At 43.3% G+C, this 209,640-nt stretch overlaps 2 protein-coding genes across 10 annotated transcripts; both read left to right on the top strand.

Annotated features, from left to right (window-relative positions):
• Positions 1-9,344: 9,344 nt before the first annotated feature.
• Positions 9,345-60,579, top strand: fam221a (family with sequence similarity 221 member A). Its single transcript, XM_055661110.1, has 7 exons — positions 9,345-9,488; positions 31,848-32,021; positions 33,518-33,708; positions 38,816-39,022; positions 44,650-44,760; positions 53,764-53,849; positions 55,699-60,579. The coding sequence occupies exons 1-7, from the start codon at positions 9,424-9,426 to the stop codon at positions 55,807-55,809; spliced, it is 945 nt and encodes a 314-aa protein (XP_055517085.1). The 5' UTR covers positions 9,345-9,423; the 3' UTR covers positions 55,810-60,579.
• Positions 60,580-61,872: 1,293 nt separating this feature from the next.
• On the top strand, positions 61,873-164,023 carry LOC129712543 (serine/threonine-protein kinase 31-like). Of its 9 annotated transcripts, none has more exons than XM_055661036.1 (24): positions 62,077-62,253; positions 64,613-64,664; positions 66,976-67,037; positions 72,908-73,006; positions 75,722-75,796; positions 84,596-84,754; positions 102,650-103,035; positions 104,719-104,896; positions 107,008-107,132; positions 114,623-114,782; positions 122,177-122,299; positions 124,629-124,808; positions 132,343-132,480; positions 133,148-133,267; positions 136,664-136,795; positions 139,058-139,159; positions 142,514-142,594; positions 153,606-153,731; positions 153,877-154,002; positions 156,690-156,776; positions 158,075-158,224; positions 159,780-159,905; positions 162,627-162,695; positions 162,925-164,013. In XM_055661036.1, the coding sequence occupies exons 1-24, from the start codon at positions 62,251-62,253 to the stop codon at positions 163,027-163,029; spliced, it is 2,964 nt and encodes a 987-aa protein (XP_055517011.1). In that variant the 5' UTR covers positions 62,077-62,250; the 3' UTR covers positions 163,030-164,013. The 9 variants fall into 9 exon arrangements, with proteins under 9 accessions (XP_055517030.1, XP_055517066.1, XP_055517058.1 ...); XM_055661039.1 differs by having other exon boundaries at positions 62,078-62,253; positions 132,343-132,459; positions 162,925-164,011; XM_055661055.1 differs by lacking the exons at positions 62,077-62,253; positions 66,976-67,037 and adding an exon at positions 61,873-62,042.
• Positions 164,024-209,640: the final 45,617 nt, after the last annotated feature.

Below are 209,640 nucleotides of genomic sequence, written 5' to 3'. Positions count from 1 at the left end.
CCACATGGGGGCTTCCGGTGGGATTTCAAGTGCACTCTCGTAATTTTTTCCGGATCAAACATGTTGCAGGACCACCAGTTGCCAAAAAAATTGGTAGTGGACCTGTACTTGGAACTTTCTTCCTCAGAGGTTGGTTTTGGAGTCTTTGAATATTTTAAGGCAGAGAAATAGATACTTGATAGGCAACAGCGTGAAAAGTCACAGAAGATAAATGAAAATGCAATGTTGCGGTTACAGTTAACGATGATCTTATTAGATAGAGCAGGCTTGAGGGACTGAGTGGTCTATTATTCCTCCTAATTCATATAGCAGGACAGGCAAGAAGCAAAATACGTGCTGCAACTCTCCAGCATTTGGTGAGAACACACCACACGCACTCATTTTTGAATAACATGCTTCCCGTTGATCAACCACCCAGATTCTCGCACACATACCCTTTTTTCTCCACCCATATCCCACCCCCTCTCATTCAGCTTCTTCCGTACCTATTTTACCTGCACATCACCCACAATTTTCCCCCCCCTCCCCCCCATAATTCCCAATTTTCCCCCTCCCGTTACTTGATCTCACCCTCCATCTTCCTTTTTCATCTGATTCTAACATCTGCAGCCCCTGGTTACCTCCACCAATCACATTCTAGTCTCTGTCATTATCGCCACTCACTCACTCCCCCCCCCCCCCCCACCCTTTTCCCCCCCTTTCCCCAAAGCAAATTTCCCCCCCCCCCCCCCCCTCCCCCCACTCTCCCCCATCCTCACCTGACTATTCAACCAATCCACCTCTATTTATCTGGATCCACCTTTCCTGTCATCGCATGCCACAATCCCACCCACCTCTTTATACTGGACTTCTCCCCTCCACTCTATCAGATCAGAAAGGGTCTTCACCTGAAAGGCTTTTTGTCCATTTCCCTCCACAGATGCTGCCTGGTCTGCTGAGTTCCTCCAACAGTTTGTTTAGCTCCAAATTTTAGCATGTGCAGTCTTTTGCACTGCAAGAACACATAGTGAAGGTCTGTGCTCAAGAAAGGATATACTTGCTTTGTAAGTAGTACAGCATTGATTTAATAGATTAATTCCTGTGGTGAAAGAGTTATCCTCTTGAGAGAAATCATGTAGGATAGCTGATGCTTACTGGAGTTCAGGAAACACATGGTGATCTCATTGAAACATACATGGTTCTAACAATTTTTGGATGGATTATCAATGAGAATTTCAGGGCTGAGACTGAGTGCTTTGGATGCTTGGTGACATAGGGGTCGGATTGGAACATGGTCTAGAGTTTGAGCATCATCCAACCTAATCCTGGTTTATTTTTAATTCTTAATCCTTCAGACAGCAAACTATTAAAGAAAAAAAAATTGCAATTTTCAACCAAAAGTCTAAGCACGAATAAAAGACTGAAATGAAAAGACTGACATGAAAAGACTGACATGATTAAACTGGTATCTAAAATACTAACAGTAAAACATTTTTTGGCTGAGTGAATTATAACTCACATGCATAAAATTAATATTTTAGGTCAGCACATTTCATAAGCGCTTCCATTACCATTAAAAATTCATGCAGCAATGCGTGACATTGTCAACGTATTTTGCAGAAAGTCCAGTTGATACATATCTTAAATTCTCAATAATTTAAGTTCTTCCCTTCAATCTTGTGGTTTCACATGCAGAATAGCTCACACCATGCAAAAAGGACAAGGCTACTTCAGGAATGTGCGATATCCCAATGTTTTTTGTCAATTACAGTATGTAAGAAACAGTCAAGAGTGTTTCACATTAAGACTGCAAAGTACTGACCGTCACATTTACATATTCAGATTACCAATAACACAAACAGGGGCAGGGTCACATAAGCACAAGGTGCAGGAGTAAGGCATCCAACTCATTGGGTTTGCTTTGCCATTCATCAAGATCAGGGGCCTCCAAACTTTTCAGCATGAGGGCCACATTACATATTTGGCACATTTATGTGGGTCGTAAGAAGAAAAAAAAAAAGAAATGTCAGTTTTATAAATTTAATGAACTCAATAAAGAGCTTGAGTAAAACAAATGGAAGAAATTCAAAACAAAACTTGTAGCCACTCACCCACCCACCCACTCACTCACAGGCCACTGTGACCTTCACTGTTTTCCATGGGCAACTGATGCTGCTGCCGCCGACCCGTATCTCTACTCCAGTCCCCCACGGGCCTCCACCAGCGACTCCGCCGACCCTCGCCTCTCCACCGGCCACCACCAGCGACTCCGCCGACCCTCGCCTCTCCACTGGCCACCACCAGCGACTCCACCGAACCTCGCCTCTCCACCGGCCACCAGCGGGCCAGAGCTGTCACCTCACCAGAGTTCATGAAATGCTTTGAGAGGCTGGTGAAGAAACACATCTGCGCCTTCCTCCCTCGGAACATGGACCCGTTGCAGTTCGCACACCTTCCGTACAGACCCACGGACAATGCGGTCTCCCAGGTCTTGCACACCGCTCTCTCCCATCTGGACAGCCAGAAGGGGGGCTACGTGAGGATGCTGTTCATAGACAACAGTTCAGCCTTCAACATGATAGTCCCCACCAGACTGGCCGGGAAGCTAATGGAATTGGGGCTCAACACCTCCCTGTGTGCCTGGGTCCTGGACTTTCTCACCGCCAGGCCCCAAGTAGTCAAGATGGGAGGGAATGCATTGAAGTCCCTCACCCTGAGCACAGGATCGTCCCAGGCTGCGTCCTCAGCCCCCTATTGTACTCCCTGTACACACATGACTGTGTGGCTAGGTTCAGCTCCAATTCAATAATTAAGTTTGCTGATGACACTGTGGTGGTGGGCCTGATCTCAGACAACGACGAGAAGGCCTACCGGGAGGAGGTGGCTGATCTAGCACTCTGGTGCCAGGATAACAGCCTCCTCTTGAACATCAAAAAAACGAAGGAGCTGATCATGGACTTTAAGAGGGCACATCATCCGAGGACGTACACTCCATTGAGGATAAATGGGGATCCTGTGGATAGGGTGAACTGTTTTAAATATCTGGGAGTCCACATCTCCGAGGATATGACATGGGCATCACACGCCTCAGCACTCGTAAGTAAGGCAAGGCAGCGCCTTTACCACCTCAGGCAATTGAGGAAATTCAGAGTGTCTCCAAGGATCCTCCAGTGCTTCTACGCAGCGGCGGTGGAAAGCATCTTGTCCGGGAATATTACCATCTGGTTTGTGAATTGCTCTGCCAAGGACAAGAAGGCTCTGCAGAGAGTAGTGCGTTCGGCCGAACGCACTATGGGAATGTATGCCCTGCAGGAACTATATATCAGGAGGTGCAACTCCAGAGCCAACAATATCATGAGAGACCCCTTCCACCCCTGCAACGGACTGTTCCAGCTGCTACGGTCAGGCAAACGCCTCCGTTGCAATGCGGTGAGAACAGAGAGGTTGAGAAGGAGTTTCTTCCCAGAGGCCATTCGGTCTGTAAAAGCCTATCTCACCAGGGACCAACTCTACTGAACGTCTTTCCTTCCATTATTTATTATGTAAAAGAATATGTGTGTTTATGATTGTGTTTATAGTTTGTTTGGTTGTTTGGTTGTAGTGATGGGTCTTCCCCTTTTCCCTCTTTTAACCAGGTCACCACAACCATATACCCGCTAGTTAAAATTCCCAGCTGTTTATTTTGGCTTTTTTTTTTAAAGTGGTGCCGGAGCGGCGCTCCAGTGAGCTCCGGCAGCACTGCGCCCCTGGGTATTAGTCACTTACAACTAACGGTAACCTGTCAGCAGCTGAACACAAACTCTCAACTTGATAGCCTATGGCAAACGGACGTGCAAGTTGTCACGCTAGCACAGAACCAGTTAAATAGCCCGCTGCACGGAATGTGTTAAGAGCTTGCTGTGGGCAGGATAAAATCTCGTGGCGGGCCGGATGTGGCCAGTGGGTCATAGTTTGGAGACCCCTGATCAAGATCATAACTCACCTTCAACCTTAGCACCATTTTCCAGCACTATCCAATATCTCTCGAGTCCCTTAATGCCAGAAATCTACCAACTCCGTTTTGAAAGAACACAATGACCCAAAGAGAAAAAAAAATCCCATCTCATTCTGAAATAGCCAGTCATTCAGTGTGAAGAAAGGTTCCAAACTGAAACGTCACCTATGCACGTTCTCCACAGATACTGTCTGAACCACTGAGTTACTCAGCATTTTGTGTTTTTTTGTAAACCATCTGCAGTCCTTTGTGTCCAATTGAATAGAAATTTTTTTCACAACAAAGACATGAGCCATAATTTGCAGTTAATGATAATACCGGTAGTATCAATTAGCATTATTTACACAAGATGAGCTATAACAATGACAATGACAACTTGGTTCAAAAATGGTATTGTGCTCCCTCTCACCACTTAGGTGTATTGGAAAGTCTGAAAAGTACAGCACTAGATAAAACAAAAATCACCAGATGATTGTCTAGTCATTTCCACTGAATACGTGTTTAATGATAAAATATAGTAGGTATATTAAAATACATACTCACAGTTATACAGTACAGAAACAGATGCTATGGCCAAACCCACCCAAAATGCCCCATCTAATTGCTATAGGATCACCCCTCAGCCTCCTGCACTCCGAGGAATAAAGTTCTAGCCTGCCTGACCTCTCAAGAACTCAGCTCCTTGAGTCCTGGCAACATCCACAGGAATCATTTCTGCACTCTTTCCAGCTTAGAAACATAGAAATTAGATGCAGGAGTAGGCCATTCAGCCCTTTGAGCCTGCACCGCCATTCAATATGATCATGGCTGATCATCCAACTCAGTATCCTGTACCTGCCTTCTCTCCATACCCCCTGATCCCTTTAGCCAGAAGGGCCACATCTAACTCCCTCTTAAATATAGCTTGATATGTCTTTTCTCTGGCAGAGTAACCAAAGCTGTACACAATATTCCAGGTGTGGCCTCACCAACAGCTCCAACATAATATCCCAACTCCTATGCACAATACTCTGAAGGTCAGCGTGCCAACGCCTTTTGTGTTGTCGTATCTACTTGCAATACCTCCTTCTGGGAACTATGTACTTGTTCTCCTAGGCTCCTTTGTTCCACAACACTCCCTAGAGCCCCCAAAAGGAAGTGTAATTGGAAACAAAATTCAAAAAAACAATACAAGGAAGTAAAAAAACATGTAAGATGAATATTAATGTGGCATGTTAAATGGGACAGGATAAGGGAGCGGATTGGCTCTGAACTGGCTGTAAAGTACTTTTTGGAGCCCCCAAGTTTGGTATCTTTATTATATGAATGTTAGTTTGTATATTTATAATTCCTACCATTTGCAGTTTCAAAGCAAACATCAAAAGAAAATTACTGGAACAGGATTAACATAAATCCTCCAGTCCAAATCATTTCCAAGTTAATATATCTAACTAGGCAAATGTTTCCTCCACTGTTTCTTGCTGGTTCCTCAGTTCCAGAGCCAAGTTAGTGGACTCGTATGGTAACAGGATTATTTTAGTAACAAAGTTTTAAGCATTTCCTCCTTTTCATTATTTAATTCATTTTTGTGGCGTGAGGTGTTTTCTAGTTTTAGTAAACGGTGATCTCACGTGGAAGAATGTAACAGAGATGATTGGAATTGGGAAACATATCCATTCAAATCCAATTGTGTAAACAACGAGCAACGCGGACTGGTACAAAGTATCGGGAAAGACAAGAACAATCCTAGATTTTATCAATACTAATCCTTTCCGTCTTGCCTCAACATTCACGAGCAATTTTGCCATCAAGAACCACCACAGCAACGAGAGCCAGGAAACCAGCCACCTTCCCGACAAAAGAAGCTCCCACCGTTCGTCCTCGTCCTCCTCACACAGCGACTGTAGTCTGGGCACGACCCGATCGTTCCAAACACTGGATAACCGGTTTCTGGGAAAGGTGACGGATTGACGGGATTGAACGAGGGAAGGGTGTGGGCATTGGCGGAGTGCGGGTCCAGGCGAGCGGTAAGTGAGTGATCAGTCGGGGGTTGTAGGTCTCCGGGAGAGTGTGGAGCGGGGGATGGGGAGGCGAGTAATCGACCGGGTTGGAGGGTCATAAGTGATAGAAGTAGAATTAGGCCATTTGATCGTGGCTGATCTATCTCTCCCCCCTAACCGCATTCTCCTGCCTTCTCCCCATAACCTCTGCCACCTGTACTAATCAATAATCTATCTATCTCTGCCATAAAAAATATCCACTGAATAACCATAGAGGGGTGATAAGCCTGAGAAGAGTGGAGTGCGGCGGGGTGGGGAGTGATCTGTCGGGGGTTGCCGAGACGGGGAGATGAGTGGTCTGTCGGGGTTGGGGAGACTGTGCTCCGGGCGGAGGGGAGCGGCGAGTGCTCAACCGGTGGTTGCTGGGGACAGGGAGAGTGAGGTTCGGCGGAGAGGGCTCCGGGAGAGTGGGGAGTGGTGGGATGGCGAGTACCCGCCCGTTGTTTGGGGGGAAGAGTGGAGGAGAGATGGTGCTCGGGAGAGGGAAAGTGGAGGAGAGCACTATGTCGGGGGTTGGAGGCTCCGTGAGAGTAGAGTGATCGGTTGGGGAGGAGAGGAGGTGTTGGGTCGGGGGGGGAAAGAGGATACGAGTGCTCGGCCGGGGGTTCGGGCCAGGAGAGTGGAGGAAAGAACGGCAGATGCTGGTTTATACCGAAGACAGACGGAAAATGCTGGAGTAACACAGCGGGACAGGCAGCATCTATGGAGAGAAGGAATGGGTGACGTTTCGAGTCGAGACCCTGCTTCAGTCACCCATTCCTTGCTCCAGACATGCCCGCTGAGTTCACGTCTCCAGCATTTCGTGTCTATATTCGAGTAGAGTGATCGGTTGGGGTGGGGGGGAGAGAGAGGAGATGCTGGGTCGGGTGGAGGTGGAGGTGCTGGTGCCGGGTCGGGTGGTCTCCATCCCTCCCTCCCTCCTGTCCAACAACCCGCCCGCCCACCCAACAGCTGCTCCGATCACTCACCCACTCACTCACCCTCGCCTCTCCTCTCCGCCGCCGCCGCCGCCGCCGCCAGCCCGGGGCCGCTTCCGGCAACCGCCACTTCCCCGCCCCAGCAGGCCCCGCTGCCTCACACCGCGCATGCGCCTGTCCACGCAGACCCCTCCGCGCGCTGACACCTGCAAACCCTGCACTTTGGTTTCAAAGTGACACTTTTCAAAATAACGCAACTTTTGGAAATTAAATGACTCAAGCCTTTTTGACATTCATACGTCGGGACCTGTATCCTGTATATGTCTGAAGCAGGGTCTCGAACCGAAACGTTTCACACACAGAGTGGAGCGGTGAATCTCTGGAATTCTCTGCCACAGAAGGTAGTTGAGGCCAGTTCATTGACTATATTTAAGAGGGAGTTAGATGTGGCCCTTGTGGCTATAGGGATCAGGAGGTATGGAGAGAAGGCAGGTACAGGATACTGAGTTGGATGATCAGCCATTATCATATTGAATGGCGGTGCAGGCTCGAAGGGCCGAATGGCCTACTCCTGCACCTATTTTCTATGTCATCTATTCCTTTTTCTCCAGAGATGCTGACTGACCCGCACAGTTACTCCAGCTTTTTGTGTCTATCCTTCTGAGATGTCGGGACCTGTATCGTTGTCCGTCGGCCCGGGTGGTTCCCAGTGCAAATAAAAAAATTGCCCCTGGAATGGGAATCTCAAAGGTATTATATCAGGGGATTACTCAGAGCATACAGGCCGTCCCCAAGTAAATCTGAAGGGTCTCGACTCAAAACATCACCTGTTCCTTCTCTCCAGAGATGGTGCTTGTCCTGCCGAGTTACTCCAGCATTTTGTGTCTATCTCCCGAGTTGGCACTTCTTCTGCAAGCTGGCTGTGGGCCTGGAGCCGTCGTGTTTCCGGGCCGGTGTCCCGTCAGTCCGGGGTCGCCCCGGACGTCTCCGACCACCCCCTGGGCGGGGATGGGAAACTGGGTCAGGTGGAGGTGTTGGGTTGGGTGGTGACGCTGCTATGGGGACGGTCCAGTGACGGTTTGGCAGCACTTGTGGCAATAGACAATAGGTGCAAGAGTAGGCCATTTGGCCCTTCGAGCCAGCACCGCCATTTAATGTGATCATGGCTGATCATCCCCAATCAGTACCCCATTCCTGCCTTCTCCCCATATCCCCTGACTCCGCCGGGGACCCTTGTTCGATCCTGGCTGCGGATGAGTCGCATGTCTGTGTGCGCATAGCAGCCGAGAATGTCTCTCCGCCAGTCCAGTCTCGCCCTGGCTCCCACCGAATCTGCCCCCCCCCCCTCGCTGTTACACCCCGCTCTCCCACTACCTGGCAACCCCGTTCCTCAGATTAAATATTTTTACAGATAAATTATGAATAAAGATAAGAATTTATACAGTTTTTCCAGCCAGCGCTTTGCTAGCTTTTTCTTTATCGCGAATGACCTTTGACAAATCCCATGATTCCTTGCTTTTTTCGGAATACCAAACTCATTTATTGGAGGAACAGCACCTTATATTCCTCTTAGCTTACGACCCTGCAGTATGAACATTGAATTATACAATTTTAGGTAATTTATCACCCCCGCTCTAGGTACTGAATGGAAAAAGCTGGCGCTAAACCTTTCTTCAGACCTTATATATTCGGTCTCAGACTGAAGAAGGGTTTCGGCCCGAAACGTCACCTATTTCCTTCGCTCCATAGATGCTGCTGCACCCGCTGAGTTTCTCCAGCATTTTTGTGTACCTTCGATTTTCCTGCATCTGCAGTTCCTTCTTGAACACAGAGATAGTGCATATCGGTCACAGCAGCAGAGCAGCACCAACGCATCGAGTCCATATCGTGCATATCGGTCACAGCAACGGGACATAGCTTATGCACCGAGTGCATGTCTGTCATATGCATATCTGTCACAACTACTGAGATAGCGCCAGTATTCTCCCCCACCTCTTTTTCAGCTCCTTCCCCCGAGAATCAGCCTGAAGGATTGCAACCCAAAATATCAGACTGAAGAAGGGTTTCGGCCCGAAACGTCACCTATTTCCTTCGCTCCATAGATGCTGCTGCACCCGCTGAGTTTCTCCAGCATTTTTGTGTACCTGCACTATCTCTGTATTCGGTGCATTAAATTTGACCTGTTATTGTGATCGATCGGTGCATTAGCGCTGCCGTTGTGCTGTGACGGATACACACGATCTGTACTCTGTGCATTAGCGTTGACCTGTTGCTGTGACTGATATACAATATCTGTACTCGGTGCATTAGCGCTGCCCTGGCGCTGTGAGTGATACATATGATCTGTACTCGGTGCATTGCTGCTCCCCAGTTGCTCTGGACGATTTGTAGTAGTTGCATCAGCGCTGCCCACGTGCTGCGAGCCACACGCACGCTTCACCACCGGGCGCAGTGGCTGCCGGGCGCCTCCGTTGCCTGGTTACCGGCGCTGCCCATGGAGCGCATCAGCCTGGACAGGGATGCGCTCGCCGCCGTCGATTCCTATGTGGAGTATCGGAGGTGAGGGATCAACGGCCACCTACCTGACTGACCCCGAGTCTGCTCCTCCCACCCACTGTCGAGTGCTCGAAGCCGAGGGAGAATTGGTGGCTGGGGGCTGGACTACAGGTTCTGGGGCTGGGGACGTGGGCTACTGGTTCCGGGACTGGGGGTCTGGGATACAGGTTCTGGGGGCGTGGGCTGTAGGTTTTAGGGACGTGGGCTACAGGCTCTGGGGTCCTGGGTCACAGATCAGGTTCTGGGGCCGGGGTCCTAGGCTACAGGTTCTGGGACTGGGGACTTGGGGTACAGGTCAGGTTCTGGTGCTGGGGGTCTGGGGTACAGGTTTAGAGGATGTGGGGTAGATAGAGGCTCTGGGGATGTGGGTTACAGGTTCTGGGACTGAGTACGTGGGCTACATGATCTGGGGACGTAGGCTACAGGTTCTGTGACTGGGGGACCTGGGCTACAGGTTTTATGGACCTGGGCTACGTTTTGTGGCTGGGGACGTGGACTACAGGTTTGGGGTTGGAGATGTGGATTGCAGGTTCTGGGGCCCTGGGCTATTGGTTTTAGGGCTGGGAACCTGGGCTACATTGTGGTCTTCCTTGGCTTGAACCTTTGGACCTTATGCCTTAACAATATTTCACACATGCTGACATCATGATGCCTCTACCTGTTCAATTTGGATGGTTAAATGTAACTGTAATGGCAAATATCCGACTCGTCCAGTGGCCAACTTTCCGTTGCCATTACTACACAGGACAGGGGCGGCCTTAGGGGTTGCGGGGCCCAATTGGGAACAATTTTGGTGAGCCCCAGATTCCCAGCCAAGGTTTGTCAGCCGAGTTATTTAGTATATATTATGAAATTGTACACTAAGGTGCTATGGATTATACACTGTCTGAATCCCTCCTGCTCCCGTTTGACTGTCAGTACCTCCACTGGCTTCCAACCGTTACCAGCTAATTACCATTAAACTGCATTATGTGATTGGACACAATGCCCTTGGAGACAGCAGCTGATTGGACGGAGACCTATTTGGTTGGTGATTGGACGTAACCCCCTTAGAGACAGCGATTGATTGGCCGCCAAATAATCAGGCACAAAATAATTGACAAATAGGAAAACAACAATCGCCGGTCGGTGCGAACTCAGTTGACTAACTGGCTGTATCTCCAAACTAAACAGTATAAAATGCAGGTACATTCATTTAAAATAAAATTCAGTGATTATTTCACATGATTTCTTACTGTGTAAAGCTCAGTATCTGACCAATTCCTGTTTAACACGTTTGGTCTGCCGTGAGCATTTTTCTCTCCCAAAACTGTTTATATCTAGCAATACGATCAACAAACCATGCGATAGGAAGCGATCGATAAGATTTGATGGGGCACCCTGAGCTTTTTTGCACTAGTATTAGGGTTAAGTTATTGAATTTATTCGTTTCTCATTTGTTCTCATACAATCTATGAGTATTGTGTTTACACGCCTGTTATGCTGCTGCAAATAAGAATTTCATTGTTCTGTTGTGGGTACACATGACAATTATACATTCTTGACTCGACTCTTCACTCATGCATTTGTGCAATAGAAAACAGGTAACCATTGCACTCTGCGCCAAGTTAAATAGGATCAGCAGTTAGTAAGGAAGTGACTATTCACCTCCAAAGAGCAACCCTTTGATAGGTGGCTTCACTAAATGGTGTGACTCAATATTCCTCCAGCAGTTTGGTTTTTTTTGCTCAAGATCTGCAGCTTGCGATTTAATACTATGTTCCGCTGCGATCTAACTAATGGATGGCCACATGCTGAAGCACACGCAGCATTGAAATGCTAATACGCCAATTAGCAAGAATATTGAACAATACAGTAACACGTAGCTCAGAGGACACTGGGGTTTAATTTTACAAATGCCCATTTTCACGAAACGTCACTTTTGGCAACGATACCAGTTTTTAAGAAGGCAGACTTTGCACTGACCACTTGAAAATAAATCAGTGGTTAACTGGCAATGTAAACGTGATGGTGTGCCTGCCACCAAAGCAGCAGGCACCGTGGAAGGTGGGGGAGAGGGAGATGAATGTGGATGGTTAGGGGGTGAAACAAAAAGATAAAGAGCTGGTTTCAGTGCAACAGCAGTACAAAACTTGAAACAGCTGGTCACAGGGCTAAGAGGCTGAAGTGCTTCAGGCTGCTGTTGGACTGAAACCAGCTCTTTATCTTTTTGTTTCACAGAATCACTTCAAGCCCATTATAAGTGCAACATGAACCGTGATGGGAATGGGTTTTAGTAAGTAAGTAAGTAAATTTAAGTAAGTAAGTAAATTTTAAGAAATAATTAGGTTTCCATACATCCATAGAAAAATAAAAAAAATAAAAATGACACAACACATTATAGAATTTAACATGAACGTCCCCCCACAGCAGAATCAAAATTTTCCACTGTGGGGAAAGGCACTAGAAAGTTCAGTCCTCTTCCTCTGTGATCACCCGAGGTCGGGGCCTATGTGGCCTCCGCAGCCAGTCTGATGTTTTCAGGCCCTCTTGCTGGATGATGGAGCTCTGGCGTCGGGAGAAACACGCCTCAGCGGCTTTGAGTGTCTGGAACGGCCGCTCCCTCCCCGGACCGCGGCTACCAATGTCCACAAGGTCGGTGCTCCGACTCTGGCGATCTCGGCGAGAGATCCCAGGCTCCATGGTGTTTTAAATCCAGCGCCGCCCGTGCCTGGACGCTCCGCAGACCGCAGCTCCTCGATGTTGGAGTCGGCGGTCACAGCACTCCAGAGCTTACCGCACGGTGTTTCAGTGCTGCGCCGCCGAAGCTGGGGTTCTGGCCATTCCCGACAGGAGACGCTGCTCCAGTCCGATGGTAGGCCGCGAGGAAGGGGCGAAGATGCAGCTCGGAGGGAAGCCGCCTCTCCGACCAGGTAAGGACCAGGGAAGTTTCCCCCTTCCCTTCCCCCCACCCACCACATAAAAGAAGACCTCCAACAAACATTTTTTTTTAAAGGACTAAAAATAAAAAAGGGTGAAAGGACGGACTGCAGGCAGAGCAGCCATACACAACAGCGCCCCACTCCTGCAGCCATTTTTAGGAGGTACGCTAAGGTCCATGAGGCTGAGGTTGGGAAGGAAGAGGGGGGGGTAGACGCTACAAGCCTCTCGTGAGAAATTTAATGTCTCTGAAATTGAAGATAGACATAAAGTTGGAGTAACTCAGCAGGCCAGGCAGCAACTCTGGAGAGAAGACCCTTCTTCAGACTGAACTCTCGCCGGTGAGAGTACTTGTGATTGCCTGAAGAATGGTCTCGACCAGAAACGCAACCCTCTCCCCAGAGCCCGTCCCGCTGAGCCACCTTCAATTTCAGAGCCAAACAAAAAACAGTGCTGGAAGAACTCAGCGGGCAAGCGGCTGCCACACCCGCTGAGTTTCTCCAGCATTTTTGTCTACCGCAAAATGTCAATGATTCCGGGAATGCCGAGGTGACAGGGTGAGAGAGAGGGAGTGAGAGAGCTAGAGAGAAACAAGATGGGGAGCGGGCGAGAGAGAGTGCGTGAGAGAGAGAGATAGAGGGAGGGAGAGAGCGAAAGACAGAGCGACACAATGTGGGTCAGTAGGTGAATGACTAACCTGCACACCAAGAAGAAGTCCCTTCTCGCGGTCCGGAGCCCTCAATCATGATGGTGAGTTTTAAGAAATTCTCAATGTGTAATCAATGCATTGATCTACATTCCTCAGTAAATGTAATTGTGTTTGGATCAAGTATTAATGACACCACGTGAATTTTATTCAAAGGAACGCGGCGTCATTAATACGTTCAAAACACAATTACATTTGAGGAATGTGGATCGATGCATTGATGACACATTGTATAATTACTTGTTAACTACTGGCTGTTAACAAGTGCTAACAGTAGTAGTTAACAAATCATTTGTGTCTGATGGCCGTGCAGCGGTTGTTATCCATGTTCGTTTAAAAAAAAAATCCGGATGCCGAATGTTTAAAAAAAAAATCTTATCTATCTAAATGCGAATTCGTATTTCCATACGAAATACGGAACATTGGTGCGGGGCCCAATTGGGAGCAATTGGTCCAATCGGCTTAAGGCCGGCCCTGACACAGGTAAGTAGGAGTGATCTTAAGCAGACCTATTAGAACAGATTTTCCAGTCATTATTTCCAGTTTAATTAGTATTTATTGAAATGATTGTACAAACAAAGAGATGAATGTACCAGGTTTTCCTTATTCTGCACACAAGTTGTAGCTAGCAGTTCTCCCCAGTCTGGTTAAAACTGTATACTGTCCACCCCTGTGCTTGGTCTGCCACTATGCCCATATATGTATACGCCCCTCTGTGCATCTAATGACCACCCCCAAGTGTCCAAAATAATACTGCAAGATATATCTAGACAAAAGAATAAAATATGCCAACAGTAGCTAGCCTAAACATAAATGGCTCCAACACACCGGCCTATAATTGTCGCGTATATAACAAAACAATTACCAATAAACATTAAAAGGAGCTTTAAAAACTACACATTTTCAAAAAAACAAGGTATGTACTATGTATTGGCATGTAATCTTCTTTAGTGATTCTTCAATCTTCTTGCTGTACCTAGGTCTCAGCTTCTTGGAGCAGACATATCTTTGTTATCGGCCTTTCCAAGATGCTGCTCTTAATTTGAAGTCGAACTGTGCGCACAAGACTTTGTGCATCTGGAATGGTCTTCAATATTCTGCCCATTTGCCAGGAGCCTCGTGGTGCAGTGGAATCAGCCAGCACAACAATGTCACCTGGAGCTTCTCCTTACCCTTGACCATCGTTGTCATTCTTGGATTGGAGACAAGTATTCTTGTGTCCACTGTTTCCAAAAGAGATCTGCCACATATGTGCCACATCTGTCTGTGGAATTCTCTGCCTCGGGGTTCTCTGGATGCTTTCAAGAGAGAGCTAGATAGGGCTCTTAAAAATAGCGGCGTCAGGGGATATGGGGAGAAGGCAGGAACGGGGTACTGATTGGGGATGATCAGCCATGATCACATTGAATGGCGGTCCTGGCTCAAAGGGCCGAATGGCCTAGTCCTGCACTTATTGTCTATTGTCTATTGTCATATTGCACCTGTCTCCATCTGCATTTAATGTACGTCTTCCTTCACGAAGAGTCCAGGTGGCTTGTTTTTCAACAGAAGAAGGTGGTTTGGTGTGAGTGCTTCCAGTCACATTGGATCATCAGAACTCTTGGTAATGGATCGATTTAAAATTGCTTGAACTTCACAAACTAAAGTTAGCAATCCTTCATTGTCCAGAACTTGTTGGTTCAGAACAGAGCGCAGCAGATTTTGAACCAGGAGATCAATAGTTCCCAACCACCACTGTGATGGGATCCTGCTGGGAAGGTTAAACTACCACTTTATCCCTCGCTGAAGCATAGTACTGTGGATCTTATTCTGATTCAAGCCATGGAGTGCTTCTCTCAATTCTCTTTCCGCTCCGATAAAATTTGTGCCATTGGCTGATCTTAAAGAAACTTGACCTCGTCAACAGATTAATCTTTGTAATGCTTGGATGCAGGAGTCTGTCAATTGTAGATGCAACTTCAATATGTACTGCCCTGCTTGCCATAGGCGAAAATTACACTATACCTTTTAACAAGACTTCGTCCTCTCTTGATCTCGATAGGACTGAAGTAGTCTACTCCTACATCTGTAAATGGAGACTTGTCTGGTAGAATCCTCTCTAGGGGCAAGTCTGCTATTTTTTGTTCTCCAACTCTTCCCCGTTGTCGTTTACATACAACACAGTCTTATGATCTTTTTGGCAGCGGAGTTAGCTTTGATAATCCAGTATCTTTTACGGAGGCGAGACATCATATGATTTCGACCTCCATGTCTAATCTGTTCATGGATATGTCGTAACAGCAGTGTTGATATGTGACGGTCCTTTGATAGAATAATAGGATGTTTGGCCTCTTCCGGCATTGCTAATCTATTCAGGCGACCACCTACTCTAAGTACTCCATAATCCAGCACTGGATCTAGCTTGTACCAATGACTGCTTCTTTTGACACAATTTTTACCAGCTTCTAGTACTGATAGCTCTTCTTTGAATCTTTGTCTTTGACTGAAAGAGATGATTGCATTCTCTGCTTGGAGAAGATATTCAGGACATAAACACTCTCAGAGTGTTGCTTTAAAGACTTGCATCTCCTTATTAACCTTTTCCTTTAGCTTGCCAGGGTCTTTTTCAAAGCTACTCGTAGCAGTCTGAATTTCCTTTCTTTTTCGAGTCAACTGCAAGAGTGCTGTCCTTACTTTAAGAAGCCAAGTTACAGCAGTCTTCGGGTTCCTCTATGATGAGAAATAGGTGATCAGATAGTTTGTGGGGTTCAATGGATCCTTGACAATGACATTCATTGTGATGTCTTATTTGATTTCTGGATCATTAGCAGAGATTGCAGATTCCAAGTGAAGCTTTTGCCATTCTCTGGTCCATTGAACCATTTCTTACATCTTAAGAAGCGGTCTGCTGTTAGTCCTTTAGAGGCTTCATCTGCAGGATTTTCCTTTGTGCCAACATATCTCCATTGTGATATATCAGTAGCATTTCTTACAAAAGAGATCCTGCTTGCTACAAATGTTTGGAAGCGTTTGGTTTAGTTGTTGATGTACTTAAGCACTGTTGTGCTATCTGTCCGGGAGATAGATTTGTCCATTTGAAGCTGTAATTCCTTTTGCAGCATTGTGTCAACCCTGATAGCTAGGACTGCAGCTGTAAGCTCCATTCTGGGAATTGTCATTTGTTTTAATGGTGCCACTCTGGCCTTTTCCATTATGGATGCAACATGTACTTCTTTGTTATCATCTTCCAGTCTTAGATATGAAACAGTACTGTAGCCACTTTCGCTTGCGTCTGAAAAGTGGTGCAGCTGTGCATAACTGATTTGACCAAAGCTTGCGGGCTTCTGCTAACCATCCTGTCCATCGCTAAGAAAAGGTTTAGGGTATGTTTTCATCCCATCCGAGTCTTTCCTTACAGAGCTCCTGCATAATCAGTTGGCTGGCAGGGTAAATGGTGCTAGAAATCCTAAAGGCTCGTGTATAGAGCCTAAAACTGACAAGATGCCCCATCTTGTGTATGGTCGTTCCTGTGCAGCAATTCTGAACTTGAACACATCTGTTTCAACGCACCAGTGCAATCCCAGTGCTCTTTCCATTGGCAGATTGTCTTTGTCCAATTCCAACTCTCTGGTCTCCTTGGTTCTGTTTTCTTGTGGAATGGATGCCAATACAGCACGGCTGTTGCTGATCCACTTTGACAGCATAAATCCTCCCATTTGACAGAGGGAAGTTGGGCCTCTTGCCATTTCAAGTTTGTTTAAGTTCACATTTATTGTCACTTAACCAATTAAGGTACAGTGAAATTTGGGTTACCATACAGCCATACTGTGAAAAGAACACAATACACAATAAAATTTTTACATAAACATCCACCACAATGGAGTCAACATTCCTTACTGTGATGGAAGGCAATAAAGTTTAGTTATCTTCCTCCTTTGTTCACCCGTGGTCGGGGCCTTTGAACCCTGCGCAGATCGCCTCCACAGAAGGTCCGATGTTCAGGCCCTCTCGTCAGGATGATGGAAACTCCAACATCAGGACGGATCGTAACACTCCGCGGCAAGGAGTTCCCAAGTCGGCCGCTTCTTAATGGAGACCGCAGGCTTCACAGTGTTAAAGTCCACAGGCCCCGTGGTTGCACCACTTCTTCTGGCGATCCTCGGCAAAGGATTGCAGCTCCGCGATGTTCATGTCCGTGCTGCGCCGCGCCTGCGGCTTGAAGTTCCTTTTAGGCCGGTCTCCAGGAAAGGCCGCACCAATCCACTTGTTAGGCCGCGCAGGGGGCGCGGAGATGAGACACTGAGAAAGTCGCATCTCCGTTGAGGTTAATGACTGAAAAAAAAGTTTCCCCCTATTCCCCCCCACATAAACTAATCTAGAAACATTGAAACACACATTTAAAACATACTTAAAATAATAAAAACAGAGAAGGGACGTGACAGACTGCTGGCGAGGCAACCATTGCTGGCACCACTGATTTTGAACTGCTTTGTGTTCCGAAGGCATGGATTTTAAACAATCATCTACATAGAAGTTGGTCTTTACTGTGTTTGTCACCTCTGCTGGAAAGTGAGCTTTGTTGTCTTCAGCCGTCTTCCTCAATGCAAAATTTGCACAACTTGGTGACGACACTGCTCTAAAAAGATGTACCTTCATCTGGTATTCAAGATCGTGCTGCATGTCACCCTTGGGCCACCACAGGAATCGCAGATAGTCAAAATGCTTTTCTGATACCTTGACGATGAAACATTGCTTTGATATCAGCCATCAAAGCAACCGGTTCTTGTTTGAATCTGAGTTCTTGTCTGAACTCCAATGAGTGAGTTGGTAAGGCCTGGACCCTGCAGCAGCTGGCAGTTAAGTGATGGTCCTTTGAAGACTGCTCCACAGTCAAAGACCACCCTCAATGTCCCTTTCCTTGAGTGATACACACCATGGTAAGGGATGTATCAGAGCTCTCCATCACTTCGATTCAGGTGGTCCACCGATACCATTTTAGCATAAGCATTGTCAATCATTTCTGTGAGGAAAGGTGTATATTCATCATGAAATTTCTTATTCTTGCCAAACCTGCATTTCAGACTCTGTATGAGCTGCTCTGCAATGCAACAATTATTTGGCATGCCGACACTTTCTTGTTTGAAAGGTAAGTCTAGAAAATAGTGTCCATCTATCATCTTTGCTGAGCGATTCATAATATCCAAGAACTTTAGATCTTCTCTGGACATTTCTTCTGTTTCCGTGCTGGTTCTTTCATTGAAGTCGTGATTGTACTTTTTAAAAAGGGAGGGAGAGAGAAAACGGGGAATTACAGACCAGTTTGTCTAACATCAGTAGTGGGGAAACTGCTAGAATCAGTTATTAAAGATGGGATAGCAGCACATTTGGAAAGTGGTGAAATCATTGGACAAAGTCAGCATGGATTTATGAAAGGTAAATCATGTCTGAAGAATCTTATAGAATTTTTCGAGGATGTAACTAGTAGAGTGGATAAGGGAGAACCATTGGATGTGTTATATCTGGACTTTCAGAAGGTTTTTGACAAGGTCCCACATAAGAGATTAGTATACAAACTTAAAGCACACGGTTTTGGGGGTTCAGTATTGATGTGGATAGAGAACTGGCTGGCAGACAGGAAGCAAAGAGTAGGAGTAAACGGGTCCTTTTCACAATGGCAGGCAGTGACTAGTGGGGTACCGCAAGGCTCAGTGCTGGGACCCCAGCTATTTACAATATATATTAATGATTTGGATGAGGGAATTGAATGCAACATCTCCAGGTTTGCGGATGACACGAAGCTGGGGGGCAGTGTTCGCTGTGAGGAGGATGCTAGGAGCCTGGAAGGTGACTTGGATAGGCTGGGTGAGTGGGCAAATGCTTGGCATATGCAGTATAATGTGGATAAATGTGAGGTTATCCACTTTGGTGGCAAAAACGGGAAAGTAGACTATTATCTGAATGGTGGCCGATTAGGAAAAGGGGAGATGCAACGAGACCTGGGTGTCATGGTACACCAGTCATTGAAAGTAGGCATGCAGGTGCAGCAGGCAGTGAAGAAAGTGAATGGTATGTCAGCATTCATAGCAAAAGGATTTGAGTATAGGAGCAGGGAGGTTCTACTGCAGTTGTACAGGGTCTTGGTGAGACCACACCTGGAGTATTGCATACAGTTTTGGTCTCCTAATCTGAGGAAATACATTCTTGCCATAGAGGGAGTACAGAGAAGGTTCACCAGACTGATTCCTGGGATGTCAGGACTTCACATGAAGAAAGACTGGATAGACTCGGCTTGTACTCGCTAGAATTTAGAAGATTGAGGGGGGATCTTATAGAAACTTACAAAATTCTTAAGGGGTTGGACAGGCTAGATGCAGGAAGATTGTTCCCGATGTTGGGGAAGTCCAGAACAAGGGGTCACAGTTCAAGGATAAGGGGGAAATCTTTTAGGACAGAGATGAGAAAAACATTTTTCACACAGAGAGTGGTGAATCTCTGGAATTCTCTGCCACAGGAGGTAGTTGAGGCCAGCTCATTGGCCATATTTAAGAAAGAGTTAGATGTGGCCCTTGTGGCTAAAGGGATCAAGGGGTATGGAGAGAAGGCAGGTACAGGATAATCAGCCATGGATGATCAGCCATGATCATATTGAATGGCGGTGCAGGCTCGAAGGGCCAAATGGCCTACTCCTGCACCTATTTTCTATGTTTCTATGTATTGCTTGATCAGTAGCTCCTCTAGGTTTACAACAGATATTCGATTTACAGCTGCAGCAGGGCAGCCATTTTCATCCCTGCTTTTGTTGTCTCTTAGGAGACCATACATGACCCACCCCAGTGGGGTCCTCATGGTGTATGGTTCACCCCCTTGGCTGTTGACCAGCTCCCATGGTTCCAATCCTTTGAAGCATTTGTCCCAATGAGTAGGTCAATGCCAGAGTCTATTTCAGGAATCTTGATATCCTTCGAGTAAGGCCATGGTATCAGCTCTTCCTGTCTGGGAATGTTTAGCTGAGAAACCGGCATGGTCTTATGTATGAACACATCAGATAGCTGGATAAAATTGTCTTTGTCCAGACTAGATATTTCCAAACCTGAGATATGACGACTTTATTGGTGGCCTAATAAAAACACCAATAAAAACACATTCATGATAAAGTCCAACTTTATTTCATCAAATACACTAGAGCATTTCAACAGCCAGTTGCTGCCGACGTCTTGCTTACTAACTAGTACTCGTGAGAGAGAGAGAGAGAGAGACAGAGAGAGAGAGAGAGACAGAGAGAGTCTTTGTGTAGTATCGTAATACCATGTAAAGGGTAGCATGCATATTTGTGTGGCGAAGGTTATAAATGGGATGAATTAATAAGGGCTAATCTACACCTTCTTAAGGAAGTAAAGCATATATAGTGGTTAGTGGAGTAAATATAACAAACCAGTATAAGGTGCGGCATTTATTATTTTACTGCATATGGGAGCACATAAAACTAGACAGGTCATGCACAGTTCAGGCATAGCCAGTAAATTTTCCAATTAGAGGGTTTGGCTTGCAGTCATGACCTGCACGTGTACGATAATAACCTCCAGCACACAACTCATCCTTCGCTGGGGAAGCAAGTCCCTTATCGGGTGAACGCGGGGGAGAAGACACCGGTGGAGATTGAGACACCGGGGAAGGCAGGGATGGCACCGGCATCGGCAGAGGAATCGCTGGAGCAGCATTCGCAGAGCGTGAGGGACTTGGAGGTGCTGGTTCATTAACCGGAAGGAGGTGTTGGCGGGTTCGCCGATAAATGCCGTTGTCAATACTGACCAAGTATGAGCGTGGTTCCGCGGTGGACCCCAGAATGACTCCGAGGCGGTTGTAATCTCGGAGTGACCACAAACGGACAACCTGTCCCTTGTTGAGTGGTTGAATCGGAGATATCGTAGTATTTTCTTTGTATGTTGCGGCGGCGTTGGAGCTGGGGTTAGATAACTGACGGCGCACACACTTGTGGTTCTAGTAGTTGCTTGGCCATAGGCAGAGTGGAGCAGGTTCGCCGTTACATGAGCCGTTCGGCTGCAGATCCCAGGAGAGGGTCGTGGACGATGTTCCGAAGGTTGAGTAAGTTGAGATAAACATCAGAGCCGGCCCTGTGTGAGCGTTACATTAGTTCCTTTGCACTTTATGCCGCTTGCTCAGCCAGGCCGTTGAACTGCAGGTGGTCGGGGCCACTGGTAATGTGGTGAAAGTCCCAGTATTTCGCGAAATTCCTGAAGAGCTGACTGGAGAACTGAGAGCAGCTTTAAGGGGGCTCCGTGGACAGAGAAGTGATGAGTTAGTGTCTGAATGACCATGGCTGAGGTCGGGCTACTGAGCAGGTTGATTTCAAACCATCATGAGTAGGAATCAACTAAAACCAGGTATTGTTGGCCATGGCACTCGAAGATGTAGGCTGGTACTGTGGAACAGGGTAAGTCCGGCGTGCAGTGCGAGAGCAGTGGTTGTTTCTGTTGGTGCGGGGTCAAGCTATTGCAGATCGGGCAGGCAGCAACCTTCTCTAGAGTGTAGTTAGTCTGAAGAAGGGTTTTGGCCCGAAACGTTGCCTATTTCCTTTGCTCCATAGATGCTGCCGCACCCGCTGAGTTTCTCCAGCACTTTTGTCTACCCTCGATTTTCCATCATCTGCAGTTTCTTCTTAAACATGTAGTTAGCCATGTCTGGCCAGAACAGCATTCCTTTCACATGTTGAAGGGTTATTTCTGCAGCGGGATGGCCCCATGGACAATGTCAATGTACTTGCTGTGAATAGACTTCGAGCGGACCACCTTGTGTCCTTTCATAATCACGCCGTCCTGAATGGCCAGCTTGTCACGGACTGGGAAAAATGGTTCGACAGCTTGCGGCAGGTGGTGCTGTTTGTCTGGCCAGCCGTGGCGGATGACAGTGGCCTGCGATTTTAGCATTTCGTCTGCAGTTGTTTGTGACACTAGGATGTCTAAACCGGCAGATGGGAGGCAGGTGTCCATTATAACCGTGTACCCCTTATGCACAACATCAGACAGGTGTTTTTTGCAGGTTGGGCGAGGTGCCCATGAGAGGGTGTCAGCTAAGTGCATGTCCTGCTATGTTTGTTGGTTAGTCTGAAGTCATATCTCTGTAGTTCCATCATCATGCGTTGTAAGCGTGCTGGTGCCGTGTGGATCGGCTTACTGAGGATACTGACCAGGGGCTGGTGATCGGTTTCGACCGTGATCGGGTTGCCAAAGATAAAGTCCTTGAATTTCTTGCAGGCAAAGGTTACTGCGAGTAGCTCCTTTTCGATTTGACCAATGTCGGTCATGGTACAGGAGGCATAGGCAACTGGTCTGGAGCTCTTTCCGTCGTCTTGTAGGCAAGCAGCGCCCAGTTCATACTGGGAGGCATCACAGGTAAGGGTGATGGGTAATTTGGCATCAAAGTATGCGAGGGTTAGAGCACAAGAGATTATTTGTTTGAAGGTTTCAAATGCCCTCTGCTGGTGTTGGTGCCAGTAGAAGTGTGTATCCTTGTGGGTCAGTTGTCGAAGCGGGGCAGATAGCTCGCTGAAGTTTGGGATGAATTTCCTAAGGTAGTTTAACATGCCTAAGAATCGTTATAGAGCAGTCACGTCCCTAGGTGCTGGCATTTCGTTGATGGCAATGGTTTTAAACGGGTCTGGCCTAAGTCCATTGTTGGTGAACACATGGCCCACATAAGTCACTTCGTCGACCCGAAATCTGCACTTGAGAGGGTTGAGTTTGAGATTTACTTCCCTGGCACAATCTAGGATGTGTTTCAGGTTTGAGTCATGTTCTTGTGCATTGCGCGACCAGTGACCAGTATGTCGTCTACAATTATCTAACATGGGTAGCTATCAAAGAGTTGTTCCATAGTACTCTGGAAAACCTCACTAGCTGAATTGATCCCAAATTACATTCGTAAAAATCGGTAGCGTCCAAAGGGCATCGCAAATGTGGTTAACATGGAGGATTCATGGTCTTGTGGCATTTGCCAAAATGAGTTCAAGAGTCAAGACAAGTGAAGAAAGTTTATTGTTATGTGTCCCAGATAGGACACTGAAATTCTTGCTTGCTGCAGCACTACAGAATATTGTAGGCATAAATACAGATCAGATCAGTGTGTCCATATACCATAGAATATATATATACACACATAAATAAACAGATAAAGTGTAATAAGCTGTTATAGTTCAGAGTTTGTTTGAAGTTGTGTTTAATAGTCTGATGGCTGTGGGGAAGAAGCTCTTTGCATCTAGGACAGAAAAAACTGTGGCTTTACCCAGGTTGGCAGCGACTTCTTCCACTGTCCACATTGGGTGGTGTGGCCGTTTGATGGCAGTATTTAAATCCTTGGGTTGATGCAGATCCTTATTAATCAGAACTCTGATTATTAATAACCACTTTCTGCTATTTGCACTTTATCCGTTTATTTATTCATGTGTGTATATATTTATATCATGGTATATGGACACATTTATCTGTTTTGTAGTAAATGCCTACTATTTTCTGTGTGCTTAAGCAAAGCAAGAATTTAATTGTCCAATACAGGGACACATGACAATAAACTTACTTGAACTTGAACTTATTTCGTCTTAGAAACATAGAAATTAGAAATTAGGTGCAGGAGTAGGTCATTCGGCCCTTCGAGCCTGCACCGCCATTCAATATGATCATGGCTGATCATCCAACTCAGTATCCCGTACCTGCCTTCTCTCCATACCCTCTGATCCCCTTGGCCACAAGGGCCACATCTAACTCCCTCTTAAATATAGCCAATGAACTGGCCTCAACTACCCTCTGTGGCAGAGAGTTCCAGAGATTCACCACTCTCTGTGTGAAATAAGTTCTCCTCATCTCGGTTTTTAAAGGATTTCCCCCTTATCCTTAAGCTGTGACCCCTTGTCCTGGACTTCCCCAACATCGGGAACAATCTTCCTGCATCTAGCCTGTCCAACCCCTTAAGAATTTTGTAAGTTTCTATAAGATCCCCTCTCAATCTCCTAAATTCTAGAGAGTATAAACCAAGTCTATCCAGTCTTTCTTCATAAGACAGTCCTGACATCCCAGGAATCAGTCTGGTGAACCTTCTCTGCACTCCCTCTACGGCAATAATGTCCTTCCTCAGATTTGGAGACCAAAACTGTACGCAATACTCCAGGAGTGGTCTCACCAAGACCCTGTGCAATTGCAGTAGATCCGTCTGAAGAAGGGTTTCGGCCCGAAACGTTGCTGGTCTGAAGAAGGGTTTCGGCCCGAAACGTTGCCTATTTCCTTCGCTCCATAGATGCTGCTGCACCCGCTGAGTTTCTCCAGCTTTTTTGTGTAACCTGCAGTAGAACCTCCCTGCTCTTAAACTCAAATCCTTTTGCTATGAAAGCCAACATACCATTCGCTTTCTTTACTGCCTGCTGCACCTGCATGCCTACCTTCAATGACTGGTGTACCATGACACCCAGGTCTCGCTGCATCTCCCCCTTTCCCAATCGGCCACCATTTAGATAATAGTCTGCTTTCCCGTTTTTGCCACCAAAATGGATAACCTCACATTTATCCACATTATACTGCATTTGCCAAACATCTGCCCACTCACCCAGCCTATCCAAGTCACCTTGCAGTCTCCTAGCATCCTCCTCACAGCTAACACTGCCCCCCAGCTTAGTGTCATCCGCAAACTTGGAGATATTGCCTTCAATTCCCTCATCCAGATCATTAATATATATTGTAAATAGCTGGGGTCCCAGCACTGAGCCTTGCGGTACCCCACTAGTCACTGCCTGCCATTGTGAAAAGGACCCGTTTACTCCTACTCTTTGCTTCCTGTTTGCCAGCCAGTTCTCTATCCACATCAATACTAAACCCCTAATGCCGTGTGCTTTAAGTTTGTATACTAATCTCTTATGTGGGACCTTGTCGAAAGCCTTTTGGAAGTCCAGATACACCACATCCACTGGTTGTCCCCTATCCACGCTACTAGTTACACCCTCGAAAAATTCTATAAGATTCGTCAGACATGATTTACCTTTCGTAAATCCCTGCTGACTTTGTCCAATGATTTCACCACTTTCCAAATGTGTTGCTATCCCATCTTTAATACCTGACTAACAGTTTCCCCACCACCGATATTAGACTAACTGGTCTGTAATTCCCCGTTTTCTCTCTCCCTCCCTTCTTAAAAAGTGGGGTTACGTTTGCTACCCGCCAATCCTCTGGAACTACTCCAGAATCTAAAGAGTTTTGAAAGATTATTACTAATGCATCCACTATTTCTGGAGCTACTTCCTTAAGTACTCTGGGATGCAGCCTATCTGGCCCTGGGGATTTATGGGCCTTTAATCCATTCAATTTACCCAACACCACTTCCCGACTAACCTGGATTTCACTCAATTCCTCCAACTCCTTTGACCCGCGGGCCCCTGCTATTTCCGGCAGATTATTTATGTCTTCCTTTGTGAAGACGGAACCAAAGTAGTTATTCAATTGGTCCGCCATATCCTTGTTCCCCATGATCAACTCACCTGTTTCTGACTGCAAGGGACCTACATTTGTTTTAACTAATCTCTTTCTTTTCACATATCTATAAAAACTTTTGCAGTCAGTTTTTATGTTCCCTGCCATTTTTCTTTCATAATCCATTTTTCCTTTCCTAATTAAGCCCTTCGTCCTCCTCTGCTGGTCTCTGAATATCTCCCAGTCCTCCGGTCTTTGTTCTTCTTGACTGCTGCAACCATAGTGGAGACCCAAGAAGAGGGATCGTTGACAATGACTATTACACCCAGTGATTCCATGCTGTTTAATTCAGCTTTGATGCGGTCCTTCATTGCATGTGGGATTTTGTGAGGAGAACGAACAACAGGTATAACTTCCTTGTTGGTCACAATGCTGTATTCTGTGGGAAGCTTGCCCAGCTGATTGTCAAAAAGGTCTTTGTATTGTTCGAGTAGTTTTTGGGTAGGATTTTGAGAGGTCGACAGCTAATACACAGAAGAAAACTAGGTTCATATTACGGCATGCCTCATTGCCCAAAAGAAATGGCACTTCCCCTTTTACGATACAAAATTCCAAGTTGTAAACTCTAGATGGCATTGTGGTGTAACCGTACCCACTGGTTGCAATTCTCCCCCACCAAATGGGTGTAACTTCGAGTTTGTTTTCAGAACCATTTCATTTTTGTGAATTCTTTTGAGATCTGTCAGTGGGATTACATTACATCTGGCCCCTGTGTCTATCTTGGCGGCAATCTTGGTGTTGTTGATACTGAGCGTTGTCAGGGGATCACTGTCTGTAGCCACAGTCGGTAATACAAGAATGTATGTTTTGGCTGACTTCTTGCAGGTGCTGCGGTTGTGGTTCTGCTGTTTCAAGCAGTGCTTCATGGGAGAGTGGGGGTTCATGGTGCACAAGACAATATTGATCTTTTGCCCTGAAATGTTCAACCTTCTCATCAAGCTTTCTGTTCAAAAGGTAGTTGAACTTCCATGATCCCAAAATGCGTTTGTTTTCAACACTGTGTCCCTCGACCGCAGTCCGTCTGTCTTTTTTTTATTTTTGTCTCTTTTTTGTTTTTGATTCTAGTTTTTGTTATTTTCTAGCTGTGTATATGTGGGGGGTGGGGGTAACCGTTCTCTTCCCTGTCGGGTCTCGATGTTGTTGAGCCTGACATCGTGGAGCCGGCAGCAGCCTCCGGCCGGAACCAACCTGAGGGCTCCAGTCGCGGAGCCTGCAGACTCGCCATCGCGGAGCTGGCCGACTTCGGAACGGGAAGAGCTGTGGTGGCGCGTGGCTGCAACCCGACTTCGGAACTTCGAAGGCTCCGGCCGCAGACCGAGTGGACAGGAACATCTGGAGCTCGCAGGTCCCTGGTGGGAGACCGCTTTTCGGAGCACCCGCAACGTCAACTTCTCCCGCCTGAATCGCGGGGTTTAAGTGACTCGGAGCGGGGCCTAACATTGCCCGGCGCGGCTTAAATGACCGCGGGGCTTACCATCGCCCGCCGGAGGCTTTAACATCTGGAGCCATAGTTCGCCTCGATGTCGCAGTTGGACTGCTGGATCGCGGGAGAAGAACAAAGGGAAGAGGTAAGACTTTTGCCTTCCATCACACTGAGGAGGTGTTGGAGATTCACTGTGATGGATGTTTGTGTAAATTGTGTTCAGTGTGGGTCTTGGTTTTTTTTTGTAATGTTAAGACTAGAAATGCAATTTTGTTCAAACCAAGTTGTTTGAATGACAATATAAGGCATTCTATTCTATTCTCTTGTGGCTTCTTACCTGTCCTGGTACAATGGTGAAGATGCAGATTTCTTCACTGGCCTCAATACGCCCACACATATGAGGTGATGAAGCAGCATTACCCACAATTGGCTTCTCATTCTGTTCTGTACTTTCCGGCTTCTTCTCTTTGTTCTTTTGTTCAATGTGAAGTATTTCAGGATGATTTTGGTTGCACACATCAATCTTTGCTCCTGTGTCTTATCTTCATACATCCAAAGCAGACTCCCATCTCCTTTAAGAAGTCTATCCTTTCTCTGTGCCCCTTCTTCCTGATCTGTGGACGCTGCCCCAATGTGTGATCACCTTTATTACAGAACAAACAAGAACCTTGAGAATTGGTAGTAGTTACAGGTATTAAAGTTGTTGGAGGAGGAGGGGGGGGGGGGGGGGGGAGGGAAGAGGGGGGGGGGGGGGAAAGGGGGGGAGGGGGGGGGGGGGGGGGGGGGTAGTGCTAACACGCTAACATGCCCCTGCACACCCTTTCTCATATGAGTGTATATTTTGTCTTTGAAGAGAGTATTGAGTTAGATGGGTCTTATCATGAGCTCCAACAAATGTTCCATGAGTTGTTTGTTTTGGTCTAACAACCTGTTGCTGGGAGGAAAATTCAGTTCCCATTAACACATTCTGTCTTTGTTGCACTTGATCAAACAAGTATTCATTTGCACGTGGATTTAATTTAGCTGATGCTTCCCTTTGAGCAGTTTCTTTTCATACAAGAGCTCATCCCATGACATACTCTAGAGCTGCTTCTTGATCCTTTGGCCTCAAGTATATTGATCCTTGCATTGGCTGCTGTCAGCTCTCTCTAGTTCCAGCTGTTCCATCTCTCTTTTTTAATTGTTCTACTTGTGCCTCAAGCTCAAGCTTAGCATTGGTTGCTGCCAGCTCAGTCTCTCTTTTCAGTTGCTCCTTCTCTATTCAATTGTTCCTCTTGTGCCACAAGCTCAAGCTTAGCATTGGTTGCTGCCAGCTCAGTCTCTCTTTTCAGTTGCTCCTTTTGTGCCTCAAGCTTGTTCTTTTTGCTCATGGCGGCAGCCTGAGCTTTAACACGAATGGAGGCCATTGAAGATGCACATGATGAAGAATTAGATTTGTGGCTTAATTTAGGCTTTGAGATATGAAACACTGTCATCCGGCCCAATTTTTTCAGAGTTTACAACACTCTGTTGTAAGGCACATTCAGCTATGAAGTGTGTAGTTTACTGTCCAACATCAGATTTACCTCTTGTATAAAACCATTAAAAGTTTCCATTCTCTGTTGAAACCACTGATTTTGCCTTTCAAGCTCCTTTTCAGGCAGTGGTACTTTCACCAATAACTCGTGGTTTTCTCTGACTTCATCACAGAGCTTGGTTAATTGAACCAGGTTAGATTGTACAATTTCATTTTCCTTTGATTCCATGAGTTATTTCAGCTTTTCAATGTTAGCTTGTTTACATCGCGATTTTCTTGTCTTCTGTTTCCATGAACAATTCCAAACCCGTCACTGTATTTCTCCCCCCCCCCCCCCCACCCACCCCCTATCAGTCTGTAGAAGGGTTTCGGCCCGAAACGTTACCTATTTCCTTTGCTCCATAGATGCTTCTGCACTCGCTGAGTTTCTCCAGCATGTATTTAATAACTCTTCTTTCCTTTTCAGAATCCTGTCCAACATCGCCATCTTGTGACTGAGTTTTAGGCATACTCTTTCACCATCCCCTTAAAACATTGATGTGAAAGCCGTATGCCTGCGTCTGATATTTCAAACAACTACTATTGTTCTAATTCTCAATGTCATTTCTCAATTCTCCAGTTTGGTAGCCGTTTTCCAATATAGCTCATCATATATAGCTTCTCCAATAAAGCTGAATGCTGTATGTACTCACTCTCCCTGCGCGTCGGCTTTTGAGGTTTCCAATCTCCGTTAGTCAGATTAGTGCAGGTGGTGACCTTGTCCAGTTGATCGGGAATGGCGGCGTCAGGCTTGTGAAATAAAACAATCCTTGTTCCCAGGTTTTCACAAGCTCCAGTTTCACTCATAGAGTAAGTTTTCACTTAAATGTAATGGCAAATTTCCAAATCTTCCAGTGTCCAACTTTCCGTTCCCATTACTAAGGTAAGTAGGAGTGATCTTACGCAGGCCAAATAGAACAGATTTTCCCGTCCTTATTTCCAGTTTAATTAGTTCTTTATTGAAATAGTTGTACAAACAAAGAGGTTAACATACCAGGATTTCCTTATTCTGCATACGAGTTGTAGTTCGCAGTTCTCCCTGGTCTGGTGAAAACTGTATACTCTCCACCCCTGTCGTCTGCCACTCCCTCCCTGACTGCCACAGGGTGGTCTGCCACTCCCGGTCCACTATGCCCATATATATATATATATACGCCCCTCTGGTCATCTAATGACCACCCCCAAGTGCTCAAAATAATACTGCAAGATATATCTAGACAAGATAATATAATATGCTAACAGTAGCTAGCCTAAACATAAATGGCCCCTACACTCACTGTTTTTGGAAAATTTATCTTTCGACGACATTGAATGTCTCATGGAGAGCTCGTGAGTGCATATAGATTACCTTCTGATCCTCTGTCATCAATTAAAGTGACTATCAGGACTAAATCCTTGAGACGATATAAAATCTGTCACTACAGTCACAATGAATCATTAGTTATTATTTTGTGGGCAGCCCCTCTTTTCTCTCACTGGCCATTGGGTGGCTTCAGGCCATAGTTTAATCTGGCCGAGCCATTGCTGGAAAATTAGTTCCTATCAATGCAAAATTATTTTCACAATGCAGAGGACATCATGCAAAGTTTTGATTTATCTTTTGTCAGTGGGACATAAAGCTCAGAACATTGTTTTGCATCATAGTGACCTACTGGTGCAGAGAAAGCTTCAATGCAAATTATGGCTGATTGCCCTTGCACATGTTATGGTAACATTTGGCAAATATCTGAAGCAAAAAGTTATGGGTAAATTGCAGACCTATTCTTGAATGGTCCAATGGAGATTTTACACAAATGGAGAGATAGGTTTTAACCAGGGGCGGATTAAGGCTCACTGGTGCCCTAAGCACTGACCAATCTTGGTGCCCCCCTCCTTTCCACACTGATCCAGTCCATTTTAGTTGTTGACATGTCTGACCAGATATACAATGCAGGTTGCAGCGGTACAAAAATGTATTCATATGATAACACAATATACTGTACAAACTAAGCCAAGCTTGGGCTACATAAAGTTCTACAAAAATGCAATACAACATCTATTTTAATATTTCACAAGTTAAATGTATCAAAGTTCCAATATTCATGACCTGAAAGGCATTTTTCTACATTTCATTTTCGCAAAATCACTGATAACATCCTCGAAATTAATACTTCTCAGAATGTCTGCTTGAATTATTAATATACACAGTGAGTCGAGTCTTTCTTGAAGCATAACTGATCTATTTTGGTTTTTTATATGTTTCAGTTGTGAGAAAGACCTTTCTGTTGTGCAGTTGGTGACCATTAATGTTAAATATATTCTTAAGGCAATTTCAACATTTGGAAAGGCACTCTCTAGTTTGTCTTCTGTAATTGTGTTGTAAAGTTCCATGTGAGTGAAAGATGTTTTCTTGGTTGTTTTAAACTTATGAAGAACATATGAATGGAACTGCTGAAGCTCTGTAGACAAAGTGTTGTTCATGTCATCTGGATAAACATCAATGAGTGTCTGACAAGCCTTTGAGTACCTTTCACTTTCTGATAATTGGGAATTAGCACCTTGTTGGGTGGCATTAGGAACATCTGTCAGACAAGAGAATCTGTCTGCTATTTCAGTGACACCTTTTGTCTCCTCATTTCCGTTTGTAACTTTTCAACAATTACATAAAAAGTGGAGATACGGAATTTTTTACAAATCTTCATTCGTTTTTTTTTCTTTTCACCCTTTTCCCAACTTTGTGGTGCCCCCTTTGGCCCTGGTGCCCTAAGCACGTGCTTAGTCTGCTTAATGGTTAATCCGCCCCTGGTTTTAACATTCAGATTCAAGTGATTACAGATCATTCATTACAGAAGTAAAGCAACTGTATGGAAAACTAGCTCTGCTGCAGACAGTACTTTTCTACCTCAAGTTTGTGAATGGTACAAACATTGATGGAAGAGCATGTAGTGATGAGAGCATTGTGATTCTGCAATGGGATATAAATAAATGGGCGGAAAGCTGGCAAGTGAAGTTTTAGTAATAGGAATAAACAGATTATCATCTAAAAAAGAGAGACTACAAATGAGTGAGATTCAGCGATCAATGTGTTCTAGTGAATAAATTACAAAAGGTTAGCAGGCAATTCAATAGGTAGTTAATGGGGAAAACGTAACTCAGCGGGCCAGGCAGCATCTCTGGAGGGGAGAATGGGTGATGTTTTGGGTCGAGACCCTTCTTCAGACTGCTGGTTTGGTTTCTTGCTTGGTGTACTTAACTTGGTTTCTTCTGTTCTTAGGCTTGTTGGTGAGGATGATGGGGGAACCCTTTTTACTCCAGAGGAATATGAGAGATACAAGAAGGAAGTGTTGCCAATACGATTGCAGAATCGATTGTTTGTCAGCTGGACATCACCCAATGGCATGGATTGCAAATTAGTTGGCCCAGAAACACTCTGTTTTTGCAGGCACAGGTAGTATTTTAAATTTCTTTCATTTTTGCTGTTTATATATTATTCAAGTATTCAACTTTTCATTTTTAGCAAAAAAAAACAAAGAGCTGGAGCAACTCAGCGGGTCGGGCAACAATTCGGATCGGAACCCTTCTTCAGAGTAGTGTAGGGAGGAGAAAGCTGAAAGAAAGGTGGGGGACAGGAGAAAGCACAAGTGATATTTGGATTTGCATGAAGGGGGGCCTACTGGCAGATGGGTGCACGAAGGCCAGAGAAGAAAAAGAGATAAAGGCTGTGAGATAAGTACAGAGGTGCGTGAATTGTGAGGCCAGAGAAAGGGATGTAGCTTGGAGGAGCTGGGGGAAAAAAGAGCAGATTAGTGGTTTAAATAGATGTGCTGTTGGTTAGTTACCTAAAATTGGAGAATTAATTGTTCATACCATTGGGTTATAAGCTACACAAGCAGAATATGAGGTGCTGTTCCTCCAGTTTGCAAGTGACCTCTCTCTGGCAATGGAACAGAAAGGTCAACATGGGAATGGAAGGGAAGTTAAAATGATTAACAACCAGGAGATCTAGTGAGCCATGTGGATCGATCGATCGATGTTTGGTGAAATTGTCACCTAGTCTATGCTTGGTCTATCTGATGTAAAGGAGGCTACATTGGGTGCATTGAATCCAGTGGATGAGATTAGAGGAGGTGCATGTGGACTTGCAAACTTAGTTTTTTTAAAGGTTTACAGCCTAAACTATGATTATGAGGTAGGGCTTTTGGCCCTGTTTGCTGACTTTCCCTCCAATACACTTCAGCACATGCTACAATCGTGAAGCAAATCAATACTTACTCACACACATTTAACAATAGCCAATTTAATACACAATTAAAACATTATAAGTGTGTATAAATGTTGTTAAATCTTACTTGTTAGTTATTCCACACAAATTATCATTTCTGTACACTGAAAAGCATACAAAATTTGCATAATCTACTTTAAGATTTTGCTTATCATAATCATCCTTGCAAATGATTTGCTTATTAAAATATCACACCTCTACACTATTTAAAAATAAAAATCACCCTTTAGATTCCTTGTGACCAGAGCAGATCTAACCATGTATGATCTTGTGTTACATTGCACTCCCTGTCCACCTTATGGGATATCGACAGGTGAAGTGAAATTATAGATATGATTTTATTTGGACACAGGTATAATTCTATCCCATTTAAACTTTTATTTGTCCTTTAGTTCATTACAAATTTCTGTGGCCATATTCACATGTGGGGAAGTTTGTACTTGTAATTGGACCATTCTATCAGTTTGAGCACTTCATATACAGAAAGTTGTAATAAAAAAATTGCACAAAAAAATTACATTAGCGATTCCTATTATAAGTTCATGTTTAGTGTTCATGGACGGAAATGGACAGAACAAATATGTTGATACATTTTTGGATTGTGCTGCCTTCTTTCAAACCACTAATATAAATGATCTGAAATGTTCATTTTGTTCTTAAAGATATAAACAGCACAAAACGGATTTCAAAGTAATTCCAGCAAAACGTCCAATTTTGCTGCCCTGTAGAGCACATGGTTGCAGGTGTATCTCTTACAATTACGTGCCACTGAATGGAACTCAACCAATTCGTTGCAGGTGCAAACATTATGCAGACGACCATGATGAATTGACACCTAATAAGTGCAAGAGATGTAAGTATGGTTTATTAATCCCAAAAGCTTATATTTCTATAATGTTGTTTAGTCCATTCATTGTGCCCACACTGTTCATCCATTTACACCAATCCTTAAGTAGTTCCAATTTTATTCTTACCACATGCCAATCAACTCCCTCTGAATTCAACTATTTACCTCCACATTATGGGAAATTTACTGTGGCTAATTGATCTACAACTCTAGACAAAAGGAACTGCAAGTTTACAAAAAAAGACACAAAGTGCTAGAGTAATTCAGCAGTCGGGCAGCATCCCTGGAGGACATAATAGGCAATGTTTTGAGTCGGAATTCTTCTTCAGACTGATTGTAGTAGCGGAGGGAGAAAGCTAAAAGAGAAATGGGAGTCAGGATCCAAAATGTCATTCTCCATGTCCTCCAGATATGCTGCCTGACCAGCTGAGTTACTCCAGCGCTTTGTATCATTTTTAATCTACCAACTCTCATGTATTTGGTATATAGGAGGAAATCAAAGTGCAGTACATTGTCACAGCAACTCAGTAATCTTTGTGATTTTATATGTAAGTATCCTTCAGTGATGTGTTAATTACTGCATGTTAGTCTCCTATAAAACATTAGAAATATATCATAAACTAGACTAAGTGGGACCCGTTGGGTCCCAGCATCACACAAGAGGGCTGGTCATCCAACGCAATATTCCACCTCTCCACCAATTCTAATATTGGTGGCCAGTTGGGGGGGGGGGGGGGGGGCTTTCTGGAGCACTAGTATAGGTGTTGTGGGCTGAAGGGACTGGTTTCCAGAGGGCTAGTATGCAAATTGTGCGCCAAATGGATTCTTGGGGTGGCGTCTCAGTCAATCAAGCCTGTTGCGCTGGCAACTCACTCACTCACGGCTGGTGGGCTGGTAGTTGACTCACGGCTAATCCTTGAAATTCTATTTCAAGCCGGGTATAAGGCCACCAAATTCAAGTGCAGTTTCTTACCACTTCTAGCAGGGTGCAAGGCCACCAAATTCAAGTGCAGTTTCATACCATTTGAAGTAGGGTGCAAAGCCACTAAAGACAGCGAGTCGTGACCTCTCCCTCCTCCATCTTGCAGAGACTGAGCCACACCCACATTTCCGGGTTTTATAACCCCTCCCCCCCCCACCGGAAAAGGTGTGGCTTTCATGGAGTGATTGGCAGGAGAGAGATTCTCAACATTTAAAAAAAAAAACGAATAACACTTTTATTTTTCATTGATGTGCAGAATTCTCTGCACCTGCTCAGTGGAGGGGGACTGAGTAGGATAGCCAAAAATCACAGCCGTAAGTGGTAACATTTTATCTAAAATCAATATACAGTGCAAACAGGAAGTAAGTGCATTTACAGTAGTGCCTTTTAACTTCAAGCCAAAGCACCCAAGCCACCATTTGCAGTAAGTAGTGCATTTCAACTTCATGCCACCATTTGCAGTGTGGTGCCTTTCAACTTCAAGCCAATGCACCCAAGCCACCATTTGCAGTAAGTAATGCCTTTTAACTTCAAGCCATTGCATCCAAGCCACCATTTGCAGTAAGTAGTGCCTTTCAACTTCAAACCACACCCAAGCCACCATTAGCAGTAAGTAGTGCCTTTTCTACTTCAAGCCAAAGCTCCCAAGCCACCATTTTCAGTAAGTAGTGCCTTTCAACTTCATGCCACCATTTGCAGTGTCTTTCAACTTAAAGCCAATGCACCCAAGCCACCATCGGCAGTAAGTAGTGCCTTTCAACTTCAAGTCAAAGCTCCCAAGCCACCATTTGCAGTAAATAGTGTCTTTCAACTTCAAGCCACACCCAAGCCATCATTTGCAGTAAGTAGTGCCTTTCAACTTCAAAGCTCCCAAGCCACCATTTGCAGTAAGTAGTGCTTTCAACTTCAAGCCAAAGCACCCAAGCCACCATTTGCAGTAAGTAATGCCTTTCAACTTCAAGCCATTGCACCCAAGCCACCATTTGCAGTAAGTACTGCCTTTCAACTGCAAGCCAAAGCACCCGCCACCATTTGCAGTAAGTAGTGCCTTTCAACTTCATGCCACCATTTGCAGTAAGTAGTGCCTTTCAACTTCAAGCCACACCCAAGCATCATTTGCATGAAGTACCATTTGCAACTTCAAGCCAAAGCTAAGCCACCATTTGCAGTAAGTAGTGTCGTTCAATTTCAAGCCAAACCAAGCCACCATTTGCAGGTGCTCTCAGGGCCAAAGGGCAATAATAGGGCCTTTCAACTCACGCCACCATGCAGTAAGTAGTGCCTTTCAATTTCAAGACACACCCAAGCCAAACCAAGCCAACCGGGCAGGGAGGGGGGCTTTCTGGAGTGCTAGTATGAACCATTTTAGAACCAATAGACATTTTTTTTGCAAGCTTTAGAACCAATAGACATTTTTTGTAAGCTTTAGAACCAATAGTCATTTTTTGTTGCAAGCTTTAGAACCAATAGACATTTTTTGCAAGCTTTAGAACCAATAGACATTTTTTTTGCAAGCATTTTTTTTGCAAGAAACCAATAGTCATTTTTTTTGCAAGCTTTAAAACCAATAGACATTTTTTTGCAAGCTTTGGAACCAATAGAGACACTTTTTGCAAGCTTTAGAACCAATAGACACATTCTGCAAGCATTTTAGAACCACTAAGGGCACTTTCATTTGAGTAGACATGTGTTCAGTGTTATTCACAGCTCAGAGAAACGTGACCCTCTGCCTTCCTCCATCTTGAAGAGACTGTGTGGCACACCACTCCCTGGTTTTATAGTCCCTCCCCCCTGCCGCCAGCGGGGGCAGCAGAGAGAATGGGGAATTTTGTAAAAATATTAATATATCTGTCATTTTTAATCGATGGGAAAAATCCTCGGCACACATGCGGTGGAGGGGGGCTCTGAGCGAGGTGGCCAAAAATGACGGCCGTAGGTGGCGGCGTTCTCTCGGAAATCGCAGCACAGATGTCCAAAACCGGTCAAGAACAGATTTTTAGTAATATAGAAGATAGATAGATTAGAGAGCATTTGTGAAGAAAGAAGCGGTTCATTATTTAGTCAATTACATTTTATCAGATTTCCAATCTCCACAATATTAGTTGGGCTTTTGTAGCCTCTTATAAAGTTATGATGCAGAGACCATGAAAATAACGTGGCAGATTTTAGATGTGGTGATCATGGAAAGAGCATGGCCCAGTCTTACCTTGTGGAGTCCATGAAAATGGCGTGAACCAGATTGCCATGGAAGCCACAAAGGCATGACCTCGCATCCTAAAATTAGATGTCTGGAAACCTTAATCTACAATATGCTCTATTTAAATTGACATAATAGGATTAATTAAGGAAAGAGCTGGAGTGTGTGATAGTTTACACGGTACACAGTTGAGTAGTTCTGAAACAAAGCAGCACCAAATGCAGTATATCAAATAGCACTCTTACTCTCAGAAGGCAAAGCTAGGTTGTCGCTGGCGTAGAATAGTGTTCTGAATTCTGCACATTTATTACAGGCTGTGGTATCCATGTTATTGCTAATCTGCAGCATAGTCTATCATTATGCCCTAAAGCACACAAAGTGCTGTAGTAACTTAACAGGTTAGGCAGCATCTCTGTAGACAATGGATTGGTGGAGTTTCAGGTCAGAACCAGTTAATTAGATTGATTTTAGGGCGGGGTGGGGAGGGTGGGGAGGGCGTGGTAAGAAAACTGAAAGAGTGGAGAGTCCCTTTAGGTTGCTATAGATGCAGAGGGTGCTTGATAGGCAGGCAGTTGGACAAAGGCCAGAGATGATAGACAGAAAGTGTGAGACAAAAGGATTGAAGAGTTGCAAATTGTGAAGCCAGAGGAAGGAATGTAGGTGGGGGAGGGGTGAAATAGGTGCGACCAGGTTGGGCACAGCGGCGGGGGGGGGGGGGGGGGGGGGGGGGAATGGGGGGAAATAATGGGGGCTGTGTGGGGGTAAAAGATGGGACGGGGTGTTGTAGATACTTAAAATTAGAGAATTCAATGTTCATCCTGTTGGGTTGTAAGCTACCCAAGTGGAATAAGAGGTGCGCTCCTCCAATTTGCATGTGCTCTCAGTTTTGCAATGGAGGAAGTCCAGGACTGAAAGGTCTCAGTGGAAGGCAGAAAGAGGTGGGATGGAAAGATGTGACTGAGGGTGGGATCATGTTGGAGATGACAGAAATGTCAGAGAATGATATGTTGGATGCAGAGGCTGATGGTGTGAAAGGTGAAGAGCAGGGGAACTCTGGTCTGGGGGGAAGGGGAGCGAGCACAGAACTACAGGACACAGAGGAGACGCAGGTGTGGGATCAATCTATGGCAGCAGGGGTAAACACATTGACTAAAGAATGAGGACATCTCAGATGTCCAACAATGGAAAGCTTCATCTTGGGAGCAGAAGTGGCAGAGATGGCAAAATTAAAAGTAGAGGACAGGTTGGGAGGAAGTGTAGTCTCGATAACTCTGGGAGTCAGTAGGTTTGTAGTAGATGTCAGTCAATAGTTTGTCCTCCATGATGGAGACAGACCAAGAAAAGAGAGAAAAGTGTCTGTGAATTTGAGGTCAGCGTGGAAGTTAGCAGTAAAGTTAGTGAAAGTGGAAATAAGGAAACCCCTCACCAATATCAACCTATTACCTGCCAATAAACAACAGGTTCAGGAATTGGCTTCCATTGCCTTCTGAGGCAGAGAATTCCACAGATTCACAACTCTCTGGGTGAATTCACAACTCTGCCAGGCTTTGTCCTGCACCTCCTCTCTTCCAGCTTTCTTATTTCCCCTACTCACCTCCTGCAATCAGTCTGAAGGGACCCAAGCTGAAACATCAACTATCCATGTTCTTCTGAGATACAGCGTACCCCGCTGAATTACCCCAGTTTTTTTGGAAACCAGCAACTGCAGTCATTGTTTCTATCATAATGCTGAACTGTTCTATAAGTTCATTTCAACTGTGTTTCTTTATTTCAAATGTATTTTAACGTAACAGGATGAGTTATTGAAATGTAACGCACTTATTTATGTTAAAGAAAGTTTTGATTGTACATTGGTAGACTTTCTGATCGTTTCCTCTGAACTGTTTTTGCATGTGATGTCAAGTGTTGAGCTTAAAAATTGTGTTCTTTACCAGGTGCAACTTGTGCTGGGTTTCACAGCTCCTTTACTTGTGGCTGTACTGAGCCAACATACACTCATGCAATGATTGTCGAGACCAAAGCCGAGCGTTTGGCAAGAGGACGATCGGTGGGACCAGATATTCCCTATGCTGCCATGGGAGGTCTCACTGGATTTAATGCACTAGCAGAAGGATATATGCGGCTTGACTCAAGTGGAATAGGTTTGTGTTTTCAGTGGTTTGAATATGGTATAATGCAGGGAAATAAATACTATAAAATGAGCTATAACTTTTAATTGGCAGATTATCTATAAAATTTTATTATCTTAACAGCTATTCTCGACACTCCACATTTTAGTAAGCATTAAAACACAAAGCTATTTATCTGAAGGGTAATTCATTTTCTCCAGAGATTCTACCTGACCCGCTGAGATACTCCAGCACATTCTGTAATTTTTATTTGTAAACCAGTATCTGCAGTTCCCTGTTTCTACTCTCTCGAAAGCTATTTTATTATTCAACTAATAAATGCACTGCGCAATGTGATACTGAGATATGCCAATCAGCTAAATTGCAAATTTGAGGTCCAGTCTGTACTTTGATAGTTAAATAATGCCCCTGTCCCACTTAGAAAACCTGAACGGAAACCTCTGGAGACTTTGCGCCCCACCCAAAGTTTCCGTGCGGTTCCCGGAGGTTTTTGTCAGTCTCCCTAATGGTCGAAAGTGGTTTCCGCTTCTTCTATGTTCCGGCGATTATTTCAAAAAATTCAAAACCGGCCGCGACTAAAAATAGGTTGCCGTTTTCAAAATCGGTAATTTTTTAGTCGAAGCCGGTTGCGATGCTAGTTGAAGGTGGTTGCCGGAGGTTGCAGGTTGCAGGTAGTGGAATGTTGCAGGTAGTGAAATGTAAGGCCTTCTACTACCTGCAACCACCTTCAACTAGCATTGCAACCGGCTTCAACTAAAAAGTTACCGATTTTTAAAACGGCAACCTATTTTTAGTCACGGCCGGTTTCAAATTTTTTGAAATAATCGCCGGAACATAGAAGAAGCGGAAACCACTTTCGACCATTAGGGAGACTGACAAAAACCTCCGGGAACCGCACGGGAACCTTGGGTTGGGCACAAAGTCGCCAGAGGTTTCCGTTCAGGTTTCCTAAGTGGGACAGGGGCATAACAATTTGCATACTACGATTTGCAGATTATTGTAGGAAAGAGAGGGAAATAAACACGTTGAATTAACAGGAGACGAAAGGCTGCAGATGCTGGAATCTGAAGGAAAGAACAAAATTCTGGAGGAACTCAGCGAGTCAAGCAGCATCTGTGAAGGAAAGGGATCAGTCCTTGTGTCAGTCTGGGAATTTTTACCAACCATTTGCCTCTACAGATGCTGTTCGACCAGCTGAGTTCCTCAAATAGTTTAATTTTTGCAGTTGAATTTTCAGTTCTGATCAAAATCTATTGATATTACTAAGCAAATAAACGCTTTTGCTGAAAATGGGACGGGAATTCGAATGGCTTTGAAGTACCCTGCAATGGTATAACCTGTTCAGTTAATTTGTGGATGGTACTGCTGGCATTGACATCAGTGGAGCGTATCTAGATACAAAGAAATAGACACTGAGGAGAACTAAATGATAGCTTGGTAGAATTCCATTTCTTCCATCAATAGGTTTGAAATGGAGAAGAAAAATAATAGTCTACATTCTGGATTCTGTTAGATGTCTGGTAACTTGTAATAGGTTGACTCGGATTGTCTGATAACAACATACATTGCAATGGGCAATTCTATTCTGCAGACCTCATAGATAAGCTTGTAATACCAATGGAATCCTCTTCCCATCTGCTCCACTTTAAATAGATACTACAATTTAAATGCAGTCGTTGCATGCCAAAACCAGATAATATTAACTTTAATTTAATGAGTTAAATTATTACAATTAATATTTTCGTAAGAAGTGCAGTAGTATTCCAGGATGGCTTGGATTAAAACAAATATATTAATCCATGATACAAACAGTGAAATTAACGTTTGACCCTCAATTATTCAATATATATACCTTCATACATTCATAATGTTTTTAAAATCTTGTTTTCTGGGTAAAATTACTTACTTATCGGATTGTAATGTTGCAATTTTGAAGACTAAAGGCTGCACAGAATAAATGGTACTGAATCATCTATTGAGCTGTTTCAATCATGAAAATGCTTAGAAAATATGTTATTTGTTTAAAAGCCCATTAGATGCTTTTTTAACATGGATAAATGTTCCAAGGTGCAGATATCTACTCTACTATATTATTTTGTATAATTTAATTTCTAAATGCTGTATGACCATTTGCCTCTACAGATGCTGCTCGAGATTAAGAAGTGCTTATTTTAGATCAGAATACATAGTGCCGAGAAAGTAATTTGCTTTGTAAACAAAATTAGAACCAGAAATAATCAGGAATATGTTTGCAACAAATTGTACAGATCACAAAACCAAGGTTATAACCCACTGGGAATAGGTCTTAGAGGTTTAGGATTTGGGGTTCATTCTTTGTTATATAATGGTTTAATACTTGAAGCAATATGCAAAGCTGGGAATATTGGTTGAGTATTAGACTGGTAACGTGACATGAGCTCCTTACTGGATTCAATTTACTGCTGAGTCTTTTGTTTTCCAACTGCACTTGGCATTTCCAGTTTGTCTCCTATCCAAATTCTGACCAGGTTTGAGAATGCTTAGATGAGCAGTCTCAAGAACACTAATCCGTTGTTCCCTACCTGAATATTAAGACTTGGGGCATTTACAAAACAACTTTTTGGAATGCAACCTGCACAAAGACAATACTAGTTCATGTGCAATATACTGGCAGCCGGCAGGCAGTTTTCAGGAATAATTGATTATATTGCTGGTTTCTGTCACCTTAAAACGTGTGCGTACAGGGCAAGACAACACATAACTACAAAAGGCAAATTAGGAAAGGATCAATAGTTGATCTTGCCACGATAAGGAAATGACCCTGGCCTTTGTGCTTGGTGTCATTGTGAGGATCAACAAGGGTAAGTTTAATGATGCCACCACTCAGCTAGTGCAAGTGCTTTATTATTATCATTCATGATTGTTATGATGATGGCTAAAATTGAAAAGCAGGCTTATGATATCTTATGATCTCATCCCTCTGAAAATCTTTCTTGGAGATGCGGATTTTCAAAGCCTGTTTTGAAGCCAAGGCAAGATCAAGTGGTATTGTATACCCAGTCGGTGAAAGCATGCAGGTACCGCAGGCAGTGAAGATAGCTAATGGCATGTTGGCATTCATTGTGAGAGGATTTGAGTTTAGGAGCAAGGAGCTCCTACTGCAGTTGTACAGGGCCCTGGTGAGACCAAACCTGGAGAATTGTGTGCAATTTTGGTCTCCTAATTTGAGGAAGGACATTATTGTTATTGAGGGAGTGCAGTGTAGATTCACCAGGTTAATTCCCGGGATGGCGGGCGGGACTGACATACGATTAAATAATGGGTCGACTGGGCTTGTATTCACTGGAATTTAGAAGGATGAGAGGATATCTTGTAGAAACATATAAAATTCTTAAAGGATTGGACAGGCTAGATGCAGGAAAAATGTTCCCGTTGTTGGGGGAGTCCAGAACCAGGGGTCACAGTTTAAGAATAAGGGAGAGGCCATTTAAGACTGAGATGAGGGAAAAAAATTCACCCAGAGTTGTGATTCCGTGGAATTCTCTGCCACAGAAGGCAGTGGAGGCCAATTCACTGGATGTTTTCAAGAGAGAGTTAGATTTAGGGCTAAAGGAATCAAGGGATATTTGTAAAAAGCAGGAACAGGGTACTGATTTTGGATGATCAGCCATGATCATATTGAATGGCGGTGCTGGCTCAAAGGGCCGAATGGTCTGCTCCTGCACCTATTTTTCTATGTTTCTATTAATACATTCTCCAAGTCTGGGAAAGGATTGCATTGCCTGTGCTGTCAATGTGACTATGCCTGTTGACTTTAATGTACTTAGTTCCTTTCAGGTTGGTGCTGAAGAAATATGAAAATTCTTTCAGTTATTATACACTGCTCCTAAAGGCCCCCTACACTCAGACCACTTTGTCGCACTCCCCCTTGTGGTTTGTGCAAATTACAGGGTTCTGATCTCATGGGCATTATCACTGATTGCATGCATATTTTCTTGCCATTGCCTCATATGAACCCTGGCATTTTCCTGAAGTGCTTCCATCGCAATCTGTAGTTGGTAAATGCCCACTATCATTATTCCTTCATTTTGCAGCAACCTTTCTGTGTGTCACCGGCTGCAGTGGAAACCTGTTTTTTAGTGTCATAAGAATTACACTAATATAAGCCACACAATTTTGCGGAGCAGGACATCTAGCATCATGTGTTGAGGAGAATCCAATAAAATTTGAATCCCTGTATTGTCCAGAGCTCATCTGTGTTTTAAACTGGGATGCCTGTTTACTTAGGTGAAACTTGTCACCTGTATCACCATGACAAGCCAGAGTTGGCCATTGGATAAAAGCGCTATCCTCTCATATCATAACTCTAATTCCTGCCACAAAGCTCAGAGGAAGCGCAGCAGATATTCAATGATAGGCAGCCTGCCACAAGGAATATCACAACACAAATCATGAGCATTCATTACTTCTTCTACTTGTTCTGCTTTGGAGCAATCTGTGGTACTCAACTAAGTTGTTGTCATGTTTTCTGGTAGCCTACTGCAAATCTGTTCTTTTTGAAAGGGCAGCCCTTCTCACAATTTAGGTGATGAGATCTGAAAAACTGGACTATGTTGGGGAAGAAGGTGTTACAGGATGAAATAGGGCAGAAAGAGGAGTTTAATTTAGAGGTACAGCCTTTCAACTTTGCGCTGACCAATGATTACCCATCTATTAGTTTCATGTTATGCAGGAGGAAATTGGAACACCTGGAGAAAACCCACAGTCACAGGGAGAACGTACAAACTCCATATAGATAGCACCCATAGTCAGGTTCGAAACCGGGTTTCTACCACTGTAAGGCAGCAGCTCTACCACTGTGCCATTGTGCTACTCTTGTAAAGCAGACAGTACCTTATAGCCTGGGGTCTATGTGATAACATAAAAAAAATTAGTGGCATTAGTAAATTAATCTTAGCTCCCTATTTGCTGACAGTCCAATATTCCATAGGTCATCTCTATAATGATGCTGATTGCATATATACATATAATGCACCTTACAATCAAAATGTATAAATAGGGCAGATTTAAGCATTGTAGGGGTGTAAATGTAGTTTTGAGTGTTATTATTAATAATTGTTGGCAGATAAGTTATGTCTTGTATAAATTGAACATTAGATGAGATTAGTGATACAACCTAGAATGTCTTCTTGAACATCACAAAATCTTGCATCATGGTTTCAGATGAAAACTCCTTATATTTAACCACATTTTCATTGCTTTCTGAGGGATTTGAAAAGAAAGGGATGAAGACATCTTTCTTCTTTCCAAGCAGAGCACAATCTGAAAATCTTGGTGTATTCTTTCTCCCATAGACAGCTTTTCCTTTGTAACACTAATTTAGTTCACAAACAACTTGCAACTTACCATAGCTACAGTACACTCCCATATAAGAGAGGGACATTGCATTGAAGTAAAGTTAATCTCCCATATTCCTTTAATTGCTGCTGATGTATGCAGCTCATACTACCCATGGTTTATTAATTGCATTTAGCAATCATGTGAAATGATAGGTAACATGCTGAATGGTTATTTGTTAAATGTGCATCAAAGTTCCACTCTTCTGGTTTATTTATCTAATTTGTTAAATGGCACATCCATAACATGTTTTATTTCTATAGGAGCACCAAGCAATGCAATTCTTGATGCACCTTCGACTTCAATGGACCACCCTTTTCTGAGAGCTTATGCACCACAAGTAGATGCAATAAATGCTGGCCGACCAACAGATGGTAAGAAATAAAAAGAAAACATAATTGGACTAGTCCAGATTATATTAAATACAAAAAAGGTGTTTTCTCATTGCTGAAATTATTGTACACCAGTAATCAAAATTAACCTAAAGGTAGCCTCTAGTTTTGATATTGTCATACTGTTTCAATAATAAACGACTGATTCTAGATGCCTTCTTTATTTTAGTTTTTTCCCGTTTAGACACACAGCATGAAAATGTTAATCCTGGCTAAATTGAGCAGCCATGGCATTAAAATTGAGTAAGGGCTTATGTGCTGCTAGGCCATTTTGGTCGTTAAACGTGCCTCTGCAGAACTGAGACAAGCTGCTGAATGGTGCCAGCATGTCTATGGCCCAGATAAGTGCTGCAGAGAAAGAATGGGACATCTCAGAGTTCTTACAATGAGGTGGTAAATGCATAGAACTGATTGGGTCAATGCAAACTGAGTGTACATAGTATATATAATGTTGCGAGAAGGTTAATCTGTTAATTGCCGATTGGTTGAAATGTTGAACCTTGGAGGAACTGTTTGAATCCCAGGGCACATGTTGCACTATTCATCTGTGTTGGCTTCCTTCTAGAAGCTTCTTTGGAATACAATGTATATAAGATTATATTATTGGCTTGTGGAACTGTCAATTATGTACTGTTATTATCAATATACTTGTTTGGTTTATAAAGAGACCACCTCCATGTAGTTCGGCCCCTCAAGGTTCGGGGACCTATAAAAGGCAACTTCCACGAGGTCCTTTGTCGATCTTCTGGAAGAGCGCTTGGGACTGCGAGAGCTTTTGGAGTGTCTCTGCTTGCACGAGGCTAGAAGGGCTTGGCCAAGCAGATACAAGGATCAAACCCGTGGTGGTTAAGTATTGTATAGGGAAACTGTTGTTGTGTTATCCAAAATAAAGTTTAATTGCTCAAGTGCTTGATTCAATATTTAATCGACTGAAACTAGACTGGGGGGAGCTTAGAATGAGCTATTTACAGAAACAGGTCCTTCAGCCCACCTAGTCCACACCGACCATCGATCACCCATACACACTAGTTCTATGTTATCCAACTTTCTCATCCACTCCCAACACACTGGAGGCATTTTTAAAAAACAGAGGTCAATTAACCTACAAACCTATACATTCTTTGGGATGTGGGAGGATACCGGAGTCCAGAGTAAATCCTCGTAATCACAGGGAGAAGGTGTGAACTTCATACAGACAGCACCTAAAGTCAGGCTTGAACCCGGGTTTCTAATGCTGTGAGACAGCAGCTCTACCAGCTGTGCCATTGTTGCACTTTCAATTATACCTATCTTAAATTATTTATTTAAGGTTGAGAATTTTTACAACTATAGAGATTTGTGGACAGGCAATCATTAAGTGAGTATTTAAGAGGGAGTTTGTTAGATTTATGGAAATTAAGTTAAATGATGGAGATGGCTTTAGCGCAGAAAAGCAGAGTTGGCAGAGAAGATAGGTCTTGATTGAATTGTATAAACAAATCCTGATTCTGATTCTAATGTTTTAAAAATAAAACTTAAACTTCTTTCATTGTTCCAAAAACAAGAACAGTGCAGATTTATAATATAGTGCCCTCCATAATGTTTGGGACAAAGACCCATTTATTTGCCTCTGTACTCCACAATTTGAGATTTGTAATAGAAAATGGTAAATTGGATTAGTAAGTATGCAGATGATACCAAGATAGGGGGTGTTGTGGATAATGAAGAGGATTTCCAAAGTCTACAGAGTGATTTAGGCCATTTGGAAAAATGGGCTGAAAGATGGCAGATGGAGTTTAATGCTGATAAATGTGAGGTGCTACACCTTGGCAGGACAAATCAAAATAGGACGTACATGGTAAATGGTAGGGAATTGAAGAATACAGTTGAACAGAGGGATCTGGGAATAACCGTGCATAGTTCCTTGAAGGTGGAATCTCATATAGATAGGGTGGTAAAGAAAGCTTTTGGTATGCTAGCCTTTATAAATCAGAGCATTGAGTATAGAAGCTGGGATGTAATGTTAAAATTGTACAAGGCATTGGTGAGACCAAATCTGGAGTATGGTGTACAATTTTGGTCGCCCAATTATAGGAAGGATGTCAACAAAATAGAGAGAGTACAGAGGAGATTTACTAGAATGTTGCCTGGGTTTCAACAACTAAGTTACAGAGAAAGGTTGAAAAAGTTAGGTCTTTATTCTCTGGAGCGCAGAAGGTTAAGGGGGGGACTTGATAGAGGTCGTTAAAATGATGAGAGGGATAGACAGAGTTGATGTGGACAAGCTTTTCCCTTTGAGAATAGGGAAGATTCAAACAAGAGGACATGACTTCAGAATTAAGGGACAGAGGTTTAGGGGTAACATCTTTACTCAGAGAGTGGTAGCGGTGTGGAATGAGCTTCCAGTGGAAGTGGTGGAGGCAGGTTTGTTGGTATCATTTAAAAATAAATTGGATAGGCATATGGATGAGAAGGGAATGGAGGGTTATGGTATGAGTGCAGGCAGGTGGGACTAAGGGAAAATAATTGTTCGGCACGGACTTGTAGGGCCGAGATGGCCTGTTTCCGTGCTGTAATTGTTATATGGTTATATAGTTAAAAAAAACACATGTTGTTAAAGTGCACGTTGTCAGATTTTAATAAAGGCCATTTCTATACATTTTGGTTTCACCATGTGGAAATTACAGCTGTGTTTATACATAATCACCCAAGTCATGTTTAGTATTTTGTTGCATATCCTTTGCATGCAATGATTGCTTGAAGTATGTGATTCATGGACATCATCAGTTGCTAGGTGTTTTCTCTGGTGATGCTCTGCCAAGCCTGTATTGCAGCCATCTTTAGTCTATGATTGTTTTGGGGGCTAGTCCCCTTCAGTTTTCTCTTCAGCATATAAAAGGCATGCTCAATTGGGTTCAGATCGGTCACTCAAAAATTGACAATTTTTTAGCTTAAAAAAAACTCTTTGTTGCTTTAGCAGTATGTTTGGGATCATTGTCTTGTTGCAGAATGAACTGCCGGCCAATGAGTTTTGAGGCATTTGTTTGAACTTGAGCAGATAGGATGTGTCTATACACTTCAGAATTTATTATGCTACAATCATCAGTAGTTGTATAATCAATGAAGATAAGTGAGCCAGTACCTTCAGCAGCCATACATGCCCAGGCCATAACACCCCCACCACAGTGTTTCACAGATGAGATGGTATGCTTTGGATCTTGGCCAGTTGCTTCTCTCCTCCATACTTTGCTCTTGTAATCACTCTGATATAAGTTAATCTTCGTCTCATCTGTCAACAAAACCTTTTTCCGGAACTATGGTTGCTCTAAGTACTTCTTGGCAAACTGTAACCTGGCCATCCTATTTTTGCGGCTAACCAGTAGTTTGTATCTTGCAGTGTAGCCTCTGTATTTCTGTTCATTAAGTCTTCTGCGGACAGTGGTGATTGACAAATCCACACCTGACTCCTGACGAGTGTTTCTGATCTGTCGGACAAGTTTGGGGATTTTGCTTTATTATAGAGAATTCTTCTGTCATCGGCTGTGGAGGTCTTCCTTGGCCTGCCAGTCCCTTTGTGATTAGTAAGCTCACCAGTGTTCTCTTTCTTCTTAATGATGTTCCAAACAGTTGATTTTGGTAAGCCTGAGGTTTGGCTGATGTCTCTTCTCCATGTCTCAATAAAAAAGTTTTATTCTTGTTTCTCAGTCTCATGATTGCTTCTTTGACTTTCATTGGCGCAACTTTGGTCCTCGTGTTAATAAACAGCAATTTTCCAAAGGTGATGGAAAGACTGGAGGACAGACTAGGTACTGAGAGCTCTCTTATACCTGCATCAAGTAGGCAATTTTAAAACACCTGAGCAATTACAAACACCCGTAAAGCCATGTGTCCCAAACATTATGGTGCCCTGAAAACACAGCTGTAATTTCTACATGGTGAAGCCAAAATGTATTAAAATCTGACAATGTGCACTTTAACCACATGTGATTTTTTCTATTACAAATCTCAAATTGTGCAGTACAGAGGCAAATAAATAAATGATGGATCTTTGTCTTAAACATGGAGGGCACTGTAATAGTTAACAAATCAGCAGTAAGATTTAGCTAGTGAGAGGATAGCAGGTCAGAGAAAGAAAACGATGTGAGGGAGGCTGTGGAAAAGGGAAAGTGAAGGGAAGATGCAGGGTAAGAGGACAGGAAGAGGGTGACATGGAAACTTTGGCATCATCTCTGGAATTACAGAATCCTTAAGTTAAGGACTGATAGGCTTGGCAAGTGAAATGCATAACAGGGTTTAAATCCGCAGCCATGATGGAATAGTTCTATCAAAAAGATCGCACTATTTCTCTCTGGGAAAAATTGAGAGACTTGTCTTTAAGTGAACAAAATTTAAATGTATTTGTTGTCGGGGTTGAAGTGTGATGAATTGGAGAAAATATATTTTGGAGAAGTTGCATCCATATGGAACTTGACTTGTTTTTATGTCAATATCTGTAATACATTGTATTGTATTGTATTTTAATGACCACACAGCCAGGCTGGTGGAATTTGTTATCAGTACAGCTCGGTACAGGTTCCAACATTTCATCAACATTAAACATATAACATAGATATACATACAGACAGACACATTACATAATACATAAGGGCCATGCTTATTCTTATTCCTCACCGTACAGAGTTTAAAATGTTAATTGCAGTGGGAATGAAACTGTTTTTGAAGCGGTTTGTTTTGGAGGCAATTGTCCTGTAACGCCTCCCAGAGGGCAGTAGCTGAAAGGCATAGTGTGCAGGGTGAGTAGGATCAGAGATGATCTTGCGGGCTCTGTATAGTGTCCGTTTGTGATAAAGTGATTCAAGGGATGGTAGGGGTAAGCCAATAATTTTTGATGCTCTGTTGATGATGCGTTGTAATTTCTTCCGGGAGAGTGAGTCGAGACTGCCGAACCAGACTGTGATGGATGAAGTGAGGATGCTTTTGATGATGGCTATATAGAAGCGGAGCATGAGATGAGACCTTACTCTGAACTTCCTGAGCTGTCGGAGATGGAAAAGTCTTTGCTGGGCTTTTCCATAGATGTGGTCTGCGTTTGTCCTCCAATTGAGGTTGTTGCTGATGTGGGTTCCAAGGAGTTTGAATGTGTCAGTGATGGAGATGGATTCACCTTTAATGAGCACAGGAGTTTTTGGGGAAGGCTGGCGTCTTGGGTCGATGATGAGTTCTTTTGTTTTTGATGAATTGAGTAAGAGATCATGGTCTGTGCACCAGGTCACTGCTTGGTTGATCTGTGCACGGTATTCAGTTTCTTGGTTGTAGGTGGTGAATCCTATGATGGTTGAGTCGTCCGCGTACTTGTACAGGTTGACGGAGCTGTGGTGGGATGTGAGGTGGTTTGTGTAAAGGGAGAATAGCCAGGGTGAGAGAACACAGCCTTGGGGTGTGCCTGTACTGAGGAACAGAGGGGAGGATGTGTTATTGTTGATCCTCACCCTCTGTTGCCTGTTCCAGAGAAAGCTGTGAATCCAGTGACAGATGCATGGGTCAATGTTCATGTCCAGTAATTTATTGAACAGTTTGGCCGGGTTTATTGTATTGAATGCGGAGCTGAAATCCATGAACAGGATGCGGGCATATGTGTTTGCGGACTCCAGGTGGTTCAGAATATGATGAGTTGCTAAGTTGACGGTGTCCTCAACTGACCTGTTGGCTCAGTATGCAAATTGGTATGGGTCCATGAGTGGGGTGGTGACAGTTTTCAGGTGATTGAGTATGATGCGCTCAAATGATTTCATGACTGCCGATGTCAAGGCAATGGGTCTGTAGTCATTGAGGCAGGAGATGGTCTTGGGAACCGGGATGATAATGGATTCTTTGAAGCAATTGGGTACTGAGCTTTGACAGAGGGAGGTGTTGAAGATGTTGGTAAAAACCCCAGCCAGTTCCGCAGCACAGTGGTGGAGAACGGAGGGGCTGATGTTATCTGGGCCGGGGGCTTTATTCCTCTTAAGTCCCCTGAAGATGCTCCTCACCTCCTCCTCGTAGATGGTGAAAGGGGGGGGAGGGAGGGGGTCGGGGGGAGATGGTGGTGGAGCCGGTGCCTGCTCAAACCTCCCATAGAAAAAGTTGAGTGTATCAGGAAGCTGATTGTCGCTGTCAGGTGTGGGGGTGGGTTTCTTTTTGTAGTTCGTCATGTTTTGGAGTTTTTTCCAGATGAAACGTATGTCACTAGTAGTGATTTGTTCTTCTAGTTTAGTGGCATAGTTAGATTTGGCTCTTCTTATAGCAGATCTCAGTTTGTATTTGGCAGCCATATATTGTTCTTTGTTTCCTGCCAGATGTGCTGAGTTTTTCTCCTTTCTTAATTTTTTAATGTCCTTGTTAAACCACGGTTTATTATTATTGTAGTGTTTGACTTTTTTGAGTGGTATGCACAGGTCCACACAGTAGTTAACGTATGACTTCACTGCAACGGTGGCGTTGTGGAAGTCACCTGCAGCATGTAAAACATTCCAGTCTGTGCACGCGAAACAGCCCCGGAGTTTTTTGATGGCTTCAGGAGACCAGCACCGGACAAGTTTTGTTGGTGTCTTGGAGGATTTGACTTTTTGCCTGTATTGTGGAATTAGCAGCAGTATTGCGTGGTCGGACCTGCCCAGTGGAGCCATCGGGAATGCACGGTAAGCCTCTTTGATGGTAGTATAGCAGTGTTCCAGTGTGTTGGTCCCTCTGCTGGGGCAAGTTACCTGCTGATGGTAGCCGGGGAGCTCAGATGACAAATTGGTCTGGTTAAAGTCCCCAAGGACGATGACTGCTGTGTCCGGGTGTGAGTTTACCACTGAGGAGGCGTAGTTGGCTAACTCGGCTATGGTGGTGTTAGCGTTAGCCTCAGGTGGAATGTAAACACAGATCATAATTACTGATGTGAACTCCCGTGGGAGGAATGATGGTCTGCATTTGACAGTGAGGTATTCCAGGTGCGGGGAGCATACATGGGTGAGTTCTGTACAATTTGTACACCAGCGTTCATTGATCATTATGCAAACGCCACTGCCTTTTGCCTTGTGCGATAGTTTGGATGATCTATCGGCACGATGTAATGTGAAACCTGGAAGTGTTACTGCTTGGTCAGGTACTGGTTGATCCAGCCAGGTCTCTGTCAGGCAGATGGCAGAGCAGTCACTGTAGTCTTTGTTAGTTTGTATCATAAGTTGGAGTTCATCCATTTTGTGCCGGAGGGATCTGACGTTTGACAGCAGAAGGGCTGGGAGCGGTGGCCGGTAAGGGAGTCTCCTGAACCTGGCAAAGGTGCCGGAGCGGCGGCCCTTTTTGCCGGCAGCCATGATGTAGAGTGGCTTGAGATGTTTAAGTCCCGTAATTTCTCCTCCAGCAAGGATGTAGATGGGCCCGAATCGCTGAGGTTTAAAAGCTCCGAACGGGAGTACTGGATTAAGCACGACACTTTGCAAACAAATAACGCAGACACTAAAACGGCAGACAGGAACACTGCTTGTACTGCGGCAAGCCTCACAACCGCCATCTTTTTCACATGTAGTGACAAATAAAACATGGCTGATGATGGAGCCTTGGAGGACTACAGAATTAATATTACATAAATGAGATCAGAAGCCTATTCAAGAAAATCAGTGACTGCAAATTGAGAGATTTAAAATTCAATCAGGTTGGCAAAGTTCCACCTGACCAGAGAAGAGGCAACGGGGAGGATAGTGTAGATAAACGCTGTCAAATATTTGCAGAGTGAAGCAATATATACTGCTGGCACAGTAACGGTAACTTTGAGGCATTTCAGTTCAGCGGTGGGAGCTTTATTGAAAAGATTCATGTACAGAATTATAGCCAATTTAAAGACCCTGGAGAGTCTTTTTAATTTTAAATGGAGCAGCAATTTGGAAGGGCAGGTCAAAATGTTATTTTTGGGCAGTGTTTGGTTGGTGTGTTATAGATAGGAGTTTTACTGGGACTGTCATTGGATGACCACCAGGAAAAGTAGAGGGAGTAGGCGGACAGTGCAGGGTTCCTTTCTGGCCATTCCCCTCAGTAACAAGTACACCTCTTTGGTACGATGGAGAGTGGTATGACCTTTCAGAGAGCATCAGCAACAGTGGCCACATCTGTATCACCCAGACTGGCCCTGTGGCTCAGCAAGAAGGGGTGTAGTGCCACAGTGTTAGGAGACTCGTCAGGGGGACAATCAGGAGATAGTAATTGCCAAAAAGATGTCAGTATGATGTGTTGCCTCCTGGATGCCAGGGTTAAGATGCCTTGAGTGTTTGTAAAACATTCTCCAGGAGGAGGGTGATGAGCTGGAGGTCACTGCACATTGGTACTCAATGGGAGAAAACACACATAGGTAGAAAAAGGGTTGCGGTCTTGCAAGTGAATATAGAGAGTTAGGAAAGAGTTAGGAAAGAGGTTAAAAAGCAGGACCTCCAGAATAATAAATTCTGGATGAGTTCTAGTGCACTGTGCTAGTGAGAGCAGTAATAGAAATATACGGCAGATGAATGCATGGCTGCAGTGCTAGTGCAGTTATAGGGATTCAGATTCTTAGATTACTGGGATCTCTTCTGGTGCAGTGGTCACCAGTAAATTTACCTCTTAGGATAATGTCTCTCTGAACATTGCACCTGAACTGGAGAGTGACATTATCCTAAGAGGTAAATTTACTGGTCCTGCTTAGGTCCGAGGTGGGTGGCGCTGGATTTAAACTAGATTGGCAGGGTGATAAGACCAAGCGCACAGGAAAATGACAGGCAAATACTAAAGTCAGAGCAAGTTTAATAAACAAGTCTGCCAGCTGTCTATATGAACTTCGGCAAAGTCTTTGACAAATGCTGCTCGTAGGCTAGCCGGAAAGTTTGGATCAGAAGGGATCCAGAGAGAGCTAGTTAATTGGATACATACCCAAAGTTTGAAATAATTAAGCAATCTATTCACATTGTTCAATATGGAATATCTTTTTTATTATTCTTCCTTCTTCCTCTGCAGATGTTCATGGTTTAAGTCGATTTGCTCACCTTCTCACAGCTGAGGAACGGGATATGGCTTACTTTGAAAGTCAATACCAAGAAAGGGTATGTTCATGCCAGTGTAGTAAATAGAGATGTATTCCACTGAATAGCACTACTATTTTAGGAATAAACATTATAGGGTGATAAGACCAAGCGCACAGGAAAATGACAGGCAAATACTAAAGTCAGAGCAAGTTTAATAAACAAGTCTGCCAGCTGTCTATATGAACTTCGGCAAAGTCTTTGACAAATGCTGCTCGTAGGCTAGCCGGAAAGTTTGGATCAGAAGGGATCCAGAGAGAGCTAGTTAATTGGATACATACCCAAAGTTTGAAATAATTAAGCAATCTATTCACATTGTTCAATATGGAATATCTTTTTTATTATTCTTCCTTCTTCCTCTGCAGATGTTCATGGTTTAAGTCGATTTGCTCACCTTCTCACAGCTGAGGAACGGGATATGGCTTACTTTGAAAGTCAATACCAAGAAAGGGTATGTTCATGCCAGTGTAGTAAATAGAGATGTATTCCACTGAATAGCACTACTATTTTAGGAATAAACATTATTCTGATACAATAAGATTGACTACCTGAAAACGTTGGATTCACTGTTAAGGTTTGTGCACATTACCTTGCTGGAAAATTAGATGTTGTTCATCATGTTTACGTTGAACTGGGTCAGAAATTAAAGACAGGTTGAAGTGAAAGTGGGATAGAGAATTAAAATAACATGTAACTGGAAGCTTGGGGTCATCCTTGAAGACTACATGGAGGTGTGCTGCAACACAGTCACCCAATCTACATTGGGTTTCCCAGTGCAGAGATCACACAATTAGTATTGAATGCAGTATATTAAGGTGGAAAAACTGAATTGCTGCTTAATATGGACACACTGTTTGGGTCCCTGGATGCTGCAAAGGAAAAAAGTGAAAGGGCTGCTGTTGTTTTTCCAGAGACTGCAGGGGAAAGTGCATTGAGTCGGGTAGTATGTTGATGGAAATGGAAAGGTGAACCAGTGAGTCATAGAGAGAACAGTTTCTCTGGGATACTGAAAGCAATGACACTAAAAGCTGAAGTAACTCAACGGGACTCAGTAAATACATGTCTGACGATTGCATGACATTACATGAGGTTGAGTTCTATTAATAATTCTGAAATACTACATAAATTCTGAGACCGTTATCACACAAATATAAAAGCTATTATAAGTAATTCACCAAAAATTAATCAGGCCCGTGGATCCCAATTATGTGGTTATTTAGCATTCCATATGAACTTCCATATTTTTGCTTAATTTCAGGGCAAAGGCTTGAAAATGGAAAGCCCCTCATTTTGTTGATCAAAGTTATAATACAACTGTAAATCGATCAGGCTTAGGTCTTATCAACATTTTACTGAACTTAAATTTTCACATAATTATTTTTTATTCCAGAATAATGTTTGGGGCTTCATGCACGGTGCTCCGAGCCACCATCTATAGATTCCAATTAACTCCACTTTAATATTTTATAGCATTCAACTACTGGCCTGATCATACTACTTCACGATTTATCTAATAGATCAGATATTCAATTCAAATCTCTACTCTTCTCCCTACGATACAAATTATTTTATGGTACACATTTTGAGAGTATAATTTTATATAGGTGTTTTACTTCACATTGCATAGACACTCAGGGACAATTTGAAGTAGATAATTAAACCTTTACATATTTTTTAAAAATTGACATTTGGAGCTCCAAGGGCATGAAGCACATTTATTGAACCATGATCAAAGGTACTGTGAAAAGTAACAGGGACAAATCTCTAATCTTAACTTTTTTAAATGTACTTCATTTGTACATTAATTTTACATGTGAACATTAAATTATTACATTTATTATGGTAGTTACTTTACCGCTCTGTTTTTCAGCTCAAATTGGAAAGGGCTGCAAAGGGACAGAAAAAGATTCCTGCAATGAAAGGTGAAACTTCACGACAAGCCAAAGAACCTTCAAAAGGACCAAAAAAAGGAAAATTCTAAGAACATATGTTATCAATGTATTATTTTTGTTTCCCTGGTACAGTGGATGCATGATTCTGTCCATTTTTGGAATAAACATTACACACTTGTGTTATGTTAGTGCCAGACTTGAACTGTCCTATCATTTTTACCATCCCATGTACCTTTAATATTGTATTCTTGTTAAAAAAATAAACATTTCAGTTACGAAAGTAAAAATTTGTTTTGGGAATTATGTAAATACAAATCTGATAAATCTGAGAAACATTGCTATAATTAACTTGGCAATGAATACAAAGGAGTGACATTTTGCCAACAGAAATGGTGTTCCTTTTGGCTGGAGTGCAGTTTGAACTATAAATATTGGCATTCAACTTTAACTGTAGAGGCATGTCCCCATTGGTGAATAGTAATATTACCAGACTAAGTGGGACCCGTTGGGTCCCATGTTCACACGGGAGGGCTTGTCCCCCAACGCAATATTCCACCTCTCCACCGATTCCAATATAGGTGTCCAATGGGTGGGGGGTGGCGCATGGGGCTTTCTGGAGCGATAGTATGGGTATTGTGGGCTGAAGGGACAGGTTTCCAGAGGGCTAGTTTGGACTGTGGGCCAAATGGATTATTGGGGTGACAGCTGAGTCACTCAAGCCTGATGTGCTGGCAGCTCACTCACGGCTGGTGGACGAGCAGTGGACTCACGGCTATCCATTGACATTTCATTTCAAGCAGGGAGCAAGGCCACCAAATTCAAATGCAGTTTCCTACCATTTCAAGCAGTGTGTAAGGCCACCAAATTCAAGTGCAGTTTCTTACCACTTCAATCAGGGTGCAAGGCCACCAATTCAATTGCAGTTTCATACCACTTCAAGCAGGGTGCAAGGCCACCAAATTCAAATGCAGTTTCATACCATTTCATGCAGGGTGCAAGGCCACCACATTCAAATGCAGTTTCATACCACTTGAAGCAGGGTGAAACCGCCATAAAACCCCACAAAACACCACACTGATAGTTCAGTAGACGTTCAGTTGTTCAGGGTGCAAGGCCACCGAATTCAAGTGCAATTCCATTCCACTTCAAGTAGGGTGCAGGGCAGCAACCATTTGCAGTGCAGCATTTCAAAGTAGTTACCACCACCAACAACCATTTGCAGTGCAGCGTTTCAAAGCAGTTACCACCACCAACAACCATTTGCGGTGCAGCATTTCAAAGCAGTTACCACCTCCAACAACCATTTGCGGTGCAGCATTTCAAAGCAGTTACCACCGCCATCAACCATTTGCGGTGCAGCATTTCAAAGCAGTTACCACCTCCAACAACCATTTGCGGTGCAGCATTTCAAAGCAGTTATCACCGCCAACAACCATTTGCGGTGCAGCATTTCAAAGCAGTTACCACCTCCAACAACCATTTGCAGTGCAGCATTTCAAAGCAACCACATTTTCATTTTCAAACCACATTAAGGGCACTCACAGTTGAGTAGAGATGTGTTCAGTATTATTCACAGCTCAGAGAGACGTGACTCTCGTTTCCTCCATCTTGCAGAGACTGAGTGAGGCACAACACTTCCGGGTTTTATAGTCCCTCCCCTCTCCCACCAGCAGGGGCAGCAGAGAGAATGTCAACATTTTTTAAACATTAATACCTCTTTATTTTTCATCAATGGGAAAAATCCTCTTGTCCTGCACAGCGGAGGGGGACAGCGGAGGAGTAAAACGGACAAAAATCACAGCCATAAGTGGCAGCGTTTTTTCAAAAATCATGAAACAGAACAACAGGAAGTGGCCAAGATCTTACCTTTAGTAATATAGATAGATTAGCGCATCATAGGACAATGCAGCCCGGTTGATTGCCACTCATCCATCACTAATTATTTTTACCTCCTTCAATTCTGCATTTTAAGTTAAATGTTACTCTCTCCTGGATTCACTGCAGCAACGTGCTAACGACATTGCAAGGTTAAGTAGCAGATGTTTATACACTACCACCTGCATATTCTTCTCTGTAGATTGGTTTATGCATGATAACCAATCATAGTAGAATAGCATCACAAACCCCACCCTACTGTACGATTTATATTAACACCTACTTTCTGTACTGTTCAGTCTTGGAAGCGGTTATGAAGTTATAGCAACTAACAACCTGCTGTACCGCTATAGTTTGGATACTGATTAAAGATGATCTTGGATTTCAGATTGTGTTATTCAGTCATTTACACTCTCCAAGTCACAAACTGTTCAGTGAGTGGTAACATCACCATTCTAAATTGAAAAGTTAATGAGCCTGAAACAGAAAGGAACTGATGATCGACATATCAGAACTTTGAAGGAGGTGATAATGGGGATAACGGATGCACAATTTATCATCCTTAAAAATTCTAAACATTCAGGAATAGTTGCTGCAGTTAGGAGGGTATCAAATATGACTCCATATTTTGAGAAAGGACGGTAAAAGCAGGGAACTACTGAGCTGTTGGTTTGATATCAGGAATTATGAAAATGCTGGAAAGCAAATAAAAGATATGATATCAAGAAATTAATAATCTAATTGAGTGGTTTTCTAATGTATTTGAGTTAGGGGATTAGTAAAATAGAACTAACGAGTACAACAGGGAAGAGTGTATGTGCCGCAACAAATAGGGGTGAGGTTGCAATGGTGACGGGATAGAAAAGCTAAGTGAGTGAGCAACAATCAGACTGACAGAGTACAATGTGAAAAATTATGAGGAGATCTACTTTGGTAGAAATATACAGGCTGAATTTGGCCTCTATTATATGAGGAGTAAAATGTGGCCTCATTAAGACGTGTAAAATATTCAGAGGGCTTGGCATAGTAAATGCAGGGAAGACATTTCCCTTATCTAAAGGATTAGTCTCAGAATAAGGGGTTGACCATTTATGACCATTCATGTGGTGGTTGGTGAATCTTTGGAATTATCTGTCCGAGATTGGTAATTGATTGCATTCAAAATATATATTACTGGAAGCCTGAATAAAAGAGGAATCAACATTTATGGAGATAGGGATCTTGTGATATCACGCAGATATGTAATATATGACCAGTTGTAGATTTACACAATCTTGAAAACAGGCCTGCTGTCCAAACCAAAGTTACTAGAGGAGCTCCTCTATAATCTTTGGTCCAAACCAAAATGCAATTGAAACGAAATGTAGCGATAATCAAACTTACGCTAGATAGGCGTTATTCATGATTCGTATATGACAATATTATTTGTGTCAATACACATTCAAAATTACATCGCTAAATTATTAAATCCGGGTGAAGTGGGCGCATGTGCGCAAGTGCAATTGAATACCGCCCTGGCAAGGATAATGTTGCTCCAGACACATTAACTCGAGCATTTTGTGCCTCTGTTCATTCTTCTGCATTCACTGATCTTCACAATGGGCTGTGTCATCCTGGAGTCACTCGTTTGTTGCACTATGTTCGTTCCAAAAACTTACCTTTCTCTACAGAAGATGTGAAGATGATGTGTGCTTCATGTAGAATCTGTGCTGAATTAAAACCAAGGTTCTTCCGTCCTGAAGAAGGAAGACTGATCAAAGCTACTCAACCTATGGAACGTTTGAGTATTGACTTCAAAGGGCCTTTACCATCCTCCTCGAAATTTATATATACTTACCTTAGTTGACGAATATTTGAGGTTTCCATTTGCCTTTCCTTGTCCAAATATTTCAGCTGCTATGGTTATCAAATGTTTAGATCAACTGTTTTCATTCTGTGGATTTCCAAGTTACATACATTCTGATAGGGGCACCTCACCTCGTTCATGTCAAAAGATTTAAAGAACTACCTTTCTAAGAGAGGAATTGCAACAAGTAAAACAATACCATATCATCCTATTGGAAATGGTCAGGTTGAGAGGTATAACGGAATCATGTGGAAAGCAGTGAAACTGGCTTTAAAGTCAAATGATATACCAGATCAGCAGTGGGAATGTGTTCTACCAGATGCATTACACTCCATCAGATCTCTACTGTCAACTGCTACCAATACTACTCCACACGAACGGTTCTTTAACTTCAAACGGCGTTCTTCTAGTGGTACTTCTCTGCCATCATGGTTGTTGAGCCCTGGGCCTGTGTTGCTTCGTCGTTATGTCCGATTAAATAAGAATGAGCCCTTTGTTGATGAAGTTGAACTGACTGATGTCAACCCTTCTTATGCAACTATCAAGTATCGGGTTGGACGTCAGTCAACTGTCTCACTTCGTGACCTTGCACCATGTCCATCTTCTCCATCAGCTCCGTCACTTCCTGATAACACTAATCGAGAACTTCCTCCGTCAGCTCCTTCAATTCTTGATAACACTAATTCGGGAACTTCCTGCAACACTTCCAGCATCCTCTATAGAAACTTCTACAAGAAATTCTAAAATTGAAAATCTAAATAACAATATGAGTGAAGTTGATGACCAAGCAATATATCTACCCCCAGCTATTGAAACACCGTTACCTCCTGAGGCTCCAGTGCTGCGACGGTCATCAAGACGTATTAAACCTCCTGACCGTCTCAACTTATAAATAGGAGGGGAGAATGAAGTGGGCGCATGTGCACATGTGCGGAGTTCTTCTAGAGTGTGCGCATGTGCAGGACATTTCCGGAGTGTGCGCATGTGCAAAGTATTTCGGGCGGGAAAAGCCTATGAAATCAGCCAAAGATTATAGATCTGCTATAAGATCTTTGGAATCAGCCATGTTTGCCAGACGTTTCTGAGTTTATGTATTAAAGAAATAAGTTGCTTAAAGCTTAAATAAAGTTAAGTTAATTACGAGTAGTGAAAGTTTCATTTATCTCACAACACCGGGTTTATGGTCAGCGTGGACCCATGGAAATTTCCCGTTGTTCTTTTGTAATTTTTCGACGTGCAATGACTAGGTATGTTACAAAACCTACCTGAATCGTGTCTGAGTATCTGCCCCACCCCGTGTGCGCGATTTTGGCGCTGTTTAGAGGGCGTGGGTTTAAAACGCGATTTTTACTAGGCTGTTGCAATCGAAAATGTTCAGCCTAGTAAATCATTAACGGAAAATCGCTGAAAGACCCCGTCGCAAAAGGTATTATTAGTTTTTATGGCCTTGTATAATAGTTATAGTAGTTTAAAAATCACTCTCTAAACCCGCGACCTCTCGCAGCCCCAGGGTTTTATAAAGCAAACAATTAAATGTATGTACCTTATTTTTACATTAAAAGTTGCTTCTTAAGAACCCTGTATATAAGGTTTTCTATAGCGAATAGTTCATTTTGGGCTCTTTATATCCCGCAGTATTTTTCTGGGCATTTGAGGGCACAAATCCAGCGCAATGTGAACGTTCTAAACCAGCGCGTTCACAGGAACCCACTAGAAAGCCGATTTAAATTGACTAATTTACAGCAATTGAACTAAATTCCTTCCATTTGGCCTATAAATTGATGTAAATGAGATTTAAAAATCATGTTTTATTGTGAATTATTTGTGAATATTATTTGGACACTTAGGCTATTTAAAAATGTTAATCATTTATTAAGAAATGGATAGATGTTTAGATCTAGTAATTGAAGTTTGAAATTAGCTACAATTGGGTAACTAACTAATTATATGCTTTAATTTCATGTCCTCCAAGTAAGATTATTTTATATTTGTTTCAGAATGGTTCAATCTATGATAACTGAAAATTTCATTCAGTTCTCTTAATTTTTAAGAAGGTTATGGGCTTTTGACTGTCCTCGATCACAGCTTTTTTGTTATGTCCATAGAAAATCAATAGGGAACAAGATGCTAATTTCCGAGTATGAAAATGGCCATAACTTTTTTAGTACTTGAGATATGAAAGTGAATTAGGTGTCAAATTAAACTTATTGTTATGCTTTATCTGATGGGATAAATTGCAGACTTGATTTTTTAAATCTCAAAATTTTGTAACATTGCTACAATGACACTAGGCCGACTTTGCAATATTTCCTCTGCATGCTGGTGTCGCGGTTAGATTTCAAATCCCCACTTCATTGTTTGATGGGGTGGGGTTTGCTGCAACATTGAAAGCCAGATGCATTATTTGTATCAGGAGTCTAAAGCAAATATACTACAGGATCTTTGGTCTAAAGAGCAGAAAGAGAGAGAGAGAGAGAAATCCCCCTGGGGGCGTGAAACCGCGACGGAGTCAGACTTAAAGAGCAGTTCGTCAGCCGCGTGGCAGCCCACAGTTACCGCCCGCCTGGTTCTTGGCGTTTGCATTTTGCTGCTCGGGGTCAGGTATGAATGGTGTCCCGCTGATGAGAATTGTTGGAGAAAATCCTTATGTCGGCATCAAAAATTAAATGAACGTTTGCCAACATTTGTGTTTTCGGTGTTTTCACCCCGCCCCGGGCCGAGTACGGGTTTGGCGCCCGCCCTGAGTTTTGCAGTGTAACCACTGGAGCAGCTCCTCTAGTATCTGGTAACCACAGATCTGTACAAGCGCATGGTATGATTTTGCTTCCTATTGGAGCAATACAAGCCAACCGATTATGGTTGTGTTTGATATCTTTGCATCGAGTAGATACAAAAAGAAGTAGAGCCCTTTTAGTATCTAACATGATTCTGTGCAATGAATTGAAGCTGTTGGTATTTAGTGGACGGATGATTGCGGAATGAGAGTGAGCCGGACCCTTTAGTTAAAACATCCTCGATTTGATTGCATTAAACATTGAAACAAACGGGTGGTGAACAGGAACGAAAACATCTTCCTAGAGGGAAATGCTCAGCGGGTCAGATACGATCTGTGAAGGAAGAAACAGTTAAACGTTACAAGCCATAGAATGTTTACAGTACGAAAGGAGACCATTGGGCAGGTGGAGTCTGGTGACCCAATGTAACAGCAATCTCGCAAGGCCAAATCTGCACATTCCTTCCTTTTAGATATGGATGCAATTCTCTTGTAAATGTACAGTTCAAGTCACTTCAATCAGTGAATTCTTGATCACTCGTTGCATTTATTTAAAAAAACGTGTCATTTTTGGTACTTTAGTTCATCATTGTTTGCAAGTTATTGATCTTAGGAGAAGCAGTTATTCAGTATTGTCTATACTTTTCTTGATTTTTAATACATCACAATCTCCTGTGGAGTACAAATTTAATCTCTCCAATTTATCCACGTGACAAAAGTCTCACCTCCCTAGCTTGATTTTGGTAATACTCCTCAACCCACTCTCTAAAGCCTTTTTACATGTTTCTTGAAGGATGGCTTCCAAATTATTTCCAGTTACCATGGAACCATTTTTCAAAATCCCTACACACTCTTTATGGACAAAAATATATTTGCAGATTTCCAGTCCGTAAGCACCAAATGCATCAGTGAATGTTTGTAAGATTATGGCCTTGTCTGTTACCCACCTCAGTATCCCATCCTGAGGGTGATTTATCCAATTTAAGTGCCTGTTAAAGGAGTGTTAATTGGGTATTTGTAAAATATTTTAGGATTGGGCAAAATCAGCATGGATTTGTGAAATAAATCCTGTTTGACAAATCTGTTGGAAATATTTGAGGTTGTAACCAACCAAATAGATAATAGAAAACCAGTTGTTTTGCTGTATTTTGACTTTCACAAAATCTTCAACATACAAGATATTAGTAAGCAAAATTTGAGTGTGTTATATAAGGAGTAATATACAACTACGATTGTGAGACTTGTGTATTTGTGTGCTGGCATTTTCCATAATCTGGAACCCATGAATCCAGTCGAGAATTCTACTGGATAGCAACTGCAAAGTAGATAAAGTATGGATCTTGAACATGGAGAATTGATGCATTTTTAAGGCAGAAATAGGTAAATTCTTTATAAACAAAGAGAGACCGTTAGGAATGGGGAGATGTGGTTACAATCCAATCGATCATGATCTTATTAAATGCTTGATCAATCTCGAGTGGCCGAGTGGCTTATTCCTACACCTAATTTGTATGTTTATATGAAGCAATGGAAATTAGCATGCAGGTTCAACAAGAATTTAATTGGATTGCAGGGTATTTGTGTAGGTCAAGCAGAAAATGCAAAATGTTAAGGGCAATAAACGAGAATGGCTCCTTGACTATGGGTTGATTTATACTTTCATTTACTCCATCGTTCATTAATTTTGTAATATAGAGTGGAAAAATGTCAACAGTTTACACTTATTTTCGCTTTAAAATAGACTTGAGCAAGATGTAAATTAGAATATAAAGATACATTACAATTCTCTAACCTGTAATCAAATTCTCATGGTAGTGCTATTGACATGTATTTACACATGTCTAAACCACTAAGCTAAATTTTCAAACTTGCTTGTTGGAATTTATATTCCTGAATATATTAAAAAGTCTTGGATAAATTTAACAAACACTTAAAATTGGGTATAACGTTGCAATGTGGCTGCATTATAGTATGTCATCTTCAAGATTGCAGTGAATCAATACTTCATAAAGATTATGAGAGATACAGAATTAAAATTACAAAATATTTTTTTCATCACAATATGCTTTAATAATTTTTTATTGATGATCTAAAGATGCAGTCCTACTTTGTGTGATTTTCCACAAGAATAGGAAACATTCGGGTAACACATCTAATATAGGAAATAATGAAGATAAGTGGGGAAATGGGATAGACTATACGGGCTGAATGGCCTCCTTTGTGGTCAGATAAATATGGAGAGTGCTTGGTTTGTAATTATGTACCTTCTAAAATTGTGCCTCATGAGCAGTATTGTTACAGCCCTTCAATTGTCTGGGATAATTTGTGCAGAAAAATTGGGGCATAAATATCTTCATGCTTCTATATAATACTTTCCTGCATTTTTTTTGTTTCTTAGCAAATTATCAAGATGGACGATGGAAAACAAGTGAATGGCTCTGAAAGTAAAGGTGCATAACTTGTAATTCATCTTACATATATTCTGTAATTGTCAGTGTTTCCAGTGATAATAACAAGTTATTCATAAGCATTGTGATATTTGGCAGATGCACAAATGTCCTCGTGGACATGGGAAGAGGAGAGCCATTGCCCAGCTTAATTTTGTTAACCTCTGACTGCTAATTGTGGAGAAGCCAAGGTGTGCAGAGAATTGGGGACAAAGCATGGTTATAAAATTATATGCTGTTATATGAGGAACAAGGTGACAAATGCATAATACTGATGTATAATGCAACTGTTTTAAAGGAGGCATTTACCTGAGTGTAGAATAGCGCTACTTGCATTTTCTCAGCTGATAGATTCTAGAATCGGCTATTTGTTATTGGCTGTCTTGGATAAAACTGGCATTGAATACATTGTCTGGACTTTAATTTCATTGGAACATTCATTTCTTTGTTGTCATCATATTGTGAATTTCATGAAACCAAGAAAATTCCAAATAGTTGATTGTGTCAAAAGAGTGTTGAATTCTCTTAAGTTTTTTTTAGTTTAGAAACCGAGCGGAGACAGGCGCTTCGACCCACCAATTCTGCGCCGACTAGCGATCCCTACCCGCTAACACTATCTTACACACGCTAGGGACAATTTACAATTTTAACAAGCCAATTAGCCTACAAACCTGCACGTCTTTGGAGTGTGGGAGGAAACCAGAGCACCCGGAGAAAACCCACGCATGTCACGGGGAGAACATGTCAAACCTCATACAGACAGCACCTGCAGTCAGGATCGAACCCGGGCCTCCAGCGCTGTAAGGCGGCAACTATCGCTTCACCACCGTGCCTCCCTCGTCTATCAGGGTGATTGAATGCACTAAATCGGAATAGAGCAATGCTGCTGTAAGCTCGTGGTAACACAATGGTAACGTGTAAAATAAAGATGCATACAGGGAGTGTAATGTAGGATAAAATACTATGAGCTTGAGTAACATGTAAAATGTCATGCAACATCTGTGGAGGGGATGGATAGGCCATGTTTTGGGTCAGACTTCAATTAATAAAGCTGGAGCACCATTTGTCTAAGTTTGAATTGGCTCTTGCAAACACAAATCTATGTAATACTTTGGTAGACAAGAAGTAAACTGTTTGATGAGAATGGGTTTGAAGAAGAATTTCGACCCGAAACATCACCCATTCCTTCCATCCAGGGATGTTGCCTGTCCCACTTAGATTTTCCAGCATGTTGTGTCTATGTTATTTTATCACATGCTAATATTGAGAAATAATGGGTCAAACGTGAACAGAAGTGCAATTGACGTTGTTCGATGTATAATTCTTGCATTGAAATTAACAGAAAACATGCTGAGGTTGCTGTGTAATTGCTAAAGAATTATCAATCTTGTGATTTAAAAACAAATCTAGTGATTCTAAAATCATAAAATAAGTACTGTGGTTCTGCTGTAAGCAATTTGTAGTATGTTGCAGATGTGTTAAATGAAGATACATTGTCATGTCACTATCCAGCTTGAATGCAGGTATTGGGTTACCACAACTTGCTCAAGATTACCAGACTCTCTACCTACCATTCACTTTTATTCAGAGTCCCCTAATTCTTGACTGCTCTGCCAATGCGAACAGATTCTCATTATCTATTCTGTCGCTACCAAGTGATTAAAAAATAGATAAATAAATAAAAATAGCACAGTCAGATCCCGGCATGGTCTCTGATTGTAGAGGCAAGTTCAACCACAAAGGTTCACCATTCATGACATCCATGTTTCTGTCTATAAAACCCAAGGTCTAATATAATTTTTATTTTTGAACTATTTTACATGCCCAGCACTTAATTCAATACGTGACGATCAAAATATCTACCTTTTTGTACCTCTCGTGGAAATTTTCAGTAGCATTTCGTATTCAATTCTTCTGCCTGAAATGTAACACCTAGCCTTTTATTGCATTAAGTCTCATGTCTACTTGGCGGCCCTTTTTCATCCTCAAGTCTGTATCTGCTTGAAGTCTATTTCTCGCTTGATGATTTACTCTGCTTCCAGGTTTTGTCATTATGGTGGCTTTAAACATTGTGACTGACAGTCAAATGAGTGGAAGCTAATCCATTGGATCATCTTCATTATGGAGCAGTCAGTGAAACACAATTTAAAATAATCTGGTTGTAAAGCAGCATAAACAGCAAAAAATCATTATATAACAATAATTCATTATTGTAATTTAGAATCCATGTTCTTTAGATTAATTCTGTATTTAAATTCTGGAAAAATCAAAAATACGCTTCATGATAAACGTGTACATTATTCTTAATTTCTAGTAGTAAAAGTTGAAGATGTAATGGGAAGTCATATTGAAGACCCAGTTACTTTCTGGGGTCAGGTAATGGATTTTTTAATTGCTTGTATATAGAATATAGAATAAAATGCTATTTTCTCCTATGGTTTCATGGAAAAAATGTTACACATAAGAGGGTGTAAACTAGCGAAAGTGGGTTACTGCTAATAATTTGTTGAGTTGAAAATTTCACAATTCAATAAATTATACAAGATATCACAGGAATGTGCTGTTCCATGAGGAGTAAACGGGTCCTTTTCAGAATGGCAGGCAGTGACTAGTGGGGTACCGCAAAGCTCAGTGCTGGGACCCCAGCTATTTACAATATATATTAATGATTTGGACGAGGGAATTGAATGCAACATTTCCAAGTTTGCGGATGACGCGAAGCTGGGGGGGGGGGGGGGGGAGTGTTAGCTGTGAGGAGGATGCTAGGAGGCTGCAAGGTGACTTGGATAGGCTGGGTGAGTGGGCAAATGCATAGCAGATGCAGTATAATGTGGATAAATGTGAGGTTATTCACTTTGGTGGAAAAAACAGGAAAGTTGACTATTATCTGAATGGTGGCCGATTAGGAAAAGGGGAGATGCAATGAGACCTGGGTGCCATGGTACACCAGTCATTGAAAGTAGGCATGCAGGTGCAGCAGGCAGTGAAGAAAGCGAATGGTATGTTATCATTCATAGCAAAAGGATTTGAGTATAAGAGCAGGGAGGTTCTACTGCAGTTGTACAGGGCCTTGGTGAGACCACACCTGGAGTATTGCGTAGTTTTGGTCTCCTAATCTTAGGAAAGACATTCTTGCCATAGTGGGAGTACAGAGAAGGTTCACCCAGACTGATTCCTGGGATGGCAGGACTTTCATATGAAGAAAGACTGGATAGACTCAGCTTGTCCTTGCTAGAATTTAGAAGATTGAGGGGGGATCTTATAGAAACTTACAATATTCTTAAGGGGTTGGACAGGCTAGATGCAGGAAGATTGTTCCCGATGTTGGGGAAGTCCAGAACAAGGGGTCACAGTTTAAGGATAAGGGGGAAATCTTTTAGGACCGAGATGAGAAAAACATTTTTCACACAGAGAGTGGTGAATCTCTGGAATTCACTGTCACAGAAGGTAATTGAGGCCAGTTCATTGGCTATATTTAAGAGGGAGTTAGATGTGGCCCTTGTGGCTAAAGGTATCAGGGGGTATGAAGAGAAGGCAGGTACAGGATACTGTTGGATGATCAGCCATGATCATATTGAATGGCGGTGCAGGCTCGAAGGGCTGAATGGCCTATTCCTGCACCTATTTTCTATGTTTCTATGTATATTCCATGCTTATGTTCGCATGAAGTGCATAGTCTAATGCTGTTCCTGCTTCTTCCTATCATTATGCTCTTTTTCAATATAAATTTCAGGTTATTGTTTCAAAGACAATTTATGACAAATTCCACATTAATGCTATTCTGTGTTTCGTAAAGTTATTCTAAGTACTTTAATAGACATCGTGTGTCTATCTTAAATATGTTCTCTTGTTGCATTTGGCTGATACATAGAAACTATATTGCTATTGTTCTTTGCCATACATTTATTAATAATTTTAGAAAAGAATAACTTGTCTAGTCTCACTACATAAATCCTTTATTCCTAGTTTGATCCTTGTAAACTTATTTTGCCCCCTTTCCGTTGTTTAACTGTGATATGCTGCACACAATAAAGCTGCAGTTTAACTGAGGACTTGCTCAACGTCAGTATTCCCACCTTGCTTTTGTATTTAGTAGAATCAAGAATTCCACTTCATGTAGTCAAATCTACTCTTGCTACCCTTGTATAGGCAAGCTGATAATCCCTTGTCCGACTTCAGAAATCCTGATAGTTTGTTACATGGCTGACCAGGTGGTATTTTCTGAGCACCATTACAATTCACTGTGGCACTGATTTCCAAGCTCCCATTGAAATTTACTGGGCTCACATACTACTTTGTAGAGGTGACACTCCTTCTGATGTTTCTCTGTTATTTTAATTCATTTGTGAAAAGGTTAGGCAAAATATGTAAAGTAAATCCAAACAGAACTCTTATTAATACAGACCCACCACCGATTTTTCTGGCACTCTTGATTCCAGAGCCTTTCTAGATTATTTGTTTTGCCGGACCAACAGAGATCATGGCCTCCGAGAGGAGTCCAACAGTAGCAGAACAGGCTGCCCATTGGCCGAGATACTGGCCCACAGTCAGCCTTGGAAGTCGGCTATTAGAATGGATCTGCTGGCTCAGGCCAGGCCAGAGTTCCAGAGCCCTGACTGCAGGGGGAATAATTGTTCTGCTGATCGGCATAAGATTGGCCACCTTACCTGGCCTAGGTGCCATATTTTTGAGGGGACTTCTGGGGTGGATTTCAAGTGCACTCTTGTGTTTTTTGTCTGGATTAAAGGAGGTGCCGGATCACCACTTGCCGGAAAATCGATGGTGGACCTGAACAGCAAAATTGCTGTAAAAGCTTTGCTATTTAACATAGAACAGTGCAGAACAGGGACAAGCCCAGGGACGAATGCATTTCGTTGTCTCTGTACTGTACACTGACAATTAAAATTGAATCTGAATCTGAAAATTGAATCTGAATCTGAAGCCCTTTGGCCCACAATGCCAAATTAATCTGATCTAATTTTCCTGCACATGATCCATATCCCTCCTTTACCCGTATTTCATGTGCCCAATCTAAAAGTCTCACATTTTCTTGTGGAATAGTAGGGAGAGAACATATGTTTGGGGGAAAACTAGAAATCCTAAAGTTAACATGTCTCGTTCTGCCCAGCAGCAAGTGACTTTGATGGGCTTGGTGACTCGGGCAGGAACACCAATGATAGAAAAATGCACCATTACTCTGTTGAGAATAGTTTCTGGGAGTCAGGAAAGGTTATAATTTAATGTGAAGGGTGGGTGGAGATTGGTAGATAGGATAAATGCAAATTACCGTGGGGTAAAATGGGTGGAGACAGCTGATCCTTGGGAAGAGGTGTGGCATTGCATGTTGGTGAGGGGATTCAGCTGCCATTATAAAGAGGTCAACTACTGTCTACTAGTCAACTAGCATGAGTAGTAGGAGAATGGAGCACTGCTTCTTGTCCTCCTGGCTCACAATCAAATAATATAGCAAAAATAGACAGCGCTTGAGTAACTCAGTGGTGACCTGCTGATTTACTCTAGCTCATTGTCTCTTTTTATAAACCAGCATCTGCAGTTCCTTGTATCTTCTCTAAAAAAAAAAGCAATTGCTCCCTTCTCTATTTTTCTGCTGTTTTGCAAGGTGTGCAAAACCAACCCATTAACTGTTAAGATTTACCTTTACTGACTGCATTGTGAAAGCTTAATTGTTATCCAACTTTCTCTGTATCTCTATCTCTCTTTGTGTGTGTGTGCCTGTGTTGTATTCATTGTATCTTCCTCAAAACGCTACACGCCAGCGCTTAAATTTTTACGTATTCTTACTCACATTTCCCCCCTTGACAACCTCATCAGGTTTACTTCAGATTTCATGCTCTATTTCAAAAGTTATTCACGATTATAGTTTTTAAAAAAAAGACAAATATTGGAATATTACGTAGGGGGAACGGACCCACTTGGTCTAGTATATGACTAAAATTCTCATCTTGTTTCTTAGTATTTCTGTGATTCTGTTCCTGAAATTACGCCAAACTGGTACACGATAGCGTTACAATTTTTGGCCCACCTTACTCACCATTGTCCTGTGGTGTGTTGTATCATGTTTCATTCAGATTGATAGTATATTTTACAAGTTATTCACATTTTATACTTTACAAAAACCACTTGGACAAAAATCTCTTACATCTGCACTGGTCTTTAGCAGCATATGACGTCACAACGGGATCTAATTTTCCAAACTGCCCGTCAGAAGTATTCCACCCCACAATGACATCACAATGGGATCTCATTTACATATTAAAACAACTCAGTTTTAAAAAACACCGTGGCTTCCACCTCACAATGACTTCAAGTGGGGTAGAGAGGGGTTATGGAGGAGAGGGAGTGAGAGGTGAGGGAGGCAGTGGGCGAGGGGAGGAGAAGAGGGAGGGTGAAAAGGAGGGGGAGGAAGTGCTGGGGGTGAGGGGGAATGGAGGAGGATAGGGGTAGGAAGAGGGATGGCAAGACGCACTTGTGGAGGGTTGCCGTGACTCGTGTCACAACGGGAACCTGTCAACTGCGCCTGCACAGTTGGGGGCTGTGGGTAAGTGGTGGAATATTTTGTTCGGGGACTAGCTCTCCCATGTGACCGGGACCAGCCCTCCCATGTGACTTGGTCTAGTATATTACTAAAACTCATCTTATTTGCGTGTGCGTGAGTTCCGGAAACTACGCCAAAATGATACACGATAGCGCTATAATTTTTGGCTCGCCTTACTCACCATTGTCCTGTGATGTGCTGCAGCACATTTTGTTCAGATTGATGTTATATTTTACATTATTATTGACATTTTAAACTTGACAAAAAACACTTTACAAACGACTTTTCCCCTTGCCCTGCCTGTCTGCCGCCTTCGACGTCTCAATGAAATCACAATGGGATCCTTAATTTCGTTTTCTTAAAAAAACGTTATTTTCATTGATTCTTCCGTTTTCATTAAAAGCTAACATTGTGTTTAGGTTATTTTAAAGAAAAAACACGATTTTCATTTAGAATGTCATTAAAATAAAATTGTGATTTTCATTGTGGGGGGAGGCTTCATTTAAAAAGAAACCGCGATTTTCATTGGGGGGGGGGGTGGGATAGCGGGGAGGTGAAGAGTGGTGGAGCAGGGGGATAGAGGGAGAGGAGGGGGGTAGGGAGGGGAAAGTGGTTGAGGTGAGGAGGGAGAGTGGGGGAGGGAGTTAGAAGGAAAGGGATGGGGGAGTGGGGGAAGTACGGAGTCGGGGATAGAGGGAGAGGAGGGCAGTGGGGGAGGTGAGGAGGAAGAGTGGGGGATTGGGATAGGGGGGGGTGAGGAGTGGGGGAGCAGGGGGATAGGGGGAAGAGGAGTGGGGTCGGGAGGGGAGAAAGGTTATGGAGGGAGGGAGTGACTGAGGGTAGGGGAAGGGAGGGTGAGGGAGGGTGCTGTGGAGGGGAAAGAAAAAGGAGGAGGGGGAGGGAGTGATGGGGATGAGGGGGAATGGAGGAGGATAGGGCTCGGAAGAGGGATGGTGAGGTAATGGAGGAAAGGAGGAGGGGAGGGAGGGGGTGAGGGTTGGAAAGAGGAGGGATGGTGGAGGGTGGGGAGAAGGAGGATAATGAAGGAGGCGAATAGGGGACTGAAGAGGGAGAGTGAGATGCGTTCACATTGATCTTATATTTTACGAGTTATTGCCATTTTGAACTTTAAAAACGTTGCAGTTGCGCTCCCACTTGCCGGCCGAGCCTGCGCCGTTGGGGGAGGGTTGCCGTGACTCGCGTCAAAACCGGGATCTCTGGCGCCTCACCGGGAACCCGTCAGCTGCTCTTGCACAGTTGGTGCTATGGGTCAGTGGTGGAATATTGCCTTGGGGGACGGGCCCAACGGGTCCGCACCTGGTCTAGTATTATAATAAAGTACACTGTCTCTTATGACCATAAACCCATGATCCTAGAAACGTTAACATGCAGGTAAAATGTTGTCCCTCACTCCTTCAGCTCATTGTGTACGGATCAATCTCATTGCCATCAACTACAAGTCCCTTTGGTAATTGAGCATAACCTGTTTAGTCTAAAGAATAAATAGTTTAAATCTTTCCCAATGCTTATGAAGTTGTGACATGTGTGCCATCAGGCTGAATTATTTCATTAAAATGATTATGCATCCTGAGTTATAACCTGGTAAAATGTTAAATTCGAATCTTATTTAAATTTTAAAGTGAATACAAAATGTTTGCTTTATTCTTTCTTGTCTCTGCTTCATACCCAGAATATTGAATTAATTCAAGACCTCCTTAAGGTGTCCACTGCTTTGACAGAAATTTGCCCATTTGCTGCTAAAGTATTTGGGGACCCTGTCCCTGAGAAGGTATGTCACTGATTAAACTATGTTTGATGAGGACTTGTTCTATGTATATTGGGATTTGTTAAGATGTGCTTTGTTATCCCTCAGACTGTGATCCTTCAGACATGTTTGATTTTTAAAACTAGATTTCCAAGTAATTTTGACTTTATTAAAATGGACATTTATAGATATTTGCCTGGACTTCTCTTGATTTCAAGTTATTAGCAATGTGGGGAGTAAAAATCAAAGTGATGTCCAGATACTCTTGTGCTATAAATTGGTCACACAGAGGCACTGCACTCTACTTTAAAAACACAGAATGCTGGAATTACTCTACAGATCAGGCAGCATTAATGGAGAGATATGCAGATTTATTGTTTCAGTTAGATGACCTTTCATCAGAACTGGAAATACAGGTGCACAACCTTTTATCCGAAAGCCTTGTGACCAGACACTTGTCGGATTTCGGACATTTTCGGATTTCAGAATGGAAGATTTTTAGCGTAGATTAGGTAGGTAGCGCGGGCGGCTTGAAAAGTCTGGAGCTGCTGCCTCCTCCCGGGGGACTGGGAGAATCATTGCATAAATGTTAGTCAGTTAGTTTGGAGGGATTTTATGTGGTGGTGGTGGAGTCGGGGTGAAGGGGGAAACTTTAATTCTTAGTCCCCTACCTACCTGGTCGGCGACTCCCAACCTCGCGGAGCTGGGGGCTCCGTCCGGCCGCGGGCGGCGCTGGTTGTAGCTCCGACCCCGGCAACTCTACCCCTGGCTGCGAGGCGCTCCAAATCCAGCGCGGCCCGCGGCCGGACGTCCCAGCTCCGGGAATGTCGGGAGTCGGCGGCATCGCAGTGCTGGGATACCAGCGGGGAGCGGGCAATGCCTTACCGGGTCGCCGTGCGGCAAGCTCCGGAACGCTGTGGCCGCCGACACACAACATTGCGGAGCGTCGCTGGATTTGGAGCCGCGGAGCTGGGGGCTCCGTCCGGCCGCGGGAAACGCCGGTTGGAGCTCCGACCCCGGCAACTCTACCCCTGGCTGCGCGGCTCCAAATCCAGCAACGCTCCGCGATGTTGTGTGTCGGCGGCCACAGCGCTCCGGAGCTTGCCGCTGCGACGCCGCCGACTCCCGACATTTGCGGAGCTGGGGCGTCAGGCCGCGGGCGGCGCTGGATTTGGAGCGCCTCGCAGCCAGGGGTAGAGTTGCTGGGGTCGGAGCTACAACCAGCGCCGCCCACAGCCCCACCGGCCACAGCGCTGCGGAGCTTACTGCACGGCGAACCGGTAAGGCACTGACCGCTCCCCGCCTCTCTGACCAGGTAGGGGACTAAGAATTAAAGTTTACCCCTTCACCCCCCCTTCACATAAAAGCCCTCCAAACTAACTGACTAACATTTAAGCAATGATTTACAGATGTTTAAGCGTCTCCCGGTCTCCAGGGAGGAGGCAGCCGCTACAGTAGTACAGACCTGGGTTGACCGTGGGTCGTTTTGGGTCAAGTTTGGCGCCAAACGCGAGCTTTGGTGCGCAGACGACATCTGGAAAAAATGGCCGGTTTTCGGAGCTTTTCGGTTTCTGGAACACCGGATAAAAGGTTGTGCACCTGTAGTTAGAAATGCACAGGGTAAAAGCTGCAGACAACGTGGAGTGTGGTAGATATGGCAAGGGAAGAGGAGGATCTTTGAGAGATTAAATGACAAAATAGGGATCCTATGCAAGGGAACAAAAGCCCATTGAAGTTGAAAGTACAGATTAAATTATAAAAAATGTAACAGTATTGTGCATTAGATTGCATGTTGGACTAAACAAATCATACTTCTATGAAAGTCAACAATCAACCATTTCCATATCCCATTGCCAGTTGCATTACCCTTACATTCCCTCCTTGAAACTGCTGGCCTCGATTGTGTCCCACCATACAGTTCCCCATCCACTCTGCCAGTATCCTCACAGCCACGGACAGAAGCAGTTGATGGCCACAGCTGCACCAATTCTAGGCATTGGAATTTAATGTAAACAGTGAAATAACCAGCAGTTCAGATAGTTGTAGAGGGAGAAACAGTGTCAACATTTCAGGTTGATGACCTTTGATCAGAGTCAAAAGAAGTCAAAAATCTGAGTCCGCTTGCAGAAGACTGGGAGGGATGGAGGAACAAAGGGAATGTTTGTATGAGGGTTGAGGCAAGGAAATAACAAATACAGAAATGGCGCAGAGAAAGAGTAGATTAATCACAAGTGACTAGTTGCAGAGAGAAGAGGAAAAGAAAAAAAGGAGGAAAACATGACTGAAACTGAGAAAATCTGCACTTGCAGGAAATCTGAAATGAAAACAGAATGCTGCTGAAATTCAGCAGATTGAGTCGTGTGGAGATCCTTCCCAGTTTACCATTGCCCAACTTGTGTTCAGTCTGTACATACATTGAGCGTTTGGGAGATCAAGGCCATTGAATTTCTGGCTGCTGTTCCTGTAGGCATTTTATGCCGTGTGAAAATTTGGTTTGTGGCTGTGTTTTTGACTTGTAAACTGAGTTACAGACAGTTCACGGGAATGGAACCCTGTTGTAACCTGGGGTCGACCTGTATGATTCAATATGATCAGCCATTCAATATGAAAAAAGGTCACATTAATATTTCTGATTGGAAGTTGAAGCAAGTTCAATATTTGCAGCTGTAGGTTTAAATCTTTATTTAATACTTATGTTATAAGTATTGCAAATATAAATGATTTTATTCCTACATACAGATATATGGTGGATTGTATTCTGAAGACCAATGTTGGTATAGATGTAAACTGATAAAAATGATGACCAATGAAAAGGTATTGCATATTTTTTTTGTTATTTTCAAGGTCAGTTTTAGTTTAGTTATACAATATGGTTTACATTATTTGCATTGTAAGAAAAACCTTTGCTCTGTATGTTGTTCCTGGAACAATGAGGTAAATTTGGTAAAAGGAATATGAGCCTATTAATGATTAATGACCTGACTGAATGTGGTTAAACCAGTTGTGTGGCAGACATTGCTGAATATGCAATGAATAAAAACACACAACATGAGGCAATGGAACCACCCAGGACCAATTATTTAGATTTATCAAAATCTTTAAAATGCTTGGAAGAGGCACTGCAAGCCAGAATGGGGAGAAAAAAAGTCAGCCCTCACTCCTTGTATTGTTGTCACCATTTGTAGATTGGCTTGAATGTAAAATATTTAACGTCATACCAAATAAGACAAAGGTTTGCAGTTTACACATTTAGCAATTTACAGACTACACGAGTCAGCCCCAGATTCATGACCCGTATAAATGAAATCAAGATTGACCGATGCCAACATAGCTTAAATTAATGCTTATTATCAATACAATACAATATACAATACCGTTTATTTGTCATTTGAGCCTCAAATGAAGTTCAAACAAAATTTGGTTCTAATCTAATCCATCTTTAGTGGAGCATCCTACTGCAACATTCAAATGCCTGTGATGATGAGTATTATTATTTCTTTATATGTCTTCCACCAATTTACCATTTTGCATTTGTTATTGTGTTTTTGTTTTATTTATTATTACTGTGTATACTGTTTCCTTCGTGAGCTGCATGTGATGAGGAAATTCATTGCACCCTGATGTATATGATAATAAACTAATCTAAGATATTCAAACTTGCACCTTTTGTTATGTTCCACAGAGCTGTTTTTTGAAGTCTTTGTGTTTCAACAAAATGTTTAACCACTCCTGTCTTAGCCAGTTCTTCTATTGTGTGGCTATATGCATAGTGTTCAGGAGATTTCACTGTTACCTGATGCATAATTTGTTTAGTTATCTGTTTTATTTAACTGGGCAACATAAAAAATAATTAAGCTCAATTCTTGTCTACCAAAATCACTCACAACTCCAAGATTATAATGGTTTCCTTTGTCTCTCCCTCCACTCGTAATCTTTATTTTTGCTCCGCATCTCACACCCGCTTCTCTTTTGGATACTTATAAAGCCAGGTTTAGCCCATGGCTCCCCCAGGACCCACTGATTACCAACTTCCCACCTTCACCTTGAAGCCACTGAAGTGTCCACGTTGTCAAGTTCCTTGGAGCTTTTCCCATTTTCATAATCTGTTGGATTTACCAGAACTACTGTGATTTTTGGTGGATTGAACAATATTAGGTGACATAGAATTTGCAGGGGACTATCAAATTGCCATGATATCTTCAACCCCCCCCCCCCCCCCCCCCCCCCCCCCCCCCCCCCCCCCCCCACCCAAGAATCCACCTGAAACTCTTAGCAAGGAACAGGCCCTTTGGCCCACAATGTCCGTGCCGAACATGATGCAAGATAAACTAATCTTATTTGCCTATACATGGTCTATACCGCTCCATTCCCTGCATATTCCTGTACTGCTCTAAAACTCTCTTAAACACCGTTATTGAATCTGCCTCCACCACTATCCTTCCAGGCACCCACCACCATCAATAAGAAATCTTGCCCTGCGCAACTTTAAGCTTTGCCTTGCCTTACCTTAAAGCTATGCCACTGACATTTTCACCCCTTTGAGAAAGGTTCTGACTGTCGACCGATTAGTCTTTTTCGGTAGCTTTCCTACCGTTGACGTCCAGCCCACCAGACTACAATTCCCTGGATCTTCGGTACTACCCTTCTTTAGCACCAAAATTATATTGGCTACCTTTCAGTCCTTTGGGACCTCGTCTGTGGCTCGAGAAGTTGCAAAGATCTTTGCAAAGGCCTCAGAAATCTACTCTCTTGCTTCTCTTAATATCCTGGGATAGACCTCATTAGGCGGTGGGGATTTATCCCACCTGAATGCCCTTCAAGAGCGCCAACATAACTTGCTTCTTATTGCCAAACTACCGTTGCATATTAGTATTCTGCACACTGATCTCACTGACCTTCTTGTCCTTCTAGTTTGGTACATAGCCTACATCCTCAGACTCTTAAGCACAAACTTCCTTTTTATCCTTGAGCAGTCCCACTTTCTCCCTCATTTCCATCTTGCTTTTAATGTACGTATATAAAGCCTCTGGATTTTCTTTAATCTGATTTAATAAAGACATTTCATGACCCCTTTTGATTCTTCTAATTGCCTGCTTGACTACTTTCCTGATTGCTTTATATTCATCCAAGGCCACATCTGATTTCATCTTCTTAAACCTTACATTTGTTTCCTTTTTCTTTTTGACCAAGTTTACTGTCTCTTTGGCCATCCTTATCCCTCCTCCTAACTGGAGCATGTTGTTCCTGAACTTTGATCAACTGGCTTTTAAACAACTCTCACATGTCACATGTGGGTGTGCCCTACAGCAACTGCTCACAATTTGCTCCCCTTAGCTCCTGCCTGATAACGTTGTAATCTGTCTTACTCCAATTTAGTACCTTCTCTCAAGCTTCAGACTTGTCTCCTTTCAGAATAGTCTTAAAGCTTATGGAGTTGTGATCACTGTTCCCAAAATGCTCAACACTTGTCATCTGGCAAAGCTTGTTTTCCAATACCAGATCCAATGTGATCCATCCTCAAATATGACCTGTCCACATACTGTTGTAGGACATCCTCCTGGATGAACCTAAAATTTCTCCCTCTTCAGCCTTTTGCAGTCAATATTGAGGAAGTTAAATTTGCCCCCCTCAGACATCCCATTGCTTTTGTATCTTGCCGTAATTTGCCTGCATATCTGTTCCTATATCTTGAAAAACTTACTTCTGTATTTTCAATCCTTGATCACCTTGTTCCCTTTCAGGCATTCTCCAATTGAGTTGTTGTTGAACCATGGCACAAAGTGGCCCAAATGTAAGATGCAAATGGAATACCCATTGATTGCAACCATGATGCACTATTCATGCCTGGCTCCTTTGCTGGTTTAGACAGACGCCCATACAGTAGCTCTTCGAAACGTCACCCATTCCTTCTCTCCAGAGATGCTGCCTGTCCCGCTGAGTTACTCCAGCATTTTGTGTCTACCTTCAGTAGCTCTTCTCCAGATCATTATGGTAAAAGTTGCAATGATGATAGTCACAAGCACATTCACAAAGACCTTCTTAAATATATGCACATTTTTACTTCTCTGCCACCTCTAGCAAGGGTACTGCTGAGGCCCTCATCGAATGAATATCTTAAGGGCCTGTCCCACTTGCGTGTCCTTGGCATGCAAATTACGCGACCTCGTCGTCGCATTGAGGCGCACGGGCATCGTATGGCCATGCAGGGCCGGTCCCATTGAGAAGCGCGGAGGGGTATATAGTTTGCATGACATCGCGCAGGGCTATGAATTTTATGTAGCGAACGAAATCTTCGCGCGCCAACGGCTTGTCGTGTAACTGCCGGCCAAAGTGGGACAGGCCCAAGACCCTGGCGCGACGCAACGTCTCACCTCCAACAGCAGCAGAAGCAGGCAAACGATCGCCGAGCTCGGCCTGCGGCTCACGGCCGTTGCGGTCCGGATCAGCCCCCACTTCTACTCCCAGAGCGGGGCCAAGAAAATTGAAGATAGACTCAAAATGCAGGAGTAACTCAGCAGGACCGGCAGTATCTCTGGAGAGAAGCAATGGATGACGTTTCGGGTCAAGACCCTTCTTTCAGACTGAAGAAGAGTCTCGACACGAAACATTACCCATTCCTTCTCTCCAGAGATTCTGCCGGTCCCGCTGAGTTACTCCTGCGTCCATCTTCAAATGATGTCACGCGCTCCAGACGGCTGTGCGGGCGCATGGAATCGCAAGCGACCTTCGCGGGACCGTCGTGTCTCAACGCGACCACGAGGTTGCCAAGGATACGCAAGTGGGACAGGGGCTTTAGTAACTGAATGTGGGAGAAACTACTCTGTTAACATACACGCTGTTGAGTTTGGAAGTGGCTGAGCAGCTTCTGGTGTGAGTTCTGAAGCTCCTGATGCCATCAGAATATTATTTTTAGAAAGTGAGTAAAGCAACATAATGTAGTTTGTAGCTTATTTAAGTGGGACAGTTTCACAATCGTTTCTTGCATCTACTGTTTCCACTATAGTTTCAAATTGCCTTCCCGCTTGTTTATCACCAGGACAAATTTTAAAATGCAATTAGTTGTGAAATCAGTTAACGCTCACAGTGTTGGAGCCATTAAGCTTATGTAAGTTAATTATAGCCATGTCTCGTTACCTTTAGTTATTATCTGCCTGTGTTAACATGGGTGGGATTTTATTCATAGTCTGGGGCGTGTTTTTGGCTAGAAGATTCTGGCACAGACTCTCAGCTGATTCATTTTCAGTTTGATGTCGAGAACATGGGATGAAACAGTTTTCTACCATGACCACGAGCATGATTGGGACATATATATGTTGTCAGATTGTACTTTTACAAGAAAAAGTTTTTATGATTTATATGACATGAATGGAACGACGATTAAGAACGGAAATTTATGAGCTATTTCATTGTTTTGTATTGCTACAATAAAGAAGCTATTAATCAAGAGACTACTTCTGGTAGATTCATCTTTGCTGTTTCAAATGTGTCATGGAGTGCGTGAGACTACTTTTCTAATCATCCCCGACAAATTAGTGGCTATTGAAGGTTGAACTTTGAGAAGTTGTAAAAACCGCCATTGCACACAGTTTCATTGCTTGCATGGGTTTTGGCCTACAATTGTACTCTAGATCCAAATTAGTTTGGATCTAGAGTACATCAGACACTGCTTTACAGCTGTGTCTTTGGTGTTAATGGGTCAGCAATGTTATTGGCCCCATTTTATTTCCCGATCAATAGATGAATTGACTCAAATGTCTTGAGTCTGCTTTGTGTGCATAGTTTATGGTAATGTATCCTGGAGTTAACCTTCAAGTTTAAACATAAAGTTCTAGAAACAGTGCAGCCTTCTGAATGTGCTGGAAAGATTGTGTGCTCTTCGGACAGACTAGTTGCAGCTCGGAGGTTAAATTTGGTTGGTTAAATTTGGCTGGTTAAATTTGTACTAGCTCTAGTTTTAGTTATCCAGCTAGCTCTGCTCTTCACCTAGCCGTTCAGATTCTCTATTACCAAATACTCATCTAGCTCTCATTTGGCTACTACTATTGAATCTGCCTCCATGACTACCTTTGGCATCCTCTCCCAGTGTTCTTCTTGGAAGTGTTGGTTCTGTTGCCAATCATCAATTTTCTGTTTCCTCTCATTTCTTAAACTATCCAGCAATAGTAACTGTTTTCTCCCTGTCTCCTCTACACTGTTCATAACTTTAAATCCCTCTTTCAGATCCCATTGCATCCCTTTCGTCCTCGCTTTCTCTGATCTGTCCACATGATCATAGCCACTTTTCCTGAAAGGATTTTGATAAATCTCTTCCGTACCCTCTAACAGCTTCACACCTTTTTAAGGTGTAATACCCAAGAAAACAAGATTTAAATTATGTTTCACTATGACTTCCTTGCTCTTGTGCTTTCTGCTTTATTTATAAAACCCAAGATCCACTTTCTGTACGTGTTCTACAACCTCCCTCGAACCTTTCACATAACCCCCTTGATATCTCCATTCTTGTATGCTTTCTGGAATCTGTATTGTACCTTCTCATTGTTTCTACCAAAAAGGTAACACTTTGCATTTTCCAGCATCAAATTCCGTCTGCAGTCCATCCACCCATCTAACCAAACAGTCTGTGTCTTCCAGAGTTTTATTATCATTCCCATTACGGTTCAGTACAACTTCAAAGTTTTGTGCCACTTGCAGTTTTGAGAAATGGTCTCTGAACAACCAAAGCCAAGTCAATAAGTTATATTAAGAACAATACTGAGAATTCCATTGTCTGCTTCTCCTCGGTCTGAATAGCAACAAATGTTGCTTTCTGTTGGATTCATCTTGGGCTTTAACAATTGCTGTTGAACCAATAAGGTGACACGTCCAATGCCTTTTGCAAGTCTATACATAGCATAGCAACTGTATTTTTCTTATTAACCCTTTCTTTTAGTTCAAACACCATCAAGTTAGTTGGACACAATTTACCTGTAATAAATCCATGCCAGCTTTCTCTAGTCAATCATACTTATCCAAGTGACTTCTAGTTTTGTATCTGATTGTTTCTAAAATCTTTCCCATCACCAATTTTAAACACGCTGGTCTAATTACTGGTTTAACTCGATGCTTGGACAAGAGTGGAATCGTTTCAGTATTCCAGTCACAAGGTTTTGCCCCTCAACCTACAGATGTTTGGAAGATAAAATGTAGGCCATTTCCTCCCTTGCCTCCCTCAGTACATCCTATCTGGAACCGGAGGATTAATCACTTCTAGTTCTAGCCTTTCTAGAAACATAGAAACATAGAAATTAGGTGCAGGAGTAGGCCATTCGGCCCTCGAGCCTGCACCGCCATTTAATATGATCATGGCTGATCATCCAACTCAGTATCCCGTACCTGCCTTTTCTCCATACCCTCTGATCCCCTTGGCCACAAGGGCCACATCTAACTCCCTCTTAAATATAGCCAATGAACTGGCCTCAACTACCCTCTGTGGCAGAGAGTTCCAGAGATTCACCACTCTCTGTGTGAAAAAAGTTCTCCTCATCTCGGTTTTAAAGGATTTCCCCCTTATCCTTAAGCTGTGACCCCTTGTCCTGGACTTCCCCAACATCGGAAACAATCTTCCTGCATCTAGCCTGTCCAACCCCTTAAGAATTTTGTAAGTTTCTATAAGATCCCCTCTCAATCTCCTAAACTCTAGAGAGTATAAACCAAGTCTATCCAGTCTTTCTTCATAAGACAGTCCTGACATCCCAGGAATCAGTCTGGTGAACCTTCTCTGCACTCCCTCTATGGCAATAATGTCCTTCCTCAGATTTGGAGACCAAAACTGCACGCAATACTCCAGGTGTGGTCTCACCAAGACCCTATACAACTGCAGTAGAACCTCCCTGCTCCTATACTCAAATCCTCTTGCTATGAAAGCCAACATGCCATTCGCTTTCTTTACTGCCTGCTGCACCTGCATGCCTACCTTCAATGACTGGTGTACCATGACACCCAGGTCTCGCTGCATCTCCCCCTTTCCCAATCGGCCACCGTTTAGATAATAATCTGCTTTCCCGTTTTTGCCACCAAAATGGATAACCTCACATTTATCCACATTAAACTGCATCTGCCAAACATTTGCCCACTCACCCAGCCTATCCAAGTCACCTTGCAGTCTCCTAGCATCCTCCTCACACCTAACACTGCCCCCCAGCTTAGTGTCATCCGCAAACTTGGAGATATTGCCTTCAATTCGCTCATCCAGATCATTAATATATATTGTAAATAGCTGGGGTCCCAGCACTGAGCCTTGCGGTACCCCACTAGTCACTGCCTGCCATTGTGAAAAGGACCCGTTTACTCCTACTCTTTGCTTCCTGTTTGCCAGCCAGTTCTCTATCCACATCAATACTGAACCCCCAATGCCATGTGCTTTAAGTTTGTATACTAATCTCTTATGTGGGACCTTGTCGAAAGCCTTCTGGAAGTCCAGATACACCACATCCACTGGTTCTCCCCTATCCACGCTACTAGTTACATCCTCGAAAAATTCTATAAGATTCGTCAGACATGATTTACCTTTCGTAAATCCATGCTGACTTTGTCCAATGATTTCACCACTTTCTAAATGTGCTGCTATCCCATCTTTAATAACTGACTCTAGCAGTTTCCCCACTACCGATGTTAGGCTAACTGGTCTGTAATTCCCCGTTTTCTCTCTCCCTCCCTTCTTAAAAAGTGGGGTTACGTTTGCTACCCGCCAATCCTCTGGAACTACTCCAGAATCTAAGGAGTTTTGAAAGATTATTACTAATGCATCCACTATTTCTGGAGCTACTTCCTTAAGTACTCTGGGATGCAGCCTATCTGGCCCTGGGGATTTATCGGCCTTTAATCCATTCAATTTACCCAACACCACTTCCCGACTAACCTGGATTTCACTCAATTCCTCCACCTCCTTTGACCCGCGGGCCCCTGCTATTTCCGGCAGATCATTTATGTCTTCCTTAGTGAAGACGGAACCAAAGTAGTTATTCAATTGGTCCGCCATATCCTGGTTCCCCATGATCAACTCACCTGTTTCTGACTGCAAGGGACCTACATTTGTTTTAACTAATCTCTTTTTACATATCTATAAAAACTTTTGCAGTCAGATTTTATGTTCACTGCCAGTTTTCTTTCATAATCCATTTTTCCTTTTCTAATTAAGCCCTTCGTCCTCCTCTGCTGGTCTCTGAATTTCTCCCAGTCCTCCGGTATGGTGCTTTTTCTGGCTAGTTTGTACGCATCATCCTTTGCTTTGATACTAAGCTTAGTTCCTCATCTCTTGCCTTTCTAGTTCCTCATCTCTTGCATTTCTTGTACCTCTTCTCTTAGTTTATGTTGACCTTTGGTTTATCCATGGATGGAAATAAGCCTCTCTCATTGGATTACTTACTCTTCCTGAGTTTACTTGCAGGCTCCTTGCTTACTAAATTCTAAAATAATTACTGAGTGATATGCACGTACATCATATACCCCCAAATGGTGTGAAATTCTCATACTGCCGTTCCTCTTTATCTAATATTTGTTTACATGAACACAACTGTCTTGAGTATTTGTGCTTCGTTTCACAAAAATAAACACTAAATTTGATCTTATTTTTAGTGCCTGATGACATATGTCGATTATGGAAATTCTGAAACTCTAAAAAAGCCATGTATTGTTGAACTTCCAGAAGATTTACAACGTCCAGGTTTAGCCAGCAAGTTCAGACTTTGGGGTCTTCAGGTTCCACCGAAGCAAGATGTCACTCCATTTGACCAGGTAAAGTGAGATATTGTTAGACTTAATTCAATAACCTATTGACAGACAGTACTTATAAATGGGATTCATCTTGACAAATGGAAGAGTTCTAACACAAGAAGGTATGGTCTGCAGGACTTGTCATTTCAATTGAAGGTTCTGGGCATAACTTATTTTCTGTTCGGCATTCAGCTAGTTTCATTTGGTAGAGGAGGGGAAGGACCATATTCGATCTTGTCTGGATCCCCCTGCCCAGAATCACTAGTCACAGCTCTTGCCCACAGAACTCCTAGACTTCAGTTAATCAAACACTGCCTCTTTTCTTTAGAATGTACTGGGAAGCCTGTACAGTATTTGACATGTTGTTCTTTTTCATTTCATGTGTGTTAAGAGTTCTCATTTAATTTTGTTTGCAAATGACTTTGGTACCGCAGTGGGATCAATTTATCCAAGTTTGCTGATCATACAAAGATCTGTATAGCACCTAGAATTGTTGACAGGAGTATAAAGTTACAGCAACATTAATACATGAAATGAGTCTGCAGAATTGCGACCAAAAAGTGTGCCATCCATTTGAGGTCAAATGGTGAGTAGCTAGATGCAGTGGAGGTTTGAAAATTATTATTATTTTTTTGTTCATGTATAGAGTACACTGGAGCATAAAGACTAACATGACAGAAACCTTGATCGTTATGTTTAGAGGAGAAGATTTTGCTACAGCTGTCGCAGAGGTATTTGAACTGGTACAATAACCTCGGGGGATATGCAAGATAGTTTGGTTGGCATGGACGTGGAATATTGGATTTGTCAGCAAAACTTTACAATGACAGAGTTTGAAAAGTATAGAGCACTTACTGCAGGAAGGAAGATTTGTGGGATCAGGAAGAAGAGCATTGCTTGTGGTCAAGTAGATCAAGCGAGTGGGGTGGGATGATGGAGAAATGTGGTCATCATTGGAAGTGAAGGGAATAAAATATAAATGCTTTCTGGAGGAGGTATGCAAGAACAGTAAATCTGGGAGGACATATGCAGGTTGGGAAACCTTTGAGTCTCACAAAGACCAATTAGAAAATATCTGCATTGAAGATTATAGCTCAAACGCAAGAAAATCAATGACTTTGGAGGGAATAGACTATGGATTCACTGTAATATTACATGGACTCGGGGGATTAAGTTATGAGGAAGAAATTTGCATTCACTGGAATATAAAAGGTTCCTCTTGTTTTTAAAAAAAAAATGTTTCTAATAAGTATAGTTAATATACTTCTAAGCATCTGTGCATGTAAAGGGATGGTTGGCACTTTGGGTCAAGGCCCTGCATTAGGATAATCCGTTTTGTAATGCTGCGTATTAAATTTTGCATGAAGCATCTTGCTGTTTGCACCCATAATTACTCCAAAATGTCAAAACAAATGTATTTAATGTATTTATAATATACTGATAAGCAGGCTTGTATCTGACATTTCAAAGGGCATTACTCAATTGTTTTATGAAAAGCAGGAAGTCATTCTATAACAAATGACAAAGCACAGAGCACTAACACTTGTTCATTCATTACATTTGTTTTGACGTTTTGGAGTAACTATGGATGCAAACAGTAAGATGCTTCATGCAAAATGCATGTAATATGTAGCATTACAGAACTGATTATCTTAATGCAGGGTCTTGATCCAAAATGTCAACCATCCCTTTACATCCTCAGATGCTGCTTGACCCGCTAGGTTCCTGCAGCAGATTGGTTTCTTGTTGGTTCATCTTTTAGCATCTGCAGTATCTTGTATTTCTGACGAATGTTTGTCCCATTTAAGACCTGCTTCTTTGCAATCATTTTTTTATTTAGCATGCATGTTTGATTTTACAAAACAATTTTAGTTGCTATATATTAGTGAGTATAATAAGCATGCATCGCTTACACATTGAACTACAGCCAAAGCCATAATGAACTTGAATGGAATAAAGTTGTTGGGCAGCCAAGTAGTGCAGTTGCTGTCAATCTTCTGTGTCATTCAGATGGAAGAGGAGGCGGTTTAGCTCCATCTGGTGGAACAGTTGGACCTGTTAGCCTGACAGAAACTAGTTGCTCATTGCTCAGTCTTAACATGGAGAACCCTACTGAAGTGATGTTTGGCAGGGTCGTGGGACAGCTAGCTGTTGAATGTGTTTTGGTTTTTGCCCAATGTTGGAATTATAAATATGGGGCTCAGCAGGTACATCTGGTCTTACTGGCTGGAGCAGAAAGGTGATCTCTGTGACTTAACACAGGATTTGCAGACCGGGCGGCCCGATGGAGCAGCGGTAGAGTTGCTGCCTAATGACCCTGTCCCACTTGGGAAACCTGAATGGAAACCTCTGGAGACTTTGCGCCCCACCCAAGGTTTCCGTGAGGTTTCCGGAGGTTTTTGTCAGTCTCCCTACCTGCTTCCACTACCTGCAACCACCTGCAACCTCCGGGAACCGCACGGAAACCTTGGGTGGGGCGCAAAGTCTCCAGAGGTTTCCGTTCAGATTTCCTAAGTGGGACAGGGGCATTACAGTGCTTACAGCGCCGGAGCGGTTCGATCCCGACTACGGGTGCCGTCTGCACGGAGTTTGTACATTCTCTCGTGACTGAGTTTTCTCCAAGATCTTCGATCTTCTCCAAAACTCCAAAGACTTGCAGATTTGTAGGTTATTTGGCATGGTATAAATGTAAAATAAATGTCTCTTGTGCGTAGGATGGTGTTAATTTTTGGGTATCGCTGATCGGTGCGGACTCGGTGGGCTGAAGGGCCTGTTTACGTGCTGTATCTCTAAACTCTAAACTAAACAGGTACACAAACTATATATCAAGAAAGGGGAAAACAAACCAAAAATATGTATATAATATTTCATCCTGATCAACTTCACCACCAATTTTCTTAATGCACTCAAATTTACTTGGACCATCTCCGACACCTTCGACTGAGTTTCTTTACTCAGAGTGGTAGCTGTGTGGAATGAGCTTCCAGTGATGGTGGTGGAGGCAGGCTCGTTTTTATCATTTAAAAATAAATGGATAGTTATATGGATGGGAAGGGAATGGAGGGTTATGGTCTGATCAGGTATATGGGACAAAAAATGGAAGGACTAGAAGGGTGACTGTTTCCGTGCTGTAATTGTTATATGGTTACATGGTTATATGGTTATACCTTCCTCCCCTTTCCTGATCTCACAGTCTCCATCACAAAAAATGGAAGATTGACTGGCGTCTATTCCAAAACCACTGACTCCCAACCACTGACTATCTCAACTACACTTCTTCCCACCCTCCTTCGTGCAAAGACTATAGAAACATAGAAAATAGGTGCAGGAGTAGACCTCCTCATTCACAGACCACAGACTGTTCGTATTGGTGGAAATGTGTCATCCTCGATGATCCAATTGCAGAGGGATGCGCAGAGACCCAGTTTTGAGAGTTTGGTAACCAGCTGGGAGGGGATGATTATATTAAATGTCGAGCTGTAATCAATGAATAACAGCCTGACATATGAGTTTTTGTTGTCCAAGTGGTCCAGAGCGTAGTGGAGAGCCATCGAGATCACATATGTTGTGGCGGTAAGCGAACTGCAGTGGGTCCGGGTTTTTCTCGAGGTAGGAGTTGATTTGCACCATGATCAACCTCTCGAAGCACTTCATCACCACCGACGTTAGTGCCACTGGTCGATAGTCGTTGAGGCACGTCACCTTGCTCTTCTTGGGCACCGGTATTATTGGTGCCCTTTTAAAGCAGGTGGGAACCTCAGACCTCAGAAGTGAGAGGTTGAAAATGTCCTTAAAATTCTAGCCAGTTGGTCTGCACAAGTTTTTAGAAAACGGCCGGGTATACCATCAGGTCCAGGCACTTTTCGAGGGTTCACCCCTCTGAAGGATTTTCTGACGCCGGCCTCTGTGACTGTGACTGAAATACCATCACAGCAAATGGGGGCTCGAGAAGGCACATCAGTATTCTCCCTGTCAAAGCGTGCGTAGAACGCATTGAGCTCGTCAGGGAGTGATGCTACGCCGATATCTGGACCAAAAACGTCACCCATTCCTTCTCTCCAGAGATGCTGCCTGTCCCTTTGAGTTACTCCAGCTTTTTGTGTCTATTTTCAGTTTAAACCAGCACCTGCAGTTAGACAATAGACAATAGGTGCAGGAGTAGGCCATTCGGCCCTTCGAGCCAGCACTGCCATTCAATATGATCATGGCTGATCATCCACAATCAATACCCCGTTCCTGCCTTCTCGCCATATCCCCTGACCACTATCTTTAAGAGCTCTAACTCTCTCTGGAAAGCATCCAGAGAATTGGCCTCCACTGCCTTCTGAGGCAGAGAATTCCACAGATTGACAACTCTCTGGGTGAAAACGTTATTCTTCATCTCCGTTCTAAATGGCCTATTCCTTATTCCCCTAACATCAGAAACATGTTTCCTGCCTCTAGCGTGTCCAATTCCTTAATAATCTTATATGTTTCAATAAGATCCCCTCTTATTATTTAATCAATTTAAGCATTATTTAATCAATAATGTTTTATTATAAATGTTTAATGTTTTTATGTATCCTTCTTAACTGTCACTATGTCATGTTGTCACTTGGGCGGAGCACCAAGGCAAATTCCATGTATGTGAATACTTGGCCAATACACTCATTCATTCTCATCCTTCTAAATTCCAGTATACAAGCCCAGCCGCTCCATTCTATGAACATATGACAGTCCCGCCATCCCAGGAATTAACCTTGTAAACCTACGCTGTACTCCCTCAATAGCAAATCTTTCTTACATATATTCTTCATATTATTCCAATTTAAAACCTGCTTTTTTTGTAGCATATAACAGGAAACCCTTGATAGTAATGCTGTTCTTTCTCAGTTCAGATTCAACATCAGCAGTGAGCACTTTGTCCTGATCCTGCCTTCGGGCTGTAATCTTGTCACCAATGGTTGCAAACGACTTGTTGCTCAGGCCAAGATACTGTTCACCAATTTTTTTGTGACTTAACTTACAGAATAGAAATAAAAATGCGAGCTATACAATTTTAAAAAAGTTATTAAAGTCTGTAATTGTGTACTTTGTTTCTGAGTGTTTTGTTGTGCTTGTGATGTGTCACCAGCAGGGCCGGATTTAGATGAAGAGAGGTCCTAAGCAATTTCACTTGTGAGGCCCCCCTTCCCAATCCCCCTCCCACACGACTAGAGGACCATGACTACCCGACAGTGACAGTGTGACACTTTTAGATCCTACTGTATGTTGTCATTAAACAGTTGGTTTTAAAATACATATTGTATTCACTGCGGAGCGAGCGATGCTTTACCTGGATCGCCGTTTGAAGCTCTGGAGTGTTGGGTCTGCTGCTTCAACATCATGGAGCTGCGGTTTGCAGAGTTTCCAGCCTTGGGCCACGCTGATTTCAATATCGCGGAGCCCTGGGATCCCTTTGCCGAGGACCACCAGCGTGAATCTCCACCCAGCTCAGCCTGTGGACTTCGGGAGCCGCAGTCTCCGGTTGGAAGTGGTGGATTCTGAGAATGTTCTCGCGTTCCGACGTCGGATGGTGACCCCCAAATTTCATTGTACCAATGGCCATGAGGGGGGGTCCAAGAGGAGGGGGTCCGTTGGAGACGGGAAAAGGGATTATCAATGGAAGAAAGGTGTGATGCGGAGGCGACGGAAGAAGAGCTCCAAATCGCGGCGGGCGTGGAACTCATTGAGGTCGGGACGGAGGTGAGACCTCTGCTGAGAACAGACTGTTCGGTATCAGAGGGGGAGGTCAGGGTGGATGGTGAACACATGGCAGGGTTGGGGCCGGAGGAAGGCAGGTGAGTGGACTGAGGCCAAGGCGATGTCTGGTGGAGGGGTGGTGGGTGGGTAGTGGGGTATGAGGGCTGTAGTGTGGGTGGGGAAGAGCTGGGGTCACATGGTTTGAGGGAAATGGGGAAGACCCAGTGGAACAGCCATTGAGATTAACAGGGTTGGGGGACTAGCACTAGGTCCCAGTGCAGTCAAACCCGGGGGAGTGGGAGTCTGCAGCGTGGAAACATTCAGGCCCGGTGCTGAGTCCAGGCTGCAGGTAAGGCGACGGCTGCGGGCTGCTGGAGGGCGGTGGAGTGGCCAGGGTCAGTGGGCAAAGAGTAGGAGGTCTCGGTGGGCGGATGGTCGGTGGGCGGCGAGGTTCGATGGGTCCGGTGAGGCAGCGAGGTGAATAGGGCCCCTTAGATCTCGAGGCCCTAAGCTTAATACGTAACGTAAATCCGGCCCTGGTCACCAGCCCTGGTCGTTCCACTTGTACAACTTGCATTTACACGGTGATACATAGTAAACAAAACAAAATGGACTTCACATTAAGAAAATAGGCCTAGAAATTGGTTGATGTCTGCAAAGTCAACTTTATTGTCAACATGAATATTTGTAGCTATGTAGCTGGGATATTGAAATTGTGCAATATGGTGCATACTGTATTCATATGGTGCATCTTAGTGTATTTGTGTATGGATATCGGGTTATAATCAAACACTTGGCCCATGTTGACCAACCTGGGTTCACTGCACACCCGGTACTACTCCTGGCCCTGACTCCAGTTGCATAACCTCTATAATTCCTGTCCCTGAATCCAGCCTTACACCTGGCCCCCTATTCCACCCTGATCATAGCTGCTTACCTGCTTAGGTTCCCAGTGCTGAACACTCCCCTGGTCCCTGCTTTGACTGCACACCTAGTACTATTCCAGACCTTGACTCTTGATGCACACTTGTGCCACACCCGCACTTCCGGGTTTTATAATCCCTCCCACCGGAAAAGGTGTGGCCTTCATGGCGTGATTGACAGGAGAGAGATTCTCAACATTTTAAACACTAATAACACTTTTATTTTTCATTGATGGGAAGAATCCTCTGCACCTGATGAGCTGAGGGGGACCGAGTAAGATGGCCAAAAATCACAGCCGTAAGTGGTAGCATTTTATCTAAAATCAATATACAGTGCAAACAGGAAGTTGTCAGGTTTAGACCACCAACCATTTGCAGTGCTTTTACTTCAACCCAAAACCCCACCAACCATTTACAGTGCTTTTACTTCAACCCAAACCCCCACCAACCATTTGCAGTGCTTTTACTTCAACCCAAAACCCCACCAACCATTTGCAGTGCTTTTACTTCAACCCAAACCCCCACCTACCATTTGCAGTGCTTTTACTTCAACCCAACCCCATTTTCATTTTCAAACCACATTAAGGGCACTGAAGGTCAGTAAAGCCACACTCACAGTTTCATAGAAATGTGTCCAGTGTTATTCACAGCTCAGACTGAGAGATATGACCCTCTCACTTCCCCCATCTTGCAGAGACTGACTGAGGTACAACATTTCCGGGTTTTATAGTCCCTCCCTCCCCACCAGCGGGGTAGCTGAGAGAATCTCAACAATTTTTAAACATTAATAACTCTTATTTTTCATCGATGGGAAAAATGCTCTTGTCCTGCGCAGCGGAGGGGGACTCTGAGGAAGGTGGCCAAAAGAGCTTTTTCTAAAATCATGAAACCGATAAACAGGAGTGGTCAAGATCAGACCTAGTAATATAGATACCAGCAAATGATCCGTGGCCATCCTTCCTTTTGATACTCGAATGGCTGTCGAGATACCTTTTAAATGTTGTGAAATTACCTGCCTCCACGAGCTCCTCACATTATGCATTCCAGATTGCAACCACCCTTTGATTTCCCCTATCTCTCAGACTCCTATTTTAAACCTATGCATTGTGGTTCGGACATCCCTGTATGGGGGAAATCCGATCAATTTCCATCACATCTATGCTTCTCATAATTTTGTATATCTTTATCTGATCACCCATTGTCCTCTGCTCCAAGGAAAACACATTGAGTCTCCCCATCACTGAAACATTCCACACCAAGTCACACAATGCGAAATATTTTCCGCATCATTTCTGTTAATTTCATGGTTCAGCAATGTCTGGAATTTAAATGTGTAGAGAGAGGGATGTTACTCATGATGTTGGAAAGACAGACTGCAGAGGGCGTCGCTGTACAAGTCTGTGTGAATTATGTAAAATGAAGGTCGTCAATTAATTCCCATTAATGTGCATTATTAATAGATTGGCAAATCGGGCAATACTTTTTTTTGAAGCATTAATGGGTTTTTTTTAAAAAAAGACAAAGAATTTGAACTGGCATTCAAAGAAACTGGTTGGACAATACATTGCAATACTTAACATGCCCCTCTTCCAATATGCTCTTCCCTCTCCACTGTTCTTTGTCCAGTTCATCCTTATTTTCTTTCAGCTCTCCTTCCTCTTGCTGTATGCATAGCTTTGCTCTACCTAGCTGTCATTCTGCCCTTCCTCTTTTGTTCCTTTTGCAGAATATTTCTAAAAACATAACTTGGCAGCGAGTGTAACCAAGCTATTCATAATAGCTTCTATAAGATCCTCCCTCAATCTTCTAAATTCTAGCGAGTACAAGCCGAGTCTATCCAGTCTCTCTTCATATGAAACTCCTGCCATCCCAGGAATCAGTCTGGTGAACCTTCTCTATGGCAAGAATGTCTTTCCTCAGATTTGGAGACCAAAACTGTACACAATACTCCAGGTGTGGTCTCACCAAGGCCCTGTACAACTGCAGTAGAACCTCCTTGCTCCTATACTCAAATCCTTTTGCTATGAATGCTAACATACCATTCGCTTTCTTCACTGCCTGCTGCACCTGCATGCCTACTTTCAATGACTGGTGTACCATGGCACCCAGGTCTCGTTGCATCTCCCCTTTTCCTAATCGGCCACCATTTAGATAATAGTCTACTTTCCAGTTCTTGCCACCAAAGTGGATAACATCACATTTATCCACATTATACTGCATCTGCCATGCACTTGCCCACTCACCCAGCCTATCCAAGTCACCTTGTAGCCTCCTAGCATCCTCCTCACAGCTAACACTGCCCCCAAGTTTCGTGTCATCCGCAAACTTGGAGATGTTGCATTCAATTCACTCGTCCAGATCATTAATATATATTGTAAATAGCTGGGGTCCCAGCACTGAACCTTGCGGCACCCCACTGGTCACTGCCTGCAATTCTGAAAAGGACCCGTTTACTCCTACTCTTTGCTTCCTGTCTGCCAGCCAGTTCTCTATCCACATCAATACTGAACCCCCAATACCATGTGCTTTAAGTTTGTATACTAATCTCTTCTGTGAGACCTTGTCGAAAGCCTTCTGCAAGTCCAGATATAACACATCCACTGGTTCTCCCTTATCCACCCTGCTAGTTACATCCTCAAAAAATTCTATAAGATTCGTCAGACATGATTTACCTTTCATAAATCCATGCTGACTTTGTCCAATGATTTCACCACTTTCCAAATGTGCTGCTATCCCATCTTTAATAACTGACTCTAGCATTTTCCCCACTACCGATGTTAAAACTGGTCTGTAATTCCCTGTTTTCTCTCTCCCTCCCTTTTTAAAAAGTGGGGTTACATTAGCTACCCTCCAATCCTCAGGAACTACTCCAGAATCTAAAGAGTTTTGAAAAATTATCACTAATGCAACCACTATTTCTGGGGCTACTTCCTTACATACTCTGGTATGCAGCCTATCTGGCCCTGGGTGAGTTGATCATGGGGAACCAGGATATGGCGGACCAATTGAATAACTACTTTGGTTCCGTCTTCACTAAGGAAGACATAAATGATCTGCCGGAAATAGCAGGGGCCCGCGGGTCAAAGGAGGTGGAGGAATTGAGTGAAATCCAGGTTAGTCGGGAAGTGGTGTTGGGTAAATTGAATGGATTAAAGGCCGATAAATCCCCAGGGCCAGATAGGCTGCATCCCAGAGTACTTAAGGAAGTAGCTCCAGAAATAGTGGATGCATTAGTAATAATCTTTCAAAACTCCTTAGATTCTGGAGTAGTTCCAGAGGATTGGCGGGTAGCAAACGTAACCCCACTTTTTAAGAAGGGAGGGAGAGAGAAAACGGGGAATTACAGACCAGTTAGCCTAACATCGGTAGTGGGGAAACTGCTAGAGTCAGTTATTAAAGATGGGATAGCAGCACATTTAGAAAGTGGTGAAATCATTGGACAAAGTCAGCATGGATTTACGAAAGGTATATCATGTCTGACGAATCTTATAGAATTTTTCGAGGATGTAACTAGTAGCGTGGATAGGGGAGAACCAGTGGATGTGGTGTATCTGGACTTCCAGAAGGCTTTCGACAAGGTCCCACATAAGAGATTAGTATACAAACTTAAAGCACATGGCATTGGGGGTTCAGTATTGATGTGGATAGAGAACTGGCTGGCAAACAGGAAGCAAAGAGTAGGAGTAAACGGGTCCTTTTCACAATGGCAGGCAGTGACTAGTGGGGTACCGCAAGGCTCAGTACTGGGACCCCAGCTATTTACAATATATATTAATGATCTGGATGAGGGAATTGAAGGCAATATCTCCAAGTTTGCGGATGACACTAAGCTGGGGGGCAGTGTTTAGGTGTGAGGAGGATGCTAGGAGACTGCAAAGTGACTTGGATAGGCTGGGTGAGTGGGCAAATGTTTGGCAGATGCAGTTTAATGTGGATAAATGTGAGGTTATCCATTTCGGTGGCAAAAACGGGAAAGCAGATTATTATCTAAACGGTGGCCGATTGGGAAAGGGGGAGATGCAGCGAGACCTGGGTGTCATGGTACACCAGTCATTGAAGGTAGGCATGCAGGTGCAGCAGGCAGTAAAGAAAGCGAATGGCATGTTGGCTTTCATAGCAAGAGGATTTGAGTATAGGAGCAGGGAGGTTCTACTGCAGTTGTATAGGGTCTTGGTGAGACCACACCTGGAGTATTGCGTGCAGTTTTGGTCTCCAAATCTGAGGAAGGACATTATTGCCATAGAGGGAGTGCAGAGAAGGTTCACCAGACTGATTCCTGGGATGTCGGGACTGTCTTATGAAGAAAGACTGGATAGACTTGGTTTATACTCTCTAGAGTTTAGGAGATTGAGAGGGGATCTTATAGAAACTTACAAAATTCTTAAGGGATTGGACAGGCTAGATGCAGGAAGATTGTTTCCGATGTTGGGGAAGTCCAGGACAAGGGGTCACAGCTTAAGGATAAGGGGGAAATCCTTTAAAACCGAGATGAGGAGAACTTTTTTCACACAGAGAGTGGTGAATCTCCTACTCCTGCCTCCGAATGGCCTACTCCTGCACCTAATTTCTATGTTTCTATGTTTCTATGTTAATCCATTCAATTTACCTAACACCACTTCCTGGCTAACCTGGATTTCACTCAGTTCCTCCATCTCATTTGACCCCCGGTCCCCTGCTATTTCCGGCAGGTTATTTATGTCTTCCTTAGTGAAGACAGAACCGATGTAGTTATTCAATTGGTCTGCCATGTCCCTGTTCCCCTTGATCAATTCACCTGTTTCTGACTGCAAGGGACCTACATTTGTTTTAACTAATCTTGCTCTCTTCACATATCTATAAAAAACTTTTGCTGTCAGTTTTTATGTTCCCTGCCAGTTTTCTTTCATAATCTATTTTCCTTTTCCTAATTAAGCCCCTTGTCCTCCTCTGCTGGACTCTGAATTTCTCCCAGTCCTCTGGCTGCTTTTTCTGGCTAATTTGTATGCTTCAACTTTTGTTTTGATACTATCCCTGATATCCCTTGTTATCCACGGATGCACTACCTTCCCTGATTTATTCTTTTGCCAAACTGGGATGAACAATTGTTGTAGTTCATCCATGCAGTCTTTAAATGCCTTCCATTGCATATCCACTGTCAACCCTTTAAGAATAAATTGCCAGTCTATCTTGGCCAATTCACGACATACCCTCAAAATTACCTTTCTATAAGTTCAGAACCCTTGTTTCTGAATCAACTATGTCATTCTTCATCTTAATGAAGAACTCAACCATATTATGGTCACTTTGCCCAAGAGGCCACACACAACAAGATTGCTCTCTCGTTGGTTCCTCTACATGTTGGTTTAGAAAACTATCCCGCATACATTCCAAGAAATCCTCTTCCTCAGCACCCCTGCCAATTTGATTCACCCAATCTATATGTAGATTGAAGTCACCCGTTATAACTGTTTTACCTTTGTTGCACGCATTTCTAATTTCCTGTTTGATACCATCCCCAACTCTACTACTACTGTTAGGTGGCCTGTACACAACTCCCACTAGCATTTTCTGCCCCTTAGTGTTTCGCAGCTCTACCCATATCGATTCCACATCCTCCAAGCTAATGTCCTTCCTTTCTATTGCGTTAATCTCCTCTCTAATCAGCAACGCTACCCCACCTCCTTTTCCTTTCTGTCTATCCCTCAGAATATTGAATATCCCTGGATGATCTGCTCCCAGCCTTGGTTACCCTGGAACCATGTCTCCGTGATCCCAACTATATCATATTCATTAACAACTATCTGCACATTCAACTCATCCACCTTATTACGAATGTTCCTTGCATTGAGGCACAAAGCCTTCAGGCTTTTTTTTACAACACTTTTACCCCTTATACAATTATGTTGAAAAGTGGTCCTTTTTGATTTTTGCCCTGGATTTGTCTGCCTGCCACTTTTACTTTTCACGTTGCTACCTATTATTTCTATGCTCATTTTATACCCCTCTGTCTCTCAGCTCCTGCTCCCATTCCCCTGCCACATTAGTTTAAATCCTCCAGACAGCACTAGCAAACACTCCCACAAGGACATTGGTTCCATTCCAGCCCAGGTGCAGACTGTCCTGTTTGTACTAGTCCCACCTCCCCCAGAACTGGTTCCAATGCCCTAGAAATTTGAATCCCTCCCCCTTGCACCATTTTTCAAGCCACGTATTCATCAGCAATATCCTCCTATTTCTACTCTGACTGGCACGTGGCACTAGTAGTAATCCAGAGATTATTACCTTTGAGGTCCTACTTTTACGTTTAGCTCCCTAAATTCACCTTGTAGGACCTCATCCCTTTTTTTTACCTATATCGTTGGTGCCAATGTGCACCACGACAACTGGCTGTTCACTCTCCCCCTCCAGAATGTTCTGCAGCCGTTCAGTGACATCCCTGACCCTTGCACCAGGGAGGCAACATACCATCCTGGAGTCTCGTTTGCGGCTGCAGAAACTCCTATCTATTCCCCTTACAATTGAATCCCCTATTACTATTGCCCTTCCACTCTTTTTCCTCCCCTCCTGTGCTGCAGAGCCACCCATGGTGCCATGAACTTGGCTGCTGCTGCCTTCCCCTGATGACGCATCTCCCCCAACAGTATCCAAAATGGTATACCTGTTTAGGAGGGAGATAACCGCAGGGGACTCCTGCACTACCTGCCTACTGCAACGCTGGCTAGTGGCCACCCGTTCCCTTTCTGTCCTCTTACCTTTTACCTGCGGTGTGACCAACTCGCTGTACGTGTTATCCACGACTTTCTCATCATCGTGGATGCTCCAGTATGAATCCAACCGCAGCTCTAATCATTCAGTGCGGTCTGCCAGGAGCTGCAGCTGGACACACTTCCTGCACACGTAGTCACCAGGGACATTGACAATATCCCTGATCTCCCACTTGGTGCAGGATGAGCAATGCATGGAGCCGACCTCAACTGACATGGCTTACCCCCAAATTAAATCAACTCACTCCCACTATAAAAATCGTAATCCATTAAACTGTACCTTTAGTAAAAAGCACTGTACCCTTAACTCACTGTACCCTTAACTCACTGTACCCTTAACTCACTGTACCCTTAACTCACTGTACCCTTAACTCACTGAACCCTTAACTCACTGAACCCTTAACTCACTGAGCCCTTAACTCACTGAGCCCTTAACTCACTGAGCCCTTAACTCAATGTACCCTTAACTCACTGAACCCTTAACTCACTGAACCCTTAACTCACTGAACCCTTAACTCACTGAACCTTTAACTCACTGAACCTTTAACTCACTGAACCCTTAACTCACTGAACCCTTAACTCACTGAACCCTTAACTCACTGTACCCTTAAACTCACTGTACCCTTAAACTCACTGTACCCTTAACTCACTGTACCCTTAACTCACGGAACCCTTAACTCACTGTACCCTTAATACCCTTAACTAAAAAGTACGAACAGAAAGCAGAAATACAAACCTGGGGTTACTCCCAATCAGCTGCTTCCTCTAGTCCGCTTCCACCAATCAGCGGCTTCCTCTAGACCACTTCTTTTGGAGTGTGATGGAACGTTGCAGAGTGGGCGCTCCAACCACTCCTGGGCCTCTGTGGAACAAAGCCCCGCGCTCGATTTTTTATTTCACCGCCCGGACACTGCACCCACCGCTCCAACCGCTCCAGCCGCTCCTGGGCCTCTGTGGAACAAAGCCGCACGTTTGATTTTTAAATTCACCGCCCGGAAACTGCACCTGCCGCTCCAACCGCTCTTGGGCCTCTGTGGAACAAAGCCCCGCGCTCCGTTTTTAAACTCACCGCCCGGACATTTATCTTGGTAAATTAATTTATTGTATAGATTGTAACATTTACTATTAATGTTGTAGAAACTTAATCATAACTAGACTAAGTGCAGACCTATTGGGTCTGCTCCCCTAATGCAATATTCCACCACTCACCCATTCCCCCAACGCAACCCGTTCCATCAACGCAATATTCCACCACTCACGCATAGCCCCCAACTGCGCAGGCACGGCTCATTTCCTCTCATCCCCCAGGACCCAACCCCCCCCCCCCCCCCCCCCTTTCCCTTCTACTGCTCCCCTCCTCCAATCTCTCCCTCCCTCTCCATCCCCTGCCCTCAAGTCACTCCCTCCCTCCCTACATCTCCTCTCCCCTCCCTACGCCCCTCCTCTCCCTCTATTCCCCCTCCTCCCCCACTCACCCTCCTCACCTCCTCCTTTCCCCTCTCCTCCTCACCTCCCTCACCTCTCTCTCTCTCTCCTTTTCCCCTACCCTCAGTCACTCCCTACCGCCATAGCTTCTCTCCCGTCCCAACCCCTCTCCTCTCCCTCTATCCTCCCTCCTCCTCCTCCCTCCTTCCTCACCTCCCTTACTTTCCCCTCCCTCTCCCTCGCTACCCCCTCCTCTCCCTCAATCCCCCCATTCTCCCTTCTCACTTCCCCAGGATCGCGAGGTTGTCGCTCCTCTCCCTCCTTCCGTGCCTGGAGGAACAGCAGCCGTCACAGGGGAGGGCTGCAGCGTCCCTGAACGCAATACTCCACCACTCACCCATAGGCCCCAATACTCACCACTCCCTAGAGAGGGAAGGGGGTAGAGAGGGAAGGGGAATGGGGGCAGAGATGGCTGGGGACAGAAGTCGGGGTGGCAGAGAGGAAGGGTGGGCAGAGAGGGAGAGTGGGCAGAGAGAGAGGTAGGGGAGGGAGGCAGAGAGTGAGGGGGAGGGGGCAGAAAAGGAGGGGGAGGGGGTAGAGATGGAGGGAGAGGAGCAGAGAGGGAGGGGTGGTAGAGATCCCTCCCTCCTCATTTCCCTCATCCTCCTCCCCTCGCTTCCATTCCCTGGCGAAGCACCTACCCAGGTCGTAGAGCATTGCCAGGGCCTGGAACTCGGCTTGGTTCTCATACTCAGCCCGGCCCCGTCTGTAGACTGTAGCCGTCGACTCGGCCGCTGCATGGGCTCCAGTCCAGTCTCCGACCATCTCTGGGCCGGCCCGACTTTATCTCCGGGCTCGTTCCTGACCCCGGATTGTCCTTGGTTCCACCTGTGGCTTCTTTCTTGGTCCTGGTCACGGCCCCATCCCAAGCTCCGGGCTCGGCCCTCGCTCCAGCTCCAGGCCCAGTCGCCTGGTTTGGTCCACAGCAGCAGCCTCCCCAACCGGCACCGGGCCATGGGCGGACCCTGAGCGAGGCCGCGGGCGGGCGTGGACCTGAGGACCCCGAGCGAGGTCGCGGGCGGGCGTGAACTCAACCCGAGCGAGGCCGCGGGCGGACGTGTGTGAAACGTGAGCCGAGCCGAGCCATGGTGCCATCCCACCTGATTGTGATCATGTCTTTAAAGATGGCGAAGTCAGAATGAAGTTTCAAGGAGTGCATCAAGCAGTGAGAATGAAGCAGGTGGACCGTTGGGGAGGTGGTGAAGCGTTTGAGGAATGTTCTGGAAATGCGGCCCTCCCCCTGACGTCACTTGAAGCTCGTAGAATATTCTGTGTGTGAAACGGGCACCGAGTCGAGCCATGGTCGTTTTAAAAGGGAGGTTTTTTTTTTAAACTTCAATCGGCAATAAGTCATGAAATAAAGCATAAAATATTAAGTGAAGCTGATCACTGCTTAAAAGGGAAATATGTGTCAGAATATGTAAAAATCTTATTGTTAACGCGTAGTGTTTTTGCAAAAATATAAAGGCACACACGTATGATTCCACCAGGGGCGCCGGGGAGATGGCTGCCCTGCCGGTGGTCTGTTCGTATTTTCTTTCTTTTTGTTATTTTTTAGTGCGTTAAAAGTTTGTTTTAATGTTCTACGGTTTGTTTTATGTGGGGGTGGGGGGGGGAGCGGATTGGGGGAAACCTCTTTTCAAGCTCCTATCTTCCCGGAAATGGGATCAATTTTCGGATCACATTCTCCGGGCTCTGCTGCCTACCATCGATGGAGCTGGAAGCCTTCTCGGATTGTCGTGAGCCCCACCGTGGGGCGCGGACTTAACATCGGCGCTTGGGATCGCTCCCACCGCGGAATTACCATCAAGGGCTCGCAGTCTCGGGTGAGGCTAGTCGGTAGCTCCAACGTCGCGGAAGTTTCGACCATCCCCGATTCGAGGTTTGATCGCCCGGCAGGGGGGAGCTAACATCCCCCCAATACGGGAGCTTGATCGCCTCGACGCGGGGAGCCCGAAGGTCGCTGGCTACAGGAGTCAAGATCATCCCGTCAACGGGGGCTTGAGGCCCACGACCGAGGAAGAACAAAAGGAAGAGACTTGAACTTTATTTTGCCTTCCATCACAGTGAGGAATGTGTAGGAGTCACTGTGGTGGATGTTCATGTTAAAATGTTTTTTTGAGTGATCTGTTGCTTTTAATTGTATGACTGACCTGGCCAATGAAATTCGTCATATGTTGCAAAACATAAGACATAATATTGATTTGTTCCATAGAATAATTGGTTTAAGAACTCAAGTGAGCGGTTGTGTGGAAAGACTGTTTATTAACTAAAATTGATTTAGCATTGCTTTTTTTTTTCAGTTTTGACCATAATTTGATGGAAAAGATGAAGTGCTATGAAAGGAACCATGCAGGAACTTAGGCAGAAAAGAAACTGTGAAGCATAGTGGTCTGAGACAAATGCAGAAACAAAACCAACATTGTTATGGAATTTGATCTAGAAAGTTGAAATCACACTAGATTAGCAGAGTATTAACAAAAACCATGCACTTCAATAATATAATTGCAGCAAACAGATTAGAAAATAAATAGTGGGATTAATAAGTGGTCTGAAAGATAATGTGACACCACATAGGCAAGGGTGAGTAAATTTTCAGAATGAACTCTGTGTTTATCAAGACTAATATTTAAAACGCTGGTAAAATATTCGATTCCAGAGGTTGAGGAACAGGCTGGGAGAGGCATGCAAAGTCCTAAAAGTGGACACAACGAGCTATAGTAACTCGGAAAGTCGGGCATCAGCATCTGGAGAACATGAATAGGTGATTTTGAGACGGGACCAGACTTCAGACTGAATGAGAGGAAGTTGGAAGAGAAACGGCACCTCTTTTGATGAAAGAACATTAATTTGTGCAACACACAGCCACGTGTGTACATTTGTGCCATTTTGGGAGAATTTTATATACATGTTTTCTCTAGATTGCTTTGTTTCACTTCCTTAACAAAACTTTGTACACCCTTTGTTTAATACTAGATATGCAGTAAAAGTGCAGTTCATTCAATATAATTGTTTTAATACATATTTTGTTTGAAATTTTTCAGGGAAGAAGATTTCTGGCCAGTTTAATTAATGATAAAATAATTAGAATCAACCACAGAGATACAGCTCATGATGGAACCTTTCTTGTTGAAGCTGAGAGTGATGCTCTCAACATTGGCCAGGAGGTTGCTGATAAGGGGTTTGCTGAAAAGTACAATGTGGTTCCGATCTACAACCTTGAAAGAGTAAAGAGTACTGCAGCCACACTGATCAATGGCAGTAAAGCAGAAGTGGTTCAGGGACTAAGCAATGGTTCACAGAAAGTGAAGAATATTCTGGACTCAAAAAATGATTATCTTGGAATTAAAACAAAAGGTCGAATGAAATCCATACAACATCGAAGCAGAGATATAAAGATGGATGGAAAAAATGCCCTTGTGCATGCATTGTAAGTGCATTGTAATTTCTTGGAGTTTGTGCAACTGTTATTATCAGGTAAAGTTATTAAGTGTGTAAACTACTAATGCTATTTGTTTATTGCTGCAGAATTGCAGTACAGGTATTCATCTGAGATTTTAAAAAATTCCCCAGATTATTTAACAAATGTAAATAAATGTTTCTTGGAAATGGGTTAAATTATTGTTTGGAGACTAAGAAATTCTATCAGGTAATATTTTCTGTAGCGATGATGCAATTTTTGTAATGAAGTTTAATCAATGACTTAATGTGTGATTCTTGAAATCTACCGTTTTTCTTCCGAGTTTCTGAAGTGTCTGAGATCCTGAGCTTTGAGCTGTGTGGATGTGCAGTGCATGTCGAAGATAGACGCAAAATACTGGAGTAACTCAGCGGGACAGGCAGCATTTCTGGAGAGAAGGAACGGGTGACGTTTCGGGTCGAGACCCTTCTTCAGACCCCTTGGGTGCATTGGACCCCTTAGGTTTGAAGGGGGGTCTTGACCCGAAACGTCACCCGTTCCTTCTCTTTTTTGTTGTTGTTTTCTTTTGTCTGTTTTAGTTAAAGTTAGTTAAATTTTAGTTTATTAGGTTGTGTGTGTGTGTGGGGGGGGGGGGGGGGTGGGAGAAACATGTTTTTTTTAGTCTCTTCCTTCGGGGGGGGGGGGGGGTGCGACTTTTTCTTGTCGTGTTTCCCGTCTCCGTCTGCGCTGAGGCCTAATGGCGGAGCTGGCTGCCTCGGGGCTGTGACAGCATTCCGTCGTTCCTGGCGGTGGCCCGACTTGGAGCTGTGGCGGCATTCCGGCGGCGGCCTGACTTGGAGCTGTGGCGTTCTAGCGGCGGCCTGACCTGGAGCTGTGGCGGCGTTCTGGAGCCAGCCTCTTGGAGCTGTGGCGGCACTCCGGCGGCGGTGAGGCTGGTCGGCTTCGGGGCTGTGGTGGCATTCCGGCGGCGGCGGCCCGACTTCGGAGGTTCGGCCGCGGGCCCAGTGGACAACATCGTCGGGAACTCGCAGATCACAGGTTGGTGACCTGTTTTTCCGGAGCTCCCGCAACAACAGCTTCGTCCGCTGGACTGGAGGGCGGCAGCTTCGGCAGCTTCGACCATCCCGGGCCGCGGAGTTTGAACTGGCCCGTTCGCGGAGCTCGGTTGAGCCGCGGGACTTACTTACCATCACCCGGTGGGGTCACAACATCTGAGGCCTGGATCGCCTCAGCGCAGAGGGAGAACAAGAAGGGAAGAGACAAAGACTTTAAGACTTTTGCCTTCCATCACAGTGAGGAGGTGCCTGGTGAACTCACTGTGGCGGATGTTAAATTTGTGTTTATTGTGTGTTTTTGTTATTTTTATTATATGTATGACTGCAAGGCAACGACATTTCGTTCAGACCGAAAGGTCTGAATGACAATAAAGGATACTTTGACTTTGACTTTGTTACTCCAGCTTTTTGTGTCTATCTTCGATTTAAATCAGCATCTGCAGTTCCTTCGTACACATTTTGTCTGCAGTGCACGTCTGGCTGCCTTGTCAGTGCAAACATTTGGTTAATCCCTTTCAAAAAGTACTTTATTTAAAAACATTTATTTTCAATTTAGGTGTTTTAATGCAGAACTAATTACCAGACATGGCATAGAAATCTGAACGTACTTTGTTAACTTTTAAATTGCTCTTTTCAGGGAGAAAAAATCACTGACCCACTGTTGTTCAGGACAGATGCAGGACATGATCAAGATACAACATGATCAAAGATTACTGGAAGATCAAAATGAAAACTTGAGAACAAAAAATGTCTCTTATCTCCAGAACTGCCAGTTGCTGGAAAGGCAGCTTAAGCAGCAGCAGCTGGAATTGAAAGTATGCTAATTTAAATAGAAATTATTGTTCTGCAGAACGGATCAGGAGAAAAGGTTGTGTTGGGAAAGGATGGGAGTGGGGGCTTGGGGGTAGTGGATGAATGAAGAGTGGATGGAAGGGAGGGGATGTTTGGGGCTGGCAGAGGAATAGGGAATCACAGGTTTGTTGGTGGGAGAGGGGATGGAGCGAGACAGGTGGTGGGTGTTGTACGATGGTAAGTTAAGTTTGTAGGAATGTTTGGAGGAATGTGGGGCGATTAAATTTGTTAATTGCCATCAATGCATTGCGCCAGACATCCTTTACAATGCAATCACCTGGCAGTTGGCATTATTCATATCAATTTGTGCATCAATTTCTTCAATACCTACAGCTAGATATTTATTGAATACGATAGGTTCAAATGTTTCTTTATTAGTCACATACACCTAGGTGTAGTGAAATGCTTGTTGCCAATGCAGCACATAAAAAAAGAATACAAACATGACAATAATAAAGAACTTTAACATAAAAAACATCCCCCCCACAATGGTTCCCATTATGAGGGAAGGCACTAAGTCCAGTCCCCATCCCCATGTCCACCCATAGTTGGGCCTATTGAGGCCTCCGCAGTCGCCGCTACGGAGGCCCGATGTTCCAGGCCATTCTCGCTGAGTGATGGTGCTCCGGCGTCGGGAGAATCTTCTCAGCGGCCTGGGACACCTGGAACAGCCGCCTCCTTACTCGAGACCGCGGCTTCCGAAGCCAACAAGGCCGCGCAGGATGGAGCTCCGCTACTGGCGATCTCAGCAAGAGATCCCAGGCTCCCGATGTTAAAATTCAGTGCAGCTGGCCGCCCCACAGACCCGCAGCTCCGCGATCATCGGCGGTCCCAGCACACCGGGAGCTCCAGCGCGGCGACCCGGGCAAGGCATCGCCTGCTCCACTCCGCGATAGTGCTCCAGCGCTGTGCCACTGCCGAAGCCGAGGTTCTGGGCGGTCCCCTCAGGAAACGCCGCTCCAGGCCCGCTGGTAGGCCGTGAGGACGGGTAGACGGTGCAGCCCGGAGAAAAGCTGCCTCTCCGACCAGGTAGGGACCCTGAAAGGTAGTTTCCCCCTTCCCCTCCCCACCCCCCACATAAAAAAGACTAGAACTCCAGAACAAAAACACTTTAACTAACTAAAAATAAAAAAAAGAGATGAAAAAATGTACAGCTGCAGGCTGGGCAGCCATACCATACAGGACGGCGCCCCCTAGCAAGGACGTGGCAATAATCCCTTCTCAAGACCATTGGAAACTTTACCTGAGATCCATTGATAACATGAATCTTGTCATCAATTAGCCAATTCTCAACTCCTTTCAACAGGATTGCCACCAATTCCACAACATTTGTTATCTTTGAGACAGAATGAGTGGTGATCTTTTTGAAATGTTTAGGTTACTGTGGGGAATTGACAGAATGGGTGCTGAGAGGATGTTTCCTCTAGTTGTATCAAGATCCAAGGGGTGCATTTTCAGATTAAGTGTTCACCGATTTCAGATTGAGATGAAGAATTTCTTCTTGCAGAAAGACCCTGTGGATTCAGAGGTGTTGAGTGTATTCAAGGAAGACGTTCCGAGATATTTATCCTGCAAGAGGAGACAGAATGGGAAAGTAGTTTTGAAGCCGTCATCTTATTGAATGATGGAGCAGGCTTGAGTGCCTGACTGGGCTACGTGTGCAAAATAAAAACACGTTGCTGGAGGAATTCAGCAGATCAGGCAGCATCTATGGAGGGAAATGGACAGGTGATGTTTTCGGTAGGGACTCCTTTTCAGTTTGAAGCAGGGTACTAACCTAGAATATTGTCTGTCAATTCATCCACAGATGCTGCCTGACCCACTGAGTTTGTCTAGCACTTTTTATTTGCTCAACATTACGGCATCTGCAATCTCTTGTACTCTATTTCCTCCCCCAATTCTTACGAATCTTCAATGAATGCCACTGACAAATTGTATTTCATATGTAGATTGTGGGTATGAGATGGTACAAAATGGAAAGAGCTTACTTAAAATTTTCATTTTTATTTAAAAAAAAATGAACAGATTTTGAAACAATAATAGAGAGTTCTAATTCTCATTGATTTTTATTTAGAAAATGGAGGAAGAATTAAAACAGCATCAAAAGGCAGAATTGAAATTCACAGATGATCTGAAGCATGCTGTTGAAACAAAGCTCGGGTGTTTGGCAGAGAAGATTGAGAAACTCAAACAGTTTAGGTAAGACATTACCTTGCATAGCAGCATTTTTGATTAATTTTTAATAATCCCCCAATTTCATGTAATGTTTGTGTATCAGTGTTGACAATACTGATTGGCAGTGGTAGAGTTGTTGCCTTACAGCACCAGAGACCCAGGTTTGATCCTGTCAACGGGTGCTGTCTGTATAGAGTTTGTACATTCTCCCTGTGACCCACTTGTTTTTTTTTCTGAGATCTCCGGTTTCCTCCCACACTAAAGACATACAGGTTTATATGTTCATTGGTTTAGTATAATTGTAAATTGTCCCGAGTGTGTGTAGGATAGTGTGGGGATCGCTGGTCGGCATGGATTCGGTGCGCCAAAGGGCCTGTTTCTGTGCTGTATCTAAACCAGGACAAGGGGTCACAGCTTAAGGATAAGTGGGAAATCCTTTAAAACTGAGATGAGAAGAACTTGTTTCACACAGAGAGTGGTGAATCTCTGGAACTCTCTGCCACAGAGGGTAGTTGAGGCCAGTTCATTGCCTATATTTAAGAGGGAGTTAGATGTGGCCCTTGTGGCTAAGGGGATCAGGGGGTATGGAGAGAAGGCAGGTACGGGATACTGAGTTGGATGATCAGCCATGATCATATTGAATGGCGGTGCAGGCTCGAAGGGCCGAATGGCCTACTCCTGCACCTAATTTCTATGTTTCTAAACTAAATTGATGAGCAAAATACAGTCGTTGATGTCAATCTTTTCTGATCATCTAATCAGTGTATAAGAAAGAACTGGAGATGCTGGGAATATCGAAGGGGGACGAAAAATGCTGGAGAAACTCAGCGGGTAAGGCAGCACCAGTCTGAAGAAGGGTTTCGACCCGAAATGTTGCCTATTCCTTCTCTCCATAGATGCTGTCTCACCCGCTGAGTTTCTCCAGCATTTTTTGTCTACCATCTAAGCAGTGTAAATCATTGCACTAAACATGACTATAATTTATGGTATACCCATAAATTCCTTCCAGTTCTTGAATTGTGGGTACAATTTATTTTCCTTTATTTTGGACTGTTCATAAACAAGAAAATAAAATGCCATGTTGCGAATTGTGAGACCTGTGTACCCATATTTTCTTCAGAAGAATTAAGAGGCTGTCCCACTTGGGCGACCTAATTGGCGAGTTTAGAAGAGTTTGAAAAAATGACATGTTGAAGACCTCCTTCGACTATGTAGAAGACCTCCTTCGACCTCCTTCGACTATGTTGAAGACCAGCTTCGACTAGCTACGACTAACTTCGGGAAAATTGGACACCGAATAGTGGAGAGTGAAGACCATCTCCTTCGATCTCCTTCGACCTCCCTTCAACTATGATGAAGACAATCTACGACTACCTTCGACTACCCTCGATTACTTACGACTAACATGCTAACCTACTACGACCTACTATGACTAAACCTACGAGTAAAAAAAGTATTGTTTTTTCCATGGCCACCTTTTTTTACTCGCAGGCATTTTTTAACATATTGAAAAAAACGCTGCGACCTAGCTGAGGCCTCGAGTACTGGGAGAGCACTCTCGAGCATGAAGGAGAGTTACGAAGACCTCCTACGACCTCGTGTCGACCATGCTGAGAGTACGAGTCGAGGGCAAACTCGTCAGAACTCGCGGATTAGGTCGCCTAAGTAGGACAAGCCCTTTATTTGGCATGATAAATGCCCATGGAGGATAAACCAGAATTTCTGTCCTTTTGGATGTTTTCTTTTATCCCTGTTCTGGACAAAAATGACCCCCAAAAATACATGTAAGTTACAATGCTGAATCAAGTTTGAAAGTGAACGTACATATTGAATAATTCCTATTCCCCTGCTTCTAAGCATACCTTTGCATTTTTTCATTATTTTAAATGCGTTCTCATATGTTCCATAATCTGTGTTTTCAAATGAAACAATACTCTGCTCTCTATCTTTGCAATTCTATTTCCTTTCCTTTCTCTGGTCAGTAGGTTTATTATATATCTCCAAAGCCGCTCTACTCTCCCTATAGCCCAAAGCCTACAATCACACAACTGTTGGACCTTAATGCTTAATGTGGGTGGGGTGAGGGAGGGGGAAGGAGAGTAATGTCTGCTTTTTCCAATTTTCTGCTATAACTGAGTAAGGTATGTAGTTGAAACAAAGAACTGCAGATAATGGTTAATACACAAAAGGACATGAAAGTGCTGGAGTAACTCAGCGAGTCATAGGGTGATACAGTGTGGAAACAGGCCCTTCAGCACAACTTGCCTACACCACCAACATGTCTCAGCTACACTAGTCCCACCTACTTGTGTTTGTCCCAAATACCTCCAAACCTGCCTTAACCATATACTTGTCTTAACTGTTTCATCAACGTTGTGATACTCTGAGAGAGAAACGGCAGCGGTGGTGGTGGGGGGGGGGGAGGGGGGGTGTTAGTTCTTTCTAACCCTAAGGACTTGGAGATAATTTTGTAAAATTTTAGCTCTGCATCCAACACCATTGTGCCAGAGCTACTACTTTCCAAGTTGACTGTGCCTGAACCCATCTGTCGGCGGATCACCTACTGCTTGACTGACAGGAAGCAGCATGTGAGGCTGGTAAAGCACACCTCAGACCCGCAGACCCTCAGCATAGGAGGCTGCGTACTCTCCCCTCTCCTCTACTCCCTCTACACCAATGACTACACCTCCACTGACTCCTCTGTCAAGCTTCTCAAATTTGCAGACAACACAACCCTGATTGGACTGATCCAGGATGGGGAGGAATCTGCCTACAGATAGGAAGTGACACGTCCAGGTGCCATCGCAAAAACCTGGAGCTCAACACACTGGAATTGATTGTAGACTTTAGGACAGCTCACCCCACTCGCCATCAACAACACCACAGTCACATCTCCATCATCTCCAAGGATCTTAAATGGGGGGGCCACCATCGACTCCACAGTCAAAAAGGCCCAACAGTGGATGTCCTGCGGCAGCTGAGGAAGCACAATCTACCACAGGCAATGATGGTCCAATTCTATATGGCCATCGTAGAGTCTGTCCTCACCTTCTCCATCGTGGTCTGGTTTGGCTCAGCCACCAAGCACGACATCTGGAGGCTGCAGCGATCATCTGATCAGCTGAGAAGATTATTGGCTGCAACCTTTCCTCCATTGATGAACTGTACACTGCAAGGGCCAGGAAGCGAGTGGGTAAGCATCTCTGACCCTTCTCACCCTGGCCACAAACTCTTTGAATCACTTCCCTCTGGAAGGCGACACCGGACTGTCAAAGCTGCCACAGCCAGACATAAAAACAGCTTTTCTCCACAGCTCTGCTCAATAACCAAAAATCTGTAGCCTCCTTTTGCTCTGGTATTTTATTTAATTCACATGTTTAATCAACAATGTTTTATTATTAATGTTTAATGTTTTATGTGTCATTCCTAACTTTCACTGTATGTCATGTTGTCACTTGCGGACGGAGCATCAAGGAAACTTCCTTGTATGTGAATACTTGGTCAATAAACATATTCATAAACTTATTCATAATCCATCTGCAATTTACTCCAACTCTTGTCCAGTCATTTTAAGTTTTGTGCAAAATCTTGTTGATCCTGAATGATAATCCGTGTTTATTTGGAAATGATCAGCACCGGCAGAAGGAAGTAGTTAATATCTTCTAAGAACTGTTTAACACCAAGTGTTGGCAATACTGACGGTTCCAGAATAACTGGAAGTTTTTGAGTTGGAGTCTGGAGCAGAAGGCTGGAGTTTTTGCAGACATTTTCAACCTCAAATTTCTTAGGTCTGAGGTTCCCACCTGCATTAAAAGGGCATCAATAATGCCGGTGCCCAAGGTGAAGTACCTCAATGACTATCGACAGTGGCACTAACGTCTGTGCTGATGAAGTGCTTTGAGAGGTTGATTATGGCACATATCAACTCCGACCACGACAAGTACTTTGCCGCCACAGGTCAACGGTGGGATCTCACTGGATCTCCACTCCGCTCTGGACCACTTGGACAATAAAAACTCGTATGTAAGGCTGTTGTTCGTAGACTACAGCTCTCCGTTTAATACCATCATCCCCTCCAAGCTGGTTATGAAGCTCACAAATCTGGATCTCTGCGCATCCCCCTGCAATTGGATCCTCGACTTCCTCATCCACAGACCACAGTCTGTCCGTATTGGTGGAAATATGTCATCCTCGATAACAATCAGCACGGGAGCGCCTCAAGGCTGCGTGTTCAGTCCCCTGCTGTACTTACTCTAGACTCATGACTGTGTAGCCGGACATGGTGCGAACTCAATCATCAAGTTTGCCGATGGCACCATTATTGTTGGACGAATCACAGATGGTAATGAGTCAGAATATAGAAGTGAGATCGACCGATTGACCAAATGGTGCCAGCACAATAACCTGGCTCTCAACACCAGCAAAACTAAGGAACTGATTGTGGACTTTGGAAGGGGTAGGATACGGACCCATAATCCCGTTTATATCGACAGGACGATGGTGGAAAGGGTCAAAATCTTCAAATTCCTGGGCGTGAAGATATTTCCTGTTCCCAGCACACTGATGCAATTATAAAGAAGGCACCAGTGCCTCTACTTCCTGAGAAGATTACGGAGAGTCGTTATGTCAAGGAGGACTCTCTCGAACTTCTACAGGTGCACATTAGAGAGCATGCTGACTGGCTGCATCGTGGCCTGGTGTAGTCGCCATTTGTCTTATTTTGTGTGTCATTAATTATGGCATTTGTCTTTAAATTTTAGACTGCCCGTTATGTGGGTGGGATTTATGACGTATTCTAGGGCATGTTTGGTGCTGGGTTTCTTGCCCAGAAGGTTCGTTTTTAGTTTAGTTTTGAAGTTATATGGGGAAGGTTTTCTCCTTCGACCATGTGACGTTTAACCGAGACACGAGGAGTTTTCTAACGTTTAAAGCGATATGCTGGAGTTTGAAGAAGATTAAAGTGTACGAGTCGGAGTATAAAGTCGGATGTATACCTTATTTTAATTTTAATAAAGAAACTATTAATCAGAAGACTGCCTTACAAAGATTTATCTGTGAAGAAGCTCTGAAGTTCTCACGGTGAGCTCACATGCGTATTACGACATTCCCCTTAACCATGTAGTCTCCTTAGTGGCTAGAGGGAGTAATCTCTTGAACGATATAAAAATCTGCCACTACGCAAAGTTGAAGGATACCTCTGACAGGAGGTGAAAGCCAGTCCCAGAGAGTGGGACAGAAGACCAGGCTAGGATCTCGAAAGAGGTTTTAGCCAGAAGGTCGGTTCCAACGAGGAACTGAAGACAATAGTTCTCAGCCAGAGATGGCCTAAAGTTTTTCGACAGCGACACGACTTATCTTAAGACCTGAACACATTATCACGAACGTGAGTAGAACGATATTCCTTTTGAATTGAAGCTGCAAAGCTTGAATTTTGAGAACGGCTTCTGTAAAGAAGAGCCAGAATGCGAGCCATTGGCTTGGAAAATAGACAATAAAGTGTTTTTCCAATCTGCCTGGAGAAATCCAGATGTTCGACCTTGGATTGTTTTGAAGTCAAAATAAGACAGATTCCTTTTGAAATTATTATTATTATTAATTTTGTGGATGTTTAGGGATGTTGGCTGGGTATTCAGTTTGTTATTGTTCCAGAGAAAGATGTTTACACAAAGTTGGAGCAAAATTCATAGAAGACTTTGTTCGTTCAATTTAAAGACTAGGCAATCTGCCAAGACCTGTTTAAATTCATGGAGCCGAAAGAAAAAAGAGCCACGCCAGAGGAACCACAAGGTGGCAGAGCTAGGCTAAAGTATCGAGAAGATGCAGATAATACATACCCTGGCTGTCTACCTGAAAGAAACCGAGAAGGAGAGAAACGAATTATGGAAACAGGTTACCAGATTAATTGAGAAGCAGAGGAAACTAATGGAATCGGATAAGAACGCAATCAAAGTGGAATCTAATATGAGCCAACTACTTAACCTCTGCCAGGATGTTCAAGATAAACATAATGCACTGATGGACTCATGAGTCGTCTCTGGAAGAACGTGAAAGACACACCCAGTGGAATGAAGTACAGCTGAAGATATTCAATGATTACATGGATGAGGCGGAGGACTGGTTATCTGAAATGATACCCCAACTTAGGCGCTCAACAGCTGGAAGTGCAATGCAACAAGGTGCTGGAATGGAAGATGAGATTACATCATGAGATAGTATCTCGAATGTATCTACATGAAGTTCAGGACATAAATCTGGTTCTATAGCCAGTTTGATATCAAGAGTTTCTGCTCGGTTTGGAGTTCAAGCTGATCTAGCCGCTTTCTCAATAGAAGCGGATGCCTTGAAGAAGAAACATGAATCTCTGTTGTGGTGAATCTCTGGAATCATGAATCTCTGGAATCATGAATCTTGAAGATGGAAGAATCGATGAAGAATTCTGATTGCGGATATATAGTGCATGCTATTTTTTGCTTTTGATATATGTTAAGCCTTCATTTGATGTTTATTAATAATTGTCTCGATATATACTCGGAACAATTCGGGGTCGGTATGTAGTGGCCATTTGGCTTATTTTGTGTTTCATAAATTATGGCATGTGTCTTTAAATCTTAGACTGACCATTATTATGTGGGTGGGATTTATGACGTATTCTAGGGCGTGTTTGGTGCTGGGTTTCTTGCGCAGAAGCTTAGTTTTTAGTTTAGTTTTGGAGTTATATGGGGAAGGTTTACCCTTCGACCATGTGACGTTTAACCGAGACACGAGGAGTTTTCTAACGTTGAAAGCGATATGCTGGAGTTTGAAGAAGATTAAAGTGTACGAGTTGGAGTATAATGTTGGATGTATACATTGTTTTTCTTCAACAATAAAGAAACTATTAATCAGAAGACTGTTATGAATATTTATCTGTGAAGAAGCTTTGAAGGTATCACGGGGAGCTCACATGCATATTACAACATTCTCCTGAACCATGTAGTCCCTTTGGTGGCTAGTGGGAGCAATCTCTTGAACGATATAATAATTTGCCGCTACATCTGGTTCGGCAACTTGAACGTCCAGGAACGGAAAAGAATGCAGAAAGTTGTGACCATTGCCCAGTCCATCACCGGCTCTGACCTCCCCACCATCGAAGGGATCTATCGCCATCGTTGCCTCAAAAAGGCTGCCAACATCATCAAAAACCCACACCATCCTGGCCACACACTCATCTCTCCGTTGCCATCGGGAAGAAGATACAGGAGCCTGAAATCTGTAACATTCAGGTTCAGGAACGGCTTCTTCATTGATTAGTTCATGGTGTTGAAGAGTAACAGAAAAAATTAGTCATGAAACAAGTATAGACCAATTTTACTTTGTCTTAAAAGTTATGAAGTTTCAATAAACATACCTGTTGTACTCGGTTTAAACATTAATATTGAATTTTCATCGTACAAAAAGTATGTGAAATGTACTACTTGGAGAACCTCATAAAGCTCTTAAATTAGAGCACACCGTTTTGTTGTTTGATCTTGCAGGAGTGAGTTGAATGAGAATCGTTTCGGAGATGACCTTTCTGATGCAATGAAAGTTATAACTGAGGGATCTCTTCAAACGCCACAGTCAATGAAGAGTCTCGAAAATATTTGGAATGAATACGACTTGGCCCAGGAAGCACTTAGAAAATGCAAATCATTGGTGTGTTGGACTAATTTATTTTGCTAGCTCGGAGTATAACTTTGGTAGAGTATGCTGATTAATTATTATAGCAATTTGAACTAATCTACTGCAAATAGACACTTTTCTTGTTTAATAATCTCAGTAAATCTGTAGTTCAGAAAAATAAGTATATTGTTGGCATAATCGTCAGTAGTGTCCTGAATTATGTATGTAAACATTCATTTTAGAACACAAGCCCTGATGGAATAATGATTGAACCACCCTACTTTATCTGTTACTCTTCCCCTTCTTCTACTGCAAATAGTCATGACAAATGTAATGATTCTGAAATCCATTATGCCTGCATTATGCAGATTATATAAATGAATAGATAGCTGTGGGAGACATGGTTACAGATCATCTTAAAACACATATAAACTGTCTGCTTTGAACTGCTGAACACATGGTGGAAATGTCAAAACAATAGTTCTGTGTATTTAGAGACATAGGAGGAGACTGAGGACAGAAAGGGAAGGAGAATTAAAGTAACCGGGAGATCAGGATGGTTCACGTGAGCTGAGTGAAGGTGTTCTGCGAACCGATCGCCCAGTCTGTGTTTGGTCTCACCGATGTATAAGAGTCCACATCTTGAACAACGGATAGAGTAGTTGAAGTTGGAGGAGGTGCATGTGAACCTCTGGCTAACCTGAAAGGACTCTCGGGGTCCCAGGACAGTGGAGGGAAGAGGTATAGCGATAGGTGTTACATCTTCTGCGGTTGCTGGGGAAGGTACTTGGGGAGGGGGTGTTTTGGGTGGGAAGGGATGTTTACCTGGGAGTTGTGAAGGGAACAGTCTCTGCGGAAGGTGGAAAGGGGTGGAGATGGGGAAAATGTGGTTAGTGGTGGGATCTCGCTGGAGGTAGCGGAAATTGTGGAGGATTATGTGTTGTATGCGTCGGCTGGTGGGGTGGAAGGTAAGGACTATGGGGACTCTGTCTCTATTGCGACTCGGGGGAGGGGGAGCTGCGGGGTACTGAGAAGACACGAGTGAGGGCCTCATCTATGATGGGAGAGGGGTACCCCCGTTCCCTAAAGAATAGGCGATCGTTTCACGGAGCACCTTTGTTCAGCCCGCGTGATATCCCTTAGTTTATATTGCCCCGACATACCCCCTCTCTCTCTATCCCTCCCCCACCCGTCGCTTCTCATTTTCACCCTACAAACAGCTTACAATAGCCCGTTTCATTTATCCGTCACTTTTTTGCATATCAATTATTCTTTATCTCTCCACATCACCGTCTATATCTCTCGTTTCCCTTATCCCTAACCAGTCTGAGGAAGGGTCTCGACCCGAAACGTCACCCATTCCTTCTCTCCAGAAATGCGGCCTGAGTTACTCCAGCTTTTTGTGTCTATCTTCGGTTTAAACCAGCATCTGCAGTTCCTTCTTACACAGTTATGTGGATTTATTCGTTAGATTCCATTGCATCTTGCAAAATTTTGCATCTTGCAAAATATTGCATTCATGCAGGAGGTTGATGAGAAGGCCCAGGAAACAGTAGACACACAGGAGGCAGATGAGAGGCAAATAAATCTGTAGTTCAGAAAAATAAGTATATTGTCTCTCGTTTCCCTTTCCCCCTAACTCTCTGTCTGAAGAAGGGTCTCGACCCGAGAAGTCACCTATTCCTTTATCCAGGGATACTGTCTGATCCGCTAAGTTACTACCGCTTTTTTTGTCTATCTTTAGTTTAAAGCAGCATCTGCAGTTCCTTGTTTATCCAGCATTTATTGTTTCGACAGTTCCTTGTTTATCCAGCATTTTGTGTCTATCTGCAATTCCTTCCTACACATCTTTCCACTGATATAGTTTCAAGCCAATTCGATTCTCTGGCATCTGGGATGTGGTTTACACCCAAGTACCACTCATGTATACCTTGTGTTTGATGAATATATCGGCGTTCGGGCTTCAAACAGCTCTTTTTTTTTCAAATCCCGTTGTGGACTAGACTAGAGGGCAGGCCATCCTAGACTGGGTATTGTGTAATGAGGAAGAATTAGTAAGCGATCTTGTTGTGCAAGACCCCTTGGGCAACAGTGACCATAATATGGTGGAATTCTGCATTAGGATGGAGAGTTACTCGGTTAATTCAGAGACTAGGTTCCTGAACTTGAATATAGGAGACTTTGAAAGTATGAGGCGGGAATTGGCTAGGATAGACTGGCAAATTATACTTAAAGGGTTGACAATGGAGATGCAATGGCGAAGATTTAAAGAGCACATGGATGAACTCCAAAAATTGTTCATCCCTGCCTGGCGAAAAAATAAAACTTGGAAGGCGGCTCAACCGTGGCTGATGAGGGAAGAAGGATAGTGTTAAAGCCAAGGTAGAGGCATATGAATTGGCCAGAAGAAGCAGCAAACCAGAGGACTGGGAGAAATTTAGAACTCAACAGAGGAGGACAAAGGGGTTAATTAAGAGGGGAAAAAAAGAGCATGAAAAGAAAGCTTGCGGGGAATATAAATACTGACGGTAAAAGTTTCTTTAATGTAAAACTTTTTTTTAAAGTTTCTTTAATGTAAAAATGAAAAGATTAGTGAAGACGAAGGTAGGTCCTTTACAGTTAGAGACAACTGAATTTACATTGGGAAACAAGGAAATGGCAGGACAGTTAAACGAGTACTTTGGTTCTGTCTTCACTAAAGGGCCTGTCCCAGTCTTAGAGGTAATTCAAGAGTTCTCCCGAGTATTCCCCTGATTCGAACTCGGAGAATGTCCGTAGCGGGTCCATAGGAGTTTGTGGATGTCTTGTACGAGTAACGGTAGGTACTCGGGAAATCCAGTAAACTCGTGACCTTTTTCAACGCTAAAAAAATACTCGTGATGAAAAAAATTGTTACTTTTTACTCGTACGAACTGCTACGAGACATCCACAAACTCCTACGGACCCGCTATGGACATTCTCTGAGTTTGAATCAGGGGAAAACTTGGGAGAAATCTTGAATTACCTTGTACAGTGGGACAGGCCCTTAAGGAAGACACAAACAATCTCCTGGAAATACTAGGGGACCGAGGTTCTAGCGGGAAAGAGGATCTGAAAGGAATCCACATTAGTCAGAAAATGGTGTTGGGTAAACTGTTGGGACTGAAGACAGATAAATCCCCAGAACCTGTTGGTCTGCATCCCAGAGTACTCAAGGAGGTGGCCCTAGAAATCATAGATGCATTGGTTGATCATTTGCCAATGTTCTCTCGGCTCTGGATCAGTTCCTGTGGACTGCAGGGTAGCCAATGTAACTCCACTTTTTAAGAAAGGAGGGAGAGAGAAAACAGGGAATTATAGACCAGTTAGTGGAGAAGATGCTTGAGTCAATTATCAAAGTTGTTATAGCAGGGCATTTGGAAAGCAGTGACAGGATCGGACAAAGTCAGCATGGATGTATGAAGGGGAAATCATGCTTGACTAATCTGGAATTTTTTGAGGATGTAACAAGTAGAATGGATAAGCCAGTGGATGTGGTATATCTGGACTTTCAAAAAGCCTTTGACTAGGTCTCACACAAGAGATTAGCGTGCAAAATTAGAGCACATGGTATTGGGGGTAGGGTATTAACATGGATAGATAACTGGTTGGCAGACAGGAAGCAAATAGTAAGAATTAATGGGTCCTTTTAAGAATGCCAGGCAGTGACTAGTTGGGTGCCGCAAGGCTCGGTGCTGAGACCCCAGTTGTTTACAATATATATTAAAAGTTTAGATGAGGGAATTAAATGTAACCTCTCATGAAGATAGGGTGGTAAAGAAAGCTTTTGGTGTGCTGGCCTTTAAATCAGAGCATGAGTATAGAAGTTGGGATGTAATGTTAAAGTTGTACAAGGCATTGGTGAGGCCAATTTTGGAGTATGGTGTACAATTTTGGTCGCCTAATTATAGGAAGGATGTCAACAAATTAGAGAGCGTACAGAGGAGATTTACTAGAATGGTGCCTGGGTTTCAGCAACTAAGTTACAGAGAAAGGTTGAACAAGTTAGGGCTTTATTCTTTGGAGCGCAGAAGGTTAAGGGGGGACTTGATAGAGGTCTTTAAAATGATGAGAGGGATAGACAGAGTTGACGTGGATAAGCTTTTCCCACTGAGAGTAGGGAAGATTCAAACAAGAGGACATGACTTGAGAATTAAGGGACAGAAGTTTAGGGGTAACATGAGGGGGAAGTTCTTTACTCAGAGAGTGGTGGCTGTGTGGAATGAGCTTCCAGTGAAGGTGGTGGAGGCAGGTTCGTTTTTATCATTTAAAAATAAATTGGATAGTTATATGGACGGGAAAGGTATGGAGGGTTATGGTCTGAACACAGGTGTATGGGACTAGGGGAGAATACGTGTTCGGCACGGACTAGAAGGGTCGAGATGGCCTGTTTCCGTGCTGTAATTGTTATATGATTATATGGTTTGCGGATGACACAAGGCTGGGTGGCAGTGTGAGCTGCGAGGAGGATGCTATGAGGCTGCAGGGTGACTTGGTTAGGTTGGGTGAATGGGCAGAGACATGGCAGATGCTGTGTAGTGTGGATAAATGTGAGGTTATCCACTTTGGTGACAAGAACAGGAAGGCAGATTATTATCTGAATGGCGTTAGATTAGGAGAAGGGGAGGTGCAACGAGACCTGGGTGTGCTTGTACATCAATCACTGAAAGTAAGCATGCAGGGTAAGCAGGCAGTAAAGAATGCCAATTGGCAGTCATTGCGAGAGGATTTGCGTTTAAGAGCAAGGAGGTCCTACTGCAATTTACAGGGCCCTGGTGAGACTGCACCTGGAGTACTGTGTGCAAGTTTGGTCATAATTTGAGGAAGAACATTGCTTTTGAGTAAGTGCAGCGTAGGTTCACCAGGTTAATCCCCGGGATGGCGGGACTGACATATGATGAAAGAATGGGTCGACTGGGCTTGTACTCACTTGAATTTAGAAGGATGTGAGGGGATCTTATAGAAACATAAAATTCTTAGAGGATTGGACAGGGTAGATGCAGGAAAGATGTTCCCAATGTTGGGGGAGTCCAGAACCAGGGGTCACAGTTTAAGAATACGGGGTAGGCCATTTAGGACTGAGATGAGGAAAAACCTTTTCACCCAGAGAGTTGTGAATCTGCGGAATTCTCTGCCACAGAAGGCAGTGGAGGCCAATTCTCTGGATGCTTTCAAGAGATAGTTAGATTTAGCTCTGAGGGCTAAAGAAATCAAGGGATATGGGGAAAGGCCAGAATGGGGTACTGATTTTGGATGATCAACCATGATCATATTGAATGGCGGTGCTGGCTCGAATGGCCGAATTGCCTACTCCTGCACCTATTTTCTATGTATCCCTTTGTGAACTCTCTTCCGCCAGTTTGGGCCACCTGTGCATTTGTCCATCCACTAGCTCATCTAACAACCATAACTCCTGATATATGGACGATATACTCTGGAAATCCCCACCTGAACCTCTAGCTTCTCTGGAGATAGACACAAAATGCTGGAGTAACTCAGCGGATCAGGCAGCATCTCCCAAGAAAATAATTAGGTGATGTTCTGGGTCAAGCCCCTTCTTCAGAGTGAGAGTCAGGGGAGAGGTAAATTAGAGATATAAAAAGGTACAGAATAAATCAGAGCTGACCTTTTTTGATAAGGTATGTGTCCACGTGTCCTAAATGACCAATTGACTTTGTTCAAGTGAATGTACAATTACAATATTGTTGCAGACAGTGAGACAACAAAGAGACAAATATAAAACATTTTGCACATCCTGGATGAGCTCAGCAAATATAATTGCGTGTTAAAAGTTTGTGAATGCATGAAAGATAACAGTGTATGGGAAGGACATCATGCATCCAAAATTCATTCCGTGATTGTCATTGGCTTACAGTATATTTAAAGCACAGAAATAGATAATTTAGTCCAAAGTTAAAGTCCTTTTTTTCACCCGACACCATCAGTTTTTTATTCTGTTTGTTTCTCTGTGGTCTGTTTTTCCAGCCTTCATGTACCTCATGTGCCAGACTCCTCTGCCTGTCACCTCAACCAAATGTGGAGATGGCTTTTCTCTATTAATGCTAACAAATCAACATTAATCTTAAGATTCACTATTGCATCGCCCTTCAGTAACTCATTATCTGGGGCAAGAACCCAAGAATCTTATGATCTGTCAACATTTATTTCCCATCCCTTAAAAACAGTGAAAGTCCTTTTGGTAAAGGTGTTCCCATTGTGCTGTCTGGCAGTAAGTTACTGGACACTGTGGAGATGATGGGCGGGTGATAGTTTCCCAAGTTGGGATAATGTATGTCTTGGAGAGAAATCTACAGGTTTGGTTGGTACAATTGTAGTGACCTAAGCATGTTACTGAAGTATGTCATGTAGACAGTACAGGCGCTATAGCCACAGTGCACTGGTAGTGGAGGACTTAAATGCTTCAGGTTGTGGATGAAGTGCCAGTCAGGTGTGTTACTTTGTCCAAGGTGGCATTAAACTGAGATTGTTGAGCAGCACTCGTCCATGGAAAGTATTTCATCGAGCTCCAGATTTCTGCTTGGTAAATGTTGCAAAACTTTCGGATGTCAGAGGGAAACCAGCTTCTAAACTGCTCTTGCAGCTACAGTATTTACATGACTTGCCTAGTCAAGATTCTTGTCTGGGATGTTTATAGTGGAGGACCTGGCAATGGCAATGCCATTGAGCATCAAAGATAGGTGTTTAGTCTCTCGTGGTGGAGGTGGCTATTGTACGTCACTTTGATGAAGGTGTTACTTGTCGCTTATCAGCACTTTCCTGAATGTTGTCTGTCTTGCTATGTACGGGTACGGACTGCTTCACTTACTGAGGTGTTGCCAATGGAATTGAACATTGTCTAATCATGAACAAACATTCCCACTTAACTCCCTTGCCTTTCGGCAGTCTGCATTGCTTTTGAAGAGAGAGGGGCAGAATGGGAGGGGGAAGCAAGATGTGCCATGGGATTGTGATGGAGGAATTACATTAGCTGTAATTCCAAAATTTATGTTTAGCCAAATGTTCTCCTAACTCTCTAGCTGTGGTTCTCTTTCTAACACTGATAATGTGCAGTGCACCATGCATGTTAGAATCCCAATTCTCTTACGTAACTCAATTATATATGAACTGTTAGGTCAAAAATTGAGCAACAATCACAACATTGATCTGCAGCCTCCCATCATTAAATAAAGAATTCTGGAAAAAGTCAACAAGATCAGGCACCATCTGTGGAGAGAGAAAAGCAGAGATAATGTTTCATGTCAAAATGGTCTTTCATCAGAGTTTGTCTTTTTTTCACGTGCCTTTGCAAAATTATATATTTTATTAGATAATTAATGCCTGAGTAGGGAGTATTTGTTGGTTTTGGGCGGTGGTGCCATAATTGACAAAATGTTGATTCTAATCCTTAGGAGGATGTGCACGCCCTCATTGACAAGCGTAATGAGTTACGCAACGCACTCTACGCTGCAGCTGACGAGTTCACCTCTGAAATAGACACGTTGTCCATCCGAGATCGTGTAAATGTTCTGAAGGTTAGAATTTTGGATGCTTTCAAGCATAAAATTATTTCAGAATTAATTCCTTAGTTCTGTGGTTGCTGAAGGCTATTTTAACGGTTATTCGAAAATTGGTTCTTTTAGCAGTCATTTTCATTGCACTTGGTTTAATAGCATTTGATGGGAAAATGCATACGTGTAGCTGTGATCCACATGTAGGCATGAATGAAGCAGCATTGTTCATCGATTTTAGACAGTAAATAGCTGCAGGGATTACACATTGTACAATATGTGATATTTTATTTCCTTGTTTTCTTATTCTTCCCACATGACTTGTCTTGCGTAAATGGAATGAGATAATCCCAGCATGTCACACCTAAACTAGCACTGTTAGATTGGCCTGTGATGAGTTGATCGTATTTCCCCATTCTCCTAATGGGAATTTGATGTCTCCTCTAAGTGAAAGACTGAGAACTTTGTAAATGGTGGTCAAGGGAAAATTGGCTCTGATTCTTCTTGGTCCCTTCAGTTCTGTTTTACTGTGATAACATGCTGTGTGTTTTCTTCTGGTTAAAGTAAGTGAGCGATGAAGAGGTCCCTTTGGGTTTGGAGCTCTGACCTTTCTAAATAAGTATTAAAATCTGGACAGAATTCACTGTTTAGTTCTAGTGGAGGAGGAGAATCTCTTGTGAACTCAGAGAAGGAGAGAGAGAGGGGGCGAGATGGGGAGGAAGGAAGGTCAGCGCTCCTCTGACAACATCGCCTGCTGCCTTAGCTGTCCCTGTCCACCGCCAAGTGCCGCCGCCAAAGGGGGAGGCGGTTGGGATCTCCTTGCCACTGCCTTTTCTCCTCCGTCAACCAACAGCAAGGTGCTGATCCGATCCATAGCTATAGGATCTTTGGTGCAGCTGCTTCAGACGGTGGAAGGAGGCCTTCCCCTCCGTCCCTCCTCCCGGCCTCGGCGTGCGAGAGAGTTTGTTTTGAAAACGGTTATCGCCATTAGCGGATTTGCATGCAGCGGCCGCTATCAGGGCGGGCGGGTGTGGGAGGAGGAGTAGGTGGAGCTGCTCTCGCGGCCGCTGCTGCTGCTGTGCGGGGCACGTCATTCGCTCCGACCCACCGTCACCCAGCACCTGGAATCTTTGCCCCGCAAGACAGCCGCCGCCGCTGCCGCCAACACGAAACTTTACTTTCCTTTTCTCCAGAGATGCTGCCTGAACCGCTGAGTTACTCCAGTTTTTTGTGTCCATCTTCGGTATAAACCAGTATCTGCAGTGCCAAACCGGGCAAAATGATTCGCCGTTTAGGTTGCCTGGCGGCAGTTTGGGGGGTCATTGGCACCCGGGCAAACGCTAATTTCGAGCCCTGCAAATGAAGTTTACTGGTGGAACCCAGGCTGAAGGACTGTCACCAATGATTCTATTTTTTTATACATAGGCCGGCTTTCCCTTGACTTCAGTTTTATCACGTCTGCACCTGACCATTGCAGTTTTCTGCCAATAGACAATCACGTTCATATTACCTCTGGAATTTAGCCTTCCCCCCCCAACCCCCCCCGTTCCTGGTCCAATGATACCTGGATTTGAGTGATCCTGGCAAAATCGGGTCTCCAATAGCCAGTCGGGTTATTGGTGGGTAATTGCTATCGGTTCACCACACGTTCTATCACTTTGATTAAGGATGCCTGAAGCCAACCATTTAGCGTCTCCTAATTTACATGTTCTTCTATCTCAATGAGATCTTTTGGTATAATTTGACGGGTTAATCTATTTAAATTTGTACAAATTCTTAAAAGTTGTGGTTGTATAAAATGCTTATTTAAGGATGGTTGCTTGCTGTTGTTACCAATGTAAAGAACAGAGAAATACTGCCATTAAACTGCCAGTAAAATGTTAATTGTTCACCGGCTGGAGCTTATGTTGAGTAAAAAAAATTAAGCGGCTTATTTGAGAGTGAATTTTATCCAAAGGAAGATTGTAATGTTTGATTTCAGAGTTTTCATTACGTCAATGCGCATGTCTGCCCAGGGTAAATTTAACATCACAGTAAAGTAACATGGGTAATTTGTAATAAACTTTCCATTGTTTTCCTCACTGGACTTATGATTTTCTGCAGAAGCAAAATAAGATGGAGTATATAAAGTGATGGCTATCTTTTTTACAGACTAATTGCTAGTTAAATTTATTCCGTAGCTTGTAATCTGGTTTTAAATTAAATTTTATTCATTAATTTATTTTATGGGGAAATGCCTATAAATGTTATGGTCACGTATATATTTATTTTAATGTATAGTGTATTTTTTTTTGAGTAAAATAATACCCAGTTGAAAATCATAATGTAATAATTGATGTGCATCTACCTTCAGTCTTTAACTTGTTCAATGAATGCTGCATACGGCCCACATGAGATTGAGCACAATTCATACCAAATGTTTGATCGGTTTATTGAGTGGAGAAACAGTAAACTACAGGAGTTCAACGACGTTAAACATAGAACAGCCATATCTCTGCAGGTGCTTGCAAAATGGTTTGACAAAACAGTGAAGGTAAATATCTAGTTAACTTCTGTAGCTGCAAATAATTTTACAGTTTCTGCTTCAAATTATTTTCCTCTAAAGTAACATGTAAATGGTGTAAAACATTGCAAATACAAATATTGTTGCCGAGATTCTTAGGTTGTAGATTTGTATCTGGAGGTTCAGAACATTACGTGGTGATTTCAGTTGGAATGGTGTGGATGGATGCATAGACCAGTGCTTCTTAAACTATTTCAGTGTCATTCACTCGTGAGTCTTTATCAGAAAATTTTATTCACCCTCGACTAAATTTTCTTATGTTTTTTGGTAATTTTCGTCATTCTCCCTTGTGTATAATCTATATAAGTAAAAGTCTCATCTTGACCACTTCCTGTCTGCGCTGTATAGTGATTTTAGAAAACACGGTACCATATATCACTATGACTTTGGGCCTCCTCCGCTGGGGCAGGCCCGAGGATTTTTCCAACTGATGAAAAATAAAAAAGTTATGAGTGTTTAAAAAAAAATTGAGATCAGCTGATTGGTCCACTTGCCTGTCAATCACCACGATGAAGCTAACACCCCTTCCGGGGGGTGGGGGGGCAGAACTATAAAACCCTGGATGTCTGGACGCGAGTCAGTCACTGGAAGATCGCGAGGGAGAGTGAACAACTGTGATTCTAAGCTGTGAATCAACTGAACTGTTAGTCTGCAATGTACTTGCAATAAATGATTTGTCAGCCCTTAATAACAATGTAATGAATTGTTTGGCAATTTGGTGGCCTACACTCTGCTTGAAATGCTATGAAATTGAATTTGGTGGCCTGCACTCTGCTTGAAATGCTATGAAATTCATTTTGGTGGCCGGCACTCTGCTTGAAATGCTATGAAACAGAATTTGGTGGCCTGCACTGCTTGAAATGCTATGAAACTGGATTTAGTGGCCTGCACTCTGCTTGAAATGCTATGAAACTGAATTTGGTGGCCAGCACTCTGCTTGAAATGCTATGAAATTGAATTTGGTGGCCTGCACTCTGCTTAAAATGCTATGAAACTGAATTTGGTGGCCTGCACTCTGCTTGAAATGTTATGAAACTGAATTTGGTGGCCTGCACTGCTTGAAATGCTATGAAACTGAATTTGGTGGCCTGCACTCTGCTATGAAACTGAATTTCAAGCCTGTACTCTGCCTGAAATGGAATTTCAAGGAATAGCCGTGAGTGAACTGCCAGCCCACCAGGCATGAGAGACTGAGCTGCCAGCCTACCAGGCCTGAGTGACTGAGCTGCCAGCCCAAGTATCCATTCTGCCCACAATGTCCACACTAGCCCTCTGGAAACCAGTCTCTTCAGCCCACAACACCCATTCTAGCGCTCCAGAAAGCCTCCCCCCCCCCTCACTGGCCACCAATATTGGAATTGGTGGAGAGGTGGAATATTGCGTTGGTGGATCAGCCCTCCCGTGTGAACATGGGACCCAACGGGTCCCACTTAGTCTAGCTTTATATATAATTCACTTTGTCACATGAGCAAAAAACATAAATTAACTAATTCACCCCAAAATAATTTCATTCATCCTTGGGTGAACAATTCACCAGTTTAAGAAGCACTGGCGTAGACAATAAGAAACCAGCTACCAAAGCACTATCTCTGACATAACCATATATCTATTGTAGCATTGATAGAAGCTGAGCAATAATTTTAAGCTTGCACTTAGTTGCAGAATTTGCATAGAATAAAGGCTTTGAAATTACATGGAAAACTTAAATTATCCTGAAAAAAGAACTCTAAAAATAGCAACTAGATAGTTGACGAATCCTGCCTTCCTGTCATGGCAGTTGGAATGAAATCTTTTTTGCTTCGCAAGGATGTTTGGCATATATTCAGTTGTGGTCAAAAACCTCAAATTTCTAGGTGTAAATGTAAAATACAATTTGACCTGGTACAACCATCTTGACAATGAATTTGAAAGTACCTACCACCAGATTCAAGAACAAATACTTCCTCACTGTTATCAGACTCTTGAATGAAACTCATACACTAATGGCCCTGTCTCACGGTGCGAGTCCACCCACGAGTGATCCCGAGTGAAAGAAAAAAAGTCACACTCGTGTTTGTCTACGAGATCCCAAGTTTACGTTCACGAGTTTAAACTAGTTCCCACGTGTATGTCGAAGTTTGCCGTTTACTTCTCATTTCTGCGATGTACCAAGTTCCTCTCCCAGGTTACCAAGTTCCTCTCCCGAGTTACTCTTGAGCCAACCGTGAATGAAGGCCTGTTTTAAGTATCAAATAGAGATGGACAGCATCTCATACAGTAAGTATATTCTGATTCAGTATTGAAAGTTATTCAATTTCAGAAATTAAAAAAACTAGGCAGGATCTCGGCCCCGCACTCGCTGCCATTTTGCAGCAAGGAGGCAGTGGCGGCAACAGTGTTGAAGAAGACAGCTCCATCCTGCGGCTTTGGGTTAAAGATAGAATTCAGCGCGGCCGCATCTATTGATGTGACCCACAAAGGGAAAATACGCACCGTCCAGTGCCAGATCGTTTCTCTCTGCTTCATATACGTGGAAATTCCCTTGGTATGGTCACTCAGCAGGACAGGCAGCACCTCTGGAGAGAAGGAATGGGTGACGTTTCGGATAGCGACTCTCCCGGTTGCTACCTGGACCTACCGGATCTCCCGGTTGCCAAACACTTCCCATTTCCACACTGACCTTTCTGTCCGATGTCACCTCCAGTCAGAGTGAGGCTAAATGCAAATTGAAGGAACAGCATTTCATATTTCGCTTGGGCAGCTTACAGCCCAGTGGTATGAATATTGATTTCTCTCACTTCAAGTAACCCCGGCATTCCCTCTCTGTCTATCCCTCCTCCACCCAAGTCGCGCCAGCTGCTCGTTTTCACCCAACGAACAGCGAACCAAGGTCTGTTTCCTTTATCATCGTAACTTTTTTGCATTCATTGTTCTTTATCTCTCTACAATACATCATCATCTTTATCTCTCGTTTCCCTTACCAGTCTGTCGAAGAGTCTCGACCCGAAACATCACCCATTCCTTCTCTCCAGAGATGCCGCTTGTCCCGCTGAGTTACTCCAGCTTTTTGTGTCTATCGTCGCCCTTCTTCAGACTGTTCCGTTGTATTGAATAAAAACGAACGATGTGACAGTACCGGCGATTAAATGGACTTGGAATAACTGGGGCGATGGGGTTTTATCAAAAAGTGACCATGAAATCGGTGGAAGGAAACAGTCAGGCGAGGTTTCGGGTCAGGGTCCTTCTTCAGACTCCATGACCCGCTGAGTTCTTCCAGCTGGAGACATGAGGGACCATAGATGCTGGCATGTTGAGCGAAACACAAAGTGTTGGAACAACTCGATGGGCCAAATGGGTCAGGCAGGTCAGGCTCCTATGACATGAACTCACGAAGTATCGAAGTAAGCCAGCGGGTCAGGCAGCATCTGTGGAGCGAATGGATAGGCAACGTTTCGGATCGCGTCCCTTCTTTTCCAGCCGAATAAACATCTGTCCATTCCCTCCGTTGATGCTGCCTGTCCCACTGAGTTACTCCAGCGCTGTGTGAGTTCCTCGAACACTTTGTGTATGTTTTATCATCATGATTCCAGCATCTGCAGTTTCTTGTCTCTACATAAACTAGGCCCAGCAACACTGAGTGTACTAACGGGGAGACTATGTTGCTGCTGCCAAAACAACAGTTGGCAATGTATGCACGGTAGATGTCACATTGAGTCGGAAACGAGGTCTCCAGGGAGACAGACACAAAGTGCTGGAGTAACTCCGCGGGACAGGCAGCATCTCTGGACATTTATAAAGCACTAGACTAAGTGGGACCCGTTGGGTCCCATGTTAACACAGGAGGGCTGGTCCCCCGACGCAATATTCCACCTCTCCATCAATTCCAATATTGGTGGCCAGTGAGGGGGCTTTCTGGAGTGCTGGTATGGGTTCGTGGGGTGGCAGCTCAGTCCCTCAAGCCTGATCTGCTAGCAGCTTATTCACGGCTGGTGGACTGGCAGTTGACTCATGACTATTCCTTGAAATTCCTTTCAAAGCAGGGTGCAAGGCCACCAAATTTAAATCCATGTTCCTACCATTTCAAGCAGGGTGCAAGGCCACCAAATTCAAGTGCAGTTTCATACCACTTCAAGCTGGATTCAAGGCCACCAAATTCAAGTGCAGTTTCATACCATTTTCAGCAGGGTGCAAGGCCACCAAATTCAAATGCAGCTTCATACCATTTCATGCAGGGTGAAACCACCATGAAACCACACAGAATATCAAACTCACAGTTCAGTAGACATTCAGTGTGTTCAGTTGATTCACAGCTCAGACAGAGTTGTGACGTCTCCCTCCCCCATCATGCAGAGACTGAGCCACACCCACACTTCTGTATTTAATAACCCCTCCCCCTTGAAAAGATGTGGCTTTCATGGCGTGATTGACAGGCGAGAGATTCTCAACATTTTTTAAACACTAATAACACTTTTACTTGTCATTGATGTGAAGATTTCTGTGCACCTGCTCAGCGGAGGGGGACTGAGCAAGATGGCCAAAAATCACAGCCGTAAGTGGTAGCGTTTTATCTAAAATCAATATACAGTGCATACAGGAAGTAAGTGCATTAGCTGTAGTGCCTTTCAACTTCATGCCACCATTTGCAGTAAGTAGTGCCAACATCTTTCAACTTCAAGCCAAAGCACCCAAGCCACCATTTGCAGTAAGTAGTGCCTTTCAACTTAATGTCACCATTTGCAGTAAGTAGTGCCGTTCAACTTTAAGCCAATGCACCCACACCACCATTTGCAGTAAGTAGTGCCTGTCAACTTCAAGCCAAAGCACCCAAGCCACCATTTGCAGTAAGTAGTGCCTTTCAACTTCAAGCCAAAGCACCCAAGCCACCATTTGCAGTAGGTAGTGTTTCAACTTCATTCCACCATTTGCAGTAAGCAGTGCCTTTCTACTTCATGCCAAAGCACCACGCCACCATTTGCAGAAAGTAGACCATTTCAACCTCAAGCCAAAGCAAATGCAAGCCACCATTTGCAGTAAGTAGTGCCTTTCAACTTCATGCCATTTCAACCAAGATACCATTTGCATTAAGTAGTGCCTATCAACTTCAAGCCACAACACCCAAGATACCATTTGCAGTAAGTAGTGTCTTTCAACTTCAAGCCAAAGCACCCAATCCACCATTTGCAGTAAGTAGTGCCTTTCTTGTTCATGCCAAAGCACCCACACCACCATTTGCAGTAAGTAGTGCCTTTCAATTTCAAGCCAAAGCACCCAAGCCACCATTTGCAGAAATACGTGTCTTTCAACTTCAAACCAAAGCACCCAAGCCACCATTTGCAGGCAGTGCCTTTTTACTTCAAACAATCCATATTTTCATTTTCAAACCACATTAAGGGGACTCACAGTTGTGTAGACATTGTTTTCAGTGTTTTTCAGAACTCAGAGAGACATGACCCTTGGCTTCATCCTTCTTGCAGAGACTGTGAGGCACACCACTTCCTGGTGTTATAGTCCCTCCCCCTCCCTCCAGCTGGGGCAGCAGAGAGAATGGTGATTTTTTTAAATAATTAATAAAGCACCCAAGACACCATTTGCAGTAAGTAGTGTCTTTCAAACTTCAAGCCAAAGCACCCAAACAACCATTCGCAGGCAGTGCCTTTTTACTTCAAACAAACCATATTTTCATTTTCAAACCACATTAAGGGGACTGACAGTTGTGTAAACATTTATTTAGTGTTATTCAAAGCTCAGAGTGACGTGACCCTTGGCTTCATCCATCTTGCAGAGACTGAGTAAGGCACGCCACTTCCTGGTTTTATAGTCCCTCCCCCTCCCTCCAGCAGGGGCAGCAGAGAGAATGGTGAATTTTTTAAATAATTAATAAAGCACCCAAGACTCCATTTGCAGTAAGTAGTGCCTTTCAACTTCAAGCCAAAGCACCCAAACAACCATTCGCAGGCAGTGCCTTTTTACTTCAAACAAACCATATTTTCATTTTCAAACCACATTAAGGGGACTCACAGTTGTGTAGACATTTATTTAGTGTTATTCAGAGCTCAGAGAGACGTGACCCTTGGCTTCATCCATCTTGCAGAGACTGAGTAAGGCACGCCACTTCCTGGTTTTATAGTCCCTCCCCCTCTCTCCAGCTGGGGCAGCAGAGAGAATGGTGAATTTTTTTATAACATTAATATCTCTCTGATTTGTCATCGATGGGAAAAATGCTCCGCACCCGTAAGGCGGAAGGGGGCTCTGAGCGAGGTGGCCAAAAATGACGGCCGTAGGTGGCGGCGTTCTGTCGGAAATCGCAGCACAGTTGGCCAAAAGTGGTTAAGATCAAAGTTTTAGTAATATAGATTACATTTTGGAACACAAGGAACTACAGAAGCTGGTTTACGAAAAAATACAAAGTGCTGGAGTAACTCAACGTGTCAGGCAGTATCTGTGGAGAACATGGACAGGTGACGTTTTGGGTGAAAGAAGGGTCTAAAGTTTGAAGAAGGGTCCCGACCCGAAACATTACCTATCCAAGTTCTCCTGAGATGACTAATCTTCAACATTTCACTTCTGGCACTCAGGCCAAACCCACGGTAGACTCAAGAGTCACTACGGTAAACTCACGGGCCACTACGTTCTTGCAACAAGTTTAAATGTTTCAAATTTTAGCTTCAAGAGTAAATTTGACTCGTGGAAATCTTTAAAGGTGTTTAAAAATTTTTCAAGAGTTAACGAGTTTCCCGGGTACCTGCCGTTAGCAGCACGAGTCGCTAAGTTGCGTCCACGAGTTCTGAAGTTCCCGCTACGTTAATTGTACGTGATTACCACGAGTTTAATTTGTTTTAAACTCGGGGTCACTCGTGGGTCGACTCGCACCGTGAGACAGGGGTTTAAGGATGTATGCCAGATCTTCTACTCTTTCTCGTTATATATATATATATATATATAAACCATGTATTTGCAAGTGAACATTATAAATTAAAAACATTATTTTGCATGAACTAATCAGCATGACTTCTTGCTACAGTAACATTGATGTTGGTAAGTATAGACGTATGACATGAATGTATGTTGCATTTGGATATTAAACTTCCAGTTGTAATGTGTTTTGTGCGCTGGAAACCTAAAATAAAAACTAAATGTTTTGGAAATGTTTAGCTGTTTAGGCAGCATGTCTGTAGAGCGAAAAAAATGTGGTTAATGTGCCAGGCTTGTGGCTTTTGTAGCGAACTTGTTTCCTCACTCCACAGATGATGCCTTTGAATGCTGAGTATTTCCAGCATTTTATGTTTTTATATTAGAGATTCAAAATGTATTTTTGTACTTTCATATAGGGGTTTGTTTATCTCCTGTTTAAAAAAAAATCCTAGAATTGTGGAAATGTCACTTAATTCCACATGTTACCTAGTTCATAGATATCCCCTAAATGATTTGTACCATTAGTGTTAGATGCTGCTTTTTCTTCCATTGGTTAACTGGTTTTGAAGTTTTCAGTGAATCCATTCAAATAACTTATTTCTGTCTTGTCAAGATTTTTGATCTGAACTCCAGAGCCTCCTCACCCTCAATAGGGGACAGCAAAAGTGTTGATGAAATGCTGGATGAAGCAGAGCGTGACGTATGCAGAGAACTTGACATTTCAACCACAGTAGGCAATCATACAATTATGGTTTGCAAAATTTTTATTTAGTCTTTAAGTATGGAAATCAAGGCTAATTTTAACTGGGCTAATTTTTCATTCTTACAATCGTTTTTTTTTGTTGTTCTAATGGTTTTAACTTTCTAATAAGAATACCTTTTAGTTGGATACCTTTTGTAAGCAACTAACATTTTGCTCGGAATGGGAAATATTTCACCTTGGCACACTATTATAAATCACTCTTGACTAGGCATGATTTAATCTGCAAAAATGCAGTTCAGTGAAAGTAGTCAATTCAAATTCAAGGCATTTTTATCTCCACTCCCACCCACCCATTCTTGCAAATTAAAAAAAAAAAGTATTACTATTTTGAGCTGTGTTTATGGATAACTTTGCTGTGGAAACTGCACCAATTGTGATCAGAGCTAAGAATGCCCTGTCTCACTTCATTTATGATCTTTTTGACCATTTGGAAATGAAGAAGACTTCCAGTTATTTTGGGCCGAATGGATGATTGGAATTCCAGAGTAAAAGGACTGCTTTCTGGCACACTGATGCAATTACTATTTTAGTGCAACTTTTTAATATTATTTAGTAGCTCCCTACATGCAACATTTACATATTATCTCCATAAATGAATTGATTTAGGAGGGTCGTAGGATGGTAAATTCATAGTGTGTTATATCTTTTTTTAAAGCAAAAATGTGAACTTGATAAGAAGATAATCCATGGTGCCTTCAATGAAGTGATGCAAAAGATCAACCAGGAACACAGCCTACTTTTGATTATTGAAAATAGATATGCAGATAGTGTACAGGTAATTTCACTGTCATTCACTTACTACTTAGTGTTAGTCCGAGAATGACAATAGTTCCATTAGAACTTTATTCAAAACTATCTACTTAAGTTTTCCTCATTTTCAAAAGTGAATTTCACTAAGACTGCTTTGCAATTTTGTTCATATGGATTATTTAAATACATGGAGTAATATATTCAGTCTCTAGTCTACTGTTATTAACATTGTTATTGGCACATGCTTGATTAATTGTGCTTGATGTAACCTCATGGAGTTTTAAGATTGTTTACTGTCGATTCCTTTTATCATCTGATGGCCCTGTTGGGCAGAATTTTAATAATGCCACTAGACCAACTGGGACCCGTTGGGTCCCTGTCACACGGGAGCCCTGGTCCCCCAACGCAATAGTCCCACCACTCACCCATAGCCCCCACGGAGGCCTGGTCTCCCAACGCAACCCGTTCCACAAGGCAATATTCCACCACTCACCCATTTCCCCAACGCAATATTCCATCACTGGACAGGGGCTGCTCATTTCGCCTTATTCAAAATTCAGTGTACTGACTTTAAAATATTGAAAAAAATGCACACTCCCTCCATGCTGCCAGGAATATACTTGATACTTGCTTAAAAAAAACTTGCTGAGAGGACTGAGTGTTCCTCGATTGGAACTTTATTGGAAGCTGGGCCAGCAAAGATTTTAACTGGTAAATTAGTCTTAAACTTGAATTTCTGAAGTTAAAAATTATGAATAACTTGTGAAATATAACATCAATCTGAATGAAACTTGACACAGACCACCACGGGACAATGGTGAGTAAGGCGATACAAATATTTTAGCGCTATCGTGTATCGTTTTTGCGTAGTTCCAGGATCACATGAATCGCATAGATAGGTAGGTAGGTATGTAGATAGATTGATAGATAGATTGATAGATAGATAGATAGATAGATAGATAGATAGATAGAAACAAGTTGAGAGTTTTAGTAATATACTAGACCAAGGGCAGACCCGTTGGGTCTGTTCCGCCAACGTGCAGTTGGTGGGGGGGTTGGCGGGGCATTGGGCTTCACACACATTAACCACCCACACACACACACTAACCACCCCCCCCCCCCCCCCCGCACACACGATAACTACCTCCCTTGTTAATATATTAATATTATTAATTTGCTCCTTTTACCCCATAATCTCCCTCCCACCAGGCATGGACTGGAGGGGGGCCACGGGCGGGGATAGACCTGAAGATGCCGAGCGAGGCGGCGGGCAGGCGGTGGTCGAAACGGGCTTTACCCGCAGCGGCAGGAGAGGGAGAGGGAGAGAGATAGAGAGAGGGAGAGACAGATAGAGAGGGCAGAGACAGAGAGAGGGGGGAGACAGCTGGCGGTCGTGGGACGGCTTCTTACGACTGTTTTTAAATGGCGTCTTTGAGGCGAGAGGCGGGCGCCAGCAGCCGTTATGGTCGATGGCCAGCAGGAGGCGACAAAATGAGTGAGAGGGGGGGGTGGAGAAGGATTTTATTAAACATGTGTACATAAACACGACGAAATTTAATCAGGAGTGGATACTTGGAATGAAAAGTGAAATCTCTACCGAAATGGAAAAAATCTCGGCGGTTCTACGTGTGGTGTTGGCGTAGCAACGAATCAAAGGCTGGCACCCACAAGACAGGCAGAAACACACACACACACACACACACACACACACACACACACACACACACACACACACACAGTTTTAAAGATAGACTAGACCAAGTGCAGACCCGTTGGGTCTGCTCCCCCAATGGTGTGATCTCCCAACCCAATATTCCACCATGCACCCGTCTCCTCCAGTGGAACTGAAGCCGTTCTCAAAAGTAAGATTCCAGCACTGCCCTGCCTCCCCTCAGCAGTGGATTTAAAAATAATCCAATGGCACCTCCCCTGCCTGCTGCAGCAGTGAAAAGTTCAGAATGTTCGTGTCTTGCAACTTTGTTTCGAAGTGTGATAGAAGCTGACATGTAAATGGAGAAGCCAGTTTATTTTTGAAATACTTGGGGGTGGGAGAAGGATTTCATTAAAAACGTTACTTCAACACGACGAAATGTAATGAGGAGCGGATACTTAGAAAGAAAAGCGAAATCTCTACCGAAATGGAAAAGATCTCAGAGATTCAGCATCTGGATTGGGCGTGGCAATGAATCAAAGGAAGAAATGCAGCCGGCAGCCGTACATGCAAATGGATCCATTCCGATTGGACATCTGCGAGCATCGGCCATTCCGATTGGACATCTGCGAGTATCGGGCACGAATCAAAAGGCAGAAAGGGATCCGGACGGCAGCCGGACGGATAGCCCCAGAGTTTTATAGATATATAGACAGACAGACAGACAGACAGACAGACAGACAGACAGACAGATAGATAGATAGACAGATAGATAGATAGATAGATAAGTTAGTCGAAACTGCTGATCTGTGCTTGATTTCATGCATTACGCTATTGTTTTTTGGCAAAGCAAAGAAAACATTGTTTAGATTAGATCCTTTATTCGTCATTCAGACCTTATGGTCTGAACGAAATGTCGTTACCTGCAGCCATACATACAATAATAAACAACAGAACAGACAGCAAACACAAATTAACATCCAAATGTCCACCAAGCACTTCCTCACTGTGATGGAGGCAAAAATCTTAGGGCTGCTGTCTCTTCCCTCCTCTTCTCCCTCTGCGCTGAGGCGATACCCCACCGGGCGATGGTAAGTCAGTCCCGCGGCTCACCGAGCTCCGCGAACGGGCCGGTTCAAACTCCGCGACCCGGGGGTGGTCGAAGCTGCCGCCCTCCACTCCAGCGGACGCAGCTGTTGACGATGTCGTCCACTGGCCCGCGGCCAAACCCCGGACTCAGGCCGCTGCCGCCAGAACGCCGTCTCAGCCACCGGAGCACCGTTCCAGCCCCGAGCCGGGTCGCCCTCATGTGAGCGCCGTTCCACCCTCGAGCTGGGCCGCCCTCCCGGGAGCGCCGTTACCCTCGAGCCAGGCCGCTCTCACGGGAGCGCCGTTACCCTCGAGCCAGGCCGCCCTCACGGGAGCGCCGTTACCCTCGAGCCAGGCCGCCCTCACGGGAGCGCCGTTACCCTCGAGCCGGGCCGCCCTCACGGGAGCGCCGTTACCCTCGACCCGGGCCACCCTCACGGGAGCGTCTCAGCCCCTCACGGGAGCGCCGTTCCAGCCCCGAGCCGAGCCGCCCTCACGGGAGCGAGCCCAGGGCGAGTCCTGAAGATTTAAGTATGGATCATGGACAGATGGTACCATGTAATTGGATTATTGCTTGTTTACTTTGTATATCATCACCCCAGAAAATGTATTGGCTTATTTTCGGTATCTTCCAAAAAAAAAAATGTTTTTTAAATGGTTCCTGTTTTTCTATCTCTATAGTTTAAGAAACAAGCTGGGCAATGGCTTAATACTTATCCCAGTGTTGGAAATCTGCTGTCAATCAAAAGATCGGTGAAGAATCTTAAAGCTCAACTGAGATGGAAACTGGTTGAAAAGAACAATATAGAAGATGTAATGTATACATTTTGAGTACTTGTAAGATGTTGCATCTCGTATAGTATTACCTGCATTATAGTTATAGTGGTGATGACCACAGCAATTGCAATAAAAGTAAAGTGCTGGAAATCTGTGGTTGGACTGACAGAAGAGGTAATTTTAGGTCAATGACCTTGCATTAACTCTCTCTGACCTGTTGACCATTTTTCCAACATTTTTTGCTTTTGTTTCAGATTTTTGTTTAATTGAGCTGAGCACACTCAAACAAAGCCATACATTTACAAAGTGCCATCTGCAACCTGGAGATGCACAAAATTCTTAATAGTGAATGAAGTACTCTGGAAGTGAAGTCACTGTGTGCATTATGTGGCAGCCAAGTGTTACATATCACAAAGGTGACTGATTGGACAATCTGTAACCATCAGTGCTACCTCACCTTCCTCCCACATCCCAAAGACATAGTGTGTAGGAAGGAACTGCAGATGTTGGTTTAAACTGTAGATAGACACAAAATGCTGTAGTAACTCAGCGGGACAGGCAACACATCTGGAGAGAAGGAATGGGTGACGTTTCAGGTCGAGACGTTTCGATCGGCTGCTGTAAATTATCCCCAGTGTGTTGGTGAGTGGTGGAATCTGGGAGAACTGGTTAGAAAATGGGGGCAATTAGTAGAATAAATGGCCTTTTGGTGGTCAGCAGAAACTCAATGGACTAATGAGCTTGTTTACATGTTGCTCTGACTACAGTTATAATCCACAAAAAAGCCCAGCCCTTTCATTTGAAGTACGTAGGCTTGTTTGCCTTTTACAAATTGATCCTGCTTTAATAGAAGTGCTAGAAAATATAATGCTGAAGGTTTACATGATGTTGGATTGTCTGCATATATAAATTACTAGACCAAGTGCAGACCCAACTGGTCTGTTCCCCCAACGTGCGGTTGTTGGGGGGGAGGCAGCATGCAGCGTCACACACACTAACTATCCCCGCCCCCCCGCACTCACACTAATTACCCCCTTGATATTATATTAATATTATTAATTTGCTCCTTTTACCCCATAACCACCCTATCCACCAACGCATAGCCCCCAACTTGCAGTCCCATCTAGGGGGGGGGGGGGTAGAGAGTGAGGGGAGAGAGAAGGGAAGAGACAGAGACAGAGAGAGAGAGAGACAAACACACACGGGCAAGAGGGATAGGGGGGTGGAGAGGAGGAGAAGAGGGAGGGTGGGTGAGGGGGGAAAAGGTGGGGGAGGGGGGAGAGAGAGAGAGAGGAGGGAGAGAGAGGGGTGGGAGATGGGGGGAGGTGGGGAGCAGAGGGGGAGGGTGGAGGGAGAGAGGGTAGGGGGGTGGAGGGGAGGGGGGTGGGAGGAGGGAGAGAGAGGGGGGGGGGGGGAGGGAGAGGATGTGCGGAGAGGGGTGAGGGGAGGGGAGAGGGTGGGGAGCAGGGAGGGGGAGGGAGGTGGAGGGAGGGGGGTAGGGGTGTGGGGAGGGGAGGGGGGGAGGGGAGGGAGGGTGGGGGGGGGAGGATGAGGGAGAAAGTACGATGTTTTCAAGAAATGTCCGTGCTTTCACTTCCCTCTCCCTCTCTCTCTAATTTTCTCTCCATGCCCTTAACATATACTGGGTGTATGAGAGAGTTTTGAGTGTGTGAGTAGAGAGAGAGAGGGGGAGGGGGAGGGAGAGAGAGAGAGAGGAGAGAGGGAGAGAGAGACGGAGAGAGAGAGGGGAAGGAGGTGGCGAGGGAGAGAGACGGAGAGAGAGAGAGAGAGTGCCTTTTTACTTCAACCCAAACCCAAACAACCATTTGCAGGCAGTGCTTTTTTACTTCAAACTAACCATATATTCATTTTCAAACCACGTTAAGGGTACTCACAGTGATGTAGACATTTTTTCAGTCATTCAGAGTAACAGAGACTAATTGACAGAGCTCCATCTTGCAAAGACTAATTGAGGCACACCACTTCCTGGTTTTATAGTCCCTCCCCCTCCCTCCAGCAGGGGCAGCAGAGAGAATGGTGAATTTTGTAAAAACATTAATATCTCTGTCATTTTTCATCGACGAGAAAAATCCTCGGCACACATGCGGCGTTGGGGGGCTCTGAGCGAGGTGGCCAAAAATGACGGCCATAGGTGGCGTCGTTCTCTCGGAAATCGCAGCACTGACGGCCAAAAGCGGTCAAGAACAGAGTTTTAGTAATATAAAGATAGACATATCAACAAATTACTTGTGTACATAGATAAAGCATAAGGATGCATGCACAATTTTCTTCTTGTAGTTGGACAATTATGATGATTTGAAGGTTCAGAAGATGAAGGAAGAAATACAGAAACTTCGAGATAACATCTATGAAGAGATCTGCTGTGAAAAAGAAGAATATGTATGGATATTAAAACAATATCACCATATTAGTCTTTCTTGATGAAATATAATGGAAATCATGTTGGATGTTAAAAAATTACAGATAGCTCCTATCTATTATCAACATTAAAGTTGTTGTTAAGATGGAAAGGATGTAGAAAAGGTTTACAAGGATGTGGCCAGGATTCAAGGGCCTGAGCAAACGGAGAGGTTGAGCAGCCTAGGACTTTATTTCTTGGAGCACAAGGGGACGAAGGATGATCTTATAGAGGTGTACAAGATCTTGAGAGGAATAAAGGGGGTAAATGCACAGATGTTAACCTAGCGTAGGGGAATTCAGAACCAGAGGACATCGGCTTAGGGTGAGGGATAAAGATTTAATAAGAGCCAGAGGGATAACATTTTTTACACAAAGGGTAGTTAGGTGTATGGAACGAGCTGCCAGATGAGGTAGTTGAGGTAAGTACTATCACAATGTTTAAGAAACATTTAGATAGGTACATGGATAGGAAAGGTTTAGAGAGATATGGGCCAGGTGGGAGTAGTGTAGATGAGGCTAGCTGGTTGCTGTGGGGAGGTTGGGCCGAAGGGCCTGTTTCCAAGCTGTATGACTATGACTAAATACTAAGAAATTAGTAGACAATAGGTGCAGGAGTAGCCCATTCGGCCCTTCGAGCCAGCACTGCCATTCAATGTGATCATGGCTGATTATCCCCAATCAGTACCCCGTTCCTGCCTTCTCCCCATATCATATAACCATATAACAATTACAGCACGGAAACAGGTCATCTCGGCCCTACAAGTCCGTGCCGAACAATTATTTTCCCTTAGTCCCACCTGCCTGCACTCATACCATAACCCTCCACTCCCTTCTCATCCATATGCCTATCCAATTCATTTTTAAATGATACCAACGAACCTGCCTCCACCACTTCCACTGGAAGCTCATTCCACACCGCTACCACTCTCTGAGTAAAGAAGTTCCCCCTCATGTTACCCCTAAACTTCTGTCCCTTAATTCTGAAGTCATGTCCTCTTGTTTGAATCTTCCCTATTCTCAAAGGGAAAAGCTTGTCCACATCAACTTTGTCTATCCCTCTCATCATTTTAAAGACCTCTATCAAGTTCCCCCTTAACCTTCTGCGCTCCAGAGAATAAACACCTAACTTATTCAACATTTCTCTGTAACTTAGTTGTTGAAACCCAGGCAACATTCTAATAAATCTCCTCTGTACTCTCTCTATTTTTGTTGACATCCTTCCTATAATTGGGCGACCAAAATTGTACATCATACTCCAGATTTGGTCTCACCAATGCCTTGTACAATTTTAACATTACATCCCAGCTTCTATACTCAATCCTCTGATTTATAAAGGCTAGCATACCAAAAGCTTTCTTTACCACCCTGTCTATATGAGATTCCACCTTCAAGGAACTATGCATGGTTATTCCCAGATCCCTCTGTTCAACTGCATTCTTCAATTCCCTACCATTTACCATGTACGTCCTATTTGATTTGTCCTGCCAAGGTGTAGTTGTCCCCAAACATATCCCCTGACTCTGCTATTTTTAAAAGCCCTATCTAGCTCTCTCTTGAAAGCATCCAGAGAATCTGTCTCCACCGCCCTCTGAGGCAGAGAATTCCACACTCACCACTCACCACTCTCTGTGAGAAAATTCAAACAAAACAGCGAAGAACTGAGGCATCGTGCCAGCCTCTGCCAATGTTTCCTATTTGAGGTTTATCTGCTTTATGTTTAGAATCATTTTATCTTAAATTTAAGTACCCAACATTCAAGAAAAAATAATGAATTATCCAACCGGAGACATTATTTCATTAAAAGAAAAGATTGTAAGTTTTATATCATGGTTGCTGACATTTTTTTTCTTCTTAGTGAATTTGGGGAAACTTGCAATAATAATATCTAGGAAGAAATATCTTTGTTATACTTGTTTTAAAATTGAGCCATTGTATTTTGGAGAACCATTGAGATCTTGCAGAAAGCAACAGTGAATAATTTAAATTGATTCTTAGTATATTCAGGCACCTCATTTTAAAATAAAAGCAGGAACACTGCAAATGTAAATCAGGTCACAAAATTGGAGAAAGGGAGAGGTTGCTGTATGGTGTGTGCCCTTTCAGAGATGAGGAAGGACATTTGTCCAGTTTCTTGGCTTAGAACAGTATAAAATACCCTATAGAATCAGTAACTGGTCAGAAGGTGGTGTGGGAGAGCAGATGCTCAGGTATCCAGAATGTGTTACACTGTGGCTACCCGGTGGTTTCGTAGAGAAGTATCTAGAGAAGTTGCCCCATTATTACGCTCAATATCAAATTTTATTTGGTTGAACTCCTGTAAAACGCCATGGGCTCTTTTGCAATATAAATGCGTTACTGTTGTTTTCATCAGCATAACAATGGAGATGATAAAATTATGTAGGAAGGAACTGCAGATGCTGGTTTACATCTAAGATAGACACAAAATGCTGGACTAACTCGGCGGGACAGGCAACATCTCTGGATAGAAGGAATGGGTGACGTCTCAGGTCGAGACCCTTCTTCAGACTGAGCGTCAGGGGAGCGGGAGTTACAGAGATAAGGAAGTGTAAGAGATCAAAAGGGATGATCATGGAAAATGTAGAATAGATCATTGTTAGCTAGGCGACAACAAAGCAAACAAAGATCAAATGTAATCGGGGAACAGTCAGACTACATTCAGACTGGTCGGAGAACTGGGAAGAAGGAGGGGATGGAGAGGAAGGAAAAGCAAGGGTTACTTGAAGTTAGAGAAATCAATTATCATACTGCTGAGGTGTAATCTGCCCAAGCGAAATATGAGGTGCTGTTCTACCAAATAGTGCTGGGCCTCACTCTGGCTATGGAAAAGGCCCAGGACAGAAAGGTCAGTGTGGGAATGGGAGGGGGAGTTAAAATGTTTAGCAACCGGGAGATCAGATAGGTTTAGGTGGAGGTGTTCAGCGACCATTTGTGACACTTGTTTCCAATTAAGACAAGGGAGGAAAACTATGCAGCAGTTATACTTGGATTTGGTCACTTGTCATGCTGTAGGCTTCCCATACATCCACACCGAAATCTTCCAACCATACACACTTACATATTGATCACTGTATAATCATCGCTTCCCTAACATTTTGCCCTTGAGGTTAAGGAATTTTAAAATGCTTAATTTTTACTAAATTATGTATATTTTATATAACCCATCCATTTCCAAGAAATTTTGTTTTTGTAGTTTTGCCAACAGGTAATTGCAAAATGGTAGATACATTTGCAGAATAGCCAGAGGAAGTGTTTCTGAGGTTTTGTGGATTTTGTTTAGCATGGCAGTTAAATGGATGTGCTTTTCCTTTACAGGAGAGGCTTGACAATATTGTTCAGCGTTGGTTTCCTGAGCTTCCTCTGCTCCATCCTGAAGCGGCAATCAAAAGTTACATGGTAATGAGCAGTAGGACATCTACTTGATATAATATTCACGTTTTTATATTTGGATGTACAACTTTTTTAAACTGACACAGCTGGTAGATCTGCTGCCTCATAGTGCCAACTATCCTGACCGTGGGTGCTGTCTGCGTGGAGTTCACACATTCTCTGTGTGACCACGAGGATTTCCTCCGGGTTGCCCGGTTCCCCCCCACATCCCAAAGACGTGCAGGTTTGTAGGTTATGGAAATGGGCTACTGGAAATGGCCTCTAGTGTGTAGGGAGTGTGTGAGAAAGTGAGATAACATCTCACTACTGTGGACGGGTGGACGGTGGTCATTGTGGACGGCGGGCCGAAGGGCCTGTTTCTAGGAATATTTTATTCTAGTTTCCACGGTCCTAAGTTCACTGTTTGTGGAAGTGACAGAGTGAGCAAATTGAATAGTTTGTTGATGGATTTGACTTCATGTGTGCAGAAGAGGATATTTCCCAAGTTATATATTTCAATTAATTATGTACTTAACAAAACCGGAAAACCACAAATGCAATTAATTCTATAAACACTGTCTATCTTGTGCTTGGAAATCTAATTGCCTAGATATTAGATTGCATGATGTAATGTCCTTGTGCATGACATGATTGAATTTTTATGAAAAATTGAACATTATGAAGTCAGGAACTCTGCAATTTAGTTTCCAGGATCCTTGTTATCGTTCTGTCTGACAATATGCAGTGCCCTTCTATTTGTAATTGCCAGGATTTTCTATTTGAATTGGAGTGGCCCACATTAGCTAGAGGATATTCCTACAAAGGCAGGCTTTGGCAGTACCCATGAAAACTGCTTCTGTGTGATTTTGAGATAGAGATTTGAAGATTGAGCAGGGCCCTGGGGCGTGCCGTAAAACACAGAAACTCAGGGATGCAAGGACATAGTTCATTAAAAGTGGTGGCACAGGTTGATTGGGTGGTGAAGAAAGCTTTTAGCATCTGACAGGATATTGAGTACAGGAGTTAGGACTTCATGTTACAGCTGTGCAAGTCTTTGGTAAGGCCTCACTTGGAGTATTGTGTACAGTTCTGGTCACCCGGCCATGGGAAGGATGTTGCTGGAACTAGTGTTGAGTTATAAGGAGAGGCTGGGTAAGCAATTACTACTTTTCCCTTGGAGTGTAGGAGGCAGAGGGGCGAGCCTTATAGGAGTTTATAAAATCATGAGGGCCATGGATACAGTGAATAGCCACTGTCTTTACTCCAGGTTTGAGATATGGGCCAGTTGCAAGCGAATGGGACTACCTCTGTTAGGCAACTTGGTGGCATGGACAGGTTGGGCCGAAGGGCCTGTTTCCAGTATATATGACTGGTGAGATGGCCAGCCGCATCCGACCTACCAACCCCCTAATCCACCCCCACTTTATAAACATCTCTCTCCCCTCCCCACCCATCTCTCTCCACCACACCCATCTATTTACTGTAATATTCCTGGACCTGGTGATGGCCATCTTTTTACTGATCGAGGTGAGATGCTTTACACTGGCAAAGCCACGTAAGAAGAGGCCTTGTGTAAAGTCTAACTAATTGAGCATTGTTGCTATTGAATTTCTCAGTGATAAGTATGTAACTACGATGCTCCTTTCCCCCTCCACGCAGTCTTTACACTCCTGCTGAGGAGATTAATGACAATTATGGTATTAATGTGCTTCTTGAATTTGTATATCATGTCCCTGGATGGCACGGGAGGTTCTGTGGAAGCCAGGTTCCTCTGTTCATCAATCCCCATGTGTGCTCAGTACATCAGGCTTTGTGAGGTTAATCATAGTACTAGAGAACAGGCCAACTTGCAAGCCAGCAGACGCATGAATTCCAAGGCAGCTTGTCACCTTTGAACTAATGCCCGGGGAGTCCTCCACTCAGTTAACAGGCCCGTACGAAGCTTTTCAAAAAGGGGGGTGGCATGACAGGATTACAAAAAAACGTAAGGTGAAATAATGTGCGCTCGATGAAGTCCCTCGATGCCAGGGTCCAGGGCCTGCTTAAGGGCCCTGGAAGCTCAGGGGTTTTAGATGCTCTCTGATGCATTTGAGCCTTATTTTGGAGCATTTCTGCACCACATTTATGACCAATATTTCAGAAATTAACAGGAACCCGAGAGGTAGCTTATTCACACAAAGGGTGCTGGGTGTATGTAACGAGCTGCCAGAGGAGGTAGTTAAGGCTGGGACTATCCTAATGTTTAAGAGACATTTGGACACGTACATGGATAGGACAGATTTATATGGATATGGGCCAAACGCGTGTGAGTGGGACTAGTTTAGATGGGACATGTCAGTCGGTGTGGGCAAGTTGGGCTGAAGGGCCTGTTTCGACACTGCATTATTCTATGACTAAAAAGTGAAGAAGAAAAATGCATGTAGATAAGTAGAGTAGATTTGAAAGAGGAGTGAAATATAAAGGCAGAGAGAGGTTTATGGGTGGAAAGGAACATAGGAAAGGAGGGGGGAGAGAGGGCTTGGGCAGATGGGTGAAGGGGAAAATAGTCACAAAGTGCTGGAGTAACTCGGCGGGTCAGGCAGCATCTGCAGAGTATGAATAGGCGACGTTTCACAGAATGCTGGAGTAACTCAGCGAGTCAGGCAGCATCTGTGGAGAACATGGATGGGTGACATGTCACAGAGTGCTGGAGTAACTCAGTGAGTCAGGCAGCATCTGTGGAGAACATGGATAGGTTACATGTCACAGAGTACTGGAGTAACTCAGTGGGTCAGGCAGCATCTCTGGAGAAAAGGTATAGATTATAGTTCGAGTCAAGACCGTTCTTCAGTAATATTCATGATGTTGCATGCATAGACATTCCTGAATGTTACCCAAACCATTGTGAGCTACTTTGTTACGGTGCTTGCCATCTCCTATAACGTCTCGGGTACCTTGTGTGATGCAGGACAGGACACAAGCTTTGGGACATGGTATGAAGCTGTTGCAGTCTGTCCCAGCCTGGTAAAAACCTGGATGGAGTGGATTTGGAGAGGATGTTTCCACTAGTGGGAGAGTCTAGGACCAGTGGCCACAGCCTCAGAATTAAAAGACATTCCTTTAGGAAGGAGATGAGCAGGAATTTCTTAAGTCAGAGGGTGGTGAACTGTGGAATTCATTGCCACAGACAGCTGTGGAGGTCAAGTCAATGGACATTTTTCAGGAGGAGATTGATAGATTCTTGATTGATACCGGTGTCAGAGGTAATGGGGAGAAGGCAGGAGAATGGGTTTGAGAGTCATAGAGTGATACAGTGTGGAAACAGGCCCCTCGGCCCAGCATGTCCCATCTGCACTAGTCCCACCTGCCCACGTTTGATCCATATCCCTCTGAACCTGTCCTATCCATGTACCTGTCTAACTGTTTCATAAATGTTGCGATAGTCCCTGCCTCAAATACCTCCTCTGGCAGCTTGTTCCATACACCTACCACCCTTTGTGTGAAAAACATACCCCACAGATTCCTATTAAATCTTTTGCCCTTCACCTTAAACTTATGTCCTCTGCTCCTCGATTAACTTACTCTGGGCAAAAGACTCATCTATTCAAATCGTGATTTTACTTCAGAGTCACGTGAGTGACTACGTGAAGAAGGGCCGTCCGTCTGCGTGCGCGTCATTACGTCTGAACGCAATGCGCATGACGGACTGGCAGGCATTGTGTCCTCCCAGCCGTCGGGATGGGCAGGTAAGGAAAGTTGAACTATTTACCTGTGTCTCTTTCGGGCTTGAAGCTTTTTTGTAGTTTCAGAGCCCAGATGTCGAGGAGACGGCCCGTAGCGGGCGACGGTCTTGTTCCCGACATTAGCACCGACAGCAGAATCGGCAGGAGACTTTGTGCGGGAGGAGGAGCTCCATGGTGGTCCTGCGGGACGTAATACCACCCGCAAGTCTAACAAACCCGTTGACTCAGATGAGTCCGGGGAAGAGGGATACCCTCCCTCAACGGAGAGCGTCTGAGGACGACTCTCCCACATGGAGCAACTTATGGAGAAGTTGCTCCAACAATGATCTGCTCCGAAGGAGGGAGCTGTGTCAGCCCGGGGCCTACAGCAGTGCCGGTGCCGGGAGCCTCGCACATGGGGCAGCCCAATGTCTTCCCCATTGGAGGGGGAAGTACATATGGAAGAAACCACTCTGAATCAGAGTACAAAGAACAGGGGGGGGAAACCTTCCCAGGGACAAGCAGAAGAAAGGAAGTAAGTAAGTAAGTTTTACTTATATTGCACTGTTCAAGTCAACTCGCATTGACACCAAAGTGCTTTACATAAAAGGAATAATAAGCTTCCATACAAACAACAGAAAATAAGTACTTCTGCAATCATCCAGGTTCCACTGGGTGCTTCCCTGGATGGAGATCTAGCTAATTGACAGCCCGGGTAGTATGGAGAACCCGCAGGCAGCAGCACCTGTTTCAGGGCTGCACAAATGTCTCCTGCTCTGAGGAGAGGAGCATTCATGGTCCGTTTCTGTCTGACCCAAAGCTAGAACCTCATTTAGGTCCATTGGAAGGGCCATGTCAGCACAGGTATCCTCAGGGGCCTGCGGCAGCACCTGTTTTCAGGGCTGCCTACGAATCTCACTCTCAGTGGAGGGGAGTGTGAGTGATCAGTAGGTAACTGATCTCGAATTTAAAGTATGAACATACTGAAGCCTGCATATGGCCTCAAGAGCCAGCATTTGGCAGAATATCCGCACGCTACAATGCCGGCAAGGGAGCGCTATCAGCCGCCGAATCCTCTCTTCAGGTAAGACCAGAAGAAGGAATCAAAGCTGTCGGACCAATCAAGGTACCAACAGCAAGCAAAACTTCATCAGAAGGCGACAACACACCCCACACCTCCATAGGGGGTAAGCGGTTCACTGAAGCCGATGGTAGCTTGAAAGCTGGGCACGGAAATATGATCAGAGTCGTCTTTCAAGGCAGACTCAAAATTATGGCCAGAATTGTCCTACAAGGCAGGTTCAGTATGATGAGGTTTTCAGACCAGACCCAAGCAGAGGTCAGGAGAAACATGGAATCCACACTCCCTACCAGTCCTACTCCCAATCAAGGAGAGAAAAAGACCTGCATCAGGGGCCTTTGGGCTTACCCACAAGACCACCGGTAGCCATGGAGGTAGGTGGGTCTGGGTTTACTGAAACAAGGGATTCTGGACCAGTTACATGTTGGTAATTTTACTCTTGCGTTTTTGTTCAAAATGACAATAACATGAATTTTCAGATCTGGTTTTAAAAAGCAGATAATAAAATGTGATTAGTTTTACTGCACAACATATATAGGTTCCAAGCAGACTTGGAACTTGGACTGGAGTTGTCTTCGAGGCAGGCCCAGTATTTTGGGCAGGATTGCCTTTCAGGACATGTGACAGATGGAGGATGTCACTTCATCCAGGTTTAACTCGTATGTGCAGTATAGACTTTTAGAACAGCAATTTTTGTTACGATCTAACAACTGTTTTATAGGAGCTTCCTATAAAATGGTCACATGGCATGCATCGACCTCAAAGATGCATACTATTCGGTGTCTATTCACTAAGAACAGGAGATATTTGAAAGTTAACTGGATGGCATGGATCTGCCAAATGGGTTGACATCAGCTCCTAGACTATTGACTAAACTACGGAAACCAATTCTGGGACTACAAAGGTCTCAGAATCACATAGTAATGGCATATCTGGAGGACAATTTCATTTTGGAGTCGCCAAGAATTGGCAGAAGCATCAGTCAAAGCAGACCAAAACCCTGTTTGATAGAATTGGTTACCCCATCCATCCAGTTAAATCAAAATTGACACCTACAAGGGTAATTGATTACCTAGAATTTACTATCAAAAACAGTAAATATGTTGGTGACTTTGCCTAGGGGCAAACAACTATATTAATCAAGCCTGCTATGACCTGATAGTCAAATACTAGCCATTTATCAGGCAAACAGCGAGTGTAATTGGCAAATAGTAGCTGCATTTCCAGCAGTACGTACGGGCTTTGCATTACCAGAATTTACAGCGAGCAAAGGAACGAACACTCGGATTCCATGCAGGCCAAATTGGCAAAACTATGGATTGCCAGCAGAGGCCATTGTTGAATAACTATGGTGGATAACGAACGTGAGAAAGCTCAAGGGAAATTTTGCTCCAAAGCCATCGAGGGTTCTTCAGACGTATGCAAGCGGCTAAGGATGGGGAGCCACAAACACAGTCTAGAGCTGTGGGGGCAGATGGAATGAGCAGGAGTCTGTAATTCCCCAACACATGGAATCAATTACCCAGAATTGTTGGGGGCACAACTCAAGGTTTCCTGTAGCAATGTGCAATATGCTTGTTCAAATTCAGATTGATAACACCACTGCGGTGGCACATATCCATTAACAAGGGTGGTGTAAAATCTGTATCTTACGACAGATTGTCGAACCTCATTTGGCACTGGTGTATCAAGAGGAATATTTGGGAAATCTAAAGATATAACACGGTATCTTATGCTGGATCACGAATGTTTAATAACAACACAGAATGGAGTGCCAGGCAGTGGCCTAACTACACGATTTGGCATACCAGATATTGATTGGGCATCTAGACTAAACCATCAGTTACCCAGATATGGTCCTGCAAGCTACCCAAGAGCAAAGGCAGTGGATGCTTTCCCCTCATAGGATGAACCTTTCGGCAAATTTGTCTCACAAACCGACGCTTGACCAAAATCAAGCAAGACTAAGCCACAGGCATATTGGTAGTGCCAGATTGGCCTACTCAAGCCTGGTTCCCAAAAGATTTTGGGAACTATAGTCCAGCCAGTTATGGCTGTACCCAAGAGCAGGGACCTCCTAGTGTACCCAGTTACAGGGAGTAATCATCCACTATACGAACGTATTAACTTGTTGGTCTGCAGATTCTGAGGAGGCCATTTCAAGGCATAGGACTGTCCGAACAAATACAACACAGTTCGGATAATAGATGTCTTGGAGTTCCTATCAACTCCGTACTATAACTATAAACAAAGTTATAGTGCAATCTATAGTGCCAGAGGCGCACTCTCCTCCTATCTGATGCTGGAAGCAGGGCACGGGTCGATAGGAACGCACCCCTTTACAACAAAATTCATGAAGGAAATTTACAATTTAATACCTCTAAGGCCAAGGTACACGGACACATGGGATGCGAGCGTGGTGCTAACCCTACTTTGACAGTGGGGACCGCCTATAACTAACCCTGAAGGTGGTATGCTGACAAAGAGTCCAGACACTGCAAAAGCTACGGTTGGACCACATGACCACCAATATGAACAACATAACGTTCCTAATCAGGAACCTGATAAAACAGAGCAGGCCAGGAATGCCAGTGATGGAGATCCAGTTCTGGCATATCCAGAGGACCTACGGTTGTGTGTGTGGTAACATACTAACACCACTATCTGAGAGTTACGGAGAACCTCAGAGGCTCAGAACAATCGGTCCTCATCAGCCATAAAATTTTTTTTAAAAACCACACCAGAAGGTGTCAACTCAAACCATCTCCAGATGGTCAAAGGGGGTAATGGCGGTAACAGAGTGAACATTTATATGGTTAAATCTCACTCCACCAGGGCTGCATCTACGTCGGCAGCAAGAGCTATGGACGTGCCCCTTGATGACATCCTAGTGGCTGCAGGATGGACAAATGAAATAACGGTCCACCGGTTCTATAACAAACCTATAACCGGACTGGGGATGTTTGTACGTACCATTTTAAGTTCTGTCCCTTAGTTTACCCACAAGGTTGGAAGGGGTAACTAGTTTTTAAAAACTTTTCTTTCATTTAAAGCATCAGTGTCTTTACTTAACTACGTAATGTCTGAATGCTTTAATGATTACACGCATCCATGGTCAATCCATTCAGTGTGTGACGCTTGGATTCGTAACCTGTGTAAAATCACAGAGCTTTGAAATCTTCACGTAGTCACTCACGTGACTCCGAAGTAAAATAGTAAGATTAAACGAGAATTTACCAGTTTGAAGTTTGATCTTGATTTTATGAGGAGTTACGATGAGCGATTACGTGCCCACCGCTCCCACCCTCATACTATCAAGGTCATATGGAAGTTCTAGTTTCTTCACAATCTTACTATTCTCAGGTCTTCTTTTTATCTGTGATTTAACACCGCTGCTTTGAAGATTGACGCGCACGCAGACGGATGGCCCTTCACGTAATTGCTCATCGTAACTCCTCATAAAATCAAGATCAAACTTCAAACTGGTAAGTACTCGTTTAATCTTACTATTTCATACACCTCTATTAGATCATCACTCATCCTCCTGTGCTCCATGAAATAGAGTCCCAGCCTACTCAACCTCTCCCTATAGCTCTGGCTCTCTAGTCCTGGCAACATCCTCATAAATCTTCACTGTACCCTTTCCAGTTTGAAGACATATTTCCTATAACATGGTGCCCAGAACTGAACACAATACTCTGAATGCGGCCTCACCAACTTCTTATGCAACTGCAACATGACCTCCCAACTTCTATACTCGGCCTGGCCCGCTGAGTTACTCCAGCATTCTGTGAAACGTCACAGAACAGGGCAAGATTAGCAAGTTTGCTGATGATACAGAAGTGAGTGGTTTTGCAGATAGTGAAGATGGTTGTGAAAGATTGCAGCAGGATCTGGATCAATTAGCCACGTGGGCAGAGTAATGGTTGATGGCTGCATGGTTCCTTGAAGGTCGTGTCACAGGTATATCAGGTGGTCAAAAAGTATTTTGGCACTTTGGCCTTCATCAGTCAGAGTATTGAGTATAGAAGTTGGGAGGTCATGTTGCAGTTGTATAAGACTTTGGTGAGACCGCATTTAGAATATTGTGTTCACTTCTGGGCACCATGTTATAGGAAAGATGTCAAACTGAAAAGAGATCCCCATCCTGGATCAGTCCAATCAGGGTTGTGTCATCCGCAAACTTGAGAAGCTTGACAGAGGTGTCTGTGGAGGTGCAGTCAATGGTGTGGCGAGAGTAGAGGAGAGGGGAGAGTACGCATCTTGCGATGCTCCTATGCTTAGCGTTTGCGGGTCCGAGATGTGCCTTCCCGCCTCACATGCTGCTTCCTCTCTGTCAGAAAGCTGGTGATCCACCGACAGAGGGGTTCAGGCACAGCCAACTCAGAAAGTTTGGAGCGTAGTAGCTCTGGCACAATGGTGTTGAATGCAGAGCTAAAATCAATAAAACAATATCCTCGCATAGGTTCCCTGGTGGTCTAGGTGCTGAAGGATGAAGTGCAGGCCCAGATTGACTGCGTCATCCATAGATCTATTGGCCCGATATGCAAAATGCAGATGGTCCAGCAGAGGGATTGTGATATTTTTCAGCCTGTCCAGCACAAGCCTTTTAACGGTCTTCATGACTACAGAGGTCAGTGCGACAAGCCAGTAATCCTTACCTTTTTGGGTACAGGGACAATAGTGGAGACTTTGAAGCAGGCAGGGACTGGTTAAAAATGAGTAATTGGGTGTGAAGTGGTGATTGGAATGGGGTAGGTGTAGAAGGGCCCAGTCTTTGCAGACTGAGGTCAGGCTGTGAGTGGGTGTGAAGTGTTGGTTGGGGTGGGAAAGAGTCCATTCTTTTCATGCTGGAGTCTTGCCTTAAGTAGGTGTAAAGTGGTGAATGGGAAGGAGAGGGTGCAGGGTCCATTCTTTGCAGACTGGGGTCTGGCTGTGTTTGTTGGGGAAGGGGTTACCAGGGTTACGTTTCTAATTTTCAAACCTGCAGTAAAACTCATTCAGGTCGTTCGTCAGCTGACGATTGTCCAAACAGCAGGGGGCCTTTCCGCTTATAGCTAGTGATTTCTTTCATGCCCTTCCAAACTGAAGAAGAGTCACTAGCAGAGAACTTGCTCCTCAACTTCTCAGAGTACCTTTCCTTGGCAGCTCTGATTCCTCTTCTCAGTTCTTTATCGATTAGGCTATCTTTTAACTCTTTAACTCTTTAACGATTAGGCTATCGGTATTTTTCAGTATTGTTATCAAGGAAAAGAAAGCAGTTCCAATTGTTTGATATTATTTAATATTGTTTAATATTATTCATATGGAGGAGAAAATATAATAGCTCTAAAACATACCTTAATTTTGCAATCTCACTAAAGATAATCCCCCTTTCCCTCTCCCCTCCCCCATCTCTCTCCCTTCCCTCTCTCTCCCCCCTCTCTCATCCCTCCCCCCCTCTTTCTTGCGGGGGGGGGGGGGGCGAAGATGAAGGTGGCGCGGGCCCAGCGAGCGGGGGGGATGAAGGTGGTGTGGGCCCAGCACAGGTCAGCAGGGGTGGCGTGGGCCCAGAGGGGATCGGCATGGGTGGTGTGGACCCAGCGGAGGTTAGTGGCGGTGGCGTGGGCGGAGGTTAGTGGGGGTGGCGTGGGCCCAACATGGGTATCGTGGGCCCAGCGCGGGTGGCGTGGACCCAGCGGGGGTGGCATGAGCCCAGCGGGGGTGGCATAGGCCCCCGGCAGCGGGGAGAGGCGAGGGAAGCGGGCTCCGCTGCAGCGGCGTCTGGTGTTGGGGTTACAGCCGTTGGGTTCAGATTCAGCCACTCTTGCCCGGCGACGGGCGAACAGAGAACTGGCCGTTTCCAAAGTGGAAACTTTGATTTTTTTTTTGTGATTTTTATTTTCTTAGGGGGGAAAAAAGGGGGGTGTGGTCGCACCCGACGCACCTCCCCCCCCCCCCCCCCCCCCCCCCCTGCGGACGGCCATGGTTAAGGGTTGATTTGGTGTGGTTTCTTGATTTGTACGTGAACTTTGAATCTCCAGAACAAATTTCTGCAACAATGATGCACATTGCGTGGACACACACTGCAGAAGTGCACTACTCAGCTGGGAAATTTGATCAGTATTTAAATTGCATTCTTTTACGTATTATGCAAAAAATGCTGTACTATGCAGAACATTTACACCCTGTTATCTATTTCACAGACTGTTGAATGTTCTCTGTTAATTTCAAATAATTTAAAATCCGAACTCCACCCCTTATCTTTTTCCTCCAGCAATCTGCCGGACTACTCACCGAGAGCCTGGAGCGTGATTTGTTTGATCCAGAGCCCATGAGAGAATTGAGCAGCAAGCGATCATTGGTGTGCTCTGAAGTTAAATCCAAGAGAATTCTCTTAAAGGTAAATAATGGTGTTTATTACACGACTCCTTTCCATCTCCATCATGTGAATTTGAGTTGGTGCTTAATTCATTGCTTTCCTTTGATTGCTGCACAAAGTGTTTTTGTTGTTTGTCTCCAGATTAATGTGCTATGTTTTTTTGCAGGGCTATTCTGTGGATTTTGCCACTGAGGCCAACATGATCGAAAGGGCAGCTGCATATCACCGAGCTTGGTCTGTGTTGAAGGAAAACTCTGGACTTCTACCAATTCTGTACCTGTTTGCTTGCAAAGTGAGAAACTTTAAAAATAGAAATAGCAACGTATTTGAATAGTGTCTCTAAGTTGGAAAAATAGGCTCTCTCACGCTTAACGTTTGATGTAATGCGACAAAATTAAAATGTTATGGGCTGTAACCATAAACTAATTGAAGAGATCGGTTTAAGATGCAACTAAACGGGAGAGAGATGGAGAAGCTTTGAATGAAGTCCAAGGTGACCAAACAAATCTACCAATAGTGGGAACATGGAAGGAATAAGTGCATGAGAGTCATGGGGAGCATCTAGATGAGGAGCATCAAGAAGACTAAAAGAGGAAGGATCTGAACACAAGGCTGAGAGTTTTAAAGTATAACTGGGAGGCAGTGTGGGTTATGAAGGATAAGAATCTTGTTTGAGCAAGCTTTCCTGTATGAATACAACTGATTTATATTAATTGCATTTTGGTCAGTCTAGAGTATTTGGGATTGATCATAAAACTACCTGAATAGTTGATTTGGAAGGAAAAGATTCAGATTCAGCTATTGAATAGTTAAATCTGAATCAACTGGTTGACAATTTTAACACCAGTTGGATGAGTCCATGTTTATGTTGCTGACTGGAATTTCTTTTTATAGAGATGATGTGAGATCTGTAGGTAAGCCTAAGATTGAAAAGTGCTGACGAGAAGAATTGAATTGATTAATGTGGGAGCATCAAATTTGTGCTGGGTGCTAGGTGGGTGGGTGAAGAGTCGGTGGCTTTGATATTCCCGTGTTTAACTGAAGAAGCTAGTGAATCGTCTAAAATTAGATGTTGAACCACCGGTCAGGGGTCAGGAGTGGAGAAATCCTGAACAGCTGGATCATGTCTTTGAATAAGACACCCGTGGGCAATGCTATGATATTAGAACAGAGCAAAGTAACAACCTACAGTGCCCTCCATAATGTTTGGGACAAAGACCTATCATTTATTTATTTGCCTCTGTAATCCACAATTTGAGATTTGTAATTCAAAAAAATCACATGTGGTTAAAGTGCACATTGTCATATTTTATTAAAGGCCATTTTTATACATTTTGGTTTCACCATGTAGAAATTACAGCTGTGTTTATACATAGTCCCCCCATTTCAGGGCATCATAATGTTTGGGACACATGCCTTCACAGGCGTTTGTAATTGCTCAGGAATGTTTAATTGCATCCTTAATGCAGGTATAAGAGAGATCTCAGCACCTAGTCTCTCCTCCAGTTTTTCCATCACCTTTGGAAACTTTTATTGCTGTTTATCAACATGATGACCAAAGTTGTGCCAATGAAAGTCAAATAAGCCATTATGAAACTGAGAAACAAGAATAAAACTGTTAGAGACATCAGCCAAACCTTAAGCTTACCAAAATCAACTGTTTGGAACATCATTAAGAAGAAAGAGAGCCTGGCAGGCCAAGGAAGACCACAGCTGATAACAGAATAATTCTCTCTAAATAAAGAAGAAAAAAACAAACACCTGTCCGTCAGATCAGAAACACTCGTCAGGTGTGGATCTGTCAATGACCACTGTCCGCAGAAGACTTCATGAAACGAGGCTACACTGCAAGATGCAAACCACTAGTTAGCCGTAAAAATATGATGGCCAGGTTGCATTTTGCAAAGAAGTACTTAAAAGAGCAACCACAGTTCTGGAAAAAGGTCTTGTTGACAGATGAGACGAAGATTAACTTATTTCAGAGTGATGGCAAGAGCAAAGTATGGAGGAGAGAAGGAACTGCCCAAGATCCAAAGCATACCACCCCATCTGTGAAACATGGTGGTGGGGGTGTTATGGCCTGGGCATGTATGGCTGCTGAAGGTACTGGCTCACTTATCTTCATTGATACAACTGCTGATGGCAGTAGCATAATGAATTCCGAAGTGTATAGAATCTGCTCAAGTTCAAACAAATGCCTCAAAACTCATTGGTCAGCGGTTCATTCTACAGCAAGACAATGATCCCAAACATACTGCTGAAGCAACAAAGGAGTTTTTCAAAGCTAAAAAATGGTCAATTCTTGAGTGGCCAAGTCAATATCCTGATCTGAACCCAATTGAGCATGACTTTTATATGCTGAAGAGAAAACTGAAGGGGACTTACCCCCAAAACAAACATAAGCTAAAGATGTCTGCAATACAGGCCTGGCAGAGCATCACCAGAGAAGACACCCAGCAACTGATGATGTCCATGAATCACAGACTTCAAGCAGTCATTGCATGCAAAGGATATGCAACAAAATACTAGACATGACTACTTTCATTTACATGACATTGCTGTATCCCAAACATTATGGTGCCCTGAAATGGGGGGACTGTGTATAAACACTGCTGTAATGATCTACGTGATGAAACCAAAATGTATAAAAATAGTGGCAAATAAATAAATGATAGGTCTTTGTCCCAAACATTATGGAGGGCACTGTACATGGGACTCTAAAATAGGGCCAAGAAAATAAATCATTGTTGGATACATGAGGAAAAGTGGAACAATTCAAGGGAAAATTTACGGAGCTGATAAAATTTAAAACAGCATTTTTGTTTCTGACCAATGCACCTTTTTTTTAGTTTAAGTTAATCCACTAATAGAATTATGGCTGTGCGTTCAGTGATAGTAAATCTTTAAATATAATCTATTGTTTAATCTGAGTGATCTTCTTTGAGGATATCATGTTTCTGTTCTATATTTTTTCCTCAGTCTGAGCCAGTAGCATATGTCATGTTACCCTTTTATCCAGGATGTAGTCTGAAAACTGTGCAGGACACCAACCCCCTAAACTCAGCGGTGAGTTTTATCTGTTCATTAATCGGGTCAATTGAAAAAAAGAAAATGGCTTGCAACTATGTTTAAAAAAAAAAAAATAGCAACCTGGAATTTTCAAACACGAGTGAGTTAAAAATAAGATTAATTTACATTTTTCACATCATGGTGCCTTGTATTGTGGGATGGCATTTAAAGATTTATATTTGGTTCCCTCCAATTTTCCGCTCTGTGGTTTTTGCTGGAAAATGGCTCCAGAGCCATTAATGACACCTTTGTAAAATGTCCAGTTACTACTCAACCAGAACTCGGATATTTCGGATAACTAATGACCTCCTCCAGAGACTGCAGTTGCCGGAGAATGGCTCATGTTTATTTATGGAAAATGTAACCTATTTTAATTTGGGTCTACTGCATATTAAAAACAACTAACTCACATTTTGGCAGATGGGAACGTTTTTAGCAATGGCATGCAGTGTGGACATGACTGAGAGTGTTGTCATAGAAACATAGAAAATAGGTGCAGGAGGAGACCATTCAGCCCTTCGAGCCAGCACCGCCATTCATTGCGATCATGGCTGATCGTCCCCAATCAATAACCCATGCCTGCCTTCTACCCATATCCCTTGATTCACTAGCCCCTAGAGCTCTATCTAAGTCTCTCTTAAATCCATCCAGTGATTTGGCGTCCACTGTGTGGCAGGGAATTCCACAAAAAGGGTGGTTAACTAGAAACATTGTTCAGAACTAGATCGGGAGAAGGTATAGCCCTGGTGTTAACTTCTTGGAGGAAGAGTTCACATCCCTGCAGAGGAGTCCTATGAGAATTACCACAGGGTTGCCTGCATCCAAAGGTTGTTGCGTTGGCAGGTTTTGTCCAAAAGTCTGAGTTGTAGCCTGTTGCTCCAATGATAGGAGAAGAGGCAATACGTTTCCAAACAAAGATCTTTTGTTCGGTTGAGGTGAAGATGGGTAATTTATGGTGTTCTCTTTTGCCTGCTGCTGTTGGATTTCTATATGGTAGAATTGTAAATTTGAAAATAATTTGGGAAACTGTGATTTATGGTTTATGTGATAAGATATCTGAATTTCCAGTTCCTAGATTATAGTGTATGTAATCATATTGTGAATATAATCTACCTGTGTGTAAACCTTGCATTCTGGGTGCATGCATCAGATAAATCTTAATGGATCGTCAGTAATATTCAGTTAAAAATGAGTGCAATCTTAAATCCCGTACACAAATATAGAGCACTGCAGCCAGTAATTTGTGTGTTTGACTGTCAGATAGTTAAACTATCCTCCATCATTTCTGTTTAAAGGAGGTAATTAAAGTAATGCGAGGCGTTGCAACAGGATTACAGACACTTCATAGCTCAAATATTGTTCACGGCGCCCTCCATCCTCATAATGTGTTTGCTGTCAATCGTGAACGTGGTATCGTTGGAGACTTCGATTTTACCAAGTCTGCTGTGAGTGGTGCGGTATATCACTGCCTATGTATTTATTAAGAGGCATTTTTGAGGTTGCTTATATTATTGGTATGACCAGGATTTGATGCTTCTCCCTATAAATGGCATGGAAGTTGGGTGAATGTCTTCCTGTACATTGCAGTCCATGAGCTGGAGGTGCTTTCTTGTGTCTTTTAGGTGTACCAGGATTATGACCTAGCAACGAATGAACAAACTAATTGATAATGTGTGACTTAAATATTGTTGGACACCTGCAAAACTTCCCTAGGGTGCTAGAGGTTGCATGTTTAAGACATGCAGTGCATCTTTGAAGAACACCTGAGATGGGGTTATCACCTCTTCTTGTGTTATTCATCTGTCACCTTGCATGTTTTCATATACTTAACTTTGAAGTGTTTTGTGGTTTACAGATAATTGCTAGATATGAGACTGAATTGATTCAAATAGCATTATGATAAAGCAGAATTCACCACTTTTAATTGTAAACGGAACTGTTTTCAGGCATATAACAAAATAAACGGATCAAAATTATCTACCCCTTTTGTGCCCTGATGCATATTTATTACAGTGATACCACAAAACTAAATTTTCCATTTTTATATTCCATCATTAACATTTTTTTTAATTTTAGAGATTTATTATGTTATGTTTTCTCATTTTAAACGATTTATATTTTTTCATAAAGTTTATATGGTGAAACTTATATCATCAGTCAACCAAATTGTTGAGGGAAATGGAAAATAATGTGGTCAGAAATAGGACTTATTACCCCAACAAAAATACCAAATAATACCTGATATGTATGTAATTTATGAAATATCTTAGGCATTTAGATGCATTTGCAAATTGTTAAAATTGAAATAAATTATGTGAAAAATATATATACAACTATATCCCTATAGATTGATATTCCTGAGTCAATAGACAATAGATGCAGGAGTACGCCATTTACTGTGATCATGGCTGATTATCCACAATCAGTACCCCGTTCCTGCCTTCTCCCCATATCCCTTGACTCCGTTATTTTTAAGAGCTCTATCTAACTCTCTCTTGAAAGCATCCAGAGAATTGGCCTCCACTGCCTTCTGAGGCAGAGAATTCCACAGATTCACAACTCTCTGGGTGAAAATGTTTTTCCTCCGTTCTTAATGGCCTTCCCCTTATTCTTAAACTGTGACCTCTGGTTCTGGACTCCCCATCATTGGGAACATGTTTCCTGCCTCTAGCAGGTCCAATCCCTTAATAATCTTATATGTTTCAATAAGATCCACTCTCATCCTAAATTCCAGTGTATACAAGCCCAGTCGCTCCATTCCCTCAACATATGACAGTCCCGCCATCCCAGGAATGAACCTAGTGAACCTATGCTGTACTCCCTCAATAGCAAAAATGTCTTTCCTCAAATTTGGAGACCAAAACTACACACAATACTCCAGGTGTGGTCTCACCAGGGTTCTGTACAACTGCAGGGGACCTCTTTGTCATAACAAATATTTTTTTTGCAATTATTTGGATACGCAATCCATGATGGTTAATCGTGTTTCTGTATATGTAGGATCAACGTAACATTGTCGGCTGGATGGTGGCTGATAAAGTGAATCTTATAGCCCCAGAGGTCAGAAGTGGCCAGTCTGCTACCCTTGCATCCGACGTGTTTGCTTTTGGACACCTGCTTTTGTGGGTATGTTCTAACTTATTGCTAACATTATAAAGGGTACCATACCTGGTAAACCCAAGTGAAGGTAAATAACTTAAATGAAAAGTCTGAAGAAGGGTCTCGACCCGAAACGTCACCCATTCCTTCTCTCCAGAGATGCTGCCTGTCCCGCTGAGTAATTCCAGCTTTTTGTGTTTATCTTCAACTTAAATTAAATTTCCCTTTATGCAACTAGAATACTTTAAAATAATTCTGCAATTGTCTAAAACTCTAATTAGACCTTAACCGGAGTATCATGCGCTGTACAATTGTTGCTTTTCATGATGACAATAAAAGGATGATGATGATGATGATGAAATAGTACAACTGTTTTCAGGCTATTCTGGCTAACGCTGACCAGTGGGCACTTCTCCATAGTAACCCATTACCCAACACTTGGTGGATGACTCTCTATGCCTAAGTGATTCAAGTGCTCAGCTGGACATTTCTGAAATGCTGTCAGCAAACCAGATGCAACCACTCTCTCAGGCAGTGCATTCCAGGTACTTCTCACTCTCTGTGATGATGGTCTCCATCATATTCTCTTTCCCCACTTACCCTAAACCTACATCTTCTAGTTTTATCTACCTTTGACTTTGGAAAGGTTTTTCTACAGTCCACCCTATCTATACCTCCTTAACATCTTTGTCTCCAGGGTGAACAGACCTTGCTTCTCCATTCTCGCCTCATAACTGAACTGCTCCATCCAGGTGACCTCCTGGTGAATTGCCTCTGCACCCTCTCCAGTGCCGTAACATCTTTCCTGTTACATATTGACCAGAATTGCACATGGTATTCCAGATGCATAATTTCTCTGTTTCTGTATTCAGTGCTCAGATTAATGTAGGCTGGTATTCTTTGCCTTCCGAAAAATGTTACGCACCTACAAGGATCTATCGACATGTACTCTGAGAACCCTCTGTTTTTCAGTACTCTCTAGAACAATAGAAACATAGAAAATAGGTGTAGGAGTAGGCCCTTCGAGCCTGCACCGCCATTCGATATGATCATGGCTGATCATCCAACTCAATATCCCATCCCTGCCTTCTCTCCATACCCCCTGATCCCTTTAGCCACAAGGACCACATCTAACTCCCTCTTAAATATAGCCAATGAACTGGCCTCAACTACCTTCTGTGGCAGAGAATTCCACAGATTCACCACTCTCTGTGTAAAAAATGATTTTCTCATCTCAGTCCTAAAAGACTTCCCTCTTATCCTTAAACTGTGACCCCTAGTTCTGGACTTCCCCAACATCGGGAATAATCTTCCTGCATCTAGCCTGTCCAACCCCTTAAGAATTTTGTAAGTTTCTATAAGATCCCCCCTCAATCTTCTGGTAGAATTAATGTTAGAGTCTCTAAGACCCTACCATTCATAGTGTATGTTCTAGCTTTATTCGTACTCCCAAAATGCATCACCTCACATTTATGTGTAAGAAGGTACTGCAGATACTGATTTAAAGTGAAGATAGACACAAAATGCTGGAGTGACTCAGCAGGTCAGGCAGCATCTCTGGAGGATTAGATGGTGTTTCGGGTCGAGACCCTTCTTCAGACTGAGAGTCAGGTGAAAGGGAAATAGATCTAGACGATGATGTAGAGAGATATAGAACAAATGAATGAAAGATATGCAAAAAAGTAACAATGATAAAGGAAACAGGCTATTGTTAGCTGTGTGTTAGGTGAGAATGGGTACCCTCACAAAGAATCGCTTCACCCTCATGAATATCAGAGGAGCGAAACCTGTGTCAATTATTTTTTAAATTTAATTTAACACAGAGATATGTCTTGCATTAAAATAGAATCAATTTACCTTTCAATTCCCTTGATTATGAGGACATAAGAAATAGTAGAATTAGGCCATTCGGCCCATCATGTCTACTCTGCCATTCAATCATGGCTGATCTATCTCTCTCCCTCCTAACCCCATTCTCCTGCCTTCTCCCCATAACCTCTAACACCTGATGTTCCCTCACTTACTTGCTTGTTTGTTCTGCCCATTGGATTTACTAACTTTCTCCTCTATATGCCAGTATCTCTCCATCCGTCGTTAATCTGAGTTCCTTTTCTCTGTCAACTGGATTAACTCAGCAGGACAGGCAGCATCTCTGGAGAGAAGGAATGCGTGACATTTCGGGTCGAGACCCTTGAAGATCCTTCTCGACCCGAAATGTCACCAATTCCTTCTCTCCAGAGATGCTGCTTGTCCTGCTGAGTTAATCCAGCTTTTTGTGTCTATCTTCGATTTAAACCAGCATCTGCAGTTCCTTCTTCTACTTAAATCTTTACTGATGTGGAAACAAGGAACTGCAAATGTTGGTTCACAAAATGGAGAGAAAAGTGCTGGAGTAACTCAGTGGGTAAGGCAGCATCTCTGGAGAACATGGATAGGTGACATTTTGGGTCAGGATCTTTCTTCAGATGATTGTCCAAAGATGCTTGCTGACCGGCTGAGTTACTCCAGCACTTGAGTCTTTTTGTTTTAAATCTTTCCCAAATGTGTTTAGATTTTGCTTTTACACCCTAGGAAGGACAGTCCTGGAGAGAGTGTTGTATGCATCTATCTGCAGTAACTTGACTGCTGTACTGCAAAATAGCAATGATCTCATTGAACGGTCGAAAAGACTTGAGTGTTTAAGTTCCTAACTAATGGGACATGGAATGCATAAAGTTGTAACCATAATTCTCTTTCATTCATTTGCAGTTGAATTTTCCGAAGAATGATTTCGCAGCAAAACCTGATGGCACTGTAGATTTTAGTGAGCTAAGTATGGTATGTGAACATGATTAATGTCACTGTTTAAATTCGTAACATTTTAACATTTATATTATTTGAAACGAGTTGTTTACATCATTTGCTGTTAGAGCTGCTACCTCACAACATCAGAAATGCAGATTCAATCCTGACTCTGGGTACTGTTTGTGAGGAGTTTGTACTATTTATGACAGAATAATTTCCATTCGCATTTACTGAAAATATATATTTCCTTTCCCTTTTATAGGATCCTAAACTGTGGAGCTTGGTGTCAAGGTTAACATGTTTCAGCCCTGTTGACAGGTTGGAAGTTGACCAGTTGATAAAGGATGGTTATTTTCTGGCAATTTAGACTGACACCTTTCAGAAAACGAGTACCTCAATGCTGCATGAAAACAATGTGGTCAGCGTCTGTGGATTAACCCAATTCAGAATTGCTTGGTGAAACAGCAGCATAAGACCTTTCCCAAATTTATATTTTATTGTTCCATTTTCATCATTGTTTTAAATGTTTTGTTTCATCAAGTGCTTCTGGTGACTTCATCAGGCTAATAAAGATTATGCAGAACCCAAGAGGCTGCCTTTAGTTGCTAATACAATTTTGAGGAAATGTTTCTCATGAATTACAGCAGTGAAGTTCTTGTTTCTTGCTTTTTTTTAAATTCCTGTGATTGCTGTTTAATTTAAGAAAAATAAAGATATTTTGGGGGAAAAAATTCTTGAAAATAAATAGCTCAATTTATTGCTCATTATTCAGTGGCCAGTTTTTCATCTGTGATAAACAATTATAAAGCAGAGCAAAATACAAAGAGCTGGAGAAAATCAATGGGTTAGTCAGCATCAGGGGAAGGAATGGACAAGGATATTGTAGTCTCTGGTGATTCCAATTATAAAGAAGGCCATGTACCAGTAGAACTATTTATAATGTTATCTGTACAATGACCAAGTGAAAACACTGACAGCCTGCACTCAGCAAGTTGCTGAAGAAGTTTCCGCTGGTACTCTAACCTGGTGATGTAGAGAATTGATTGACATTGGTACTTGTTTTTGCCTTCAATGACAGACTTGGATTGCTTTAGTTTAACGTGTAGTTTATGTGGAACCTGGAACATTTCTGCCTAAGAGCAAGGGAGAATGTTCGACACGCCTATATACCACTAAACCTAAAGATTGCAATACTGAACAAAATCAATTGATAAAAGTACAAACCCTTGAGGAGGAAGAAGAACCATATTAATTTGTTTCAATTTATACTAGTGTTCAAAGTTTATCTATTAAGGCTGTTCTTTCTTTCCTGTAGCAATGCACTTAATAAAGAAATAAAATTGGCTTGCTCAGTTATAAACTCAATAAAATAACCACCAACATCTCATGTATAAATGGTGCATTACCATGAGCACTAAGAACAAGTGTTCACATGAAGTTACTGAAAAACTATAGCAGGGAATGTTTGGTTCAGATTGCAAAAGGATCTTGGCTGATGGGTGAAGTTTTAGTGGTAGGAACAGATGCTACCAAGCAGCAATGTAGGAGGATAATAGTTGAGAATAATCATTGGCAGCTGAAGACTGCACCTGAGTGTGAAACATTGCACGAGGGGAAAGGTGCAATGCAGAAGGCAGCTGGGAAATAGAAATGGGGATTATTGTACAAAGTAAAGGGGCTGTCCTGCTTGGGCGACCTATTCCGCGAGTTAAAAAGAGTGTCTTCGACCTTCAAGCTCGAGGGCACTCGCCTGGAAAGCCTCGAGCTGGATCGGCCAAACTGCGAACTGGATCGACCGAACGCTGTCTGAACGGCTGCACAGTAACAGTAAGTACTTTAGAGAGCCGGGGGGGGGGGGGGGAGGAGCGGAAGGGAGAGCAGAGGAGAGAAGGGGGGGAGAAGGGGAGAGAGGGAATGGAGACACTTTTAAGAAGTTTAATAAAGTTTAGCGGGTATTTTACCTACAAGTGGGTCCTGAAAGCTCCGTTGAGCCAATCAAATTGCCCGGTCAGCGAAGGAGATTGCCTACGGCTGCCCTCGAGTGCATGTAAGTAAATAGCGACTGCACTACGAGTTAAAAAGACCCATGCCGACCAAAATTACTCGCGGAAATGTTTTCAATATGCTGAAACTTTTTCCGCAACCTAGCTGAGGCCATGAGTATTCGGGAACTTCCCTCGAGCATGAAGGAGAGTTCCAGCCAACTCATAGGACCTCCTACGACCACGTGTCGACCATGCTGTGAGTTTGAAGGTCAAAGACACTCTTCTGAACTCGCAGATTAGGTCGCCCAAGTGGGACAGCCCCTAAACAATCTTTGAGGACATCTTCAGGTTTGATCCCCATCCCCAAGAGTCAAAGAGACATTTATTATCACATGCACCAATTGGTACAGTGAGAGTTGAATTGCCATACAGCCATACAAATGAAAATATCACATTATACAATGGAATTTAACATGTACATCCCCACACAGCGGAATCAACGTTTCCCACTGTGAGAGAAGGCAATAAAGTTCAGTCCCCTTCCTCTTTGTTTACCCGTGGTCGGGGCCTTTTGAGCCCACTGTAGTGGTCACTACGGGAGGCCCTATATTTCAGGCCCTCTCGACAGGATGATCGGAGCTCCAGCATCGAAACGGGGAACACTCTCAGCGGCTTGGAGTTTCCGAATCGGTCACTTCCTACCGGAGACCGCGGCTCCCTAAGTCCGTAGTCCGAGCTGGGCAGAGATTCAATGCTGGCGACCCCCAGCAAGAGGTCCCCAGGACTCTGCGATGTTAAAGTCAGTGCCACCCGGGGCTGGAACCTCCGCAACCACAGCTCCACGGTGTTAATCAGCAGTCCCAACACACCGAGCTCCACACTGCGATCCCCAGTGAGGCATCGCCCGCTCTACGATGGAGATTCAGTGCTGCGCCGCTGCTGAAGCTCTGGACAGTCTCTGGCAGTAAAGGCCGCGCCAATCCAGATGATGGGCCGTGAGGAGGGGGCGAAGAAGCGACTCAGAGAAAAGACGCAACATTGACCAGGAAGTGACTTAGAAAACGGCTTCCCACTTCCCGCCCGCCACCCCACATAAAAAAGACTAAAAGAATTCCAGAAACATACTTTTAGACAGACTAAAATTAACAAAAAGGATGAAAGGTCGGACAGCTGCTGGTGAGGCTGCCGCACGTGGCGCCACCCGATACTATATCTGCAAGTGTGGCAGATGGGGTAAGATAAGCAAATAAAGAAATCGATAGTGAACCAAATAGGAGTCCTTTGAGTGGTCATCACTGCAGAATTGAAATACTAAATAATTCCCATTTATGGAAATCATAATATAAAAATAGTTGAATGGAAATCTCTTATCAAGTGTAAAATAGTGTCAAGTTATTTAACTTTAATCTATAGGTCATCCAGAGCAATGTGGCATGAAAGTATTTATCCAGTTCAGTAAATACAAAATCCACCGTACACTATAATCTCAAAGAAAATCACTTCAAGGAGGACATTATACTATTGTCCCGAGGCTTAACACAGTATGCTCATTATTTAAATCTCATTTGGGAAGGCTCATCATGTAAAACAAATGATCCTTCAACCTGACCTTATTCAGGTATTCATCTTCATCAATGTTTGCAGATGTTTGATGATTTATGTTGCTGCAGGGTGTTGTGGAGCTGTCATCTTCCATTAGTATATTTTTGTTTCCCACAGCTTTCAATTAATACAAAATGAATTAACAATAACTTGCTTCCAGGGCCAACATTCCTCTGATCAAGCGGGTATTCAAAATAGTACCTGTAATTAACAAGCAGCAGAAGTAATAACGTCAAATTTATACAGTAATAAGAATGACCAAAGGTATTTTGTGCGTGCAGTGGACCATGTGGGAGACAGAAATTACAGCTGAACTACACGGTTATATTAGGATAGTAAATTACTTTAAGTAACCAAGCACCTAATCAGAAAGGTAGTTTTAAGGAAAGGCCTGAAGAATAGGGATTTAAAGGGAACTAGACTGTGGGGCCCGTTGGGTCCCTGTCACACGGGAGGCCTGGTCCCCCAATGCAACACATTCCCCAACGCAATATTCCACCACTCACCTGTTTCCCCCAATGAAACCCGTTTCCTCAACACAATTTCCCACAACTCGCGCCTATCCTATTCCCCCCCCCCCCCCCCAAATCCACTCCTCCCTGCCCCCGTCTCCCTCTACTTCCCCCCTCTATCCCACCTTGCCCATCACCCCGGACCACTTCTACTACCCCCCCCTCCCTACCCCCCTGCACTCCACCACCCCTCTACCCCACTCCCTCCCCCCCTCTTTCCCCCTCCCTCCCTCATCCTCTCCTATCTCCCTTCCCCATCCCCCCCCTCCCTCCCTCATCCCTCCCTCCCCCTCCCTCCCTCTCTCTCCCTCTCTCTCTCTCTCTGTCTTCTCTCTCCCCCCGTGCTGTGGGCCGTGCTCTCCTCTCCGTGTAACGCCGTGGTACGTTAGGGCCGCTCCCGCTGTCAGCGCCTGCCCGTCCTGGGACCCGAGATGGCTGTTGTGAATATATTGTACTTTGCCTAGTTCTGACCACAACTAAACCTTGTGCTGATTGCCAGTGGGTAGACAGTGGGGCTCGGCGCTGTCCCCCCCCATCTCCCTCCCCCTTCATTTCCCTCATCCTCCTCCCCTCACTCCCATTCCCTGCCTCAGCACCTACCCAGGTCATAGAGCAGCGCCAGGGCCTGGCCCTCGGCCTGGTTCTCGTACTCGACCCGGCCCTGACTGTAGGCGGCCGAAACACTCGCAGACCTGGGCCTCGAAGGAGCCGGGCTCACTGTGCTGGGGGCGGGGTGAGGATGGCAGGCAACCGAGCCAGAGCTGCCTGCAGAGCAGGAAGCGGAGGCTGTGCTGCAGGATGGCAGTGGCCGGGCAGCCCCCGAGGCGCTGGTACACCTTGACCCAGGCCCCAGGCTTGGGCACTCCAACTCTCAGCTCGGCCACCACCTGGGCTCCAGTCCAGGCCCCGACTTCGTCAACGGGTTTGTAAATGACTCCGGACCCAGGCTCGTCCTTGGTTTCAGCCCAGGCCCAGTCCCCAGGCTCGGCCTGCAGCACCACCCTCCCCAACATGCTGAAAATCCTGCAGCGACCAGAAAAAGGTACGACTCTTTGGATGACTACTCACGACCATACAGGCATCACCCCATGATATGTCGCAGGGTGACACCTGCCTGTATGGTCGTGAGTAGTCACCCAAAGAGTCGTACCTTTTTCTTGTCACCGCTGGATTTTCAACATGTTGAAACTTTTTAGCGACCTGCTGTGACTATGACGGGTGTCGGCAGTCGCCGAAAAAATTGCGCAAATGGAACAGATCCTCTGTAGTTGTATCTCCTATCTGATAGTTTGCTGCTGATGTGGGGGTGCAGAAGGACTTTGAATGTTGAGCCAATGTACTGATTGATAAGAAACAAGCTGGGAACACACAACAGGTCACCCGACATTGATAGAAAGAGAAACAGAGTTAATGTTTCAGGGTGTAGATCCTCGCCCGAATGATGGATTGATGATGGTCGAGTGGTGAGATGTGTTGCATGGAGCTGTAGGGGAAACAAAGTTGCTGGGGAGACTTGCGAATAACTGGGACCACGTGTGAAGTCGTTATTCTTTACGTGGACTACATCCATGTTCTTAAGGTTTGGTACCTCACAGTGCCCTGGACTTCTGACTTCTCCTATTGCCATGTGAATATTATCTGGGAAGCTTTGTTGCTCCTGAGAACCTTTACCAACCTGGCCAACTTGACCTGCTGCAAGTCACACATTAAATGCTACCTGCTGTGTTGGAGAAGACATCGAAAAGCTCAATTTGCGCCAGCTGGTGGCTAATATAAAAATAATGAGGAATCAGCACAAGGTTTAGTTGTGGTCAGAACTAGGCAAAATGCAATATATTCCCAACAGCCATTTTCCAGCCCCACCCAATGTATAACAGCTCACAAACTGCTTTTCATCCACCGTTAATATATACCCATTTGTACCCCAGTACTGAAACAGCATCACCAAAACAAATTGAGACATGTCTCATTTGATGCATGTGGAACCTTCTGTTGTGTAAATTAATTGGCATGATTGCTAACATAACTCTGGCAGCACTTCAAACATAATACATGTGCTATGAAACAACTTCAGACATTATCAAGAAAGAACAAAAGCTAATTAAGTACAATTCTACTGGTTACTAAATCTAGCATATTCAACATTTTCAGCTATTGTGTTTTCTGAAACCAGTATGTCATATAAATACAATTTGTATTGGCTTTTATATACAATCCACGTTGTTTAATTGTTTATTCTCATGGCCATGCAATGAAAGCATCTTGAGGGGTTTGTGTGAGGCAGAACCACATTAGCTTTAAACATATTTGGTTATTTTTCCATTTCAGCATGAGAATCGGTATTTTTTTATGAAATGCTAGACCAAGTGCAGACCCGTTGATCTAGTTGGTCACATACTGATCCCCCAACGCAAGATTCCACTACACCCGTTCCCCCAATGCAATATTTCACCACTCACGCATAGCCCCCAACTGCGCAGTCGAGGCTCATTTATCCTCATCACCCAGCACTCCCTCCTCCTCTTCAATGCTTATAGAGGGAGGGGTGGTAGAGAGGGAGGGTGGGTAGAGAGGGAGGGGGGGGGTAGAGGGAGGGGGAGGGGGGGGGGGGCTGTAGAGAGGGAGAGAGAGGGAGGGGAAGGGGGTAGAGAGGGAGGGGGAGTAGAGAGGGAGAGGGGCAGAGAGGGAGGGGAAAGAGAGGGTGTGAGTGAGGGTGGATAAGGAGGGGCATCTCCCTCCTCCCCTCCCCATTTGCTACCCCCCCCCCCCCATCTCCCTCTACCACCCCACTCCCCACCCCATCTCCCTCCTCCTCATTTTCCTCCTCCTCCTCTACTCACTCCCATTCCCTGCCCCAGGACCTACCCGGGTCGTAGAGCAGCACCAGGGCCTGGAACTCGGCCTGGTTCTCGTACTCGGCTCAGTCCGGCCCTGGCTGTAGGCTCCACCCATCAGCTCGGCCGCCGCCTGGGCTCCAGCAAAGGCACCAACTTCATCTCCGGGCTCGACCTATGCTCGTCCTTGGTTCCAGCAGCGGCTTCTTTTTCAGCCCCAATCACGGCCCCATCCCAAGCCCCGGGCTTGGCCCTCATTCCAGCTCCAGCACCACCCTCCCCACCGGGCACCGGCAGCAGCCGCCACACGAGCGCTGGAGTGCCCCTCCCTCCCGGAGTGTCCCGTCCTGCCTTGTGAGTGCATTGTGACATCACTCGGGTTTTTTTTTTCAGCCTGTTTTTAAAACTTTAAACAATTAAAAAGTTTGGTAATATAGGTGGGAATGCGGCAGCAAGATGTTTATCACTTCGACGGGAAAAATGTGGGTAGGATGTGTGAAAATGGGAAGGCTGTGGACTAGCATTTGGAAAAATATAGGAAAATAAGAAAATTAACCAGATCGACACACACACACACATACACATACACACACACAGCCACAGACAAGACAAAGAGTTTTAGTATTATATAGATTAATTTAACAAAGAAACTTATGTCAGTGTTTCCATCAGAAATATCAGAGGCAGCTAACAGTCTGGCTGGAGAGTGAAAGCAGCATGATCACAGCTGTATTGTGTTTGATCAATGGTTTCACCAAAACACCAGAGGAAAATCTGAGACCGCTGCCATTCTAATTGACAGCACTTCTATTAGTTCCATTAGTAAACAGTTTTAAATGAACACCGTGTGGAGGTCTTAAAAATTCCTTTTACCATCCCATAAAATTGACTTTTTAGTTTTGATTAAATCTAATTGTAATTTAGTATCAGTTGATATTAGAAATCTATATGTTTCATTTTAATATACCTTGGTGATCCTCTAGTAAGTAAGTAAGTAAGTAAGTAAGTATGTAAAAGTAAGTTTATTTATATAGCACGTTTAAATCAACTTGCGTTGAAACCAAAGTGCTTTACATAGAAAAAAAGAATTACGTTTCTGTACATCTATAGAAAAATTTTAAAAAGAGAAAACGACACAACACATTATAGAATTCAACATGAACGTCCCCCCCCATAACAGAATCAAAATTTTCTACTGTGGGGAAAGGCATCAGAAAGTTTCAGTATTCTTCCTCTGTGATCACTCGAGGTCGGGGCCTATTTGTGGCCTCCGCAGCCAGTCCGATGTTTTCAGGCCCTGAGTATAATAACAATATTTAAAAGACACTTGGACAGGTATGTGGATAAAAGATATTTAGAAGAATATTGGCCAAATGCATGTTTCTGTATTGTATAACTGTATGCCACACAATGTAGCGCAGCGGCCCGGTGACACTGCAGTAGAATTACTACCTGACAGCACCAGAGACTACAGGTGGTGACTGTATGGAGTTTGTACATTCTCCCTATGGCTGTGTGGGTTTTCTCCGGGGTGCTTCCGTTTTCTCCCACATCCCAAAGATGTGCTCATTCGTAGGTGTATTGGCTTCTGTAAATCATGGCTAGTGTGTAGAATAGAACATGTGTACAGGTGATTACTGGTCAGAGCGGACTCGGTGGGCTGAAGGGCCTGTTTCCATGCTATATTTCTAAACTAGATTCTATCTCAGTATATTATTAAACCAGTGCAGGATTTACATAATTCATGCTTTCACCGTATTATAATGATTTAATATCCAGGTTGTACTTCCCCTCACTGTTTCTAGCTTCAGCATATGTCCAAGTGTACCAGTTTCCCAGCTAGAACTCAAGCCATTGGAACCAGGGCTGACCATTGTCTACAGTTGATAGAGGAAATCAAACTTCACTTTTGCAAAGATTGGTAGGACATGAAGGAGCACAGGTGTAAACAGGAATTCCAATCTTGCAAACTTACTCACCAGCCTATCTATATTTACGTCCAGGTCAGTTATAAATATCACAAACAGCAGAGGTCTCAGCACAGATCCCTGCAGAACTTCACTGGTCACTGAGCTCACACTTGTTCAGGTTAAACTCCATCTGGCATTTCTCCGCCCATTTCTGCAGCTGATCTGTATCCCGCTGTATCTTCTGACAGCAATCCTCACAGTCTGCAACTACAATGTATTGCCAAAAAACTGAGAAAAGGTAGGTTTTCCATTATTATATATACCCCCCCCCCCCCCCCCCCACCCCCCCCCCATCTCCTCCAACCCACTTGCCAACCCTTGCTCTGGAAAGGATTGCAAATTACTGAAGAAACTCCCAAGACTTCATAAAGGACTGCTTGATTTTTGTTTCACAGTTCAACTTTACTAGAGTTTAGTAGTGTCCTATAGTAGAGCATTTGCTTTCTGGACTTGAAAGATTCAGTCAGTCCTCAAGAGCGAAATCACAAACCATGCTGAAGAAGTTTGTCCTGTTACACCACCTGCGCTGATTCATAGTCATCATTTAAAATCACTCCAATCTAACAATTTATTTTCTTAATTCTCCTTCTTATCATCTGTTCCATGAATCATCAGACACATTCTGAAATGGGTACAGTAAATATTGAGCTTGTGGAATTTTTTTACATAAAGTTAATTAAATGATTGCAAAGAGCAGGGATTGACAATCTTCTCCCTATGGGAATTATGTCTTAACAATGATGATGCTAATGTATCCTGAGTAACAAAACCCTGTGAAATCAGAAGCATATTAGTTTTTAAAGCTTGGCCACCTGCCATTGAGCATTGCAATCATGTTGAAAGTCAAAATTACTTGGAGCAAAAATCTACAGGTCAGGCAGCATCTATGGAGAGGGAAGCAGTTAACGTTTCTAGTCAATAAGTATGGCAGTATTAGCCAGAATAAAAATACTGGAATATTTTATTGTTGAGAATCGCAGCAGACAGACGTCATGTGGAATTTCACAACAATGGACAGATTTTCTAATTTGATTTGGCACTAATGTTTTGTATTTTGCATAGTCTTTCCTTTTCACTGCAGGATTTATGTGTGATTTATGTATAATATGTTTTTGTGTGTTGTCTGAGTCTATGATGGTGTTTGCAAGCAACATTTTCATTGTACCTATACATCACATGTACCTATTGCATGTGGCAATAAACTCGACTTGTTGGAAGCATATTCCATAAACATGCAAAAATCCATAGAGCTTGATCATTTTAGAATAAAAAGATAATCTAATAATTAAATCATTCAAAGAGGTGGTTGTCGTTTCCTAATGAGTTAGTCCAGGTATTTTGTACCTTTTTAGCAGAAAGAACTATGTAATTGTAGGGAAAATCATATATTCATATCTATTCACCTCCAATAGAAAAATATTATGTGATGTGTCACCTGCTGTGCTAACTTAATGTACCTATTGGCATTTAATTATGTTGTTTATATCTTGAAGTCAGTGAGTTTGCCACTCTTGCTGCATTGTGGCTACGAGCTGTCAGAATCTATCAGTAAGGGGTGAGTAACAAGGCTTTAAAGCAGAGAGGTGCACCTTGCACAATCCTATGCTTGTCTGCTGATCTGATGAAGCAGAAAGAAGCGATGATCAAACTAAATAATGATTTATTACTTGACATGCAAGGGAGTTAAAAATCAAAGGCTGTCATGCGGTGGGGCTGCAGAGTAAGTGACAACAGAACATAATCAACTAAATGGAACTGATCTGTTCAACGATAATTCCCATCAGGTGTTAAACTTGGGACGAGCTCAGGTGCAGCAGTTCAGGCTTTGAATAGCAAAAGTTATTGAATAAGATAGATCATAATGTTGAATGCATTTGCTGGAGATGGAAGACAATGTAAATCAAATCACATTAATGTGAGTCCGATGCTAGTTTATAGAGGTGAGGTGCACTGGATCTAAGATTAGCAGTCAGGACAGCTAATTTAGTAGCATTGTATATTTGGCCAGTGCACTTACGCCAGTCTCTCAAGCAAAGTAGCTCTCAAAAATTGCACTTTTTTTACAGTTCAGATAGAAAGGGATTGCTGCTTTCAAGCACTTTTCACAGTCTCAGAAACCCACTAAATGCACTCAGGTGTGGGCAGCATTATAGCATCTTGGAAAGTGCCAGCTATACACACTCCGCTCGGGGTCATAAACAGGAAGGATTTTAATAGTAATGAGAGAACAGAGAACCACCAAGACCACAAGCTCACAGCGGTCATGCAGTAGGGAGCTCCCGGCGAGCGCCACGGAGAGGACCAAGAGAGGACCCGGCGACGGGTGACCGAAGACGGGCCCAAATGAGGGCCAGAGGTTGGATGGGCCCACAGACGGGTCGAGGATGGGTTGCCGAGAACAAAGAGGGACCTGGCGTGGGGGAGCTGCCAAGAGCAAAGAGGGACCATTAGAACCACATTGAACACTTTGTAATTTTCAGGTCAACATCTTCTGGGTATGCTTCCATCAACAGTTCAACATTGCTGAATTTCTTGCTTAGATGCGGTCAGATTAGCAAGAAAGGAAAACATTTGTGCAACATCACTGTAAACAGTAGCTCTTCTTCTTAAATTGGTTTCAGGTGCATCTAGTATAGGAAAGGATTTAATCCTAAATTTATCTCTTTGAAGAGAGTTTATCTAAAGCATCAGGACCAGGTGCATTTCCATCATTTCCTTGTCTTTTCCTTACTCTTTGTCTTCTTGTGACAGTTCTGTAGTTAACATTTGGCAAGGTGGCATTTGCTTGTTGCTCAAGCTCATCAAAATCTTCTCTAATTTTGCTTAAAAAATCCTGGTGAACTGTATAAACTTGCACAAGTACTCAAGAACAGTTTTGATTTCTGAATGGCTTTGTTGGCCTTGTGAAAATGACCTATGTTGAGCTTGCAAAAAATGACGGGTCCAACAATACAGCATAAACACAAATTCCAGTTCATCCATTTTCTGCAAAAGATTGTTTGATTGAAGCCTGGTATCACCCTTCACATTAACATCAGAGTACAAATGACTGAGGGCATCAGTGAAAGCACTGTAACTTTCCAAAATAGCTTCTGTGGTTTTTGCATGTGCCATATTTATCCTAGTGTCTGACAAATATTAAGGCACTTTTGACTGAGGTTGCAAAAATGATTTTAGAACTGTCAATCTCTTTGTGGAGGATGAAAAGAAGGTATGAATTTAATTGATAATTCCAAAACAGTTCACTGCATCAAGGCAGCAGTCAACAGCCGAACGGCCCACCATATTTAATGAGTGACCAGCGCATGGAATAAATCTTGCAAATTTGTTTTTTTTCGATAATTTTTTGCTGCATACACTTGTACCTACCAGCCATGTTGGCAGCATTGTCATAAGACTGCCCTCGGCATTTTCTAAAGTCAATTTCAAGCCCGGTAGTGAGATAGTTAAACACTAAATGAGCTATGCTTTCTCCTGTGGTCTTTTAGCTCTAGGAAAGCTAAAAAATCTCTCCCTTGGTAAACCGTCTCAGGTGATACATATCTGATAATTAAAGTCAACTGATCAGTATGTGAAATGTCAGGGGTGGAATCTACTGACAAGCTGAAATATCCAGCCTTTTTCAAGTTAGCCAGAATTGCATCCTTAACTTTTTTTGCCATGAGTTGAATTATTTCCTCACATACAGTTTCTGACAAATAAGAGGGATTTCCTGATCTGGAGTTTCTATACCGATATGAGCCAGTAAAAATTGATCAAATTTTGCAACTACCTCTAAAAGACCAAGATAATTGCCGTTATTTGGAGATCCAAATTGTTCAATGTCTCCTCTGAATGGTAAGCCTCGTTCTGCAAGAGTGCGTATTACAGTGATAATTCTCTCCATGACATGCCGCCAAACCTGCTGTTCCGCTTTTATTTGTTCCTTTAGCTTTGAAGTTAACGTTTGCCCTCGCTTTCTTGGTAAGTAGGTCAACATGGCATTCCTGTGCTTCTCTGAGTTTTCATGAGTTTGGATAAGACAGGGGTTTAGCCAATCATCAAACCCTTCAGAAACTAAAGATGTAGCAGAAGAATAAGATGCAATGTTTGGAAAGAGTTTATAAACAAAGCAATATATCTGGCCTTTTGAGGAGAATACATAAGCCACTCTCGGCTAGAGGTTTCTCCATTGACTTTTATTGAATAAAAAAGAGCTTTTGTGCAAAACCTAGGCTGCTTTTGAAACACTCGCTTGGAATTTGAAAATGATCCACAACGATGCTGAACTTGAGAGGGGCCCCTTTCTACCCAATAGGATACGCCCTCATGTGATAATTCTGTCCACAAACCAATGGCTGTTACAGTAGATCTATATTTGGCATCATCTATATCTGAGTCTGGAATACCTTGGACCTGGCCTATCTTACTAGTAGTGAGCTAATAATTCTGACTATCCACATTATTTTCTTGTCACTCTTTAGCCTCTCTCTGTCCATTAAGTGATTCCTGAATTAGTTCTATATTTTCATTTTGAGCCGGCATCATGGCTGCTTTCTCATATTCAGCTTGCTGTCCTGCTTCACTGTTTCTGTTTCAGGGAGGTCTTCTTCTGGTTGAATGCTAGTAGTTGGCTGGATAGCTCCACCACACTGATTACCGTGTGTTAGTATCAATGTGTCTGCTTCACCGCTAGCACTTGTTGCCTCTGTCAGTGGCTGATCCAAGAAAGTAGTGATTGGTCTTAACTTCTTTACCGTATCATTTTCAAGTCTCTTTCTCTTGCGCTTGCTAGCACCACTTTCAAATCTTTTACTCATGCTCAGATTAGAATCGGAAAATATAAAGTAAAATTAATCTTCAACAGTTATTAGAAAGGAAAACATGAAGGGGCGTTCTCACAAAATGGGGTCCACTTGTGTGAAGAAAAAAAATGTCTGTATAATATTTGGGAAATATTTCTTAAAGAATTGTTCTTTATTGACAATTATATTGCAAAATCTAAATCGAATTTGAATCAAATCTGCTTCCAAAAAATGTTTACAAAACGAGTATGCTTTTTAAATGTTAAACCAAATAGTAAATACGCAACAAAAAGTTCATATTCATCAGTTTCATCAAATCAATTCATCTAAATTCAATTACTAGAACTAAACATCTATCCATTTCGTAAGAAAAGGCTAACATTTTTAAATATCCAAAGTATCTAAATAACAAATAACAAACTGATGCCATTCACACAAGAAAACATGATTGTTAAATATCACTTTGTCATGAATGTATATGCCAAATGGAAGGAATTTCATGTTTAATTCCCATAAATTAATCCAGAAACATCACTTCTCAAAATAATCAAAATCATTATTTTTGCACAATACATCTGACTAAAGCTGTACTGTGGACATTTAGTATGAAAATATTGATCATGGATAGACAATAACACAAAATACAGATGATTTAGATGTTCTTATGACATGATTGTGCAAAAAAAAATAATTTGATTATCTTGAGAGTGGATGTTTCTGTATTGTGATCGATTGGAATGTGCAGGCAAGACAAGGCCGATTCGTATCCGGGCCTAAATCACATTTTTTCGCATCAGCTGATTAAAATGAAGCCACACCAAAAAGCAAGAAAATATGTTAAATAAACGATATAGCTTTTGTTTTGTCCTGCACTTGCGATCCGTGATGTTGAAGGCGTTCAAGGCGTATTTAGTTGCGTTTAACTTCAATCCAACGGAAACGGGAGCGCAATCGCAGAACGGATTTTCTTCATCAGCTAGCAGTCCGTGCAAATTCCTCTCTGACAATCAATAACAAACCTGCATTTTAATCCCACCCCACCCCCCCCTCAAAGCCTCTGGAATCGCACGCTCAGGCAGCAGGCAGATCTGCAGCGCCACTTTGGATTTGTAACAACGCTACAATGACAGTGTCAAAAATGGCTGGAGGCCCCCTCGATTTTGAGGCCCTAGGCTTCAACCAACGATGCCGACAGGTAAATCCGGCTCTGGGCATGTGTGAACATTGCTTCATTTTCTGCGATCGAGCATGCTGGTGAATCTCCCATCAAAGTCTGCGAGGGCTAATAAAAAATATACCACATTTTGCAAGCAGCCCAAGATTTACAGGCCTGTAAAATTGCTGCAAGTAAGAATTTAATTGTTTCATTGTCGATACGTATGGCAATTAAAGACTATTGACTCTTGAGAGATATCCCAAAACTGATCACACAGACACCCGTCAACTGTGTCAAAGCTATAACATGCTACAAAGTGAAGTCAAGCAGAATTAGTGTCAACAATGCTCAGTGCATCCTATACTTGCTTTGAACAGAAAGTCACTGAATCACGTCATCCACCCCAAACACCTAGGGTGCTCCTGTACTGATAGTCATCCTGGCAGGTCAGATCAGCCTTCCTGAGTGAAACCATAGAAACCAACCGGCATTGGCCATTTCCTCCTAACCTGCTCGGAACAGTTGACAGGTGTAGTCTCAGACAACTTTAACCTTTCCCTATTCCAATCAGAGATTCACATCTGCTTTAAGAAGACCACATTCATCCTGATCCCAAAGGACAATCAAGTGAGCATGACTTAATGATGTCCTTCCAGTGGCTGTGTCATCCAGTATCATGAAATACTTCGAGAGGCTGGTCATGGGGAACATTAACTCCAGTCTCTCACACAGTGACAGCAATTCACCTACCACCTCAATATCTCCATGGCAGCCACAATCCCTCTGGCCCTACATACCTCTGGAACATCTGGATAACAAGCACACCTGCAACAGACTTATATCTAATGACTACAACGTTGCCTTCAATACCATATTCAAATATTCAACATTCAAATATTGTGAGCAACTTTGGGCACCATATAATATTGTGAGCAATTTTGGGCACCATATCTGAGGAAGGATGTGCTGACTCTGGAGTGGGTCCAGAGGAGGTTTACGAGAATGATCCCAGGAATGAGTAGGTTAACCTATGATGAACGTTTGTTGGCACTGGGCCTGTACTCGCTGGAGTTTAGAAGAATGAGGGGGACCTCATTGAAACATGCAGAATAGTAGAAGGCTTGGATAGAGTGGATGTGGAGAGGATGTTTCCATTAGTGGGAGAGTTTAGAACTAGAGGTCATAGCCTCAGAATTAAAGAATGTTCTTTTAGGAAGGAGATGAGGAGACATTTCTTTAGTCAGAGGGTGGTAAATCTGTGGAATTCTTTGCCAGAGAAGGCTGTGGAGGCCCTCAGTGGATATTTTTAAAGCAGAGATAGATAGATTCTTGATTAGTACAGGTGTCAGAGGTTATGGAGAGAAGGCAGGAGAATGGGGTTAGGAGGGAGAGATAGATCAGCCATGATTGAATGGCAGAGTAGACTTGATGGGCCGAATGGCCTAATTCTACTGCTATTCCTTATGACCTTATAACCACATATCAAACAAACTCATCTCCAAACTCCTGGACTAAGGTGTCAGCAAATCCTTTGCATCTGGATCCTCAACTTCCTGACCTGTATGCTACAATCAGTGAGGATAAGCAACAAAACATCCTCCATAATAATTTGCAGCTCTGGTACCCTGCAAGGCCTCTTAATGTACGCTGTATGCAGCCAGGACTATGTGGGTACATGTGAGTTTGCAGATGACACCAGAGTGGTGGGCCTGGTCACAAACAATGATAAGATGGAGTAGTAGAAGGTGTTAAAGAGCTTAGTAGCATGGTCTCAAGACAACAAACTCTCCATCAATGTCAGCAAAATGATGACAGCACACATCAACTTCAGGAAGCAGGGTGAAGTATATACCCCTGTCTGTATTAGTGTTGTCAAAGTGGCAATGGTTGAGAACTTCTGATTCCTTGGTGTATATATCATCAACAGTTTATCCTGCCCAACCACATTGACATTATGGTCAAGAAAGCACACCAATGCCTCTATGTCGTCAGGAAATGTGGCAATTCTAAATGACATCTACCAATTACTGCGAGTGCACCATGGAAAGCATCCTCTCTTGGTACATCACAGCGTGGGATGCCAACTGCTCTACACAAGAACACAACAAATTGAAGATAGTAATGGATGCAGCCCAGTCCATCATGCAAATTGACCTCCCATCATTAACTCCATCTACACTTCACCCTGCCTCTGGACAGCAGCCAACATAACCAAGGACCACTTGCATTCCAGTCATTGTCTCTTCTCCCCTCTCTCACCAGGCAAGTGATACAAAGGCTTGAAAGCTTGCACCACCAGATTTGAGAAAGAGCTTCTTCCTGTTGCTGTTATCAGATTTCTGAACTCACCTCTCATTTGTCTCAGATGTATTCCTGATTTGCCAATCAACCTTGTTTCGGCCCTTGTAGTTATTAACACTGCACTTTCTTTGTAGCTGTAACACAATATTCTGCACTCTGTCTATTTTCTCCTTTGCGTTACCTGTTATGCTCATTGATTTGCTTGGTCGGTACACAAAGCAAAGTTTTACACTATATCTCGGTACACATGAATATAATAAAACAAAACCAATACCAGGTTTCCAGCACTCCCTTCCTAATACCTTTGTGAGAGTCCCTTCATTGCATGGACTACATTAATTGAATAAGAAGGCTCACCACATTCTCACAGGTGCAATTAGAGAAAGACAATCAATCCCAGTGTTATGCTCACATCTAGAGAGCAATTGAGAAAAAAACGCATTCAAAATTGGCTGGGTGAGATTTCAAATATGTTCGAAACGCTACATCTGGAAGATATGACATTCCTTCTAGCAGGCAAACCAGACCATTTCCAAAATATTTGGTCTTCATTTATCGACTTACTGCAAGTTTAAGGTGCAACAGAAGTCTGAAAAGAAATGGTTTCAGGACCTGGTGAGGGGGGAGGAAATATACAAAGTTGGTTTATCCCTTTTAGCTCTTTTTTTAACTTTTAACATATATTCTGTTTTCTTTGTCTCTTTTTCCTTTTCTATTCACTTTTTTTTTTCCAATTCTTCATGTCTAAGGGTCTTTTTTTGATCACTCTTTCACACTCACTATCCTATCTCATTTTCTTTACTTTTTTTCTTTATAAAGTTTAAAATATGAAGTGGTACAAGAAATGTATTATGTTATTTTTGGCTTATATTATTGTAATGTACACTACTAATAAATAAAATTATATAAAATTTAAAAAAAAAATTGGCTGGGTGTCATTCCAAGTAACTAACATTCCCTGTAATCCAATTTGCCTCACCAGCATATCTACTAGTGTTTCAGTCCACTCTGTGTAATACTAATAAAATGGGTATTATTATGGTGACAAGGAAGATGGGCAGATGTGCATAATTTTAACATAACCAATTGTTAAATGCTAACAGCAAGCAGAAATGTTTTCATCTGGATGGCTGCATAAAATTATATGTCTTTAGGGCCATTATTTAACATCCCCTAGTTCCAAAATATTATTGTAAAAAGTCTGCGGGCACATTTTTAACCGTGTCAACTGTATATTTCCAGTGAAGCTAATTTTTGGAAAATGTAGCAATGGTGCTCAGACACAACATGGCATCTAGTGTCAATTCGTTTCCAGAGGCCTCCGTTAATTGGTTGGTGCTGTGCAGTTAATTTACCATTTCAGCTGGAAAAATTGAAAAACAAATGAGACTCACAATTAAAGAATATCTTAAGGAATTCTCTGCCAGATTAACAGCTGTGTGAGAGTTGTTCTGCGTGGGAGCTTGTTTTCATACATACATTTTGAGATTTATCAATTAAATGTGAGTAAGTGCTAATAGTTTCACCCCTGAGTCACTGGGGACTTTTCATTGCTCATATTTGCTTCAAGAGTTAAGAGTGTTTCATTGTCATATGTACCGACAATAGAACAAATTACTTGCAAACGCAGAGATTTTTACATATTTTGGTAGGGATTTAATTTATGATTTATGATTTCAGAAATCTACTCTGTAAATTTGGTCATTTATCTCTCCACATTTTCAATAAAATTGTTCACAAAACGGACAGTTTAAAAAAATCAAACTGCTGCGGCAGCTGCGGACGTCACAATGTCCTTATTTGCGGCACCCCCACCCCCGCTCTCGATTAAAGCAGATGCTCTCAATGCGCAGGCGTACTTTTCCTCTCCGTTCTCACCGCATGGCAACGGAGGCGTTTGCCTGACCGTAGCAGCTGGAACAGTCCGTTGCAGGGGTGGAAGGGATCTCCCATGATTTTATTGGTTCTGGAGTTGGACCTCCTGATGTATAGTTCATGCAGGGGGGCGAGTGAAGTTCCCATAGTGCGTTCGGCCAAACGCACTACTCTCTGCAGAGCCTTCTTGTCCTGGGCAAGCAATTCCCAAACCAGATGGTAATATTCCCGGACAAGATGCTTTCCACCGCCGCTGAGTAGAAGCACTGGAGGATCCTCGGAGACACTCTGAATTCCTCAATTGACTGAGGTGGTAAAGGCGCTGCCTTGCCTTACTCACGAGTGCTGCGGCGTGTGATGCCCATGTCATATCCTCAGAGATGTGGACACCCAGATATTTAAACCAGTTCACCCTATCCACAGGATCCCCATTTATCCTCAATGTTGTGTACGTCCTCAGATGATGTGCCCTCCTAAAGTCCATGATCAGCTCCTTAGTTTTTTTGATGTTCAAGAGGAGGCTGTTGTCCTGACACAAGATCAGCCACCTCCTCCCATAGAAACATAGAAACATAGAAATTAGGTGCAGGAGTAGGCCATTCGGCCCTTCGAGCCTGCACCGCCATTCAATATGATCATGGCTGATCATCCAACTCAGTATCCCGTACCTGCCTTCTCTCCATACCCCCTGATCCCCTTAGCCACAAGGGCCACATCTAACTCCCTCTTAAATATAGCCAATGAACTGGCCTCAACTACCCTCTGTGGCAGAGAGTTCCAGAGATTCACCACTCTCTGTGTGAAAAAAAGTTCTTCTCATCTCGGTTTTAAAGGATTTCCCCTTTATCCTTAAGCTGTGACCCCTTGTCCTGGACTTCCCTAACATCGGGAACAATCTTCCTGCATCTAGCCTGTCCAACCCCTTAAGAATTTTGTAAGTTTCTATAAGATTCCCTCTCAATCTTCTAAATTCTAGAGAGTATAAACCAAGTCTATCCAGTCTTTCTTCATAAGACAGTATGACATAAGACAGTATCTCCCGGTAGACCTTCTCATCGTTATCGGAGATCAGGCCCACCACCACAGTGTCATCAGCAAACTTGATTATTGAGTTGGAGCTGAACCTAGCCACACAGTCATGTGTGTACAGGGAGTACAATAGGGGGCTGAGTACGCAACCTTGGGGCGATCCTGTGCTCAGGGTGAGGGACTTCGATGTATTCCCTCCCATCTTGACTACCTGGGGCCTGGCGGTGAGAAAGTCCAAGGCCCAGGCACACAGGGGGGTGTTGAGACCTAATTCCAGTAGCTTCCCGGCCAGTCTGGTGGGGACTATCGTGTTGAAGGCTGAACTGAAGTCTATGAACAGCATCCTCACGTAGCCCCCCTTCTGGCTGACAAGATGAGAGAGAGCGGTGTGCAAAACCTGGGAGACCGCATCGTCCATGGATCTGTTCGGACGGTCTGCGAACTGCAACGGGTCCATGTTGGGAGGGAGGAAGGCGCAGATGTGTTTCTTCACCAGCCTCTCAAAGCATTTCATGACTACCGAGGTAAGGGCCACCAGACGGTAGTCATTCAGACAGGCTGGGGAGGCATTTTTTGGTACCGGTACAATGATGGATTTTTTGAAGCAGGCAGGGACCACGGATTTGTCCAGGGAGAGGTTGAATATTGTAGTGAGCACCGGAGCTAGCTGCGTAGCACAGGACTTGAGTACTCACCCCTAGATGCCATCGGGGCCTTCAACTTTCCTCGTGTTCACCCGTGTCAGAGCCCTCCTCACATGTTGCTCGGACAGCGAGAATGTGTGCACATTCCTCCCTGTAAGGCAGCACACTACTGCTGTGCCACTGTGCCGCCCATTGGTCTATGTTTTTTGTCCCCCCTACAGCAGGGGCAATTAAACTACCATCTAGCACATCTTTGGAATATGGGACAAAATTGGAGCAGCACAAAGATATCCATACAATTATGGGAAGAATGTGCAAATTCCACATTGACACCACAGGAAGTTGGCTTCAAATCCAGGGTGGCGAATCTGGGAGGTGGTAGCTCTGCACGGCTGTACTGCTTGAAGACTGAATCTAAGTTGACACATCATTATAGTTCAGAGTGACTGCAGCATCTTCGAAGGTTCTGCCATTGTTCAATAGAAAACAAATGAAAGTAAATGTCAGAGGCTGTGGTTCAGAAGAGTTTCATTATTGTTTTAGTTAATGTTTATTTCTTGGCCAAAATTATGTAATTGCCTGTAATGTGCAGAATCCTTCTTGTGGCAAGAACATGGATCAGCCTGTAGACAGGTTACATAGGTTATACATTATAGGGGATGGAACTGGTCAGAGAGCTGGTATACACTAAATGAACCACAATGATCTCATTCTATGTTGTAGGGGAATATATAGATTCAAAAGTTCATAAGTTCTATGAGCAGAATTTGGCCATTTGGCCCATCAAGTCTACTCTGCCATTCAATAATGGGTGATCTATCTGAAAATATAATTTTATCAGGGATCATCCCAACATGGATGACAAGTGAAATAGCATTGTAAATCTGATTTTAGAACTTTTCTTTATTCATTCATTGGATGCAAGCATGTTGGCAAGATCAAAATGTGTTGTTCATTTCTAAATGCTCTGGAGACAGTAATCTGTACGGTCAACTCATTCTACTGTGCTAGTGCATAGAGAGGGTTTAGACCAGTAACAATGGAATGGTAATATTTTTCTTGCAGATGAAAGTATTCCGATGTAGTTTTCAAAGTGGCTGTGGTCAGGAGTATATCATCTTCCATTGAAGTTGGGCTGGTGTTCTAATAGACCTTGTGGATGTTACATACTGCAGCCATGATGTACAGGCATTGAGGGAGTGACTGTTTAAGATGAATGATGGGGTAGCAATAAAAGTGGCTGCTTTGTCTCAAATGGAATACAAGCAGAAAATGCTGAAAGGACTCAGCACATCAGAAAAAAGAAAAACGGAATCAACATTTTAAGACCAATGCACTTTATCAGAGCTGGAGAAGGGCTTTGACCTGTAACATTAGTATTTTTTCTTTCCAGTGCCTAGAATCAAAGAATCAAAGAATCTCTACCATGGGAATGAAGCATCTCAAAACTTTACACTTTCTCAATTTTTAGTTTTTCTTATCAGTGTTTTTTGCTTTACCCCATAATGGAGGAATCTAGGACGATGGGGGAATATAGAAATAAAGAAAATCTGTTCTGCCCTGTTCTGGAGTGCACAGCTTAGGTGATTCATTCCAACTTTTATCGTTCACTCCGGACTAGCTAGGATAACATGTGGCAGGAAAGGAAGAAATGCAATATTCCTGCCTTTGTCAGAGAAGCATTTATATTATAAATGCAGTTCTTCAATTCTTCTTTGTTGCTGTAAAGTTTTTTTTCAAAAATCATGTTTGTATTTCACCTTGACTTTCTCTTTTAACTCATTCTAGCTCTCTTCCTCATTTAATTGTCTTTTTCTGTCGTTCTCCTTGTTTTCTCTGTATGTAATGTGGCATGAAATTAAACATTCCATTCTACACCTGCTCCAGGCTTTGCTAGTTGCCATCATGGTTCATCCATCTCACTCAGCTCACCTGGGTCCCTATACTAGAAAGTATGACGATGCTTTTAATGTTTGATAACCACGTATTCTGGTGCTTATGCGGGAAATCTGTGAGTAAGTGCAAATGTAATTTTTCACGCCAAAATTGTAGCTTATCACAGCTTTTATTTGATCATTATCATACCTAAAGAGGCCTGGCTAGTCTGAATGCAATTTGAAAAGTACTGGTAGAGCACATTTAAAAGGATAATAGAACTCCTAGAAGCAATAATGCCTTAAAATGGCAAAGATGCAGTAAGTCCCATTTTATTGAAACACAAAATACATTGTATTATCAGTCCTGAAAAGTAGAAAAGGGTTTAGGATCATGATGTAATGGACACACTGAAGCTTAACCTTCCTCTTGGCGCTTGCATTTACAGCAGTGAAGTGGCAAAGGCTGACATTTGAGAAGTTTACATGATCAAAAGCATGAAATTCCTTGCCTGAAGAGTGGAACTGAATCCCCTGCTGACACACAATTATCTATCCTTTTCATGTATCTGACAAGATGTTGCTTCCTAAATATGGTTCTGTAATAGATATTTTGCTACTGCTGAGAATATCTTTCATTTCAAAGAATTGCTCAGCTCCCAACACGTGCAAACAAAAGAATTTAAAAATGCATTTTATGGATGGATGAAAACCAAGGTTATCTCTGATCAATTCATAAATACTTTGCCTTAATATATAAAATCTTCTAGCTTTGAGGAAATTAACTAAATTGTGAATATAGATCCTTATTATTAATTGTTAAAAAATTCACATATTATATTGAAATGCTTCAAAAATGTTTATTCTGACCTTGTGATTAGTTTATTTTATTTTGGAGAAACAGCGCAGAAACAGGCTCTTCGGCCCACTGAGTCTGAGCCGCCCAGCGGTCCCCACACATTAGCACAAACCTACACTAGGGACAATTTACACTTATACCAAGTATACAATCCCAAGCCAATTAACCTACAAGCCGGTACGTCTTTGGAGTGTGGGAGGAAACCGAAGGATCTCGGAGGAAACCCATGCGGTCACGGGTAGAACGTACAAACTCTGTCGAAACAGAACGCGTAGTCGGGATCGAACACGGGTGTCTGACGCTGCAAGTGCTGTAAGGCAGCAAGTCTATCGCTGCACCACCGTGCCGCCCCATTATTTTCAGCCATTTCAGTATTTCTCAGGGCCATTATGAAACGTCCGTGGTGAAATGCTGTCCCACATTGCACCTGACCATGATAAATGGAATTGAAACACCTTTTCCTGACAAGTGGAAGTCCATGCATTACATTTTATTTAATGTGAGAATCATATCAAACTGGAACATTGAACGAGCACCAAATCGAAGGAATCAAAGCTTTGATTTCCCTTCATTCGTGTAAGCCAGAATTCTGTGCCCATTCACATCCAGCTCTATTAATCATCCTCCATCTGGGTCAAATGACATATGCGCAGCTTCCATGCAACAAAATCTTTATTTGTCATTTCCCTCCTGCTTACCTTTGGTTTTGCTCCGTCATATAACACAAATAGTTCTGAAAAAAGAATGCAAATTCAGGGATGATTAGGAACTTTATCCATCATATTCTAACCACAAAAACCTAAAATAAATGTTGATTAGTTGCCATTATACATTCTTCTAAGTACCTGCATTTTATGTATTCACATAATAATATTTAATGTTTAACACCATTATTTTTCTATTAAAGCTAACTCAATTATCAAGCATTTCAGTAGGTGTGATAAATGAACAGTTCCACTGACTCATAATTGGAAATGCTTGCATACGGACTACATAATGAAAATTGTAATAAATGAAGTACTTCCACTGTTTCATTATCAGATGGATTGAGGATGGAATCTCATTAATACCCTTGTGCATCCTTGCACATCATCCTTTAATGGCAGTTTCTGTTTTCTATTGTAATCCATTGCTGCTCTTTCCATTCCTCATCATTTACTTTAACAAGCAAATCGATATAAATTTTGCAATACGAATACAAAAATATCTAGTTCTAATGCTATTACTGACTTGTAAAACAAAAGCTCGATGACCTGTCAGTGTGAATATACTCTGTCTGCAAAAGGGAAGCCTCGTTTATCACAAAAGTAAAACAAAGAACACTTTTACTTTTTTGAGCTTATCAAAATTGAAATGCAACTTGTTTATACTCCTGCAAATATTGAAACATTATTCCATAACAATTATTTTGGTATACTTTAATCAGATCGCAATATTCTTACCAACCAGAGAAATAACCATATCTGAAGAAGGGTCCTGATCTGAAATGTCACCTATCCATGTCCTCCAGGGATACTGCCTGACCTGCTGAGTTATTCCAGTACTTTGCGTCTTTTCTTGGTAAATCAGTAGTCACAGTTCCTTGTTTCTGCAGAAATAACTTGGTTGTTTCAAAGCTATAAAACACACGTTAGATTTTATAATTCAAACCAAATTCTATCTGTTGTATTTATTCATTGATTAACATAAGATCTAACTATTTGCTCTTTTACTTGATCTATTGAAATATTGGTCAAGCAAGACAATATAATTATGCTGAACCTTTTTATTTATTTATTCTTTGCAGCTTTTCAGTTTACTCTAACTGGTTGTGAAATGTTTCCCATGCAGTGGCTTGTCAGTGCACGTGGCTGCACATGTATAAAACAATAAAAGGTTTAACAATTCTCAACTGTAGTAAAGCATGTTTGAAAGGGTTTGAAAGGGTCTTTGTCTCCTGAATTACCTGAATCAGCTGCTACTATCTATAATTAACCTAAATATGGAACATCAGTATTTTGCGTGACAGTCTCTTGAACACAAATAAGCCAGCCTTACATTTATCTCATGTCTAGAGAGGTCTACAAAGATATACTTAATGAAAATAGTAGATATGAAAAAAACAACTTATCTTCCTAATTATAAGAAAATGTCAATTTTCACAGCCAGGTAATTATTGCATAACTGCAATCACCCTAGTTAATATTGGGATCTTTCATAGTTTAACTTTTAAATAGACTTTTTCAAATTCACCTTAACTGTCACATTTGAGTGTTTGACTCATTCTATTTTGCTGCACAGATGAAGCAATTAAGGATGAGTTCTGTTATGATGTAAAAATGCTAAATTTCATTATTATAATCAGGGGCACATTCAATTGCACATATAATGAACACTAGACCAAGTGGGACTCGTTGGGTCCCGTCCCCAACGATAGTATCAAAGCGAAGGATGATGCGTACAAAGTAGCCAGAAAAAGCAGCATACCAGAGGACTGGGAGAAATTCAGAGACAGGAAAGGAGGACAAAGGGCTTAATTAGGAAAGGAAAAATAGATTTTGAAAGAAAACTGGCAGGGAACATAAAAACTGACTGCAAAAGTTTTTATAGATATGTGAAAAGAAAGAGATTAGTTAAAACAAATGTAGGTCCCTTGCAGTCAGAAACAGGTGAGTTGATCATGGGGAACAAGGATATGGCGGACCAATTGAATAACTACTTTGGTTCTGTCTTCACTAAGGAAGACATAAATAATCTGCCGGAAATAGCAGGGGACCGCGGGTCAAAGGAGTTGGAGGAATTGAGTGAAATCCAGGTTAGTCGGGAAGTGGTGTTGGGTAAATTGAATGGATTAAAGGCCAATAAATCCCCAGGGCCAGATAGGCTGCATCCCAGAGTAATTAAGGAAGTAGCTCCAGAAATAGTGGATGCATTAGTAATAATCTTTCAAAACTCTTTAGATTCTGGAGTAGTTCCTGAGGATTCGCGGGTAGCAAACATAACCCCACTTTTTAAGAAGGGAGGGAGAGAGAAAACGGGGAATTACAGACCAGTTAGTCTAACATCGGTAGTAGGGAAACTGCTAGAGTCAGTTATTAAAGATGGGATAGCAGCACATTTGGAAAGTGGTGAAATCATTGTGGTGAAATTTTTCGAGGATGTAACAAGTAGCGTGGATAGGGGAGAACCAGTGGATGTAGTGTATCTGGACTTCCAGAAGGCTTTCGACAAGGTCCCGCATAAGAGGATAGTATACAAACTTAAAGCACACGGCATTGGGGGTTCAGTATTGATGTGGATAGAGAACTGGCTGGCAAACAGGAAGCAAAGAGTAGGAGTAAACGGGTCCTTTTCACAATGGCAGGCAGTGACTAGTGGGGTACCGCAAGGCTCAGTGCTGGGACCCCAGCTATTTACAATATATATTAATGATCTGGATGGGGGAATTGAAGGCAATATCTCCAAGTTTGCGGATGACACTAAGCTGGGGGGCAGTGTTATCTGTGAGGAGGATGCTAGGAGGCTGCAAGGTGACTTGGATAGGCTGGGTGAGTGGGCAAATGTTTGGCAGATGCAGTATAATGTGGATAAATGTGAGGTTATCCATTTTGGTGGCAAAAACGGGAAAGCAGACTATTGTCTAAATGGTGGCCGATTAGGAAAAGGGGAGATGCAGCGAGACCTGGGTGTCATGGTACACCAGTCATTGAAAGTAGGCATACGGGTGCAGCAGGCAGTGAAGAAAGCGAATGGTATGTTAGCTTTCATAGCAAAAGGATTTGAGTATAGGAGCAGGGAGGTTCTACTGCAGTTGTACAGAGTCTTGGTGAGACCACACCTGGAGTATTGCGTACAGTTTTGGTCCCCTAATCTGAGGAACGACATTCTTGCCATAGAGGGAGTGCAGAGAAGGTTCACCAGACTGATTCCTGGGATGTCAGGACTGTCTTATAAAGATAGACTGGATAGACTTGGTTTATACTCTCTAGAATTTAGGAGATTGAGAGGGGATCTTCTAGAAACTTACAGAATTCTTAAGGGGTTGGACAGGCTAGATGCAGGAAGATTGTTCCCGATGTTGGGGAAGTCCAGGACAAGTGGTCACAGCTTAAGGATAAGGGGGAAATCCTTTAAAACCGAGATGAGAAAAACTTTTTTCACACAGAGAGTGGTGAATCTCTGGAACTCTCTGCCACAGAGGGTAGTTGAGGCCAGTTCATTGGCTATATTTAAGAGGGAGTTAGATGTGGCCCTTATTGCCAAGGGGATCAGAGGGTATGGAGTGAAGGCAGGTACAGGATACTGAGTTGGATGATCAGCCATGATCATATTGAATGGCGGTGCAGGCTCGAAGGGCCGAATGGCCTGCTCCTGCACCTAATTTCTATGTTTCTATGTCCCCTCAAAGCGTGGTCCCCCTTCTTCTCCCCATATCCCCTGACTCCGCTATTTTTAAGAGCACTATCTAGCTCTCTCTTGAAAGCATCTAGAGAACCTGCCTCCACCGCCCTCTGGGGCAGAGAATTCCACAGACTCACCACTCTCTGTGAGAAAAAGTGTTTCCTCGTCTCCGTTCTAAATGGCTTACTCCTTATTCTTAAATTGTGGCCCCTGGTTCTGGACTCCCCCAACATCGGGAACATGTTTCCTGCCTCTAGTGTGTCCAAGCCCTTAACAATCTTATACGTTTCAATGAGATATCCTCTCATCCTTCTAAACTCCAGAGTGTACAAGCCCAGCTGCTCCATTCTCTCAGCATATGACAGTCCCGCCATCCTAGGAATTAACCTTGTAAACCTACGCTGCACTCCCTCAATAGCAAGAATGTCCTTCCTCATCAGCTCGTTTCAGCAGTTAGATTTGAAAAATATGTCAGATTGGTGAACAATTTTAGTAAAAAACTGGGGAAATAATGAAGCAAATTAATAGATGGGGGGATTTTTGAAATCATGAGGTAAATATCTACCGGAATATGTAACATTTTCACCGTTACCTCGTCGGGTTTTCGAGGAGGTGAATCGCATGCGAAATGACACACACCCACCCACACACAGAGTTTTATTTAATACTAGACTAAATGGGAACCGTTGGATTCCAGCATCACATGGGAGGGCTGGTCCCCGAATGCAATATTCCACCTCTCCACCAATTCCAATATTGGTGGCCAGTGGGGGGGGAGGGCTTTCTGGAGCGCAAGCATGGGTGTTGTGGGCTGAAGGGACTAGTTTCCATAGGGATAGTATGGACATTGTGGGTCGAATGGATTCTTGAGCTGGTGGCTCAGTCACTCAAGCCTGTTGTGCTGGCAGCTCACTCACAGCTGGTGGGCTGGCAGTTGACTCACGGCTATTCCTTGAAATTCCATTTCAAGCAGGGTGCAAGGCCACCAAATTCAAGTGCAGTTTCATACCATTTCAAGCAGGGAGCAAGGCCACTAAAGACAGCGAGTCATGACCTCTCCCTCCTCCATCTTGCAGAGACAGCCACGCCCACACTTCTGGGTTTTATAGTCCCTCCCCCCCTCCCACCAGAAGGAGCGTGGCCTTCATGGCGTGATTGACAGGAGAGAGAATCTCAACATTTTTTTTTCATTGATGGGAAAAATCCTCGCACCTGATGAGCGGAGGGAGACTGAGTAAGATGGACAAAAATCACAGCTGTACGTGGTAGCAGTTTTTCTAAAATCAATATAAAGTGCAAACAGGAAGTGGTCAAGATTAGACTTTTAATTATATAGAAGGCAAGGAAACTTTAATTAGGCGAAGCAACTTTAATTAGGCAAGGCAACTTTAATTAGGCAAGGCAACTTTAATTAGGCAAGGCAACTTTAATTAGGCAACACAGCTTTAGCATTTCCAAACCAAAGGCAACACAGCTTTAGCATTTCCAAACTATATTTTCAAACACATTAAGGGCATTGACAGGTCAGTAAAGCCACTCACAGTTTAGTAGACATTTGTTCAGTGTTATTCACAGATCAGACTGAGAGATGTGACCTTCTCGCTCCCCCATCTTGCAGAGACTGACTGAGGCACTCAACACTTCCGGGTTTTATAGTCCCTTCGGAAGGGGCGTGGCTCTCAACGATGAGAATCTCAACATTTTTAAAACGCTAATAACTCTTTTATTTTTCATAGATGGGAAAAATCCTCTTGTCCTGTGCAGCGGAGGAGGACTCTGAGTAAGATGGCCAAAAATCACAGCTGTAAGTGGCAGCGCTTTTTCTTAAATCAATGTACAGAACAACAGGTCAAGATCAGACTTTTAGTAATATAGATATGATAGATAGGAAATTTGCAGATATGAGCAATAGGGAGATGTTGAGTAGGCTGGGTCTCTATTCCATGGAACATAGGAGGATGAGGGGAGATCTTATAAAGGTATACAAAATCATGAGAGTAATAAATCAGGTAGATGCACAGTCGTTTACCCAGTAGGGAAATCGACCAGAGGACATAGGTTCAAGGTGAAAGGGAAAAGATTTAATAGTAATCTGAGGGGTAACCTTTTTACACAGAGGGTGGTGGGTGTATGGAACAACCTGCCAGAGGACGTATTTGAGGTTGGGACTATCCCATCATTTAAGAAACAGTTTGACAGGTACATGGATAGGACAGGTTTAGAGGGATATGGACCAAGCCAAGCGCAGGCAGGTGGGACTAGTGTTGCTGGGACTAGTGTAGCTGGGACATGTTGGCCGATGTGGGCTAGTTGGGCCGAAGGGCCTGTTTCCACACTGTATCACTATGATTCTATGACTCTATATATTGTAACCAGCTCACTGATAATACAGCATAATTGATTCAAAAATTGCACAATTTGTTTGATAATAGAACTGACACAATTATTGTTTCAGTTCAATGATTTACTTGGCCTCTTATTTCGGAATAATTATATTTTGAGCAATGATAACAGAAAATATATTATTTTTGCTAGGTCCCTACAATTAACAAAACTGAAGTCAGTGAGAAGACCTGAGTAGCTTATGCCAGGTTTGCTTGTAAATGTTGGTGGTTACAAACATAATGCTTAAGAGTCCTGCAATGGGGACCTATATCAAGGAAGATGGGAAAAAGGAATGCAAGTCCCTTTTTAAAAAAAATCAATTTTGTGTCCTGCTTTTAATGATACCATAGAATATACAACAATACTGAACAGGAACAGGCCATTCGGCCCACAAAGATTGTGCCGAACATGGTCAACACCAGCCCTAATCTGCCTGCACACATCCCTCCACTCCCTGCATATCCATATGCCTATCCAAAAGCATCTTAAGTATCACTATTATATCTGCCTCCACCATGATCCCTGGCAGCGGGTAACAATCCTTAATCCATGCTATGATTTTATATCTCATTTCCTGCATTCAGTTTTGTATATTTATCTCCTAGTTGCACCTTAATGAAGGCCTTCTGTGAGTCCAAATGTACCATTTATATTAGTTAGTTAGACACTGAAACATTTCCACAAATGTGTCAAACATAATTTACTTTTTCATAAATCTGTTGTTGATTCTCAAGGTTTCAAGGTTTCAAGGTCAGTTTATTGTCACATGTACCAGTTAAGGTACAGTGACATTTGAGTTACCATACAGCCATACTAAGTGAAAAGCAACAAGACACACAACCACATAAAAGTTAACATAAACATCTATCACAGTGGATTTCACATTCCTCACTGTGATGGAAGGCAATGAAGTTCAATCTTCTTCCTCTTGTTCTCCCGCGGTCGGGACAGTCAAACCATCCGCAGTCGGGGCCATCAAAGCCCCCCGCAGCCAACGATCGTAGCCCCCGTCGGGGTGATCGAAACTCCCGCATCGGAGCGGTTGAAACTCACTCTGCGGCATGGAGCTCCCGAGTTGGCCTCTTCTTACCAGAGCACACAGGCTTCACAATGTTAAAGTCCACAGGCCCCGCGGTTGGAGCTTCAATCCCCGACAAAGGAATTGCAAGCTCCGCAATGTTAAAGTCCCGCAGACTCCTGCGGCTTGGAGCGCCGGGTCGGTATCCAGGAAAGGCCGCCAACTCCACGATGTTAGGCCACAGTGGGGACGGAGATACAATACAGGACAAAATCGCTTTTCCGTCAAGGTAAGTGAATGAAAAAAAGTTTCTTCTACCCCCTTCCCCCTCCTACCCCCCACATAAAACAAACTAAGGAACACGAAAACAAACTTTTTAACACATACGAAAAATAACAAAAAGAAGAAAGGACAGACAGACTGTGGGCAAGGCAGCCACCTGCTAATCCTATCACTATTTTTGAGCTGCCCTATTACCGCTTCCCAGCTACTTATATTAAGCTAACTTCTTCTTTGTCTTCTTTCTCCCTCCCATTTAGAATAGTGGGGTTACAATTGCTACTTTCCGGTCGTAGAGAAAGAAGAGGGCTAAAGATATTAATATAGAAGAGGAGAGCAGATATAAATATTTTTGCTACATGTAATCTAGCAAAACACATAAAAACAACTAGGAAACGCTTTTGTAGATGTGTAGAAAATAAAGATGAACTAAAGTTAATGTGTGTCCCTTGCAGATAGAGGCAGAAGAAATGATACCAGGGAAGATGGAAACAATTTGTCCTGTTTTTATGTTCAGTACAAGATTACTCCCTATTCATTCTACTACCTCTTTTATGTTCACTCTGTTGGCCCTCTTTTGCTCAGTTCTGGACTTTGGTCAATCTTTTTTTTCACAGTTCTTTTTGGAAACATTATTCACCTTTTCCTTTGATTTAATATCACATTCAACTACTCTTGTTGGTCATAGCAAGACTGCATTTGACCTTTTGTGTTCCTAAGAGATATATATTTACTGCAAACTACATACCAGTTCTTCTAATGTTAGCCATTGCTTGTTTATGTCATAACCTTTTTTATGCAATAACCTTTGCAGTTGCTTTGTTTAGATTTGAGATACCAGATTTAGATTGAACTGATAAAAAGAGATACAAGGAACTGCAGACACTGGAATCTTGAGCAAAACACAAAGTACTGGAGTAACTCAGTAGGTCAGGCAACATTTGTGGAAGGAATCAACAGACACCTTTAAAGTCTAAAACGTTGCTTATCCATTCCGTCTACAGATACCATCAGGGCAAACTCTTCTAAACTCGCAAATTAGGTCCCCGCAGTGGGACAGGCCCTTTCCCCTCCCCACTTTCTGACCCCCAACACTTCCACAACACTTCCCCTTTCCTTGCTTTTACCCCCACTCTATTGCCCTGAACCATGGCTGACCTTGCATCACTTCCACCCCCATCCCCACCCCCCCCCCCCCCCCCCTCACTTCCTCCACTAAACGTTCACAACTAGATATATCTCTTTGGTTCACACATGTCTCTATCTATCAATCTTCCTATCAGAGAACCTCCGTGCCCTGAGTCAATCTGTTGCTGGCCCTGATTTGTGCGGCCATTTTTCGCATCCTGTTTTCCCCCCCGCTCTTCCTATTACAAACATTCTGAAGAAGGATCCCAAAATGAAATGTCACCTATTCATTTCTCCATGATGCTGCCTGACCTGCTGAGTTATTCCAGTATTTTGTGTCTATCTCTGAAGATGAATGGTTATTCACCGTTACTAACATTTGCTGGGAGAAGCTGATTTGATAGAGCGTTCAATGGGAAATGGGAGTACAGACATTAAAAATGACTGGTGAGCTGCAGCCAGAAGCATCTGTCTCACCCACAGGAGACAGGTCAAGTTCCAACTGGTTCACATTGATCCACCTACAGGTCAACATGCCTAGCATTAGCAGGAACTTATGGAGGTTCCGCTAGAATGCTTGCCACAAATTTACATATGCTGGGGTCAATTTTAACTTGGAATTATAGCAAAAGTTGCAATTGTGATTCAGCAGCCCATTTGACATCCCTATTGATTTTTTTCGCACATGGAAATCAACATAGACCATTATCTTAAAGATAGACACAAAGTGCTGGAGTAACTCAGTGGGTCAGGCAGCATCTTTGGAGAAAATTAATAGGTGAAGTTTCAGGTCGGGATCCTTCTTCAGATTCTAAAATTATCAATTGTAAAGGGTCAGCTCCCCGATGCTCAGTCTGAAGAAGGGTCTTGACCCAAAACGTCACCCATTCCTTCACTCCAGTGAAGGAATCCCGCCCACTCATACTCAATGACTGACAGATATTATGTCCTGCCTAAAGCTCAGGATAATCAGGTACTCACTTCAACATTCAAATGGAAGGTTTCAGAATGCGTGGGGACCTTTTTTAAATGCATTCCAGACGTTATAAATGTTTGATCGTCAAGCACAGTTTAACAGCTTAACAGTCTACCCATTCATTTATCGTGGATTATTGTTGTCTTGTTATATGCTAGCATAAGTTGTTTTTTATTTATTCTTTTTGTACCCTCTGTCTGTAACAAATAGTCAACTTTGCACTTTGTTACATCCTGAAAATTAAATAAAAAAGATTTTGATTTAAAAAAAAAAAAGTACATTTGTTCTGTTTGGAGTCTGGGTGCAATTATAGGTCAGGGAAGGAAAGGATGAAGAATGAGTGAAATTGCCATAGAATATTTTAGGAACGGAATTAAACATGTTTATTTTCTTTTATTATCTTTTGAACATGGTAAAACCGCATCTCTCCAAGACATGTGTCATTGGAATGACAGTTGTGTGTCTGAAACCTTCATGTAGCTACTAAGAGGAGCTTGAAGCCAATGTGTCACAGGTGTAAAATATATCAGCGGTGCCTTTCTCCACGACTTTGACCCCAGGTGAGTCAGCCCGTCTGCACAATTGAGGACAATTACATTTAGTATTGTCAGACCTCATGTATATTAAAGGTAAAACAATTCACTGTGATGGGTTCTGCAGACTGAAAAAATGGATCACTTCAGCTTTGTGCTTACAATAAGAAAGATTTTGCACTTGTTTGATGGGACAAGGCAATTGATTTGGAAATTAAAATGCGAATCATCATTGTTCTCAGCAGCTTGCGATAACTCTCAGCTTTACTTGTTCTGGAATGACAATAGGTAAATATCACTTGTTGGTTTTGATTTTGTATTTAAATCTCAAATAAAATACTGCTGCAAAAGTTTCATTGTACATATCTGCAAGTAAATTGGGTAAATAAATGAACAAAATTGAACTGATGATAGGCGATACAATCTATGCTGTGATAATAGATATCTGATGTCCGTAAGCTAAGCTTCCAAACTGTCATTATATGTTCACCCACTTTCAGTTAGTATGTGAGCTATAATTTTTCTTTTTGGATTGATTGTCTGATTTCACAAAAATAAATGGCACCTGTGTACATCTTAATCAATCAAAACACGAGAAACACATTGATTTTCTATCTGTTTATAATGCAGTGTAGCAAATTTCAGACAAATCCAAGGACCAGTTGGAATGTACAGTAAGTACTAGCGTTATTGTCATTTCAATTGCAAGGTTGTGAATGAAGACTAGACCAGAGACGGAATTAGGACGGGAGTTAATGTAGAGCATCCGTCTTGAGCATGGAGTAGGTAGGTTAAACCAATCCCCTGACTCTCAGTCTGAAGAAGGATCTTGGCTTGGAAACGTCACCCATTCCTTTTCTCCAGGGATGCCGCCTGACACGCTGAGTTACTCCAGCTTTTTTTTGTGTGTGTACACCTATCAAATGTTGGATATCACATCAGAAAGGACTATCTGCAGGAAAAGAAAGATAGCAATTTACAATAATGAAGGCACAAATAATAATGGGCTATTGCAATCAGTAATTCCTCTGAATGAAGGTACACAAAAATGTTGGAGAAACTAAGCGGGTGCAGCAGCATCTATGGAGCGAAGGAAATAGGTAACGTTTTGGGCCGAAACCCTTCGTATTCCTCTGAATGAGTTAGTAAGCAGTTACATTTTGCACATTTATTTTTTTTCTTTTGCACTACCTTGATATACTTACCCTGATATGACTTTCCTGGATAGTGCAAAACACAAATTTTCATTCTATCTAGGTACACATGATAATATTAAACCAATACTAATACCACGGAAAATGGTTCTATAACATATGCCACTTCAAAATAAGCGCAGTTGAAAAGGTATTTAAAAAATCAGTGAATGTAGCAGAAACGGTCAGTGTTTATCAAGCTGGTTTTTTCTCCCCTTGTTAAATTGGTCACAGAGATTTCCAGCACTTTAAAATCCACCGTGGGAAACCTTTTATGCCACTCATTGGCGTGCTGTGCTCAAATACGGAACGGGCTTTTATATGGGTAAAAGAAAATTGACCAACATTTTCTGTCATGTTAAATTTATGAAAGAGGTTTGTGCATCATTTTAAAGTGCTGGAGGAAATAGTGAAATAACAGAAAGTACAAAGCTCAGGCTGTTTAAAACTCTTCCTGACAATGAACTTCAACCTGTATATTTTATCACATAAATAAATGACTTACTTGTTCAAAACTATTCTTTCCTTCTGTACCAATTTGATTCATTCCATCTTCTTTATAAATGGTCTGTCATTGACAGTTTTTATTCCTATATCCAGTCAGTCTGACATTCATCTGGAATATTGAGTGTTCATATTATCCTGTTTTTATCTTGTTGCCTAACTTTCATTCTAAGTGTTTATCTTTTGAGCAGAACTTCCAGATGCCAATGAAGTTAACAAATCGTTGACCAATACTATACATATGGGGCAGTTCATTTATACTGCAACGTTGAAAGCTGACAACTCACAGGAAATAAAACTGGAACCAAAGGACCAAATGTCTCTCTTTTAGCCCATTCAGTCTCTTAACTGTTTGATCAGAGATGATCTGTATTTCAAAACCACCTGCTCGCAGGAGATAATTTTCACCCTTATATTACACAAACTAATAGAAATTCCCGTCTAATGCTACAGATGTGTAAAATCAAAAATGTCATATTTTGTAAACCAGCACCTTTTGTTTCTCGTTTCTCCAGCATACTTAAATATTGGCTCTCCTCAGATGCTGTCTGATCTGCTGAGTACTTCCAGCATTTTCTGCATTATTCAGGATTTCTGGGCAACAATTGTGGTAACAGTGGAGCAGGAGGTCTAAGGAACTTCCCAATAAAGTATATTTTTGCATACAAGTCGTGGACTTGCGGGAGAGATAGAGAGAAATATAGAGAGATAGAGAGATAGATGGATAGATAGATAGATAGAGAGAGAGAGAGAGAGAGAGAGAGAGAGAGAGGAGGGAGAGAGAGAGAGACAGAGAATTGCATTTTGCTCTAATGTTTTTTTCTTCTTTGCAGCTTTTTTTCCACTCTCGTGATTTTTATTGTATCTCTAATCCTAGGGTACATGTGCGTATGATGATAAACACAACTCCATTTGATTCTAATGGGCCAGAGCATACTTACATTTGTCTTTGTGAGAAACTGTGGCTACATCCACCTTGCATGTCAACGCAGGATCTCCTTCTGTTTTTGTCCATTGATGGGTTCATGATTATCTTGAGCTGATGGGCCAATCACACTATATTGAATCCTTTACCTTTGTGCTGTTTAAGGTAGGTCTATCTCATATGACCCTGTTCATTTGAATGAGTTCTCCAACCTTCAATAAACGGATAAGTAAGGTTAAGAGTTTATTTTCTTTTAATTTCACTCTCTATGATTTAAATTAATTTATGGTGGTTTAACGCATCTTTAATTCTATTCATTTTTGACTTTGATGTACTGTTTACAGTTCAAGACTTGTTCCCCCCCTGTGGCCTAACAACGCGAAGTGGTGCGGCCTTTCCTGAAGACCGGCCCGGCGCTTCAATCCGCGGGCGTGGCGCGGATTTACCATCGTGGAGACGGTGATTCTTTGCCGAGGATGGCCCGTAAAATAGCTCCAACCGGGGGGCCTGTGGACTTTAACACCGTGAATCCCGCGGTCTCCGGTAAGAAGAGGCCGACTCGGGAGCTCCATGCCATGGAGTGTTCCGATCTGTCCTGACGCCGGAGTTTCCATCAGTGTGATGCGAGGGCTTCGGACATCGGAACGTCGGCAGCGGCAAGTGCTGAGGGATCAAAGGCCCCGACCACGGATAAACAAGGAAGAAGATGATAAAACTTTATTGCCTTCCATCATAGTGAGGAATGTTGATTCTACTGTTGTGGATATTTATGTTCAATTTTATTTTATGTGGCTATGTGTATTGTTGCTTTTCACTTAGTATGGCTGTATGGTAACTCAAATATCACCGTACCTTGATAGGTGCATGTGACAATAAATTTGAACAAACTTGAACTTGAACTTGGAGTTTGCGTTCAGTTTTCATCACTGTGCTATTCGAAGGAAGTTATTAAGCTTGGGTCAACTTGATTATGATTTTGGTAAGTGAGACAGTTGTCAACGCATTGGGGAATCCTAAGGTAATACCTTAAGCTGTTTCATGTTGCAGAAAGGCATGATCAACAATTACTTCAGAAAATCTACTGTTTGCGGACCATAAGTAAATGCCACTTGCAAAATTATTTTTGTTTTTTATGGAATTATGCCTTCCAATGTTATAAATGTAACACACTGCGATTTAATAACATAAATTGCATTTTTTAATTTTATAATAGAAACACTGAACTCTTAAATGATGTGGATATTTCCACAGCATTTCTAACATTGTAGAAACATCATTAAAGGAGATCAGTCTGATGTCTGAATAAGGATCTTGACCTGAAACCTTTCGGGAGAAAGTTAGATTTAGCTCTTGGGGCTAAAGGAATCGCAAGGGATAGGGGGAAAAAGCAGGAACGGGGTACTGATTTTAGATGATTAGCCATGATCATATTGAATGGCGGTGCTGGCTCGAAGGGCCGAATGGCCTACTCCTGCACCTATTTTTCTATGTTTCTATGAAACATATATCACTCCTTCCTTCTCTCCAGAGATGCTGTCTGTCCCACTGAGTTACTCCAGCATTTTGTGTCAAGATTAGGTTTAAACCAGCATCTGCAGGTCATTCCTACTCATTATAGTAGATGGTTAGTTATCAGCTCCTTCAGATGCCAACGGACAAACAATATGCACGATATTGGGATAATGGTGGATTTTCTGAGAAGAGACGCTATAAAAAACTGCATCTCATACAATATCAATCATTTTTTTGTGTGAAGGCATGGTAATACCAAAATGACTGGAAACAACTTTTAGAAGTGCGTTGGAGATCAGTTTTCTCATTAAAATGATCATATAAGATTTTAACAAGATTTTTCAAAGCCACTTCTGCCGTTCGTAACTTCTGCGATTTAACATGATGTGATGCCTTGAAGCTGCTCAATGACAAAGATAAATACCAACTAACTACAAATGACTTTTTGAAATAATTTCTGTCATGAATTTAATATTAATTGATCAAAATAATTATTAAATAATAATAAGAATCATTTGGGATTTTTATATTTATATTACTCAAAGCATTGATTTTTCTTGCAAGAAAACATGTTCAGCATTTAATAGAATGTGAGAAAGAACTATGTAACACTGAAAATATATTAATTATTTTTTCATGGAAGTATATTTTAAAATAGATATGCATTCATCCAAACAAATGTATATGTGGCATCCTGAAATTGACATATCAGCCTCTTGCCAAAGTTATTTTTAAATTACCTAGTCACATTTTACAAAATCTAAATTTAAAGATTTAATGTGGCGATGATGATATTGATGTGCCTCATATCCATTATCCGCTACTACTACGACAATTTTGGCATTTTATAATGTCTGATTAGTTTCTGTCAATTTCTTTGAGTATTTATTTTAACGTATGAGTAATCATACCAACTTTGTTCCATCTGAAACCATCTCTTTGCACGCTTGTTTTGTCACCAGTGTTAGTTGGCTGCAGTCTGAAATAGGAGATATAATTTTCTTTCTCTTCAGATTGATGGAAGCCATGCAGAAGTGACAGGCAAGTGTCCTGTTAGATGTTGCCTGATACAAAACTGGTTTCTTGTGGATAGAGTGTTGTTACATAGAAACATAGAAACATAGAAATTAGGTGCAGGAGTAGGCCATTCGGCCCTTCGAGCCTGCACCGTCATTCAATATGATCATGGCTGATCATCCAACTCAGTATCCCGTACCTGCCTTCTCTCCATACCCCCTGATCCCCTTAGCCACAAGGGCCACATCTAACTGGCCTCAACTACCCTCTGTGGCAGAGAGTTCCAGAGATTCACCATTCTCTGCGTGAAAAAAGTTCTTCTCATCTCGGTTTTAAAGGATTTCCCCTTTATCCTTAAGCTGTGACCCCTTGTCCTGGACTTCCCTAACATCGGGAACAATCTTCCTGCATCTAGCCTGTCCAACCCCCTAAGAATTTTGTAAGTTTCTATAAGATCCCCTCTCAATCTTCTAAATTCTAGAGAGTATAAACCAAGTCTATCCAGTCTTTCTTCATAAGACAGTCCTGACATCCCAGGAATCAGTCTGGTGAACCGTCTCTGCACTCCCTCTATGGCAATAATGTCCTTCCTCAGATTTGGAGACCAAAACTGTACGCAATACTCCAGGTGTGGTCTCACCAAGACCCTGTACAACTGCAGTAGTTACATATGCAGTGCATATCACTCTCTATCATCATCATATCTACCAGATATATTTTTGAACACCTTTCTTGTTGGATGTGGCGGAGATGTGTGTGTAAAGCTGGTTTGTGATTTGAATTTGAATTGTACGATTTTTCTCAATAAGCTATGATTACGACCTTCATTACAACAACAGATGGCAATATTTTACAACATTGTTTTAAACAACTGCTCATTAATAAATTGTGATCTTGAAATTATTTAGCTCATTTATCTTACTCACCAAAAGGTCAATACACTATATTTTGCAAAGTCAAACTGAAATTCAAGCTGTGCTTATAATTTTTAAAAAAATTAGTAAATGGTGCATTTAATATGAATGGAAATAACTCTGGACTAACAAACTTGGATCGCAAAACCACACATGACACAGATCTCGTTCAGGATAGGAGATCTGAAAATTAAAAGAAAAAATATTGGAGGAACTCAGCAAGTCAAGCAGCATCTGTGGCAGCAAATGGGTTGTTACTGTTTTGGGTCAAAATAATGCACCTGGACTGATTGTAGATGGAAGATGAAGTGAGAAGGATGGATGAGGCAGAGGTGGTAGGTGATATACAACTAGTTGAGGAAGGAGTGGGAAGGGGTTTGATGGGCAGATAGGGGCCAAGTGGGTTCGGGGAAGGAGAAAAGGTAAAGGCTTGTGGCTGATAGATGGAATCAGAGACGATAGGAATGATGGGTAAATAAAACCAGGTGTTGCAGGGACAGGAGGTAGGAAAGGTGACCCAAGGGATAAGAAACTCAGGTGGGATAGTTATGTGGGTGTAAGAAATCTAGGGGGATAGGTAAGTGGGTAATGGATCAATTTGGGAGGTGGTGGTGGGTGGGCAAAAACATGAATAAAGGGAGAGAAAGCTTAGCTGGACTGGTGGGAGTGGGAAAGAGCACCGGTTACCTGGAACTGGAAAGCCATTTCATAATCCTTACCATTGGGTTATCAACTACCCAAGCAGAATATGCAGTGGTGCTCTTCAAACTAGTGTATGGCTTCACTGGAGCAGTGGAGAAGTCTGGGGACAGACAGATCGGCGTGGGAATGGTAATGGGGGTTGGAATGACATGCAACTAATAATTGGCCTGTGGTCAATAAGACCAACAAGTGTCTCACAGTCTAGTGTAGGACAAATGGCTTTCAAGTCATTGGTCGCTAGCACCATTACTGGAGAAAGTGGGGAATGTTATGCAGCTTGAATCAAGCTGGGATCAGTGTCCAAGCCAATTACATGATTTATGGCTGAAGGTAAGGTTTAATATTAAATGAGATACAATGTAGGTGAGGGGTAATAGAGAAGGTTTAAGAGAAAGAACAGGGCAATGCTGCAGAGTGACTGAATGGTAAATGACACTAACCTATGGAGAGATTTAATCTTTTAAGGAGTATTTTATTCTTTAGTTAGTTACATTTACCAACCAGCCAAGAAAGCACACACCTCTATTTCTTCAGAAGAATAAGAAAGTTCAGCATGTCTCCAATTGCTTTTCCCAACTTCTACAGATGCACCATAGTAAGTATCCTGTGGACATGGTTTGGCAAAGCTCTGCCCATGACCACAGAGCTGCAGATGTAGCCAGTCCATCAAATGAACCAGCCTCCCCCCATTGACTCCATCTGCACTGCACATCGCCATGGGAAAGCTCCAACAGAATCAAGGACCAGGTACATGCTGGACATCCCCTCTTCTCCCCACTCCTATCAGGCAGAAGATACACAAGCCTGTATGATTTGACTAAATAGCATGCAAAGTTTGCATTGTATCACGGTACACATGACAATAATAAACCAATATCCAATACTGTCCTTTCTCCTGTATGCTGCAGTAATGTAAACTTCTAATTCCACACCAATTCAACTCTTTACTTGAGCTGTTATGTGAGTTAGAACGATGTTTCGTTTGGCAAGAAGAGCGAGAAGCAAAGAGATCAGAAGCTGAGTCATCACCGAGACATTCCTCCAGTCAACAAATTTCAAAGCACCATTGCCAGTGGGGGAATTAGTGGCCCAGAGAGCTGCCGACACCCAATTCAAGGGTGACATTGTGAAACGCACACAAGGAAAGAAAACCAATGTCTTGAATAAAAATAAAAACAACTTTTATTTATTTTTACATGGTATATTACATTGCATTTTAAAAAAATGTTCTGACGCATTGTCAAATTACAGAAAGACTTGCAGCCATCCTGTAAAAGCATTGGCAAAATTGTTCACATTTCATTTTAAAAGCATGCATTAGCAAACCTGTAACAGTCATAGACTAAATTATGGTTTTTGAAGGAAGAAAAAGAAATGCTTAAATTACCTGTCATAAAATGACACACTTCATACAAGAAAAATGCAGAAAACCACATTTACTTACACCAACCTTGACCTCATATCAAGCAGTTGTTTTACTTTCATTATGAATGCATCAAAAGAGAAGAGCGGAGATGGGGGTTGGGCAAAGAAGACTGCCTATGAGCCATATCATTAAACTAACGTACTGTCACTTTGCTTACTGAGTTAATAGCTCCCATCCGATCAAAGGGTTTTTCTCAACAGCTTTGCTCACAAAGTTGCATGCTTGCTCTTTGTAAAATCTTCTCTGAGATAGGGACATAGAGACTTGGGGAAAGGAGTGAACCATTTAGCTCTTGACACTGCACTCAAATTTGGTGTGAACATAGATATTCTGTGACCTAATTCCATGACCTGCCGTTGTCTCATACCCTTCAAGACATTTGGCTAATACACTTCAATCAGCCACAAATGTAAAATTATTATTGAAACTAGTATTAATTCTCTTTAATCAGCAATTTCCAAACAATTGTCATGCTTTGCATGCGGAAGCAATGACTAATCTCACGCCTACTATGTCCAGTATCCAACGGAGAGTAAGCTTCTACCTGTATTGACTGGTTGTATCACTGCCTGGTGTGGTAATCTGAACACTCAAGAATGAATGAGACTGCAGAAATTGATGGATATTGTCCCGTCCATCACAGGTGCTGACCACCCCACCATCAAAGAGATCAAAAGGAAACGCTCCCTCAAAGAGGCAACTAATATTGTCAAAGACCCACACCTCCCTGGCCACATTCTCATCTCAGTGCTCCCATTGGATAGATTATACAAGAGCCTGAGGTCCGTTACCTTCAGGTTCAAAAACAGTTTCTTTCATCAACCATCAGGCTCTTGAACCACCCTGAGCATCCCAGCGAACCACTACAGACTTTGAACTACTATGTTTGCTATGCGTAATTTGGCTTTTACACTAACATGGTCGACTTGACTTAGAATAGATGATCATTTGTTGTATATTTATTGTTGTTGTTGCATTGAATATGTTTGTAAAGCTGCAACAAGTGAGAATTTTATTGAAGATAAACACAAAAAGCTGGAGCAACTCATCGGGACAGGTCGATCTCTGGAGAGAAGGAATGGGTGAAGTTTCAGGCCGAGACCTTTTTTCAGGAGACAGAAAAGCCGGAAATCTCCAGGAATTGACAATGTTTCCCCCTCTACCCTCAAGCTCTGTGGCGAACAACTGGCACCAATCTACATAGACATTTTCTATCAGACCACTGCAAACCTGCACTGTCCCTGCCTGCTTCAAAGTCTCCACTATTGTTCCCGTAACCAAAAAAACAAGGATTACTAGTCTTAATGACTACAGGCCTGTCGCACTTACCTCTGCAATCATGAAAACCCTTGAAAGATGTGCTGGCCCATCTGAAACATATCACAAACCTGGACCCCCTGCAGTTTGCACACCGGGCCAATCGATCTGTGGATGACGCAGTCAACCTGGGCCTGCACTTCATCCTCCAGCACCTAGACCACCAGTGGACCTATGCAAGGATTTTGTTTGTTGATTATAGCTCTGCATTCAACACCATTGTGCCAGAGCTACTACACTCCAAACTCTCCCAGTTGACTGTGCCTGAACCCCTCTGTCAGTGGATCATCAACTTCCTGACAGACAGGAAGCAGCATGTCAGCCTGGGAAAGTTCACCTTGGAAACATAAAATTAAAGTGACTTGTTGAAAGGATTGAGGATGTACAAAGATTTGGGGACATACAAAGATATGGGGGGGGGGGGGGGGGGGGGGGGGTGGGGAGTCAGTCTACCCTACGACAGAGAGGAGAGGAGTTGTGCAGTTTGATAACCACTGGGAAGAAGGGGCTCCCGTGGCGTTCTGTACTCCATCTTGATGGAACCAGTCTGTGCTGCAGGTACTCCTCAGGTTGACCCATGTGTCATGGAGGGGGTGACTGCTCCGCAGTTTGAGGAGCCTCCTCCCCTTCAAGACCATCTCCCATGAATCCAACTCCGCCCCCAGGACGGAGCCAGCCTTCCTGATGAGTTTGTTAATCCTGTTGCCATCCGCAGCCTTCGCCCTGCTGCCCCAGCATAAGGCAGCGCAGAAGATGGCACTGGCCATCGATTGGCAGAACATCGGCTGCACCTTGCTGCAGACGTTGGAGGAGCAGAGCCTTCTCAAACAGTACAGCCGGCTCTGTCCCTTCTTGTACAGGACCTCAGCGTTCCTGGACCAGTCCAGTTTACTGTCCAGGTACACTCCAAGGTATCTGTACCCCTTGGTAAACAGCACATCCACACTATTGATGAAGACAGGGGACAGGGGAGTTCCTCCCCTCCTAAAGTCCACCACTAACCCCTTAGTCTTGTCAGTATTGAGCTGCAGGTGATTCAGCCCACACCACTCAACAAAGTCATTGACTACACCTCTGTATTCAGCTTCCCTCCCCTCACTGATGCAGCCCACAATTGCAGAGTCATTCGAAAACTCCTGCATGTAGCAGGAGTCCGAGTGATATCTGAAGTCCGAGGTTTCGATGGTAAACAGAAAGGGAGAGAGAATCATCCCCTGTGGAGCCCCTGTGTTGCTCACCACCATGTCCGAGACACAGTTCTGTAGCCTGACATATTATGGTCATCCAGTCAGGTAGTTGGTGATCCAGGACACCAACGGAGCATCCACCCGCATCTTTGTCAGTTTGCTCCCTAGCAGTGCAGGTGTTAACAGCACTGGGGGAGTAAAAAAACATGACTCTCACACAATGCTTCCCGGCTTATCCAGGTGAGCATTGGAAGGATGGAGCAGGTGAATGATGGCGTCCTCAACCCCCATCTTTGTTTGATAAGCGAACTGCAGGGGGTCTAGATTGGGTTTAACCAGGGGTCGCACGTGAGTGAGCACCAGCCTCTCCAGGGACTTCATGATGTGTGAAGTCAGTGCCACCGGTCTGTAGACATTGGAGGAGCTGGGATGCATCTTCTTTGGTCCAGGAACCAGGCAGGAAGTTTTCCACATCACAGGAACCGTCTCCAGGCTCAGGCTCAGGTTGAAGATATGCTGGAGTACTCCACACAACTGGCTGGTACACACCTTGAATACCCTTGGGCTGACACCATCGGGTCACGTGACTTTGTCTGGGCGGAGTCTGCTCAGCTCTTTCCTCACCTGCTCACCCTTGATGGTCAGGTGCGACAACGAAAGGGCAGAGGAAGTGGACCAGGGGGATTGAGAGGGAGAGTCTGTCGGGGAGCAGGAGGAGGGTGGGCAGAGGCCCCTCCATCAAACCTGTTAAAAACAGGTTTATAAAATGGTGTTTACACACCCTTACCTGTGGTTCTAACTCAAGGCAGGCGCAGGAACTCCAGTTTGGCGAGTTTAGGGAGGAACCCCTGTACTGGGTGCAGTTTGCGTACTGGGAAGACCGTGTTCCTGCTTTAACCACACTCAAACCTGCACTTGTCCCTAGTTCCAAGTTCCCGACCGGGAAAGACAGTAGGACTTCAATCACAGTAGGACAGAGACAGCAGTCTGAAGAAGGGTTTCGGCCCGAAACGTTGCCTATTTCCTTCGCTCCATAGATGCTGCTGCACCCGCTGAGTTTCTCCAGCATTTTTGTGTACCTTCAATTTTCCAGCATCTGCAGTTTCTTCTTTAACACAGTAGGACAGAGGTCCACTTTCTGGTTTGGAACGGTTTCAGTCAGTGTTAAGGCAGCCTGAAGAAGGGTTCCGACCAAAACGTCACCTATTCCTTCTCGCCAAAGATGCTGCCTGTCCCGCTGAGTTACTTCAGCATTTTGTGCCCATCGTTGGTGTAAACCGGCATCTGCATTTCCTTCGTACACAGGCGGAGAGTTAGGTTACATTACTTAAGTCCGAGCAGTGATGCGCGCAGAGGTTTGTTTAATTTAGTTTAGAGATACAGTGTAGAACAGGCTATTCGACCTATTGAGTCATTACGATCATACACTCTAGGGACAATTTACAATTTTACCAAGCCAATTAACCTAAAAATCTGCATGTTTTTGGAGTGTGGGAGGAAACTGGAGCACCTGGAGAAAACCCACGCGGTCACAGGGAGAATATACAAACTCCATGCAGACAGCACCCGTGGTCAGGATCGAACCCAGTCAGGAACAACTCTGTAAGGCAGCAACTCTACTGCTGCACTACCTTGGTTTGTGTTGGTGGAGGGAGGAGGGTGGGGGGGGACAGGTTGATATCCCGATGTCAAACGAGGAGTGAGGAATGATGTAGTTTAGATGAGCCTCGACGATGAAGGCACTAGCCATTCTGATGTTGCCACCCTGTTCCTCCACGACTGCTTCGCAGGAGACTACTCCTTTCAACGTGAAGACACTGCCATTGCGCCTCCTCCAGGCCCCTCTGCTGTGCAATGTGGTGCCGAACGCAGCAACTTCCCGGATGTAGATTAGTGTCACTCATACTGTGGCTCCGCCCACAGGTTTATTAGAGAGCTCTCTCTCTATTAGACTAGTAGTATGCATGCTGAGATGAAAGCTCTTGCAGAGTTGATTCTAATCACTTTGTGTGAGCCTGATCTTTATCCAACATGGTGTCAGAAATGTCATACTTCAGAAGCTGTAGTAACATCCATTGAAGGCGTCCTGGAGAGGCATGTATTGGTTTGTTGATGCTGATCAGGGGTTGGAGGTCAGTTTCAATCATGACCGTTTTT

The sequence above is a fragment of the Leucoraja erinacea genome, chromosome 2, assembly GCF_028641065.1.
Source record: "Leucoraja erinacea ecotype New England chromosome 2, Leri_hhj_1, whole genome shotgun sequence".
NCBI lineage: Eukaryota > Metazoa > Chordata > Chondrichthyes > Rajiformes > Rajidae > Leucoraja > Leucoraja erinaceus.
The sequence above is the reverse complement of the archived record's forward strand: the minus strand, read 5'-3'. Positions and strand labels throughout refer to the sequence as shown.

What these genes read in the sequence shown, in the direction of transcription:
- fam221a (XM_055661110.1), top strand. Translation starts at nt 9,424, where the DNA reads ATGGAGCGCATCAGCCTGGACAGGGATGCGCTCGCCGCCGTCGATTCC. An exon ending in CTCTGTTTTTGCAGGCACAG is followed by an intron (nt 32,022 to 33,517) that starts GTAGTATTTTAA and finishes TTGTTCTTAAAG; the next exon opens with ATATAAACAGCACAAAACGG. An exon ending in GCTTGACTCAAGTGGAATAG is followed by an intron (nt 39,023 to 44,649) that starts GTTTGTGTTTTC and finishes TTATTTCTATAG; the next exon opens with GAGCACCAAGCAATGCAATT.
- LOC129712543 (XM_055661036.1), top strand. An exon ending in AATGCCCTTGTGCATGCATT is followed by an intron (nt 103,036 to 104,718) that starts GTAAGTGCATTG and finishes TGCTCTTTTCAG; the next exon opens with GGAGAAAAAATCACTGACCC. An exon ending in GATATGCAGATAGTGTACAG is followed by an intron (nt 133,268 to 136,663) that starts GTAATTTCACTG and finishes CTATCTCTATAG; the next exon opens with TTTAAGAAACAAGCTGGGCA.